General features: G+C 42.8%; 12 protein-coding genes across 23 annotated transcripts; 5 read left to right on the top strand and 7 right to left on the bottom strand.

Annotated features, from left to right (window-relative positions):
• Nucleotides 1-139: 139 nt before the first annotated feature.
• Nucleotides 140-22,195, bottom strand: LOC109868086 (coronin-1C-A). Of its 2 annotated transcripts, none has more exons than XM_020457509.2 (11): nucleotides 19,328-22,195; nucleotides 10,136-10,335; nucleotides 5,693-5,815; nucleotides 3,338-3,467; nucleotides 2,966-3,147; nucleotides 2,697-2,816; nucleotides 2,482-2,586; nucleotides 2,118-2,263; nucleotides 1,908-1,965; nucleotides 1,473-1,718; nucleotides 140-1,256 (listed from the first exon to the last, which is right to left on the bottom strand). In XM_020457509.2, exons 1-11 carry the CDS (start codon nucleotides 22,149-22,151, stop codon nucleotides 1,137-1,139), a joined length of 4,254 nt encoding a protein of 1,417 aa, XP_020313098.2. In that variant the 5' UTR covers nucleotides 22,152-22,195; the 3' UTR covers nucleotides 140-1,136. The 2 variants fall into 2 exon arrangements, with proteins under 2 accessions (XP_020313098.2, XP_020313099.1); XM_020457510.2 differs by lacking the exon at nucleotides 19,328-22,195 and adding an exon at nucleotides 17,726-17,939.
• A 6,737-nt stretch (nucleotides 22,196-28,932) lies between these two features.
• LOC109868089 (protein phosphatase Slingshot homolog 1) lies at nucleotides 28,933-55,792 on the bottom strand. 2 transcript variants are annotated; one of them, XM_020457523.2, is made up of 15 exons: nucleotides 55,231-55,792; nucleotides 53,652-53,689; nucleotides 45,574-45,674; nucleotides 44,601-44,665; nucleotides 44,387-44,508; nucleotides 44,220-44,288; nucleotides 43,576-43,641; nucleotides 42,893-43,087; nucleotides 42,612-42,705; nucleotides 42,263-42,391; nucleotides 37,819-37,865; nucleotides 37,447-37,593; nucleotides 37,006-37,206; nucleotides 34,410-35,046; nucleotides 28,933-34,152 (listed from the first exon to the last, which is right to left on the bottom strand). In XM_020457523.2, the coding sequence occupies exons 1-15, from the start codon at nucleotides 55,309-55,311 to the stop codon at nucleotides 33,046-33,048; spliced, it is 3,099 nt and encodes a 1,032-aa protein (XP_020313112.1). In that variant the 5' UTR covers nucleotides 55,312-55,792; the 3' UTR covers nucleotides 28,933-33,045. The 2 variants fall into 2 exon arrangements, with proteins under 2 accessions (XP_020313112.1, XP_020313114.1); XM_020457525.2 differs by lacking the exons at nucleotides 53,652-53,689; nucleotides 55,231-55,792 and adding an exon at nucleotides 48,241-49,309.
• Nucleotides 55,793-64,840: 9,048 nt separating this feature from the next.
• LOC109868092 (synaptic vesicle 2-related protein-like) lies at nucleotides 64,841-76,999 on the bottom strand. Of its 2 annotated transcripts, none has more exons than XM_031802347.1 (16): nucleotides 76,194-76,999; nucleotides 71,759-71,898; nucleotides 71,088-71,173; nucleotides 70,868-70,966; nucleotides 70,525-70,596; nucleotides 68,254-68,378; nucleotides 67,456-67,519; nucleotides 67,198-67,323; nucleotides 66,929-67,057; nucleotides 66,725-66,801; nucleotides 66,512-66,588; nucleotides 66,231-66,338; nucleotides 65,984-66,095; nucleotides 65,722-65,803; nucleotides 65,539-65,628; nucleotides 64,841-65,423 (listed from the first exon to the last, which is right to left on the bottom strand). In XM_031802347.1, exons 1-16 carry the CDS (start codon nucleotides 76,253-76,255, stop codon nucleotides 65,199-65,201), a joined length of 1,674 nt encoding a protein of 557 aa, XP_031658207.1. In that variant the 5' UTR covers nucleotides 76,256-76,999; the 3' UTR covers nucleotides 64,841-65,198. The 2 variants fall into 2 exon arrangements, with proteins under 2 accessions (XP_031658207.1, XP_020313116.1); XM_020457527.2 differs by having other exon boundaries at nucleotides 66,725-66,798.
• A 104-nt stretch (nucleotides 77,000-77,103) lies between these two features.
• On the bottom strand, nucleotides 77,104-85,224 carry LOC109868093 (forkhead box protein N4). Its single transcript, XM_020457529.2, has 10 exons — nucleotides 85,016-85,224; nucleotides 84,586-84,676; nucleotides 79,788-79,951; nucleotides 79,588-79,700; nucleotides 79,390-79,500; nucleotides 79,095-79,246; nucleotides 78,857-78,953; nucleotides 78,511-78,727; nucleotides 78,045-78,392; nucleotides 77,104-77,898 (listed from the first exon to the last, which is right to left on the bottom strand). The coding sequence occupies exons 2-10, from the start codon at nucleotides 84,654-84,656 to the stop codon at nucleotides 77,636-77,638; spliced, it is 1,536 nt and encodes a 511-aa protein (XP_020313118.1). The 5' UTR covers nucleotides 84,657-84,676; nucleotides 85,016-85,224; the 3' UTR covers nucleotides 77,104-77,635.
• Nucleotides 85,225-87,840: 2,616 nt separating this feature from the next.
• On the top strand, nucleotides 87,841-103,123 carry myo1hb (myosin IHb). Of its 4 annotated transcripts, none has more exons than XM_020457521.2 (32): nucleotides 87,841-87,956; nucleotides 94,402-94,563; nucleotides 94,864-94,979; nucleotides 95,111-95,309; nucleotides 95,413-95,493; nucleotides 95,593-95,781; nucleotides 96,847-96,945; nucleotides 97,073-97,186; nucleotides 97,374-97,445; nucleotides 97,560-97,679; nucleotides 97,836-97,903; nucleotides 98,029-98,134; nucleotides 98,233-98,313; nucleotides 98,437-98,528; nucleotides 98,696-98,790; nucleotides 99,018-99,064; nucleotides 99,323-99,403; nucleotides 99,530-99,635; nucleotides 99,829-99,946; nucleotides 100,100-100,213; nucleotides 100,307-100,383; nucleotides 100,542-100,610; nucleotides 100,721-100,805; nucleotides 100,918-101,080; nucleotides 101,198-101,281; nucleotides 101,400-101,493; nucleotides 101,605-101,660; nucleotides 101,747-101,882; nucleotides 102,015-102,085; nucleotides 102,228-102,325; nucleotides 102,424-102,523; nucleotides 102,641-103,123. In XM_020457521.2, exons 2-32 carry the CDS (start codon nucleotides 94,438-94,440, stop codon nucleotides 102,680-102,682), a joined length of 3,099 nt encoding a protein of 1,032 aa, XP_020313110.1. In that variant the 5' UTR covers nucleotides 87,841-87,956; nucleotides 94,402-94,437; the 3' UTR covers nucleotides 102,683-103,123. The 4 variants fall into 4 exon arrangements, with proteins under 4 accessions (XP_020313110.1, XP_020313109.1, XP_031658206.1 ...); XM_020457520.2 differs by lacking the exon at nucleotides 87,841-87,956 and adding an exon at nucleotides 93,267-93,331; XM_031802346.1 differs by lacking the exon at nucleotides 87,841-87,956 and adding an exon at nucleotides 93,394-94,201 and having other exon boundaries at nucleotides 95,593-95,772.
• LOC109868098 (BTB/POZ domain-containing adapter for CUL3-mediated RhoA degradation protein 3) lies at nucleotides 103,108-111,443 on the bottom strand. 3 transcript variants are annotated; one of them, XM_020457534.2, is made up of 7 exons: nucleotides 111,317-111,443; nucleotides 109,983-110,196; nucleotides 109,065-109,234; nucleotides 108,659-108,742; nucleotides 108,484-108,536; nucleotides 104,630-104,825; nucleotides 103,108-104,479 (listed from the first exon to the last, which is right to left on the bottom strand). In XM_020457534.2, exons 1-7 carry the CDS (start codon nucleotides 111,317-111,319, stop codon nucleotides 104,261-104,263), a joined length of 939 nt encoding a protein of 312 aa, XP_020313123.1. In that variant the 5' UTR covers nucleotides 111,320-111,443; the 3' UTR covers nucleotides 103,108-104,260. The 3 variants fall into 3 exon arrangements, with proteins under 3 accessions (XP_020313123.1, XP_020313124.1, XP_031658209.1); XM_020457535.1 differs by lacking the exon at nucleotides 111,317-111,443 and adding an exon at nucleotides 111,002-111,284 and having other exon boundaries at nucleotides 103,112-104,479; XM_031802349.1 differs by having other exon boundaries at nucleotides 103,112-104,479; nucleotides 109,983-111,326.
• A 688-nt stretch (nucleotides 111,444-112,131) lies between these two features.
• Nucleotides 112,132-145,661, bottom strand: LOC109868087 (autism susceptibility gene 2 protein homolog). Of its 3 annotated transcripts, none has more exons than XM_020457511.2 (18): nucleotides 144,489-145,661; nucleotides 127,678-127,893; nucleotides 125,812-125,904; nucleotides 125,653-125,679; nucleotides 124,906-124,935; nucleotides 123,092-123,140; nucleotides 119,115-119,451; nucleotides 118,792-119,012; nucleotides 118,429-118,658; nucleotides 116,420-116,470; nucleotides 116,081-116,185; nucleotides 115,889-115,957; nucleotides 115,718-115,792; nucleotides 115,295-115,430; nucleotides 114,843-114,914; nucleotides 114,545-114,628; nucleotides 114,202-114,433; nucleotides 112,132-114,111 (listed from the first exon to the last, which is right to left on the bottom strand). In XM_020457511.2, the coding sequence occupies exons 1-18, from the start codon at nucleotides 144,837-144,839 to the stop codon at nucleotides 113,091-113,093; spliced, it is 3,399 nt and encodes a 1,132-aa protein (XP_020313100.1). In that variant the 5' UTR covers nucleotides 144,840-145,661; the 3' UTR covers nucleotides 112,132-113,090. The 3 variants fall into 3 exon arrangements, with proteins under 3 accessions (XP_020313100.1, XP_020313101.1, XP_020313102.1); XM_020457512.2 differs by having other exon boundaries at nucleotides 115,718-115,789; nucleotides 144,489-145,653; XM_020457513.2 differs by having other exon boundaries at nucleotides 118,792-119,009; nucleotides 144,489-145,649.
• Nucleotides 145,662-155,241: 9,580 nt separating this feature from the next.
• LOC109868091 (polypeptide N-acetylgalactosaminyltransferase 9-like) lies at nucleotides 155,242-173,911 on the top strand. The gene is made up of 10 exons (XM_020457526.2): nucleotides 155,242-155,937; nucleotides 161,790-161,973; nucleotides 162,083-162,249; nucleotides 162,358-162,532; nucleotides 163,936-164,133; nucleotides 168,197-168,314; nucleotides 171,802-171,987; nucleotides 172,082-172,315; nucleotides 173,356-173,523; nucleotides 173,634-173,911. Exons 1-10 carry the CDS (start codon nucleotides 155,697-155,699, stop codon nucleotides 173,778-173,780), a joined length of 1,818 nt encoding a protein of 605 aa, XP_020313115.1. The 5' UTR covers nucleotides 155,242-155,696; the 3' UTR covers nucleotides 173,781-173,911.
• Nucleotides 173,912-189,297: 15,386 nt separating this feature from the next.
• LOC109868101 (heat shock protein beta-1) lies at nucleotides 189,298-191,071 on the top strand. The gene is made up of 3 exons (XM_020457537.2): nucleotides 189,298-190,037; nucleotides 190,208-190,271; nucleotides 190,515-191,071. Exons 1-3 carry the CDS (start codon nucleotides 189,635-189,637, stop codon nucleotides 190,672-190,674), a joined length of 627 nt encoding a protein of 208 aa, XP_020313126.1. The 5' UTR covers nucleotides 189,298-189,634; the 3' UTR covers nucleotides 190,675-191,071.
• Nucleotides 191,072-199,543: 8,472 nt separating this feature from the next.
• Nucleotides 199,544-205,585, top strand: taok3b (TAO kinase 3b). The gene is made up of 8 exons (XM_020457531.2): nucleotides 199,544-199,953; nucleotides 201,071-201,307; nucleotides 201,508-201,636; nucleotides 201,753-201,956; nucleotides 202,121-202,360; nucleotides 202,574-202,786; nucleotides 202,892-203,074; nucleotides 203,159-205,585. Exons 2-8 carry the CDS (start codon nucleotides 201,122-201,124, stop codon nucleotides 203,318-203,320), a joined length of 1,317 nt encoding a protein of 438 aa, XP_020313120.1. The 5' UTR covers nucleotides 199,544-199,953; nucleotides 201,071-201,121; the 3' UTR covers nucleotides 203,321-205,585.
• A 13,897-nt stretch (nucleotides 205,586-219,482) lies between these two features.
• Nucleotides 219,483-221,853, top strand: m17 (IL-6 subfamily cytokine M17). Its single transcript, XM_020458440.2, has 3 exons — nucleotides 219,483-219,594; nucleotides 219,993-220,141; nucleotides 220,861-221,853. The coding sequence occupies exons 1-3, from the start codon at nucleotides 219,537-219,539 to the stop codon at nucleotides 221,335-221,337; spliced, it is 684 nt and encodes a 227-aa protein (XP_020314029.1). The 5' UTR covers nucleotides 219,483-219,536; the 3' UTR covers nucleotides 221,338-221,853.
• Nucleotides 221,854-233,825: 11,972 nt separating this feature from the next.
• On the bottom strand, nucleotides 233,826-249,591 carry LOC109868579 (calcineurin B homologous protein 3-like). Of its 2 annotated transcripts, none has more exons than XM_020458235.2 (9): nucleotides 249,268-249,591; nucleotides 245,152-245,221; nucleotides 244,812-244,892; nucleotides 244,223-244,362; nucleotides 238,958-239,019; nucleotides 238,752-238,859; nucleotides 238,595-238,642; nucleotides 238,205-238,278; nucleotides 233,826-237,209 (listed from the first exon to the last, which is right to left on the bottom strand). In XM_020458235.2, exons 1-9 carry the CDS (start codon nucleotides 249,329-249,331, stop codon nucleotides 237,149-237,151), a joined length of 708 nt encoding a protein of 235 aa, XP_020313824.1. In that variant the 5' UTR covers nucleotides 249,332-249,591; the 3' UTR covers nucleotides 233,826-237,148. The 2 variants fall into 2 exon arrangements, with proteins under 2 accessions (XP_020313824.1, XP_020313823.1); XM_020458234.2 differs by having other exon boundaries at nucleotides 233,826-234,852.
• Nucleotides 249,592-288,358: the final 38,767 nt, after the last annotated feature.

The following is a 288,358-nucleotide window of genomic DNA, read 5'->3' as shown; positions in this document are numbered from 1 at the left end:
ATTAGCCTAATGGTCTCTAAAATCCCACTTGATCTGTCTTGCATCAGACTCCGCACTGCTCTGCCTGTTTCAGTGTGTGGATCATTTCATTGCAGGCCAGGAAAACATACAGAGGAGAAAGGACAGAAGGAGAAGTTAGTGCAAAGAAAGAATTTAAGGGATTTATTGTGGAGAAGACATGTGCATGAGTAAAATCTTTATTGCATGCACAGAACTATATGTCAAAGGTTTGAGTGAAACAAGTGCTGAGAGTGGTCCTTTCCAAATGCCACAACATGCACCGGAGAGGGGACCTCAGATTGACCCCTTAATACCAGCCACAGCGTGATGGAGGCACCACTACACTTACACAACATTTACACCAGCGAGAGCTGCAGTTTACCCCAATGCCTCCAGACACCGCCACAGTTCAAATCTATACCCAGAAGAGCAGAAGCTAAACGTATGATCAGAAGCACTTCCTTCACATTCAGTGATCTGATGCTTAATACAAGCAGTTGGCTTGGCAAAAAGAAAAGGAAAAAAGAAATGCAGATTTATTTTGTCTTTCTTTTGCAACAGTAAACAGCTATAGTTGGTTTGAAAATAATTATTATCTTTGACTAAATTATTCTATGATAGTATAGTCTGTAACTGGAATGCACAACAGGAGAGAAGACACAAAAACCTAAAATGTAAAAGTGGTGCATGAACCACACACACACACACCATTTCAATTTGGCAGCACAAAAATCAAGGGAATATGGCAATACTGATGGTTACATACAACTGTTGAGAGTAATGGCATTAAGTAAAAACTTCACATAAATGTTCTTGACCACAATTTAAAACAATAACAAAAAGGTAAGACTTTCCATTCAACAAAAAAATTGCAGATATTTAAATGCGTTTCATCCCCAGTAAAAAGTGGACTATGAATTGCAACAGTTTTTTCTCGAAGTTTTTTTTAGAGGAAAGTGTGAGGGTAGGCATGATGAGAAAAAAAAAAGTTCATCTTGGAATGCGTGCTTGGGATCGTCGCTGGGAAGATGCCAAGCGGAATTGATGAAGCCGAATTCTGCAATTTTGCCAGTGGCTGGCTCCCGCACACTTGATTCTCTCCCAACCAATGAATGGTCCTGAGCGGGGGTCGAGTCTTAGATGGCAACCTTGGAGATCTGGTCCTCCAGTTTGGCAATTCGGCGGTCCTGTAGGGTGACAAGGTCTCTGAGCGACTTGACTTCTCGCAGTAGCTCCTCCAGTTTCCCTTCATTTTGCTGTGATAAAGAGAAAGAACTACAAGTTAAAAAATGACAAGAGACATCGTCACAAACCATCTAATGGCTAAAATGATTTAATATCGATCTTTGAGATCCAAATCTAGTCACTGATTTATTTAGTTTACCTTAATACATCTTGACTGTTGCCAGTGTTACAGTACAGTTTTATTCACTATGTTGTTGTTGTTACGGTAACTGTCCAGTCCTACTCACTGTACAGGGATGTGGAGAGGCCTTGCTCTGGGCAGGCGAGGTGTTCTCTGCTTTCTTGGCTAGCTTGCCCTCCAGGACATTGGACTTCTTGACCACCTTGAGGTCACGGTTCTTTCCGGGGACATAGCCGTTTTTCAGGGAGATCAGGATAGGCTCACCGTTCTTCCCATCAAACCAGTCCTCTGCCTCGATGGCACAGTCTGGTCCCGCTGTGTCCGGGTAAAGGTCATCCTGGAACAGGTCCGACTATGTGTGTGTGTGGGATGGCGAGAGAGACGTAATGGTATCAGTTAGGATTGTACTCTAGTCAGTGGTGGACTGTAATCCATTCTTAATATTGCCCACATCTGAAAGACAATTGCACTCTTTTTTTATAGCATCAATATCTTTCAACTTTAAAAATAGTTAGTCAAAGAGTAAAAGGAAGAGACAAACCTTTCGGGGGACTGTCATGATGATTGGTTCACACTTTCTCTCATGTAGTTTATAAAACCTGCAAGGGAAATAGATAAAATATGATGAGGATGTACAGCTGTGGGAATCAAAGGCATTGGGACTGTTCTCTCAAATAGCGCAACAAGCCCTCCCTCTAGTGGACGAAAGGAGAAGGTCTCAAAGCCATCTTTCTAAGTGTATGGTTGTTACCTGGCAATCTCGCACTTATTGACATCCAGTCCACGTTTGGGCATGTACCCCATACCCCTCTGGGGCTCCTTGCTGGAGAAGGTGTTGAGGTAGTGCACGAACGGAGCCTCGTCTGTGATCTCAAAGTACCGGATGCTACTGTCACCCTGAACAGAGACGAGAGCTTACTGAGAAAACCCGAGCGATACTCTGCCGCTGCACTTTAACAGTGTCAGGTTCATAGAAAACGACAAATCCTCCCAGAAAGACGGACGTCACACTCATCCGCCATCCAGATGGGAAACTATTGGTGCTAATCGGGTTTGGGGGATAAGACAGGGATTTAGGAAATACATGACATCTCTAACAAGCATATCATCCTCACCTTCCCACACAGGTACACCACGTTGGTGTCTGCGTCGTAAAAAGGCAGCAACACTCCATTACTGGTGTCCAGTTCATGGACTGATATTGGTTCCTCCATGCTTTTCTGTTAACACAATAAATACATTTCATGTGCTTAGATAGATAAGTGGCTAGATAAGGATATGTGCATCTATGTGTGTGTGTGTGTGTGTCTCTGGTTGGGAGGTGACGTACAGGGTTCCAGAGGGCTAGCTGCCGCTCGCTCATGCGGCTGAAGCCGGTGGTGAAGATGTTTCCGTCAGCCAGGAAGATGGCTCTCATAGGCCGTGCTCCATCGTGGGCCTTGTCCTTCTCCTGAAAAGACACAGCACATCTGTCAGAGAGGATCGTATGTTTGAGCACCAATAACACGTCTCGGTAGGAGGGTGTGTATGTGTTTGTGAATGAGTATGAAAGAGAAGAGCGCATATCAAGCCAACCCCCAGAGTCCCCAGCCCACACACCGCCACAATCTTCTCCTTGCGGGGATCGATTACGCGGATCTTCTTGTCCTTGCAGGCGGTGCAGATGAGGGCTCCGTTGCGGCTCCAGCAGGCGCTGAAGATGACGTCAGGGTGCATGTCCTCCAGCTGGATCATGGCCTCGCCCGTACCCACATTCCAGATGATGATCAGGTTGTCACAGCCTGGAAGGACAGACACAAACAAACTACAGTTAGAATCCACATGCCTCTGTCTCAGAGCAGAGTGCAGTCCTACAGTAGATTGGAAAATATAGAAGAGGCCTTGTATTCTCAGAGCTGATGTGACAAATGTACTCCATGCCGAACATGCCACACTCCTTGTGTGAGAGCAGAGTGTCAAAGCTGTCTCTACCTGCACTCATGAGGACGTTCCGGGCCGTGGGGTGCCAGGTGACGATGCCCACCCTCTTGGAGTGTCCCTCCAACACCACCACAGGCTCAGCCAGCGGGGTGACCAGCCCATTCTCTGGGATCTGCCACACCTGAAGACACAGAGATTAAGTTAGTCATGATGCCATTAGCTTCTACTTGTCTTTAGCGATTTTCTCATTTTTAACTATGGAGACAAACAGACTAAAAGGTATACTACACAGCCAACCTGACAGGTATATAAAATCGAGGACACAGCCATGCAATCAATCTCCATAAACAAACATTGGCAGTAGAATGGCCCGTACTAAAGAGTTCAGTGACTTTCAACGTGGAATCGTCATAGGATGCCACTTTTCCAATAAAGTTAGTTCATCAAATTTCTGCCCTGGCCAACTGTACATGCTGTTATTGTGAAGTGGAAACTTATAGGAGCAACAACGGCTCAGGCGCGAAGTGGTAGGCCACACAAGCTCACAGAACGGGACCGGCGAGTGCTGTCTATCCTCAGTTGCAACACTCACTACAGAATTGCGAACTACCACTGGAAGCAACGTCAGCACAAGAACTGCTCGTCGGGAGCTTCATGAAATGGGTTTCGATGGCCGAGCAGCCACACAGAAGCCTAAGATCACCATGTCCAATGCCAAGCGTCAGCTGGAGTGATGTAAAACTCACCTCCATTGGACTCTGGAGCAGTGGAAACGCATACTCTAGAGTGATTCATCATGCTTCACCATCTGGCAGTCCGACTTGGCAGATGCCAGGAGAACGCTACCTGCCCGAATGCACTGTGCCAACTGTAAAGTTTGGTGGAGGAGGAAGAATGGCCTTGGGCTGTTTGTGGTTTGGGCTCAGCCCCTTAATTCCAGAGAAGGGAAATCTTAACTCTACAGCATACAATGACATTCGAGATGATTCTGTGCTATCAACTTTGTGGTAACAGCTTGGGGAAGGACCTTTCCTGTTTTAATGTGACAATGCCCCTGGGCACAAAGCGAGGTTCATACAGAAATGGTTTGTCGAGATCAGTGTGGATGAATTTAATTGGCCTGCACAGAGCCCTGACCTCAACCCCATCAAACACCTTTGGGATGAATTGGAACATCTCTGCGAGCCAGGCCTAATCACACAACATCAGTGCCCGACCTCACTAATGCTTTTGTGGCTGAATGGAAGCAAGTTCCTGCACATGAACTTGAACGCAGTTTGGCCATGACATAGTGATCTGTTTTTGTTACCTAATTTTTCTCCCCAATTTCGATCTTGTCTCATTGCTGCAACTCCCCAATGGGCTTGGGAGGCGAAGGTAGAGTAATGTGTCCTCCAAAACCCGCCAAACCTTAACACCCACTCGCCTAACCCGGGAAGCCAGCTGCACTAACGTGTTGGAGTAAACACCATTCACCTGACGACCGAGGTCAGCCTGCAGGTGCCCGGCCCACCACAAGGAGTCGCTAGAGCGCAATGAGCCAAGAAAAGACCCCCCCCCCCCCCCCCCTGCCCAAACCCTCCCCTAACCCAGAAGACGCTGTGCCAATTGTGAATCGCTCTACGGGACTCCCAATCACGGCCTGTTGTGATCCATCCCGGGATTGAACACGGGTCTGTAGTGACGCCTCACTGCGATACAGTGCCTCAGACCACTGCGCCACTCGGGAGGCTCCGATCAGCAATTTCTATTGGAGAATCAGTTTCTAGGCATCTTCATACACTCTGATGTGCTTGTCTAATGTTACCAGGATGTGCTAACAGTGTTTAGTCTAAAGGTGGCAGCAGAGAGCTGATGGGGACAACACACCCTTTGTTCAGAAACAAGGAAGGGAGAGGAATAAGGCCTGCGTAACACTTCATGTTTCAGAGAGCAGACCTTTCTACAATGTTCTTGTATTCCATCTTTAAGGTCTATTGTATCATATAAAATACATTCAATTCGATCAAATATTGTACGGACCGCTCAGTGGACTTATCAGTCTCTTGCTACAGGCGAGACCAAATAAGGACGCGAGACATACTGACAGGATGACCTCACCGCCCCACCATTTCCATATGGCTGGGGTTCTGATTACGCTATGACACATGCTTTGTGTATAGAGCACACCATGGAGGTTAACGTTGCAGCACAGACAGACAGGGTTATTGATCCCATATGAACCTCAGGTCTTTCGCAGAGATGTCACCGAGTTCCCTGCAAAATAATCTACAGGGGTTGACAAGCTTGACTTCACAAGATGCATACAAGGCGTCCAAGCGTGCAGTAGGTAAGACAGCATATTGAACATAGTGTCACAGCGACACCATTCGGACGATGTCAGCAGTGAAAACTAGATGTACGTACCATGACCGTGCAGTCCTCGGAGCCACTGGCGATGACATGGTCATTGTGAGGGCACCAGTCGATGTCCAGGACAGGTCCCGTATGACCACATACTGTTGGGTAGGCCTTGTCTATGCGACCCGTCTGGAGAGAGAAAGGAGGAGGTTTGGTATGATTGCTGGAAATCAGTAACAAAGGATGGGGAGAAACTGAACTGTGAGCCCCCCCCCAATCCTACTGGCAAAGACCAAGGGTTGACTTGTGAAGGAGATAGAAATACAGCGTTAGACTAAAGGACATACTACTCTCCCTGTGAGACAGACAATGTATTGTTGTTACTGTATGTCTGGCATTTCGAAACTATTACTTTCAGCACCATTCATCATCAAATCCCCAAGGCAGGATTATACGAGGTCGTTTACAAACTCTGCAGGCTAACGTTCCTAAAGAAAATACCGTTCATCCAATCAGAGGGCCTCTAGATGACATGAGCAACCTGGGGGTCAGCGTGTGACCTCTGCCATCAACTGGATCAATGAGTGATGAGGACCCACTTATTTCGCTCAGCTCCTCTGTCTTTGGGTTAATCCAGGCTGCCACAGACTCTGTGCATGACAGGACTGATGCCTCAGTGACGTCACGAAAGTGCTGTGTGAGAAACTGGTTCTCCTATTTACAACTAGCCTGGTCCCGGACTACGGCTGTTACTGACCACACTGATACAGAAATTTGTCCCCACCCCCACCAAGAGTAATCGCTATGGCAAGGTATAGGGCTAGAGAGATCTGCATTCTCGTTAATGATTCATTAAGTCTGCAGCTATGTTGATATTTTTTCAGTGTTTCTCTCAATCAGCCATTAATACTAAATAGAAATATCAGGCTCTCAAAACTCCTAATTATGAGATGCTGGAATTGGAGAAGCAATTTAATCACCGGTCTGACCCCCTGGGGCCTAACTGGCACTCCCTGTCTGCCATTACTGCTGTTGTCACGGTAACAACATGCCAGGAGGAGTGGGAACAGCAGCCAGTAAGTTCATCATACAGATCAAGGAGGGAGGGATAGTTTGGGTTTGTTGACTGAGTATCTTCACTAATTAGACTCCCCATACACAGGCCTCTCTCTCAGGGGAAATGCAGATCAGTTCCAGAACAAGACATCGGTAACAGTCACGTTTCCAATAGGGCTGGGAATGTCCAGGGACATCACGATACGATGTGTATTGCGATTCTATATGTATTTTGATTCAATACTGCAATTTTATTGCAATTTGATGCTCCAAAGATATTTCTCACCATGTGTACTGCAGAGGGACAAGAGAGCCATGAGTAAAACGAGTTTTGACCACATGGACAGAAAATTGCTGAAAACATGTTGGCTCACCACTTAAAAAGATGGATAACAAGCGAGAGAAGAAATACCAGAGTTTTGGCGCAGGAACATCCGACTAGGGCTAGCTAACGTTAGCGTTTAAAAAAAAATAGAGAATTGATACTACTGAAGCCATAGAATCAATATATTAGTCAAATAACATTGCTATACTTTACTGTATACATTTTCCCCCAATCACTGATTTCCAGTGTAGGTTGACATCTGACCATTATATAGGCTACTGCTACATGAGGGACAGACAGACGGGGAGGTAAGTGACTACAACACATATTACAGCAGATGTTTGAGAACACACTCACACTCAAAAGGGAGATGTATTTTATTTTACAAGACACAGCCAGGGAGTTACATATTCACTCAAACAATCAGCTCCGTTCTATGGATAATACAGTCCAATTGTTGTGAATAATGGTGTTTGGAGACATGCGTTGCTGAACTCGTGAATCTGACTCTAAGTCGAAAATCTGTAATCTGTCGAAAAATTGCTGAAATGCCAGAATCTCGTAGTGCCCCTTTAAGCAATGTAGCAGTTACCAGTCTCTTTAAGGGGGGGATGGACTAGAATAATTGCATCCCATCCTGTACTCTAGGGTCAGTGAGGCAAGTGTAACAAGAGGGCGTGAATGCATGTAATGCAAATGCCTTTAGAACAACCATACTGATTCAAATAGATGTGTGATTGATTGCTTGTCTATGGTGTTTGTTACTATAAGTGGCTGGCACTGTTTCCAAATGCTAACGTTTTAGCATTTGTGGCACAAATCCCATTCAAGTCATGGGACCGATATTAGCATTTTTTAGCCAATCATGTTTAATCATACGTTACACAGGCAGCTGAATTCTGATCTTTTTTTGACTAATTGGTCTTTTGATAAATCAGATCGGCTCTGAAAAAGATCTGAGGTGATCGGTCAAACGATTGGGGGAAAATATCAGAATTGGGCTGCTTGTGTATCTGTAGCACAGGTGACTTTTGTGAGCTTCACAATCAACTTGAGATACTTTCAGATTTTTTGGACATGATGCGCGAAAAAAATCCCATGACTGAAACTTAAGTCGATCTCAGATCGATTGTCTGGGGCCAAGTTAACCTCCACTTTATTGTAAGAAAGTTATTTTATTTATTTTTATTTCACCTTTATTTAACCAGGTAGGCAAGTTGAGAACAAGTTCTCATTTACAATTGCGACCTGGCCAAGATAAAGTAAAGCAGTTCAACACATACAACGACAGAGTTACACATGGAGTAAAACAAACATACAGTCAATAATACAGTATAAACAAGTCTATATACGATGTGAGCAAATGAGGTGAGATGAGGGAGGTAAAGGCAAAAAAAGGCCATGGTGGCAAAGTAAATACAATATAGCAAGTAAAACACTGGAATGGTAGATTTGCAATGGAAGAATGTGCAAAGTAGAAATAAAAATAATGGGGTGCAAAGGAGCAAAATAAATAAATGAAATACAGTAGGGAAAGAGGTAGTTGTTTGGGCTAAATTATAGGTGGGCTATGTACAGGTGCAGTAATCTGTGAGCTGCTCATTATGCTCTGTTATGACCATTATGCATTTTGGGGAAGAGGATAATTTTGTACACGTATTAAACTGGGAGTTTACCAATTCCAGTCCCCTGCTCAGGGGGTCCGGGGTGCTCCCGGGGAAAATGTTTATGTAGAAGGACTGAGTTCTGGTGAAGGTCAGTTCTGGTGACTTTTTAAGAAGGACATTCTACTCCAAAATGTATGAAAATAAAATGATGCTGATCGAAAATATAATTTCCACCTCCAGAAAAGAGCCCAATAAGATGTCGGTAAAAATTGTGTATAAATTATGAAAACATATTAGACCAGATGTCACATAGAACACACAACAACAAGTCGACTAGGTAAACAATTCTACTATGATGCTGTCTGATCCAGTTTGAATAACATTACATGGCAAAAATAGAAACACTGGAAAGTGATAAAGCATAGGCTTTGAATTACTTTGCCAGCAGCTACAGTAGGCAACACAGCGCTGTTTGAGTTGTGCGCTGCGGTAGTGCGCATGTTAGACTATTTCACCCCCCCCCCCCCCCCCCCCCCAAGACGTTTTATTGCTGTCATACCCTGTCCATAGACTGTTTACACAGGGCAAGGAAACTAAATGTAATTTTGTAATTTGGGTGAACTGTCCCTTTAAACTCAAACATGTTTTCCTGAACAAATAATGCAAATTGATATTTGATTACAACATCAATATGACACTCTTCAATATAAGTGATTCTGCTTTATATATTTGAATGTAGAGTTTGCCCCTACATTTTTAACACCCATGTCCCAGAATCCTCTAGGCAACACACATTTCCATCAGCCAATCGGGAGAGAGACAGGAAATGGTCCTGTAGGCAGCCTGACATGCAAAGTGCTGGACTTCCATATATGGTCAAATCTGCTGACAGCAGCAAGCTCTTGGGTACTGAATAGAGGGAGGGGAGAGAGAGGAGTGGAGACAGACAATTGCTGTTGGCTGTTCACACAACTCCCCTATACACATGCACACACACACCGGCTCTCTTGTCACACTGATCAATCCCGGGCATAGGAAGCTTCTTTCAAATTCAATTTTCTTTCACCAAATTTAAACCACCTAGACATTTGACCTAAAATCCATTCAGCGTGTAGCACTATTGTCCAGAAGTTGTTGGTCTTCCATAGGGTCAGAAAACCTGAAAGAGGTGGGCAAGCCATTTTGCAGTAAGATACTACAGCGCACCCTCACGTTCTGTATACATTGTTGGAACAACAAAATTTGATTGGCATATACATATCCGGAATAGTAAAATATCACTGTAATCTAATTTAGTTGAAGTGATAGGAATGAGCCATTTCAAGAAAGACCTCTGCAAAGACTCTCAGTAAATCAAATCCTTAGGAAATAACAAATAATCAAAATCATACTGAAACAGAACGGAGCGACTGAATGTAACTAATACTGAGATATAGGCCAACAGTGAGAGGAAGTGTTCCAAGAGAAATGAGACAGGAGGAGCCACGATGCTGCCTGGTTGGCCGACAGTGACACACTCACCTTAAGCAGAGGGAGGACGAGGAAGGCTCCGCCCCCACTGGCCTCGATGATGATGGCGACAAATTTGGGGTTGACGGCACAGAAGGAGCTGTCCCATGTGACCCGGGAGACGCGGATGTCGTCATAGCACTGGTCGTTCTTCACTGCCTGGCCAAAGACATGACGGAACTTACTCGCTCGCACCACTCGCCTGAACATATCTGTCATCAGGAGAGAGAGAGAGATATGTCAGACAGATGCTAGAACGGGGTTACTAATCTCTTATGGACAGACGTACGTTACATAAATGGTATCATAGCGCCTGTGGGATGCGATGATGAACAATGAACTTTGTTCCGGATGGGAAATTTGGCCCATAGACATGACTGAAATTTGGCTTCTGTTTAGGGGGGGGGGGGGGGGTGGAGACTTTGCCAGTCTTGTTAGTATCTTTCCACAAATCTCCCCCAGAACTTAATCGAGATACTTTTGTATATATATAGTGAATGTGGACACCCCTCCAATTAGTGAATTCAGCTATTTCAGCCATACCCGTTGCTGACAGGTGTATAAAATCTCCATAGACAAACATTGGCAGTAGAATGGCCTTACTAAAGAGCTCAGTGACTTTCAACGTGGCACCGTCATAGGATGCCACCTTTCCAACAAGTCAGTTTGTCAAATATCTGCCCTGCTAAAGCTGAAAGTGCGGTTATTGTGAAGTGGAAACGTCTAGAAGCAACAACAGCTCAGCCGCGAAGTGGTAGGCCACACAAGCTCACAGAAAAGGACCACCGAGTGCTGAAGCACATAGCAAGTAAAAAATAACATGTTCTCGGTGGCAACACTCCGAATTCCAAACGGTCTCTGGAAGCAACGTTGGCACATTAACCGTTTGTCGGGAGCTTCATGAAATGGGGTTCCATGTACGAGCAGCCGCACACAAGCCGCACGTAATGCCAAGCATTGGCTGGAGTGGTGTAAAGCTCGCTGCCTTTGGGACTCTGGAGCAGTGGAAACGCGTTCTCTGGAGTGACGAATCACGCTTCACCATCTGGCAGTCCGATGAACGAATCGGAGTTTGGCGGATGCCAGGAGAACGCTACCTTTCCGAATACATAGTGCCAACTGTAAAGTTTGGTGAAGGAGGAATAATGGGCTGGGGCTGTTGTTCATGGTTCAGCCTACTGTCGGCCCCTTAGTTCCAGTGAAGGGAAATCTTAACACTACAAGATAAAATGACATTCTAGATGATTTGTTTCCAACTTTGTGGCAACAGTTTGGGGCAGCAAAGGGGGGACCAACTCCATATTAATGGCCATGATTTTGGAATGAGATGTTTGACAAACAGGTATCCACATGCTTTTGGTCATGTAGTGTATATACAAATATAAAACTTCACATTCTCTTTAGACACACTCTACACTGAAAACAAATATTGGTGTGGTCACTGCCCAAACTAAGGCTCAGTTGATGTGAAGCCACTCCAGGACATGGTCATTGACTCGGACATAAAGTTAGCGTTATCCCCATCTCTGCCTCAAATGGAAGAACACAGCTTATCTAAACTGGATCAAGCCTAAATGGCAGAGCTGGCTCCCAGTCAGAATAGAGGCAGACTTTTAGATGTCTACTTTTCTGTGCATGAGGTGACGGCTGAGTTTGTGTGTATGAACTATGAACCTAGAAAGCATTAGCCTAATATGCATTTTGAGAAAACTTTGCATCTCATCCACCGCCCTTCTTATTAGCCTACTTAGGCAGCCTTTATTCACATTGCCCAATGTTCACTTTGGCAAGCTCATGTTGGTGTAAGCTGGCCACAAACAAAGTCCCACGAGAGCTCTGTCTAGCTAGCGTATAGCTCTGTTTCCATAACAACAATGATAGATTCCCATCACGCCTCACAGGGAGCAGGCTCCCATCAGAAGAGCTGACTGACCCTGCTGCAGGAAGAGCTTAATCAATTACGGGTTAGCATCAAAGGTTTCCTTGTGTCTCCCATAGCCACCAACAGAATGCGGTGCATAGCCACAGTACAGTACTGTGAAATCAGCCAGGGCTGAGCCAGGACAGGCAGTAATAGAACTGATGCTTATGGGCTATGTTCCACTCAGGGCCTTTAGCTCAGACTCCCTGAGACCTTTCACGTCATCAAGTATCACAAGCAGAGTGCACCAAAACGTTGTACTTGACACCCCCTTGACCTGGTGGATAATCTTGAGGAGATACTGTGTGCAGTTGGCATTCTTGCCAACATGCCACCTAGGCCGAAACTCACTATTGCTGGCAATTGGCATTCAATGAATTTTCATCCTCCCACCATCCTTCATATGGGATGTTGTTTTTTGATGACTGATGGTTTCCTGCTTAGTTTCCTTCACAGGAAGTGGATGCAGAAGTTGTATCTTTCCTTTAGCCCATATAGTGGTCACAATGTGCATGGTAGACAGTGATAATAGACCAGGCTATAAGAATAGGCATGCCAGTCAGTCATTCTATGTACTTGCACTAGTAACTCATGGTCTGCTACCTTCAGCATCTATTCAGAATGTTCACTGATGACCTCGCAATCTCGCAAGGACTGCCAGAATGTAGTAAATAGCCTATCATTTGACCTGACATAAGCACTGGACAATCTCATAGATTGTTGTTAGGAGCTCTGAGCTCCGTATTTTGAATGGTAGGACAGACAGAAACAGTCCTGATCTTAATAACACAGAAGTCGTCCCTGTGGTGAAAGAGACAGATGAAAGTCAGTAAACTACATGCTGAGGGAAGAGATGGCCTTTCAGTCAAGGTCATTTTCATTATACAAAGAGCTGGTACATGTGTCGCTGGGCCGTCCGCTCTCTCACACACGTGTGAATGACAGCTAGAGCTACGGCGTTTACATTCTTCTTCTGACTGAGATCAACCAAGCCTGTCTCAGGTCAATGGGTTTGCATCTTTTTGATGAAATGGGGCCAGTGACAGAAACATCTGCATCTACAGTGGGCTCCAAAATTACTGGCAATGCACAAACAATGCTTAAACAAATAAACAATATAATTAGAGATATACTCAAAATACCAACATGTGAGAAATACTGTACTTTATTAATGTTTCAATGGAACCAACCAAAATAATTTATTGATTTAATTTAAAAAATCAATGCCCTCCAAATCAAGGTTTCACAATTAATGGCACCCTTAAAGATTTTTGTAAATAACATTACCAAAATGAAACCACAAATTAAATTCCACTTATTTAAGTGTATCTAAGTCTTAAGGAACTATACTGAGCCATTACATCACTTACTGTTTCACTAGGGTATAAAAAGGAGGTAACACACATGCAATATCCCTTTGTCATCCAACACCATGAAGAAAACAAAAGAACTAGCAGTTCAAAAAGAGACAAATGGTCATAGACCTTCATAAATCTGGTAATGGCTACAAGAGGATCCACAAACGATTGAATATACCACTGAGCACTGTCAGGGCAATTATTAGAAAACTCAGAAGATATGGAACAGTTGAAAACCTCACGGATAGAGGACGCAAATACATTTTGCCTCCCAGGATAGGGAGGAGGATAGTGAGAGAAACAACAAAATCCCCAAGAATCACTGTGAAAGAATTGCAGGCCTTGGTGCCGTCTTGGGGTCACCAGGTTTCAAAAAGTACCATCAGACACCACCTCACAGGCTCTTTGGAAGGGTTGCCAGAAGAAAGACACTTCTGACCCCAAGACACAGACGCAACCGCTTGGAGCTTGCCAAACGTCATTTAAATTATGACTGGAAGAAGGTGCTCTGGTCAGATGAGACCAAAACTGAACGTTTTGGTCATATACAGCGTCGGCATGTTTGGCGTTGAAACAGAGATGCATACAAGGAGAGGCACCTCATACCCACAGTGAAATATGGAGGGGGAGGGGGGGGGGTCAGTGATGTTTTGGGGCTGTTTTAATTCCAGAGGCACTGGTTAAGACTGATGGCATAATGAAATCCACCAAGTATCAGGCAATTTTGGCTGACAATCTGGTCGTCTCTGCCAGAAGGCTGGGACTTGGCCGTAGGTGGACTTTCCAACAAAACAATGACCTGGAACATACCTCAAGATCCACACAGAAATGGTTCTGTGACAACAAAATCAAAGTTCTGCCATGACCATCTCAGTCGCCGGACCTCAATCCAATCGAAAACCTGTGGGCTGAGTGGAAGAGGGCAGTTGATAAGTGCAAACCCAAGAATGTGAAGGATCTTGAAAGGATCTGCATAGAGGAATGGTCCAAAATCCCTCCAAATATGTTCCTTAACCTTGTCAAACATTACAGGAAAAGACTCCATGCTGTTATCCTTGCCAGAGGTGGTTGCACTAAGTACTAAATGAGGAGTGACAATAATTATGAAACCTTGATTTTGGTTACATTTATTTTGTATTAAATAATTGAATGATTTTGGTTGGTTCCATTGAAACATTAATAAAGTACAGTATTTCTCACATATTGGTATTTTGAGTTTCTCTCTATAATTATATTGTTTATATTTTTTTTAAGTATTGATTGTGCATTGCCAGTAGAGGTCGACCGATTAAATCGGAGGTTTTCACAACAATCGGAAATCGGTATTTTTGGGACCCGATTTTTATTTTTTTACACCTTTATTTAATCTTTATTTAACTAGGAAAGTCAGTTAAGAACACATTCTTATTTTCAATGACAGCCTAGGAACAGTGGGTTAACTGCCTTGTTCAGGGGCAGAACGACAAATTTGCACCTTGTCAGCTCGGGGGATCCAATCTTGCAACCTTAACTAGTCCAACACAATAACGACCTGCCTCTCTCTCGTTGCACTCCACAAGGAGGCTGCCTGTTACGCGAATGCAGTAAGCCAAGGTAAGTTACTAGCTAGAATTAAACTTATCTTATAAAAAACAATCACTAGTTAACTACACATGGTTGATGATATTACTAGAAATTATCTAGCGTGTCCTGCGTTGCATATAATCTGACTGAGCATACAAGTATCTGACTGAGCGGTGGTAGGCAGAAGCAGGCGCGTAAACATTAATTCAAACAGCACTTTCATGTGTTTTGCCAGCAGCTCTTCGTGGTGCGTCAAGCATTGCACTGTTTATGACTTCAAGCCTATCAACTCCCGAGATGAGGCTCGTGTAACCGAAGTGAAATGGCTAGCTAGTTAGCGCGCGCTAATTGTCGTTGTGTTGCTGGTTCGAGCCCAGGGAGGAGCGAGGAGAGGGACGGAAGCTATACTGTTACACTGGCAATACTAAAGTGCCTATAAGAACATCCAATAGTCAAAGGTTAATGAAATACAAATGGTATAGAGGGAAATAGTCCTATAATAACTACAACCTAAAACTTCTTACCTGGGAATATTGAAGACTTATGTTAAAAGGAACCACCAGCTTTCATGTTCTCATGTTCTGAGCAAGGAACTGAAACATTAGCTTTCTTACATGGCACATATTTTACATGGAACATATTGCACTTTTACTTTCTTCTCCAACACTTTGTTTTTGCATTATTTAAACCAAATTGAACATGTTTCATTATTTACTTGAGGCTAAATTGATTTTATTGATGTATTATATTAAGTTAAAATAAGTGTTCATTCAGTATTGTTGTAATTGTCATTATTACAAATAAATAAATACAAATCGGCACATTAATCGGTATCGGCTTTTATGGTCCTCCAATAATCGGAATCGGCGTTGAAAAATCATAAATCGGTCGACCTCTAGTCAGGGGTGCCAGTAATTTTGGAGCCCACTGTATAGCAACACTATATTTCCTATAAATCATATTAGCCTACACATAGGCTATCCTTAATTTGTCCTGAATGGACTCTCCTAATCACACATCGATCTCTTTTGAAGCGGGAACAGGCATTAGCACAGCAAGGCCATCTCTCCTGGGTCAAATACTCTCCTGGGTCGAAGCCTTGGGTACAGGACATACGCTATATGACCACAGCCTGCATCACTACAACTGTACGATGCAGCCAGAGAAGGACATGCAGGGTTTGACAAACAGAACATTTCGTTCCATTACTAGTTTCAGCCCTAATGATTCATTCTGGAAAGGCTCTCCTCTCACACACATGATCCATTCAACAAGATGTGCTCCATGCCTCGCATGCCTAATTTCTCTCAACACAATGACCTACTTTACAGAGAGCAGCATGGCACAAAAAGGACTGAGTCTGGGATAGCACCACTCCAACTTAAAGATCATACCCATATGAACCTTTGGTCTACGTCCTTTTTTTACTGAGTGTACGGCATCTTTCACTGTAGTTCAATTAGAGATATGGAATCACCCAGTCTTCTTCTTACAGAGTTAGTTGCAGCTGTAACTGGAATGGAAGGGTCATACATAAATCCTTACTATACACAACATACAGCATTGACAGTTATGTCAGCAACTTTTAGACTCATACATACTCTGCTGCTAAACAGAAGTCAATCATATATATCGGTCCTGTGTGGCTCAGTTGGTAGAGCATGGTGGCCATGGATCACCCTTACAAAAATAAAAGCACGGATGACTAAATCGCTTTGGCTAAAAGCATCTGCTACATGGCATATACTATATAATATCTTCTCACCCCTGATAGATGAATGAATGTCCAACTTCACCCATAGAAACTGATCCATCAACACGCAATAACTCTGTAGCTTAAATTCCCTGCCTTCTCAGGAAATAACTACTCCACTAGAGCAAGCAAAAGTGACATGACCAATAATGCAAACCATTTGCTATTGTAGGTGCTAGGTATTGTGAGGTCGACTTCAGGACACATTATAACGAAAATATTTCATTCGTGTTCAAAATGATTAAAATGTTGGTCAGACTAAGGTATGCCATATGCTTATTTTCTGGTTAAGAACAGTTGAGGTGCAGTAGACAGACTGATAACTATAGTCTTGGATTGAAATGTGACAACTCCACCAGTGGCATCTATAAAACGTTTATGGCCTAGCTAGCTATTAGACTGGGCATCGTTGATGCCTATCATTGGACACATCATTGTCTGCCAGAGTATGTAGCTAGGCAGCTAAGTAATGTAGCTAGCTATTAGCTAGATGGCTGGGTCCTGTAGGCTGCCGTCATCTCCATGCATGTCTCTGATTAATACAGGTTATTGATGATTGTTCAGAGTAGACATGTAAGTACAGTGTATTAATAAACCAACACATTTGATCATAGTCATTATATAGCAGGCTACTCTTCATTCTATAATCTTAAGGTGGACAATAGCCATACATTGTGTGGCAGGCAAAAATGCTAGCTACTTCCTTATGTGCAATTCATTAGCAATAATTTCCAAAGGCAGCTCCCCACCCGGGAGGACAAATTTGTGGTTAATAATGACTTGCTACAGCGGTGTCTAGTAAATGAATGACAAAGATGTTTAGGAATTTACTTGAAGATGCTACCGTCTAGAATTTGGAGCATAGACCACCGTCAGTGAGCTATTATGACGCAAGTGCAGATTTTATTCATGGCTCTGGCTGTTCCCATTCAAAACGGTGCACAGCCGGGTAGGCTAGCTAGCAGCAAGATGTTTACTGCAAATACAGGACAGTCCATTTTCCTTACCTCCTAAATCTATGCGAAATTTTCCGTGAACACGAGGTAATCAATCTGAAAACATGAATATGGTAGTTTAGCCCTCGTCCGTTAAGATTTTTCCCTTGTTACACTCGTTCAGCCGTTCGAGTATTCTTTCCCTCCAGACTGCAATTCCATGAACCGGAAGCAACGCCCTGTTTCATCCCCGCCTCTTCCATATGAGGCATTATAGGAATCCCATATCGGAGAGATATCAATTGTCTCATTTATATGATAAAGATACTCTTTTAATAAAAACATATTTTTTTCTCCACTGAAAATTATTAATGGGTCTATGAAAGCATCACCAACACTGTTACAAGTAGGCCTATAATAAAAAGACAACAAGGCCTAGATCATGGTCGTTTTGGAGGAACAATGCCAATGGTCTCAGAAATGATTGAGTATTTGCTGTAGACAACCTGTACATGCAACCAGCATGAAATGTCACACACTCAGCCTAATTAACTTTTTAATTGACACGCCCATGCAACTGCATAGCCCTGCTAGATTGGACATAGCCTACAGTTAAACTTCAAGGCACAGTCAAAACCAACAGCAAAAGAATGTGTACAATAATGTGCCAACACTCAGCTTTCTTATGTTTAGTGCGCCTGCAGGTGGTGATTCTGAGAACTGCAGGGCAGGCAGTTCCAAATGTCTCCATTCATGCTATCCTGCTTACCACATCTCTCAGATGTTTGCTCCAAGTCAACCTGTACCTTATTTATTTTAATTGTAAGAGTCAGCTACTTATTAGGCACTATTGCCAACCCTCAAACATGTGGTTCTATGTACAGTGTGGCTGAACCAAACGGCATGACTAACACATTCTAACAGTACATAGTTTCAATGGGCTAGTGTGTGTCACTGACTCAAAGGCAGACTGCAATCTGGCAAAGATGGCTTCTTTACAACTCAGGTTCCTCATGTGTGTGTGTGGCTGTGTGTGTGTGGGTGAGAGAGAGAGAGAGACACACCAACTAGAGTGAGCGAGCAAGAGGGAGGGAGGGAGAGAGAGTACATCACTGGGGCTGAACTCCCTGCCATCCAGGACTTCCATACCAGGACGTGTCAGAGGAAGGCCCTAAAAATTGTCAAAGACTCCAGTCATCCAAGTCATAGAAGCAGTACCGATGCATCAAGTCTGGAACCAACAGGACGGTGAACAGCTTTAACCCCCAAGCATTAAATAGTTAACCAATAGCTATAGCATTGACCCTTTTGACTCATCACATACACTAACACTGCTACTACTGTTTATCTATCCTGTGTCCTAGTCACTTTATCCCTACCTACTGTGTACGCACATATTGAATCTACCTCGATTACCTCGTACCCCTGCACATCGACTCGGTACTGGTACCCCGTGCATATAGCCAAGTTATCGTTGCTCATTGTGCATTTATTCCTTGTGTTATTATTTTTCTATTTATTCAATTTTTTTCTCTCTGCATTTCTGGGAAGGGCCCGCAATTAAGAATTTCACTGTTGGCCTATACTTGTTGTTTACAAAGCATGTTACAAATGACATTTGATATGAGGGAGACATATAGACAGAGAGAACATTGATCCAAAGCACCTTCTTACCTTTTTTGAGTTCAGGCTCTGGTGGTTTTTCAGCAGGCTTCTTAGTGACATCAAAGGCCTTCTTCATCTGTGATACTTTCAGGCTCTGGCCCTGGCCCACAGCCCCGGCAATGGACATGCCCATGAGTGGTTTTGCCCGGTCTGCATGTCTGATCATGGACTTGGCTGCAAGGGGTTTTTCCCAGTCTGCATGCCTGATTCTCTGGTGCATCCGGTTAGTCTCCTTTATGAGCTCAGCCACAGGCCTGTATGTCTCAGTTTCATGCTCAGACACAGTATCACGATAACGCTGCTCAACAAGACCACTATGGATATCTATACGGTCACTGTGGTCAAAGTTCTTCCAACGGACATCTGTGCTGACAGTGTCAGCAGGGGGTTCAGGGTCATCATCATCATCACATTTCATTCTCTTACACAAGGCCTGCTCTAGTTCTCGTATCTCCTCGTCATCTGAAGGACAAGTTATGTCTTCTGAGATTGCAACCGTTTCTAATAGAACAAATGGCTTTTGGGGCTTTTTTGGTACAGGAGGCGGTGGACCTTTGAATTTAGCCTGCTTTTCCAAAAAAGGTTGTCCATCCAACATGTAAAGTTGTTTTGGTTCTTCCTCTTCTGCAGCACGTTTGACCATTTGTGCCCAAGCATCAAAATCTATGATATTTCTATACTTTTCCTCTCTAGTTGGTGTCCTTTGTCGTTGTGAAAAATCAAAATTATCTGGCGTGTACATGTTGGATGGTACAGTATAAGCAGCACCTGTGTTGTCCCATAACACACACATGTCCTGAGGAGCTGTGGCACAAGCATTTTCTTTGTTGACTTGATGTGAATGTCTCCTCCTCTTCTTCTTCTTCTTCTCCTCCTCCTTGTGGTAATCATCATCACATATCTTCTGCTCATCCAAGCAGCAGGTTTTTGCAGCTGGAATCTTAATGAAGGGATTTTGGGGCTTTTTTGGGACAGGTGGAGGAGGCCCCTTTGGTTTAAGCCTCTCCCCTGCAAAATAAGGATCTATAGAGGCACCTGAGGTCGCTTTGTCCTCTGTCTGGGTGAAATCCATACTGTTGTTTTGTTGTGTTGGCAATGTGCTCTCCATTTCCCTCTCAGGCAGAATGTGAATGATGGGTGGTGGGGTGATGACAGCAATGTAACAGACAGGCTGGCTCTCCATCTGCATGCTAACAACCTGCCTCTGCCCATCACTGTCCTCTAAAGTTGGCACAGACAGAGGAGGTAAGGGAATCACATTGCATTGTTCTAATGAGCATGAGGACGAGGCAGTTATGAGTTGTGGCATCTTGGGGACAGAGCAGGAGAGGACATTAACTTTGACCTGTTTTTTAGACATAGAGGCAGCTGATAGGGTGTTTGTTCCTCTACCAGTCATTAAATTAACAGTCTCATCAGAAAGGGATGTTTTGGCATTCTCAGTAACACTCAGAATCTGAATTGGTGAGGGAGATATGACTGCATTCTGAAGTACTGGCTCTTTCTCTACCTTCACAGAAGAACAACTACCAGCAAGTTCTTCCTTAGCATCATGTAAAACAGCCTGAGTCTTACTCTGAGACTGTTCAGCAGCTAAATGTTCATATTTGGTGATGGAGATGCATGTATCCGTGGATGGGGATACTTCTTTTGCTTTTCCAGTAGAAGTTTCAATTTGCTGTTGTAAGGAGACATTACCACAATGGCTCTCTAGATTATCAAACTGTTGAATGGATTTCCCACTTTTGTCTGTACCTTTGGCCTTAGCCCTTGGTGGAGGCTGAGGAGGATTTGGTGTGTCAAGATGTCTTGGGACACATGCGGAAGATGCCCTGAGTACTTCAGGTTCGCACCGATTTGACTCACAAGCCTCAATCCTGTGGTCTGTCACACAGTCTCTCTTTACCTCCCTCCTCTTCATGTCTTTCCCCTGTGGATGCTCATCTGTGGCTGTGTCCTTCCTCTCTTTTTCAGTTTGTGAACTACTCTTAACAGGATCTGTCGTCTCCGAGCGTTTGTCCGGCTTCGTTTTGGTGTTGAGCGTGGTTAATGCTTCTGTTTTCTCCTCAGGTTCTTCCTCTATATTCCAAAGGACCAAATCCTCATGAGTGCAGTCTTTTTCTTCAGGGGATTTATTATATATATAATTTGGCTTGGAATTGGCATGGGTTGATTCAATACTCAAGAGAGCTGGTTTCTTGCCTTGAATGCCCGTTTTGAGCTCACAAGTCGCAGTCTTTCCCGCCTCATTCTCTGTCATAGCTTTGACAGCTTCAGTTCGTTCAGCCTTCTTCGGGCGACACATGATGCCTGCAGGTTCAGCCAAATGTGGATCCGCTCTTTCTGAACATTCTGTGTGTGAACATCGGGTATGTGCATTGCAACCACTGCTAGCATTACTGGAGAGAACAAAATAAGTGTTTACAGTGCTGCTCGTAACCTCATCCCGTGTTACTTGTTGCAAACTCTGTGTTTTGCTTGTTTCATCACCCAAAGATGAGGCTTTTTGTGAGGTCTTCTTACTGGATTCCTGGTGTTTTTTTCCTGAAGACCTCTGAAGTCTGTCCTCACTGAGCCTCTGATCATCCACAGCAGAAGAAACGTTCCTCTTTGGATCAGTAGGCGACGTTGTAGGGTCTTTAGGTTTATCCACAACAGCGGCAGAAGTCGTATCCTCCTTCACTATTCTATTTACAGAGAGTGGCTTCTCTTTGTCCCTGATTTTAGAGATCGCGCTCCTCACATCAGACGATAACCACGATTCATCCTTCTCCAGAAGTACAAAGTCCTCCTCGGTAGCCTCTGAGATCACCAAGTCCTCTGTGTTAGACATATCTGTCGTATCCTCTGTATCTGTGTCGCAGTGCCAACCGCCAGCCAGGGATTTACTCCTCACTTGTCCTTCCATTGTATTTACCCTTTTCTTACTACCCACAGCTTTATTCTGTGATTTGGGCTCTGAGTGCTGTGTGCTCCTCTCAGAGTTCAGGACACTTTCTGGCTTCTCTATATCATATGTGACAGCCCTGCCTTCTCTGTCCCCTCCCTCGTTCCCTCCCCCTGCGGTCAAGGGGCTCTGTTCCTCACCTAGAGAGGTGCTCATTGGCCCCTCACTGAGGTTGTCTGTCAAGGCCGGGGTGGCAGTGAGCTCATCACCTCCCTGCTCACTGGCCAGGCGGCTGCTGACACTCAGTCCCTCTGTTTTCCCATAGCTCCCAGTCCCACCGCTACTGCTACCACTGCCCTGTTCACCGGGCTCCGACTGCTGTCCTCCATTGGAGGCATTTGTTGAAACTCCCTCCTTTTCCGACACTTTGTTCAGCTTCTGACCCATTGGTTGTTGTAGTTGTTGTTTTCTCTCTAAAAGGAAGAGAGAGATACATGTCAAGACACAGCAGTGGTCAAGGAATTACTCAGTGTACAGTAGCATTCTGCTTGCCCATCTCTTAATTTGACATAAGGCCTAGGGCCAAGCCTCTCGCTCTCTTACTATATCACCCCCGACCTTTCTAGATTTCTATATATAGAATAGGAAAAATAAATAAATAAATATATATTACTCTCTCTTTCCCTCTGAAATCCCACCACTCTCTCCAGTGGACTCACTCTCTCCTCATTCTGTCCTGCTGGAATGTTGTGGCGCTATAATTAAAGTGGCTCTCACTGCCGCCAGTGAGTCACAGGGCCAAAAGGGAAACAGGACAACTGGGATAATAGAATCAGTCAGCAGCCAGGTGCCAAGGTCAAAGACTGAGGGCTGTTTGGAACGTGAACCGAACAAAACCAATGTCCATTTCCCATTGAAAATAAATCTATTAAGCATGTTGACATATATCTACAGTAAGAGCATGATCTAAGCACACTCTTAGAATAGTACAGGAAGGCACACGACAGAATTAAACCAATCCGATCATGTCCCATCAGTAGCATCATGCATGTTTCCACTGGCACTTTGAAGTCAACCCAGGTTGGGCTGGCCTTGGTGGGCTAGCTCAAATTGCGTTTCCACTGCCTCCAGAAATGTGAAATGTCATATTGCTAGGTAGCCAATATGTGACTGCAGCTGGCTTCGCTAATGTTGCTAGCTAACAAGATGAATAATTTAATTCACCCTCACCATGCTGTAACTAACGTTAGCCCATACTGCTGCCAGTGTCAACCAGGCTGAGCCGTGTAGCTAGCTTTCAATACGACCTGGCCAGCTAAAATTCCTGCTAGCTCACGTTAACTAGCTAGCTTGTTTCAACTCTGATTTGCTTGCTAACATTAGGTAGCTAACATTCAAGGGCTGACTGTTCTCATAAAAGTTTGTGTAGTGCAAAAATGAATGACGGATCCAGCGATGGCGGTAATTTGTGTCATGTCTGACTACTACAGTACTGCTTATTCGTGTGCTAGGTAACAGCGACAAGCCCAGACAAGCTAGCTAAACGTTGTATCAGCATCCAGCAGGGATCAGATTGGTGGTTGCATAGTAACGGCGTCACCAGCTCGAACTCTAATTGTGAAACTGGGCTGCGCTGGCCCGGGATTCCCTCGAGCCAGGTGGAATTTGAGAATTACATTCGAGCCAACTCGAATTTGTCCCTAATTTTAAGTGCCATTGGAAACAGGGATTTATAGCTCAGCAACAACAGAGTGCTCTCCTGTGTCCTCCTTCAAACCCATTAATTGTTTATGATTGTTATGACAACGAGGACCATGGAAAGATCGGCTGGAATAACATAAAAGTCACAAGGGCTTTGACTTTTGAACTGGGTTGTCTGTCTGGGAACTGGTCAGGACAGTTTTACGACTGACGTAATGGACGGCCGAGGGGAGATTATTCAAGAGGAACAAAACTCAACAGGCTTAAAATAGCATGATGTTTCTTAGTAGTTCTAGGTTGCAAACAAATATACAAAGTATTAGGACCTCAACTGACCATCACACCAAGGTCAGTTTATTATCTGAAGTAAAAACTTAATTTACATTGCCAAAACCTTCTGAAATGCACATAGTGAGCGTTTACGTCCAATGGGCCTGTCTGTGTCATCACAGTAACTAGCGCTATGACACAGAAATGTGATACCATGTCCTTAACAGCACATGCCTTCAGAAAATATTCACACCCCTTGACTTTTTCCACATTTTATTGTGTTACAGCCTGCATTTAAAATGGATTTAATTGAGTTCTGTCACTGGCCTACACACACAATACACCAGAATGTGAAAGTGGAATTATGTTTGTAGAATTATTACTTATTTTTTAAATGAAAAGCTGAAATCTCGAGTCAATAAGTATTCAATCCGTTTGTTATGGCAAGCCTAAATAAGTTCAGGAGTAAAAATTTGCTTAACAACTCACATAAGATGCATGGACAATAATAGTGTTTAACATGACTATCTCATCGCTGTACCCAACACATACTCGGTCTTTAATCTGCAAGGTCCCTCAGTCGAGCAGTACATTTCAAACACAGATTCAACCACAAAGACCAGGGAGGTTTTCCAATGAAGGGCACATATTGGTAGATGTTTTTAAAAAATAAAATTTTTTAAGCAGACATGGAATATTCCTTTGAGCATGGCCAACCTATTCGTTACACTTTGGATTGTGTATCAATACTCCCAGTCACTACAAAGATACACACGTCCTTTCTATCTCAGTTGCTGGAGTGGAAGGAAACTGCTCAGGGATTTCACCAAGACACCAATGGTGACTTTAAAACAGTTACAGAATTGAATGGCTGTGATAGAAAACTGAGGATGGATCAACAACATTGTAGTTACTCCACAATACTAATCTAATTGACAGAGTGAAAAGAAGACTGTGCAGAATAACAATATTCCAAAGCATCCATCCTGTTTGCAACAAGGCACTTAAGTAAGCAACACATTTGGCAAAGTCATTTACTTTTTATCCTGAATACAAAGTGTTATGTTTGGGACAAATCCATACAACACATTACTGAGTACCACTCTCCATATTTTAAAACATAGTGGTGGGTACATCTTGTTATGCATATAATTGTAATTGTTAAGGACTGGGGAGTTTTTCAGGATAAAAAAAGAAACAGAATGGAGCTAAGCACAGACAAAATCCCAAACACTGGGAGATGGATTCATCTTTCAGCAGGACAAAAACCTAAAACAAGGCCAAATCTACATTGGAGTTGCTTACCAAGAAGACAGTGAATGTTCCTGTGGCCAAGTTACAGTTTTGACTTAAAACTGTTTGAAAATCTATGGCAATACCTAAAAATGGTTGTCTAGCAATAATCAACAACCAATTTGACAGAGCTTGAAGACTTCTGAAAATAATAATGGGCAACTGCTGTACAATCCAGGTGTGGAAAGCTCTTAGAGACTTACCAATAAAGACTCACAGCTGCCAAAGGTGATTCTAACGTGTATTAACTCAAGGTGTTGAATAGTTAATGGTATTTTGTATTTTTCATGATTTTGTTTTACAAATGTTAGAATTTGTCTTCCACTTTGACAGAGTATTGTGTCTATTGTTGAAAAAAAAGACAAATAAATCCATTTTAATTAAACGTTGTAAGACAACAAAATGTTAAGTAAAAGGGGTGTGAATACTTCCTGAAGACACTGTACACATGTTCAATGTTCATAGGGTGTTGATTTAGTAGACTACAAAATGGAGTGACTAAACATATATCCTATGGATGAAAACCAAATGAAGACATCCTGTAGCCTTTAATTTCATGTCCATGTTCCAGTATCTGTTTGATTCCGCAGGGTGACGTGATTGAGGACAAACAGGTGACAACCTCTTGACCCTGCATCACTAATCCTGCCCGCTGCCTGTCTAGCTATTTCAGGCTTAAGTGGTGCTGAGAGCCACTCACCGATTTTTTTAGGCTTATCCATGTAGGCCTAGAGAACGCCCTTGTCCAGGGCTACTCGTATATGAAACATTTTTAGTAAGCTCCCCAGACAATTATACTGCATTAAACCCAGACCCGCAGTGATCAATGTTTTAATAAACATTTCTTGGTTTTTTAAAACTTTAAATTCTGACAGGTCAATACAGTAGGGAAGAGTGTGTAAGCAGAGCCACCCTTGTTTATAGGAAACCATACACAAAATTCATAATTTGACCAAATTTTTAGGAAGAGGTCATCATTTCATGGAGTCTGAAGGAAGAAACCACATGGAAAAAGTGGTAAGCAAGTCAGGTCCAAAAAATAGATTCACCAAAAGTCAAATTAATTTGTGTTAAGAGTTTTCATGATGCTTGTATCTAAGCCAAAGTAGATCATTTTAAGATCGTTCTAGACATCAGTTGGAGTCTCCATAAGCGTCAATATGAGGTCCTAAACCTAGCATTAAAGTGCATCCTTGTAGCTGTGTGGGCTAATATAGTAAAAATGTTTGCCTTGGGGTAAGCCAATGACCATGGGGTAAGTTGAGCCAATGGTTGATCCAATGTCAAGTTGAGCAAATGGAAGTGTTTCCTTCCCAGGTGTAATGCAAGGCATCACTGGGATATGAGGTAACAACAGGGCCTGGCCTATGTTAAAAGTGTTAAAAAAGTACAAAGTGTTTGTTAGGTGTTAAGCCTGTGTTAGAAAAAATATGAAAATACAAAAAGTGATTGTGTTGGGGTAAATAAAGATACGTTTTTTTTAAAAGGTAGTGGTAATATTTAATTCAGTACAGACATTTGTAGGAGACCTAACTAAACCCTGTCCCGTGATTCAACTTACCCAATAAGTAAGTTGTGGGATAAGTTGTCCCAAGAGACTACTTTTTTTTGAACAAGCTCCATTTTCAAAACTGTAATGTTGACATGAATTCTGACTATTTCCCAAAAAAATTCTCAACTTATTCCACACAGCCTTAATTTTGTGGCTCAGTTGTTGAATTGAATAAGAGATATAAAACAGGTCTGACGACTTTGTAACCGTAACCTGACGAGAAATGAGTCATGATCATATACACATATCACATACACTTAAGAGTGGTCCAATTCATTTATTCTATTCTCACAATGTTGTTATGTTGTAGCAACAAAATAAAAATCACAGTGGTATGCTCATCTCAGAGTTCCTTCCGTCTTGTATCGCAGGGGTTATTTTGAGATGGATGTGTACAGAGTCTTATAAAATGGCAGCAGCTGGCAGCTGTGGGAGGCATCTGTGACAACGACCTCACCCAAATATCCCCTCCCTCCCGCTCTTTCCATTTCTCTCCTATCATGCGAGGACACTGAGCATCAACGAGAGACATGTGACTCAGATTGAACAAACTCTTAGCAACTCCCGAAAGTCCCAACATAGGCTGTTTTGAAACAAAAAGGTGAAAGTAGTGCAACATAGGACACACATTTAAACAACTAATAGGAGAGTCAAATAGGTAACAGCTATGCAGAGCCTAGTGTGACAATAAGCCTGCTATGTAATTATTCGGTAGGCCAGAAACGGATAACTACACAAATACCTCTGCTTACTTTTTTGGCCAACTTCAGAACAGCCTATTGAGAGGTGCAAACATGGAGTTGGCTCTGAATCATCATGGCCATGGATGGAGTGGGATGGTTGAGTGTCGATTCCTTTACCCGGGAGTTATATCATGACATAAACAACTGAGGCACATGCACCATGTTGACTGACACGTGAATGCAAAAATATGTCACTCAGAATAACATCAAATAATATGCTGCTCTAGTTGATTCCCCAGAGAATTAGGACTATAACATTGCTCTAACCCACACGTCAACAAATATAACTCAATCGGAATTGATGTAACCTATCCATAAAGTCTGCATCTCTGTCATCATGGTAAGAGCATTTTCTTAATGTCATCTGAGGCTAGAGATTCAGAATGGAGGTAGGGAGGCACTCACCCCAGTCCGAGTTGTGGAATCCGCAGGCCGGCCTGCCTGTCTGTCTAGCCTGTTTCCCCGAAGGACTATAAAGTCGTCTTGTTGGAGGTACTCCTTCTTCCACTGTCAGTCTCCTTTGCTTCCTTGCACATCCCTGTCCATCCCGTGATGTCAGAATGACTTAATTTGACTAACTCAATAAGAATTCTCTGCCTTGTGGATTTAACCAAGCCCATGCAAAAGCTCTAACGCAAACAGATACTGCTGTTCACAAGAGACAAAAAACCTCCTTGCACATCCCTGCAAAACAAAAGCAGATCTCAATAACATCCCTTTTATTTGACGCACCGCAGTAGACCATCAGTCCTTTCTTCTAGTTAATATAAAGCTGAAATTCTGCAAGGTCTATAAGGGGTCAACACTTATCAGTCATTATATGGGTACCATAACATTAAGATTCCAGTGAACCATATTTAAAACAATAAATAAATGTCTCGCATTTGAGAAAACGTTTGCTTCACGCAGTGTGGAGGAGGAAACGGAGGGAACATGGAACTTCAAGCTGGCTGCTTAATATAGCCTATTAGAGTTGCTTTTCTTCAAGGCATAATTTTGTTTGATGCAGGAAAGTCAGATTAAAGTGAGCCTTGGCATTTGTTTTCTTATGTGGTGTCATTCAGAAAAGATTGGGAACCAACGGTCTATGTGCATGTAGTTGCAATGCAAGTGTCAGAAGAGGGACTGTCTCCTCCCCATTAAGTATGATCCACTGTAGGCCAGCAGATAGGTTATGCAGAGGAAATGGTTTATTTCCATGATTCACATCCACTGGACATCCTTTTAACAAAATGTAAAATAAATGGTTTAAAAAAGTGCATTACACATTAACATAGTGCAAACAATAAGTTACAGTTTAAAATGTAAAAAAAGAAAATATATAACAAAAACAATCAATGTAAAAATTTTTTACTCTCAATATGATGATGTATGTTTTATGAGTTTTCATTCATTTATGCCTTATATGCAAAAACATATCTAACACTTGTTTATGGTAAGGAATGAATATCAGGGAAAGATGGCAACTTGTACTCTTGACATGAACATCTTGACATATAAGTTCCCCCTCTTCCTATGTCTCAGGGTCTCTATACCCAGCTTTCTGTCTCACACTCTCAAAGCAATTGACCAGTTTAAGGATTGTCAAGTAAGGGCAGGTGAACCCTAAGATGCCTGGGAATGTATGTAGAAAACTTTGTTCTGTGCCCATTTGCACAAATAAACCCCTCAGACTTTGGTCTCAATAATAGAAAACTAAATAATAGCAATTGATGAGCCTGTCAAGCAAATACACGTGTACAGAGCTTGTGTGCTCCGTGTGTATCAACATGTAGCTTTCGAGGGGCATCGGGATCATTCTTTTTTGGGGGGGCAGAGGGCAAGTGGCATTTCCATGGATACACTCATTCACAATGACTCTGCAAAGCCTGTGACGAGGTTAGGACAGACAGAGCTAAGGCCAGGGTTAAGGCACTTAAGTAGAAATAGATTTCTTTTTAAATTAAAAAAACAGTGCAGTAGCTTTAAGCATAGCATCAGTTGTGATGGACTAGTTCAAGACACTTCTTTTGACTGCACTTAAATCCTCCGTCATATGGCCTACTGTTCACTGCTATGAGCATGACGTAACACTGGGCACCACTGGCCAACCAAACAGATCCTACAATAATGTCATCACCACACCAGTGTCGTGAAATAAATATTTGAACCGTCGGGATCTAATTCCACTCTTTATAATATTATAGGGTATTCTGTAACCCTTTTAATAACCTGCTATGTCAGAAGTTACATCATGATTATAACAGCTACATTAAGGCATTATAACAGTGGGTTGGAATAAAGCGTAAACCCAAATGATATATGGTGACCTCAAGTGCTAGACATCGGATTGGCTGAACTATATTTAAAAAAAATTTAAGTAAAAAAAAAAGGGACAGGGGGCAGTTTTGTAGACAAATCTCAATTTAAAACGCTACTACTTCCTATTCCATTCTAATGACTGTATTTCCTGTGAGGCAACCTCTTTAAAATTGAATACCTACCAGTGAACACAGGCAAATTCACCCAGTTGTCTTAAGTGCAGTAACCTTAAGTGCAAACACCAAAGTGTTCACTGACCACAGAACCCAACCCATTAATGTGGCTTGTACCCAAATTAAATGCAAATTTGCTTTGACCAGTACCTCTGAGTTACAAACACTGACAATAGTTGCTGATATAAAAAAATGCAGAGCCACTCATATGATTAAAGGGATAGCTCACCCAAATTACACATTGCTTTCCTTACCCTGTAAGCAGTCTATGCACAAGGTATGACAGCAATCCATTCTTTGGTTTAGTTACTCTGGCACCGTTTCTACATGCTAACATCTTAGCATTTGTGGCACAAATCCCATTCAAGTCACGGGACCGATATTAGACTTTTCCGCGTATCATGTCCAAATTATCCAAAATTGATTGAGAAACTCAGTCACTTATAGATGTTTTAAACACGATGTGCAAGAAAATCGAATAAAAATGAGGTCCATGACTTGGAAACAGTGCTAGGGAAACTACACCATAGCATGGATTCCTGTCATACCCTGTAAGCAGTCTATAGACAAAGTAAAGAAAACCATGTGTAATTGTGTAATTTGGGTGAACGAGTGATTTTCATTTTTCTTTGTTCAGTTATCACAAATCAAAAGCAATCTTGTCTACATATAGTATAGGCCATTGCGTCAGTGGCAATGACATATGTACAGCTCAATTGAAAAAAAGTCAATTGATCCCCCTACTTTAAAAGAGCAACAGATGTTTTGCACTCATACACAGACAGCTTTCCCATCGTCACATAGCACTCCTGTCACAACCATGGTAATAAACTCCTGATGTATGCATGCGCCTGCACACACACACACACTGCCACCATCACACATATTATCCTTGCACACTCAACATGCCAAATGCATTAGTTTATAAACAGCCAAACAACTTTCAAAAGCATAATAACCTTTGGGGCAGAGTAAGTTTAGGCTGGCCACAAAGAAGTCAACTACCTGCATATTATGCGCCAGTTTATCAAATTAGAACCTGTACTAAATAAATACTCAAACTGATAAATATAGGGGTTAAGTTAAGGGAACATTGGTCAAACAGCATGCGGGATGGCAGAGCCTCCAGTCAGACTTGGCCTGTCATACTGTGCTGCTGCTCTACACACAGCTTCGGAAGTTTCTCATGTCTGCTGTAAATAAAAAATAAAAAAATTGTAGTAGCTAGCTACTGATATTCTACAGACTGCAACAGAAAGCAGCACTGTAAACCCTTTCTGAGAAACTATGACGGTAGATAATCGTCTGTTCCTTCCAATGCCTCAACTTGTTTTTTTTGTCCCAACTTCCTTGTTTGGCTGTTAGTGTTGCCATGCGAAAGGCTGAGAAAAGCTGCTTCTTTCCCAAACAGATCCAGCTAAAGCCCATTACGCTGTGCTGCTAACATCACAGACACATTTGGAACTCCCAGGTCTGTGAAAGCAAAAAACAAGCTGTTCAAACAAAATGTGACTTATACAGTAGTTCTGCTTCAATGTATGGCAACGATTCCATTTTTTTTTTGTTACAGTACAAATAAAGGGAGTCCAATGTTGCTCTGGCACAATGACAGTTGAATAAAGCCGGTTTCACAAAGCTCCCACACCTACTGTGCAATACCACAAATGTGTGTCAATAAGGGAGGAGAATAAATAGAAGAAGAATGCAGTCAGAAAAAAACTTGAACCTAATGTATTTGATTGCCTTTTGAGAGTGATGCAGAGATGATGGAAGAAAGATATGGTGTCAGACACAGTATGTCGGACTACAGCTGGTCTGGAGAAGAGGGGACAGAGCACTAATCAGTGGTAAAGTGGAGTAGTAATACAGCATTGTGAAATCCAATCCCAAAACAATTTGAACTCTTTCAGTTGCCCACAAATCCTCTCAAACCATACAAGGATGATGATGAGTTCTCAATCAGATCATTGAACTACTGTGCCTATTGCCTTTGCACAGCAGTGGTGAAATGCCAGCTGTGGCGAAAACTAAACAAATCCAACGTTTATATTCTCCCTCTAAACTGCTTCAAAGAAACAAACGAATCCAGGAGAGAATGGAAACCGGGACATAGTCAATATTACTTCTCTTTCTGCGTTTCTTCCCATCATCCATAGCATTGCTCAAGAAGAGGCTGTAGCCGTGACGACGAGGACACGTTGTGTAACACTGTACGGCCATGAATAGCATATTGACCACTTTTCAAGACATTATTTCATGAAGTACCTCAAATGGAGGAGGGCTGGCTGAGCCAGTCATTGAGAAGAGAGGCAAGTCAACAAAGACAGTCATGGACTAAAATATTCTTGAGATGCTTGTGTTCCGACTGAGGTACACTGCTTCACTTGAAGAGGCAGGAAGATGCTCATATGATGAAGTCGTTATTCGGTGACACAAAAACGCAAGAGGAAAATACAGTAAGTGAGGATTCAATATTCAACCGTCAGTCTGTTCAGGGGCACATGAGGAGATGTTGAACGAATCGAAGCAGAGGCTCAGTTGCACACATTCATTGAGCTCCATTGAGAGTACCTTCTAAAACAGTATCTCTTATTTGGATTGATAAACAGACAGTACATGTATGTATAATAGGAATTGTGTTGTTATTTTTCTTTCTTCCAGCCAACATGCTGTTATTATGTCTCGAGAGACAGAGGAATCTCCAGGCATGTCTCCAGGACACCTGTAGCAAACTTCATCCTCCTTCAAACCTGCTTCCTAAGTTCTGACTGCGGAACCTGTCTGGAGGAGACACACTGGAAACACAGTCAGCTCCTGGGGGTGCATGGGGGCTCAGAGGGTTCCTCTCCCCCTGGTGTGGAGGGGCAGGCTGGTGGCTCGGTGGAGAACAGCTGGGCCTGATCGTCAGCTAGGTGTGAGAGGTCCTCGGTGGAGAAGGTGAGGCCTCCCAGCTTGGCCAGGGAGCTAGAGCGTTTGAGCAGGGAGGGGAAGGTCAGGCCGGCCAGCCTCATGCGGGTTTCTATCTCCTGGGTGCGCTGCCGGACCAGGCCTTGGTGTCCCCCGCGGTTGCTGTGGAGGCTGTCGCTGCTGGAGCTCCGGGTGAGGGTGGAGCCGTGGGGGGAGGACACGGGGGTCCAGGTCTGGGCGGAACCCTGGGGGTACGACACCGGGGTGGTGTTCATCTGGGGGTCTGCGGCTGTGACCATGCAGCTGGTAGATGGAATGGGGGTTTCAGAATGCATCCCTACATCCCCCTCCATTTCCTCCACCGCCAAGTGCAGGTCCATCTGCTCAGCAAGCCCAGCCCCTGAGAGTAGACCCTCCATGGCCAGGCCTGAAAGCCTTTCCAGCTGTTCTGCCCTCTGCCTCACCAGCCCCATCCCCAGCTCAGGCCCCGTCCTCTGTAGCTCCACTCCACCACCAGGAGGCTGCAACTCCACCCCTCCACTAGGAGACTGACCTGCTGGCCTCTCCCCATCCAGGCTGAGCTTCATAAACGTGAGCTCCGTGATGGCTCCGGTCCCAACCTCCCTGCCTGGCCTTGGCTCCTGTTCTTCCTCCTCCTCATCCTCCTGCAGCTCATCCATGTCCTCCGTCTCCAAGGAGCAGTGTCGGTCTCGGGGCAGCTCCTCGCAGCTCATGGGCGACACCAGCCGCTGGCGGTAGGCCTCCAGGCGGGCAATGGTGGCAGGTAGGGTGCAGGGGGAGTGGGGGGCAGGGGTGTTGGTGAAGTGAGTGCCAGGGGGGTCTATGGAGATGGTGGGGACCACTCCGCAGTGACGTGTGGGGTTAAGGCGGTGGGTGCGGCTTCCTGCTGGGCGCTCACAGCGCCACCCTGGTGGCAGACGCAGGCAGTCTTTACACGACTGGTAGGAGGGCTTGACTTTGTAAGGGTTTCCTGTGCTAGCACTGTCCTAAACAGAAGAAAGAGAGAGAGGGAGGGAATGCATGGTCAGACAGAGGTCTCGAAGCTAATAAAACACCCGATATTATAACACCTATAAGATGCTGGTCCCTGAAATGAATGGGATCGAATAAATTTGGCATTACAATTACCCTCATGTAAGCTTAATATTTTAACCTTAACCCCAAACAAGTTCAAGTCAAAATTAACCCAACTTTTACACCCCCATTTGTATAGATACAGGTAGCTATTGACTGCCCCACTCACGTCGAAGGTAGCGGGGCAGCTGCGCTTGGCAGCCAGGCGGTTACTGTTGTTGGCGTTCTCGTTGTTAAAGCGGTTCATGTTGACCTGCTCCTTCCTCTCTTCGTCCTCTCTCGCTCCCTCTCCTCCTGCAGCAGTCCATGCCAGGGCGGCCATCTCTGCCTCCTCCTTCTGCGCCTCCTCCTCGTCCTCCTCCTCCACCGTGCTGAACTCCAGCCTCAGCCTCATGTCCTCCAGGGGCTCCAGGCGGCCCCCACAGGTCTGGGCGGCGGTGCCTTCCCCGGGCAGAGCCAGCTGGGCCATGGGGAAGCCCTCGTCCTCCAGAAGGGCGTCCCTCTCCACATCCTCGATCTCAATAAACACCCTCTCCATGCCCAGCAGGGGAGGACCACGCACTGGGGTGGAGGGCTCGCTGTCTAGGGCCGTGTCCGACAGCCGTCTGAAGTAGTAATTGTAGTTGAGGGGGTCCAAGGGCTCCACCTCCAGGCCCAAGCCCCGGCAGGGGGAGGCTCCGCAGCCCTCCCTCCCCCAGGCCTCACCCTCCACGGGCGTCTCCTCTCCACCACAGCACTGGCCAGACGCCTCATCTGGGATGTCCTCCCCTCCCTCGGGCCTCCACAGCTTGTTGTGGCGCTGCTTACTGGGGGACAGGGGGGGGCGGGGGGGGGGGGGGGGGGGGGTTAGAGTGACCATGTGTACAGAGCACATGTATTGTATACAGACAGACATCATAGACATAATGAGATGCTTAGCCACTAATAAACTTTGTGGCCATTATCTGCAGTCTCTCTACCAAGCTAATAATACACAAATAACCTTACAGATTGCTTAACTTAGCTGACCCCGTCTAAACAGCTACGGTGGTAATTTAACAGTCACATTTGATCTGATCTCAATGCAGCGCCACAACAATGTTTAGATATCTTGAAATTGAAATACGGAAATATCTCATTTACACAAGTATTCACACCCCTGAGTCAATACATGTTAGCGTCACCTTTGGCAGCAATTACAGCTGTCTTTCTGGGTAAGTCTCGAAGAGCTTTGCACACCTGGATTGTACAATATTTGCACATTATTTTTTTTGAAATCATTCAAGCTCTGTCAATATGGTTGTCATCGCTAGACAGCCATTTTCAAATCTTGCCATAGATTTACAAGCCGATTTAAGTCAAAATTGTAACTCCGCCACTCAGGAACATTCAATGTAGCCTTGGTAAGCAACTCCAGCGTACATTTGGCCTTGTGTTTTAGGTTATTCTCCTACTGAAAGGTGAATACAATAACATGATGCAGCCACCATTATGATTGAAAATATGGAGAGTGGTACTCAGTAATGTGTTGTATTGGATTTACCCCAAACATAACACTTTGTATTCAAGACAAAAAGTTAGTTGCAGTATTACTTTAGTGCCTTGTTGCAAACCGGATGGATTCTACACAGGCTTCCTTCATTTAACTCTGTCATTTAGGTTAGTATTGTGGAGTAACTGCAATGTTGTGGATCCATCCTCAATTTTCTCCCATCACAGCCATTAAACCATGTAACGGTTTTAATGTCAACATCGGCCTCGTGATGAAATCCCGGAGTGGTTTCCTTCCTATCCGGCAACTTAGTTAGGAAGGATGCCTGTATCTTTGTAGTGACTTGGTGTATTGATACACCATGCAAAGTGTAACTAATAACTGCACCATGCTCAAAGGGATATTCAATGTCTGCTTTTTTATACCCATCTACCAATAGGTGCCCTTCTTTGCGAGGCATTGGAAAACTTTGCTGGTCTTTGTGGTTGAATCTGCGCTTGAAATTCACCGCTCGACTGACGGACCGGACCGTACAGATAATTGTATTTGTGGTGTACAGAGATGAGGTAGTCATTCAAATAATCACGTTTAACACTTATTGCACAGAGTCCATGCAACTTATTATGTGACTTGTTAAGCACGCAATCTCAATTAAATACATTTTAATTTCAGCCTGTAACACAACAAAATGTGGGAAAACTCAAGGGGTACTTTCTGAAGGCACTGTATACCTGAACAGACCTACATACCGTAAAACTGAAATTAAAACGCTGAGTCGCAAATAGCCGTCTGTCCCTTTTAATAGCCGGGCCTCTGCACACATTTCAGCAAATAAACGGCTATTTCAAATAAACGCTGGGTCTTAGTGAATTGTTTACTAGTGAACTTCCGTACCGTAAAGATTGCGCGAAACACGATAAAGGAGACCAACATCATTGCCATGGATGAGACGGCAGTGTGATTTGACATGGTCGGCTCAACGAGTGAGAATGGTGCTAAAGTACGAAATTGGGTTGATGACACGCAGCCTAGTCTTCGCAAGTCTGATCTGCGATGGATCTGTTATTATAAGGTTTATACTGGTCATATTTTGTCACAAACAAATGTGGTAGTCTTTTCAACATTTTATTGAGCAAAAGCTGTGTGCATTAAGGAAATACACGCCTGGCTCAAATAGAAGCCTGTCTCTAATAAGCGCCGGTTGTGTGTGATTGAAGCAAATTAACACCTGGGCTATTAATTTAACTTTTACAGTATACCTGTATAGTGCCCCAGTCTACCCTGACTGACTCACCTAGCGTCCAGGATGCCCTCGTACTCGGCCAGCTGCCTCATGAAACCAGCGTTGGGCCGAGCGATGCTCCTCTTCTGCTTCACAAAGTTGTAGGCCTTCTCCAGAGTCCAGCCATACTCCTTCATGGCATACGCTATGACCGTGGAGGCTGACCGGCTCACACCCATCTTACAGTGGACTAGACACTTAGACTGGTTCTTCCTGTGGGGAAATAATGTGTTTTACATTAAAACCCTGCTCATTTAGAAGATGTCTTATCCATAGTTACTAGGCTGTCCACATAGCTTATAGAATAACTTCGGCCAAGACAGAGGCACTAGCCACTATTTAGTAGACTACATTTCCTTTATTGAGGTTATGTGTTGAATACTTCACATGCTCCCATACATGTTAGCCGTTCAAGGAGTAGGGTTCAGTTTGTTTTGAGAAGTAGGCACTCACTTGGCTCGGACAATGAAGTTGTAGGTCTCGTTCCAGTGGGCCAGCAGGTCTGTAGCCTCCTCGTCGTACACCCGGATGTTGTGGTAGGTGAACATGCCCGGGAAGAAGTTGTCTATCTCCCTGGTCACGTTGAGGATGTGGCCCACACTGCATCAAGAAGAAAAAAACTTTAGTTCAGTGGTGCTAGCGATGTTCTAACAACAGACCTTTTTGTATTGGTAGGTCTTTTGAAGGAGAGATTCAACAATGACCTGACAGACATGTATTGTCCTTGAGAATACAGAATAATACAACGCTATGTTTGTGAGCCAGGGCTGGTGGTTAGGGAGCAGTTCTAGACATAGCTTTAGTGTTTGTGAGACGCCCACTCACCCACAGTCCCGTAGTTCCTCTAGATTGGAGGCATTCCACTCAGAGCCCTAGAGAAGAAACAAACAAAGGAATGCACATCAAGACAACTTAGTCAGGTTACAGGGGTGAAATGAACTGTAACTACACCAGGGTTACAGTGAGAGGTGTGGCAGGAGTTCAGATGTTAGCGAGGAGAACGGTAGTTACATTTGAGTCATTTAGCAAAGTCATCCAGAGTGACTTACAGGAGCAATTAGGGTTTAGTACCTTGCTCAACGGTACATAAGCAGATTTTTCACAGTCTGCTCGGGATTCGAACCAGCGACCTTTCGGTTACTGGCCCAACGCTTTTTACCGCTAGGCTACCTGCTGCCCTAAGGGCCTCTCTTTTGTACCTACATGTACAGATACACCATTCGATACGAGAGTAGATCTGTTTAAATTATTTCGCAGGATTAAACTTAAGCATGTGTTTTCGCAAAGCACTGTTTCGGGCCTAGAAACACATCAAAGAACTGGTACCCATTTTAAGCCCAATAGCCAATTCTGTCCTATGGTTAACAACTCCTCGATTAATACCCATTGTTGGTTAGTCGAACAAGAAGTGATGTCAGTATATAGGAGACAAACAAACCACATTCAGAAGAATCTCACTAGAACAGAAGAACAGGCACTTAATTAATGAAAGATTCCTCTTTGGTTATTAAACCTGCGGATAAGGGGGGTGCTGTGGTTGTTTTAGACTATGAAAAATATAAAGAAAAAAATTCAGAGACAACTGAGCAATGAACGTTTCTATAGAAAACTGAGTGTTGATCCCACACAGGTGTTCCAAAGGGATATATGCTCTAATCTGGAGCCCTATTAAACCACCTCATCTCAAAACCGGAATATCTTTGCTGCAAATGTGCCATATGTCCATGCTTGTACATTTTACCGAAATTACACAAACCTAAAATACAACAAGGCAATTATCCAGGCAGACCAGTGGTTGCAGGAATAGGCTCAATGCTAGAGCTGTTGTCGAACTTTGTAGACATTTTTATTCAAACTGATGTGCAAGCATTGCCATTATATGGAAAAGATGTCGAGAGTCTATATACCAGCATTCCCCATGTGGGGTGGCGGGCAGCCCTAGCTCACTATTTGGGAGACAGAGATACTCTCGAATATCCACAAACTAAATGTATTTTTTAGAACTGGCTGAATATATGTTTTGACGTATAACTATTTCAGGTTTGATGGTGAATACTACCTCCAAACGAATGGAACATCGATGGGCTCCACATTCACTCCGAGCTCTGCTAACCTCTATGTGGGTCTTCTTGAAGAATGTTTTGTTAATAATGAAAATGAAAATCCTTTTTTGAATAATGTCTTGAAGTGGTATCGATATATTGACAACATTTTTTGCATATGGGAAGGAACGAAGAAAAGAGCCGGCAGATTTTAATGGCACTCCTCAATGACATTGACCCCAATCTCAAATTCACTATTGAATATGACACTCGGCGTGTTCATTACCTCGATATGTGGATTGAGAAATCAAATGAAACCCTGTTTACTACTCTGTATAGAAAAGAAACAGACAGAAATACTCTTATTACAGGGGGACAGGTTCCATCCTGAGCCGTTAAAAAGAGGACTTCCAAGAAGCCAGTTGTTCAGACTGCGTCGTATATGCCACTCCACAGAGGATTATCTAGAAAAAGCAGCAGAGATGCGCATGAGGTTTCTAAGAAGAGGCTATTCCCCACAATGTGTGGATGAAGCCAGTCATTTGGCATTGGGAAAAACACGAGATGAACTGCGACAAAAAAAGACCTGCTAAAGCTAAAGAACTCTCTGTAATGTTCACAACCACATATACTTTGAACTCGCGAAAAAAGTGGGAGATGCGGTCAAGAAACACTGGCATATTTTAATCATCGGACCCAGCTTTGCCGGCTGAATTTTAAAATATCCACCACTTATTGTCTATAGGTGAGGTCGCAATTTACACACGATAAATTGGTTCATGCCAACTGTCAGCCACAAAAGAAAAATCAGCCAGGCTCTTTTACGCCCTCGACCAAATGGTAGCTATAAATGCAGAGGATGCGCACAGTGCAACAATAATGATGAAGTGTGAATATTTCTGCCACCCAAACACAGGAAAACGGTTTAAAATAAATGACATTATTACATGTTCCACCACCCATGTTATTTACATTTTAAATGTCCATGTGGGCTGTGGTATGTAGGTAAAACCTCTTGTTCTCTCAAACAGAGAATCACTGAACATAAAAGTTTGATCAGGAGAAAGGACAGGAATTGTCCAGTCAGTCACAGTACATTTTAATGACCTAAAGCATGACATTTCTACCTTTAGATTTTGTGGCAAAGAGAAAGTTAAGATATCAGACAGGGGAGGGGATATTAATAATACTCTGAGTAAAAGAGAATGTTAAAGGACTTAATCATGAAATGCCTATGAATGTTATGTTGTGAATTTGAACATGAACTATGCCCCTATTTAAGATTACTCTGATGTTTTTCGTACAATGTACCCAATGATTAATTAAAACTTGCTCGGTAGGTCTATGTCCTCATTGTGGTTTTACAGACGTGTTTAATATGTCTTATTTACACACTCTATTTGAATATTTATGAAATGTACACTGCTCAAAAAAATAAAGGGAACACTTAAACAACACAATGTAACTCCAAGTCAATCACACTTCTGTGAAATCAAACTGTCCACTTAGGAAGCAACACTGATTGACAATAAATGTCACATGCTGTTGTGCAAATGGAATAGACAACAGGTGGAAATTATAGGCAATTAGCAAGACACCCCCAATAAAGGAGTGGTTCTGCAGGTGGTGACCACAGACCACTTCTCAGTTCCTATGCTTCCTGGCTGATGTTTTGGTCACTTTTGAATGCTGGCGGTGCTTTCACTCTAGTGGTAGCATGAGACGGAGTCTACAACCCACACAAGTGGCTCAGGTAGTGCAGCTCATCAATGCGAGCTGTGGCAAGAAGGTTTGCGGTGTCTGTCAGCGTAGTGTCCAGAGCATGGAGGCGCTACCAGGAGACATGCCAGTACATCAGGAGATGTGGAGGAGGCCATAGGAGGGCAACAACCCAGCAGCAGGACCGCTACCTCCGCCTTTATGCAAGGAGGAGCAGGAGGAGCACTGCCAGAGCCCTGCAAAATGACCTCCAGCAGGCCACAAATGTGCATGTGTCTGCTCAAACGGTCAGAAACAGACTCCATGGGGGTGGTATGAAGGCCCAACGTCCACAGGTGGGGGTTGTGCTTACAGCCCAACACCGTGCAGGACGTTTTGCATTTGCCAGAGAACACCAAGATTGGCAAATTTGCCACTGGCGCTCTGTGCTCTTCACAGATGAAAGCAGGTTCACACTGAGCACATGTGACAGACGTGACAGAGTCTGGAGACGCCGTGGAGAACGTTCTGCTGCCTCCAGCATGACCGGTTTGGCGGTGGGTCAGTCAAGGTGTGGTGTGGCATTTCTTTGGGGGGCCGCACAGCCCTCCATGTGCTCGCCAGAGGTAGCCTGACTGCCATTAGGTACCGAGATGAGATCCTCAGACCCCTTGTGAGACCATATGCTGGTGCGGTTGGCCCTGGGTTCCTCCTAATGCAAGACAATGCTAGACCCCATGTGGCTGGAGTGTGTCAGCAGTTCCTGCAAGAGGAAGGCATTGATGCTATGGACTGGCCCGCCCGTTACCCAGACCTGAATCCCATTGAGCACATCTGGGACATCATGTCTCGCTCCATCCACCAACGCCACGTTGCACCACAGACTGTCCAGGAGTTGCCGGATGCTTTAGTCCAGGTCTGGGAGGAGATCCCTCAGGAGACCATCCGCCACCTCATCAGGAGCATGCCCAGGCGTTGTAGGGAGGTCATACAGGCACGTGGAGGCCACACACACTACTGAGCCTCATTTTGACTTGTTTTAAGGACATTACATCAAAGTTGGATCAGCCTGTAGTGTGGTTTTCCACTTTAATTTTGAGTGTGACTCCAAATCCAGATCTCCATGGGTTGATACATTTGATTTCCATTGATCATTGTGTGATTTTGTTGTCAGCACATTCAACTATGTAAAGAAAAAAATATTTAATAAGAATATTTCATTCATTCAGATCTAGGATGTGTTATTTTAGTGTTCCCTTTATTTTTTTGAGCAGTGTATATTGTTATATTTGGTAGCACTTATTTGTTTTTTCCTTCGCCTCCAACCCCTTTCGATGCGTGGAACGGATGTGGGTGTGGCTAGGTCTACATAAGGGTGGTAATTAATTTTTTGAAACCCTCAAATGCTCTGACGAAGGCCGTGAGGCCGATAAGTAAGCTTATTAAAGATCAGTGATACTATCAAGAGCCGTGTGCGGTTTCCTTCATGGATACAAAGAGACCATTAGGATGTCAAGAAAGGTTCTTACCAAGTAGAGGTGGTCGAAGATGAGTGTGGCTTTGTCCATCTGACCCAGGATCAGCAGCATCTCGTTGTCGATGAACTCTTTGTACTCCTTCAGGTTACAGCTCATATGCTGCTCCAGCTCCACACGGATCTGGTGGGGACGTATCAGGTATTAGGTTGCACCATGGTACTGAAGTTGGGAGGAACTATGTACAAAAAGTGCTATAATTTCTTAACGGTTCACCCGACATGGATGAAAATACCCTCAAATGAAAGATGACAGTCTGCACTTTAACCTCAGTCATTGTATCATTTCAGAGCCAAAACAACAACATGTGTCACCGCCCCAATATGTTTGGGGCTCACAATACCTCCTTGGAAGTGACATTCTCCAGGTCACGGAACATCATGATGGTGCGTAGTTTGGCTTTGATTGCACACTCGGTTCTCTCGCTCTCCGTTGGCCTGTTCAACATGCGTCAATACATTAAGACAATTATGAATGTAACCAGCACATTTCATTTCAACAGAAAAGGCCCGGTTAACACCATAATGGACATACAGTACCTTCTGAGATTGGTAATGAACTGGAAATGAATCACACTAAAGTCAACTGAAGTGAACTTTGCCAATCGGATGAGCGAGGTCTTACCGGTCGACGAACATGGCAGGTGAGTCGGGCCGCGTGGTCTCCAGGTCGGTCATAGCGTTCCACTCGTTGATGCAGCTCTGCTCGGAGGTGATACAGCTCTCATAGAAGCCCATCCAGGTGAGGGCCATGCCCCCGGGGAAGTAGTTGTACCTGCGAGACACCTCGCATGCCTTATGGAGGATCTGCAGGGCAGACCTGAAGACACGCCGGTAGAAGAAGCTCTCAGTCATAATACAGGCTCACAACAGCAACTGGTCAGTAGCTATTCCACTGATCTAATGACATGGAGAGTCAGTCTTTGGATCATTGATTTTTAATGACGGCAGGAAATTCAGAGCACATTATTAAGGCGGCTTGTCAGATCCAGAGCAAAATATGAATCTGTTAAGAATGAAAGCAAATTGTAACGTCTATTTACCAGTAGATGGTGCATGGACACAATCAGCGTTTTTTTCCCCAGCATCACAGTGTTACCAGCCTGAATAATTCCACTAGTAGTTTATGATTTTTATTCCATTGATTGTTGATATTAAGATGAAACCAACACCACAAGCCCAAGGTGGTAAAGTACAGTACTGTCCACAGACAGTCACTATGGTTTCAGGGAATATAAGGTCACCAGACAATGATATTCTGAAGTACCCAAACACAGTAGAAATTAAAAACACAAAACAGACACTTACCACATGGCCTGCACAGAAACAGGCTTGAAGACATGCGATCGTCCTCCTGTGTTCACACTAAATCCTCTGAGGAGAGAGAAGATGGGAGGATGAAGGATTAGGTTGGGTTCATGGACAGAGAGAGGGAGATAGAGAGAGTGGTTTGAAAACACAAACAGGGGCTGAGCTATAGTGGCTCGGGGTGCTATTCAGGAAATAAACCAATGGAACATTCCTCCAGCATAGAGAGAGGGATGACTTTAACAGCTCAGCAAGAGCTCATCTGCCACATGGAGGGATGAAAACGGCTGTAGATCACTGTACTGCCCACTGGAGGGCAAAGTAACTCATTCTGCGTCCCTTACAGGGCTGAGCCGTTTGAACGGGCTTAACGAGCAGAGATACTTCATGGTTGACTGTGTGCATCCAGCTTGGTTGTCTGTGGTATGTACTGCGTGTGACACATACCGTACCTTTGTGGAAAGTTCCATGTGGGGGGGGGGGGGGGGGGGGCAACTCTACTGACAGCCACGTTATAGAGGAAAAATGTCCTTTCTATGCCTGTGATGTGGTTGCCCCACCTAGATATCTGAAGATGTAAGTCTCTCTGGATAAGAGCGGCTGCTAAATGACTAAAATGTCAAATGTAGAAGAGCAGCACTTACCCATCTCCATCCAAATGGATCTTCGTATCGCTCCAGAGCGGTAGCACCATCCCGATAGAGCAGCTTTTACTGGGAAAAATACAACAGAATCAACCATTTCTCTAAGACAACAACAAACCACATTGTAGTCTATCACTGCTGGCTGAGGAGGAAAGACAGGTGGGTACCTGTCCTTATCGGTGAAGTCCATCCCTAGCAGGATATTCTCCTCGGTGTCCTGGCGACCACTGGTGTAGACCACAACCATGTACCGCACGCGGTCAGACCAACCGCTCTCTAACCGTACAGCCTGGGTTACAGCAGGAGGAATAGGTTGCACTGTGTAGCATCTGTGCGTCAATCAATATGGGTGGTAAGTACATTTGTTAGGATTTGACTCACCAGTTTAATGCGGTCCTCAGAGCGGAGGGTGTTAATCATGACCTGCAGGTGTTGCGGTAAGTCACCTAGGAGAGAAGAGAACCACATACCATCATCCAACTGCTTCAGGTGGTGTGTCCCGATCAATCAAACCGATCTACCCATCAGCCATATCTTGTAGAACTATTTCCAGCTCAGCTATCCAGGCTCCTATTTAGATGCCCTCCTGCAGGTTGATCCAATTCCAACCACAGCAACACACGTCTGTACAGAAGTTACACACGGCAGAGCAAAGCCTGAACATCTCATGACGGGACATGAAAATAATTGGGAACGGTGTACCAGAACATCTAATCTCAAGTACAACCCTTGGCTAAACTGATACAAACATGCAGGAACAGTCAGTCATATGTGTAAACACACAGACAAACCCAAGGTTTATCAGAGCTAAGCATGGACTTGAACGCCTGATGATGTAATCAAGGAATCTGGAATGCTCCTCACATTGATCTTGTGTTTAACCTGCGTGTCATAGGGGAGGAGAGGGGAGGGGTGTGTTTGGACTCCAAAATGAAGGGCTAGCACTCCCCAATCGAACAAATGTCAACAACAACCCTGCTATGAGACATGCTGTATCAGGCACACATATGCCTACGGGTGCATACACACCACCGAGGTAACATCAGCTGCACTGCGGGTTGGTTAGTCCAGCTTGGTGAGTTTATGTAACATCTTGATGGGAAAATCAAACAAGCAGGATCTAGAAAACCAGATCTACAAAGCCCCTTTACTGCTAAAAGCAATACCTGCCTTGAGGGCACTCAATCAAAGGCCAGGTAATCATTCAGTGAACATGGGTCAAACACAGGCTCAACCACAAAAGCCAACTCAACCTCAGCAAATATGACCTTTCTTTGCATGGAGCTTTAGCAGTGGCATTGTCACGGTTCACTGAACAACAGACTCAGTGTGTGTCAAGAGTGTTTGTAGTTACCTGCGAGTTTGTGGTGTGTGGGTGTCTTGGGTCCCTGTGCATTGGTGCCCTGCTGCAGGAAAAGGGCAGCTCCTTTGACCATGAAGAAGCTCTCGCTGAGGCTGTAACACAGACAGGCAGACAGGGTTTACAGACGTCTCAGACTGCATCAGTATCTAGTGGTTTTATGATGTAACACAGAGAATGGGGAAGCATTCATTTGAGAAGTGAAAGAAAGAGCACATACTGTACTGTAAGTAGGCAACAGATCATCAGAAAACCTAAATAGAGTGTTGGGCAAATCATTATACTGCTCGAACAGCTTAAGCAGTGTCTGGAACACTATACTTCTACGGCGCTCTACTCAGAGGACATTAGAAACATTCACTCCATTCTACACCTTTTCGTTCTCCCTTCCCCGTTTTGTTGTGCTCGTAGGTCTACAGATTAACAGAATGTCTGTTGTCGCAAAACTAATCAGCCATAGCCTTACTTTACTTCCCATGTCTGTGACAGACACCAGTGAGTTCACTTCAGTGAAGTAAAACAGCCATAGAAAGTTATGTGGAAGCTCTACTGTAGAATATCATAAGGTTGATGTGGTTCAATTAACTGTCCAACCCACAGTATTCTTCTCACTTATCAATAAGTGAGACTGTTTTTCTCTAGAGCCAGGAATGGAGACAATGACCTGGAAATGTCGAAATGTACCGAGGGCAGAATCAGGGAGCAGAGCTACAGTGAGAGAAAGAGATAGGGTGGGATGGCTGTTAATTGCTTTTCAAAGGTTCAGTGACCAGCAGAAAAGGACATTCCGTGCTCATCAGTAAGTGAATGTCAGCAGACTTTAGAGACCTTTACTTGATGAAATATTCCCCTCAGATGATGAACTGCCAGAACGTGATTAGGTCCCCTGACCTTTCGGGGAGGGGGGCGGGGGAGATAATTGTGCCCACCACTGTAATATGTCCCCTATCTGGCCAGCACCATCCCTCCCTTGTCTGGCCAGCACCATCCCTCCCTTGTCTGGCCAGCACCATCCCCCCCTTGTCTGGCCAGCACCATCCCCCCCTTGTCTGGCCAGCACCCCCCCCCCCCCCTTGTCTGGCCAGCACCATCCCCCCCTTGTCTGGCCAGCACCATCCCCCCCTTGTCTGGCCAGCACCATCCCCCCCTTGTCTGGCCAGCACCATCCCCCCCTTGTCTGGCCAGCACCATCCCCCCCTTGTCTGGCCAGCACCATCCCCCCTTGTTTAGCCAGCACCATCCCTCCCTTTTCTGGCCAGCACCATCCCCCCTTGTCTGGCCAGCACCATCCCCCCCTTGTCTGGACAGCACCATCCCCCCCTTGTCTGGACAGCACCATCCCCCCTTGTCTGGCCAGCACCCCCCCCCCCCTTGTTTAGCCAGCACCATCCCTCCCTTGTCTGGCCAGCACCATCCCCCCTTGTCTGGACAGCACCATCCCCCCTTGTCTGGACAGCACCCCCCCCCCCCCTTGTTTAGCCAGCACCATCCCTCCCTTGTCTGGCCAGCACCATCCCCCCTTGTCTGGCCAGCACCATCCCTCCCCCTTGTCTGGCCAGCACCATCCCTCCCCCTTGTCTGGCCAGCACCATCCCTCCCCCTTGTCTGGCCAGCACCATCCCTCCCCCTTGTCTGGCCAGCACCATCCCTCCCCCTTGTCTGGCCAGCACCATCCCTCCCCCTTGTCTGGCCAGCACCATCCCTCCCCCTTGTCTGGCCAGCACCATCCCTCCCCCTTGTCTGGCCAGCACCATCCCTCCCCCTTGTCTGGCCAGCACCATCCCTCCCCCTTGTCTGGCCAGCACCATCCCTCCCTTGTCTGGCCAGCACCATCCCTCCCTTGTCTGGCCAGCACCATCCCTCCCTTGTCTGGCCAGCACCATCCCTCCCTTGTCTGGCCAGCACCATCCCTCCCTTGTCTGGCCAGCACCATCCCTCCCTTGTCTGGCCAGCACCATCCCTCCCTTGTCTGGCCAGCACCATCCCTCCCTTGTCTGGCCAGCACCATCCCTCCCTTGTCTGGCCAGGGATGGGCTCTCCTGACTGCCCTGTGCTGGAGGCACTGACCACCCTCGGATAAAAGCTAGGTTTTCCTTGGACTCCACAATGTCCAGGAGAAACAGAGCTAAGTGTTCACTGGCCATAACATTGACCAAAAGGAACAGAGCTGGGCTTTGTTAACAGGCAGGCTGCCCTCTCGCTCTGCCACCACACAAAGACCGGTATGACAGAGTGGGTCCGTCACAAGAGCTTTTGTTTCTGTTCAGCTGTTACGTCGTATTGTTTCTTTTCAGAATGTCCTGAAAAGACGATGACGATGAGGGTGGCCTCGGTCAAGAGGTCAGAGAGTGGGGTACGATAAGAAATCAGTTGGGTACATAATATGTAGCTCATCTTTCAAAATGTCCAAAGTACTCTAAATCGGGATGTACTGCATCAATAATCACAATCCAGAAACAAGAGTGACAGATGGATGTATAGACCTAACGGTATAGACCTTTTTACCAATGACTAATAAACAGAAAATGCAGGTCACACAATACATGCACTTCCAAGTTACTACCATTCAAACCATCTTTGCTACCACTTATCAAGGTAATAATGCCAGTGACAGAAACACTTAGGATTGCCTCTCCTGGAGTGAGTGTGCTGAAGACTTACATTCGGTAGATCTCGCTCTGAGTCCGGACTGCGTTCTCCACAAAGTGAGGCAGCATGGTGAGCATGGCTTCCTGCGAGGGCTCCACCACAAGATGCATCCTGATGCTGGTTACTGGATCTCTCCCTCAGTAGCTCTCTGGTCTACTGGCTTCCTCACAAATCATAGCTTCATAGCATTCACAACCATTTTATGCCTCAAAAACTACATTTGGCTTCTGAAGCACAATAGCCAAGATTGCCTTGGGTTTCTTTTTTTTTCTCATGTAAAAAGGCCTAGATTGGGTTGAACTAGTCTGATCATGTATCCTGTCTTGGTCTGGTGTGTGTCTCTCCCTCCTGTCCGTCTGAGTTGTGAGGATTAGTCTTCAGACTTCTGCTGTGTCTGCTCAGCTCTGCTGCTTATCTCTTCCTCACAGCGCGCGCTTGAGCAATCAGCACTCCCTCCGCAACACTCCTCCACAAAAGCTCTATTCAAGCATATTTCGCGTTGGCTGGGTTGGGTGGCAGGGAATCTAGCTCGGCTCAGCTTCAGTCTACAAAGCACGCGTCTGTAGAGTGGAGGCTGTTTGACATGAAGGATCCCTGATGAGACACTGAGCCAAAGGAAACATACTACTCATTGAGTGACATATTCAACTTTGTATGAACCACAACTCGTTCACAGAACACATCCAAGTCCATAATATTCCAGACATAGAGGTTGAAGCAATTTAAGAAAGCTACTAGTTAGACAACACACATACCAAGGAGATCTCCCCTTTCTAAGTCCCTGCATGTAACACACACACACACACACACACACACACACACACACACACACACACACACACACACGAGGTGAGCACTCTCCTTGGCTGTTGCATAACTCTGTCTGGTACTTGGGGTTTCTGGCTGAGGCAAGCAGGGTGCTGTGAGAACCAAGGGCTGCTGGAGGGTTGAATGTGGATCAGGTTTCTGCCTGTGATACAGTATGGCCTTCAGAGGGGGCAGGTTGAAGTTTATTGTCACGAGTATTGTTTCGGAGGCAGAACTGAGCCATTTCCATTAGATATGCCAGCTGCAAAGTCAAAATGGCTATATTGTAAAAATTCTTTATAACAAAAATGTGCTTTTTGGTATTCATTTAAGGTTAGACATTAGGGATAGCAATGTGTTTAAGGTTAGGTTTAAAGTCAGATGTATGACTGTGGCTGTGCTAGCTAGTGACAACTGTAGAGCTGCCTAAAGAACAAGATTCATGATTAAAAACGCTAACCTGCTCAGAGAGGCAGACTCACTGACATCACTGGGTCCACAGGACTGAGAGAGGATGAGATGAGCAGGTCTAACGTGGATTAGGCTGGGCCGCTTCCAAAACAGACTTTTCAATAATCAATGGTGTGACTATTCCGCCCTACAGTGTGTATCTGGGTTGGTGACTCTTTATCATTATCAACACAAAAGTCTTTGTTTCAGCCCAGGGGTCCAAACTTTTTGGGGCCGGGGACTCTTTTTGTAATAGCAAATTCATCATGGATCCCCTCATAATAAGAACACAACTTGAGTTCGATAAAAGGTTTTACTAGGACTTCAGCAGTGAATGACCGGACTAACCAAGTCTCGGGCTCTGGGAAGGAACATTTTAAAGGCCTGCCTCTTGGCACCGGAGAGAAAATGTTGCCGTTTTCAAACAAATGCCCTGCAATTCTACACGTCATCATGGGGCAGAGATTTTTAGTTGTTTCAGCTTTAAAGCTGATATCCTGCAATCCTACACCTTCTAAAAACATATTCCAGACCCTTTGAACAAAATTGGTTTAAACTGTTAGTAATATTTAAAAAAAATATATATATAAATTATTCTTTTTGATCTGGCCGCAGATCCCCTGCAGCACCTGGTTTAGCCTTTTAACTCAAAAATAACATGTAATGATGCTGGATTCAAAACCCCTCATATCAATCATTTGGTTTAGTTTCTGTGTGTTTAAAAAAATACTTCTCTCATCCTCCAAGCTTCTTCTGCAAAGAGAGCAGCTCTGCAGAAAAGATTTTACATCATCAAAATGTCTCTCCATCCCACCTTTCAAACATTCCTCTATCTGCCTGGTGCCACCAAGAATGTAGTCTACCTTGTCAATGTTAGAATCTCAACACACCCTGTATGTATCATGTCTACCAGATGAGGGAATATGTTGTGTAAGGCTGAAATCTCCCTTGCCCAGCCAGGTTGGACTAGAGAACAGAGTGTGCAGCCAACACTGGGCCTACTACAATGGCCAAATAGGTCTTATCACCTCTCTTACCAAGAAACTCTGACAGTCTAATCTAGAACAAAACAAGACCCTTACATCACATCCTGCTGTAGCCGAGCAGAGGATTCCATCTGTGCTACTCACCCCCAGCTCTGAAATACAGCTGGATAGTGTTTCTGGTTTGATGGAATGTATGATAGCGGTTGATGGGAATGTTAACTCTGGGTTGAACCATTAACACTGTTACAGTGGATACAACTAGGCCTACATGTAGGTGTAGAAGGGTCCTCTGATAGGGACATTTAATGTACTACTGTAATGGGCTGCAATGGTGTGTGATGTTCCATCCCTTTTGCAAGCGATCATGGTGTGGGTCAACTGATTGGATGGTAATTATACTAAACTCAGCAAAAAAAGAAACGTCCTCTCACTGTCAACTGCGTCAGCAAACTTAACATTTGTAAATATTTGTATGAACATAACAAGATTCAACAACTGAGACATAAACTGAACAAGTTCCACAGACATGTGATTAACAGAAATGGAATAATGTGTCCCTGAACAAGGGGGGGGGGGGTAAAAATCAAAAGTAACAGTCAGTATCTGGTGTGGCCACCAGCTGCATTAAGTACTGAAGTGCATCTTCTCTTCATGGACTACACCAGATGTGCCAGTTCTTGCTATGAGATGTAACCCCACTCATCCATCAAGGCACCAACAAGTTCCCGGACACGTCTGGGGGGAATGGCCCTATCCCTCACCCTCCAATCCAACAGGTGGGATTGAGATCCGGGCTCTTCGCTGGCCATGGCAGAACACTGACATTCCTGTCTTGCAGGATATCACACACAGAACGAGCAGTATGGCTGGTGGCATTGTCATGCTGGAGGGTCATGTCAGGATGAGCCTGCAGGAAGGGTACCACACTAGGGAGGAGGATGTCTTCCTTGTAACGCACAGTGTTGAAATTGCCTGCAATAACAACAAGCTCAGTCCGATGATGCTGTGACACACCATCCCAGACCATAACGGACCCTCCACCTCCAAATCGAACAGGCCTCAGTGTAACGCTCATTCCTTAGACGATAAACGCGAATCCGACCATCACCCCTGGTGAAACAAAACCGCGACTCGTAAGTGAAGAGCACTTTTTGCCAGTCCTGTCTGGTACAGCGACGGTGGGTTTGTGCTCATAGGCGACGTTGTTGCCGGAGATGTCTGGTGAGGACCTTCCTTACAACAGGCCTACAAGCTCTCAGTCCAGCCTCTTTCAGCCTATTGCGGACAGTCTGAGCACTGATGGAGGCATTGTGTGTTCCTGGTGTAACTCGGGCAGTTGTTGTTGTCATCCTGTACCTGTCCCGCAGGTGTGATGTTCAGATGTATCAATCCTGTGCAGGTGTTGTTACACGTGGGCTGCCACTGCAGGGACGATCAGCTGTCCATCCTGTCTCCCTGTAGCGCTGTCTTAGGCATCTCACAGTACGGGCATTGCAATTAATTGCCCTGGCCACATCTGCAGTCCTCATGCCTCCTTGCAGCATGCCTAAGGCACATTCACGCAATTGAGCAGGGACCCTGGGCATCTTTCTTTTGGTGTTTTTCAGAGTCAGTAGAAAGACCTCTTTAGTGTTTTCATAACTGTGACCTTAATTGCCTACCGTCTGTAAGCTGTTAGTGTCTTAACGACCGTTCCACAGGTGCATTTTCATTAATTGTTTATAGTTCATTGAACAAGCATGGAAAACAGTGTTTAAACTCTTTACAATTAACATCTGCGAAGTTATTTGGATTTTTACAAATTATCTTTGCAAGACAGGGACCTGAAAATGGGACGTTTCTTTATTTGCCGAGTTTGTTTTTTTAATGGATATACCATTAACGCAAGAACAATAAATTCTTCATCCAGACCAACATAGACCTACAATATGTGTAATTCAGCACCAACGTCCATGTTATTTCACCAGGACATTTCTGTGTGCCTCCTGCTGTAACCTAACCCTGGAATTCCCACTGACACCAGGACCAGGGTCAGGGGTCAATGTCCATAGGCTTTGGGAAACATACTCACCGATCTCCTGGCCAATGTATACCACCCCTCCCACTACTGGAGCACAACACATCCTTCCAATGCATCCTTAACCTCTCTTGGGTAGGGGGCAGTGTTTTCACGTCCGGATGAAAATCGTGCCCAAAGTAAACTGCCTGTTACTCAGGCCCAGTAGCAAGGATATGCATATAATTGGTAGATTTGGATAGAAAACACTCTCAAGTTTCTAAAACTGATATGGCAGGCAAAACCCCGAGGACAAACCATCCCAAAAAAAGACAAATTCAGCCTACCACCGTTTTCAATGGCTGTCACTTTTATTATAGGGCTAAATCCTCCAAGATTGCAGTTCCTAGGGTTTCCACTAGATGTCAACAGTCTTTAGAAAGAGTTTCATGCTGTTTTTTGGAAAAATTAGCTAGAAATTGTAGTTTTTCTAAGTGGCACCCATTTTGGCTGTAGTGTTTCCAAGTGTGTGGAAGAGAGCGCGTTCTTTGGTATTTTTCTCCGGTAAAGACAATAATGATTCTCCATCTTAAATGTTATCGTTTATTTATGTATTAGAGTACCTAAGGTTTGATTAGAAATGTTTGACTTGTTTGGAAACGTTTATTAGTAATGTTTGGGATTCATTTTGATGGCGGGAAACTGGGTGGATTATTGACTGAAGCGTGCCAGCTAAACTGAGTTTTTAATGGATATAAAGAAGGACATTATCGAACAAAAGGACCATTTGTGATGTAACTGGAACCGTTTGGAGTGCCAACAGAAGAAGATCAAAGGTAAGGCATTTATTATATCGCTGTTTCTGACTTTCGTGGTGCACCTGCCTGGTTGAAATATGTTTTTCATGCTTTTGTATGCGGGGCGCTGTCCTCAGATAATCGCATGGTGTGCTTTCGCCATAAAGCCTTTTTGAAATCTGACACAGCGGCTGGATTAACAAGAAGTGAAGATTTATTTTTATGTGTTACACTTGTGATTTTATGAAAGTTAAATATTTATAATTCTGTAGTTTGAATTTTACGCTCTGCAATTCACCAGATGCTGGCCAGGTGGGACGCTACCGTCCCACCTGGTTAATGTCTGTGCATGCACAGCTTCTCAGGGAAATATGGGGGGGGGCTTACCTCTGATTTGCTCTCCGGTCATCATCACTCCCAAAATCCTGCAGGACAAATACAAAGAGAAATTTTACATATAGTGTAGGCCCACTAGAAACACGAACCAGTAACCCTTCCATCATGGCTGTGCAGACAGTACAGCAGCATGAATTGCGCAACAGCAGCACATGACCATATTATGACCTGCTATGTCCTATGCTCCCTTCATTGACCTTGCTATAATAGCTCATCACAATGTCACAGTACAATGTCTCAGAGGATTCCCATCGACTGGTGGGGACAGCAAAGAGAATCCTTCCCTTTAAAGATTTGGGTATATAGGCCAACAGCTAGAGCAATGCTGTAACTCCTGAAGACAGAGGGCAGAGTAATTGTGGTTGCTTGTTGCATTAAGTAAGGTCTGTGCATAAAACTCTCTCTGTGTTCCATGAAAGGTTAGAGGTTATGGTGCCCAAAAGAGCACTGACATAGGCCTAAACTCTGTGCTTGACCCGTGGTGATGTCGAAGAGGTTACCTAATCCAACAGCTCAAACTAATCCAATCACTTGTAGCAACATACTCTAGATACTTTCAGGTATACAAGAGAGGAATACACAGGATTATACTGTAGGTCACCAACTCAGTATGAAATCCTTTCTGCAGCAGTATCTTTAATGATGTAATTAGTATGACATCATTTCTGCAGCAGTACGCCATGTGTGTGTTTGTGTGCGCAATTGACTGCCACGATGGGAATTCAAGTCATAATGGGTTCATTGGCCTTTGAAAGTTATGGTCTAAAAAAAAAAGCATCATATGCTTTATTAGGGAGATCAGAAGCAGGAGAGATGTACTACAGTGTATGTTTTAACTGAACTTAGGTTTTAAAACGTTCAATACACTCGCATTGAATACAGTGTATCAGCGCTCTCTACTGGCCGTACCAGGTCACTATCTATGATCTCATATGTTTTGAAATATTAGCTCACACCTGCCACCGTAGTATTTTGACAGTGAGTTGAACCATTAAAACGAGCGGGTACCAACCGCAGCATCCCTGACTCACTAGTGATGTAACCGTGCATATTAATAGGCAAGTAGCTAGCTGTACTATTCTGATCAATCTCACTCTATTCCATATGCCAGCCAAAGCAAATTAATTTAAACAAATTACTTACAAAATGTGCAAAAGCCTGAGTTAATATTTTAATTAAAGTACCTACTGTATAAACGCATATTTGTCTTTAAACCACACAAGCTGAAGGCAGAAATAAAATGTTGCCACACGCAATGAATGCATTGTTCTGGTAACTAATCCCCAGCTCAGATTTTGTTTACAAGCTAACGTCGTGGGGCTGGACTAGTTAACCATTCTAAACGCCATGGATTCCAGGAAGTCAACTATTAAACAATGTCCATACAAAACTGTTTTGCCGTGTTAAATAAAACGTCACAACATTTCTAAAATTCTATTGACAGCTGAAAGCGTTCTCTGCTATGCTGGGCCTAGTGGGTGAGGGACGTGGGTATCGGGCGCATCCCCGGCGTTTCCTCCACGGCGCTGCCTATAGCGAACAGCCCCCGCGCTAGACAGTTTCCACTTACCTCCCCCGCGTTGGTGGTTGCGGTACTGGCGGTGGATGCCGCGCTGGGGGTGGGAGAGCGCTGCAGGGTTACCAGGGCCATGGTGGGCTGCTGTTACGGAGGAGGGGAGTCCTTTGAATGGGAGAAAGAAAGGCGCGTTGCTCTGGGACAAGATGCGCCGAAATTGTCCCTGTCCAGCACAGGAGAAAAAGCTCAGGATCGCATTAATTTTTTTTTGCCTCTGATTTCACCATGATACACCCATCACCGGCTTCCGCCTCGCTCATCCTCCACAGTTCGCTTTAGAATAGTCATCTGTAAATAGTTGTAAAGGCAAGTATAACATTTCGTCCATCTGAGTTATATGCCATTTTATCACGCAGACAAACAAAACATCGTAGATTGCATGAGGAGCAGAAATGACATGCGCTTCTGTTTTACTGCCGGATACTAGGATTGGCCGAACCAATTTGCGTGCGCGCTGTCATTGGGCAAATGTCGTCAAGGTGATTCTGGACAGACTATATTTTTGAGACTATAGACCACAGACTATTCTCTGCGGAGTCCCCAACAGGCGGATGTTCCGGTGTTGTGCCGAAAAGCTCCCCCCTGCCAGAATTCTCCCCCCCCTTCGCGTGAATGCGCACGCACTCAATTCTACATTGCTGCGATTTGCTTGAACGCGCACGCACTCAATTCTCCATTGCTGCGACTTGCTTGAAAATTGAGATTTCTGATCATGTTAGGCTGAGTTTCATTTCATTTTTTTATATCGGTTTGATCGCGGTGAGGCACTAACGATTTCGGCAAGGCTATTTTCTTGCTTGCCGAAATTCTCCCCCCCTTCTATCTTGGGACTGCAAGGCCTGGCAGACTTCTGAATAATTTTATGTAGCTCATGTTGACCATTACTGTGTTCCACAGAAAGTATTTGACTCCAGCCACAAAATTAAGGAAATCAGAAGGGGGGGGGGGGGGGGGGGGCATTTCAGCAAGGCTGAAAGCAACATTTGAGTGTATTAGAGTGTAAAGAAACATACACATTTCTTTTAGAAACATCTTGTAATGTTTAAGAAAATAAAAATAATATTTGTGTATTATCACACAATAACACAAAAATATCACGGAAGGTTAAGTTTGTTAACAAACATTAAATAGTAAATACAAATTTAAATCTTTGCATAATAAGATGTAAAATGACAAATCAAATATAAAAGACAATAAATAACAAACAACTTGGAAAGCAGACAGCTAACCCACTGTTCCTAGGCTTGTCATTGAAAATAAGAATTTGTTCTTAACTGACTTGCCTAGTTAAAGCAGATAATACTACCTCTAGAAATATTACTGATTCTAAAAATTTGTATTTGTAAAAATGTGCCTTTAGAAGTGAACAAGCAATTACCAAGATAGTGTCGTCCTCATTATTGTCCACCTCCCCACAGAAGTGGCACAGTTAGCTCAGGTCAGGTATCAAAACATACTGTCATCTAGTCTATACATCTTTACATGTACAGTCATGGCCAAACGTTTTGAGAATGACACAAATATACATTTGAATTGTGCATTACTTGTACTTACTTTCAAGGCAAAGACCCCACAAGAAGTAACATCTTGTTGGCATGGGTGAGGAAGGGTACCACACGCCCATCTGGAGATATTACACCCCTTCTCTCTCAGGAATGATCTGAACATATATGTTAATAAAAGTACAGCATTTTGAAACACTTTATTAATTACAATATATAGATTAATAACAGTATAGCATTTCAAATACTTTATTGATTTCATTGTAAAAAAAATATTAAAAGCCGTTTTAAATGGATCATCCTGATGAGATTACACACATACATTTGTTTATTTCAGTAGCTGCTGCTGGTGTGGTGGCTGTGGAGGCTGCACCTGCTGGTGTGGTGGAGGTGGAGGCTGCACCTGCTTGTGTGGTGGAGGTGGAGTCCGCTGGTGTGGTGGCTGTGGAGGCTGCACCTGCTGGTGTGGTGGCTGTGGAGGCTGCACCTGCTGGTGTGGAGGCTGCACCTGCTGGTGTGGTGGCTGTGGAGGCTGCACCTGCTGGTGTGGTGGCTTTGGAGGCTGCACCTGCTGGTGTGGTGGAGGTGGAGGCTGCACCTGCTGGTGTGGTGGCTGTGGAGGCTGCACCTGCTGGTGTGGAGGCTGTGGAGGCTGCACCTGCTGGTGTGGAGGCTGTGGAGGCTGCACCTGCTGGTGTGGTGGAGGTGGAGGCTGCACCTGCTGGTGTGGTGGCTGTGGAGGCTGCACCTGCTGGTGTGGTGGCTGTGGAGGCTGCTGATTTTATTTTATGAGGGATCCGACGAGTCTCCTCTATATGAGGCTTCATGTGATTCACGCTTATTTTAGGGAAGATAACCCCCTTGTCATCTTCCAAGTCCGTGCTTTTCTCTGCAAGACCTCGAATCGTATATGGCCGAGATAGTTAGCAGATGTTAATGCGAGTGTAGCGAAATGCTTGTGTGTCACGATTTACTAGGAGTGGTGGGTGGAATCAGGCGCAGAGAGCAGGGTTCAGTAGATTGTCAATTTATTCTCCAGCGAACAAAAACGGTCACGCCAACACACAAGGCGCATACAATAGACCAGCCCAAACACAGGACCAAACTAGTCCAGAGAATAACCACACGAAAACCACCATACAACAGAGTAACAAAAACAATCCCGCACAAAACAAGGGCGGGACAAACTACTATATATAAGGACACTAATTAAACTAAAATACACACAGGTGAAACTAATAAGACAAAACCAACAGACAAATGAAAAAGGGATCGGTAGTGGCTAGTAGGACGGTGACGACGACCGCCGAGCACCACCCGAACAGGCAGGGGAGCCAACTTCGGCGGAAGTCGTGACATTGTGCTACTAGTTCCGACAATGCAGTAATAACCAACGAGTAATCTAACCTAACAATTCCACAACTACTACCTCATACACACAAGTGTAAAGGGATACAGAATATGTACATAAAGATATATGAATGAGTGATGGTACAGAACGGCATAGGCAAGATGCAGTAGATGGTATAGAGTACAGTATATACATATGAGATGAGTAATGTAGGGTATATAAACATAAAGTGGCATAGTTTAAAGTGGCTAGTGATACATGTATTACATAACGATGGCAAGATGCAGTAGATGATATAGAGTACAGTATATACACATATATATGAGATGAGTAATGTAGGGTATGTAAACATTATATTAAGTGGCATTGTTTAAAGTGGCTAGTGATACATGTTTTACATGAATTTCCATGAATTTCCATTATTAAAGTGGCTGGAGTTGAGTCAGTATGTTGGCAGCAGCCACTCAATGTTAGTGGTGGTTGTTTAACAGTCTGATGTCCTTGAGATATAAGCTGTTTTTCAGTCTCTCTGTCCCAGCTTTGATGCACCTGTACTGACCTCGCCTTCTGGATGATAGCGGGGTGAACAGGCAGTGGCTCGGGTGGTTGTTGTCCTTGATGATCTTTATGGCCTTCCTGTGACATCGGGTGGTGTAGGTGTCCTGAAGGGCAGGTAGTTTTCCTCCAGCGATGCGTTGTGCAGACCTCACTACCCTCTGGAGTGCCTTACAGTTGTGGGCGGAGCAGTTGATGTACCAGGCAGTGATACAGCCCGACAGGATGCTCTCGATTGTGCATCTGTAGAAGTTTGTGAGTGCTTTTGGTGACAAGCTGAATTTCTTCAGCCTCCTGAGGTTGAAGAGGCGCTGCTGCGCCTTCTTCACAACGCTGTCTGTGTGGGTGGACCAATTCAGTTTGTTCCTGATGTGTACGCCGAGGAACTTGAAACTTACTACAGTCGATGTGGATAGGCGGGTGTTCCCTCTGCTGTTTCCTGAAGTCCACAATCATCTCCTTTGTTTTGTTGACGTTGAGTATGAGGTTATTTTCCAGACACCACACTCCGAGGACCCTCACCTCCTCCCTGTAGGCCGTCTCGTTTGTTGTTGGTAATCAAGCCTACCACTGTAGTGTCGTCCGCAAACTTGATGATTGAGTTGGAGGCGTGCATGGCCAAGCAGTCGTGGGTGAACAGGGAGTACAGGAGAGGGCTCAGAACGCACCCTTGTGGGGCCCCAGTGTTGAGGATCAGCGGGGTGGAGATGTTGTTAACTACCCTCACCACCTGGGGGCGGCCCGTCAGGAAGTCCAGTACCCAGTTGCACAGGTCGGGGTCGAGACCCAGGGTCTCGAGCTTGATGACGAGTTTGGAGGGTACTATGGTGTTAAATGCTGAGCTGTAGTCGATGAACAGCATTCTCACATAGATATTCCTCTTGTCCAGATGGGTTAGGGCAGTGTGCAGTGTGGTTGCGATTGCGTCGTCTGTGGACCTATTGGGGCGGTAAGCAAATTGAAGTGGGTCTAGGGTGTCAGGTAGGGTGGAGGTGATATGGTCCTTGACTAGTCTCTCAAAGCACTTCATGATGTCGGAAGTGAGTGCTACGGGGCGGTAGTTGTTTAGCTCAGTTACCTTAGCTTTCTTGGGAACAGGAACAATGGTGGCCCTCTTGAAGCATGTTGGAATAGCAGACTGGGATAAGGATTGATTGAATATGTCCATAAACACACCAATCAGCTGGTCTGCACATGCTCTGAGGACACGGCTGGGGATGCCGTCTGGGCCCTCAGCCTTGTGAGGGTTAACACGTTTAAATGTTTTACTCATGTCTAAATGTTTTACTCATGTCGGCTGCAGTGAAGGAGAGCCCGCAGGTTTTGGTAGCGGCCGTGTCAGTGGCACTGTATTGTCCTCAAAGCGTGCAAAAAAGGTATTTAGTCTGTCTGGGAGCAAGACATCCTGGTCCACGACGGGGCTGGTTTTCTTTTTGTAATCCGTGATTGACTGTAGACCCTGCCACATACCTCTTGTGTCTGAGCCGTTGAATTGCGACTCTACTTTGTCTCTATACTGACACTTAGCTTGTTTGATTGCCTTGCGGAGAGAATAGCTACACTGTTTGTATTCGGTCATGTTTCCGGTCACCTTTCCCTGGTTAAAAGCAGTGGTTCACGCTTTCAGTTTCGCGCGAATGCTGCCATCAATGCACGGTTTCTGGTTTGGGAATGTTTTAATCGTTGCTGTGGGTATAATATCTCCGATGCACTTTCTAATGAACTCGCTCACCGAATCAACGTATTAGTCAATGTTGTTGTTGGACGCAATGCGGAACATATCCCAATCCACGTGATCAAAGCGTAGTTTGCCCCTTTCCTCTGCACTCAACTTTCTTTCTTGCCCAGAGTACACATTTTAGATGTATTATTGTTATTATTATTTTATTATTACTACTGTACCTACATTCTTAAAAACTAAGACAGAAAAGTGTAAAAAGAAAAATATGCAGGACAAGCCATGAGAGGAAAAAGCACGATGGGATGGGGGATTGAGGGATGGGTAGAGAGAACAGTAGAGGGCTTTGAAAACTATTATTACTGCAACACATTACCAAGTTCCAAACTGCCTCTGGAAGACACTCTAGCACAATAACTGTTCCCTCGAGAGCTTCATGAAATGGGTTTCCATGGCTTAGCAGCCGCACACAAGTCTAAGATCAACATGCGCAATGCCAAGCATCGGCTGGAGTGTCAAGCGTCTGCCGCCATTGGACTCTGGAGCAGTGGAAAAGCATTCTCTGAGTGATGAATCACGCTTCACCATCTGCCAGTCCGACGGATGAATCTGGGTTTGGCGGATGCCAGGAAAACGCTACCTACCCCAATGCAGAGTGCCAACTGTAAAGTTTGATGGAGGAGGAATAATGTTTTTCATGGTTTCCTGTTAGGCCCCTTAGATACAGTGAAGGGAAATCTTAACACTACAGCATACAATGACATTCTAGACGATTATTTTCCTCCAACTTTGTGACAACAGTTTGGGGAAGGCCCTTTCCTGTTTCAGCATGACAATGCCCCCATGCACTAAGCGAGGTCCATACAGAAATGGTTTGTCGAGATCGGTGTGGAAGAACTTGACTGGCCTGCACAGAGCCCTGACCTCAACCCCATCAAACACTTTTAGGATGATTTGGAACGCCGTCTGCGAGCCAGGCCTAATCGCCCAACATCAGTGCCCAACCTCACTAATGCTCGTGGCTGAATGGAAGCAAGTCCCCGCAGCAATGTTCCATCTAGTGGAACATCTAGTGGAAAGCTTTCCCAGAAGAGTGGAGGCTGTTATAGGAGCAAAGGGGGGGACCAACTCCATATTAATGCCCATGATTTTGGAATGAGATGTTCGACGAGCAGGTGACCACATACGTTTGATCATGTAGTGTAGCTACCAGCTACCAGTGGTGTACAGTAAAGTATAAATACCTTAAAGTACTACTTAAGTAGTTTTTTTTATGTGTACTTTAATTTATTATTTATATTTTTGACTACTTTTACTTTTCTACATTCCTAAAGAAAATAATGTACCTTTTACTCCATACATTTTCCCTGACACCCAAAAGTACTCGTTACATTTTGAATGATTAGCAGGACAGGAAAACGGTGTGAACATCCCTGGTCCTCCCTACTGCCTCTTATCTGGCGTGCTCACGGACACACATGCTTAGTTTGTAAATTATGTCAAAGTGCTGGAGTGTGCCACTGGCTATCTGTAAATCTGGTTTGCTTAATATAAGGAATTTGAAATTATTTATACTTTTACTTGTGATACTTAAGTATATTTTAGCAATTACATTTACTTTTGATACTTAAGTATTTTAAAAACCAAATACTATGACTTTTACTCAAGTTGTATTTTACTGGGTGACTTTCACTTTTACTTGAGTCATCTATTAAGGTATTTCCATATTAAGGTCAAGTATGACCATTTTGCACTTTTTCACCACTGACAGCTACTGTAACTATTTAGCTTCTTGTACCCGTTGTCGGCGCTTGTTGACCCGCAGTGTTGTGCCAGTCCCGCTTGATCTGGTGCGATTCAGAATGGCCATCGACGATCTGTTTGCATCGCCAGACTCAACCCATTGTCCCGTTGTTGGCTTTCCATAAAGGGTTCATCAGGCCCACTCAGGGTCGATCCCCTATCACACAGATGGCTAAGGGGGCTGCTGTATGCGTTTCCACCAATTCCCTTTCCCCCTCAGGTAGGGAGGACGATCAGTCTCGAGAGCGCATCTTTTCTACTTGTTGCTCCACTTTGGCCACAGCAACCATGGGAACTCCCTCTCCGGGCAGACCGCCTTTCACAAGCGAAAGACAAGCTTTGGCTCCCCAAACCCAGCATACTGAAGTTGTTGGTGTGGTCCCTGAACATGACCTCCTTGTAGCTGCAGTGTTGTCCCTCTTGGTAATTGATCAAATTCAGGCAACCAGGGAATCCTCTATCTGAACCCTGTATTAAGTGGAATGTCCTCAGGAAAAGGTGTCGACCATGCAGAATTGCCTTTTCCTCTCCAATTTCTGTCATTTTGACTTTCCTCCAGGAGCTTCTGGCTGCAGGGAAGTCCCCATCTAAACGTCCCCTTTTCAGGACCCTGTCTTTCAAAGATAATTTGTAAAACTCCAAATAACTTCACAGATCTACATTGTAAAGGGTTTAAACACTGTTTCCCAATCTTGTTCAATGAACCATAAACAATTCATGAACATGCACCTGTGGAACGGTCGTTAAGATACTAACAGCTTACTAACAGGTAGGCAATTAAGGTCACAGTTATGAAAACTTAGGACACTAAAGAGGTCTTTCTACTGACTCTGAAAAATACCAAAATCTCATCTGCGTGAACGTGCCTTAGGCATGCTGCAAGGAGGCATGAGGACTGCAGATGTGACCAGGGCAATAAATTGCAATGTCTCACAGTACGTGAGATGCCTAAGGCAGAGCTACAGGGAGACAGGATGGACAGCTGGGTCCGTCATGGTCTGGGGCAGTGTGTCACAGCATCATCGGACTGAGCTTGTTGTCATTGCAGGCAATTTCAAAGCTGTGCATTACAGGCAAGACATCCTCCTTCCTCATGTAGTACCCTTCCTGCAGGCTCATCCTGACATGACCCTTCAGCATGACAATGCCACCAGCCATACTGCTCGTTCTGTGTGTGACTTCCTGCAAGACAGGAATGTCAGTGTTCTGCCATGGCCAGCGAAGAGCCCGGATCTCAATCCCATTGAGCATGTCTGGGACCTGTTGGATCGGAGGGTGAGGGCTAGGGCCATTCCCCCCAGAATACTGACTGTTACTTTTGATTTTGACTCCTCCTTTGTTCAGGGACACATTATTCAATTTCTGTTAGTCACATGTCTGTGGAACTTGTTCAGTTTATGTCTCAGTTGTTGAGTCTTATGTTCATACAAATATTTACACATGTTAAGTTTGCAAACAATAAACAAAGTCGACAGTGAGAGGACATTTCTTTTTTTGCTGAGTTTACATTGAAAGGGTATAGGGCAGCCACCTCTATAGCTCATAACCAGGGACACACCCTTTAGTTTCGAAATTCATGAAAGTTGCCCGCAGGCTACGGCCATCCAAGGCCCCTTCAGTACCCTCATTGGAATTAGATTGTTGTCCTACGATCACTTATAAGTCCACCATTTGAGCCCCTGTCTTCACTTGAGCTATGTGAGCTCTCTGTCAGACTGCTTTTTATTGACTATTGTTTCAGCCAAGAGTGTTGGAGAATTGCATGCTTTTTCTACCTATCCTTCATACCTCACTTTAGCAGAAGATGGATCTAAGGCAGTGCTTTGGTCAAATCCAGCATTCTTACATAAAGTGCTTTCATCGTCACATGCTAACCAGACCTTAACAACGCGAAACTCCATCTTAACTCCTCTTCCACATTTACTTTCCTCAAGACCAGTATGTAAGTGTAACGGATGTGAAACGCTAGCTTAGTTAGCGGTGGTGCACGCTAAATAGTGTTTCAATCGGTGACGTCACTTGCTCTGAGACCTTGAAGTAGTAGTTCCCCTTGCTCTGCAAGGGCCGCGGCTTTTGCGGAGCGATGGGTAACGATGCTTCGTGGGTGACTGTTGTTGATGTGTGCAGAGGGTCCCTGGTTCGCGCCCGGGTATGGGCGAGGGGACGGTCTAAAGTTATACTGTTACATAAGGGACCTAGTTTCAGGCATTTCTTTTACGCCTGCTACGTGAGGTAACTACAGACTATCGTACTCCCCACCCAGAAACAAAATGCTATTTATCATGAAATGTCTTGATGTGAATATTTGCAAATGTATTTCTTTTTTGTATTTGACCCCCCCTGTTCGATCTTGTCTCATTGCTGAAACTCCCCAACTAGCTCGGGAGAGACGAAGATCGAGTCATGCATCCTCCGAAATATAACCCGCCTAACTGCGCTCTTTAACACCCGCAAGCCGCATCAATGTGTCAGAGGAAACGCCGTTCAGCTGGTGATCGGAGTCAGTTTGCAGGCACCCGGCCCGCCACAAGCAGTCGCAAAGAGTGCGATGAGCCAGGTAAAGCCCCAACGGCCAAACCCGGGTCTGTAGTAACTCCTCTAGCACTGCGATGTAGTGCCTTATACCCATACGCCACTCGGGAGGTTTCCATATTTGCACATTTTAAGTGGGAAATTCAAGCATGGAACAATAGTACACACATTTCAGAACACATGCACAGATATGCACCCATGTATTGCAATAATGAATATGAACACTCTTAAATTATCAAAATAGTTATAGCAAAATTCATAGAAAAATGATCTGAGCCTCTCAGGCTACACAATATCTATAAATACTCAGTCATCAAAGTCCCGTTAAAAATGCTGGTGTGCAAACTGAAGTGGAGTCTTGCTAATGTGCTGTAACTTGAGTTCTCTCCCCATCCAATAAGGTCTGCGTGGGGTTCCAGCTTGTAAACTGTCCCATCTTTAATATCCTTTTGTGTGGTATCCGTGAGAAATAACTTGATAAGACTAAAGTGGGAATAAGTGCCCTTTATTTCTCTCAACGGCTTACTCCCTATTGTCCTCATCAGCTGTTATAGGATGATCCATAGCTGGTGTGCGTTGGTGAAGCCTCAGAGCCATTTGACATCTGGCCTGTTTTCATCTCCTCCTGACCGGCTGTGATTCGACTAGACTCCTGCAGGCCCAGGCCTGTGGTCTCAATGGGCAACAGCATGGACGCTCCTGTGGCCAGCAGGCAAAAGATGCAGTACACAGACAGTGTGAGGTACACAGACTTCTTGAGCAGCACCTGTATGGGCCAAAATAGCTGGAGGTTAGCAGTGCTGGGGAGCCAGAGGGCTGGGAGTCCTCTGAGGGGGCAGGGTGTCTTCGATTCGAATGAAGTAAAACAAGGTCATGATTACCTGTGACACAAAGGGAGTTAGAAGGGCACCCACCCTGGCCATCCCACTGCAGGTCCCAATGCCCAGAGCTCTGGTGGCTGTGGGATATACCTACAGAAAAAATAATTTATACAAAAAGTCCACAACAGCAGAAGCTGTGGTTTTGGATGTCAAGTACCTACTGATGGAGAAAAAAATGCTTACCTCAGGCGTGTAGACATAAGCAACTTGGAACCCCCCAGTGATGAATGCTCTGGCGATGAAGATGAAGACTGTCAGAGCTACCCTGTAGACCAAGTGTATGAGACATCAGCAGAGCATGAACACACACAGCTGTCACCCCCACACAGCGTTAAGAGAATGGGTGAAGCCAAATCAGTGACTAACTGGGCCAGTTCAGATTGAAGGCCCTTGATTACCAAGGTTCGCCAATCTTGGACCTGGTCAAGGTGAAGACTGCACTTACCTTCCAACACAAGCGTTCAGGGGCAGAATGCACACAGAGAACATCAGAAAACACATTGCCATGCTTTTCTTCCTGCCAATCCGATCGATCAAAAACAATGTCACAAAAAGACCTGCAGAGACAGGAGAAAAAAGAAATGGACATACAGAATGTCCCACTCAGCACATCAACAAAACACAAGATTCAGTTCCGTTAAATTACTGCTGAACAGTATTTATGGTATATAAATGCCTTAAATATCATTCACCTGGAAATTCAGCTAAGGTGGTCCAGAGTAGGTCTTTGTAGTCATCTAACGTCAAGTATTTGCATTCCAGGTTGCACTTTGGCTCAGTCTTTGCACCTTGGGTGATGACTGGAGGTACATATTTTTTAAGTCAAAGGTTCTAAAAGAGCAACTAGAAGGGCAGGCTTGCAGGACTGTTTACCATGTTTGATCGTTAGGACGGTGCAGGAGTTTCTCCTTAAGACTACCAAAAAGGGAAGTTTCGACCTTTCAGAGTAACATGCAGACCAGCTGTCACTCACCACCACATGCATCTCCTGCCTGGAATAGCTCAGTGGTCAGGAGGACCAGGCCATAGTAGGAGAAGGCATTGGCAAACCTGAGACAGAAACCATACAAACACAGATCACACAAAGGGCCCAACTCTGAGTTTCTGAGGTTCTATGAACTGGGAGTACGGGGTGCACTGGTTGAGCTAATGAGATGCCTGTATAATGAGAGCAAAATCGACCTACCATATAAACCACAGGAGAAGGGTGGTTCTGCGATATTGAGGAGTTAAGAGGTCTCGGATCCTACCACGCTCCTCCTGCTTTACAAATATATAAAAAGCACACCCGGGCGATTGTCGTGAATACACAAAAAGTTGTCAGCTAAGATGGTCTCAGATAAACATATACCACATGAATGCACACACCACACCAATTATACGGTTTCACCTGTTTATTGGCAATAAGCTTCCCAAGAGGCATGGTCTTCCCATTGTCAGCAGCGATGAGTCTTAACGTTTTCATAGCATTTTCCCTGTTTCCCGAAAGCACATCAAAGCGGGGACTCTCTGGCAGCCACTGTATCAGACGCAGACACGTGCATATGACACACTTCATCCACTACCTATGTGTTCAGTATCAACCACCTTTGTGCTGCATGTCAACCATTGTCTCAGAACCATAGGTACTGCAGGGCTCAGTTCAGTCGTAATACTTACAAAACAGAAGATAACAAAGACCACCAGGGGTGCAGTAGACAGGCCAAGCAGCCACCGCCAGCCCATGGTAGGCATGATCCAGATGGCCAGGAGGACCTCAAACACAGCGCCTAGGGCCCAGAATATCTGATGGCCGCCAAGACAAGAGGATTAAGCACTGTAGGATGGAACGCCTCTCCAGAAATGCTTTATTTTCTTATGAGATAAAAACTAATGCAATAGAACAAATATGATTAAAGACCAGTGGACAGAAAGTACCTGAATCAGCATAATGCAGGTGGCCCTTGACTTCCTTGGGAGGAACTCGGAGTACAACGTCACCCTGAAAGAAGATGTCCATTAATGAATCTAAAAATGACTTTTCTACCTGATGCAGAGCACAACTATGGGGAATTCAAATAAGCACGGCACACAACATTAACTTCTACAGGTAATAGGGTAGCCCGGTATTGGTCAGAAAATTAAACCGTTACCTTGGCTATAAAATAGAAGGTTCCACAGCATCAGTTACATTCAGTACAAAATAAACTACTAACAGTCAGCATTTTATTAACAAAAGGCAATATTTTCTGGTCCTGAATCATTGAGTCTGGAACCAGTTCTATCAATCAGACTCAGGGCTAAAAATACATTTGTTTTGTTCCTGGTTGGAGCGTTATTGTTGCTCTGCCATCTTCACAGGTCTAACTGTCCCAAGAGAGAATGTCAGTGTGCTACAATAACAGCGTTCTGTTAATTCATCCTGATCAGCTCCACTGCAGATAAACCACATTTAGGAAAGGTTCAACTCGGATTGAGAGACTAACGCAGTCATTTCAAAGACATCAGTCATTTCAACAGTACTTTACAGTGCATCTCCATGATACTGTTAAAGTGGCATTTAGGGTGAATTTATGATGATCGTCTTTCATGTACGACTGTTATCATCTTGGAAATCTGGACAGTGACATTGTTGTACAACAAAGTCTGATGTGTTCTATTCCACTGTATTGCAACAGAGTGCGGCACTGAGGAAGCCAGGTGTGCTGTATGTGCCTTATGGAGTACATCACTTACGACTGTGGGGCTCCTCCAATGCCAAAGCCCACCAGGCCGCGCAGCACCATGACCCAGCCATACGCCGGGGAAAAGGCACTGAGGAAGCCGTAGTATAGGACCCACATCATGCACATCGTCAGGCCCTGTTCACCACACAAATACACAGTGTACAAGACATTAGGAACACCTTCCTAATAATGACATTTTGTCCTCAGAACAGCCTCAATTCCTAGGGGCATGGACTCTACAAGGTGTCGAAAGCATTCCACAGGGATGCTTGCTCATGTTGACTCCAATGCTTCCCACAGTTGTGTCAAGTTGGCTGGATGTCCTTTGGGTGGTGGACCATTCTTGATACCCATGGAAAACTGTTGAGCGTGAAAAACCCAGCAGTGTTGCAGTCCTTGACCCAAACTTGTGCGCCAGGCACCTACTACCATACCCTGTTCAAATGCACTTCAAATCTTTTGTCTTGCCCATTCACCCTCTGAATGGCACACCTATGCAATTCATATTGTAAACTCTCCTTCCAGACCCATATCAAACATCTCCAATCCAAAGTTAAATCTAGAATTGGCTTCCTATTTCGCAACAAAGCATCCTTCACTCATGCTGCCAAACATACCCTTGTAAAACTGACCATCCTACCAATCCTCGACTTTGGCGATGTCATTTACAAAATAGCCTCCAATACCCTACTCAACAAATTGGATGCAGTCTATCACAGTGCAATCCGTTTTATCACCAAAGCCCCATATACTACCCACCATTGCGACCTGTACGCTCTCGTTGGCTGGCCCTCGCTTCATACTCGTCGCCAAACCCACTGGCTCCATGTCATCTACAAGACCCTGCTAGGTAAAGTCCCCCCTTATCTCAGCTCGCTGGTCACCATAGCATCTCCCACCTGTAGCACACGCTCCAGCAGGTATATCTCTCTAGTCACCCCCAAAACCAATTCTTTCTTTGGCCGCCTCTCCTTCCAGTTCTCTGCTGCCAATGACTGGAACGAACTACAAAAATCTCTGAAACTGGAAACACTTATCTCCCTCACTAGCTTTAAGCACCAACTGTCAGAGCAGCTCACAGATTACTGCACCTGTACATAGCCCACCTATAATTTAGCCCAAACAACTACCTCTTTCCCAACTGTATTTAATTTTAATTTATTTATTTATTTTGCTCCTTTGCACCCCATTATTTTTTTTATTTCTACTTTGCACATTCTTCCATTGCAAAACTACCATTCCAGTATTTTACTTGCTATATTGTATTTACTTTGCCATCTTGGCCTTTTTTGCCTTTACCTCCCTTCTCACCTCATTTGCTCACATTGTATATAGACTTGTTTATACTGCATTATTGACTGTATGTTTGTTTTTACTCCATGTGTAACTCTGTGTCGTTTTATCTGTCGAACTGCTTTGCTTTATCTTGGCCAGGTCGCAATTGTAAATGAGAACTTGTTCTCAACTTGCCTACCTGGTTAAATAAAGGTAAAAAAAAAAAAAAAAAAAAAAAAAATATATATATATCTTCTTCTTCTTCTGAGTTTAATGGCAGTTGGCATCCAATACGTTGCATTACTGCCCCCAACTGAACCATAAAAATAAATCCATTATACTTCGTAATACAAAATAAAATAACATCTTTCAAACTAACCCTACACTCACAAGCCATGTCTCAATTGTTTCAAGACTTAAAAATCCTTATTTAACCTGACTCCTCCCTTCCATCTATACTTACAGTCCGCCATTAAACTCTGAAGAAGAAGATATGAATTGCATCGGTGTGCCATTCAGAGGGTGATTGGACAAGACAAAAGATTTGAAGTGCATTTGAACAGGGTATGGTAGTAGGTGCCTGGTGCACCAGTTTGGGTCAAGGACTGTAACACTGCTGGGTTTTTCACACTCAACAAGGGCAGCAGGTAGCCTAGTGGTTAGAGTGTTGGACTAGTAACTGAAAGGTTGCAAGATCGAATCCCCGAGATGACAAGGTAAAAATCTGTTGTTCTGCCCCTGAACAAGGCAGTTAACCCACTGTTCCTAGGCCGTCATTGAAAATACGAATTTGTTCTTAACTGACTTGCCTAGTTAAATAAAGATAAAATTGAAGTGTATTTAACAGGTGGGATCATAGCTTTCACCTGGTCAGTCTATGTCATGGAAAGAGCAGGTGTTCCTAATGTTTTATACACTCAGTGTATTTCACCATCAACATGACCAAATCCTAGCCGTAAGATCTCAACCTTGTATACATGTTAAACAATTGCAGACTGAAACTTACTACTTTTCTGCCGTACTTGTCAGATATATTTCCCCATAGAGTCGAGCTGAACATCATCCCAATGAACACCACCTGAGAGAGAAGAAGTGACCTGATGACATCACTGGAACATTGACACCCAATGAATGATGATTACTACAAATACTATCCTATTAAAATGTTGGCTGTATGCCTTCACAGCATTTCCTCTCTAGCTGGTGGCTACCCTCACAAGCCTATATGATTAGGTCTAATGTGATGATGACGACATGGCGTAATCAAACCAATGCGATAAAGCTTATGAGAGAATAACCCCAGTCTCGATGCCTGAGAGATAATGTTTTGGTGACAGAATGAGACTGACCGATGTTAGCATAGCCACCTTCCAGCTGGGCAGCATCCACTCACAGTGCAACTGAGGGGATATGACGCTCAGGATCATCATCTCCATGGCGTCCGCCATCTACAGTAAACACAACATGAGGGTCAGTGAGAGCAGCTCATGATTAGAAGGGGTTGTTGTTCCACAAATTAAAAAGATTTAAGGTCATGTCGGTCATTTGGAATCAATCCCACTCTCTCACCCATGACAGTCCAGTAAGGATAGAAAGCTTCCACTGAAACTTTCCAAAGCCAATGGCCTCCACTGCATCCTCCACTGTAAAGGTATCTGACAGGGCAGAGAGAAAGATGTGGTCAAGTTATAATAAAATCCCAAAACAACATATTACATGTTCTATCGTTCACAAACTTTCCCATACATGCTGCTTTTTCTACATCAGACCAGGAATGACTTCCTTAATATTATGAACCATGATCAGAAATGGTTACTAAATCAATGTAACAATTGAACAAGCGCTAACATGATATTAGGTGCTGAATGATTGATGTCAGAAGAGTATTCTAGTTGAGAGAGATTGATTGGTTGTTTAACTGGCATAGACGTTTGTGTACAATTAGTGTTAATTGGATGAAAAGTTGGGTAACATTCAAGATAACAATGCCACATGTTTAAAAAAAATGTATAGGTGTTCTCGTATCAATAAGTAATGGTAAACTGAGAAATAGTGTTGATGAATTGAGTGGACAGTGGTTTAGTCAAGCTCAAACTTTGGGAGACTTTTTATGGTTCAGTATTTAGTTTGAATAGCATATTTTCATAAATCCATGGGTTCAAGAGCATCGGGTAATTCTAAACGACGAATGAGCAGCAAATAGATGTGGACGAAACAAAATATAAATCAGTAAGTGAAACCTTCAGTGGGGTCCTGTCCTGTCCTGCGCTCCCCGAGGTCCACAGTCTGCATCCCCGTGGTGTACACCTCATAGTCTCCACACTGCTCCTCCTCATCGTGACGCAGACTGTCTCCCGCTGTGCCTCGAAACGTCACCACACTGAAACCAAACCAAATCTTAAACAATACAGAGAAAGCAATAGATCTAGAGAATGACAACATCCTGATGTGACTTCCTGAATGCCATTGGTTTATTTCATACTGAATCTACTGTATTGTCCGTGATGACTATTCAATAGGCTACTCAAACTACTGCAAATTGAGAAAAGATGTGACTAAACTGAATAAAAAGAAGACGAAACACTACTATGAAACAAATAAAGACTGAAAATAAAAAGATTTGGTGCACCTTAAATGAAATGTTGGGCAAAAAGGTCAACTCAGCTCCATCATTCATTGAATTAGATGGCTCATTCATCACAGAACCCACTGATATTGGCAAATTCTTTGATGATTCTTTTCATTGGCAAGATAAGCAAACTTAGGCATGACATGTCAGCAACACACCCTGACACTACACATCCAAGTATATCTGATCAAATTACGAAAGACAAGCATTGTAATTTTGAATTCTGTAAAGTGAGTGTGGAAGAAGTGACAAGCCACCGGGGTCTGACAACTTTGATAGAAAATTACTGAGGATAATAGCGGACGACATTGCCACATCTTCAATCTAAGCCTTCTAGAACGTTTGTGCCCTCAGGCCTGAGGGAAGCAAAAGTAATTACGCTACACAAGAATAGTAAATCCAACTTTACTGGCTCAAACAGCCGATCAATCAGCCTGTTACCAACCCTTAGTAAACTTTTGGAAATAATTGTGTTTGACCAGATACAATGCCATTTTACTGTAAACAAATTGACAACATACTCTCAGCATGCTTATAGGGAAGGACATTCAACAAGCACGGCACTTACACAAATTACCAGTGGTGGAAAAAGTACCCAATCTTCATACTTGAGTAAAAGTGAAAGTCACCCAGTAAAATACTACTTGAGTAAAAGTCTAAAAGTATTGGGTTTTAAATGTACTTAAGTATCACAGTAAAAGTATAAATTATTTGTCATATGTCTTACCAGACAACATGATTTTCTTGTTTTTTAAATTTACGGATAGCCAGGGGCACAGCTCAACACACAGACATCATTTACAAACGAAGCATTTGTGTTGAGTGAGTCCACCAGATGTTCTCTTGATAAGTGTGTGAATTAGACAATTTTCCTGTCCTGCTAAGCATTCAAAATGCAACGAGTGCTTTGGGTGTCATCGAAAATGTAAAGATTACATTATTTTCTTTATGAATGTAGTGGAGTAAAAGTAAAAGTTGTCAAAAATATAAATAGTAAAGTAAAGTAGAGATACCCCCAAAAACGACTTAAAAGTACTCAAAAGTATTTTTTACTTAAGTACTTTACACCACTGTAAATGACTGGTCATTGGTTGAGAGAAATTGATGATAAAAAGATTGTGGGAGCGGTTTTGTTAGACTTTAGTGCAGCTTTTGACATTATTGATCATAGTCTGCTGCTGGAAAAACGTATGTGTTATGGCTTTACACCCCTGCTATAACAGAACACAGAGGGTGTTCTTTAATGGAAGCCTCTCCAACATAATCCAGGTAGAACTAGGAATTCCCCAGGGCAGCTGTCTAGGCTCATTACTTTTTTCAATCTTTACTAATGACATGCCACTGGCTTTGAGTAAAGCCCGTGTCTATGTATGCGAATGACTCAACACTAAACACGTCAGCTACGACAGAGAGTCTAATCACTGCAAGACTTAACAAAGAGCTCCAGTTAGTTTCAGAATGGGTGGCAAGGAATAAGTTAGTCCTACATATTTCAAAAACTATGATTTGGGACAAATCATTCACTATACCCTAAACCTCAACTAAATCTTGTAATAAATAATTTGGAAATTGAGCAAGCTGAGGTTACTAAACTGCTTGGACTAACTCTGGATTGTAAAACTGTCATGGTCAAAACATATTGATACAACAGTAGCTAAGATGGGGAGAAGTATGTCCATAATAAAGCGCTGCTCTGCCTTTTTAACAACACTATCAACAGGACAGATCCTACAGGTTCTAGTTTGTTCAAACCAGTCGTGTGGTCAGGTACCACAGAGGGACCTCTGAAAATTACAATTGGTTCAGAACAGGGCAGCACGGCTGGCACTTAAATGTACATGGAGAGCTAACATTAATAATATGCATGTAATTCTCTCATGGCTCAAAGTGGAGGAGAGATTGACTTCATCACTACTTGTTTTTGTAAGAAGTGTTGACATGCTGAATGCACCGAGGTGTCTGTTTAAACTACTAGCACACAGCTCAGACACCCATGCATACCCCACAAGACATGACACCAGAGGTCTCTTCGCAATCCCCAAGTCAAGAACAGACTATGGGAAGCGCACAGTACTACGTAAAACCATGGCTACATGGAACTCTATTCCACATCAGGTAACTGCAGTAGAATCAGAAGCAGCCAATGGGGATCCTTAATAAATACAAATATAAATGACAGCAACTGGAATCAATGTACTGATAACATGGCAAGCCCAGAGTACCTGGGTCATTCCAGCAATTGGGTGCCTTTTGAGTAGTGTAACTTGGTTAAAAAAAACTATTTGATTTCACCTCATTTTAACATTCTGTCATAAAGAGCACATGTTCAACTAAATGGAAAAACATGTTTTCCCATCTCAAGAGGTAAGTGCCTATTAAGTGCCAAATAAAGTAACAGGGTTGACTGTAACAGGTTGAATATTTCATCAGACAACAGCCATAAATCCCCATGTGACGAGACGTTTATTGTGTGCAACACGGAAGCGCAATTGAAAGTAAGTAAAAAAAAAAGAATCCTACATTTCTAGCCTATCTATGGGTAACACGGTTGACATGTTATCTCCGACCCACTCACTTTTCCACCACAAAATATCAGAACATGGCCAAAAACAGTAGAACCAGCTCACCTGTCAAATGTATCCTTGTTTTTAATATATATTTTTAAAGGACTAGTTTCACCATATTAAAACAAGAGTTCAAGTAACAGGGTTGACCTTACAATGTGGGACAGATGTACATGAATCACTAATGAATCATACTTTTTTAGAAATTACTTTGTCAAACCAACTTAATAAATAGGGCTTTACAATAGTGGTGAAAACTTGGGAGACATTTCGGGTTTAAAGTGGGTTAAATCTTAATGCAGAATTTGGTGACGTTAGCTGCCACGCCTTGATCTGCTTCACCTGTACTTGTCCTTGTCTCCACCCCTCTCCAGGTGTCACACACCTTCACCACTTTTCCCATGGTATTTATACCTTTGTTTTCTGTCTGTCTGTGACAGTTTGTATTGTTTGTTCAAGCCTACCAGTGCTTTGTGTCTCAGCGCCTGCTTTTTCCCAGTCTCGCTTTTCTCACCCTCCTGGTTTTGACCCCCGCCTGTCCTGACTCCAAATACAGATATACATCTGTTGGTTACAGATACCTTTTTAACAAATGGGCCTCACAGTGGGCCCTCAGGAACTCGTCGCAGTATGTTTGTGCATTCCAATTGCCAATCGATAAAATGCAATTGTGTTTGTTGTCCATAATTTATGCCTGTCCACACCATAACCCCACTGCCACCATTGGGCACGCTGTTCACAATGTTGACATCAGCAAACCACTTGCCCACACAACGCCATACACATGGTCTGCGGTTGTGAGGCCGGTTGGACATACTGCCAAATTCTCTAAAACGACATTGGTAAATTAAAATTAAAAGAAATTAAAATTAAATGAAATTAACAATTCTCTGGCAACAGCTCTGGTGGACATTCCTGCAGTCAGCATGCCAATTGCACGCTCCCTCAAAACTTGAGACACCTGTGGCATTGTGATGTGACAAAATTGCACATTTTAGTGGCCTTTTTTGTGCCCAGCACAAGGTGCACCTTTGTAATGATCATGCTCTTTAATACGCTTCTTGATATGGCTTTCAGGTGGATAGATTATCTTGGCAAATTATAAATACTCACTGACAGGGATGGAAACAAATTTGTGCACAACATTAAGCCTTTTGTTGATATGGAACATTTCTGGGATCTTTTATTTCAGCTCATGAAACATGGGACCAGCACTTTACATGTTGCGTTTACGTTTTTGTCCAGTGTATAACAGGATTTTAAAATTCAATATTGGTGCACAATTTCTACTTACAATATAACAGGGCACTCATTTCCTGGAACGACCCAGCTATGCAAAGTATCCAGTTTTCTTCCCCCTATGATTCCCTACAGGTATTATCTAACGGAACACTAGGTCAGTCACCTTGCACTTCAACTTATCGTTAAGTGTGATTCCATCAATATAAAACTCCAGTAAGCTAGAATAGATATTTACTGTACCTGATTTCAGGATCCCTCCATTGCTGGTAACTTATGTTGGATGTTTCCCCCCAGTTGCTCATGTCGATAAGGCTGAAGGACAGGGACTGAGACCACCTGGTTTCAGGTGTTGTCGAGTTGGTTAAACCTGCTGGGGCATCTTCTATCTCAAATTACAGTCAGTCATCCAATAGGAATTAAACCCTCAGGGAAGGGAGAGGGAGGAGTTAAATCTACTGTAAACAACCTTTTGGGAAAGGAAGGAAGAAGAATGTAATTGACAATGAACTTTAAACCATTGGCCTCATACTGCCTAATTGTACCATTGTCACTACTATGTATTACGTATACATAAGGGTTATACAACCACTTTTACAAATGGTACTTGGGATATATACAGTATGGATATGAAAATAACCACTTTGTCGCAATACTCTAGACTGACAGTAGACGGTGCTCTTGCATCACACTAGTGCCTACCAAAGTGCACGATTGACATTCAAGTGAACCAGCTGAAAAACCTTAAGGTCAAAGGTCAATTAGGGGGCGCTTATATTTGTCCAGTTTCACACAACTGTGTAACCTGTACAAGTGTGAGGCGCGATTTTTTTTGTGTGTGCATATCCCACTTTCCCCGAGACACCATCGGAGTGGGGTCACGGCCATCAGAGGGGTATAGCGGTCTGTCAGATTCATCTCAAGATTGACGTCTTTAGTAACAATAGCAAATGGCATCGGTAAATATTTACGGTTAGACAAATCCATAGTAGGCACAGGAGTCTATTGTCAGGTTAAAGCCGGTGAATATGCTAAGGCTTTAATACCGTTACATTTAACAATCTTTAGTTAAATGTTTTTAGTATTTCTGAAATAACATGTAAAAGTCCTCTATATTACAATATAAAAATAATTGTAAGGCATGGCATCAAGAGTCATTTGGAGCATTTACTCAGAGCATAGTAAATAAATACAAATGAACCAAAATAAATACACAGAAAATGCAGAGATAATGCCTACCTAGTAGTACTACAGTACTACAACATAACCCTATCAAGCTACAGTACCACAGTGTAATTGCGTAAAATAAAAAGTATTGTTTGCACAAGCTAGTAAATCAGTAAGACATTTCCTCCATAAGGAATAGCCTAGATAACAGATTAGTTTCCCCGACAACGTCTACATATCTTCACAGAAACAAACATTGACTCCGGCTCTTGTAGAAATAAAGTGGCATTGCATTTTACCGCCGAAGATCCACACACACAAAAACACTTCATCCTCATCACTCCAAAAAGCTGACAGACGCAATCAAACATGCCCATGCTTGTTGATTTTGGCTGCTTCTTACGCGCTCTGGTGTTTAAACAGGAATCAGGAAACGAAAACACAAAAAAAAAACTGACATCCTGTCAGGTGCAGAAAAGTTCAGGATTCTCATACAGTTGGTGCAGGGACTTTCAGATTCAACAGTAATGATCTTCCCATAGTCTGTCCTGGTGTATTTCAGTGTTTAATACACTGTTTATCAGTGCTTCACAGTCAAAGTCAGAGCTGGGTGATGGCCTGGCCCCTGGCCTCTGTGGTTGTGATGTACTGGGAGGGGACACCTCTCGGTCCACCAGGGGCTGTCCAGTGCTGGGGCCAGTCAGCTCACAGTCAGAGTGGTTAAAGGTACCCAGAGACTCCAGGCTGAAGCCCTCCTCCCTCATCTCCTCCCATAGGCTCCCTGAAAGACAGAAACAAACACATTATCACCAGTCTTCACCATTACTGTCTGTTTTAAACTATCTGTTTTGATAAACGTGATCAACAAATATGGCATTTTGATTTTAAACATACGGTAAGATCCCTCCTATCCTCATCAGAACCCACCGGCAAACTCCATGACACTGGAGTCCAGAGCGTCCACCTCGGCTGTGACGTCTGGGTGGAGGCTGTACAAGCTGTGGCTAAAGGGGTGTCTGTAGGGCTGCTGCTGGGGGAAGGGGCTGTGGGAGTAGTCTGGGACAGCATGGAGGGGAGGGGTCCGGGCGTGTACAGGGGAGCTGGGTTCTCCTAGGAGGGTGTGATTCTGGGCCTGGAGGTGGAAGGGGAGGGAGGACTGCAGATGTCCAGACAGCGGGGGACCACAGGGCATGGACAGGACACATGTCTTCCTGGGATCACAGGCCTTTCTCCGGCAGCCGTCCGGTCGGTCTGTGATCAGCCTATCCAGCTCATCTGAGAGCCAATACAAGAGCATTAGCTATAAACACTCATCAAGCAATATTATATCATGAATCAGAATGTTGCAATTATTGTCATGTTTCCACTCCCATCATCCCCTGCCAGGTCACACCTGGGTTGGCCATGCTGTGGCGGATGGCAGTCAGGTCCTTGCGTTTCCACTTCTGCATCTCCTCCTCCATCTTGTTGATCTTGGCTGGGTTGAGGGCCCACAGACAGCCCTTACGAGAGGTAGAGGAGGAGCCTCCCTGCTTGTTCTCCTCCTTCTCAAAGCACTTGTTCAGAGACAGATTGTGTCTCACCGAGTTCTTCCAGCCATCAGGCGCCGTCTGTAGGGTGGAGAACCATACATCAGTAAGACACATTATACTGATCATATACAATGTTGCTGATGTTCCCAAACTTCCACGAGCCCTGACAATCTCAGGTGTGTAAAGCAGTATCTCCCCGCTCCTCACCTTGAAGTAAGGGAAGTGCTCCTTCATGAAGCCGTAGATCTCACTGACAGGAAGGCTGCCTGTCCGGCTGTTCTTCAAGGCCATAGCAATCAGGCAGCTGGCAAAAAACGTCAAATATCATGCATTTTCGCTCGCTTCCAATTGTTCTGACCAGTAGTCTGCTTTACACACTGTGTTAAAACTGCACCGATTAAATGTCAATGGAAAAAGGATGGGTCAGTGTGTTAGTGTATCCTACCTGTAGGAGTAGATAGGTTTAGGGAAGGCCTTGGGTTGTTGTAGCAGATCCTGGTTGCTGTGGGGGTTGGTGATGCTCGTGACTGCTGCTTGCTGATCATACAGGTTCTGGTTATGGTAGGAGGTGCTGTTGTACAGGCTGCTGGGGGAATGCTGGGAAAAAGCAAAACAAGAGACCTATTAGGCTGTCTTTGAATCAATTACAAGTGCTAGAAATCCTCTGCATCTCTCTGACATACAGTCTTATGTTCATAAGAGTTCAGAAACACTTCTGAAACAGTCAGTGGATGTGTTACCTGTTGCACAGCCTGAGCTGGGCTGTAGGCCTGCTGGGGGGAGTGGAAGTAGTGGGCTGGAGAGGACTGGTATTCTGAGGCAGGCACAGCACTTCCTGGCAATCCTGCCATCTGAAAGACAAAGACACACAGTGGGAGGGGAAGAACAGTGTTGATTTAAAAAATAACTACAATAATAAGACCCCAAGAAATACTTACATTTCCATTTTGATTGTTGAGGTAGTTCATTCCAATATAAGTGTTTAGCATATTGCTATGTGGAGGGGCCATGGTATTATGTCCTAGTGCTGAACTCATGTTGCTTTGCTGGTCTGAAAAAAAAGAATTTGTTTCAGGCCAGGTGTGTATACGTGTTTTTTGGCTTGTGTGTGTGTGTGTGTGTCTGTATTGTATCTCACCTGTGTGTAGTTCCAGTATGCTGCTCTGGGGTCCTGCGTTGTTGAATGCCAGTCTGCCTGTGGCCATCTGCTGCAGCCTGGGTACATCCACGGTGGTTAGCCAGGACAGAGACTGCAGGTCCCCCAGCTCCTCACTCTGTTGGGGCGGCTCAGTGGTCAGTAGCCTGACAGACACACACAATGAGCTGGTTACATCTACTGTAAGGGAGCTACGGGATAAACATATTCCTTATAATGTATATTGCCACTGCCCTCAGCTTATCGAGACAAGAGGTCACCGAAACTTTTACTAACGTGCTATTCTTCTTTTTTTCCCGCTTGTATTGAGTTGAAATGTAAAATAAACTGAACAAAACTATAAACGAAACATGCAATAATTTAAAAGATTTGACCGAGTTACAGTTAATTTAAGGGAATCAGTCATTTAAAATAAATAAATTAGGCCCTAATCTATTGATTTCACATGACTGGGAATACAGATATGGATCTGTTGGTCACAGATACATTAAAAACAAAGTAGGGGCGTGGATCAGAAAACCAGTCAGTATCTGCTGTGGCCACCATTTGCCTCATGCAGCGGGACACATCTCCTTCACATAGAGTTGATCAGGCTGTTGACTGTGTCCTTTGGAATGTTGTCCCACTCCTCTTCAATGGCTGTGCAAAGTTGCTGGACATTGGCGGGAACTGGACACGCTGTCGTACACGTTGATCCAGAGCATCCCAAACATGCTCAATGGGTGACATGCCTGGTGAGTATGCAGGCCATTGAAGAACTGGGACATTTTTCAAGCATATGAGGTGATGGCGGCGGATGAATGGCACGACAATGGGCCTGCATATGGCACGACAACGGTATATGTCTTCATTATGCCTGCCCATAAAGTAACCCCACCGCCATCATGGGGCACTCTGTTCTAGAGGTCGACCGATTAATCGGAAAGGCCGATTAATTAGGGCCGATTTCAAGTTTTCATAACAATCGGAAATCTGTATTTTTGGACACCGATTTGGCCAATTTTTTGCTATTTATTGTTTTGTTACACCTTTATTTAACCTTTATTTAACTAGGCAAGTCGGTAAAGAACGCATTCTTATTTTCAATGACGGCCTAGGAACGGTGGGTTAACTGCCTTGTTCAGGGGCAAAACGACAGATTTTTACCTTGTCAGCCCAGGGATTCAATCTTGTAACCAGTTAACTAGTCCAACGCTCTAACCACCTGCCTCTCATTGCACTCCACGCGGAGCCTGCCTGTTACGCAAATGCAGTAAGCCAAGGTAAGTTGCTAGCTAACATTAAACTTATGAAAAACAATCAATCAATCATAATCACTAGTTAACTACACATGGTTGATGATATTACTAGTTTATCTAGCGTGTCCTGTGTTGCATATAATCGATGCGGTGCGTATCGTTGCTCCAATGTGTACCTAACCATAAACATCAATGCCTTTCTTAAAATCAATACACAGAAGTATATATTTTTAAACCTGCATATTTAGCTAAAATAAATCCAGGTTAGCATGCAATATTAACCAGGTGAAATTGTGTCACTTCTCTTGCGTTCATTGCACACAGAGTCAGTGTATATGCAACAGTTTGGGCCGCCTAATTTGCCAGAATTTTACGTAATTATGACATAACATTGAAGGTTGTGCAATGTAACAGCAATATGGATGCCACCCGTTAGATAAAATACGGAATGGTTCCGTATTTCACTGAAAGAATAAATGTCTTGTTTTCGAGATGATAGTTTCCGGATCCAACCATATTAATGACCTAAGGCTCGTATTTCTGTGTGTTATCATGTTATAACTAAGTCTATGATTTGATAGAGCAGTCTGACTGAGCGATGGTAGGCACCAGCAGGCTCGTAAGCATTCATTCAAACAGCACTTTTGTGCGTTTGACAGCAGCTGTTTATGACTTCAAGCCTATCAACTCCTGAGATTAGGCTGGTGTAACCGATGTGAAATGGCTAACTAGTTAGCGGGGTGCGCGCTAATAGCATTTCAAACGTCACTCGCTCTGAGACTTGGAGTGGTTGTTCCCCTTGCTCTGCATGGGTAACGCTGCCTCGAGCCCAGGTAGGAGCGAGGAAAGGGATGGAAGCTATCCTGTTACACTGGCAATACTAAAGTGCCTATAAGAACATCCAATAGTCAAAGGTTAATGAAATACAAATGGTATAGAGAGAAATAGTCCTATAATTCCTATAATAACTACAACCTAAAACTTCTTACCTGGGAATATTGAAGACTCATGTTCAAAGGAACCACCAGCTTTCATATGTTCTCATGTTCTGAGCAAGGAACTTAAACGTTAGCTTTCTTACATGGCACATATTGCACTTTTACTTTCTTCTCCAACACTTTGTTTTTGCATTATTTAAACCAAATGGAACATGTTTCATTATTTATTTGAGGCTAAATCGATTTTTATTGATGTATTATAATAAGTTAAAATAAGTGTACATTCAGTATTGTTGTAATTGTCATTATTACAAATAAATAGGAAAAAAATCGGCCAATTAATCGGTATCGACTTTTTTGGCCCTCCAATAATCGGTATTGGCGTTGAAAAATCATAATCGGTCGACCTCTACTCTGTTCACAACGTTGACACCAGTAAACCGCTCACCCAAACAATGCAATACACGTGGTCTGCGGTTGTGAGGCTGGCTGGACGTACTGCCAAATTCTCTAAAATGACGTAGGCAAATTATTGTAGAGAAATGAACATTCAATTCTCTGGGAACAGCTCTGGTGGGCATTCCTGCAGTCAGCATGCCAATTGCATGCTTCTTAAAAAGTTGAGACATCTGTGTCATATGACAAAACTGCACATTTTAGACTGGCCTTTTATTGCCCACAGCAAAAGGTGCACCTGTGTAATGATCATCAGCTTCTTTACATGCCACATCTGTCAGGTGGATGGATTATCTTGGCAAAGGAGAAATGCTCACTAACAGGAATAAGCTTTTTGTGCATATGGAACATTTCCGGGATATTTTATTTCACCTTATGAAACATGGGACCAACACTTCACATGTTGCGTTTATATTTTTGTTCAGAATAATTTGTGTAAACTAATTTGCATAAAGGACATTTTCTTTATTTTAATGAGCATGTTACTTTCCATTTCCAGACACTGAAAAACAAGGTGATGTAACATCTGATGACCACTGATCCTAGTTCTCCATTGGCTGAATCACAATACACAGGGGCACACCCACGGTATTGAAAATGTGGAGTAGGGTCGGGTACACTGTGTGCACATGGTCTGCAACAGTTGGTCTGGCCATTGAATAATGATTAGTTATTGTGTCCCAAACGACAGTCCCCAGCCTCTATTGTTTCCAGAGGGCTGTTCCCGGATTGTCCCAACCCACTCTACCCCCATGATGACCAAAGCCTGCATTCATCTGGTTGAGTGACAGCTAATTGACAAGCGAGTTAAATGAGAGCCATCTGCCTCTCTGTCACCACCAGACCCTCTGCACTACAACCAACCACTCTCTAGTGAAGGGGACTCCCTGAGGGGAGCAATAGCCTGGAAGGCAGGCTTAATGCTGTTGACTCTTCTAAACAGACATTACAATAACATGCATGTTGAATACAAAATGACATCAATCTGGCTTTACAGCTCCACCCACACACTGCTATCAGTAGGTAAACGTATTTTTAGTCACATGATAAAAACAACGTGTTGCTTGGAGACTCTGTGTGGGCCGTTTCATACCAACAAGCCAAAAAGGGAATGGTTAATAACTATAAGTAATATAATGTGAAAACCCTGTCTACAAACTGGCCATTGAAGTTTGATTGTGGTTAATTTGACAGTCAGGGGTTTGGTCAATGTGTTGAATTAACTCCATTGAAAGTAGGCTAATTATAAAAGAGCTGATCTGGGTTTCAATCAATGGGCCATAGGCTATGAGTTAAGAAACTAGGTAATAAGCATAAGAAATTAGACTACAGTGAGAACATTACAATAAAGTCACATTAATGTGGGAACAGAATATCCAGCATGATAAAAGTGACTGGAGTTCATTCGATGACAATTTGACTGCAAACAATCTCCAAACTTGATTGCTTGAAAAGTCACTAAACATAAAATCAGAAAAAACACCAACCTTTTTGAGGGAAACATCCATGTAACTGTGCCACAAATAATACCACTCATTTTAGCTTAGCACAAAATAATGATTCCTTCTGAGGTTAAACTCCCTTCACTCAACAACAATGTCGCTAGGGGAACTCCAAACAAACACAATGTGAAGGCTAGAGACAAGCAGGTCCAGTGCACTGAACAATAACCTAGTTGAAGTGAGCTCTGATTGACAAGGAAAAAGGGCTGTACTGAACTTGTATAAAGGGGTGTTCGATGTGTCCACCCCTTTCGATTACCAGTACAAATTAGAAAGGCAGTGAAGCAAGTCCCCCCCAGGGGTAACTACAAGCAGTGTCCCCTTGTTTTCTATTTTTGAGGCCAGCCCTTCAAAGTTCCCACAACCAGACACCCAGGGATATATCTCCCGCTCTCCTCCATTGCCTCAAACAGCAGGACTGAAAACAGAGCTGATGTATTCATTGTAATGTTTTTTTGTGTGCATATTGTCACACACACGGGGGTGTGAGAGAGAGAGATAGATAGAGAGAGAGAGGGGGGGGGGGGGGGGGGGGGCTCTTAGCAAACCATAACGTTAACATGAACCATCAGGTTTGCCTCCAAGCTTTTCAGAGTTAGCTAGTTCAGACAAGTGACAGCCTGATGATGTGATTAGCTGTCTGTACCTGAAATCATGTGATGAGGTGTGATGATTAACGTTAACGTTACTCCCAGAATTTCTGAGAATCGCTGTCATTCTGGGGGTGGTATCATCTCCTGAAAGATAAATAGCCACCGTTACTGTAGCTAGCTAACGTTAGTTCAAAGATGTGCATTGTTCTATTTGTGGTTAGTTGATAAACATGTCATACTTACAGCTAGCTAGCTAACCAGAGACACAGCTAGCTTTACATTTAGCTATCCCGCATAGTTACCTGACCCATACCCGACTGTCTAGTTAGTTCGATAAGTTAACGTTGCAAGCTAGCTCCCAACGCCACAACAACACTAGTGTGGGACATGTAGTTAACGTTACGTCACTGCTAGCTAGATATCAGAGATAGCTAGCTGCGTTACATGAAATGCAAACAATTGTGTAAACAACACCTTGCTAACCTGTTTCTGAACGAATCCAAAGGTGTTCTTTTCAACTTTTAAGTTTGAGTCCATTCATTCACCTTTCAAACTGTTTTTAAAACTCCCTATTCTGTCACCGACTGTCCTGTGTCGACTCCTCTCTGTCGAGGAGCTGTTCATCAGCACCACTGGTCTGGTTCGAATTCCGACCCCGCTCGCTTGCCCGCGCCGTTTGGGCTGCGGCGGGGGGAGGTGGTCGATTATGCGCGGAGAGGAGGGGCAGTAGCGTCTGTTTTCAGGCTCAATAACAGCATTGGAATAAACACCAGTGAAAGCAGCAAACAACATTGACAGGTTGGGATGATGCTATTTGGGAGGGAATTCAAAAGTGTGCAAATATTGATATTGCTTGTATAAAACATGGTTAGCGTATATGTTGCTCAAATAGGACTAATGACCCTGCTAAACAATGACTTGGGTAGCCTAGGGCTAGGCCAACCTCCCAAATTAATGTATAATTTTTGAATAGTTTTTAGCTGTCCCAATGGAGTGCGCAAATTTATCGTCCTAGTTGCTCTTGAAATGTATTTCCCCGCAATCATCAGAACTGTTGCACATAGCCTCGTTCCCAGAATGTAATAATCCGAACGCACTCTGCCTATAGAGTTGGAAGGTATGGTATGTTATCAGCAGCAAGCAGGAAATGATTACTATATATTGCTTGGATCGTAATCAGTATGTTGTAGGCTATACTAGTTTATATCTAGCTGACTAAACTTAACGCCGTGGTGAAGGACGTTGAAGGAGTTGAGTTCATGTTAAACAGTCGGGAAATGAGAGGGCAATGTTATGCTTCCCGCAAATCTGTCACAATCCAACACATCATTTAGTACTGAGCCGCAAGAAACAGAGAAAGTGGGACAAACATCTCTACTTAGTTGTTTCTTAAATAATCATTCTGGATAGCAATGTCGATCAATGACTCATTTATGGTTAGGTAAATCATGTATGATTGTTCTCATTTTCATTCAAACATCATTTTAAATATATATTTGTAGATGACATAAGAGCCACTAGAATACATACTATGAGTCTCTCTGACACATGAAGGTTAAGCAGGAAAGCCATCATAGTATGGTATGTCCCTCTTACTGCAGCACAGGCTGGTGTTGACAACAGCAGTAAGATGCACTGAAAGGACAATAGTTTCATCCCAACAGGCCCGATACTGTAGATTCACCATGGCAGTGATGAGTGGTTTGTAATTAGTTAGAATTGTTGCGTTGAGTTTAGTCAGCTAGTTGCTATCAAGAGTTCCAGACAGAAAAGTGTTGACATTACAGTGATCTGTGCCATTTTACGACACAGAGTATGATTCTCTGTATATTGCAATAATATTTTCTCACATTGGTCTCTGTTGAACTGAACAGGGAATGAGGCCAACCTAAAAAAAACAGAAGAAGGAAATTAGGACACCATGACAGCAAGTTTGCAGGGGCTGTTGCATTATGGGTTGTCCATAAATCCAGGTGCTATAGATCATGTTTATAGAGCTGCTCTTACCCTTGTATCAATGTCCCACTTCTCAGCAAGCATTCCTCAACACACAGATGAGCTGGGTTCCTCCTTCTCTGTCCTATCCAGATCAGATTCAGCGTCTATTGACCTGGACTGGACTTGTCAGAACGGCCCGACCAGAAGAATCCTCCTTTTTATGCACATTACACCATGTACATGTTCTCAAAGGTAAGATTTTTGTCATTTGATTGGTCATTAGATTTTCAGTAGAGCATCCTAAACTATTTTTCCATATCTACAACAATAACCTCCACTATCTGTACATTTAAGTGTTACCAGCTCTATCAGCATTATCATATTGTAGCTCAGTCAAATATCTGTTAACCTAAGGGATTGCGTTTTAGAATACTTTTATTTTATTGCTATCGCATGCATTTGGTCATGGTGTCCTAGCAGAACGTCTCTCGCTCAAAGAACATGGCAGAGATACAGAAGGCTACTACAGCAACCTGGCTAGTGTTGACCTTCAGTGTCGAGCTCCGTCCTCAGTTATCTATTTGCTCCTATAAATAAAGCATTAATTGAATGTTGAGTTGTGTAAGACAAATTGAGCCTGTGAGTATTTATTTGTCTATCCTGTGATGCCCTCTGGAGGCAGAGTTGTGCTGTAATTGGTCAGATTGTTTACCCATGATGTTCTGAGAGGTTAAGGGGTCACTGTTTTCCCACAGGCACATGTTACCTAATAGGCTGGTCTAGCTGGTTTTGTGTGTTTGTATTGTTTGGAGAAAGTTGGTGGTTAAGTGCCTTGCTCAAGGGAACAATGCCATACAGCCCTGGTAATTAAACTGGCAACCCTTTGGTTATAGGCCAGCTTCTCTAACCTTGAGACTACTGCCACCACTATTGATGGTGTTAAGGTAGAACAGTGAAATTGCTGTGTATGGGATCGGATATCCCATTTCATTGAAAGATAGAATGAGAGTAAGGTCAGAGAGGTTGGATGAGGATGATGACCTTACCGCATGACTGGAGTGGACTCTGATGACTAAGGGATACCTCTTGTTCCTCGCATTACAGAGACATAAAGTGTCAAGGGGAAGAGAAAAGGAGTGTTTATGTGTGAGAGAGGGGCACGGGGGCTGATGTGTGGGTTTAAAAATCGTAGTCCTCAAACTCAGCATGAAATCTGTAATGGGAAAATCAACCCGCTGACTCAGGTGTATAATTGGATTTTACAGGGACTCGTGCTAATTCAGAGAGCTGTGGGTAGGTAGCACAAAGCTTGCTTGGGCTAGACAAGCCATACCGCAGGCTAAAGGGGCAGGATGTGTGGTGATAGGACATGTGGTGTGATTGTAAGTATATGGGTGGGTGTGTTTGGTAGGGGGCTGCAACAAAGAGAAAATAAACTGTTCAGTAGTCTCTGGGAATGTAAGCGTCTGTAACGTTGACTGGAAAGGTAATAATCCCTTCTGTTCTGATTTGTAGCAGTGATTGCTTTTAAAAAGCTATGTGGCTTTAAAATATAACTTCTTTGCTGTGAATGTCTCCTCTCTGTTTAATCAGTGTGGCTGTAATGCAAGATGCCTTCGTTAGTGTTTACAGGATGCTCGACTTTAAATTTTAAACAGTTGGAATGAGAGGGCAATGTTACGCTTCCTACAAATCTGTCACAATCCAACACATCACTTAGTACTGAGCCAATAGAGAAGGTGGGACATACATCTCTACTTTGTTTTTTCTTAAATAATCATTCTGGATAGCAATGTCGATCAATGACTAATTTATGGTTAGGTAAATCATGTATGATTGTTCTCATTTTCATTCAAACATAATTTTAAATATATATATTTAGATGACATAAGAGCCACTAGAATACATAATATGAGTCTCTCTGACACATGAAGGTTAAGCAGGAAAGCCATCATAGTATGTATGTCCCTCTTACTGCAGCACAGGCTGGTGTTGACAACAGCAGTAAGATGCACTGAAAGGACAATAGTCTCATCCCAACAGGCCCGATACTGTTGCTTCACCATGGCAGTGATGAGTGGTTTGTAATTAGTCAGAATTGTATCTGCCTAATCAAAGATCAGTAACACAATACCTGTGCTGTAATTTTGTGCGAGGAGGAGGATGAGGAGCTTGAAGCAGATAGTTTCCGCATCATTGTGTTACACATGCACACACACACACACACACACACACACACACTGGGTCTTTGGACACTCAGGTGAAGTGCTGAATGAGACCTCCCTAGGCTTAATGAATGATTAACTATCTTAGAGCTCTCAGAGCCAACGAGATCATTATGGACCGGACAGGAATGACGCTTTAGCAGAAAGTACTAGTCCACACAGAGGCACTCCCAACTGAACCCCTCCCTTGGTCTCCAGAACCTGGCCAGTTCTGTCAGAGGGACAGTGGAAAGCGGAGGTAGAGCAGTGTGACGGTGAAGTGATACGGTCAAAGGGACATACCTGCATCTGAGTCGTCAGAGGCTAAAAGTGACTCTAGAATGTTAGTGCTTCTCGGTTGCTAGCCCCAGGACGAGAGTCCACCTCTACTGCGTACTTGATTTGGACTCTATCTGATCCATTACAAGACCGATTCAACCATGACTCACATGGCTTTGGAGATGAGTGAGGTAATACTGCGGTGTGTTTTTCTTTGTGTGTCTGTGGAGCCCTGGTTCTAAATTGCGTCCTTTGTCCTGATCTTGTTCACATTCTGATTGTGCCCACATTTGTTTGGCAGGTGTAGACAATCTAAAGACACATTGTGATCAGATCATCCTGCCCACCTCCAGAGGTAGTCAGACACACATTGTGTCTGGGTATCTTATAAGTGTAGACAGATCTGGACAGAGAAACCATTTAAATCATAATTTTCCCACCTTCGAAAATCATTGACAATAAATAAAAAAGTATTATTTTGAAAGAATAGCTGTGAAATAATTTGCATAAAGGAAAGGGACCAGGAATTCTGGTATCAATGCAAACATACTGCAGACACATTTCTGGAAATGTGGCACAGTCGGAATGTAGACAAGATCAGGAAAAAGGACCCATGTTAGCACAAGGTATAAACGAGGCTTTTGTTTATCCTCTGTTTAGAACAACATATTGATAAGGTCTTATATACAAAATAGATTTTCCCCCAATGCTATGAAGACCACCACCTAAAGCTTCTACCTTTGCCAGACTTTGAAATAAATATATAATAGCAATACATATACAGTATTCATATTGTTTTATCCAATATCTATAATTGAAGCTATATAAAGGCAGCATTGTATGAAGAGATACAGAACCGTGACACTCGGGTTTCTCTAGACACCTGGAGCCCCCTAAACGTGTGTTTGTTTCCCTGAGTGATGTGATGTGTGGTGTCAGTCAGTGGCCCACGCACGAGCAGTGCTATCTGTTTCAGGAGCCTAACGGCCACTTTGTGACAGAGTAACAGGATCCTGTGCCATAGTGGAGAGCCTGGGACAATGGGCCGGCCTCTCGGGTGATGGCCGCTGGGTCAGATAGGCTTTCCTGTTCCGTTTTAGCCTGCCATCAAATTTAGGTATCTTGTTGCTCATTTTCCACTTTTGCAAGTGTCATCCTTTTCTCTCCACATCCTTTTCCATTCTTTGTGTGTGTTATCACCTGTTTCAGTCTCCTTTCTACTCCCATCAACCTCTCCTATAAAAAGAGTCCTATGTACCATTACCACGAGATGCCACTGTTTCCTAGATTACAGTAGAACTGTGTTGTGCAAGTGTATCTATCTGTGTGTGTGTGTGTGTGTGTATTCTTATGTATGAATTTACATGGATTGTGTCCTTGGGCCATGCTGGTTGGCCATCTCATGACGACCTGGTGTTATCTTCTCATCTGCCGAGTGTTCTCCGTTTTTCAGCTCAGATTCCCCCAGAATGGCTGTAATCTCTGCCTTGCTCTCTGAGACGTACCACCGGCCTGCCCAGCCTGATGCCAACAGAGCATCAACAATGGGCAGAGTGCCAGAATCAGGCCTGGCATGCAACCTGACCACTCTGAGCCATTGTCTCTGTTCAGTATTTTAGGCCTGGTACAGGGTGGTCAGGTGTAGCAGGCAATGTGCAACCTTGATGTCACATTGGAAGGAACCTTGGCATTAGAGGAAATAATACGAAATAGTGAATTTAATGCTTATAATTTGATGTTTTTTCCGTTGTCAGTGATTTAGAGTGTGTCAAACACAAATGCCTAGAGAAACTCTTTCTCGCTCACGCACAGAATGGAATGTCAAGACATTTTCCCTTTCAGTGTGGATAAGAAGGCTCCAGTTCCCATGTTGGTGCTAAGAAGGGGAGAAAGGAAGGGTTGATCCTCATCGCCCCCTTCTGTATTGTCAGATTGATTCTGACATCTCAAATAGGGCGCCTTCAATGATATTGTTCACTTGTCTCATTGGTTTAACTTGATGATGGGCTGGGAGGAGATTGGTGGGAGGGATGGTGGAGTGGAAGAGAGTGCAAAATAAAGAGTGTGTTGGAGGTGGGAGAAATCAAGCCCCCACCCTGTCCACATCCATTACCCAGTTATCCTCTTTCCTTGAGGATCGGAATAACAATTCAATAGTAATGAAATCAGACTTAAAATGAGTTGCCATGTTTTTTTCCCCCTCATGATAACTATAGGTGTCATAGTCCAACACAAGTCTGAGACCTTACTTCTCCTTAAAGTCTGTTCCTTGTCTTATGAAGGACTTGTTTTTGGGGTTCACAGATTAGACAAATACACCTCCCACCCACATCCCCTGTTGCTCTCTCTATTGCTCCATCGTTGCCCCCAGCATTGCCCCCCTTGCATTAAATAGGCCAAATCCCTTTTGTGTTTTGACTGCCGAGTGTGAAATTGACTATGACGTTGAATGTGTTCTAATGAATAATTACTGAGTAGATATACTGGCTGAATGTGTGTAATGGATTGTAGACTGCTCTTTAAAACATTTTCCACCAACTTTTTATTCACACGACCAAAAATGCTTTTCACATGCAAGAGAGAGGAGGGGCATTGGGTGATAATTTTCTACAAATTATTATCTTTTTACGGATGTTTTCTCAACTTCACAGAAAATTGAAAAAGCCTTTTTTTTTGCAGTTCAGGGAAAAAGTACTATAGGTTTTCGGTGTTGCAGGGCTGGCAACCATGTAAGCTGTGGCCTGTTGCTGTGCCGGGATACTCTGCCGGGTTGCTCTGCCAGGCTTGGGACAGGGTGGGAGAATGGGGGTTGGAAGAGGAGGGTGTTTTTTTTATCAGAGGAGTGGATTGAAGATGTTTTTAGCACTCCTGTGCCTAGTTTTAGGCAGCTTTAGCGATATCCCACTGGGCATAAACTCGTTGAATCAACGTTGTTTCCACGTCATTTCAACTAAAGAAATCAATGTGATGATGTTGAATAAATGTGGAAAACTGACTGGATTTTCAAAAAGTAATCAGTGTAAAAGGGAATTTCGTCTTTTCTTCACCCACCTTTTAACCTAAATCCAATGGCATGGTGACATTTTTGGTTGATTTCACGTTGAATTCACGTTCGTTGTTGTCAACCAAATGTAAATCAAAACTAGATGGTGGGATATGTCTTCAGGTAGCATGGTGTGGGCCTGGGTGTGAGCCTCTGGATCTCAAATGAACTTTTTAACTCATGTCCGGACATTTACCAAAACGGCTCCTAGTAAACGATTCACTGTAGCTCACTGAAGCTTAGAAGATAGGCATGAAGTACAGTCACCTCCGAAATGATTGGCACTCTAGATAAAGATGAGCAAAAAAAACTGCATAAAGGAAATCATACAAATACTGAGCTATGTTGTATGCTAAAAAAAGAAGAAAATTATACTATTTTATACTAATACAATTGCTCAAAGAGATTGTGTTTAACTAGTAATATTTGTTTCTCTCAAAAAGATAGGGGTCAGAATGATTGGCACCCGTGTTTTCAATACTGCTGCACCTTCCCCTTGTGAGGATAACGGCACTGAGCCTTTTTCTCAAATATTTTATGAGATTGGAGGAGGGATCTTAGACCATTCCTTCATATCAGATCCTTGATATCCTTCGTCTGTGCTTATGGATTGCCCTTTTCAATTCACACCAAAGGTTTTCAATGGGGTTCCATTCCGTAGACTGAGAAGGTCTTCCCTAGGGAAATGGTATCAGGAAACCACAATGAAAACAATTAAAAAAGTGATGAATCACCTTATGTGTTGGTGCCCTTGGCCCATCTTCCACCTTGTAACTGGGATTGGTAGTGTTGCTTTCCTGTAAGACGGGCTGAAAATAGCCCTGTTTCCCCTATAAATAAGAGTCCGGGGGGAGATTGCTATCCAGTGCTTTGCTGAGCAGGACAAGGGGGTCATTTGGTGGAAAGGGATTTGGAGAGAGAGAGTAGCTTTAGAACAGTTCAGTCATCACTGTACATATAGCTGTCTTTCCCACCTTTATGTCATACATAAGTAAGCTAACAGTTTTATTCAAGACTTAGTATGTAATAAAGGTATACATGTGACTCCACACACACACACACACACACACACACACACACACACACACACACACACACACACACACACACACACACACACACACACACACACACACACACACACACTATCACTTCTGCTTCCTTTCTCGCTCACTTTTAGCCATTATTGATGGCTTCCTATTGGTGGAAATGGAGGGGGCAATATGTCAATGTTTCCTGCCATACTGTTCTTTCCCTAAATAAACCCAGATGTTCAGTATAAAAAGGGATTGAAGCTCACAGCAGTCTGATACAGAAGACTTTCTTTCACTCAAGGTAGGGACTTACTTTGAAAATCTTGGTAAAGAAAAATATATATTAAGCTACATTTTGTGTATGGCAGTTGAGTTGTACATGAGTTGTACATTTTAAAATTGCCGTCACCATGAGGGTGGATTGTTGCGGGTATCAATTACGACACCATGGGACCAGGTTAACTTGGCACTGTTTGTATGCCAAACCGGTGGAGCGTTGAAATATTCTGGACAGTACTTTCATAGCACTGTAATTAAGGAGCACAGATCTGACTGATAATGTTACCTGATGCATATTGCGGCCCTAGAGCTCATTTGTTTGGGACACAAAACTTCAGCAACAATTGCATTCCATGCCGGTAAACCTTTGCCTTCTGTTTAGTATGTACATTATGGAAGCACAATAGCATTGTACATGACACACTCATGTTCTAAGCTGTCAAAGGGATAGCATTATTTTGCATTTCTAGGAGTTGATTACAGTGCAACATCTTTGGAGTTGGTATGTGTGTTTTGACCCTGCTGTTGGGGTAAATTACAGGGCGGAGTCTGCCCTATAGTTGTGTGGAGAGGGGGACGTGTGTATCCTCTTAAACAGTAACAAGAGACTGATTGCTCCTTGAGGAACATGGAAGTAGATTAGATAGGGATCCCTAAACTGACCTGCTATCTGTGCTGAGAGGATGTGGTCAAGGCCACCACACACTGAGTGGAAGTGGATGGAGGGCCAGAGATGAGGACAGATTGACAGTAAAATAACTGGTGTAGGGCGAGATTGTCTGTGTGTGACAGTGAGCACCGCATGGCACGGCGTCATACCTGACGGATGCAGATAACTACAAGGAAAACAGGACACAGTGGAACAGGACGCATGAAAACCCTTAAACATGTGGTGTGTATCTGAAAATAATACAGCCGATATGTTATTTTGTAAGATGTGGAACATCTCAACTGGTTTGTCGTAAATAAACGTTTACGGCTGTCATGTCTTGATGAGATTTGTGACAGTGTTGTTGGGTTGTGCTTCCGGGGCATTTGCACAGCTATAAGATATCAATGTAACCATCCTGGACCCTTTCTCTGATTGGTCAGAGCCTGGAGGAGCGCTGTAACCGGATCCTCCGGGACATGGAGGGCTCCCTTACGGCCCGGGATCGGGTGGGCATCCAGGATTTCGTTTTGCTGGACGCCTACACAAGTGAGAGTGCCGTCCTGGACAACTTGAGGAAACGCTTCAACGAGAACCTCATTTACGTGAGTCTATCACCTACACAGTCCAGAGGTATCACATAGCCTTCCTTTCAGCCAGAAAGCCACCCTACCTCAAGATGCCAGGGAGAACACAGTGTTCCTCCTCTAATTAAACTGGCCCTTTGCTCTGCTGAAACACGCAGCTACCGTGCTGTAACTACAGCCACAGGGTGAGCTACCTTACTTTCTGTAAGGTCAGGTCTGATAATTACTCATACTGTGGATAACAAGCACAGCACATTCTCGTTGCAACCATGCAGTGAGGCATCCATCTCTCTTTCAATTCTAATACATTTCCCACAGACCTACATTGGTACGCTCTTAGTGTCAGTGAACCCCTACAAAGAGCTGGGAATCTACACCAAGAAGCAGATGGATATTTACATGGGCGTCAACTTCTTTGAGCTTCCACCCCACATGTAAGTTGCATTTGTGTACGTGTGTTACTGTGTGCCTGTATGTGTGAACCACACGATATGAAATAGAGTGCTGCCCATCTATATCCATCAGCAGTATTACTGAACCTCTACTTCATTGCCCTCCCTTTCAGCTACGCCCTGGCAGACAATGTCTACCGCACCATGTTAACAGAGACCAACAACCACTTCATCTTGATCTCAGGGGAGAGTGGAGCAGGAAAGACGGAGGCCTCCAAGAAGATCCTGCAGTTCTACGCTGTGAGCTGCCCCAGTACCAAACTGCTGGACAACGTCCGAGACCGACTGCTGCTGTCCAACCCTGTGCTCGAGGTGAATACCACAGTGAAGCAAATATGACACGAGAAATTAACATTGTTTGCATACTGTCATTTACAAATACAATGACTGATAATACAGTCTATACCTCTCTAAGGCTTTCGGAAATGCCAAAACCCTGAAGAATGACAACTCAAGCCGCTTTGGGAAGTACATGGATATTCAGTTTGATCACATGGTAAGAGTCAAGACGTTGAGCACAGCATTCCCATATTAAAACATCAGAGGAACATCAAACATCAGCACGTCAATCACTGTTATATCTTTAATAATCTAGGGGGGAGCTGTTGGTGGCCACATCCTCAGTTATCTACTGGAGAAGTCCCGGGTGGTGCATCAGAACCATGGAGAGAGAAGCTTCCACATCTTCTACCAGCTAGTGGAGGGAGGAGAGGAGGACCTGCTACGCTGGCTGGGTCTGGAGAGGAACTGTCAGCGCTACAGTTACCTGGTACAGGTGGGAGAGGTAACCTATCAACACTACAGTTACCTGGTACAGGTAGGAGAGGTAACCTATCAACACTACAGTTACCTGGTACAGGTGGGAGAGGTAACCTATCAACACTACAGTTACCTGGTACAGGTAGGAGAGGTAACCTATCAACACTACAGTTACCTGGTACAGGTGGGAGAGGTAACCTATCAACACTACAGTTACCTGGTACAGGTAGGAGAGGTAACCTATCAACACTACAGTTACCTGGTACAGGTGGGAGAGGTAACCTATCAACACTACAGTTACCTGGTACAGGTGGGAGAGGTAACCTATCAACACTACAGTTACCTGGTACAGGTAGGAGAGGTAACCTATCAACACTACAGTTACCTGGTACAGGTGGGAGAGGTAACCTATCAACACTACAGTTACCTGGTACAGGTGGGAGAGGTAACCTATCAACACTACAGTTACCTGGTACAGGTAGGAGAGGTAACCTATCAACACTACAGTTACCTGGTACAGGGGGGAGAGGTAACCTATCAACACTACAGTTACCTGGTACAGGTGGGAGAGGTAACCTATCAACACTACAGTTACCTGGTACAGGGGGGAGAGGTAACCTATATCAACACTACAGTTACCTGGTACAGGTGGGAGAGGTAACCTATCAACACTACAGTTACCTGGTACAGGTGGGAGAGGTAACCTATCAACACTACAGTTACCTGGTACAGGTAGGAGAGGTAACCTATCAACACTACAGTTACCTGGTACAGGTGGGAGAGGTAACCTATCAACACTACAGTTACCTGGTACAGGTGGGAGAGGTAACCTATCAACACTACAGTTACCTGGTACAGGTAGGAGAGGTAACCTATCAACACTACAGTTACCTGGTACAGGTGGGAGAGGTAACCTATCAACACTACAGTTACCTGGTACAGGTAGGAGAGGTAACCTATCAACACTACAGTTACCTGGTACAGGTGGGAGAGGTAACCTATCAACACTACAGGTATTAAAGAGACAAAGAATCAGTGATTCCATGGAGTGGTCTATCATCATCTGGATATTATCTCCTGTCTTACCCAGGGGGAATGTGCCAAAGTCAGCTCAGTCAACGACAAGAGTGACTGGAAAACGGTACGGAAAGCCCTCAGTGTCATAGAGTTCAGTGAGAGCAATATAGAGGTGAGTCCTAATCTCTCTACACTACCAAAACACTACCATCAGATACTGAAAGGTGAACAGAACATATCATTTGTCATAAAAAAAACATATCACTTATGACCAGCGTCTTCTCTTGCCCATGATGTAGAGCCTGTTTGCAATCATTGCTAGCGTACTTCACCTGGGAAATGTTACGTTTGTGGCTGACTCACAGGGATACGCAACTCTCAACAACAGTCCGGAGATACATTGGCTGTCCAAGGTGAGACACCTCTGACGGCAAACTACAAACTAATGGACAGTCACTCTATTTAGCAGTACTCATACCACAGAAAACTAACGAAGTACTCTCCCTTTTCAGACATTATGGCAACTTTTCAGATGAATTTAAATCCCTTTTCAATTAGAGTATTTGGGGATGTGTGATTGGTTGTTTCTCTGCTGTGTAGTTGCTGGGCATTCCTGCACAGGTGATACAGGTGGGTTTGACACACAGGAAGATTGAGGCCCGATCAGAAGAGGTGAGGAGGATGCTACTGTTTTGGACTCATTCATAGAACTTCATGCCATCAGAGTAAATGTGCAACCTGTCTCTTGAAAATCAATCTCTGTGGTCTGTCTGTTGTGCTGGTCAGGTGCTCAGTCCCTTCACCGTTGACCAGGCAGTATATGCCAAGGACGCTCTAGCCAAAGCCATCTATGGCCGAACCTTCACCTGGCTGGTCAACGAGCTCAATGAGTCTTTAGCAAACAAGGTGAGTGACCTTTTTCAGTGGTCCACCAATAAGAGTGATGTCGTCCCAGTCCAAAACAACATCTAACCAATCATGACACGGCTAACAAGTATAGGATATACAGTAAGTAGTAAGACAGTAATATAGGAGGCTGACTGGTATTGTGCATCCATGTAGGATTCCTCCAGGAAGACCGTAATTGGTCTGCTTGACATCTATGGGTTTGAGGTCTTCAGTGTGAACAGGTGAGGGAAGACACAGTCTGTCAGCACCTGTTGTATTCGGCACATGTGACAAAAGCCATTTGACCCGATAGTGAATTTTAGAGTGTGAAAGGATGAGCCTAATGACTTGTCTCTATATGTTTAAGCTTTGAGCAGTTCTGCATCAACTACTGTAATGAGAAACTGCAGCAGCTCTTTATCCAGCTGACCCTGAAGTCAGAGCAGGAGGAGTACGAGATGGAGGGGATTGAAGTAAACACTCCTCCTCTACTCAAATCTATGTTTGGACTTAGCTACAAAACTGATGTAATGGGCTACACAGCTTCATGTTTTGTATTGTTGTTTTTCAGTGGGAGTCAGTGCCATACTTCAACAACAAGATCATCTGTGACCTGGTGGAGGAGAAATTCAAAGGCATCATTTCAGTGCTAGTATGTAGATACTGTAGACTTGACTGGCTGACTGACAGACTCGCAGTCAGACTGAAATGTCGTCAGACAGACACGATAGCTTTGGATTGGTTTTGTGCTCATGTTCTGTCTCCTTTCCACTAGGACGAGGAGTGTCTACGTCCGGGAGAGGCCACAGACATGACCTTCCTGGAGAAGCTGGAGGAGAAGATGGGAGGTCACGCCCATTTCATCACGTGAGTGAGGCAGCGTTGGGATACTGCAGCACAGTAATACATTTCTAACAAGAACTATTAGATCAAGCTGAGCTCCCCCAACTGACAGCTGAGGATGGAGGGGTCACGGTCTGCCTCTGTAACACCTGACTAGAACATCCTCTTCTCTCTCTGTCCACATCCTGCAGACACAAGCTGGCTGACCAGAAGACCCGGAAGACTCTGGAACGAGGAGACTTCCGCCTCTTACACTACGCAGGGGAAGTCACATACAGTGTGGTCGGTGAGAGATGAGTTCCACAACGTAATATACCCAAGCACTCTGCCCACTGTTTCTGTACACCGCTCTCCATATTTGTCTCTCTAATGTGTCTCTTTGATATGGTTTCAGTAAGCCGAATATGCCCCAAGAGTCGCCCCCCAGTTCTCCTCACTTTCTGTCTCACTGACAGAAAGTGTTACCAGTCTTTATCTGTTATTTACTCTCAACTATACCTTTCTGTTTTCCAGGATTCCTGGACAAAAATAATGATCTCCTGTACAGGAACATTAAAGAGGTAAGTGTGCCCAGGGCTCTCGCTGGCACTGTTGTGGTCCGGAATTTACATCCTGCCAAGTGCTGTATTATTCATTGTTAAGCACACCTGTGAATTATAGAGGAGATGATTGTTAAGCATTGCTTTGGGATAGACTGACAGGACTGTTAAGAGGGAGAACTGTGGGAGTGTTTGTTTGACTGCCTCTTGGTTTTGAAAAGAAGACGGTTCTTTATCTTTCATCCTGAGAGATTTAACGGAGAGATTTTCCACCTTCAGGTTATGCGCCAGTCTAAGAATGCCATTGTTAAACACTGCTTTCCCAGCACTGAGCCGGACAGCAAGAAGAGACCTGAAACAGTAAAGAGACGTTCTGTTGACACATGATCCACCAAAGTGAATTAGAAACATACCCATCCTTTACTGTTGTGTGTATGGTGTTCTGACCTTGCCTTAAGCTTGCATGTTAATCCCCTGTCTTCTCAGGTGGCCACTCAGTTTAAGAGCAGTCTGGTAGGCCTGACTGAGGTCCTCATGTCTAAAGAGCCCTGGTACGTCCGCTGTATGAAGCCTAATGAAGGCAAGCAGCCAGGTGAGGCCTCATCTATAAACCTATCTATGGTAGTCTATTTGACTAAGCACCACACCTGTATACTCAGTATAGCCATTACGCCAAAAGGAACCTTCCCTAATGGACTTGACCTATGCATGCCCTACAAAGTATTACTTGGCGCATTCATTCACAGTGCATGACCTGATGCCTGTAGCCTTGTGACCTCGCGCAGGGCTCTTTGACGATGTGTTGGTGAGACACCAGGTGAAGTACCTGGGGCTGATGGAGCACCTGAGGGTCAGACGGGCCGGCTTCGCTTACCGCCGGAGATATGAGATCTTCCTGCAGAGGTAAATACAACCTGCACTTCAAAGTTCTGTAGATAGTGTGCAATTGCTCTGTCCAGCACACCCTGCTCTGATACATGGCTGCCTTACAGTATGTAGATCGGATGCTCTCTAAACAATATATTTAACACGGGTGTTTCCTGTTGTCCCTGTCAGGTACAAGCCCCTGTGTCCAGACACCTGGCCTAACTGGAAAGGTACAGCCGCAGAGGGGGTGGAGTGCCTGGTCAAGCACCTGGGCTACAAGCCTGATGAGTACAAGATGGGAAGGTGAGGTGCTCTCCAGGATTATACATTTGGGTTCACCTGGCGACACACAGTCTGGCTGTTTTTCACTGGCTTGTCTTTCATGATACAAAAAAGGACCAAGATCTTCATCCGCCATCCCAGGACTCTGTTTGCCACCGAAGACGCCTTTGAGGTCTGCAAGCATGAGCTGGGTGGGTCCTGGCTCTAGCTTAAGTCTTTCAAACAACGGATCACAGACCACTACAAAAATTCAGGAATTGGATTGTTATATGGTGTTGGGATTATTTCAAAGAAAATGAACCTATTTGCCTATGAAGTTAGGTTCTACGTGTGTCTCTTCATGTTACAGCTACAAGGATCCAAGCAAAGTACAAAGGCTACAGAGTGAAGGGAGACTACATGAGACAGAGACAAGCAGGTAACTGCTGAACGAGACACAACAGGCCTCTACTTTTGACTTCCTTGGAACTAGTATAACAAATATGACGTATAAACCGATAAGTCTTTCAGCTTGTGTTGTCTTGTTAGCTACAAAGATCGAGACATGCTGGAGAGGCATGAAGGCCAGGAGAGAGAGGGAAAAGAGAGCCTGGGCTGTTAAGGTCATTAAGAGGTAAGAGACAAACATCTGAAGGTATCTCCAAAGACAAAGGTCCAACATCTACCACGCACAATGAAACGACATAACGCTCACCAATCAAATCTCTTGTACTTATATTTTGTAGGTTCATCAAGGGCTTCATGACTAGAAATCAGCCAGCCTGTGTTGACAACACAGAGTACCTGGCATTTGTCAGGCAAAACTACCTCACACGGCTCAAGGAGAATCTACCCAAAACAGTTGTGGACAAGAACACCTGGCTAACCCCACCTCCCATTATGCAGGAGGTGAGTCGCAGTAGGGAATTTACTTTACTTGAATACTTGCGCTAACCTCGTTCTGCACGCCTGTGCGTCATGGTATGGAGTATGCTGTACACTTATTACATACATTTGTACTTGTAGGCCTCACAGATGTTGAGGAAACTTTACACCCGGCACATGGTACGGAGGTATGTACAAGGAATCATGACAGAGCGGAAAGCACAGGTAGGCCTACCCTACAAGCCAGGGTGCTTTAATGCATATTTGTACTGCATTTGACTATAGGGATAGCCTCACTGATCACTTAATATATCTCTACTGTGTTTGGTTACCCCATGTACAGTTGCAACTCAAAGGATTGACCAGTTCCATATTCAAAGGAACAAAAGAGAACTACCCTCACAGTGTGGGAATACCATTCGTGGACACCAGGATAAGTAAGGCATAGGCCTTGTGCTGTTGAATTATGTGCCCCATTGTGCACCTCTTACAAAGCAACAATGAAAATGATTTATGTCATTTGACCAGTTGCATTATTATCTGGTCAGGTGAGGAAGACATCCACATTAAAGTCTACCAGATGATTAGGCAAGAACGCATCAAGGTAAACACACGGAGCGAAATAAGCTATGTCAGAGTTCAAATCAACTTTAATGTTCAAATGAAAGTAAGCCCCATACATTCCCACAGTACAGTGTTCCTGTGGTGAAGTACGACAGGAATGGCTTCAGGCCACGTTTCAGACAGCTGATCTACACTGGAAGTGCAGCCTACCTGGTGGAGGAGGCCAAGATCAAACAGCGGGTGGAGTTCAACAACCTCAAAGGTTAGCACCACTGAGTGGAATATGTGTGTGCAAGTGTCAAGTTTTTTCTCTCTCAATGGAATAGTCCGCGGGTGTATACTGTGTTAATTCAACCACTGTTCTAAAGTATCCGGGTGGTGTGTGTTCTTCCAGGTGTGTCAGTCAGCACCCTGAGTGACAACTTCCTGATCCTCCATGTCCAATGTGAGGATATCAAGCAAAAGGTTGGCTGCCCAAAAGTATTTTCATTGATGTGCACAAATGTATTTTTTAAACGTTTTATTATGCTTTGCACCAGTTATTTTCTGAATGGTATATAGAACTATAAAATGTGCATTTCCATTGTTGCATTTTCTATTTGCTCAGGGGGACCTGGTGCTGCAGTGTGACTACCTGTTTGAGGCCTTGACTAAGTTGTGTCTGGTGGCCAACAAGCACAATTTTATCAAAGTAGTCCAGGGCAGGTAAGACCTGTGTTCAACTTGTAACTTGTCTTAAAAAAAACAACTGTCACCAAAAGTATTAATGTAATGTTATATATTATGTCTGTGCTCATTTGCAGTGTAAAGTTTGACATCCAGCCTGGCAGAGAGGGGTTTGTTGACTTCAAGAGTGGCCAGGAGACCATGATTTACAGAGCAAAGAATGGCCATCTGATGGTGGTGAGTATGAAACTAAAGACTGTGTGGCCATTCAATTCTCAAAATGAACAAATACATTTTCTAAACTATTATTAAACAGTAGGCTAGGACATAAACACTTCTCTTATATTTACCCAGGAATCAACTCGAACAAAGTCCCGGGCAATGATACAAAATTGAACTGGATCCAATAATCAGATTCTACAAGGTTTTAGGCATCTTGGAACTTAAATCATGAATGAGAACCTGCATCCTGTCAATAAGGGTTGGACATAATGAAATGAATCGAAATCTCAACAAACGGTTCGTACTGTGGAGGAAACTCCAAAGGAATGACTACTGATGCTCTACTCTGATGAAAACTTCACCGGTTATTAAGCTATACATCACATGCATGGGCTCAGTTGTGACTTATCAAGCAAAGCGGTCATTATAATAGGGCTCATTTGTAAAATATGGTTTTGCTTTAGGTATATTTTCCCTAGATGTCCCATTTTATAGCGATATAAGCAACATGGTTAAATCATTCAAACATTGTGATTTTGAAGCCATACTTTTTATACTTTCTCACAAAGATGCTGTACCATATTTACATTAAAACCAACTAAGTATTCATAAACATCTTTATTGTAAGAAAAGTGTTAAATACAGTGCAAAAGACACTTGTACATGTGAAATGATCGCAAAGAATGTCACAATTTTACGCAATGTCTGGAGTTGCTTTGTCTCTTCAGCTGTGATCCATCTTCCAAACAAGTTTAGTCTTGTAACCACATCACCTGCCAATCATTTTTGTAACAGGCAGCAATGACATCCATTTTATCACACAGAAGAAAACCAGATTTCATACATGATGTCAAAAGATCATTAATCCTTGACAACGGAAGAAACGGTGGCTTTATTCATACCACTTACAATTAAGAGGTGGGTTGTAAAACTTATCGCTTCAGGGTTAAGTTCCCGTAGGCAAACATCTAGGATCAGCTTCCCCTCCAAAAATCCTTAATCATTAGTGGGGGAACTACAAAACTGACCGAAGATCACCATCTAGAGGTAACGTTATCCTAATATATCACACCTTTCAGTGTTTTTGTACACAACACCCTCTGCTGGACGAAATGAGTACATACAGAAAATAGAAGCACCCAATTTCTAAACACAAGATAAAATGCTGTTATACAGTTTACATATCACTTATTCAAACTAATGAATATGTATTTTTTATTTATTTATCTAAAACTGCTGTGGTAGGAAAATGTATTGTTCCACATTGTACATAATGTATAGAATCCTTTAAATGCAATTGACCTGAACTAGCTATACTGTGACACATACCTGAACTTCAAAGCAATGTTGTAGTGACGTGATAAAGTAAATCATGATAAAGATTGTAAGCAGCACGTACACCCACAGACTTAAGGCACAATCTCTCTACTGGGCACAAGTAATATGTCTACATACAAAGACAAAACATATGGAAATAAAGGCGGTAAAATACATTCTGACCACTAAAAAAAAGATGACGGTTAAAAAAATACTGATATGGCCATTTGAGACAGAACATTAAAATCATGTTGTACTTATAAATGATATCAGACAAGCAACACTTCATTAGTGGCTGTGGTGCAGAAGCACAGAAGTTGCTTGTGGTCAAGGATGTGAGATTACCTGTGGGTATACCGGTAGTGTGATCTCAGTGATGGGTAATGGTCACTGGTGAGGTCTGCGGATCCTGATAATGCTGGTTGGCTGGTATAGTTACTGGTGGTGGTGGGTGCGGTCATCGGGACGTTTGATGTGGATGCGGCGCACCCTCTCGATGCGTTCCCGTTCCTCGTCCTCGTCCAGATGATGGGATCGGCCTGCAGCGCCTCCTGTAGCCTCCAGTAGAGCGTTGTCTGGACCACGCCCATCCTGAGACTCATAAAGCAGGATGTTAAGGGTCTCCTCATAGATACGAGCCTCTGGGAACTCCACCTGAGGAAAGAGAATACTGCTACTTAGACCACTGCCCCTAGGTACAAAGACAAGACTACTCACTGACAACCAGGCTAGTCTATGATTTGGTCAAAGCAAGAAACATTCATATCTTCCTTTTCTGTGGTCGTGCTGTGGGAAACTGCATACCTTGGTTTGTTTCTTCTCTGTGGCGTAGACTATGGAGGTGCAGCACACCTCAGCGATCTTACGGCCCTGCCCATAGAACGACCAGCAGCAGATCTCATCCCCGATCACGTCCTTGATGAAGAGCACACGGCCGTTGAACCGCAGAGAGAGCTTGTCAAACAGCTCAATGTTCTTCAGCATGTTGTCATCGGAGTTGCTGTGAAAAGGCACCAGATGTTAATGTCTAGTTGTCAATCTGTTCAAATCGCCATACACATGTACATCAGTCTACCCATGATTAGGGCTGTTACGGTGACAGTATTACCGCCACACCGAAGGTCACGAGTCACGAAGGCAGTCAAATTCCACGTGACCATTTAGTCACGGTAATTAGGCTTCTCCAAGCTCTGATGCTGCTGATGGTCATTAGTAGCCTACCAAACTTGATAACTGCCTGGTACTCAGCACTCTATTGTCCCCCTAATCACTCTGACATCAATACAAATGTAATGGAGAATCTAATCAAACACTTTATGAGAGCCCATGAGCTCATGTTGCGCAACATTTCTATATGCAATTGCGCGAGAAAACAGAGTGATGCCCTCTACTACAAAGAGGAGGATCAGCTTTCTATTGGCTCAGCCTACTATATTTATTAGTCAACTTTACTAATATTAAGCACATTGCTTATATTTACAACAGCCTACCTGGCTGGCATGAAAATAAACCAGTTTCAATTCAGGTGCATGATAATGGTCCATTCTAAATCAAAACAAATTTCACACATATATTATTTAGTATATGTAAAGACAAGATTAAATCAAGAATAGTCTGATAGGTGACAATATTAGCCTTTTACTTGTGAATGATGCCCAGCATAAGAAACAATGCCTTTTTTTGTGCAACGTTTTAGAATCATAGTCGCACACCTCATGTAGCCTAGCCCATAGACCTACATGTTTTTTGCAAATGTAACATTTGCACTTATAGCCTACTACCATGTGCGCATTGATGCACTTACAATGTGAAGAAATAGCCTAATAGTTTATCAACATTTTAAGCTAAACGCTCTGATCTGTTGCGTCAGCCATATTGCATAAAATGTTTTTTTGATGATAGTGGTTGTATTACTTTGAGATCTATCGCATCTCACAACTGTCCCAGACTATGTTTGAAATACTTATTTCTCACACAGAATAGAACTAGTTGATCTTTGTACTATGGGTGACAGTAGATTGACATAGGCTAGTGCTTTTGCTGTTTGTTAGGCCAACTCATCTTGTTGGCTGAGGAAAAGTAAATATGGACAGTTCTTCAATATGCACCTCAGAATTGGATAAGGACGTGAGCAGTTGCATCCCCGATATGTCTGTCTTCACTTGTAGCCTGTGAGAAAGACCTGATCATGTGATGGAGCGCGCAGCACTCTGGTAGTGTTTTGCTAGCACAGACTGGAATCTGTTCCGGGATTCCTCCGATGGCATTGAGGAGCACACCACATCAGTCATTGGCTTCATCAATAAGTGCATCGATGACGTCGTCCCACAGTGACTGTACATACATACCCCAACCAGAAGCCATGATTTACAGGCAACATCCGCATAGAGCTAAAGGCTAGAGCTGCCGCTTTCTAGAAGCAGGACTCTAACCCGGAAGCTCATAAGAAATCCTGCTATGCCCTCCAACGAACCATCAAACAGGCAAAGCGTCAATACAGGACTAAGATAGAATCGTACTACACCGGCTCTGACGCTCGTCGGATGTGGCAGGGTTTGCAAACCATTACAGACTACAAAGGGAAGCACAGCCAAGAGCTGCCAAGTGACACGAGCCTACCAGACGAGCTAAACTACTTCTATGCTCGCTTCGAGGCAAATGGCACTGAAACATGCATGAGAGCACCAGCTGTTCCGGAAGACTGTACGATCACGCTCTCCTCTGCCAATGTGAGTAAAACCTTTAAAACAGGTCAACATTCACAAGGCCGCAGGGCCAGACGGAGTTTCAGGACGTGTACTCCGAGCATGCACTGACAAACTGGCAAGTGTATTCACTGACATTTTCAACTTCTCCCTGTCCAAGTCTGTAATACCAACATAGTGCCTGTGCCCAAGAACACTAAGGTAACCTGCCTAAATGACTACCGTCCCGCAGCACTCAAATCTGTAGCCATGAAGCGCTTTGAAAGAATGGTCATGGTTCACATTAACACCATTATCCCAGAAACCCTAGACTGACTCCAATTTGCATACCACCCCAACAGATCATGAAATCTCTATTGCACTTCACACTGCCCTTTCCCACCTGGACAAAAGGAACACCTACGTGAGAATGCTATTCATAGACTAAAGCTCTGCCTTCAACACCATAGTGCCCTCAAAGCTCATCAGTAAGCTAAGGACCCTGGGAGTAAACACCACCCTCTGCAACTGGATCCTGGACTTCCTGACAGGCTGCCCCCAGGTGGTAAGGGTAGGTAACAACACATCCGTCACGCTGATCCTCAACACAGGGGCCCCTCAGGGGTGCGTACTCAGTCCCCTCCTGTACTCCCTGTTCACTCATGACTGCACAGCTAGGCACGACACCAACACCATCGTTAAGTTTGCCGATGACACAACAGTGGTAGGCCTGATCAACAACAACAGCGAGACAGCCTGTAGGGAGGAGGTCAGAGACCTGACCGTGTGGTGATGATTGTGGACTACAGGAAAAAGATAAATAAAAGTAAAAAGTAATTAAAGAGCAGCAGTAAAATAACAATAGCGAGATTATATACCGGGGGTACTGGTACAGAGTCAATGTGATGCACTGGTTAGTTGAGGTAATATGTACATGTGGGTAGAGTTATTAAAGTGACTGTGCATAGATAATAACAACAGAGAGTAGCAGCGGTGTAAAGGGTGGGGGTGGGGGGTTAAGGAAATGCAAATAGTCTGGGTAGCCATTTGACACACTGCCTGGTATAGAGGTCCTGGATGGCAGGGAGCTTGGATCCAGTGATGTACTGGGCCATTCGCACTACCCTCTGTAGTGCCTTGTGGTCGGAGGCAGAGCAGTTGCCATACCAGGCAGTGATGCAACTAGTCAGGATGCTCTCGATAGTGCAGCTGTAGAACCTTTTGAGGGTCTGAGGACCCATGCCAAATCTTTTCAGTCTCCTGAGGGGGAATAGGTTTTGTCGTGCCCTCTTCAGGACTGTCTTGGTGTGCTTGGACCATGTTAGTTTGTTGGTGATGTGGACACCAAGGAACTTGAAGCTCTCAACCTACTCCACTGCACCCCCGTCGATGAGAATAGGGACATGCTCGGTCCTCCTTGTTTGTTTGTAGGTGACCAAATACTTATTTTCCACCATAATATGCAAATAAATTCATTAAAAATCCTACAATGTGATTTTCTGGATTTTTCTTTCTCATTTTGTCTGTCATAGTTGAAGTGTACCTATGATGAAAATTACAGGCCTCTCATATTTTTAAGTGGGAGAACTTGCACAATTGTGGCTGACTAAATACTTTTTTGCCCCACTGTATCATGCTTCTTAGACCTGTCTAAAATAAATAATGGATTTATTGTGAAGGTGTAGGCTATATTACATGGATTTACTAGACTTTTTAAAATGTAGAGGTTCCAAAGGTCTGCACCAGTGCCTTCTAGGCTATGTGTGGGAGCCAGGAGATGCTAAATGTGTTTCTGTTAATCAACGGTCAATTACAGCGAGACCGGCAGTTATTTGCTTGACAATCACTGGCTGACGAAATTTTGTGACCGCCACAGCCTTATCCATGATACAATCCACTTCACACGTACATGTAAGAAATACAGTATAAGCTCATTAAGTATTTTACCACAATCATATGTAATGTTTAGCCTACCTGGTGTAAGAGTACTTGTTGTTGCTCCTGTTGTATAACAGCTTGACTGTGGGCTGTAATCCAAAATTAAAAGGAACATAGGTAGTCAGTGTTGAGAAAAAAATTGAATAGAATACAACTCCATGCTGTCTGTCTAATCATACATGTCAATTGTGATTTTTAAAATATTTTTTACCTTGGAGGTAGAGATGAGTCTCTGTTCTTCCTTTGAGGATGTGACCAAAGGCACTTTACAGAAGGGCTCATACATATCTTTGTTCTGAAAGCATGGAGGAAACAGGACCCAAATAATTCAATGGGGACGGTGGCTACACCAGCATGCAGAGAAAGAGAGATACCAAGATAGAGATTGATTACAGGTAAGTGTTTACAGTATGTGAATTACGGTAGTACACAATACACTGGAGACTGGTGGGAGGAGCTATAGGACAGGCTCATTGTAATGGATGGAATTGAATAAATGGAATGGAGTCAAACAAGCGGTTTCCATTTGTTTGATGCCGTCCATTTATTCCATTCCAGCCATTACAATGAGCCTGTCCTCCTATAGCTCTTCCCACCAACCTCCACTGATACAATACCTCCAAGGCAGCGTGGCACTCGTCAGCTAGCCCCTGCACCAGGTAGTACTTGGCCTCTGCCAGGAGCTCTTCGACCTCTCTCCGGATCTCAGGCAGAGGTACAGCACCATCACGCAGGTAGTTCAGAATGGTCCCAAAGTGCTTCCCACACCTGTCAATAAGGATCCAGCCTGCAGGAGGACAGGACTCATTACATTGAGAAGTGGCAGAGACAACATAGTGGAGATAGTTGACTGTGTGTGTGTGTGTATCTTCATTTAGAGCCATATCAGATGGAAGGCATGCAAAGGGAGCTAGCCTGTAAAATAGAATCATATACTATGCAGCATCAAGGAGCATGGACTTTGCAGGACTCAAGACTTTGCAGTGGACATAAGGTTTGGGAAACCCTGGCTGCAGTCAACCCATGTCATCACCAATGCCTTCTTCACAGATAGAACAAGGAACTGTTTAAATCTGAAGCATCCAGTTGGAATTTCCACTACCCATCAAATATGGCAAGGAGGAAGCCCAGTGGCTAGCAGTGGGAGAGTATGGAGCGAGATGGAACTGGGCCAACATTCTGCTTATTTTCTCATCTAAAAAAAGCCTGATCTCAATACAGTTTTCAGTTCTCAAAACTAGAATCTGTTACAAACAGAGTGCACTTAGTGTTTTAGGAGTGACCCTTTGCCAAATCTTACATTTTCAAATTCAAGTTGTTTACAAGAAGTGCAAGGACAAATTTCATTACTGCACATGCGCACTTTAGAGAAGGTGTTCCCTAATGGAAATATGCAAATACATGCTAGAATGTGACACTATGATCTCACGCTTGGCTGTGCCCACCTCCTTGCTTGTTTTGCCCATTATGCTGAATTTGCTCCCATTGAAAAGGACACAGATAAACTATCTTGGTTTAGTTATAAATATCTTTGCCTTCACTGTCTGTGAGGACCTCCATCCTGCCACTGAACATGGCCTTGAGCATGGTGTCCTGCTTGGTAAGGGTCTGCATGGTGGTGTAGTAGAGCACCCCGCCCACATTCAGCTTCACATACTTCGAGCTGGGGCAGGAGCCCTTGAAGGAGGTGGTACGGGTTGTAGCCGCTGGCAACGCCGAGCTCACCGCACTTATTCCTGACATCTCTTCCTGTGGGTCCAAACAGTCCATATGGAAGTCGTGACAATGCAATGGTGTTCACAGCTGATATTAATCAGGCACCCCAAATAAATAGCATAATAACTATCGAGCAAGTTTGTTGTTTATATCATTGTTTATAACTAGCAGAAAAGCACATAGAACAGAACCTGTTCTTAAACTATGCTAAATAGCTCGCTATACTGGGTTCTCAGAATGGGGCCAATGTGACAAGTCTGTACTAGCTAACGTTAGTCATCAACATTTAATTAGCTAGCTAATCACAGGAAGCAATAGGTATAGTAGCTAGCTAAGGGACTTAACTCCAGGCTCAACATAGACTCAGTGTACAAAACATTAGGAGAACCTTCCTAATATTGAGTCGCACCCCCTTTTGCCCTCAGAACAGCCTCAATTCTTCGGGGGCATAGACTCCGCAAGGTGTCGAATTGTTCCACAAGGATGAATGATAGTGTAGAATTTTAGCAACCAGGAAATGACAGATTTCCACTAGACAACACCGCCACAAAGTCAGAAAAGCTTTCCTATTCTGACATCAGATGCCGCTACGTCGGGAAAAACCAATATTCGAATATCACAGTAGCTAGTATACCACAACTTTGGTAATACTGTGAAACACTATCATTCCACTATTAGTGCCAGATATATTGTGGACATTTTCTGAAACAATGCAAAAAAATCGTATGCGTAACGCTACCACCTTAAAATATGTCGATCCTGCAATTAAATCATTTCTTAGCTATAATAATGGTAACCTTCTAGCTGTAGTAGCTACTTAATAGCAATTTAACGTTACCGTAGTTATGGAACTTTCTAACTCTGATCTGGCTAGCTAACGGTAATGCTACTGTAGCCACAAACGCTAACATGCTAAAGAACCTCAGCTACCGTTAGCAAAGCCATTGTTTAAGCGAGATACTAGCGAGCTAGCTACGTCGTTATTGTGGCACTATAAGAACCAGAGTTACAGGTTGGCATGCATTCCGCTAGCTGGCATCCTGTCGATATAACGTTACATATCTAGTAGTATGTGTACTATAACATTAGCTACATTGTCGACTGGATTAGTTCCTAGCTAGATAACATATATATATATATTTATTTATTTTACCATAGAATCCTTGTTCAGTCAGCCTTGAAGAACAAAGTTAGCACCAACATAGAGAATGATAGAGGCCTCTAGTGGCCAAAAGGTTGATTAAGCATGGCCAGCTTCGACCATTTGGTGGACTTCAACTTAATTGGCTGATCTCTCCTGGTGACCCTGTTAGAGTCATTTCCAATCGGGTCATCAGGAGAGATCAGCCAATCGTGAAGAAGAACATGGTCTACTTCAAAATGGAGATAGCTCAATGGCGCTGCCCATGCTGTCACAGACGTGGAAATGGCACGTCTGTGAGTCCTCTATCTATGTCTATGGCACCAAACCACAAACTAGATTTTGTTATGCACAAAGACTTCCGGTTTAGCAGATGACGTCCATGGAAAAGAATGAGGTAAACGCTACCTCAGTGGGCACAAGTCGCATACACATAGCACATGCTATGATAAATTATGCTATTAAAACCTATAACAATTATGATAGATTAAAATGACATAATTCATTATAGATTGAATCAGCATTCCTTCATTTGAGCAGGAATGCTCTTGAGCTGGAATGCTCTTTTTTAATTTCTAAAATAAAACATGAAAGTGGATGTGATTGAAGATTATTCTAAATTCGGGACTCGGTGCCATTATTACTCGTGCCACACTGATGGTCCGAGAGGAATTATTTTATTTATTTTTAAATCCAAGAGGGTGAATACTTATTTGTAGGCTAATAATTTCTGCTTTATTGAGGAACATTTGACTTACCCTAACCCGTTTTACTTAGATTTGATTTGAAAATGTAAAATACATAAACATGTTACATCCGGCAACATATACTTTCAATTACTATTTATTACTTTTAAACACAACTAGATTAGTTGAAAAGCACACTGTAAGGCTTGGAGCAAATGAGCCCCAAAATATCCACAACACAAAAATAAACATGAACATGCTGCTGTCTTTTCCTCAGACAATGGAATTTGATAAATATTACTCTCCTCTTTGGTGCACCGGTTGTATGTGCTTGTCTGATACAACATGAGGATTTCATAAAAGGTAGCTTTATGGTCATGTAGGCTATTTGTTTACTGAAAACTACACAAATCTGGTGACCTTCGACACTTGATAATCTAAAAGGAATTAAATCAAATCCGTGTTTAGACTCAGCATTTAGTTGAACTATTGAACCCTGTGCCATCAATTCCAAGTGGACAGCATTCTGCATTTTGTACCAAGTCTGCCACAAGAGGGAGCACTGCTGATGCAAGTGAAAATAAGAATGAATTATCAAGTAATTACGTTTTTTGTTTAAATAGACATTCTTTATAGAAACAAATGACAGGTTATGTGAATATTTACAGAAGGTAAAAGTCGATAACATTTTCAGGTAGGAAACATGGTTACATCTAAGACAAACTATCAAAAGGAGAACATCTATTTTCTGTTTTACCTGTTGATAAATGTGTAATAAAGAACAATGTAATGCATTACACAACATAAAAAATATACAAATTCATAAAATCTACGTCTGTACACGGAAATCTTACAAACATGAAAAAACATCATATATTACTATCAAATAACATTATCCAACATCAGTTATTCAACTTATTCAACAGTTTCTATGCAGACTCACTACTTAAACTTCTGATTTATTAACAAATAATCTACAATACACAATTTTGACTTAGAGCTTTTTCATTTTAAAAAGCGAGACATTTCATCAAGTTGAGTGTGTAATGTGTATTTAAAAGGATCACAGTCTTGTCGCTTTTTTCTAAGAGACTTCCATGCTACTGTGCCTCCACCTCTACCTCTTTGGCTTTGCAGGATGGGGTGGGGTCCCCAGAGGGTGGGGCACTAGTGGGCGTGGTCTTTCGAGGAGTGGCAGGTCTGCCAGGGGTTGTGGTGGTGGGCACCAGAGGGGGTGGGGCACTAAGAGTGACAGTCTGTGGAGTCCTGTTCAGATGGCCACTGTGTGGAGCTGAGGGGCTGAGCCTAGGGTACATCACCCCACCCAGAGAGGACACAAAGGTGGGTGTGTGGGCTAGGTGGCCCTCCATGGGAGAGCCCTGGAGCTGGTGCAGCCTTGCCCTCTCCTCTGCCTGCCGGTGCCTGTCCTGTAAGTACTGCTGTGGGTGGGGGTGTTGCTCCCGCTGTCTGTGGCCTCTCTCAGGGTCATAGGTCAAATGTACCTGCTGGCTCTGCAGGTACAGCCCTCTGTAGGGGTCTCGAAGTGGGTCCCAGTGGCCTGAAAGGTGAGGGGACACATGGTGGTTTCGACCTGCGGCTAGTGTACTGACCCCCATGAAGGGCTGGATACGGGCTCGCTCCATTGCACTGAGGCTACTCACTGGGTGCACGGGGCTCATGGAGAGGGGTAGAGAGTGAGGTAGATGACTGCTCTGAAGCATGCCTGCGGTGGGGAAGTGGTTGTGCCTTGAGGGGTATGGAGCCTGAGAGTGGCCTGGTGGGAGTAAGAGAGTACACTCCGGTGGCCCAGCCATAACCTCTGGCTCATCTCTGCGCTCCTGCTTTATCTTTAAAGGTCCCTTCAGAGTTTGTGTGTTCTCGTTGGATTGGTGGTTCTTCACTGTGGTGTATGGGGTTGAAGATCCTCTATCCTGCACCTCCAGCGCTGGAGAAGAGCTCTGCTTCACCTGGACTCTCCCAAGAGAGCTGCCCTCCCTCTCAGCCTGGGGTCCCTGATCTGGGCTGCTCCTCTTCCTCCCTGGGCTGCTGCTGCCAATCAGGTTACTAATCTGAAAGCCTGAGGATGTGTGGGTGGACTGATGGCTTTTTTCCAGAGTATTCCTATAGAGAGGACAGAATATTATTATATCACAACTTTTGAAGGCCTTTATGGATAGGAAATGCCATTTCCACAGTAAGGCTGTCACTGACCCATCTCTCTCTGACTCCTCCTTGGTAGCAGAGTGATCCCTTTTCTTAGCTTCCCTTTCCCTCTCGCTGCTATGGACCGTGGGCTTGCGGTCCACATCAGCAGGCCTGGACAGTGCTGGAGGTGTGGGGAAGGAGGGGGGCGTTCGGTGCAGGCGGTTACAGGCTTCCTGAGGGGGGCTGACAAAACCTGACAACCCATGGCTCTGCCTTCCACCAAACAGGCTGCCTGGGCCTGAGAGAGGAAGGGTTGATGTATTTTCAATCAAATCAATCAATTTACTAATTTAGTTAAAACAGTAGGTTGTCTTTGGTTGAGGACAATTATTTGAGAGCGAAAACTTACCAATAGAAGAGGCACCCAGTCCGCCAAATGCATTAGTTGCCAGTTGTCCAAGGTTTCCATAGTGACTGGCTCGTCCAAATGGATCTGAGGAACATCACAAGAATGGCACCTCTTAATGTCTATTCTAAAACTGGTTGTTTGGATCCTGGATGCTGATGCTATCACGTCGGGCCGAACAATGCCGTTTACCTGTGACTGTATTCATAATACAGCACTGCCTCTTGTGCCTTATTACTTAATTGTTTGGGACTTTAAACATCATTATTTAGACGTTGCACCAGCAGCCTATGGCACTTACCAGTGAGGTGGCTAGCAGGTAAATAGTGGACGTGATGAGTGGCGGCGCTGAATGGTGATGCAGACAAATGACCTGTAGGGGGTGAAGGTACAGTAGTGAGTGAATCAACCACACTGACGAAGGCTGTTGCCAAAACGTGTCTTTTTGTTGACCTCTGCTGCTGCTAAAATACAGTAAAACTGCAAAAAAAAATCCTTCTTTTCACTATGCATTTTTTTACTCAGCACCGAAGACTTTCTGTTAGTCTATAGACTTGAGTTGCACGGCAATTTATTTTTCTACGAATCAACCACACTCACATTGACATAAAGGGATATAAAGTAAACATGTCATCTCTACAGTAAGCAACCAACACAGTTGCTCCCAAGGCCGTACAAAATCATCATAACTGCACGTAGATCCTCATTTAACACCCACAATAATGAATATGAAAATGGAATGGGCTGGCTAACCTGAGGAGGACAGGAGAGGTCGGGCCAGGTCATGGCCATAGGACAGTCCAGGAGGAAGACCCGGAGCAGCTGGCCGACTAAACAGGTCCAGCTTCACCCCGCTCATATTCAGCTTATGTGGATCAAAGCGCATGTGCTGTTAAAGATAGACAGATAAAATGGGGAGGAGAGAGTTTGACAGAGGAGGTGAGAGAGAGAAGATTAAAAGCTCAATAGAGATTGAGAGGTGAGTTGCTGAGACCGAGGAGGATACAGAAAGCGTAACTTCACTGATTATTGTAAGTTACAATTTCACGGCAAGGTCTCCACTTGTTGCATCCGGTGCATGTCACAAATAAAGTTTGATCTGATTTGGATATGATTTGTACCGCTATTTGAAACTTTCGCTCCATTGAGTGAAATAAAGGAACACATCTTAAGTACCTTCATCCTCTGCTGGTGGTGTTGAATCTGCCAGGCGATCTGGACATGCATTGCACACCATTTGCCAGCCTTCTGCTAGAATAAATAGAAGGAAAATAATTTGATTAGTCTTAAACCTGAGGGCTAGAATTCTGTCAACAAGCTTACATAAGGCTGGCGAATGGCATATACCCGTAGGCCCTTTGGTAGGAGATTGTGAGGAACTTCTCCTGGCCGTGTCGCCACATCCATAGGATTAGACTAGGGAGAGATGGGAAGTCACGTGTTTAGACTGAGAACAGCATGTGTATGTGGGGGGGGGGTTAACACTGGGTAATGAAAGAGAGACAGACAGACTGAGGGAGTCAGTGATGTGTTATGGACCTTGGGCTGGAAGGCTCCTTGCAGAGAGCTGAAGGGCCCTGGGGGTCCTGAGTGGGGGTGCAGGGCTGGCATGCCAGGCATCGCTGGGGGGTAGGGGGGGAAGAACTGGGCAAGACCACACATAGGTTAAGGTAAGAATAAATGAAGTATGACTTTAGGGTAAACAAAATAACTTTGTACGCTCAGAGAAGATCTGTGACTGTACTGCTGAGGTAGTATGGAGTAAATCATCAAATAACTGAGAATCATTGAGAATCATATTATTTAAAAAATTATTCATTTGAAAAGTAATCCAAAGGAACATATCCCCATCTTTCTGAAAGCAGTACTTTCACTTACATTTTTATGTCTTATGTAGGGGTTTTCCAGTTTAGCTGGGTACTTTTCCAACTGAAAGACAAAAAAAATTGTAAGTAACATTAACAATATTAGACAAAGAAGAAACATCAATGTAAAGACGCTACAAATGATTGTTTTTGAGCATTTTTTCATCTTCAAGTCCTGATCTAGTGCTGACATCTACGCAGCTAAACCAGCTCATTGACTGGTTAACAGATGCATGTACACACTTCGGATGGCTATGTTCAGAGTTTCCATATCTCGGCTGCTTAAACCCAACTGAAGCCCTGCCAATGCTGGCAAAAGCGTCCATGAGCAATTACCCGCGATCAAAAGCACTCTAATGACCTCATTCCTTCTGCTGCGGCACAGTCATTTATCCTGACAGCAGGGCTTTGAGTGTGTCAAAACAGCCATGAGATCCATTTCCACTGGCTTTACTGAGCTGTCAGTGGAACAGCCAGCCATTTCAGGGCTCGTTCATTTTTTTTCCAGTATGGTGAAATATTTCAAAATGTTCCCTGGTGGGTGGAAAAAAGTTTTAAACGGCTGAAAGCTAAAATGTGTCTCTCAGGGACTGTATCTGATATTTCTGTTATGTTGAGATACTGTAATAAAGAGTTTGATATTTGAGATGTGAAACTAACACAAGGTTTTCCCCAGAGTCAAGGAGGCGGCTGCTGAGCCTGAGGCTACACTATTAAGGAGATTGAGTTCAGAAAACAGCAAAAACAAAGCACAGCGTTATCTCTCTCTCGTTTCTGGGTGACCTAAAATGTTCCTCACAATGAATGTGGGTTTTGATAACATTAAAGAGTAAAACTGTTGGTGAAAACCATACCAGATGTTTTAGGCTTAGTTATAGTGAAACACGTCAATTCTGGTCTTCATTTTGACAGTTCGTTGCAGTAAATCTAGCTATTTTTTTCCGCTAGAGGTTCAACTCCACCATTCAAACGGTGATGTAGAAGCACCTCGAGAAGGTTCCTCTACGTCATCTCAAGGGAGGGGTTCGGTATGAAATACACTCCCTTCTAGATGTGCTGGGTGGTACCACCTCAAGGTTTACTGGAAAAGCAAGATGCTCCCTACTGACGTTATACAAAATTCAAAAGGCAGTAAGGCACTTTTCCGCATATGACCAAATTCAAAGTTTTGTGCTTCACAGTTCCATTCCTCCTTTTAAGAAGGAAAATAACACAAGTAGGCTATGAGGATTATATGTTTATATTCGTAGCTACACCCATCATAACAAGAAATAGATGACAATGGTGGTCATGTCAACTCGTTGTGTTTTTCACCAGCTGCTATGGATGATTGGTGGCGCAGTCCACTAAGACAGTAGACTCAATTACTGCGATTTCTTATCCCACATGAATCAAATCTTTTATTTACTATTTTCATCCCGTGCCCACACACTTCTAATTCCGAAAAGTGAATGAATACCTGTGAGAGGGGTCCCCCTGGTAGTAGTTGTAGGTTTTTATACAGTACCCAAGACCAATCTGAGTTCATTTGACCATTGGAAAAAGAGCTACTGCGTAAACACTGCAATGCAGGTTGGATTGAATTGAGCACCTAATCTTCAATTTCAAGGTGATGATTGCACTATTCTTCCCAACAGAATAACGCAACTTTTTTTTTTTGCGCCCCATGGGGGATTAGAATTTACACGGAAAGTGGCAATAGATGTCAGGAACTTGGCGCCTTACCACTGTGAGCCAACTGTCCAGAGTCGTATTTGCTCATGATGCACATCATTTTATTATCAGAGCGTGCCAGGCGGACTTCTGGTAAGTATGCATTAGTGAAAAAGTGTTGAGATCAGGTACAACTATGTTCACCCACCCCCAAAATGAATAATTATGAGCAATTCCCCCCACCCACAACTTCTCACCTGAATGCATCTTTTTTTATTTGAAGGGTTTGGGCAAAAGCTGAAATTGGGGTTGAGAGTTACCCTTTAAACTCACATGAAGCCGTTTGTGGTGGCCATGTACTGGACTTACATTTAGGTCAGCTGTGCGACCCATATTTGGGGTTGTAGAGAGGATGCCTGGTGGAGGAGGCAAACCATTGGGGTAGGATAAGAAGGTGAGTTGGTGCTGGTGTTGATGTTGGTGCTGGTGTGTGTGCTGGTGGAACTCTGTCCTCAGCAGAGGTGGCCCCGAGCCAGTCCCTCTCTCTGCAGTCTGCGCCAGGAAACGGTTGTTCAGTTCTTGGCGAAGCAGGTCGTGCTCTGTTGTGGGTGAGAGGTTAAAGGTCATACTCTATGACAAAAACAGCTCTTTCTCACCCACAACCCGTATCCCCAGCAACACCTGTTGTACACTAAACACCAATCTATCTCCTTTACTGTTCAAGCCTCTTACCTGAGTAGCCTGCTTCAGTGGAGTGTCCTACGATGCCATTGGTTGGTAATCCCAGAGGGCTTGTGAACATGGCCGGGCGGCGATGCCCGTGAACTGGCAGGAAGAAGTGGGGTGCGGGCAACTCCGAGACGGACAGGGGGAGGACCGGCAAGGGAGAAGAATGGCGCCCGAGGTGGGGGGATGGCGGGAGGGTTCGCTTGCGGGATCTCTCTATGCTGCTGCTGTAGGGAGGAGAAAGGCAAGGTTGTAAATAAATATCACCTCATCTAGGATATCAGTATTATGAAATGGTTTGAACAAGTACAGTCAATGCCATGTCCTACCTGTTGTGGAGACCAATGTACAGGGGATGACCCTGGTGATGTGACAATGGTTCTCTCTTGACCTGGGATAGGCCTGACCCTGGCAGAGTTGGGGTGGTCGTGTTGCGAGGGGACGTCCTCTCCTTCTTCACACACACAGCAGGAAGTGGGCTGGTGGTACGGGTGCTGGTGAGAGGGGCTGCAGGGGCAGGGCTGCCAGCAGGCTGAGAGCCAGGGGCGGGACTGGCAGCAGGCAGATCGAGGGGTGTGTCGCTGCTCTGCTCCTGGCTGCGTTGTAGACCTGACACTGTGGCAGAGCTGCACACCTTCGTCTCGTCCCTCTCATCAACGCCTATGTCTATGAGCAACCAGAGAACCTTTGTTACCCACCACAGTTTGACAGAGCTGACGGAATCATTTAAAGCTGCAATATGTAACTTTTTGGGGCGAAACGACCAAATTCACATAGAAATGTTGTTATAGATCTGTCATTCTCATTGAAAGAAAGTCTATGTGCGCTATTTCTATGCTTCCGGTTCTTAAGTTTCATTTTTTGTGTCTTTTACATTCGGTTTTGTACTCTGGTAGTAGTTTTTTCTTCTTCAAACAGCTGAAAATACAATATTTTTGGTTATATACTTGCTTGTTCGTTTTGTCACATAAACTGAAATTAGGCAAACTATAAAAATGTTAGAAACCAGGAAATGGCAGACTGATTTCTGCATAGTGCATCTTTAATATTCTTTCCCACATCAGCCACACCTGTTGCTTAAATAGCCAAATCCAAAGCCGTCATTGGACTCTGGAGCAGTGGAAACGTGTTCTCAGGAGTGATGAATCACGCTTCACCATCTGGCAGTCCGACGGACTAATCTGGGTTTGGCAGATGCCAGGAGAACGCTACCTGCCCCAATGCATAGTGCCAACTGTAAAGTTTGGTGGAGGTGGAATAATGATCTGGGGCTGTAGATAGAGACACTACACTATTTACCTAGAGAGTTTTCATCTGTATTTTTCATAGCTGTCTACATACCACCACAGACCGACGCTGGCACTAATAACACACTCAATGAGCTGTATAAGCAAACATGAAAACGCTCATCCAGCAAAAATTCAAGCAGGAAGCCCCAGTGACTCGGTCAATATAAAAGTGGTCAGATGTAGCAGATGCTAAGCTACAGGACTGTTTTGCTAGCACAGACTGTAATATGTTCCGGGATTCTTCCGATGGCATTGAGGAGTACACCACATCAGTCACTGGCTTCATCAATAAGGCCATCATTAAGTTTGCCGATGACACAACAGTGGTAGGCCTGATCACTGACAACGACGACATAGCCTATAGGGAGGAGGTCAGTGACCTGGCCATGTGGTGCCACGACAATGTGATCAAGACAAAGGAGATAATTGTGGACTACAGGAAAAGGATGACAGAGCATGCCCCCATTCTCATCGACGAGCTGCAGTGGAGCAGGTTGAGAGCGTCAAGTTCCTTGATGTCCACATTACCAACAAACTAACATGGTCCAAGCACACCAAGACAGTCGTGAAGAGAGCACGACAAAACCTATTCCCCCTCAGGAGACTGAAAAGATTTGGCATGGGTCCTCAGAAGGTTCAACATCCGGGTTGCATCCCTGCCTGGTATGGCAACTGCTCGGACTTCGACCGCAGGGCACTACAGATGGTAGTGCGTACGGCCCAGTACATCACTGGGGCCAAGCTTCCTGCCATCTAGGACCTCTATTACCAGGCGGTGTCAGAAGAAGGCCCTAAAAATTGTCAAAGACTCCAGCCACCCTAGTCATAGACTGTTCTCTCTGTTACCGCATGGCAAGTGGTACAGGAGCGCCAAGTCTAGGTCCAAGAGGCTTCTAAACAGCTTCTACCCCAAAGCCATAAGACTCCTGAACTACCCAGACTATTTGCATTGCCTGCCCCCCACTTTTACACTGCTGCTACTCTGTTATTATCTATGCATAGTCACCTTAATAACTCTACCTACATGTACATATTACCTTAATTACATCGACTAACCAGTGCCCCCGCACATTGACTCTGTACTGGTACTGCATTGTTGGTTAGGGCTTGTAAGTAAGCATTTCACTCTAAGGTCTACACCTGTTGCATGTGACAAATAACATTAGATTTTTCATGGTTTGGGCTAAATCCCTTAGTTCCAGTGATGGGAAATATTAACGCTACAGCATACAAAGGCATTCTAGACGATTCTGTGCTTCCAACTTTGTGGCAACAGTTTGGGGAAGGCCCTTTCCTGTTTCAGCATGACAATACCCCCGACCTCACTAATTCTCTTGTGGCTGAATGGAGGCAAGTCCCTGCAGCAATGTTCCAACATCTAGTGAAACGCCTTCCCAGAAGTGTGGAGGCTGTTATAGTTGCAAAGAGGGAACCAACTCCATAATGCCCATGATTTTGGAATGAGATGTTCGATGAGCAGGTGTCCACATACTTTTGGTCATGTAGTGTATGTGTTCATGCTTAGCTAAAACAACCTTCATTCATTGTGGTGAATAGCTCCTAATCTCTGTTGTCTGGTGATAAAAGCCTTAGTCCTGTGGCCTCCATGACTGAATACTAGGCCTACATCTAGAAACAGCAATGAGGCTACTAACGAGCAGCTTCATAACAGCCATTGGGTTCATGTCTTGGGCAAATGAGCATGTTCATATTACAAAGTCCTCACAATTTGTTAGTTGCACCATTATATTTTCCATTCACAGCCAGCCAGACAGTGTAATGATCATTAAATAATTCAACAAAGCCTATTTTCCCAGCACCAAACAACACTTGTCTCTACTCCCTGCAGTCTTTGAGCTCTGACAAAAACGAAGGGCCCTGGGGAGAGACTAGTGGTGTGTTTAGCATTCTTTGTAATCATAACATTCAATAGGCTGAAGTCCAGACGGCTCATTGGAAGACTCAATGAGAGACCTCCAAAGCTAACAACAAATGCCCTCTCCAAAGCCCACCACAAGCAGCTTGGAGGTAGGGAGAGTTAAATAGAGACCTTCTAATCGCTTTCACAAGGCATATTAAACCCCTGGGCTCAGCTCTAAAAGGTTCTCACCGCCAGCCAGCCAGTGGGATTAGAGCATGCTTTATGATGCCTGGCCCTGGATGCGAGGCTCCGCTTGGCTCTTTCAGGCCAAATGAGGCGAAATGTGACCACGTTAGTTCTAATGAGCTTTGAGTTTGAGAAATCGTGGGTTGTGAAAAGAACACAATCAATCAAGCTGCCCATATAAGGCAACAACAACTCAGTCGGGTAAAGAATACTGAATGGGAAAAATACCATTCAGTGACGTTGCTTTGAGAGGCATTCTCTTGGATGAAAATTGCACTTAATTGAATTTAAGCTATAGTTAGATCGCAATATGGAATTGCTAAGAGATGCTAAGGATGATAATAGGGAATATTGCAGTAGATTACAAACTTGCTTGAGCCAGTAGTCTCATTGAGAATGACGTGTGACTCCAAACATCACTTCTTCCTAGCCCCAATGAAGCAGCTAAGCCACTGAAAGTGGAGGTTCAATCCAATTCATAGCTAAAAGATTGTGTAGAAGGCATTTATCAACTATTTCACGCAACTCAACACATTCAAATGCACACACATCTCTGTCAAAACACTTGTGCCATTATTCTGTTTTACTTAAACATAAATCATCCCTCTAGCTCAGAGACTTTCCACAGGGTAGAGTGACATTCAGTGTCAAACCACATTGTGCAATTAAGAGTGTGTGGGTATCCTTAAACTACAATGGCCACAACACCTTGACAACAATCAGGTAATTCTTGATAATTGTGTGGTTTGAATAAGGGGTGTTGCCCTTATTCAAGTGAACAGAAATGGAATGTCAGAAAAAGCATATAAGAGCATGTCACTGAGACAAATATATCTATTCTGTTTAGCAACAGCTAAGCAAGGACAGAGAAGTCAAGTGTAAAGAAAATTGAGAGTGAAAATATTCTTACCATTAGTTGTCCTTAGTGTGAAGAGCTTTTCAGACTCAACCCCTGAAACCTGAGTAAAGATGAGAAAATAAAAAGGTTAGGATTTTGAGTCTGGTGCTGGAACTGTCGCCAAAAGTGACTGCTTTTCCATGGTAATCTTTAACAGCACTCGATCAACAGGACCATCCGGTATGCTGGCTGTTGCTCCACTCCCAGACTCGACGTCAGCGCCACACTCAGGGGGGTGTGTTCAAGTTCCCAATGAATGTATGGTCCCGTGGGGCTCAGTTGGTACAGCATGGCACTTGCAACGCCCGATTTGTGGATTCTACTCCCATGGGGGACCAGAGTGAAAAAGTATCCACTCACTAGCACTGTAAATTGCTCTGGAAGAGAGCGTTTGCTAAATGACTCAAATGGAAATGTAAAAGGAATGAAAATGAGATCAGAGGAACAAAAGGTGAGACATAACTCACTAACCTTGTCCAATGACATGAGAGGGAACGTTTTCTAAATGAAACTGAATGAGTTTCAATCGAAACCATTCTAACTTCATGTAGTATGTGACAGCTCAATGAATGCATCTTTTTTGACAGCATAATAAAAAGCATCACAACATAGATTACACATTAAGAGGCAATTAATGTAATCAGTCATTTCTTTCATGTAAGAGCATTACGTAAATGCCCATGACATTTACCTTGTGAAAAACAAATTAGAAAGTGGATGACACAAATTAACTTAGTAGCTAAGTATCTTATTCTAATCCATAAATTACATTTAAAACAGTATGTTTCTAATTACATTGCTGAATATTGGCCAGATTGTCATACCAGGCAGCAGTCCACACACACACACACACACGCGCGCACACACAGCCTAAAACACTCAACCATTTGCACTTAAATAAGCTATGTAGTGATATTATATTTGATGTGCTCCTGTGTATTCCTCATCTTTAAGCATTCTGTCCTTTGTAAAGTGTCAATCATACAGATGCTGGGAAAGCGCATGGTTATACACTAATGACATCAAAAAGACATCAAACTGACCAGATTCAATTGCTAAATCAAATTGTTGAACTCAGCGGAAATTCAGCTGTGGTAAACTATCATGAGGTTCCTTTCGTGTTGCAAATGTAAGTACCTTATTTCCAGATATTCCTGGAATCCATCAGTTGATTAACAACCTTGCAAAATGCTACATTACCGTAATCTGGTTCATATGACCTCTGTCATGAGTTTAATTTCAGTTTTGGAGCCTCCATATTTAATAGGAGGTTGCTGACAAAAATAAATAGATCATATAGAGGAAATAACAGAGACTTGTTATGGTAATCAGAAAGTCCTTACTTTCGTAAGTAGCCCTAATGATATTCACAGTGTAATCAGGTTAGCTTCAGCGCATTCCTTAGATCAAAATTCAATAATGCAATCAAAGAGAGCTGGCATTATTAACATGTAGACATGTTAAATGAGTATAATGTCCGTAAGGCACACAGACTGAACCTCACACTCACAAACCAGTACCAAAACACAAGTTAGAGTTTGTGGCCATTTACCCTCCTTGACGTGAACTAAAAAATAGTCTGCTCAGGATGTAGGAGGACCACCACTGAGACCAAAGACACCCCACACACTGTTTACGCTGCCCTGACCTATTAAATAAAAAGGTCCGGCAAAAAACCTGACCCCATCACAACCCTGTCTGCCATTTGGAGGAACCCTCTACAATACAGCCTGGCCAGCTGACAGCCCCGATGGGAATACACCAATACATAACATGTAGAGGACTGATAAGTTAATAGTTCTGAGAAGTGGGAATGTTTATCTGACCTTGTCATCGATGTCACTCTCACTGTCACACTGCGGGAGAAAGGATGCGAAGCGCTGCATTAATTCACGAGAACAGCTTCATCCATCACCAACACTCAAACTGAAACTCTAGAAATGTAACTGTAAATAATGCATATAAAAAACCCATGGAGATCCATTGAGAAACGTATTATTGTTAGATTAGTAAGAAATGTGTTTATGCCTAGAAGTAAGAGTCTGTTTACATATCAAGTCAGAGAGAGAGAGAGAGAGAGAGTGCGAGAGAATGAAACCGAGCGGGAGAAAGGGGACATTATTATGCATTAGGTCTGTTACCTCGTTCCAAGTCATCGACGTGTGTTTAACTGCTGTGTGTACTGAACAGTTTGCTCGAAAGGAATCATCATGCCAGGCGACGGAGCAACACAGTTGTGAGCTACTACATATCAGCCGGTCAATTTCTACTGAAACCACTGATAAATCATGTGTCAGTCCCTCCCTCAAGTCCTGCTCACTGTCAAAGTGTCACTCAGATATACAAATCACTAATCCGTGTTGACATGACACCTGTTTAGCTACGTTACTAAATATCAGCCTGTTAGCTTCTGAGGACATTTTGTTCCAGCTTCTGAGGACATTTTTGTTACGGACTGTTCTTCTCAGTATGCATGAGCTAATCACTGACCCAGTTTTGTCCTCATACTTTGAGCAGTACCATAGGTAACATAGGCGACATTCATTCTGTCAGAAAGGATTGAAGTCACTCACCGAATAGCCCCGACCAGAGAATGAACTCTGTGGAAAGAAATTATAATGTTCATGAGCAAGGGCTTATAACAGATTCTGATAAATGCCTTTTGTAATCAGTCAATAGGTTGTTGTTGGCACACAAAAAAAATCCCTTTATCCAGACAATACTGTTCATACCCCACTGTGGTGTTCTTTAGAGTTGCTTCTCTGAGGTGTGCCCTGCGTTCTGGTGACCTCAGCTCCGCTTTGCCTTCCCAGAAGCCGCTTCACCTGAAGGACAGGACACACCCAGAGGACAGATCAATCACACACTCAAAGGCTTCCAATGTAACTAATTATCACCATGTCTTTGAGTCCAGGGTTATCTACATAACATTGAGTTGGTAGACAGTGAATTTACCAGCCCATAGCCCCCCTGCCCAGATGAGAATCTGGCCCACCAGAGGGCACTGGTGTATTACAGGAATGAGTGATTACACATCAGTGAGGACATCCATTTCAATGACACAGTTAACCCGATTTAAAATAAGCAGAGTTCATGTCCAGACTCATTCACTGACCGTGATGGGCAATTAGTCCTGGCTCTGGCTCAACTCTGAGCCAGAGCTGGCTTTTCTTTAAAGGCAAGATGAATGCAGTGCATGCATAAATGGGCACACACACATACCAACATTGGGTTGGAATGGAGACCTTGAATGATCCATGCAGCATAATGCAGATTTTATACAGATATTGATTCAGGAGATCACAAGTTGTTTCAGGACAAAACAGAGAAATCATATTGACTGAAAACTCAGCATGTGGTGATTCAACAGGAACAGTACAATAATGTGGTGTTGATCTGGGGTTTCATGGTTTAAAGCTACCGTTCCATAATGTTCAGCCCATGCTGCAGTGTTCATTTGGCTGCTACACTTCACTGCTTTGACAGGCAGGCCCAGAACACTGTATGTCTATTTCTGTGTGTGAGCGTGAGTAGGTGTGTGTGTTCGTGTAAAAATTATTTACTTAAATAGTATAGGTGGGATTTAACAGTGGCAGTGAACATGTCATCCAGCCATCTTCCAGCTAGTCTTATGACTTGATTTGACACAGTGAACGTCCTGTGTCAATGCGCTTTAGCAAAGTACATGTTATCTGAGAAAGGATGTTATCTGAGGTCCTTCTACTTCCTACAGCACTCCGGATGTTGCTTCAGTGACACAATTAAACTGCTTGATTGATCAAGTGCGAGTAGGTGTCATCCATTTCGTAGAGTAGATCCCATTTACCTACAGTGTGCTAAGATAAACAGTAAATTCAAGGAACAAAATACACAGAAAGAAACCTGATAATAGCTCTGTCCTGTTTTGCATAGGAGGCTACCACCCAACATACTGTTTTGCATACTGTTCAGAACAAGAGAGATCCACAAGGGGTAATCTAGGCGATACCTTAAAACAAGTAGTATCTGGTCGACACATACAGATTAGGGTGCGGGAATTGGCTAGGTCAGGGACTGATATGGAAGTGGGCATAAGTTTGTGAGTGCCTGGTGTGCTCTCTGCTACAAACACAGACACATCCTGCGCTGAGGAGGAAGCTCTTCACAAAGCACCTTATCTCGTCTCTTTATTGGCCCTTGTTTCCTGTGTGGCACTCTCCTAACTTCCTGCAAAGCAGACACGCTTGTGTGAAGCAATTACTAGATCAGGATGGGAAGATTCGGAAATGAACCTGATAACACAGTTCATTGACTGGCTGGTGCTGACAATTAACACCTCACGATGGAGCCATTATTTTTTACAGGACAAAAGCCGTATCACCATTAGAGAAAGAAAACTGTGGGATTTAAAGTGGATGGCTTGAAAACAGCTAAGGAAGAACTCCAGATAAACATATAGCTGCTTAGCTAGGTAAACAACCAAAAACGAAAACAAACTGTACGATCTCTTTTACCTCACTGGGCAAAATGCCCACACACATTACGAGGTAGACAGGTTTTAGTTTGTAGGAGAGCATAGTCATTCAAATAGAAGGAAGGTTAATTGATCCATAGACTACCTGCTTGGTCTTCTTTGATCTGTTTTTCACCTTCCCTTGCTCCTTCTCTCCATCCTGCTCATGATCAAAGTCAGCTCGATTGTCAGTGAATCCATTCACAGGAATCACATCCCCCTCAGCAGTCTGTTCAGTCTTCCGTTTCTTCAGCACCTGGCTCTCCCACTTCTCCTTGCCCCCCTGCGACCTCAGGCTCTTTGTGCTCTTCCTCAGAGCCACCTACGAAAGAGCAAACACAAAAGAGGCTTAATATGTACAGCACAGGAGAGCCACCTCAGTATGAATGATGATAATGCTTACACTGAGTCAATATGACAAGGCGGCAAGGAAATCCTTCCAAAACCTCTAGTACATAAATAAAAACCCATCATAAAGAAATAGGGAATTGAAGAAGAGCCAAAGCTCATGATGCTTCTGGGCATGGTTGTGTATTGAGGTCATATCCTATGAGGCAGGCCTGTGAGACTAGAATATTGGCGGCCAGCTGCTACCCATTGTCAGGCTGTGGCGTTTGGCAGTCTGAGCTAAATGCGCCTGGACTAACCATGCCAGTGGCCTGTGAGTGGGTTGTCAGTGGTGTTGATATACATACTACCAAGCACAGTGGAGCAATGGACATGAACAAGAATCAGTTACAGGTAATCTAAAACACAGAAGTCTGTGAGAACTTGGAAAGGAGCAATTTAATACATGCTCCCTCCCCCGATGGCTTTTGGGGGTATTGTTCAATGCAAGCACAACTAATCTCACTTAGCCAACGAGTGTGAACTGTGAGCATTCCCAGCTCAGCGTCCCCCCCTGCCTACAGCTTCAGCTATCCACGAAAACAAGTGACCTAATGGCACAAGTGTAATCTCCAGAACCATTGCCATAGTGATATTAATATTCATGGCACTGCTAAAAGACTAGCGGCGTGTGGTAAATGATGTGTCACTGTGTTTCTCCACCTCCCTGGACAGTTACCAAGCATGTCTGATAAAAACAATCACTGAGCTTGGCTCTGAATAGCATCAGGCGCACACAGCTGTGGAGACGCAGGGGGGAGTAACTAAACTAAACCCCAAAAAACAAACAAGGGCTGAGTGAGAGAGAGTGGGTGAAAATAACCTTGGGTAGTAGATCCGTTTTGCCAGCTACACTGAATACAATAGGGTGAAACCAGCTAAATCCAGGTTAGGGTTTGCAGTGAGAATGGCTTTGAAAATGAACATTGGCCCTAAATCCCAGGTAAAGCCCAGCGGCTTACAAAGGATTCAGTGGATGGGCTCTCATCAAGTTCCACTGTCACATTCGTACCTCTATCCAGTCACTCTCACCACCCATGGAGCCAAAAGTGAATGGCAGTAACATGCATGTTCTAACACGGTCTCTCCTCGGTGGACAGAAGACATGGACATCAAGCTATTAACAGCTCATGTGCCACAGCTTCTGCAATCAGACCTCACATATCTGCTCTCACCAGGTAGCTGAACATAACCTGGCCTGCAAATGTTCCACAAAGGACATGGGATACAAGAGGCCAGGGAAACAAGGTGGCTTGTTACAGTAGGCTGTTCAAATCCAATTTGCATCCAATGGCACAGGAAGCGGTGCTTCAGCCTCCATTAACTGCTCTGTAAATCATTAACTCTATTGATGTGACATAGATTTCAAAGACGCAACGCAAGCAGGGGTACAACAGAGAGTCGGTCGGTTAATTGTATAAAGCTAATAGCATCCGCTAACATGCCTTTTTATCAGAGTAATAGATGGCTAATTTCAGAGAGCTATTTTCCCATGACAAGATATCGTACAAGACAGTGGCGCACAGTTCCTTCTAGAGATCCAGAGAGATCTGTTACAGTGAAATATATGCCTACAGTTGTGCCTTCCTATGTTCATTGATTCAAGCACTGCACTGTAGGAGAGAAGACCCAGCAGATCTTGATGTACCTGGGCATTAGATTCATGATGGATTCCTAAACTGTGTGTAAAGCTACAGGTCTACAGATGATTTGTCTTTATCCTCCTGACCACGACAGAGATAATACTGGCAACAGCCTGTCCATAGGTCAAGCACTCCATTTATCCATACATCCCCAGCTAGACCTCTTTCTGTCATTAGGAACTGTTAGATCACATGGAACTATAGGCCAACATCTTCTGGTACAAGGTTCACTTTAAATGCCCCTGACTTTTACAGATGCCATCTGTAGAGTGGCCAGTGGTGGAAAAAGTACCCAATTGTCATTATTGAATAAAAGTAAAGATACCTTAATAGAAAATGACTTGAGTAAAAAGTTGCCCAGTAAATTCCTACTTTATAAGTATTTTATAAGTATTTGGTTTTAAATACACTTAAATGTATAAATCTTTTCAAATTCCTTATATAAAGCAAACAAGATGGAACCATTTTCTTGTTTTTTAAATGTATGGATAGCCAGGGCCATGAGCTAACGCTCAGACATCATTTACTAATGAAGCATGTGTTTCATGAGTTCACCAGGTCAGAGGCAGTAGGGATGACCAGGGATGTTCTCTTGATAAGTGTGTGAATTAGACAATGTCCTGTCCTGCTAAGCTTTCAAAATGTAACGAGTACTTTTGGGTGTCAGGGAAAATGTATGGAGTCAAAAGTACATTATTTTCTTTAGGAATGTAGTGATGAAGTAAAAGTAAAAGTAGTCAAAAAAATTAATAGTAAAGTACAGATACCCCAAAAAACAACTTAAGTAGTACTTAAACGTATTTTTACTTAAGTACTTTACACCACTGAGAGTGGCTATAGATATACTAGGTTCATAATCACTTTATTTGAATGCTGAAATGGAGTTGTGTGTCAGTTCCAACAGTACTTGTGACACATAATTAAGTGGTAATTAGACACTTAACATGCTGACCAGACATGTTGATTTTGTCCACCCACACCAGACGCGATCAGGACACACAGGCTGAAATATCAAAACCAACTCTGAACCAACTATTTTAATTTGGGGACAGGTCAAAAACCATTGAACATTTATGGCAATTTAGCTAGCTAGCTTGCTGTTGCTAGCTCATTTGTCCTGGGAAATAAACATTGGGTTGTTATTTTATCTGAAATGCACAAGGTCCTCTACTCCGACAATTAATCCACAGATAAATGGGTAAACAGAGTTCATTTCTCGTAAACTCTCCTCCTTCAGGCTTCTTCTTCTTCTTTGGACTTTATATGCCAGTTGGCAACCAACTTTAAGGTGCATTACCACCACCAACTGGACTGGAGCGTGGACCTCAGGTCATCTTTCAATCACCCATGTGGGTATTTGCTCCTAAAAACCAACGAGGAGATGGGAGAGAGTCACACTTGACACACTGCAAGAGACTTGCAGTGTGTCAAGCATCACAAATAGAACCAAGTTCTATTTTAACGCCTGCCAACGCAGATGCTCGTTTACTCACAAGATTTAATAACATGCATGTGTAAATTTATTTTGCAACGCGAGCTGTGTGGTCAGCATAACACTCTCTATTTCCCATGACACGTCCAGCAGCCTGAGGTCACGGGTCCTGCCACTGAATTACTGGACCTGCACCGACTGGGCAATCAGTCGAGCAATTTATGCACCAGTAATGGACTGAAGACGAGTCATAAATATTCTGACACTGCCATGGCTTTGCCTTACAAGTCTAAATGTGTAGGCTACTTTGTCACATAACTGTCAAACATATTTAAAGGAGGTAATGGTGGCCAAAAAAGAAACCTTTTTTATTTATCCGTTATTTTACCAGGTAAGTTGACTGAGAACACGTTCTCATTTGCAGCAACGACCTGGGGAATAGTTACAGGGGAGAGGAGGGGCTTGAATGAGCCAATTGTAAACTGAGGATTATTAGGTGACCGTGATAGTTTGAGGGCCAGATTGGGAATTTAGCCAGGACACGGGGGTTAACAGCCATACTCTTACGATAAGTGCCATGGGATCTTTAATGACCTCAGAGAGTCAGGACAACCGTTTAACGTCCCATCCAAAAGACAGCACCCTACACAGGGCAGTGTCCACAATCACTGCCCTTGGGAATTGGGATATTCTTTTAGACCAGAGGAAAGAGTGCCTCCTACTGGCCATCCAACACCACTTCCAGCAGAATCTGGTCTCCCATCGAGGAACTGACCAGGACCAACCCTGCTTAGCTTCAGAAGCAAGCCAGCAGTGGTATGCAGGGTGGTATGCTGCTATTGCTGAAATTGCAATAGAACATAATGTCACTTTCTTGTGTTGTTGTAACTTTAATGTGTTACAGAGTTAATGTTTAAGTTCATTCATTGAGGATTATCTAAAGATATTTCTTTACAGTTATTTACATATGTAATGTAAGTTCCAGAATGTAATGTAAGTTTTTGACTGCAAGTTCCAGAATGCCTTGCGACAGGAATGAGAGAGATAACGCGCCAGTTATGTGCAGGTGCAAGGTGATTAAGTGATTAAGCTGACTTTCCGATAGCATCTTACCTGCATTGCTCTGTAGTATCTAAAGTTGTTAAATGTAACGTGAACAAGTATTATTACTAAAAGAAGCTTTCATATCAAACCCGACGTCCCGATTACTTTGAAGTTAGTTCATCTAAAATTTGGTGCCGAAACCCGGGACATGAGCTGCGACGAAGAAGTGGCTGAAATGGCTGAGGAGGAACGTCGGCATGAAGCAGAAAGAATGAGACGAAAGCGGGGTACCATTCGAGGCACAACAACACGGATTTTGAATCAGATTGACGTGGAAATATCCCAGTCAAATCCGGATACCAATCACTTGAGTACATTGTTCGAAATGTTATCAACTAAGGAGGACAGTTTGTTTGAACTCGATCGTGGAATTGAACAGTTAACGCCATTGGACGGATTGGAGGCAGAGATTGCATGCACGGATGATTATAAAGAGCGCATTATCATGCTGAAGAGTTGTGCACAAAGAGTGATAAAGAAGAAACAGGACGTCAATCCACTACCAGCACGGGTGAGTGATGCTAACTCAAACAGATCACAGAGACAATCAGTAAGGCTACCAAAGTTGATTATTGAGAAATTCTATGGAGATGTCAGTATGTGGCAGGAGTTTTGGAGCCAGTATGAGACTGCTATTCACAACAATGATTCACTGTGTAATAAAGATAAGTTTACCTATCTGAATACATATCTCACTGGACCAGCTGCAAAGGCAGTAGCAGGACTGATTGTTAACAGACAGTAACTATGATAATGCAATCGCTCTACTCAAGAGCAGATTTGGAAGGAAAGATCTTGTGATTAGTGCTCATATGTCAAAGCTGCTGAATCTCACACCTGTGAAGAAATCCTCTGATCTAAATGCATTGAGGCAGCTATATGATGAATGTGAAATTCAGATTAGGAGCCTGGAATCACTGGGTGTAGTGTCAGAAACCTATGGAAGCCTACTATGCCCCATCTTACTGCAGATGATTCCAGAGGACATAGCTCTTGACTATAGTCGTCAGAGGGGAGTAGATGATGAATGGAAAGTGTCTGAGATTATCAGTTTCCTACAGAAAGAGGTTCAGAACAGGGAGAGAGCGCTACAAATGACAAGATCATACAACCAACAGAAAGAGAGCAAACCAAGAAGTCATGCTTCTCCAATGAAATGAAAACAAAAAGACCCAACATGCCCTCTGCTGCAGCACTGCATACAGCCAGCCAGAAGGAACAACAAACGTGTCTATTCTGTGACAGTGCAGACCACAAATCAGAAAACTGCACTGACTACAATATTGCTACACGCAAAGAGAAACTAAAGAACATGGGAAGATGCTTTGTATGTTTAGGACAGAGACACATCGCAAAATTCTGTAAGGTCAAAGATGTGTCATGTGCAACATGTGGTAGCAGACATCACATTGCTGTGTGTACCAGTAAGAGGAGTGAGGTGCTACCCCCTACTGTTTCTGTAGATGCTGTTGTTTCCTCAGTTATTCCCCATTCAGTGAGGATGAAACCAGATGGACAGAACACTGTGTTGCTACAAATGGCAAAGGCATGGGTAGAAGGCCCATCGGGCAGGAAGATGGCTCGTTGCTTACTAGATGGAGGCAGTCAGGGAAGCTTCATACATGAAAACCTTGTGAAGGGCTTGAAGCTACCAGGAATCAGACAAGAGGCACTCACTCTTCACACGTTTGGCTCCTCTGCCCCAGCAACATCCCAACGCAACTGTGAAAGTCATCTTGGAGAATGTCTGGGACAAACAGCAGAGAATAGAGATAGAGGCAATTGAAACCCCACAAGTGTGCACAGCTGTGATGAAGGTTCCTGGTGAACGGATTCAGTATGAGCTCAGTAAAAGGGGACTGCAGCTCGCAGACTTTCCAGGAGATGACATGTTCCAGGAAATGTGGGAGAGGGGACTCAGCTGGGACGAAGAATTACCACCTGATCTGACACGAGAATGGCAACAGTGGTGTTCAGAACTACCCCAGTTACACCAGCTCACCATACCAAGGTGGTACAGAACAGACATGCGGCCACAGAATAACCACACCCTGAAACTACACGTGTTCTGTGATGCAAGTGAAAGGGCTTACAGTGCAGTAGCTTACTTGCAAGGTGAGTCACAAGGCAGGGAAACAACAAGTCTAGTCACATCTAAGTCCAGGGTAGCCCCACTTAAGAAAATGACGCTGCCACGCCTGGAGCTCATGGGAGCTGTGATTGGAGCGAGACTAGCAAACAACTTGATGACCACACTGAAAATGGTAGAAAAACAGATGTGGACAGACTCGATGATCGTGCTGCATTGGATTTGCAGCTCAGCTCAGAAATGGAAACAGTTTGTTACGAACAGAGTGACGGAGATCCAGTCCTTGACCAATCCAGAGTCATGGTCACATATTGAAGGGAAAACTAATCCAGCTGACCTCCCTACAAGAGGACAAACTGTTCGAAACTTGACACAGAGCGAGCTATGGTGGAATGGACCCAGAATTCTGACATCACCCAATCAGTCCAAAGAGACTGATGATAACAAGGTTCCGGAAGAGGTGAATATAGAACTCAAGTCCATTTGCCAGGTTACTGTACAACTCGCAGCAAACAGCACAGACAGCACTGAACCTGTGTTGGAGCTTGAAAGGTACAGCAAACTGAAAAGAGTGTTCAGAGTCACCGCCTGGATGAAGAGATTCATAGCCAATGCTCGTACAACCATAAAGATGCAAGGTGAACTGACTGCTGACGAACTGTTCGATGCAGAAAAGTACTGGATTAAGGTAACACAACAACAGAGTTTTGGACAGGAGATCAAACTACTGACGGCAGGAAAAAGCCAAAACAATGACTGTATAATCAGAGAACTGAAACCTTTCCTGGACGAACACGAACTACTCAGTGTAGGAGGAAGACTGCAACAGTCCAACTTCACATTCAGAGAGCAGCACCCATGGGTTCTGCCCAATAAGTCCAGATACTCAGAAATGCTGATACAGTACCACCATGAGAAGGTGATGCATTCTGGAGCAAGAGACACTCTAGTACAAATCAGAGAGCGATACTGGATCTTGAGTGCTAGGCAGCTAGTCAAGAGCACATTGGCAAGATGTATAGTGTGCAAGAGATTCAAGGCAAGGGCTGGACAGCAGGTCACTGTGCCTTTACCAAAAGACAGAATAACTGAATCCCCACCATTCGAAGTCACAGGCGTGGATTTTGCAGGACCGCTCTATGTGAAAGAAAATGGTTCTGTGAAGAAGTCATACATTGCACTGTTCACTTGTGCTGTAACCAGAGCAGTGCATTTGGAACTGGTCTCAGATCAGAACAGAGACATTCCTGTTAGCTCTAAAAAGATGCATCTCAAGGAGAGGATTATGCAAGGTAATCTACTCAGACAATGCAAAAACGTTCAAGAGAGCTGCTCAGGACTTGAAAGAGCTGTGGAAGGCAATCGAAGAGCCCCAACTCTTGGCGATCTTCTCAGAAAGGGGCATCACCTGGAGGTTCATCGCAGAGCGAGCAGCCTGGTGGGGCAGATTCTGGGAAAGACTCGTCAGGTCAGTAAAAACATGCCTGCGAAAGGTTCTTGGGAGAGCTTCACTTAATTTTGAAGAGATGTGCACAGTCCTGACCGAGGTTGAAGCTATCCTAAATTCTAGGCCTCTGACCTTCGTGCACAATGAGGTGGATGAACCACAACCACAGACCCCAGCACACTTCCTGGTGGGTAAAAGGCTAACCTCTTTGCCTCCAAAGCCATTTCCAGCTGACACTCAGCACCCAACGTTAAACAAGCGGGAAATGACACGCAGATGGAAGTATAGGCAGAGACTGACCAGTTTCTGGAACAGTTGGCGAAGAGACTACTTGCTGGATCTAAAGTCAGCACACCGCTGTGACACACCACAGCCCACCCCACTGAAAGTGGGTGACGTTGTACTCATTGGAGAAGATAACACACCCAGACAAATTGGAAACGATGAAAGGTTGAGGAACTGTTTCCAGGCCGAGATGGCCTAGTTAGATCATGTTCAGTTCGTACTGCTTCAGGAACTTTGTTGAGGAGACCTATTCAGTTGATATACTGCCTAGTTGTTCATCGGGGGGGGGGGGGGGGGGGGGATGTTGTAACTTTAATGTGTTACAGAGTTAATGTTTAAGTTCATTCATTGAGGATTATCTTAAGATATTTCTTTACAGTTATTTACATATGTAATTGTATTGGTTTGTATTGAATTACGCTTTTTGACTGCAAGTTCCAGAATGCCTTGCGACAGGAATGAGAGAGATAACGCGCCAGTTATGTGCAGGTGCAAGGTGATTAAGCTGACTTTCCGATAGAATCTTACCTGCATTGCTCTGTATTATCTAAAGTTGTTAAATGTAATGTGAACAAGTATTATTACTAAAAGAAGCTCTCATATCAAACCCGACGTCCCGAGTGATTACTTTGAAGTTAGTTCATCTAAAATGTGTCAAAACCTACAGTAATGCTAAACATGAGGGCGGAAAATGGAGCCAGTTTATTATCACCTAGATCCATATGCAACCACGACTGTATATTCTGTCCATATATCACAGAATATAGACTATCTACAGTCCCTGTTGTCTTCATTCTTAGAGGTTACATGCCTATTGTATTCAGTGTAGCTGGAAATCTACCCCAGATGATTTTCACCCACTCTCTCTCATTCAGCCCTTGTTTGGTCTTTGGGTTGGAGTAGTTTCTCTCCCTCTGCCTCTCAACAGATGTGTGTGCCTGATGCTATTCAGAGCCAAGCTAGCAGTGATTGTTTTGATCAGAAGTGCTTGGTAACAGTCCAGGAAGGTGGAGAAACCCGAGTGGCTCAGTGGTCTAAGGCACTGCATATCAGTGCTAGAGGCGTCACTGCAGACCCTGGTTTGATTTCAGGCTGTACCACAACCGGCCGTGATTGGAGTCCCATAGGGCAGCACACAATTGGCCCAGTGTCGTTAGGGTTTGGCCGGGGTAGGCCGTCATTGTAAATAAGAATTTGTTCTTAACTGACTTGCCTAGTTAAATAAAGGTTAAATAAAATACATTTTTTATCATAACTGTGTAAAACAATGAGTGATTGTTTCTTCTGCCCAGTACAGATCCGATCAAGGACATTCCGTGCTTTTATAGACAGATCTTGTCATGCATAAGAGCGATGTCAGTATCATTCAGAATCCTGTCTGACTTACTGTTCATCGACTCAATACATTATCTGCACTGTCAGCTCAGGTGAATCAGATAAAATACAGACACTGACAAGTGATCCTAATCAGAACTTTGAACCGCTGACAAAAGCATACAGACAACAAACATGATCACTCCTCAAGACCCACATTACTACACTCACTCTTTTTACAGCGAGATTATTTAGAGGAATTTATCTCAAATTATAAACTGGATGGTTCGAGCCCTGAATGCTGATTGGCTGACAGCCGTGGAATATCAGACCATATACCACAGGTATGACAAAACATTTCTTTTTACTGCTCTAATTACGTTGGTAACCAGTTTATAATAGCAATAAGGCACCATTGGGGTTTTGTGGTATATGACCAATATACCAGGGCTAAGGGCTGTATCGAGGCACTCCGCGTTGCGTCGTTCATAAGAACAGCGCTTAGCCGTGGTATACTGACCATTTACCACACCCCCTCTGGCCTTATTGCTTAAGTAGTGATCACAAGTTACTGTGTAAGAGGTTAGATCATGACCCCACAATATACACTGAGTGTGCAAAACACACATGACATACAATTGAAGTCAGAAGTTTACATACACCTTAGCCAAATACATTTAACTTCTCTAGGGTAGGGGGCAGCATTTGGAATTTTGGATGAAGAGCATGCCCAAATTAAACTGCCTTATACTCCGGCCCGGAAGATAGGATATGCATATAATTGGTAGATTTGGTTAGAAAACACACTAAAGTATCCCAAACTGATAAAATAATGTCTGTGAGTATAACATAACTGATTTGTCAGGTGAAAACCTGAGAAATATCCATCCAGGAAGTAGGATGTTTTTGTTGTAGTTTTCTATTCAATGCCATTACAGTATCCATTGACTTAGGACTTAAATTGCAGTTCCTATGCCTTCCACTAGATGTCAAAGGTCTTTAGAAATGGTTTCAGGCTTGTATTCTGAAAAATGAGGGAGTAAGAGCAGTCTGAATGAGTGGACCCTGCCGTGTCACAGAGCTTTTTCATGCGTGTGACCAAGAGAGTGCCTTTCTTGTTTACCTTTTATATTGACAACGTTATTGTCCGGTTGAAATATTATCGATTATTTAGGCTAAAAACAACATGAGGATTGAATATAAACATCGTTTGACATGTTTCTATGAACTTTATGGATACAATTTAGATTTTTTTGTCTGCCTGTTGTGACTGCGTTTGAGCCTGTGGATTACTGAAGAAAACGCGCGAACAAAACAGAGGTTTTCAGATATAAAGAGAGTCTTTATTGAACAAAAGGAACATTTATTGAATAAATGAATGTCTTCTGAGTGCAAACATATGAAGATCATCAAAAGGTAAGTGATTAATTTTATCTCTATTTCTGACTTGTGTAACTCTTCTACTTGGCTGATTACTCTTTGTAATGATTTGTCTGCTGGGCTATGTTCTCAAATAATTGTAAGGTATGCTTTCGCAGTAAAATATTTGTTAAATCTGACACCGTGGTTGGATTCACAAGAAGTTAATCTTTAAACCTATGTAAAATAGTTGTATATTTTCTGACATTTTATAAAGAGTATTTCTGTATTTGATTTTGGCGCTCTGCAATCTCACTGGGTGTTGGCCAGCGTACCACATACCCTAGAGAGGTTAAACTCAGTTTTTCACAATTCCTGACATTTACTCTGAGTAAAAATTCCCTGTCTTAAGTCAGTTAGATCACCACTTTATTTTAAGAATGTGAAATCTCAGAATAATAGTTGAGAGAATGATTTATTTCAGCATTTATTTATTTCATCACATTCCTCAGAAGTTTACATACACACCAATTAGTATTTGGTAGCATTGCTTTTAAATTGTTTAACTTGGGTCAAATGTTTCATGTAGCCTTCCACAAGCTTCCCTCAATAAGTTGGGCGAATTTTGGCTCATTCCTCCTGACGGAGCTGGTGTAACAGAGTCAGGTTTGTAGGCCTCCTTGCTTGCACACACTTTTTCAGCTCTGCCCACAAATCTTCTATAGGATTGAGTTCAGGGCTTTGTGATGGCTACTCCAATACCTTGACTTTGTTGTCCTTAAGCCATTTTGCCACAACTTTGGAAGTATGCTTGGGATCATTGTCCATTTGGAAAACCCATTTGAGACCAAGCTTTAACTTCCTGACTGATGTCTTGAAATGTTACTTCAATATATCCACGTAATTTTCCTCCCTCAAGTGCACCAGTCCATCCTGCAACAAAGCACCCACACAACATGATGCTGCCACTCCCATGCCCTCACGGTTGGCAAGGTATTCTTCGGCTCGCAAGCATCCCCCTTTATCCTCCAAACATAACAATGGTCATTATGGCCAAACAGTTCTATTTTTGTTTCATCAGACCAGAGGACATTTCTCCAAAAAGTACAATCTTTGTCCCCATGTGCAGTTGCAAAATGTAGTCTGGCTTTTTTATGGCAATTTTGAGTAGTGGCTTCTTCCTTGCTGAGACACCTTTCCGAATAGGTCGATATACGACTCGTTTTACTGTGGATATAGATACTTTTGTACCTGTTCCCCCATTGCATCTTCACAAGGTCCTTTGCTGTTGTTCTGGGATTGATTTGCACTTTTCGCACCAAAGTACGTTCATCTCTAGGAGACAGAACACATCTCCTTCCTGAGCGGTATGACGGCTGCGTGTTCCCATGGTGTTTATACTTGTGTACTATTGTTTGTACAGATGAACGTGGTACCTTCAGGCGTTTGGAAATTGATTGCTCCCAAGGATGAACCAGACTTGTGGAGGTCTACAATTTTATTTCTGAGGTCTTGGCTAATTTCTTTTGATATTCCCATGATGTCAAGCAAAGAGGCACTGAGTTTGAAGGTAGGCCTTGAAATACATCCACATGTACACCTCCAATTGACTCAAATGATGTCAATTAGCCTATCAGGTTCTGAAGCCATGCCATCATTTTCTGGAATTTTCCAAGCTGTTTAAAGGCCCAGTCAACTTAGTGTATGTAAACTTCTGACCCACTGGAATTGTGATACAGTGAATTATAAGTGAAATTATAAGTGAATCTGTCTGTAAACAATTGTTGGAAAAATCACTTGTGTCATGCACAAAGTAGATGTGCTAGCCGACTTGCCAAAACTATAGTTTGTTAACAAGAAATTTGTGGAGTGGTTGAAAAACGAGTTTTAATTACTCCAACCTAAGTGTATGTAAACTTCCGACTTCAACTGTAGACTGACCAGGTGAATCCAGATGAAAGATATGATCCCTTATTGATGTCATTTGTTAAATCCACTTCAATCAGTGTAGATGAAGGGAAGGTGACAGGTTAAAGAAGGAAGCCTTGAGATAATTGAGACATGGAATGTGTATATGTGCCATTCAGACGGTGAATGGGCAAGACAAAAGATTTCAGTGCCTTGAACGGGGTATGGTAGTAGGTGCCAGGCGCACAAGTTTGTTTCATGAACTGTTTTTCATGCTCAACATTTTCCCTTGTGTATCAAGAATGGTCCACCACCCAAAGGACATCCAGCCAACTTGACACAACTGTGGGAAGTATTGGAGTCAACATGGGCCAGCATTCCTGTGGAGCGCTTTCAACACCTTGTCGAGTCCATGCCCTGACAAATTGAGGCTGTTCCGAGGGCAAAAATAGGAGGGGGGGGGGGGGGTGCAACTCAATATTAGGAAGGTATTCTTAATGTTTTGTACACTCAGTGTATGTTGAGGCAATACAGACATAGGCTAGAGTAAAACATGACTGTGCTCTCCTTGACGGCTGTTTATTATGGCTTGATGAATGCCTCCCCTCTTCTGCCAGGTACTGAGACAATTAGATGACACCATCAGTACCTAACGAGGACTTTTCCTCAGGGAACCTATTCACAGTGACATTGTAGTGGAACCCTGACCTAACTGAAAACCCAACACAGGCAGACCATTAATGAGAGCGAGAGAGCGAGTTTTAAACAAGAGAGTGGTTGCACTGCGCCCTGGAACTCTAAATTTGGAACTGTACCATATTCGACAGATAGCCCTACTTATCAGGGCTAAATAGTACCTATCCGCTAAATGGGGCCAACAGTCATTATTAAGCCAGTGGATTGAGGTCATGCAGTAGCAGCACATTCTACATATTAATTTTCTAAATAAAACTCGCTGTCTCTCTCTGTCTGTCAGTCTGTCACTGCAACAGACAGACATAATGGTGTTCCGTGTCAGTTCCAGGCCGTTCAGGACGACTGATGGTTTATTTACAGCATGAGCCGACAAGCAGCAGAACAAAGGATAGGAAATCACAGAGGGGGTTTATGGCAGGGAGAGTCAGCCTGTTTCCTGTCTCACAGCCTGGCTGGGCAGTGGGCCCAGGGAGAGATGGACACACACACACACACACTTTTACAACTGCTGCCTACGGCCCTGCAAGTTGTCCATTATGTGGAACTGCGACGAATAAGGGTAAAACATGAAACGTTCAGCATTATTTGGCTGAGTGAAGTCATTGTGCTTCCACAATGCTGAAGAGAGGGGAATGTAATCCTTGGACATGACAGTCTAGCTGGAGACTAAGGGGGATGGCAAGGGCAGATAACATAAAGGAGGGTAAATCAATGAGTGCCTGAGGGAGTAACACACTAACCTGGTTGTGGGACTACATTCAGTCAAACTGAACAGGCCACAGAGAGGTATTTTCAGTGTTCCTAGAACTAGAAGATTTGATTCTACTGAAAAAAGGGGCTGAAAGCAAAAGCACGGCTTTCCTGTCAGCACACCGTATTATCAGCTGTCAGTGAACACTGTTGCATACACAGACAAGTGACACCTGCTTGTTTAAAAACCCTTGCAGGTCCCCTGAAAGCCAAGCACTTCCTCAATCTTGTCCACACAAGGAGTTTGTAAAGAGCGTCATCCGAACAGGCAGACAAACACCACAAAGAGACAAGGAGCTGTGGAGCAGCAGCCTTTCCCCCTCTTGACTGCCTGGAGAGCTCTCAGCTGGACAGATGGGCCAGAGGTCCGGAGGGCTGGTGCACGTTAACTAGGCAGCAGGGCCTAATAAAGAACCTCTAGAAAGATTTACCAATCAATAGCTGGAATAATTCAATGATATGCTTCTTGATCAAATAAGACCACTGTACCCACTACCTGTACAAGTTCCACCACAGAAATGATCTTGAATATAGCAACACAAAAATAAACCGAGAGCAGCCTATTAAATTAACATTTAGCTTTTGACACACTGGTAGTGTTTATCAAACAGTTACTTACATGGCATCACCTCTGGGGTGTACAGTACACACCTGACCGAGAGGACTGACTCAGAGAATACATCAAACATATCAATTTATTTCTGCAAATAGCGTGTTGAAATGTCTGCTTGGGGGCCCTACTGCAGTAGGATATTAAACACTTGTAACAGTCTGACAGCTCGCTTTACAAATGACTAATCCTAGATTTAGTATTTATGAAATTCTATCTGGTGAAATCCTAGGAGCTCAGTCATCATAAAAGAGGGAGAGCAGGGAGAGATTCTCCCTGCTGCCAGAGCAGAGCTAGAGAAGAGAACAGGCCGTATGACAGAGAATGGTTTTGCCGTTTAAAGGGTCGGGCTGCTGCAGGCGTCACCCAAACATCCACATCTAGACTAGTGCCAAAGCCAGACTAGCTGGTTACAGAGCTAATGAAACTAACCCTGTGTAAACAAACATACAGTGGGCCAGAACATCCCAGAGTCACGCCCTGGGGAGTTACACCGTCTAGGTTACAGCACTCACTACAACAATCATTACACAACTACACAGGCCTCGTATTAGAATCCAGGCCAGGGTCATTTTGAGCTGGAGCCTTCATCAGTCTACAGTCATCCTCGTCCGGGACATAGTGGAAATCATGTTGACAATATGCAACAGCTGTATGCAGCAGCTGTTTCTACAGTGATTCGTGTACAGTTAGTGCGTAGTCATCTAGCAAAGCAATTTCATGAGATACACCTCTGAGAAGCAAAGGTTTGACAGGAATAGAGAAGGACCGTCATTATCGATGACCGAAGATCTGTCTTGTTTTTCACCCCTGACATTTGGTATAACAATACGTTTCTCTTCCTAGACAGAGAATGAATCAGAATGATGATGAGTATTCTGTCAGGGCCATATGCACCAATCACTGAGTAGGCTCTGGCTTTTTTCTGCCAGGTTGTCTTTCACACAGTGTCACTTAGATACCATTTATCAAGTGTACTGTTAGTCACCATCTGGCGGGAAGCATTAAGAGAAAATGTCCTCTTCAAGCATTTCAGGCACATAGAAGTCTCCAATGCCTTTATTATTGTCTATGTTGTATCTCTTTTGACACATGTCCCTGTGGTGACCTTGCGGGTTAAGAGCGTTGGGTCAGTAACCCGAAAGGTTGCTGGTTTGAATCCCCGAGCCGGCAAGGTGGAAAAATCACATACACTAATACTCCAGCTGATGATCCCTGCACCTGGAAGAATTTAAGCGCAAGAGAGGAGCTTTCTATAACATGGTTCAAGCCTAGGCCTACAGTTTACAACTTTTGATTTTCCATTTCTGGACCATCAGCAAATCAGAACATATTCAAAATGTGTGACATCTACCAGTTCTCTCTGCCAAATCCCAGGAATTATCATGACATTGACCAAACCAGCCAGTGTGCAATAGTGCATCAATAATAATCTGTATTCCAGAAACACATATTCTGGAATGGAAGTAAGTCTGATCTATAGAAACATATGGACTGAGTGACACCTCAAAGCATCATAATGGTTGTTGTTGGGATAAATCAATAGTAACCTAACAGCATATGTTCAGCCATCAGCCTCTTGGCATATTGACCCTGCAAACCAACCAGTGTGTGTTTACAGCAATATCCTGGGTCCTGAAAACCTTGTCACACGGCAGGTACAGTGTAATTACAGTGTAGATAACCATTTTATGTAACACTGTATAGGCTGTTATATAACTTCAACAATAAATGTGCAAATTCACAAGAGAGAACTGCGTCAACTGCACATGACCCTGTCAGAGATCTTGAGCGATGTGGGCCACGCAGGAAGATGTAATCGACTTATGTGTATCATGTCTAAACATACAACCGTCTGTCAAAAACAACAACAACATAGGCCAACGTTCTTACCTCTAAAGATTCCAGACTGAGAAAGCTGGCTATGGCAAATCCATCAATAATGTCCTCCTCCTGTGACACTGACCCTCGTCTCTTTTTCCGAGAGGGACGCGGGGGCCGGACATAATGCAAGTTGGTAATTTTTCCATAATTACACAGGGCCTTATTCCTGACCGGGCTTTGCCCTAGGTCGGAGCCAGATGATGGACTCTGGTTTTGGTCATTCCTGTCAATCGCATCCCTTCTTCGCACGCGGTCTCGTTGAGATCTTGACCTCCGGCGGCGCTTTATTTTCCCGTCCATTTTAGAACTCAGAGTCGAAGCGATCGCCACACGACAGAGCGCAATTCGTTCTTTGTCCATGTGAAGTAGAAGTGTGCAGAACAGCACTTGCTTTGTTTTACAAATTAAAAAAACAATCTGAGAGAATCCTTGATCCAACAATAACAGACAAGAACATTTTCGAAGGTTAGTTTCGACTTGAATGCGAACCGTGGCTGCCTTTCTAGTTGGACCACCACAACATCAGATTGTTACTTTGTTGCGCCTAGAGAGTGGGAGAACTCTAAATTGTAACTCTTACAATAATATTAACTTGCTTTGCAACTTTTTTTTGTTGCTTGCAATTGTTGTGTGGCTGCGACAGAGCGAGCTGTCAGACGAGGCTACAACGCTGTATCATGTCGGACTGTTCTTCTTCCATCACCGCACGGCCAAATCTATAGTCATGAACGATTGTGCTTGGCTAGAGGGAACCCGTTTATTTAAGTAAAATAGCCTAAACAACACTTCACTTTGATGGTGTTTGGCCGATTGATTGATTGTTACTCTGGCCTTAGATATGCAAAAGAGAGACACATGAATAATCCACTCAACTCAACATATTCCGTGATTTGTAAAATCATCCATTCTCAGGCTATTTGTTCAAAGCTTGTCAATCTTCACGACAAAGTAAGCAAACCCCAGCCAGAAAACGATTTGCCTTTCCTGAGTCGGTATTGTTTCTAAATAAATCCAGCCTCGAATTCTTCTTTCCTTGGTTGATATGGTTGGTTCGAATGGCAGGTTGATCTTGAGTAAAACGTTGGGTAAATTGTGTAAAAAAAAAAAAAAACACGTTAGATTTAAAGCCCACTTCCCCACTTCGCCCTACATTGCATTTTCGGTTGTACAGTAAATCCCAGTACCGCGAACAACTGACGTATTTCCGCCACTTCTGCACGGAAGTGCCTGAAATGATCAGCGATTTAACGCTGAGGGGAGGAGGTGAAAGATGTACGCTTTAATGACCCTATGTACTGCTTGAAAGGGTTGGTTTTAGTTCTGTTCTTTATACTGCATTATTATAGGTTTGAAGTTTATTACAACACTGAGTAGCCTAGGCTGAGAATAGGCAGATCTTATTGACCCTTTAACCAAAAAAAAATCAAAAAAAGTTAGTGATGGTGAAATAAAGGGTTTTGAGGCAATGTGATTCATTTATTTCACCATTAGTCATGAATAAATTACAAGCAAAACAGTTTTTCTACATGGATTCTCTCTTTTGCATAATAACCTATTACTAATGGGAAAATGTTGCCTAAAGATGTGTTACACTAAGGCAGTTGTTAAATTAATCGGAGTGGCCACAGATCCGACTTTTCCGGACCCTTCTTCCCAACATTCTCTGCTCTACTTGTTCGGCTGCTCAGAGAACAGGCTACTCTGGCAAATGGCTGTCATTATATGGTTAGATCAAAGCCGAGTCAACGTCTGCAAGATCACATAATGAAAGTATTCTAAATAACAGAACGGAATAAAATAGCATAGTATGTTACGTTACTGTAATACAAAAAACACCACATCATTTCTTACGAGATTTTAGGATGATATGACCATTCGCACAATCTTTCTCTCTTATGTGGCCAAAACTTAACAGTGCGTGGCACAAGGCAAAATATGTGCTTTGATTGAAACAAAACACAGGTACACTACCGCTCAACAGTTTGGGACCACTTAGAAATGCCCTTGTTTTTGAAAGAAAAGCTCATTTTTGTCCATTAAAAACTGGCAGTGATAAATGTGAAGGGAGGCCACAGAAGTGTACATAATGCAGATCATAATGTGATCTTGCAGACATTGATTCAGCTTTGATCTAACTTTATTAAACTAGCAGCATTCGCCAGTGTAGGCCTGTCGTGTTCTCTGTGCAGCCGAATGAGCAGAGCAAAGACTGTGCTTAAAGTAGGGAATCAGGCACATGCACAGTAGCTTTGGGACCTTTGGCTGCCGGGAAGGAGGATCCGGTGCCGCCTAGGCCAGAAAATTATTCAAAAGTTGTAGGTCTAATCCTGATGCACAGGCATGCTCGGCATCGGCATTCCTGTGCCGAGAAAACAAATAAACATCCATAGCTGTAGGACCTACATTGATTCACGTTAGTGCTCAAAGTGTCCTGCTACAATTGCCTCAGGAACAGGACATAGTAGAAAAGCTTCCTTAATGCACAGGTTGCCATTACCAGTAACATCCAGCCTTTATTGAGCCTGCCCATGATTTGAGTCTCTCCCAGAGGAACCTTAGCAGAATGTTAAAATATGCATGAAGCATGAAGATGCTCATATCATCCTTTCTGTTGTCCTCTGGGTTTCTGAACAAAGTTGATCTGATAACGGCTTTATCGCTGCAGTTCTACATTTTGCTCTATTATCATTTAACAGTCTCCAAACTCTGTTGATTTTAAACTTCTTTGATTTACAATCCTTGCATAGTGAGAGCTGTGCTGCAGTAGTTACCACATTCCCCATGTGCCTCAGGTCTCTAGAGGTGCACTGACAGACTGTGGGTTTACCCTAATTAAGTGCTCCATTTAGAAAGGTCCTGTAGGTTGAATTTGTACAGAATTGCTCCACTAGGCTGCTGGGGACCATTTACAAATGGGACATGTATGCTCTGAAACATTCAATACTCATTCATGTTCATTTGCTTCATTGTGCTCCCACTTCTCTCCTATTACATTGGATCAAATGGTGATGCTTGCTGGCAGACCAAATATTCATCTTGACTTAAAGTAAGGTTATGACTGTGTCTTCTATTCTTGTTGCCATTCCCAGATGCCAAAGCATTCAGATGAACCTTTGTTATGAGTGCAAGGGTTTACTTTGTAATTCAATCTGACTGATGAGTTGCAGTGAAATGATATGAAACACAGAACAGAGGAGGGACAGAACTGAAGGCATATTTTGTGAGAAACAGGAACATATGTCGTACTTATCACAGTTTTGGAATAGGTGGCTTGTAATAAACTAGTCCTGAACATATCTAAAAGTTAAAGCATTACATGTGGTACTAATCATTCCCTAAGTTCTGGACCTCAGCTAAATCTGGTAATGAATGATGTGCCTGTTGAGCAAGTTGAGGATACTAAACTGGCTGGTGTCACCTTAGACTCTAAATTATCATGGTGAAGGCATATTGATTAGATTATTGTAAAGATGAGCAGAGGTCTGTCTGTGCTAAAGAGATGCTCAGCATTTTTAACACCACAGTCCCTTCAATTGAAGTGATGGGAAACAAACAAAAGTGGCCACATCTCCCCCAAAACGGATACAAAATTAAATCACTGATAATTATAAGAGAGCAGGAGAACTTATAAATTGGTTCCAATAATAATAATACATTTTCAAGCACCAAATCGAGGAAATGTCTGATCTTCAAGGTAGGCATATTCCAGTACTTGCATTTCTGAGCTCCAAATTCAAGTTTAAGTAGGCTACTTCAAGTCCCTTATATATATTTTTAATTGCAGGTGTAACTGTCACATCTGCTCCTGCAACGCCCTCTACTGCTCATCCTGTGTCTCCTTGACCTGCCGCCACTCCCCCAGTACTCTCTCCCTCTCTGTGTGTGGGCGTGATTGTGTGGGCGGAGACAGGTGTGCTGGAGTCAGAGCAGATCCCCACCAGCTGCAACATGTTGCATAATCAAGACCTCTACAAATACTCAGCCCTGCCACTTCCACACTCCCAGATTGTAATCTCTGCTCTGTCAGTCTACGTTTCTAGCCGTTTGTTACTATTCAGATCCTGTTGTCACTGTTTTCCTTGCATGACGCCGTTTTCCTCTCGGCTACAGTTCTGCCCACTCTGACTCTGGTCCCTGTCTCTTGTCCCACGTATCGTATTCCTGGTACTCTGTCCTGGATTCCCCACTCTACTACTCCCTTGGATTCCCCCCTGGACCTGCTTACCCCCTCTTGCTCCGCACCTGATTTCCAGCAATCCGCCCGAGCTTCCCCTGACCTGCACTCCATCTCTCCCCTGTGTTTTAATAAAAATACCTTGGTTATTTCATCACAGTCTCCTCGTCTGAGTCTGCTCTTGGGTTCCACTCTGCGTAACAGTAACATGGAGGGGAAATATATATTTGTCATGTTATTTCATTACCTGATCATATTGTGAATAAGCCCACTAGGTTATGTAATTTGTTGTCATTATATCCAGAATAATTCATAGGAATAACGTTGGATGTTGCACAATAGTCTAATCCTAACAGTTGAGCACAGTAGACTCGGTATCCAATACGAGGCACAAAAACATGAAAAAAGGAACTTATTAACTTGATGCTTTGGCTGTTAAATCTAAGGAGACCTGCTGTAAATCAAGCAGACAACAACAGATGATCAATATTATATCCACCATGGATCCAGTCACAGCTGTCTTCACCGGCGTAAGGAATGAGACACCAAAATATTGTGGACATTCTTCTTGAACACCTTTTTTCCAGCACTTGGGCTGTTGTTGCATGGCATGCTCTATCGCCACAGTTGTTGTAACGATCGTTGTTGGAAGGATGGTTGGACCAAGATGCAGCGTGGGGTAGGTTAATCATTTTTATTGATGATAACCGGCACAAAACAAGAAAGAGTAACAAACGAAACGTCCAGCTTTGTAGGGATAAAAAGAGAATAAAAGGCTCTAAGGTCAGGGCGTGACAGTTGTTCGTAACTTGACCGTCATTTGGAAAATCCCTTCCTGGATCAGATGAAAATATCAAGGTGTAACTAATCAGCTGGACACCAAATGTGCATCCAACAAGTATTATGCATAATTTTTGAAAAAACACGTTAATGTCAGTATCGATTTAGGTTTTCAGTATCAAGGTAAGGTGACTCTTTCGGTTAGAAGCATTACATTTTACATTTACATAATTTGGGATTTGTATGCCCATGAAATGTGCTTTCACCCCGTGACAGAAGAAGACACAAAATGTTACATAAATACACTGCATTTTTGAGATCTCTAAACCAAAAACTATCCGACAGCTAGATCCAGGATTCTTACAGGGTTCAAGTTCAATGTCTAATTTAACTGATTAATGCTTAATATACAGTGGGGCAGAAAAGTATTTAGTCAGCCACAAATTGTGCAAGTTCTCCCACTTAAAAAGATGAGAGAGGCCTGTAATTTACATCATAGGTACACTTCAACTATGACAGACAAAATGAGAAGAAAAAAACTCCAGAAAATCACATTGTAGGATTTTTAATGAATTGATTTGCAAATGATGGTGGAAAATAAGTATTTGTTCAATAACAAAAGTTTCTCAATACTTTGTTATATACCCTTTGTTGGCAATGACAGGTCAAACATTTTCTGTAGGTCTTCACAAGGTTTTCACACACTGTTGCTGATATTTTGGCCCCTTCCTCCATACAGATCTCCTCTAGAGCAGTGATGTTTTGGGGCTGTTGCTGGGCAACACGGACTTTCAACTCCCTCCAAAGATTTTCTATGGGGGTGAGATCTGGAGACTGGCTAGGCCACTCCAGGACCTTGAAATGCTTCTTACGAAGCCACTCCTTCGTTGCCAGGGCGGTGTGTTTGGGATCATTGTCATGCTGAAAGACCCAGCCACGTTTCATCTTCAATGCCCTTGCTGATGGTAGGCTTTGTTACTTTGGTCCCAGCTCTTTGCAGGCCATTCACTAGGTCCCCCCGTGTGGTTCTGGGATTTTTGCTCACCGTTCTTGTGATCATTTTGACCCCACGGGGTGAGATCTTGCGTGGAGTCCCAGATCGAGGGAGATTATCAGTGGTCTTGTATGTCTTCCATTTCCTAATAATTGCTCCCACAGTGGATTTCTTCAAACCAAGCTGCTTACCTATTGCAGATTCAGTCTTCCCAGCCTGGTGCAGGTCTACAATTTTGTTTTTGGTGTCCTTTGACAGTTCTTTGGTCTTGGCCATAGTGGAGTTTGGAGTGTGACTGTTTGAGGTTGTGGACAGGTGTCTTTTATACTGATAACAAGTTCAAACAGGTGCCATTAATACAGGTAACGAGTGGATGAAAGAGGAGCCTCTTAAAGAAGTTACAGGTCTGTGAGAGCCAGAAATCTTGCTTGTTTGTAGGTGACCAAATACTTATTTTCCACCATAATTTGTATGTAAATTCATTTTCTAATTTTGTCTATCATAGTTGAAGTCTACCTATGATGAAAATTACAGGCCTCTCTCATCTTTTTAAGTGGGAGAACTTGCACAATTGGTGGCTGACTAAATACTTTTTTACCCCACTGTATATAATGACAACTTACACTGCCATAAATGCAAGGACAGAAAAGTAAGGTTCTATGCCACACTTTTTTGGACAAATCCTTCAAGACAACCACCACGATAAAGGGTTAAACATAGGTTTAAATCAACTCGTGACTTTTATTGAATTATAGCTATGACCCCCCCCCCCCCCCCCCCCCTTTTATCTTAATGTAATGACATGAAAGAAAATTGCAGATCGTTATCAACGACATCAACAGCTGTAACAAGTTGTCCAGTGTAGGAAATCCTCACTGAAACCCCCATTTTTAACTGTCAGTAATGTGGGTAACTGTCAGTCATGTTGGTTACTCAGTCGTGGGTAACTGTCAGTAATGTGGGTAACTGTCAGTCATGTGGGTAACTGTCAGTCATGTCGGTTACTCAGTCGTGGGTAACTGTCAGTAATGTGGGTAACTGTCAGTAATGTGGGTAACTGTCAGTCATGTCGGTTACTCAGTCGTGGGTAACTGTCAGTCATGTGTTCTATTGTTCTTATTTTAAATGTGTTGTTTAGTCCTTGAGCACTTCTAGTGTATTGATGTTCTTTTGTATTATGTCATGTTTCATGTTTTGTGTGGACCCCAGGAAGAGTAGCTGCTGCTTCAGCAACAGCTAATGGGGATCTGAATAAAATATCAAAAAATACTAAATATACACTGTTATTTCAGTCACGCACAGATCTGAGAGATCACAGGGCAAATTTGCAAGACTAATCAGTATTGTGTAATGCAATTGTTCAATGTTATTCAATACTAGATAGGCCCAGGCAGTCACCATAGCAATTTAATTTTGTGTTACACTGCCCTCTGCTGGTGTAATGCCTGGCACTTTGAAAACCCCTTGAGAAATCAGAAACATGCCTGTCAGTAGAGGGCAGCACAGGTCTATTCAAGCACAGAGAATGATAGAGGCCTCTAGTTGACAAAATGCTATTTTAGCATGGGCAACGCCATTGAGGGCCTCCACCATGCTTCCCCCATTTTAAAGTAGTCAAAGTTGTCAACTGGGTGGGTATTCCTATAGGTTGTAGCCTCAATGGCTCTACCCATGCTGTCACATATCCTATAATGGCACACATATAAAGATGAGTCCTCTATCTATCTCTAGGATCCCAGGTCACTCACTGTGCTGTTGGATCCAGTTCTCCAACATTTACATTGTACCTTCTACTATGGGATGCATGGTTTATCCACAGCTTCCACATTCACCTGTAAAAAAAAATCTCTGTGTGGACATTGCACATCATCTAACAGAAATACCTAACAGAAACATTCTCAGTAAAATAATTTTGTCATCTTTAGCTAATGATGATATTGAATCTTTTCAATGTCATAGTATGGTAGACATAATAGCTAAGCAAACTTACAATACAAAATTACTAAACTCTGATCAAGGACAAACAAGATAGAACTGCAGCTTGTCTGTGTCTCGCATAGAATTAGAAATTAGAACAGTAATTTAGTAGGATCTCTATGGTGTCTTGTCTCTCCCCTCCATCTCAGATTTCAAAGAAACAAATGCCATTGAAACATGTTAGGTAGACTACATATTGCAATGAGGCAAGAATCTTTATTATTGTTATTCTCACCATCTTTCTTCTGCTTGTGATGTGCTGTATAATCCGTTTACTGAAGCAGTGACCACAGGCGCTCATGAAGTTGTGAGGTTAATCTGGCTAAGAGAGGGTGTCTGACACCGAGGCAGCCCCAGGTTCTCAGTTGGATGAGATGGCTTTAGACAGTTGCTAATACAGACGCAGGATTGCCTGGGAAATGTGTTTGGATTGATTCACTGGGTAGGCCAATTAGATAGAGCGAGAGAGAGAATCAGGCAGTCATCCCCAGTGCCACCACTGCTGTATCTTTTTAAGCAATATATTCTGGGTGTTGTGGATTTTTAATGGGGTTATTCTTCAGCAATGATGTGTAGTGTTGGTTCACAGAATAGCTACTAGATGGAAGGGCTGGGCTATTGCTCTCGAATGGTTTAAGGTAGAAATGGAAAACCAACTTTAAAATGTGCAGACAGGCTGGCTTTTGCTAGTGTCAAATATATCTTAACAAACACTTTATGTGGCTAAAGGTCAGTGGGTTTTTCAATCAATAACAAGTTTAATGGAAGATTAGTAGCCTTCGCCAAGGGTACTCCAAATGGCAGGAAAACAATCTGTTGGGGCTTCTTGTGGTTAATTTGCAGTCTACAGATCATTTATAATTATGGCTGAATCTAGTTGATGATCCCTGATTTGACCTATTGTCCTGTGTCCTTTAACGCATGATCAAGTAAGACAACATGATCAGTTGGCATTTCTGTTCTGTGCAGACAGTTTCATTCCTGTCACTTTGCTGAAAAGAAATACTGTTTTCGTCACAAATCAACTTTTGTTAGAAACATTAACCTGCCCTCAGCACTTTTTACCCAGAATATAAAACATTTTACGAAGTCAGGTTTATGCTGATGGATGTAAAGCTGTACATTAATATTCTCTATGGATGATTTGGTTTGTCTGCATAAATCAATTTCACCAAGCAAATAACAGTTTTGCTCATGTTGTTAGATGCAAATAAGGGATTTGGCAGATCCACATATCAGATTGAAAAGATTAAATTAATGTGCTCAGACCATGACAGTTCATGGATCACTTTGACCAAGTAAATAGAAGTGTTGCAAGTATTGGGCCCTGGAAAACATGCATGTCTTCATTCTTGATTTTCTTTTGCAGCTTCTTCTTCTTCAATGCATAATTGCTGTCCCCAGTCCACCTGGCCATGCTGCTGCTCCAGTTTCAACTTCCACCTGACTGTGCTGCTGCTCCACTTTCAACTGTTCTGCCTTATTATTATTCGACCATGCTGGTCATTTATGAACATTTGAACATCTTGGCCATGTTCTGTTATAATCTCCACCCGGCACAGCCAGAAGAGGACTGGCCACCCCACATAGCCTGGTTCCTCTCTAGGTTTCTTCCTAGGTATTGGCCTTTTCTAGGGAGTTTTTCCTAGCCACCGTGCTTCTACACCTGCATTGCTTGCTGTTTGGGGTTTTAGGCTGGGTTTCTGTACAGCACTTTGAGATATCAGCTGATGTACGAAGGGCTATATAAATAAATTTGATTTGATTTGATTTAATGCTACTGTAGCATTATTTAACAGCTGGCTTCAGTCCTTTATTACTGCAATATACTTTAGGTCTTGATGATATGTATTTTATTATTCAAGGAATTATGCAATTGTACACATCATGTGATAATGATTATGTGTGGGTGGGGATATTTATTCTCTCTCCATAGGTGTTTATTATCATTGGATGTTCTGGGACAAACTTTATTTATTCTATATGATTTGAGGCCCCAACAAACCCTCCCACCTGGTCTAGACTGTTGACCGTTGCCCCGAGGAACAGTTTGGGCCTCCGGGGTGGATTGTGTAATTATAGCAACGCACATTTAGCACCCACCTGCTTTATGTGGGGTGCCCTGGGAAATAACTGTACAGCGAAAAAACACATCAGCAAAACTCCACAGAATGACATTGTGTACCTTCCTGGCATTATTCATGGTGTTTCCTAGAAAGCACACCAAACATCCTTGACTGACCTTGGTGGCTTAGTTTCTTGATGATGGAAGTAGGCCAAGTCATGTTACCTTGCTTAATCAATAAGGGAAATAGGTTTAGATCACAAGGGTTCACAATAGATGACATTTAAATACAATTGGAATTTTTTATAAAGTCAGAGCTGCTGAAAGTATTTGGTGACAAATTGCACCAGATTATTATTATTATGTTTTACCTCAACTGGTTAAAACTATTAAACCAATTGTTACCTCAACTGATTAAAACGATTAAAACAACTATTGATCAGCTTTCAACACTGACTGTAACAGGGCTCTCCATGAGAGAGAGAGAGGGATATTCTCATTCGTATTTTTGAAACTACATTGTTGGTTAGGGGCTTGTAAGTAAGCATTTCACGCTAAAGTCTACCTACAACTGTTGTATTCGGCGCATGTGACTAATACAATTTGATTTGAGAGAGAGACCAGTAACAGGAATGCTTTTATCTCTCTGTACAGACGCAGAGAGCATCCGCGCGATATCGGACATACCTTGGCCCTTTTATCTATAGCTTCTAAACAGTCTTCATCAAGCGACCATGAGAAACTGCGAGTAAGGATTACATTCATGTCTCATCAGTAACTCCTTGGTATTTTTTAAATCGTCAAGAAGGGTGACTGAGTGAAACCAGAAGGGATAATACCTACTCTCGCTTCTTTTGTCATCAATTTTAGCCTACTACTGACAAGTGGAAAACAAGCCCACGTTCGCTCAATTGAGGGAGAGATTCTGTCGTTCTAACGATGTGGCAGTTGGTTGGGGGTGTAAGTGTAAGCAGTTGGTTGGAGGGGGGGACCACTTTGGAGATGATAACCTGTGCAATGGAATGGCAATGAGATTCAATTTGGGTTGATTATATACAGTCTTCTTGCCTACTATAATCTATGCGGCGAAGCTGGTGCTGATGACAGGACTGAGGTGGCTATGATGACGATGCGTGCCTTATACACATAAACAAAGATCGGTCACCAAACTTGGATTGGGCATGTTTTTCTATCACGGGTAGGTGTTGTCGGTTTCCCTTCGGTTTCATGGCTGGCGCACGGCAGATAAAAACTTTGTTGACTTTAAACATCTGCATGTTTGTGGGTATTATACTGTTCTCGGTTTACTGCAGAATTCAGGATCGCTCAGAGGAACTCCTGAAGAACGGCAGGACCACTATGCAAAGATCTAACCGCAGAAATGGGAAAGTTAATAACTTTGTGGAGAAGCAAGCTATTCTTCAGAGGCTTGAGCATCTTGAGGACATGGTCTACCATCAATTGAACGGTAAATGATTGATCCATGTGATCATGAACACCAAGTCAGCTTGGTGCAACTTTATTTCACTCCACATCAGTGCTTTATGAATTACTTTTATAGTAAATCATGCATTTTACAGTGTTTCTTTGATTTGCCACATCTCAGCTGTTGTACAACCCATGGGTATTGTCATTCTCTTAAATCGAATAACCGATCAACCTGGCCCACATCCACCTCATCCATTATAGATCCACTCCTAGCATCGCTTTCAGCCTAAATGTCTAATCTGCTTTTACATAATTCTAAAATAACCCAGACAAAGGGCTCTGTTTTTCTCCAAAAGAACAGCATTATAAAAGTCTAATTCAGGGTTCCCCAACTGGCGGCCCTCAGGCCGAACTTGGCCCTTGGGTGATTTTATTTGTCAAATTTTTTATTGTTTGACATAAACGACTGTAAAAACACCAGCAAATCAGCTCCAAGTGATTTTCATTTTGGAAATATGTTCCCAAGTATTCCCACTAGGGTTGCACATTTTGGGGAATATTCAGAGGTGGAAACTTTCCGTGGGATTTAACGGGAATATATGGGAATTAACGGGAATATATGGGAATTAACGGAAATATATGCAAATTAATACCATTTAACAGTAGATGTTTTTTTGCATTGGATAAATTGACCATATCATATGGAGACAGAAACATAAACCCTTTGCCTTATCATAAGTAGTTAAAATAATTTAATCCTTCCAATAGAAATTTTTAAAAACAATTTAGTTATGAATTGAACTTTAATTAAATAAGTTGACTTCACATGGGATGATTTCACTGAACAACAAAAGAAAGGGAATATTGAATGATCCCCAATGATCCATCACATCTCCCAAAAACGTTTTTAACATGCATCTGTAAAATGATAGTCTAGAAACGAAAGCTTTGGATGTCTTCCTCTGAGGCCTCAATATCTTCTTCCTGGACCTTCTCAATGTCCACCTCTTGAACATCCGACTCCAAGGCCTCATCTTCACTGTCACTTTCCAACCTGGTTGAGGATGGCTCGTTGTCAGGCTCAAAAAGCCTCAAATTTGGCCAGATGGCCACCAATCTTTCCACCCTTGTATTGGTCAGCCTGTTGTGTGCTTTGGTGTGTGTGTTCCCAAACAAGGACCAGTTGCACTCTGAGACGGCTGATGTTGGTGGGATTTGGAGGATGATGGAGGCAACAGGGGAAACAGCCTTAGGTCCACAAAGTCCCTTCCACCAGGTGGCTGATGAGATATGTTGGCACGACTGCTATATTGCATCTCCATCACAAAGCCCTTGCTTGGAAGTGTACTTCGCCAGTCTGCCAAGAACCGTGGCCTCATCCAGGCCAAGGTTTCGAGACACGGATGTGATGACACCATAGGCCTTGTTGATCTCTACACCAGACAGGATGCTCTTGCCAGCATACTTGGGATCCAACATGTACGCTGCAGTGTCTATGGGCTTCAGGCAGAAGACTTCACGCTTTTTGATGTACTTCAGAACTGCAGTTTCTCTGCTTGGAGAAACCGTGATGTGGGCAGGGCAGTACAGATTTCTTCTCTTACATCTGCAAACAGAGTCTGAACATCAGACAGGATGGCATTGTCTCCCTCAATCCGTGCAATGGCTACTACTATAGGTTTCAGGAGTTTCAGGCTGCTTACCACTCTCTCCCAAAATACATCATCCAGGAGGATCCTCTTGATGGGGCTGTCCATATCAGCAGACTGTGATATGGCCATTTTTTGGAGAGACTCCTTCACCTCCAGGAGACTGTCAAACATGATGACAACACCACCCGAGACTCGTGTTGCTGGGCAGCTTCACTGTGGTGCTCTTATTCTTCTCACTTTGCTTGGTGAGGTAGATTGCTGCTATAACTTGATGACCCTTCACATACCTAATCATTTCCTTGGCTCTCTTGTAGAATGTATCCATTGTTTTCAGTGCCATTATGTCCTTGAGGAGCAGATTCAATGCATGAGCAGCCCAGCCAATGGGTGTGATGTGAGGGTAGGACTCCTCCACTTTAGACCAAGCAGCCTTCATGTTCGCAGCATTGTCTGTCACCAGTGCAAATACCTTCTGTGGTCCAAGGTCATTGATGACTGCCTTCAGCTCATCTGCAATGTAGAGACCGATGTGTCTGTTGTCCCTTGTGTCTGTTGTAGAATACTGGTTGAGGGTTGGAGATGATGTAGTTAATTATTCCTTGCCCACAAACATTTGACCACCCATCAGAGATGATTGCAATACAGTCTGCTTTCTCTATGATTTACTTGGCCTTCACTTGAACTCTGTTGCACTCTGCATCCAGCAAATGAGTAGATAAAGCATGTCTGGTTGGAGGGGTGTGTGCTGGGGGAAGAACAGTCAGAAATCTCTTCCAATACACAAAAGCACACACAATTGCCTGTGAGCATCAGAGGTGAACCAGTTGCATACACAGCTCGAGCAAGACATTCATCAGCATTTCTGTCTATGTTACTCCATTGAGTCAAAAACCTTCTGATTCCAGGAGGACTATGAGCTATTTCTATCGATAAGGTGTTTGATTCATAATTTTCACCTCAAATAGAAGTAGCGGGACTTTTGGCAGAGATTGCTTGTTGTGAGCACTGAAGGAACTTTATGCACTTGGCCAGATCATTCTGTATCTTTGTTGCATTCTTCACATATGATCTGGCACAGTATTTGCAAATGTACAGAGCTTTTCCTTCTACATTAGCTGCAGTGAAATGTCTACATCAGAAAAAGATGAGTAAAAAAAATCCAAGTACAATTCCATGTACAGATAAAATAAGAGTTAAGCAGTTAGATTAAACAACTCATTTGTAAGATAAATGTTTTAAAATGAAACATGTATGGAAACAGGGTGATTTAACACAGTTAGCAGGCTCAGTTAGCAGGCCCAGTTAGCAGGCTCAGTTAGCAGGGCCAGTTAGCAGGTTCAGTTAGCAGGCTCAAGCAAGCTAAAACACACATGGTAGCAAAACCTAATTAGTAGAAATTGTTAACAAGTTAGAAATAATTTAAAAACACACTTTGCTGTAGGCTACTATTTTACTAGTTAACAAAAAAATCATGTATGTCATATCAAATATATTCACCCCACCCAGTATTGTAATCAAAACTTACCAGAAAGCATGTAGTCCTTGGCTCAGACAGTGTAGTAGTGTGGGATCAATAACATCTCATTAGTGTGCAAGATCTTGAGAATCAGCTGTACATGTGACGGAAGTATGTACTGTGCATGCAGAGGGTCGCTATTCAATTGAGTTGGGGATAGTTTTACCAAAATATGCCACAAGACCTAGAATTGCCTTATGTGTATTCCACAAAAAGGTTCACTGTTATATGCTAACTTTTTTTGATGAATTTAAGCAAAATTCCCGGGCTTAACTTCCCTTGGAAAATGTCCAGGAAAATGATGGAAATTTACCGTAACGTTTCCGACCCATTGCAACCCTAATTCCCACACATAATACAGAGAGAGATATGTGATCGTAAGCAAGGTCTGAAATGATTCTGTTTTAGTCAAGTATGACATCTGTTTGGGCTTCTTGCGGTCAATGTGCAGTCTATAAATGATTTGTAATTATTTTCTGGCCCGACGTTTGTTTGTTACTAGATCAAATAAAATAAAATATTATTTGTCACATGATTCGAATACAACATGTGTAGTTGACCTTACGGTGAAAGACTTATTTGCCAGCCCTTAACCAACAATGCAAATTTGCTAAATAAACTAAAGGATAAAATAGTAACACAATAAAATAACAATAATGGGGCTATATACAACGGGTACCGGTACCAAGTCAATGTGCAGGGGTATGGGTTAGTCAAAGTAATTTAGGTAATATGTGCATGTAGGTAGGGATAAAGTGATAATGAATAGATAATAAACAGAGAATAGCAGCAGAGTATGTGAAGAGTGTGAAGGAATGTGAACGTATGTGTGTGTGTGACATCAATACGCATGTGTGTGTGTGTGTTTTGTGCGCTGGAGTGTCAGTGTAGTATTTGTGAGTGTGTGCATAGAGCCAGTGCAAGGGAGTCAGTGCAGAAAAAAAGACAAATAAAATAAGGGGGTCAATTCAAATAGTCAGGTTAGTCATTTGATTAACTGTTCAGCAGTCTCATGACTTGGGGGTTAAAGCTGTTAAAGTGTAGTATTTGTGAGTGTGTGCATAGAGCCAGTGCAAGGGAGTCAGTGCAGAAAAAAAGACAAATAAAATAAGGGGGTCAATTCAAATAGTCAGGTTAGTCATTTGATTAACTGTTCATCAGTCTCATGGCTTGGGGGTTAAAGCTGTTAAGGAGCCTTTGGTCCCAGACTTGGCGGTTCCGTACCGCTTGCCTTGCGGTACCAGAGAGAACAGTCTATGACTTGGGTGGCTGGAGTCTTTGAACATTTTTAAGGCCTCCCTCTGACACCGCCTTGTTGTCCCGGCTCCACACTGCCAGGCCTCTGACCTCCTCCCTATACGCTGTCTCATCGTTGTCGGCGATCAGGCCTACCACCGTCGTGTCATTGGCACACATCATGATGGTGTTGGAGTCGTGTGTGGCCACACTGTCATGGGTGAACAGGGAGTACAGGAGGGGACTAAGCATGCACCCCTGAAGGGCCCCAATGTTGAGGGTCAGCGTGGTGGATATGTTGTTGCCTACCCTCATCACCTGGGGGCAGCCCATCAGGAAGTCCAGGATCTAGTTGCAGATGGAGGTGTTCAGTCCCAGGGTCCTTAGCTTAGTGATGAGCTTGGAGGGCACTATGGTGTCGAACGCTAAGCTGTAGTCAATGAACATCATTCTCACGTAGAGGTGACCAACACTCTTACTGGAGAGACACTAATAAGGTGTTGAATCAGATTTGTTTTAGAGGACTGTCTGGAACAAAATCCTGCACATCCAGTAGCTCTCCATGAGAAGGGTTAAAGAGAAGGGTCCATGGCCCATCTTTTTAGCACCTAAAATAGTTAACAACATTCTCTTTTTGAGGAGCTTAATTGGACTCCACCACAAAGCAGTTTAGGAGGATGGATGCTGTCAGCCTTAATTGATGGGTCTCAACCTTGCTGCAAACAAGTGTAGAGGACAAACTAGTTATCCTGAAATATCACCTCCTTTTTTTTGCTGCACAAAACAAGTAGTCCCAAGAAGAAATCTCTATACCCCATGATCCTGAGGTTATATATCAGGAGGTCAGTGATATAATAAAAGCCAGTTGGGGGCATTTCTGCAGCAGGTTTGACGGTTATATCACATTTACTAATTCCTCTTCCTTATCCAATGTGGTGTTGTCTGATGCATTTGCTTTATAAAATCCCCCCCCCCCCCCATTCCCAATGTTTGGACTATGACACTCATAATTCAGTGTTTAAATGCATAATCAGTTCAGAAGTTGGATTAGCAAGATGCCAGGTCCTGCTGTAATACTGACAGTATAAGACATTCTTCTCACATTACAAGTCAATCATCCTGTCCCCCTGTCTATTACTTCCCACCAGTAAAGTCTAGGTGAATAATAATAGCCTTTAGTTTCCTTTATCCCTGGCTCTCCTGTCTGTCAGTCAGACTGAGAGTTTATTAAGATGACCTATTATAACTTCACAGACAAGGTGCTGCAGACGGTAGACGTGTCAATTATTTATCTTGTCTAAACTTCAATTGCCAACTCTCTAATGAATCTAGATGGTCACTTTTGTTTACGTTCTCGAGGGAAAAGAGACAGCTCAAATGACTGACACATTGAGATGAAAAGTGTAACAGCTTGCTTGCTTTTGTGATCCAGAGGCACCTCAGACAGTTTGCAAAATGAGTCTGACATTTTCCTCTGACTTTCCACAGGTCTGGGAAAGACGGTTGGGGTACTGGAGGGACGAGTGGGACAGGGGCAGGCCAGGACCCCTGCAACTCTGAGAAACCCTGTCCGCGACCCAGATGGGGGAAAGTACGAAGAGTACGGCTACAACGCACAGCTGAGCAATCAAATCCCACTGGATAGATCCATTCCTGACTACAGGCCGAAAAAGTAGGTCCTAAACCCTGCCCTCACAGCTTGAAAACCAGAAGGTAACATAATAAAGCATTATGAGTTTAGGGTACTGATGTGACAGCTTCTCACTAAGTTGTGTTGACAGGTGCAAGCTGATGACTTACCCAGATGACCTCCCTCAGATGACGGTGGTGTTCATCTTTGTAAACGAGGCTTTGTCAGTGATCCTACGGTCAGTCCACAGCCTGGTCAATCACACACCTGCACACATCCTCAAGGAGATCATCCTGGTGGATGACAACAGTGACAGTGGTAAGACAAGGGCTTTTACAGTGTGTGTGTGTGTGTGAGAGAGAGAGAGACTTGAAATGATGGTTTTCTAGTTTGAGCTCCAACACTTGATTATTCTTGTTGTTGTAGTGGAGCTAAAGCTGAATCTGGATCAGTATGTGAATAAGCAGTACCCAGGCCTAGTGAAGATGGTGAGAAATAGCAGACGGGAGGGACTTATACGGGCCAGAATCCTTGGCTGGAAAGCTGCCACTGCACCAGTTGTTGGCTTCTTTGACGCACATGTTGAGTTCAACACAGCATGGTGAGGAACAGCTTCTTATTTCCCCTCAGATTGACACTTGAAAAGGACTTTAAAATAGTCTCATGCATTATCATCAATCAGATGCAGATTCCTCCCAACACTGAGGTGCCATTTGTCATCCAATATCTAGCTATATACTGTACTATTTTAAACCTGGAATGCATTACACCGAGATCTGCTGACAGTGTTTGTGCATCTGACAAGAAGAGCATTTTTATTTGCAAATCAGAGGTATTCCTTTCTCTCAGTAATGGAAAGACAAGGAGGTACCGTAGTCACCACAATCCATCTTCATCACACCACTTTAAGAGGAATTCATTCAGGCAAGGTGACACTCTCTCAGAAGTGAACCCTATTTGTTCTAAAAATGATATTGCAGCGGTGAAAGGTCGACTCCTTAACTGCACTCATATTGCAAAAGCTATATCCACAATGGAAATGATATCTGATTGCATCAGTCAAGTTTTACACGGAAAAACTATTGAACACACCACACAGCCCATGGGTCGTTCCATGTCATTTCAGTAAGCCATGACACCCACCATCTGAAATGGTTTCTGTAGTTAGAAACAGATAAGATTAGCATTCCTGCAACATTCTTTTGTTGAAATATAATCTGATCTCTGAGAAATTAAGCTAATTGATTGCACACAAATTGTCCATTTTAATTTATAGGATTCATATAATATTAACTAAGTATAGTACTTAACATCCAATTTGGTCCAAACCTTTTTCAAACAATGAGTAAGACATGAAGAATCCAAAGACATGAACAAAAGCCCCCTGCACACCCCCCATGCCAATCCCAATCCAAAAACAAGTATAAAATGGACAATTTGGATGCAATCAATTAGCTTAATTTCTCAGAGATCAAATTATATTTCAACAAAATAATGCTCCAGAAATGCTAATCTTTCTAAAAACAGAAACAATATCAGAGCATTTTGAGACGGTGGGTCTCGAAATCCTCTTTCTTGTGCTTTTTGAGGTGGAACGACCCACATGTGAGGCCATCAGTGTTTCACTACAGTTGTAACACATAGAACTGCTAGCTACAGTACATAAATTACTATTTATTTGGTTTTGTTCTCTGGAACGGATGTGAAATGGAAAATAAGCTGTCAAGTGTAAGGGAAGATGAGAACTGTACAGTACCTTCCTCTGCTAGCAGTGAGGATTCAGGATGTTTTGATGAAGATGCTTAAACGCTTGAACAGACTGTGGTGGCCCCATTTTCCCCCTGGGAACAGATGAGATGACAGAAACATGATTTACTGTCATGCTTTTCCTATCATGCCAGCATGAACAGCATGAAGTTACCAGTAAACATCTCAAGCACCTTTAGAATATTTATAGAGATCAAATAAACGCACTAAAATGCGTTTCCCTTCCTCTTTTGACAGGGCAGAGCCAATCCTAACCAGAATCAGGGAGGATCGAACACGTATTATTCTACCGTCGATCGACAACATCAAGTACAACACGTTTGAGGTGCAGCGGTATGACAACGCAGCCCATGGCTACAACTGGGGCCTTTGGTGTATGTACATCACCCCCCCCCAGGCCTGGCAGGACAGAGGAGATGAGACGGCCCCCATCAGGTATGGGAAAAGTACAGTATGTTTCTAGGACATTATTGGGGCAGTTGTCTGATGCAATATTCTGCAATACATTGCCTATCGATAATCTACACCGCTTCTATTCACATTTTCTTGCATTACAAAATTGGATTGAAATAGATTTAATTGTAATTTTTGTCATTGATCGACAAAATATTCCATAATGTCAAAGTGAAAAGAAAATTCTACACATTCTTTGAAATTAATACAAATTAAATAAGTATTCGCCCCCCCCCCCTTTTTTTAGGCAAGCCTAAATGAATTCAGAAGTAAAATGTGGCTCAACAAATCACATAATAAGTTATATGGACTCACTCTGTGTGAAATAATAGGGGCTGATGTGATTTTTGAATGTCTACCCCTTCCTCTGTCCCCCATACATCAACAACTGTAAGGTCCGTCCCTCAGTCAAGTATTGAATTTCAAGCACAGATTCAACTACAAAGACCAACAAGCTTTTCGAAAGCTACATAAAGAAGGGCAATGATTAGTCGATGGGTAACAATAACAAATCAGACACTGAATATCTATTTAAGCATGGCCAAGTTAATAATTATGCTCTGGATGATGTATTAAAGCACCCAGACACAAAGATGTAGTCATCCTTCTGAATTGAGCTCTATCACAGGAAGGTATACTTAGGGATTAAGGCTGGGAATAGCCAGGGACCTCACAATAATACTACGAAACTTATGTGCTGATATGATGTGTTGAGATTCTCACGGTTCTATATGTATTGCGATTTCATACTGTGATTTTATTGTGATTCGATGTTTCAAACATACTGCCATATGCCTGGTGTAAAGGTATAGCACAAGAGCCATGAGAAAATGACTGAAATAAAAGTGCTGAAAACAAATTGGCTCCCCATTTAAAAAGAAGATGATCAAGCTATGAAGGACAAATACTGGAGTTTTGGTGCAGGTACAGCCAACTAGCGCAAAATTATATTGCGATATTGTCAAAATTATATGATATGATATACAATGTCGGCTGGAGTGGTGTAAAGCTCGCCGCCATTGTACTAGTTCCAAGATGGCGTAGCAGTCGGACGTGTGTTTTGTCTTGTCCCGTGTAAATATCGTTTTATATATCGTTTATATTCGTATACATTTTAATCTCACTTTCCATCTACGGACTGAATATACTCTCCTGCAACCCGCCTCACCCAGTGTGGTACGGATTTGCTATTTTTATACTTTAGAAGCGGAACCCCCATCAGAAGCTAGCCAGCTAACTAGCTAGTAGTCAGTTAGCCACTGCTAGCGTTCTTCACCGTTAACTCAGACACCAGCCAGCCTCAGCTCGGTCAATACCTGCCAGTCTGCACAGTGCGATATCAACCCAGAGCATATTGGACTGCTTTTTCTCTACCAGGATTCCTACCGCAAGCTCTGAACCTTTACACCAGATCATCACAGCTAGCTAGCTTCAATCCGAGTGGCTACCCCTGGCAAACATCTCTGTCCTGAAGCAAGCACCAGTTAGCCTTGAGCTAGGCCCATTACGCGGCTTGCCGAAGAGGTCCACCAGCTAATTCTTGGGCTACAAGACCTCTTTTGCCAATTGGACTGGACCCTTTACTGCCGACACAGAGCCCCGCCAATCCATCATGACTGGTCTGCTGACGTAATAGTCCGAGGTGGTTTCAACAGGCCCTTCCGTTCCGACATCGCCAAAGGCCCATCTGCTAGCCCCGGCCCGCTACCTGTCTGAATCGCAGTGTCTCCAGCTCGCCTAGCATAGTAGCGACCACTGAATCGGCTCCCTGATTCACCTAATGTTACTCATTGGACGGTATGATCAGTTGGCTACACATGCCTCTCCCTAATGTCAATATGCCTTTGTCTATTGCTGTTTTGATTAGTGATTATCGTCTTATTTCACTGTAGAGCCCCCAGCCCTGCCCAATATGCCTTAGATAGCCCTTTTTTCCCACCCCTCACACATGCGGTGACCTCACCTGGCTTAACTGGTGCCTCTAGGGACAAAACCTCTCTCATCATCCCTCAATGCCTAGGTTTACCTCCACTGTACTCACATCCTACCATACCCTTGTCTGTACATTATGCCTTGAATCTATTCTTCCACACCCAGAAATATGCTCCTTTCTGAACGCACTAGACGACAAGTTCTTATAGCCTTTAGCCGTACCCTTATCCTACTCCTCCTCTGTTCCTTTGGCGATGTAGAGGTTAACCCAGGCCATGCAGCCCCCAGCACCACTCCTATTCCCCGGGCCCTCTCATTTGTTGACTTATGTAACCGTAAAAGCCTTGGTTTAATGCATGTTAACATCAGAAGCCTCCTAACTAAGTTTGTTTTATTCACTGCTTTAGCACACTCCGCCAACCCTGATGTCCTAGCCATGTCTGAATCCTGGCTTAGGAAGGCCACCAAAACTCCTGAAATTTCAATCCCCAACTACAACATCCGATCACTCTACCTGTACACAGCCAATCTGTAAATAGCACACCCAACTACCTCATCCCCATATTGTTATTTATCTTCTTGTTCTTTTGCACCCCTGTATCTCTACTTGCACATCATCATCTGCACATCTATCACTACAGTGTTAATGCTAAATTGTAATTATTTTATTAAATATTATATATTTTATTTATTGCCTTACCTCCCTAATCTTCTACATTTGCACACACTGTACATAGATTTTTCTATTGTGTTATTGACTGTACGTTTGTTTATGTGTACCTCTGTGTTGTTTTTGGATGGCAGGCAGCTTAGCCCCAGTGATGCACTGGGCCGTACGCACTACCTTCTGCAGTGCCTTGCGTTCAGAGACCGAGCAATTGCTGTACCAGGCAGTGATGCAACCATGCTCTCGATGTTGCAGCTGTAGAACCTTTTGAGGATCTCAGGACCCATGCCAAATCTTTTTAGTTTCCTGTGGGGGAATAGGCTTGGTCGTGCCCTCTTCACGACTCTCTTGGTGTGTTTGGACCATTCTAGTTTGTTGTTGATGTGGACACCAAGGAACTTGAAGCTCAAGTCAACCAGCATGATTTTTCCCGTACTCCTTTGGCTATTCTCTTTTTGATAGTCTGCCCGGGTTTTGAGCCCTGCCTGTCTCTGGACTACTTTCCTGCCTGCCTGATCATCCTGCCTGCCCTGACCTTGACTCTGCCTTCCATTTGGTACCTTTTGGACTCTGAACTGGTTTTGACCCTTTTGCCTGTCCACGACCATTCTCTTGACTTAACCTATTGGATTAATAAATACTGTAAGACTCCAACCATCTGGCTCCTGTGTCTGCATCTGGGTCTCGCCTTGTGTCATGATAGTTTCAGCATTACAATGCCCCGTGCACAAAATTAGGTCCATACAGAACTGGTTTGTCGAGATCGGTGTGGAATAACTTGACTGGCCTGCACAGAGCCCTGACCTCAACCCTATCAACCTCCTTTGGGATGAATTGGAACGCCACCTAAGAGCCAGGCCTAATCACCCAACATCAGTGACTGACCCCAATAAGGCTTTTGTGGCTGAATGGAACCAAATGAATGGAACCAAATCTCTGCAGCAATGTTCCAACATCTAGTGGAAATCCTTCCCAGAAGAGTGGTGGCTGTTATAGCAGCAAAGGAGGGATTTTAGAAAGAGATGTTCGACGAGCAGGTGTCGACATACCACTTGGTCAGACACAATCCAGGTGTGCAAAGCCCTTATGAGACTTACCCAAGAAGACTCAGCTGTAATCACTACCAAAGGTGTTTCCAACATGTTAGTGTTTTATATAATAGTGTATATTAGTGTTTTATTTTTCATTACTCAAAAAAAAAAATGAATTTATCTTCAACTTTGACATTAGAGTATTTTGTGTTGATCATTGACAAAGAAATTACAATGAAATCCATTTGAATCCCACTTTGCAACAGAATAAACAGTGAAGAAATCCATGGGTGTGTAGGCTTTCTATAAACAGAAAACGTGGGCTTGAAAAACATGTTCTTAAAATATACAAGATGTTCCAACTCGCTTCTACAGGGTAGGCCGCTAGGCCTTAATCTGTTCTTTCTCCGTTCAGAACCCCTGCCATGATTGGCTGCTCCTTTGTGGTGAACAGAGAATACTTTGAAGAGATTGGCCTTCTAGACCCAGGCATGGAGGTGTATGGAGGAGAGAACATTGAATTGGGCATGAGGGTAAGTTTCTAAGTGGTACATGCTTAAACTAAGAACTAATCAATACAGTATGTTCTGTGGTCCATTATGTGTTAGCCATTACAATGTGTGTAACGGTCGTCGGTGCATGAAGGATCGGACCAAAGCGCAGCGTGGTAAGTGTTCATGATTTTTATTAACACTGAACAAAGTGAGAAAGGAAACCGAAACAGTCCTGTCAGGTGCAGAACACTAAACAGAAAACAACTACCCACAAAACACAGGTGGGAAAATGCTACCTAAGTATGGTTCCCAATCAGAGACAACGATAGACAGCTGTCCCTTATTGAGAACCGTACCTGGCCAAAACAAAGAAATACCAAAACATAGAAAAATGAACATAGAATGCCCACCCAAATCACACCCTGACCAAACAAAAATAGAGATATAAAAAGCTCTCTAAGGTCAGGGCGTGACAATGTGATTATAAAGCAAAGAAATCATTATGTTATTGTGACTGGAGAGTTCAAGTGTTTGTGTGCTGTAAGAGATGCATGAAGTTCAATTAAGCTCTGTCACAGTAAAAAGGATGTGGGTGGGATTTAATATGAATGTAAAGGCAGGAAATTGTTCTATATATTTTGGCCCTGATCCAAATAGATTTCAATATCTTTTAAAAAGGGATAGGCTGCCATTATCTGAAGTATGATTCAAAACAAGTTTAGTTTTACGTTTTAAGTCTCGTGCACAAGTACAGTGAAATGCCTTTCTTGCCAGCTCTAAACCCAACAATTCAGTAATCTATATCAATGTAGTACTAAACATAACAAAAGGCAGAACAAAAACACACAAGTAATACAAATAAGAAATAAGAAGAACACAACAAAGTAAGCACACTATATACAGGGTCAGTTTTACTATCAAACAGAATGGAATATTCAATCCGATCATTTAACTTAGGTCCTAAAAAAATGTGTGACTTGGCATCAATGGCATGTTATTAAAACTTATGGGTCTGTTCTGACTAAATTCTCTCCCTGCATGTTTTGTTTGGCTCTGCTGAGATCATTAAGGAATCATTAGGCTCTAAGCATACAGGGAGACCAGTTTGCATGAATATGGATGGAAGTTATCCTGCACCACACCACCTGGTATACTGCTGAATAACAAACCCATGCCTTTATAGTGCACCAAAAAATTGTAAGTTATTTCCCAAAAGCCTGGAGCCATTTGAATTCCCTTTCTTTCTAATACTATAACTGAGATACAGTGGGGCAAAAAAAGAAGAAGTATTTAGTCAGCCACCAATTGTGCAAGTTCTCCCACTTAAAAATATGAGAGAGGCCTGTAATTTTCATCATAGGTACACTTCAACTATGACAGACAAAATGAGAAAAAAATCCCGAAAATCACATAGTAGGATTTTTTTATGAATTTATTTGCAAATTATGGTGGAAAATAAGTATTTGGTCACCTACAAACAAGCAAGATTTCTGACTCTCACAGACCTGTAACTTCTTCTTTAAGAGGCTCCTCTGTCCTCCACTCGTTACCTGTATTAATGGCGCCTGTTTGAACTTGTTATCAGTATAAAAGACACCTGTCCACAACCTCAAACAGTCACACTCCATACTCCACTATGGCCAAGACCAAAGAGTGGTCAAAGGACACCAGAAACAAAATTGTAGACCTGCACCAGGCTGGGAAGACTGAATCTGCAATAGGTAAGCAGCTTGGTTTGGAGAAATCAACTGTGGGAGCAATTATTAGGAAATGGAAGACATATAAGACCACTGATAATCTCCCTCGATCTGGGGCTCCACGCAAGATCTCACCCCGTGGGGTCAAAATGATTACAAGAACGGTGAGCAAAAATCCCAGAGAAGCTGGGACCAAAGTAACAAAGCCTACCATCAGTAACACACTACGCCGCCAGGGACTCAAATCCTGCAGTGCCAGAAATTTCCCCCTGTTTAAGCCAGTACATGTCCAGGCCTGTCTGAAGTTTGCTAGAGAGCATTTGGATGATCCAGAAGAAGATTGGGAGAATGTCATATGGTCAGATGAAACCAAAATATAACTTTTTGGTAAAAACTCAACTTGTCGTGTTTGGAGGACAAAGAATGCTGAGTTGCATCCAAAGAACACCATACCTACTGTGAAGCATGGGGGTGGAAACATCATGCTTTGGGGCTGTTTTTCTGCAAAGGGACCAGGATGACTGATCCGTGTGAAGGAAAGAATGAATGGGGCCATGTATCGTGAGATTTTGAGTGAAAACCTCCTTCCATCAGCAAGGGCATTGAAGATGAAACGTGGCTGGGTCTTTCAGCCAATCACACCGCCCGGGCAACAAAGGAGTGGCTTCGTAAGAAGCATTTCAAGGTCCTGGAGTGGTCTAGCCAGTCTCCAGATCTCAACCCCATAGAAAATCTTTGGAGGGAGTTGACAGTCCATGTTGCCCAGCAACAGCCCCAAAACATCACTGCTCTAGAGGAGATCTGCATGGAGGAATGGGCCAAAATACCAGCAACAGTGTGTGAAAACCTTACAGAAAACGTTTGACCTCTGTCATTCCCAACAAAGGGTATATAACAAAGTATTGAGAAACTTTTGTTATTCACCAAATACTTCTTTTCCACCATAATTTTCAAATAAATTCATAAAAAATCCTACAATGTGATTTTCTGGATTTTTTTTCTTGTTTTGTCTGTCATAGTTGAAGTTTACCTATGATGAAAATTACAGGCCTCTCTCATCTTTTTAAGTGGGAGAACTTGCACAATTGGTGGCTGACTAAATACTTTTTTTGCCCCACTGTAGTTGACTGTAAAAAAGTCTGTAGTGACGTTGGTGCGGAAGTTGTGTCCCAGTGTGAGAACTGAATGTGTTCCAGAACTCTGCAGTCACCTACTAGCGTCCCACTGACACAGACTTATTTCACACTTCCGACATGATCGTTATGACGTGAGCAGCAGTGTGCAGGAAGCGACAGGGGACAGCAGGACAGAGACGGAAGGGGGGAGAGAGAGAGACAGGGGTGGGGACAGGAAGAGAAGAAGAGGCCAGGTTTGCACCTATTACGCTGAGAGGGGAATAAAGTACAAAACATTTGGTCCAGGTAATGGAGACAGTGGGAAAGGGAGACAGCACAACAACAGAAACCCAATGAGACAGCTGATTGTATCAAAAGAGATCTAAGCCAAATTATATTTTTGTTAACGCTACCACACCTCTCTGTGCTGTGCTCAATGCACGGGAGTATGAAGAGGTACTCAAAAAATAATAATCTGGCAACACCACCAGTACAGTATAATCATACACACAATGAAGTGGCCCTTTGCCTGAAAAATGTCCTAGTAACTGGGCAATTGCAAGGTGTTAACAGCTTTCCATATGCCTGTGGGCAATTGCCTCGGTGGCACCTCTCTCAACAAGATTTCTTTTTAGAGTACAATGTTACTATTACTATTGTGGTCAGGCTTCTTTCTGTCTTTCTCTTTCTTGAACTGTCTATGCTATGTCTCAGGTATGGCAGTGCGGGGGGAGTATGGAGGTGTTACCGTGTGCTCGGGTGGCACACATTGAACGCACCAAGAAACCCTACAACGACGACATTGATTACTATGCAAAGCGCAATGCCTTGAGGGCAGCCGAGGTGTGGATGGATGACTACAAATCGCACGTCTACATGGCCTGGAATATCCCCATCAACGTGAGTCTAGTGTAGTTCCCCAATATTCTACAGCTCAATTGCGTGTTAACTGGTCATTGATTTTGGTGCTGTGAATTGTTTTCTAACTCAACAGAACCCCGGAGTTGATTTTGGAGATGTTTCTGAGAGAATCGCCTTGAGGAAGAAATTGCAATGTCATAGTTTCCAGTGGTATTTGCAGAATGTGTATCCAGAGATGCGAGTGTACAATGACACCATCACCTATGGTGAGGTGCGAAACAGCAAGGCCAGTGGCTATTGCTTAGACCAAGGACCTAATGAGGACAACAGCGCGACTCTCTACCCGTGTCATGGCATGACATCACAGGTCAGGAAAAGTTCTTAAAACCTTATATGCTTGATTGCATAGAAATGTAATCCTCTTACACAAGCTCTTATGTTAGTTCAGGAAAACATGTATAACTATCCCATACACTCTGGCCCCTGCAGACGTCCACAATATATTATGCATCCCCACCCATTTGCGTTGAAGCCCTTCCATTGTTCATCTTTACAGTAGTTGTTTGTGCTTTCATTTAGCTTGCTTTAGCATGGTAATTCAGTGAATTCCAAATGAATTGGCTTGGCACAGGGCAATTTGACAAGGTTACTTCTACTCAGAACGGTGCAGCAGCACCTGTGATGGGCTCCAACATCCTCTCTGAGTGTTGTTCACCGGGAATAATTCAACCCTGGATTTTGTAATCGTCTGTGCCCTTACTTGTGACATTCACAGGTTTGAAGCTGCGTTTGGCGTGTGAAATGGAATAGAGATCAAGCTCACAATGTCAAATGACAATGAACTCTTCAGATAGGATCACTGGGTCTCATTTATAACAACATGTACTCACCTAAGGGATCTGTATGGTCCATTACGCTCATAAATAATTTGGCTTTCATCAGCATGGAACATACATAAATGCACGTATCCCTGTGGTATCTATCAAGTCTACATTGTCATTAGTATTTCAGTCAATTACACAGCAAATGTTTGTTTGACATCTCAGCAGTAACTAAGGACAGGCCTTGCATTGGATTTGATTGATCTTTCGTTTCAAGATGGCCTTTCCACTGGGTAGTTGTGGTTCAGCTGTTGAAAGAGCAGGCACTGGTTTGACAGCTCTTGTTCAGCTCAAGAGGCACTATGACCTTTTGTACTCAAGGTATCAAGAAAGATCTTTCTCATGAGACAGCTCAAGGATTACACAATAACATGTACCATTCCTATGTGTACAGATGTATTCAACACGTTTTGTATTGTCCAACGACTACTGTATGTAGGTGTCTGTAAAGATAGTATTTGTGTATAACCGTTCATATATTTTTTCAGAAGTTGACGTTTACTTGGCATTGACATGTTTTTTTTAGCTGGCCCGTTACACCTCAGAAGGGCTTTTGCAGCTTGGTCCTCTGGGTTCCACTACGTTCTTGCCCAACACCAAGTGTCTGGTGGACGAGGGACGAGGGAGGACGCCAAGTCTCAAAAAATTTGATGGAGCGTCACACTCATCACAAAGGCTTTGGGACTTCAGTCAGGTAAAACTTCAAAATGTCATGACTTGAGGGGGAAAAAGGACTCCTGCCAAACCTGTATTGCTTTTTAATACTGCAATTATAACCACAGATTGTTCCTCTTCCATCTGTAGAACGGCCCAATAATCAGCAGAGACACTGGTCGTTGTTTGGAGGTGGAGATGTCTAGAGAGGCCAGCTTCGGCCTACGGCTGGTGGTCCAGAGGTGCTCTGGTCAGAGGTGGACTATCAGGAACTGGATCAAATCACCACGACACTGAGGGCACAATATACAGGCCAGCTGATGTCTACAAAAAAGACATGGGACTCTTACCTTGTAGCACTTGGACTATCCTCTTTACAAATATTGTGTTCCTTTGGATTGAGGCTATAGACTCCATTGTCTGCTCCTGGAAAGGTCAAGGGATTTCAAAGCATCTCAACACCAACCATCCACAACTCAAGCATCTTAACAACAAGTCATCACAAAGTATGGAGGATACATATCCCTACGAAGAACCAGAGGATGTACCATACAGAGGTTGTCTATGACAATGATAGTTGCAGTCTGCGATACTTAAGGAGGTAATACAAGCGAATTGGCACATGTTGACGAACCAGTTCATTTTGAGTGTGTTTTGTTTCTGATTTCAGATTTCACGCCATAATCCCTGAACACAATTATGTTCCTTCAATCATATGTCTGTCATCTGGAGGGCTACATTATCTCACATTCATGGACAATAGAGGAAAAAGTGAAAAACACAAATTGTACACAACAACTTGAATCAAATGATAATATGACATTAAACATTATGACATATGTGTTCCTTCTTGACAAGTGATTTTGTATGAGAGCGGAATTTTTTTACTATTCTTAATCATGAAAAGCATTGTTTTCTCACCTCTACAGCTGGTTCCACATACATTTATGCAAAGGGCTGACCTTGAGTATCCAGGCTCTCTAATTATATGTAAGTGTTTCACTCAGACAACATGTGAACTGTAATCTCTGTGATCAAGCACAGGGGAGGCATCCAGGTAGCCATTTGATTAGCTGTTCAACAGTCTTATGGCTTGGGGGTAGAAGCTGTTAATAAGCCTTTTGGACCTAGACTTGGCCCTCTGGTACCGCTTGCTGTGGGGTAGCAGAGAGAACAGTCTGTGACTAGGGTGCCTGGAGTCTTTGGCAATTTTTAAGGCCTTCCTCTGACACTGCCTGGTACAGAGGTCCTGGATGGCAGGAAGCTTGACCCCAGTGATGTACTACCCTCTGTAGCACCTTGCAATCGGAGGCCAAGCTGTTGCCATACCAGGCGGGGATGGAACCTGTCAGGATGCTCTCGATGGTGCAACTGTATAACTTTTTGAGGATCTGAGGACCCATGCCAAAACTGTTCAGTCTCCTGAGGGGGAATAGGCATTGTTGTGCCCTCATGACGACTGTCCTGGTGTGTTTGGACCATGATAGTTTGTTGGTGATGTGGACACAAAGGAACTTGAAGCCCTCAACTTGCTCCACTACAGCCCCATCGATTAGAATGAGGGTGTTTTCAGCCCTCCATTTCCTGTAGTCCACGATCATCTCCTTTGTCTTGATCACGTTGAGGGAGAGCTTGTTGGCCTTGCACCACACTGCCAGGTCTCTGACCTCCTCCCTATAGACTGTCTCATTGTTGTCGGTGATCAGGCCTACCACCGTTGTGTCGTCTGCGAACTTAATGATGGTGTTGGAGTCGTGCTTGGCCACACAGTCATGGGTGAACACGGAGTACAGGAGAGGACTAAGCACGCACCCTTGAGGGTTGAGGATCAGTGTTGAGGATCAGGGTGACAGATTAGACTATGGTGGTCTGCTTGAAACATGTATGTATTGCAGACTCGGCCAGGGACAGGTTGAAAATGTAATTGAAGAAACCTGCCAGTTTGTCTGTGAATGTTGACCTGTTTAAATGTCTTACTCACATCGGCTAAGGCGAGCGTGATCACACAGTCATCCGGAACAGCTGGTGCTCTCATGCATGCTTCAGTGTTGCTTGCGTCCCGGTTAGAGTCCTGCTCATTGAAAGCAGCGCGGATGCGGATGTAATCCATGGCTTCTGGTTGGAGTATGTGAGTATGGTCACTGTGGGGATAACGTCATCGATGCACTTATTGATGAAGCCGTGGACGGATATGGTATACTCCTCAATGCCATCGGATGAGTCCCGGAACATATTCCAGTCTGTGCTAGCAAAACAGTCCTGTAGCTTAGCATCTGCGTCATCTGACCACTTCCGTATTGAGCGAGTCCCTGGTACTTCCTGCTTTAGTTTTTGCTTGTAAGCAGGAATCAGGGGGATAGAATTATCGTCAGATTTACCAAATGGAGGGCGAAATAGAGCTTTTCACGCGTCTCTGTGTGTGGAGTAAAGGTGGCCTCGAGGTTTTTTTGGCTCTTGTTGCACATGTAAAATGCTGGTAGAAATGAGTTAAAACGGATTTAAGTTTCCCTGCATTAAATAAAGTCCTCGGCCACTAGGAGCGCCGACTACGGATGAGCATTTTATTGTTTGCTTATAGTTTTATACAGCTCATTGAGTATGGTCTTAGTGCCAGCATCGGTTTTTGGTGGTAAATAGACAGCTACAAAAAAAAATAAAGATAAACTCTCTCGGTAAATAGTGTGGTCTACAGTTTATCATGAGATACTCCACCTCAGGAGAGCATAACCTTGAGACTTAATTTTGATTTTGCGCACCAGCTGTTATTGACAAATAGACACAGACCGCCACCCCTTGTCTTGTCGGAGGCTGCTGTTCTGTCTTGCCGATGCACGGAAAAACCAGCCAACTGTATATTATCCATGTCGTCGGTCAGCCACAACTCGGTGAAACATAAGATATTACAGTTTTTAATGTCCCTTTGGAAGGATAGTCTTGAACGGAGCTCATCCAGTTTATTCTCCAATGATTGCACATTGGCCAATAGGACGGATGGTAGAGGTGGGTTACTCGCCTACGAATTCTAACAAGGCACCTGCGTCTCCTGTATCGGTACCTCCCTGTGTAGAACATAGTTATGACAAGTTTTTGCTGTTTGGTATCCACTACCATTGCAATATTTGAGATACTGAAATAGAGCATGTGCAACCTGTTCAAAACAATTTAAATTCAAGGTCAAGACAAGTAGAGCGAAGATGATATGTTGATGAAAAATGCATGAGTATCATGAGATGCAGAGGGTGATAGCTGTGCTTGTTTTAATCTTGCGTAGAGACTACCTCAGACTGAATCGCTTGTTCCCTCATCATGCTACACCAGAAGATACGGGCCTAACTCCACTTCCCCTCTGTAATAAAATAGTAGGTTTGGCTCAGGGGGAGAGAGGATAAGTAGGTGGCAGAATGCAGAAGGGACCTCAATATCCCTTCCAGGAGGAGACCGCTGGAATATAAAATGTCTAATTAAATTTGTGGTTGATATCTTTACACTATGATGAAAGCCAGCACAGTTCCCTGCTAGGCTTTAAATGTGACAATACCTGTTATTAAAGCTTTGCTGCTGTGACAAGTTTTTCCCAGAAACGATATATTTCATTCAGAAACATAATGTATGAATATTGATATGTTCATAGTCAAGTTGTAGACCCATGCATATAATATGTGTATTAAAAGCTTTGGAAAAAGAATTCCATTTCTTATGGTGCCCATCATAAATGCCAGATATGATTTGAAGTTGAAATAATTCTAGATCTCCAAAGTCTACAAGAGATAAATGTTATCTGAAATGTTAAAAGTGATAAATGATACAAGTGGTTTGGTTGGAGTAGTTGGAGATAACCCTGGGAAAGTTCTTCACCTCTGAGGTAAGTCCCACACTGATCAGAGTTATTGATGTCCAAACCCTGGAATCATTCTCCATGGGACATAGCTTGGGTGAAACAGCTAGGAGGCTGGAGAAGGCTAATCAGAGCCCAGCAGACAGTGTTACAGTACTCAGAGTACTGTGACACACTTCCACTTGGCTACAGCCTGCCAGCACATCCCAAAAAAACTCCAGCCATCTGAGCCCAATCTGCCTGTGTGTGTGTGTGTGAGAGAGAATTAGCATCTCCATAAATGACTGCTGATACCGTTTTAATAATTTCATAATTTGAAAAACAATTACATACAGTATGTTTCTGTGACAGTGTATGAATTTACTGGAAATCTAATACAACAGCATATCTATACTGAACAAAAATATAAACGCAACATGCAACAATTTCATTGATTTTACTGAGTTACAGTTCATATGATGAAATTAGTCAATTGAAATGAATTAATTTGGCCATAATTTATTGATTTCACACGACTGGGAATACAGATCTGTTGGTCACAGATACCTTAAAGACAATGGGCCTCACAAAGAGCCTCAGGATCCTGTTACGGTAATTTTGTGCATTAAAATTGCCATTGATAAAACGAAATTGCGTTCGCTGTCCTTAACTTATGCCTGCCCATGCCATAGCCCCATCACCACCATGGGGCACTCTGTTCACAACGTTGACATCAGCAAACCTCTCGCCCACATGACGCCATATACGTGGTCTGCGGTTGTGAGGCCGGTTGGATGTACAAATTCTCTAAAACAACATTGGAGGCGGCTTATGGTAGATAAATTAACATTAAATTATCTGGCAACAGCTCTGGTGGACATTCCTGCAGTCAACATGCCAATTGCATGTTGTGTGACAAAACTGGCCTTTTATTGCCCCCCAGCACAAGGTGCACCTGTGTAAGGATCATGCTGTTTAATCAGCTTCTTGATATGCCACACGTGATGGATTATCTTGGCAAAGGAGAAATGCTGACAAACAGGGATGTAAACAAATTTGTGCTCAAAATTTGAGAGAATAATCTTTTCGTGCTTATGGAACATTTCTGGGATCTTTTATTTCAGCTCATGAAACATAAGACCAACACTTTACATGTTGAGTTTATATTTTTGTTCAGTGTAAATCAAGAGTGCAACAAAACTCACAAAGCACAAGAGTATTGTTTTTGTCAAAAGATCTTTGGTAGAAATGCTCGTTGCCAAAAAATTGCATTTCCCATCCTCCAAGATTGATGCTTGTTTGTTCTCTATCGGATGAAAAAAGCAATCAACAATGCAGGGAATAAATCAAAATAAGTGTCTCCTTGAAAATAATCCCATTAAGTACAGTATTTCTATTTGTATTTATTATGGATCCCCATTAGCTATTGCCAAAACAGCAGCTACTCTTCCTGGGATCCAGCAAAATTAAGGCAGTTATACAATTTTAAAAACATTACAAATCATTCACAACAGATTCCACAGCATATTAAGTGTGTGCCCTCAGGCCCCTATTCTACAACCACATAATATCTACTACCACATATCTGAAGGCTGAAGAATGTACCTTACCTAAAACATCAATGCCTCTTTATCAAACTGTAAATGCTTTGAAATTATGTCTCACAATAATACAGCTGTCATGCTCAGCTCTTTTGATGTTTGGTTTGTTCCTTTTTTCTTTGTAGTGTCTGATAATTATATTGGTTGAAGGTATGAGCAGAGGGAGGGAGCGACCATCAAAGCACTCATCCATCCATTTCAGTTGAATATGGCACACCTTCCCTGAGATACAATGCAATTCCTGTTTCATGTGTACCTCACCCATAATCAATAAAACACGGGCAGTGTCAAAGGATTTTACATTTACATCAATGCAAATGCAATTACGTTGTTGAGTAGGATGCCACAGTATGTGCAACTACCAGAGGGTGAAAGTTTAGTACCCTATATGCGGAGATATCGGCTTTAATATCATCCTCTTGCAGGAAAGCTGACTCTAGTAACATAACACAGCAAATAACATTGTAAATAGAACACTTTTTACATGTACAATGCCTCTAGTATAGAAATGCTGAAGGCTAAGGAGGGTGTCCCTCCCAGGTCTTTCAGAGAGAATGCCATGCCATCCTTAGAGATTCATGTGAGCTGTAGAGCTACCAAAAACAACACATGCATTTTAGTAATTTAGCAGACGCTATTATCCAGAGCGACTGACAGTAGTGAGTTCATCTTAAGATACCCAGGTGAGACAACACATATCTCATAGTAAGTACATTTTTCCTCAAAGCAGCTATCAGCAAAGTCAGTGCTAGTGGGAAAAAGTCAAGTGCGAGTGATAGTTCACGAAAGGCAAAGGTGGGATTATTTAAGATACTCTTTGAAGAGGTAGGGTTTCAGAAGTTTTCGGAAGATGGGCAGAGACCCTGCTGTCCTAACATCAGGGGAATGCTCGTTCCACAGTTTAGGGTGGTAGAACAGAGAAGAGATTTGACTGAGCTGAGCGGGAGCTGACCCACCATAGAGGTGGGAGGGCCAAGCGACCAGAGGTGGGTTGGGGTGTAGGATTTAAGCCTGAAGGTCGGGACGGGCAGTTCCCCTTGCTGCTTCATAGGCAAGCACCAGGGTGTTGAAGTGGATGCTTTGAAGCCAGGAAGGCAGTGGAGTGTGCGGTGACATAGGAGAACTTGGGAAGGTTGAACACTAAGCGGGTTGCAGCGTTCTGGATAAGATTTTTTTTTACATTTATTGTTTCGCTCCACAGCCAACAGAGAGTTGCAGTAGTCCAGACAGGAGATGACAACTACTGCCTAAACCTGTCATGTGGTCGTCTTACTTTGTTACCTTAAGATGAATGCACAAACTCAGTTGCTCTGGATAAAAGCATCTGCTAAATTACTAAAATGTAAAAATGCATCCCCATTCTCCAGAGCAGTGAGCTGTACATTACACTTCATGGCTACTACAGTATGTGTGATTCAACATGGCATTTATCAGCCTCCAGCCAGTCACCCAGTAGCATCACAGCTCCTGCATGAGTCAACAGAAGACAGCCAGCCATTTACTGGGCTGGATTGATGTTAGGATAGCATCATACCATCCCTCTTGAATCAACAGATATATGGGTTTACACACTAGGCTGGAGCTATGTCACACATTACCCTGATGAAGTGATGCTCCCATCTTTATGATGGAATGATGCTCCCATCTTTATGATGGTGTGTGTTACCTGTTCAATTTCTGAAACGTTTCAGCACATCATATGCTCGAGAGAAAATCTTCTATTTCGCCCTGTTAGTGAGTACCTACATCTTTGGTAAATCACAGTATTATGGTTCGGGCTGTTCATCAAATTGAATGGCCTCTGCTCTATATTACTGCTGGAGGCTATGAAGAGTGTGGACTCATTTGAATGACAAGCTTGTCAGAACAGCTTGCACTTGGTGAATGTGCTTATTCCATTACAATATCAAAATAATGTTTATTTCCACATGATCAGTATTAATGAGATTTCCTTGCTGAAGGCAACAGTTCCCCTTGAATAGATGGAATTCATAATCTGAAGGATGGGCTGTCACTGTTAGTGTCACTGCAATATTGCCATGTTTCTACGAATGTGGAGGTATCTGATAATAAAGTCTGTGGGAAAAAATGGAATGTAGCGGATTTGATTCAATGATCTTTCTGTATTTCCTTAGATAAGATATTGAATAAATGACATATTCACATGCAAATCTTGTCTAAATCGTCAAAACCTGATTGAATATATCATCATATTTTCAGCTACATTTGGAAAGCTCACAATGACTCAATGTGATTTGCCAGTGTGGTGTAACTGCATCTTATTTCATTTGTATAAAGTGAGCAGAGCAGTTTGGCATAAGTGTTTTGTACTCTGAATCCCTCTTTACTAGAGCAGTGGAGGGTCGTACTTACGGAGTTGGCTGTAGTGCATCTTCAGCCATGCCTCTTTCATCATTGTGTCTTAATTCAGAGTCAGGTTTTTGAGTCTGAGAACAATACTTCGCACCAGGTCTGTCTCAAGGGGGCTCTCTGCCTCCGGAGGTTACCAAGGCAACTAACTGACTCCCAGTTGGCATTGTTATGATCAGAATGGATATTGTACATAAATCTAGGGGCTGAGAGACAAAATGTAACTGGATTCAGGAAGGTGGGCAATTGATGCTAGTTCCTACTTAGTAGGGCTGTTTGAATTTTTGTTTTAAACAATAAACGGGTGTGTTATCTGTAGGCCTAAATATGAATACAAATATTTCGTTATGAGCCTAGTTTAGCCAAGGAGAAAGCACTGCGCCATATAAGGAGGAAGACAGGATCCTTTCTGGTTTGCCACGATTGGCTGAGATAATGAAGGGCCTGGCTGTGCCAAGAGATGAGTCCTGATTGGTCAGTCATGTCACAGGCTTCTGTCTATAACAGAATGAGGCCTTCCCTGGTCAGAATAGATCATCTTTGCAAACTCATATTTTTTTTAAAGATACAGCTATGGACTAGAGGTCTTCTCGGGTCCCAGAAATGAGACCCGAACCGAACTGTACCTGCGAAATGCACAACTGACCCGACCTGGTCATTTTTTAAAACAATACCTGACCCAAATTGGATCCTAGGTGGACCAGATCTACCCGGAACATGTCCAAAATGAGAGAGACCCGGATCCAAGTTGGGTCGTGTCTGTATTGGACCCAAATGGATCCGCAACATTTTAAATGCAGCTTCATTGCCGCGCAAGCCAGAAATATGTAGTCTGGCCGTGAAGTTTCATGAGCGCATTTTCTGTTGTATCTAAAATAATGGATTTGTGGTCTATATATGTATTTATATAATGGCATCCCTATAGTTTGATGGTGCATATTATGAGGCTTTCCTTATTTATATAATGGCATCCCTATAGTTTGATGGTGCATATTATGAGGCTTTCCTTATTTATATAATGGCATCCCTATAGTTTGATGGTGCATATTATGAGGCTTTCCTTATTTATATAATGGCATCCCTATAGTTTGATGGTGCATATTATGAGGCTTTCCTTATTTATATAATGGCATCCCTATAGTTTGATGGTGCATATTATGAGGCTTTCCTTATTTATATAATGGCATCCCTATAGTTTGATGGTGCATATTATGAGGCTTTCCTTATTTATATAATGGCATCCCTATAGTTTGATGGTGCATATTATGAGGCTTTCCTTATTTATATAATGGCATCCCTATAGTTTGATGGTGCATATTATGAGGCTTTCCTTATTTCTGTTTACAAAATATTTGAGTTGGAGGATTTGTTTTATGTGAGGCATGATCGCGTCTCAGACAGACCACTGCATAATTCAATTTTGTGTGTAACCTACACTCTAAAAAGAAAAGGTTCCTGGAGTATCCTTTAGGGGTTGTTCAAATTGAAATTGTGGGGGAACCCCTATAAGTTCTTCGAAGAACCCTTTAAAATGGTTCTTAAAATAACCCCTTTTAATGCATCCTCAAAGAACCTTTTGAAGAACCTTTTGGGGTACGTTTTTGAACTACCCCTCATGTCCTACCATTATTATTATTATGAATAATAATAGGCATAACAGTAACACAATATTTTAGTTCTCAGTGCTTATCATGATTTTAGTGTCAAAGCAGAAAAGAAAAATCCAAATATGATGTCAACTCAAAACAGAGACCCAAGTATAATGGGTTGTGTTGATGTTAATGTTGATGTTCTCCGTATCCATAGCTAGAATGATTTTGCAGTGCATGGTGATCTAACAGGTTTCCTGTTATATTCATCAGAGCTGTAGGGAGGGTGAAATCTGTGAATCCCAAAAATAGTAATTAAACAAATGCAAACGACAGAATTCATACCTTGGTATTTGAGGTGAATGTGAATGAAAAAAACTGTTTTGATAATGGTTTTCATACACATACCTTGTCCATAATGTAGAGGCCTATGGGATATTCAATGAAGAGGTAAGAGAGGAGGATGGTAAATGTGATCTGTATAACATACCAATACCAATTGACATACCTTTGTATGCCTCCTCGTCTGTATACCTGCAGACACAGACACAAAAGTGAGTAGTTCAGTCATCTGCACCCAATACAGCTAGCCTTCAACATCTTCTTATAGCCTATATATTCTTACCTCTTTGTTGATTGATATCCATTGAATTGTGTCCATTTTAGAAAGATTTGTACTCATATGAAAAAATTATATCAATTCGATCATAACAAGGGACAAACCTTACCTTAAATTAAGGAGATCTTTACATTTGTCTGTTAAGTGCCTGCACCTGCTGCCCTTTCAAATTGAAATATTTCAGTTGGGCAGTTATGTTCCTGCAAGAACCCCCACCAACTAAGGAGGTTCCTTGATGAACCCCACCTTCTATGGGGTTCTTTGAAGATCCTTTTGGGGGACATTTTTAGTGCCATGAACCCTAAGGTTCTTCAAAGAACCCCATAGAAAGTGGGGTTCATCGAGGAACCTCCTTAGTTGGTGGGGGTTCTTGCAGGAACATAACTGCCCAACTGAAATATTTCAATTTGAAAGGGCAGCAGGTGCAGGCACTTAACAGACAAATGTAAAGATCTCCTTAATTTAAGGTAAGGTTTGTCCCTTGTTATGATCGAATTGATATTATTTTTTCATATGAGTACAAATCTTTCTAAAATGGACACAATTCAATGGATGTCAATGGCACATATTCATGGCACTAAAAATGGCCCCCAAAAGGATCTTCCAAGAACCCCAGAGGAGGTGGGGTTTATTGAGGAACCTTCAATCACAAAGGAGACAGATGGCTTAACAGCACAGCAGTTAGGAATCAACCATATAGGGATTTAAAATGAGAATATTTGAAAAACGTGAGTTACATTTTACAGGTTGTAGCACAGGCCAACAGAATAATGTATTATATTCTCACTGTTGTGTGTAGTTAATGCATCACACACGGCTCGTAATGTAATGATATTCTTTATCAGCTCACTCACAGTTCAGGGTGTTGATGAAGGGTCTAATGTTTTGTGAGGTATTTCATATGTATGGCAGTTAGAGCCATCTGCAGGCAAAGCTTTCACACTACAGTCTTATTCCTCAATGGTAAAAATAGGGTCCAAATAAATAAACAGGCACTGATGAGTGAATTAGTCAGCAGAGGACAAGCTTAAAAGAAATGTGTTAACGCAATGACCTTTGCTACCATTACTTAACAGAGATGCCTGTAATGTTAGTGAACGAAAGGTTATGGGACATTGGACTGTTGAGCACAAAAAAATGATTTGATGAAGCATTACATTTGCCCTTATATTTATAGTACCTGTCAAAAGTGAGGACACATCTACTCATTTCAGGGTTTTTCTTTATATTTTACAATTTTCTACATTGTAGAATAATAGTGAAGACATCAAAACTATGAAGTAACACATATGTAACCATGTAGTAACCAAAAAAGTGTTAAACAAATCAAAATATATTTTATATTTGAGATTCTTCAAAGTAGCCACCCTTTACCTTGATGACAGCTTTGTACACTCTTGGCATTCTCTCAACCAGTTTCACCTGGAATGCTTTTCCAACAGTCTTGAAGGAGTTCCCACATATGCTGAGCACTTGTTGGCTGCTTTTCCTTAAATGCTGTGGTAGCCATGCTGGTTAAGTGTGCTTTGAATTCAAAATAAATCACAGACAGTGTCACCAGCAAAGTACCCCCACACCATCACAACTCCTCCTCCATGCTTCATGGTGGGAACCACACATGCGGAGATCATCCATTCAACTACTCTGCGTCTCATAAAGACACGGCAGTTGATCTAAAAATCTCAAATTTGGACTCATCAGACCAAAGGACAGATTTCCACCAGTCTCATGTTCCACCGGTCTCATGAAATATTGCTCATATTTCTTTGCCCAAGCAAGTCTCTTCTTCTTATTGGTGTCCTATAGTAGTGGTTTCTTTGAAGCAATTCGACCATGAAGTCTCCTCTGAACAGTTGTGATGTTGAGATGTGGCTGTTACTTGAACTCTGTGAAGCATTTGGGTTGCGATTTCTGAGGCTGGTAACTCTAATGAACTTATCCTCTGCAGCAGAGGTACCTGGGTCTTCCTTTCCTGTGGTGATTCATTATAACAGTTGATGGTTGTTGCGACTGCACTTGAAGAAACTTTCAAAGTTCTTGAAATGCTCTGTATTGACTGACCTTCATCTCTTAAAGTAATGATGGACTGTTGTTTCTCTTTGCTTATTTGAGCTATTCTTGCCATAATATGGCTTGGTCTTTTACCAAATAGGGCTATCTTCTGTATACCCTACCTTGTCACAACACAACTCATTGGCTCAAACGCATTAAGAAGGAAAGAAATTCCACAAATTAACTTTTAACAAGGCACACCTGTTAATTGAAATGCATTCCAGGTGACTACCTCATGAATCTGGTTGAGAGAATGCCAAGAGTGTGCAAAGCTGTCATCATAAAAAATATATTTTGATTTGTTTAACTCTTTTTTTGGTAACTACATGATTCCATATGTGTTATTTCGTAGTTTTGATGTCTTCAATATTATTCTACAATGTAGAAAATAGTACACATTTAAAAAAATCATGGAATGAGTAGGTGTGTCCAAACTTTTGACTGGTACTGTATATACAGAGTATACACCGCTCTTTTCATGACATAGACTTTACAGGTGAATTCAGGTGAAAGCTATGATCCCTTATTGTTAAATCCACTTTCATCAGTGTAGATGAAGGAGAGGAGACAGGTTAAAGAAGGATATTTAAGCCTTGAGACAGACAGTTGTTACTGCAAAATGAACTCAGTAATGCTGAGGATTGATATCATGGGCATATTGCCAGTGGGGTCACTTCAACTTTATCCTGCTTATGTTTGAAATTAGTTGCTTTACTATGTACTGGCTGTCCTGTCTTCTCTTGATTTTCCCAAATCTTTAAAATGCGTTACTACACCACGGTTTCATCCCACTGGGCACAGACATCAATTCAACGATTCAGCCAGTGTGTGCCAAATGGGTCCATTAATCAAAAAGGGAAGGATTTCAAAGCATTCACAACTCCCTTGAACAAAAGGATTTATCTTTCCCTCTTAAACCACACTGACGTTACAGTACATGCTCTTTGTTTTTCAGATAATCTCATGGAAATTGTAATGTGTTCAGTTATTGGAGCAATATTATTAAACTTAATGATAGTAACACTCAGTCAACAGCAGGAAAAAGGAAAGGTACGGTAAAGTGATCTTCATGCAGTTCCTTTTCCTTTTCACACTGCCTCTGGAAAATACACATTTTATACTACAGTTGAAGTCGGTAGTATACATACACTTAGGTTGGAGTCATTAAAACTCGTTTTTCAACCACTCTACAAATTACTTGTTAACAAACTATAGTTTTGGCAAGTCGGTTAGGACATCTACTTGGTGCATGACACAAGTGATTTTTCAAACAATTGTTTACAGACAGATTATTTCATTTATAATTCACTGTCTCACAATTCCAGTGGGTCAGAAGTTTACATGCACTAAGTTGACTGTGCCTTTAATCAGCTTGGAAAATTCCACAAAATGTCATCATAGCTTTAGAAGATTCTGATAGGCTAATTGACATAATTTGAGTCAATTGGAGGTGTACCTGTGGATGTACAGTGGGGCAAAAAAGTATTTAGTCAGCCACCAATTGTGCAAGTTCTCCCACTTAAAAAGATGAGAGAGGCCTGTAATTTTCATCATAGGTACACTTCAACTATGACGGACGAAATTAGAAAAAAAATCCAGAAAATCACATTGTAGGATTTTTAATGAATTTATTTGCAAATTATGGTGGACAATAAGTATCATCATGCGGCTCTCTTTCCAGCCTTCACCTAGTGCAACTGACAACAAAAATATATTTATTGACGTCTTCACTATCTGGGTTGGGAGCGGTGGTGGGGGCACGCCCGTGGGAGTGTGTCTCCGGGGGAAGAGCCGAGGGGCCTCTTGAGAGACCAGTGCGATCAATGTTGACGTATGAGATGAATATGTGTGGATGTCTTTGTATTTGACCACACATACATCATTTATTTGTGTTTCATTTATTGTATTTCCTATTATTTCGTTTTTGAAAACCAATGTACAATCAATGTCCAAATACTCATACCTGCATTCTAAATAGTAGGCATTTTAGGTTTGCGAAAATAGAACGTTATACAGTATGTGAATTTCGAAAATCATGTATGCTTTAAATGCCAGGACGTCATACTAATTTCGCCTTTTCATTTAGTAGAATTTACTGCACACTTTTGAAGAATTCCAGGCTCACGTGTTTTTCACAACCGCTGACAATGAACGAATTGCGGGAATCAATACAATTGCGCATTAGATGATTAATTTTTAGGATGGGTGAGTCTAGTATGTTGATCTGTTGCTTACTGCATTCGTTTTTACGGAACAGTACATTCAAAATAGCATGTAGTAAGATTAGTACACTGTATGTAGTTTTAGTAAGTAGTAGGCAAAACAGATTTTGGACAGGACCAACGTGTGTATAGCGTATTGCAGTTTGAAAGCACCTTTATTTGAGAATTTATGTCACACCACCACCCCCTCTCATCCCCCACCTGTAGAATACAATTGTTGTTATGTTGTATTACTAATATCTGAAAGACAATGCACAAATATATAAACACTACGAAACTGCAGCAACAAAACAATTCTCCAACAGTGTCACGACTTCTACCGAAGTCGGTTCCTCTCCTCGTTCGGGTGGTGTTCGGCGGTCGACGTCAACTGTCTTCTAGCCATCGCCGATCCATTTTTCATGTTCCATTTGTCTCGTCTTGTTTTCACACTCACCTGGTTTCAATTCCATAATTACATGTTGTATATTTTCCCTCTGTTTCCCCCCATGTCCTTGTCAGGAAATGTTTATTGTAAGTACTCGTGCTATGTGTTACTGGTGCACTACGGGTTTTGTACCCCATGTGTTTGTTGTTTTATATGCCGTTAGTTTTATATATTAAACTGCTCCAGCTATTCACCAAGTTCTGCTCTCCTGTGTTTGACTTCCCTGCCACCAGTTACGCACCCCTTACAAACAGGAACTGGCCCAGTTGTTGCAATAGAGGGTACACCAATTCTAGTTTCCATCCTTGCCTGATAGACATATTGTGGCCTTGAAAACTTGGTTTGTGGACTCTAAAGCTAACCAAGGAGAGTTATCAATTATGTATGGGAGAGAGAGAGAGAACACTAAGTGGGACTTCACCCCAGGGAGTTGTTGAATGGAGAGAGCCTGAGTTGTTGACATTATGTAGATAATCCCTTTCATGACCCTCCTAAAACACACTGGCGCAGGCTTATTAGGTCCATTCCCCTCTGACAGTGAGTGAGGGGACAGAGAGTCGCACCCAGGGGTAAAGCAGGGCAAACCAGAGGAAAGGCCTACAGGCTCTTCATATCAAAATTCCTCACTACCTCTCTATTGCGTCAGTCTTTCCATTACAACTCCATCGCTCCCCTCAGATGCAGGAGCAACAGTGTCAACATGTAAGTGAATGTTACATGCCCATAGATGTAGAAGTTGAAGTCACTGCAAAATAACCGATTAGGTGTCAGTAAACCATGGCTCCGACAGTGGGTTAACCAGAGAAGTCATGTTTAGGAGTTTGGGGCTGGAACTAACAGTTTCCCCCTCGTTCCTACAGTAGCTGCCGAGTTGCTTAGCAGCTTCTGCGCTGAATGGACATGCTGTCCCTGTACATAGCTAAACGGTGTGATTACTATGGAGAAGACAAAGAGCACCAGTATGTGACAAGACTGCAGAGGCCAAGTGCTGAAGAAACCCCATCGTTGCTGCACCCTGAGTCATCCACCAACTACTTGCCATTTACGCCTTGGAGCTATAAATACACATACTTAAGATTTATTCTCTCCAGGTCCCAGGGCAACAGAGGAGCAACACCACTGCCCCAACCATGCCAATCAACTCATTGTCATGCCATGGATAAGACTTACTCTTTGATACGTTCTAGAATGGATCAACTGGGTATATAAAGGGTGTGAGTGATGCGCCACAGCTGAACAAAGTCTGATTGTCCAGGGCAGTCCTTCCCACTATGAGCCAGCCTTCCTGAACTGTTTGGGGGAAAATATTGCTGCCCTTTTGTGTGTTGAGTAAGTCATTAAACCTAACTTAGTCATTGCAATTAGTCAAAGATTAAATTACATTAGCTAGCCAGGGGAAAACCAAGAGAGGAAACAGTTTGTTCCTCCTAGTACCACTCTCAGGCCATTCCGAAGTCATGGCTGACCACAACAAGGTATTACCGCGTCCTCTTTTCCGCCGAGATGTAAACTGGGATCCTTTCCGTGAGTGGACACAGCCTAGCCGCATGATCATGGAGCAGGACTTTGGCCTCCCTCCTTTCCTGGATCCAGGCGATGTGAGCTGGATAGACTGGGCTAGGAGGAGACTGGCATCATCCTCCTGGCCAGGGTACACACGCCATCCCCTCTTCACCCCCAGCACTGCTCCCCCTGCTGCAGTGGCACCCCAGACCGCAGCCAGACTTCAGAGACAACTGTCTGGAGGAGTGTCAGAGATCAGAACAGGACAGGACAGCTGGAGGATCACACTGGATGTCAATCACTTTTCACCAGAGGAGATATCAATCAAAACCAAGGGGGGCTTCCTGGAGATTACAGGTACTAACATTATTTCTCTGATCTGAAAAACCAGAATATGGTGGCAGTTTGAATATTAATTGTTACTAAAAAATGTTGGACAATTAACGGATGAAAATTGTTATAGAGGTCTCACGTCCACGAGCTCCTTATTCAATTACTTCAATTATTGTCTCAACTTATATTTTAAGGTCAACACGAAGAAAGGGAGGACGAGCATGGATCAGTCTCAAGGTGCTTTACAAGAAAATACAAGTAAGTTCTAATAGAAAATAAAGTCCCTCACAATGCTGTGACAAAGACATACCGGTAATGAAAGTAAGAATTCAAAAGAATTGAACGTCTTTGCTGTTGATTGCTATAGGAAGGCATTCTAAATGGTTTCCCTTGGTTTAATTACATTTGTAAAAACAGATGACAAGCAGTCTATTGAATCACAGTAAACAAGTCCTTGCCTGTCTGTGTTGTAAGCGGATTGTTGTTGTGGGTTTGTTGAAGGCTGCCCCCTGGTGTGGACTTGCAGCACGTCAGCTCATCTCTGTCTGGTGAAGGGATTCTCTTGGTAGAAGCACCCCTCCCAGGCTTAACCACCACCATCCTCCCCAGTGACATGGTCATCCCCATTCAGATCAAGCACGAGTGTGAGGGGAAAGAGTGAATCCAGTGATCCATTACAACTAGATGTAAAGCTTGGGGTAGAGCTTTAAAGCTGATGTCGGCGTTGACAACTTTTGACAACATTCTTTTGAATTAAGCCTTGGTCATTTATGATGACAAAACATAGTGGCTTCTATTGCTATTGAAATACCATCACTTTATTTACTCTCACTCGAACTACACGTGTGGTATGTTTCTCTATGTATTATGTTAAATCATTTCCCGCAAAGACTAGCAAAACCAAGATAAAGTGAAAAATCAAGACTGTTGAAATGTACTTTCTCATTTGTCAAATGATAGATCATCTGGGAGTCAACATGACCATGCTTAATAAAGCTGTTCTTAATAAAGATGTTCATAACTGTTAATAAAACTGTTTTGCAAGGCATACATTTCAACGTGATCTATTTCTATGAATTGAATCTCCTTTGAATCAAAGCAATAAACAATCCATGGCAAAATGACACATATTGAGGAGGGCTGGGGGCCTCTTATGTATGCGGTGTCTGTCTTTGTACTAGAACTGCTGCCTGTGTACACACATTACTTACTCTAAATTAGACCTGGAAGTAGTAGAACGTTTTAAATGAGTCCAAACCAAAATAACTACTGTGTAAATACAGTATAAAGTGAAGTCATTTCCATTTTAGTTATTTATCAGACACTTATCAGACACTTATCCAGAGTAACTTACTGTTATAACTTACTGTTATTGCATTCACTAACTGAATGCACTAGGTACAACAACCACATAAGTCAAAGTAAGCAAACTTCCTCAATAAAGCAGACAAGTGTTAGTGCAAGAAAGGTAAGTACAACGCTAGGGTGTGGGTTCTCCCCCCCATTCTCTTCTCTCATTTCCCTCAAACTCTTGCCTACTAGACTCAAATTGACACTAAAGGACTTGGCAAATGATCCTGATGGTGGCACTGTTGCCCTGCATTTGCCTTAAGCCTTGAAGTTTGACAGGTTTATGGTAAGAACCCTGTTTAAATACATTAGAGATATACTTGATGTGTGCTCCAAAATCTTATATTCATTGGTGTGGGCGTGTTGACCCATGTCAGAGGCTATGACGTCCAGTCGTCCACGAACAGGAGTTGAAACCCTCTCAGTTGGTACACTGTGACAAATCACGTACAAAGCATTTGGTCAGTAGAGACAGTGAGCAACATCGATGGATACCTCCAGCCTGAAAACATCTAATGGTACTGTAAAACCTCCGATTTCGGCTGAGGCCGTGAAGTGTGTTGATTTATTTTTTTCTGTTGAATTAATATATTAATGTTAAAGACAATGCAAGTAATCTACTCTCAGAATTTTGACATGACAGTTTTACAGTGGTCTGCAAACCAAAATATGTAAATGTAATCTGTCCTGTACTTGTACTAGGTGCCACAACCTGTCATTGGCCTGTCAGGTAATGTTCTGTTGTCTGATATCACTGCAATTCAGAAGAACCTGAAGTGCAGATGAATGGTTTTAGTACTTACACTGAGGGAATGTGACGACTTCACCCAAAGCAAGGTGACACAGACTTTTTCTGCCTTTTGATGTCAGTTATCATAGACACTGGCCCACTGTTAAGTCACATGTTAATTGTGGTTCTATACATTAGGCCTAATGTAAATGTGACGATTTACCTCAGGTACTGGAAGAAAGAAAATGATGTATGGCTACAAGACTTGTGTCCAGAAGAGCAGAAGAGGAGTGGGGCTTGACCCAGACAATCCTATGGTTGTATCAAAGGAAACTCTTCATAGTGCCTTCTGCTCCATAGGTGTTCTGCTACTGATAGAATGTGCAGTGAAATCAACAAATAGGGATTAACACCCATAAACCACTGGAAGCACCAGGAGTACAGTCTGTGTCAGCTGAATATCATGTTTGCATTAGTTATCCTTTCCAAATATGACTGACTATTTCTGTCAGTGTAAGAACCCATAAGACCTTTGGAACATTGCCACGGTGTGGCCGTTTCTCTCTCAGGCTGATACAGAGAGACTCATCCATGCTTTTATTACAAGCAAGCTTGACTACTGTAAGGCTCTCCTGTCTGTTCTACCTAAGAAAGCCATTGGTCAACTGCAAAACATACAGAATAGTGCAGCACGGGTACTGACCAAGACCAGACGGAGAGCACACATTACACCAGTTTTAAGATCTCTGCCTGTGAGTTTTAGAATTCATTTTCAGATGATTCTATTGGTTGTAAATCAATCCATGATTGTGCACCCCAATAGATGCCAGACATGCGTTTAAAGTTATGTGCCCAGTAGGTCCCTCAGGTATTCTGGCACTGGTCTTTAACTATCCCAAAGCAAAACTGTTGACATTTTTAAAAGAGATCTTAAAACACACCTTTTTAGCTTGCTTTTCCTTAGGGTGCTTTTTAGTCGTTCAGTTTCTTATTGTTATTCTTTTGTTTTTTTTAATCCTCTTATGTTTGTTGTGTAGTAAATATTTCAGTTTTTATTTTCATTGTTTTTATTATTTTGTTGCTATGAATTACATTGTGTTCCTGTGTGAAATGTGCTGTATAAATAAAGCTTGATTTGATATTAACTTGCATTAGGCCTATATTATGAATGAAAAATAAATATGTACATTCTCTCTGCTCGACAAGACTAGGCATACTACATTTGTTATTAACATATGTATGCAAGCACATGTTTTATTAACGAAAAAAACATATCCTTTTGGACATGTTCGGAAGCTGATTTTCCAGGTGATTTCCCCAGTGTCAAGTTACTGTAAGTAGAAAAATGCAGGCCTCTTTTGATGGACTAAAGCCAGGGTAACCCAACTTTCAATTACTTTACTTACTGTGATCCCAGTCAATAAAACGAATATCAAATGTTTAAATGTCCATGCATCCTTTTGGAGTTGTGGTGTGAGAGATGTTTTAAGTGGGGCTGATGGTGTTGACATTTGGTGCGGCACTACTGGTAGTAGGAGTAAATATCAGAGGCATGGGTTGCCTTGTGTTACCCGCTCTAAATTCTAACCCTCATGTCTCACAGATATATAACTGATCCCTTGCAGTAGAAATGTGAAGATCTTATCAGTTATAGAACTAAATAAGCTAGTCATTTACCCCACCCGTCATACTTTTCTATCCATAGTATGTGACAAAAAGTGGTGGCATGATATTCAAATGGGAAAGGCCAAATATGGTTGACAGTGAGGCATGCTTTCCTCAATTGAATGGATACATCTGTACGAGCCACAATCTGTAAGATTTCCAGTCACTCCTTGATTTTTTAAACATGACTTATGTAATGCCACAAGGCTTGATATACAGTATCATGTGTGTATAAGTGATTTAAATTAGATGGGCCTTGACCTATTTTCCTGGTCTGGGAGTTATAGTGTTCCTTGGTTTGGGATTTGAAATGAGAGAAGCTTGCTGATTACTGTTTAATGAGAAGTTATACAATTTAAATACCCAGGCCAGTGTTCCTGACAGGGATTTTCATCATGGACAATGAGGGCTGCCAAAAACAAAGGACTAATGTGGCAGATGAGTGATATTGGTTATATAATAAGGATAAAGCTCAGCAAGTAAGGAAGGGTTGACAACTAAATTAACAGCACACTTTGACCAGGCAGAATAAACTGTTGTTTTTCTTACGGAATTAGTTCTAGTTAAATTGACAATATTATAGGTTACAACTACTACAACCATTAGAACTACTACAACCATTCATTATTTAGTAAAGTTATATTTGAAAGGCATTTATATCTTATTATATGGCTTTTTTTAAGGCAAAGAACACGGCAACAGAGATCCAACATTGTCACCTGCAAATACAGGCTGGTCTCATACACTAGATGTAACATAGTAAACATATGGTTACATGAGACAGATGGTTACCTTAGGCAAAAACTGAAGTAGGGTGGTTGGTCACGGTGGATGAGCGTAGTGAACGTTTAGCAACCCAAAGATTTCAACTACTTCGTACTTTTGATCTACTTTGCAACTACTTAGCATGTTAGCTAACCCTTCTCCTAACCCTAACCTTAACCCTTTTAGCTAACCCTTCCCTTAACCCTAACTCTTTTAGCTAAACATTCCCCTAACCTTAACCATTTAACCTAACTCATAAACATAACCCTAACCTTAACAAAAGGGCTTCTCAACAGTTTTTACCCCCAAGTCATAAAACTCCTGAACAGGTAATCAAATGACTATTTGCATTGTGTGCCTCCCCCAAACCCTCTTTTTACACTGCTGCTACTCTCTGTTTATCATATATTTATAGTCAATTTAACTATACATTCATGTACATTCTACCTCAATTGGGCCGACCAACCAGTGCTCCAGCACATTGGCTGACCGGGCAATCTGCATTGTGTCCCGCCACCTGCCACCCACCACCCGCCAACCCCTCTTTTAAGTTACTACTACTCTCTGTTCATCATATGTGCATAGTAATTTCAACCATATCTACATGTACATACTACCTCAATCAGCCTGACTAACCGGTGTCAGTATGTAGCCTCGCTACTTTTAAAGCCTCGCTACTGTATATAGCCTTTCTGTTTGCTGTAGTTTTATTTCTTTACTTACCTATTGTTAACCTAACACATTTTTTTGCACTATTGGTTAGAGCCTGTAAGTAAGCATTGCACTGTAAGGTCTACACCTGTTTTATTCTGCGCATGTGACAAATAAACTTTGATTTGATTTGATTTGAGTCTATAATTTTATGTTGATAGCTGTATGATTAGACTAAAGTATGCACTGATGCTAATACACACTTATGCTAGTTACAATTATTTTAAATGTCTCAGGTCTAATCTATTTCCAAATTAAATAAGAAATAGTAAACACAAATAAAAATTACTAATATTTCACTCTAAAACAGCAACACTCGAAAACAGCATCAATTCTCTCAGCCTCATGGCAAAAGGTGTAAAATAGCATGAGATTAGCGAAACAAATGCACCCCAAATGAAGAGAATTGGTGATGTGGATGCATTCATAAATTGAGAGTTATTACAAATGCATGTTAGGTGGGCCAATCATATAAAAAAATGAAGAAGTTATGCTTCTAGTATCAGTATTGTCAGGGTCGGATTAATGCAGGGGCTTACCGGGGCTGAAGGCCCTGGGGCCAGGCCCGTGGGGGGCCCAAGAGGCAGCAAAAAAACTAAGTAAAACAAATATACAGTATATACAGTTGGAAGTCAAAAGTTTACATACACCTTATCCAAATACATTTAACTCAGTTCTCCACAATTCCTGACATTTAATCCTAGTAAAAATTCCCTGTCTTAGGTCAGTTAGGATCACCACTTTATTTTAAGAATTTGAAATGTCAGGATAATAGTAGAGAAAATGATTTATTTCAGCTTTTATTTCTTTCATCACATTCCCAGTAGGTCAGAAGTTTACATACACTCAATTAGTATTTGGTAGCATTGCCTTTACATTGTTTAACTTGGGTCCAACGTTTCGGGTAGCCTTCCACAAGCTTCCCACAATAAGTTGGGTGAATTTTGGCCGATTCCTCCTGACATAGCTGGTGTAACTGAGTCAGGTTTGTAGACCTCCTTGCTCACACACGCCTTTTCAGTTCTGACCACAAATCTTCTATAGGATTGAGGTCAGGGCTTTTTGATGGCCACTCCAATACTTTGACTTTGTTGTCCTTAAAGCTATTTTGCCACAACTTTGAAAGTATCGTTGGGATCATTGTCCATTTGGAAGACCCATTTGCTACCAAGCTTTAACTTCCTGACTGATGTCTTGAGATGTTGCTTCAATATATCCACATACTTTTCCATCTTCATGATGCCATCTACTTTGTGAAATGCACCAGTCCCTCCTGCAGGTAAGCACCCACACAACATGATGCTGCCAACCTCGTGCTTCACGGTTGGGTTGGTGTTCTTCGGCTTGCAAGCATCCCTCTTTTTCCTCCAAACATAACGATGGTCATTATGGCCAAAAAGTTATATTTGTGTTTCATCAGACCATTGGACATTTCTCCAAAAAGTACAATCTTTGTCCCCATGTGCAGTTGCAAACCGCAGTCTGGCTTTTTTATGGAGGTTTTGGAGCAGTGGCTTCGTCCTTGCTGAGCGGCCTTTTAGGTTATGTCGATATAGGACTCGTTTTACTATGGATATAGATAATTTTGTACCTGTTTCCTCCAGCATCTTCAGAAGGTTATTTGCTGTTGTTCTGGGATTGATTTGCACTTTTCACACCAAAGTAAGTTTATCTCTAGGAGACAGAACGCGTCTCCTTCCTGAGCGGTATGATGACTGCGTGGTCCCATGGTGTTTATACTTGCGTACTATTGTTTGTACAGATGAACATGGTACCTTCAAGCATTTGGAAATTGCTCCGATGGATGAATCAGACTTGTGGAGGTCTACAATTTTCTTCTGAGTTCTTGGCTGATTTATTTTGATTTCCCCATGATGTCAAGCAAAGAGTCACAGAGTTTGAAGGTAGGCCTTGAAATACATCCACAGGTACACCTCCAATTGACTCAAATTATGTCAATTAGCCTATCAGAAGCTTCATTTTCTGGAATTTTCCAAGCTGTTTAAAGGCACAGTCAACTTAGTGTATGTAAACTTCTGACCCACTGGAATTCTGATGCAGTGAATTATAAGTGAAATAGTCTGTCTGTAAACAATTGTTGGAAGAATGACTTGTGTCATGCATAAAGTAGATGTCCTAAACTATAGTTTGTAGACTTGCCCAAACTATAGTTTGTTAACAATACATTTGTGGAGTGGTTGAAAAACAAGTTTTAATGACTCCAACCTAAGTGTATGTAAACTTCCGACTTCATCTGTATGAGGAAATATATACAGTGTATATTATATATGTCACACCCTGATCTGTTTCACCTGTCTTTGTGCTTGCCTCCACCTCCCTCCAGGTGTCAACAATCTTCCCCATTATCCCCAGTGCATTTTTACCTGTGTTCTCTGTTTGTCTGTTACCAGTTCGTTTTGTTTTTGAGAAACCTACCATAGACACATCCTATGTGTTTTAATCAAATAAACTATATGCACTGAGCTTGTCTGATGCTTTAAGCCTACTGTTTGATTAAATAATTAAGACACACAAATGACTAGAGGGAGTTCGACTTGCTGAAAAAATTGACAGCGAGTGACGGTGTGACTAGCACCTCTCTTTGCTGCAGCGACCACCACAGAACATCAACAGTATTTAATTAAAGCCATTTATGACTGAAAAGTTCTGTTACCAAAATCCCTGATTTGTTTAGGAAAAACATTCCCAATTCCCTCAACCCTTGCTCTCTTTAGGTGAAACATGTATGCATCACATGCACGTGACCAATAGGGTCTGACCTATAGCCTATCATTATCACATTTTTTGACTAAGCTTGCTCAACCTATTCATGCAAATGTTATATACAGAATGTTTCACAATATTAAAGTATTGGACTCTGTTAAACATATAGGTCATAGAAAGTAATACCAGCAGTGTGGCAGCTTCTTCAGAGGTGGTTGAATAAGCTCAAGCCTGATGTCAGGTAACAAGTTATTGGCATGGAAGAGGAAAGGACTGACTTAAAGAAGATCTAAAGATCTGGTAAGGGAACACAAACATGAACATGACAGTAAAAATAAATAGTGTTTGAGGTAAGGATGACATTTTACATTTCAATCATTTAGCAGACGCTCTTTTCCAGAGTGACTTACATTTAACTAGTGCATTCACCTTAAGATAGCTAGGTGACCACATACTGTTCTCCTTGCAGTTCCTATCATGGGCTTTTTCAGGAGCATACCTTATTCTGACATAGTAATAGGTTACCCATTTAGATAGAGAATTAGAGGACTGTTTGCTTGGTTCTTAGCTCTACTGCAGTTGGCTGAGGATGTTGACTTGAAATGTATTCTCTTTGATCAGTGCAATGATTGTGGGTCACTGAAACCCCCTAGAAACTGTTATCCTACACTTTTGACCCATCCAGTGGTTTGTTGAGACAAGCGTTGTTACTTGGGGCCTTTACATGCTCCCGGTAGTAATTTAATTGGCCATTTATAGGACGAACTGAGTCAGTGAGAAACACAATATGAAATTGCAGTATGTAGAGTAATTGGTAACACTGTATAATCGTTTAATGAATAAGCATTCATACATATTATACATGTTTATATATTGTGTATCTAAAATGTCATTATTTGTAAACATGCATAATAATTTAGAAACATTATAAGAATCCCAATTCATAAGCAATTATGGCACATAATGGTAATAATTTATAAAACATGTATAAGCTTATTCATGAAAATTATAGTAAAGGGTAATCAAGTAATCTTTACAGTAGTTTACCTATTAGCCAGTCTTCTGAACTAGTATTCATTTTGAATCGTTTTTACAATACTACTATTCTATGACTCTTTTATAATGACCTTGTTGTTTATTCAGACATTTTTACAAATCTGTATCTAGAATCAACAAGATTTGAGCAAATTGATTCATTTAAGGAGGCCACACCAGATAATGAATGTAATGTTCAGGATTGGTATCATTGTATAGCATCCATCCAGTATTTGAAACGTTGTAATGTGTGAGAGATTAATGGAAGACACCAGAAACAATTAATTGGAATATACACAAATTATCTAGCTGATTAGTATTGTCATAGGAGAACAATGCCTTGGATGGATCAGTGTTTGATTTGCATATTTTCGTAATGTCCTCGTGGGAATACAGGAAAATGAACACTGCTCCTAATCATTTTATTTTATTTGGAGGTAGGAGAGAAGGAGTGCAACCATCTATCTTTGACATTTTACTCCTCTTCTTCTTGTCTTGATTGTCTGTGATAGGCATGGCATAATTCACCCTTCCCACCGGATCCATTTGGTTCCTCCTCCTCAGGAAGTGGAGACGCCAGAGACAAGGACTGCCTTCAGCTGCTGCCTTTCTGACGTTGCCTGCAATCGCTCTGCGATGCCCTGTTCATTTCTAGCGAGGAGCTGCAGGCAGTAGCGAGAGACCACGCAGGGGAAGGATGCATTTAAAGCAGGATGTGTGCTGGATGCTGGGAGACACGGCAGCGATAGCAGCAGCAGCAGCGAGCACGGAGGGCCTGGGAAGCGCCCACCCCCTCTCTCTCCTCCTTTTCCTCCCCCCCTGCAGGACCATGCTTGCGTGAGGGATGAGGCTGTGCACAGGGACGCCAGGCCAGAGCTGCGGCCTACTTCTTCTCACAAGAGCCGGGCTCTCGACTGCAAGATCTGTGAACGCTTTGCCACCATCAAATCAGCATCTTTGGTAGGCAGGCTCCCTCTCCCGCTGGGAGGGTCTCTCTCTCCATCCTCTCAGCAGCACATCTGTAGCCATGGCAACCGGATCCCGTTAATAAGTGTCGTTTTTTTCCATCCTCAGGTTCCCCCCTCTGCTTTCATGTGTGTGTAATTTTTTGGATTGATATCAAATCTCTTTCTATATCTGTTTATCGTGATGTGTTTTTGGTTATTGATTTACAAGCTATGTGTGGACGTACCTTTAGCATTTTCATCCCAGAATAGTAGGCCTGCAAAACAGGCTCATACCTATTGAGCCCTCCATTTGTGGCTACATACACTATGGACGTGACAGATGTATTAGCATGAAGAACACCACATTGACATTCAAGACACCATTCTTATGTTCATGTATGTAGCTCTTATAATTGATGATGCATGTGCTATGCTACTAGCATGACATCTGAGCTGAGCAGCCATGATCATTTAGTGAAGAGGAGCAGTGTGCATTATTTCCTGCCCTGGCTAATACTATCCACAGATACTGTACCTAATAATCCTCAAGAATGTACACCAATTAACAACTGCGCGTGTTTGTGTGTGTGTGTATGTGTGCATGTTTGTATGTGTGAAAGTTATGAAAGAATTTGTGACAGGTGGCCATAGAGGCCATCTTTAGTTATAATTGATTGGACTTTACACATTGGACTAAAAGGCTAATGAGAATATATTTAGTAAATTCTGGAATGAATTTACTGTAGTTATACTACATCAAGGGTGATATTCAGAGACAGTGATCTAGAGTACGCGCAACTACGTAGAACCAAATGAATACTGCAGTTACCCTTAGGTGTACAGTATATAGTCTTTGTGAGGTCTCTCTTCTCTATTTCACTGAAGTTATTCTTGCAAAGATAATAAAATATGTCAAGTTATGTGTCAGATTCACGAAGGATATTGTTCTACTGTATTTTACAGTCTATTACTCAGTGAGACTAGGGTACTCGTGTTTCACCCTTTGTAAGTCCATATCTAACGATATAGTTCAGTACATTTGAATTGTACAGTAGGTATCTCAGGCCCTCTTGCTTTTCACACCTGACTGTTCTCTCTGTGCCCTCTGACCCCCTGAACCCTGTGTCCAGGTCACCAGGTAGATCCAGGAGCATGAGCAGGACTCTGAGCTGCGGGAGCAGATGTCTGGGTATAAGCGCATGCGGCGGCAGCACCAGAAGCAGCTGATCGCCCTGGAGAACAGGCTGAAGGCGGAGATGGACGAGCATAGGCTCCGGTTGCAGAAGGAAGTAGAGACCCACGCCAACAACACTTACATTGAACTGGAGAGACTGGCTAAACGGCACACCGTTCACACAGACAAAGAGGTGAATAATGTTGTTGCATGGTAGGACAGTAGGTCTTGGTTGCTGTGAATGAAAATGTAAACTGAAGATGTTCCAGCCCCTTGATTAGATTGCATCCGTAGCATTTTGTCCTTTCAGTATAATGTAAGACTTTTAAAAAGCACATCGAAGGGAGGAAATCAACAAAATAAATCTTGGACATTTCGAATGTTCCCGTACAGATAAAAGCAGCTACAGCAGAGGAGAAGAGGATCCAGCAACAGATCATTGCCCAGCAAAAGAAGGAGCTGACCACCTTCGTAGACAACCAGAAAAAAGAGTACAGGCTCTGTAAAGACAAGATCAAAGAGGTAAATGCATAAATCATTTAAAAAAAAATCCCCTTGGTCTGTGATAACACTGTTTGATTTTTCCATGGATTCCATGCAATACCCATTACGCCCTGGTTCTTATCTGGATGTTGCAGGAGATGAATGAGGAGCCCAGTACGCCCAAGGAGGAGAAGCAGGAGCGTCTTTCCAGGCACAAGGAGACAGTGCAGCGCTCACAGGCTGAGGATGAGGCCCACCTTCTGGACCAGCAGAGGCTGGTCTATGACAGGAGCTGCCGTGCTCTGAAACGCAGGACACTGGTCAAGAGGCACGAGTTCGAACAGGAGCAAATGAGAGAGGTACAGTTCCTCTCTGATATTTAGCTTGCCAATGATGCTGATAGAATTGCCTCTAGAATTGTCAACCCAACCTCTTTTGTTAAATGGCCTAATTTGCATTGTAGAAATCTGAAGTACTGTATATTCAAAATGAAATGAGAGATGAGGAATATGTCCCACCCCAGGAGCTGAATAAGAAGAAGACCCAGAAGGAGATGGAGCATGCCCTGATGATCCGACAGGACGAGTCCACTCAGGAGCTGGAGCGCAGGCAGCTGCAGACACTGCAGAGGCTCCGTGTTGAGCTGATCTTCCTGCAGCACCAGACCGAGTTGGAGAACCAGGAGGAGTACAACGGCCGGCGGCAGAGAGAGCTGCACAGGAAGCACGCCCTGGAGCAGCGGCAGCAGCCCCGGAACCTCAAGGTGCATAGAATCTATACTACAGCTGTTGCACTGTACATTTGGTTTAGTAAGAGCCAATGATAAATCATTGTGTGTCTGCACATCAAGGCAAAGACCCTTGAATTAAAGTCGCACCCCTGATCAGACTGAAGCTCAGCCGGTAGTAATAACCGGCAAAATGGATTGTTTCTTACTGTATGTTTCTTACGATTGTTTCTTTCTTTCTATTTGGAGATGTTGGAGATGCAGATCAAGAAACAGTTCCAGGACACGTGTAAGGTGCAGAATAAGCAGTACAAAGCCCTGAGGAACCATCAACTTGAGGTCTCTCCTAAGAGCGAGCACAAGGCCATCCTAAAGTCACTGAAGGAGGAGCAGACACACAAGCTCGCTGTGCTGGCCGAGCAGTACGAGCAGAGCATCAACGAGATGATGGCCTCACAAGCGGTAAGGGCACTACTCACCCTTAACCTCCAAACAGGCACACAATGCTTACTGCTACATGTCTTTTTTAACCCTCTCTCTCTTTCGCTTGTCTCTGTGGTCCCCCAGATGCGTCTGGAGGAGGAGCAGGAAAGGGAGTGCCAGGCGTTGAAGCAGCAGCTGCAGCAGGAGATGGAGCTCCTGGATGCCTACCAGAGCAAGACCAAGGCCCAGACAGAAGCCCAACACGAGAGGGAGCTGCAGATGCTGGAGCAAAAGGTCTCCTTACGCAGGGCCCACCTGGAACAGAAGGTATGTTTTGGTTATGTGGTAACACAGTCTCACCTCTTTAAACTGACCACGTCCCTTATTTGATTATCACTATTGTGGTTTCAGATTGAAGAGGAGCTGGCCTCACTTCAGAAGGAACGCACTGAAAGGATCAAGCAGCTTTTTGAACGGCAGGAGAGGGAGATGGACGCTTTCGATGCAGAGAGCGCTAGGCTGGGGTTTGGGAGCTTAGGATCGCTGGACTTCCCCAAGGAGGACGACAGATGAAAATGGATGTGGTTGTGGAGGACTAGACTCTTTCCTTCTGGTGTATGGTGTAGGCATGTGCCTGCATTCTCACGGTCAACTTCACCATGGCCATCTCTACAGTGATAACACTGGATAACCCTCTTTCTCTCTTCCTCTCTAGAGTCTTTTAGATACCACATCACAGCATAGAGCGGTCATTTGCTATGGGAACTACTTTTGTTAAACTTTGGAAAAAGGGGAAAATTAAACAAGATGAATTCACAACACAAGTTCAACCAAGTGTGTGTAACTCAAAAGTCTTGCGTTGGAGATTACAAGAATAGAACAAAAAAAAGAACGGACTCTTTCCTCCATGCCATCATCCTCCTTTTGGTATGAATTCAGGAAATTCAGGAAATTTTAGTAAAAATTAGCACTTTGATATGTTTAGGTATTAACCCATCATGTTCATATGATGCTTAATGCGTATGTCACATGGAGGGGCATTGCGATTGTGGAATGTGAGCTGCGGACTACACCGTGGTGTTTAGCTGCTTCTTCTTTCTTTTTTTCTCACAGAATGTGAATAATACTGTATGTGAATACTGTATGTGAATACTGTATGTGAATACTGTATGCTAAAAGAAGGTATTGGGACAGTGTCAGATCTTATATGTAAAACAGTTTTAAAGAGAGATTTGACTTCATTCCATATTGTGCTAAAGCATATGGTCCTTCACTTTTTAAACAACTCCGGTACTTTATTTTTTGTTGTTCAGTATTTAGGATTTATTGGCAACAGTTTGATCAAGCTGTGTATTTTATCAGAATGATTCAACTCCGTCAAACTGGTTATTATTGCATGCACTTTAAAGACACATTCAGGTTGTGAAGTGATGCATGACTCTGTCCAGAGATTTTAGCCGTTTGTAAATAAAAGTGGTCATTGCATTTTTTTTGTTTTAATCCCTATTGACAAGCGCCATATTTGATATGAAAATGTCACAAATGCCTTTATTTAAGTTGTGCCTATGAAGCGGTTTTGATTTGTCGTTGTTGTTCTTTCATGTTTGTTTAGCACGGTCAATACCATTGATTGTTCCATCCAAATTTGGGAATCATTTAATGTTCACCAATCAAAGGTCTTGTCAAGGACAATGGTGAGAATTGTGCTGTATAACTTTTGCTATAAATATTTGTATTTGAGGACATAAATAGGAGATACAGAAGCATTGGTCGATTACTAATGACGGAACTTCACATTATACTTAGAAATATGCATTTTTTTTCCCTTGGTAATGCGGTAGGTCAAACATACTGAAAACTCCAATCACTGAAGACTTTTATCAGATTGTATAAAAAAACACAGTTAAATGGTATCACAGAATTACTGTAAATGCATCGATTAAAAAAAAGAAGCTGTCTGGTAATAGTTAACCAGGCGGGTGGTTGCTTTGTTCTGGGTTGCATTCAAGTCGTAGCTGTTTAGTAACCAGATGTACAATGTTTTGCAATGTTCATTGTTGTTATTGCACATACGTTTGCAAAATGTGTCCATTACAAGTGACTGGGAAGGAAATTGTTTGGTGCTTGATTTCTAATATCACCATCAGCCTTTGACACAGACAGAATACCGGATTGAATGCCTGTCTATGGATGTTACAACTATTTCAACATGTCCAGGTTTAACAGTTTTGAAAGATTGTTTTAAGTTGAGATCTTTAATGCAACACTGATATTTTGACAGTTGCCTCCAAACCCACTCCCTAGTCCTGTTCCTCACACATTGATATAATTTAAGTGATGGAAATCACGCCCTTCCTAGTTGGTGGGCTGGGCAAGTGAGATTAAGAATGTTAAAATATCTGACACATAGATGCAACAAAACTATGAACTTCAAAATACATTAATAAACAACTAATACTGTCAATGTAATGGCATTATTGATACCTCCAGACTCATGACTTGTGGCATGACTTCAAGTGCCAAAGTTATACAGTAGGCTTCAGATTGGGAATTATTACGGTGTAAATGACTCCATGGAATGGGGCATATTTTGAGGTTGGAAGGTTTTGGAGAATGTACGTTTTCTTGACAAATGGTGTAGATCCATATGCTATTTTCTTTGGGTTGGTTTAACTTGAGACTGGTTCAAACCTGTTATGAACCAAACTTGTTTATGTGGACTTATGTTATCAAGAAAGGGGACTTCCCTAAACTAAGCCACACAGCGTTTCCTGTGTGGTACAGAGATGAAATAAAAGAGATTCTCTTGAAACAAGAGGTCTGCATCAACATCCTGCATCCAATGTCAGTGCTCCCATGAATGAATGTGCAATTATTTTCTTATTTCCTGTATTATTACCGTACATGCCTTACGTAAAGTATACACCCTGACAATTATGTAAGAAATACACAAATAGTTACAGCATATTAGATTCACTAGAAGTGACAGTCCATATTCCCCACAGTGCTGTGTGTGTGAACCGGTGGTGAGGGAAGTTACCCCTGCAGTGCTTCCTGTTTACTCAATGCCCTGTGGTCTACCATCTTACAATGCAGACTGTGTATCTGTTTGATCTGGCTGTTGGGTAAGGACATTCTCATATGGTAGAGGGGTTGTGGCAAGAGTGGTCTACCCTCACCTGAGTTGTGCTGACAGGGATGTGGTCGAGTGAGTTCCCCCTGACATGAAACACTTCTGAGTTGAAAGGAGGAAATGTGGGTCATAATCATGTAAAGTGAAATGAGTGTACTCTTTATATATACGTGCATGTATTATCACAGAGCACAATGACTAGACAGGAACCTAACCAGGATTCATGTTATTCATATTGAGTAAAGCAATGATGTGTAGGTGATTATGACACCTACAGGGAGGTCAAGGGAGTAAGTCCACACATCAAAGTCCGAGACAAGCAGAAATGTACCAACATACATAATCATACATCACGTCTTAGGTTGGCAAAATATTTCTTTAAAAAATAACTTTTTTCAGTATTGGCTGTTCCGGACGACTGTGTGATCTCACTCTACGTAGGTGATGTAAGACCTTAAAACCGGTTAACATCAGTGGAGGCTGGTGAGGGGAGAACGGCTCATAATAATGGCTGGAACGGCGCAATTGGAATGGCATCAAACACCAGGAAACCATGTGTTTGATGTATTTGATAACATTCCACTGATTCCGCTCCAGTAATTACCACGAGCCCGTTCTCCACAATTAAGGTGGCACCAACCTCATGTGGTTAACATTCACAAGGCCACAGTGCCAGACAGATTACCAGGACACGTACTCAGAGAATGCTCTAACCAGCTGGCAAGTGTCTTGACTGAAATGTTTAACCTCTCCCTGACCCAGTCTGTAATACCTACATGTTTCAAGCAGACCACCATAGTCCCTGTACCGAAGAATGCCAAGGTAACCTGTCTAAATGATTATCGCCCCGTAGCAGTGAAATGTTTTGAGAGGCTCATCATGGCTCATCATGGCTCATCATGGCTCACATCAACACCATTATCCCAGACATTCTGGACCCACTCCAATTCTCATACCGCCAAAGTTTCCTAAAAAAAAATTCTGCGATGTGAAAAGTCTGTTCAACTTCCAGCTTGCGTTTACTGTGAACACTGAGGCTGTACCCGCTTGACGTTACAGTTTCAGACAGTGGTCAAGTAGGCTACTGTGGCTATTTGATCATAATTTAGGCCTACCAAAGTGGCCAAACATCAAAAACAATGGGGAAAATGCATCCCATAACACTTTAACATGGAAATAGCTGTTTTATCATTCAGCCAGTAGCAGCCAATGTGTGGTGTTCAATGTTGGCCTACATTCCATGAGACTTTTGAAAAAAACATGCAGGGCTTGACATTAACCACATGTCCTTCAGACAAGGAGGTGACTGAAAAATGTTTTTGTGTTGTTTGATGTAAGAAACCACTTCACAAAATAAAATGCATTATTATACCCATACCATTATTACAGAGAATTAAACAAATTATGCTACCCTCCGCCGATTGTCAATTTAGCTTATTCAAACCTGTCTCAAAATACAACACTGCCTCTTTAAGACAGAAAAGCTCTTGCTGTCATGCCCTGACCTTAGAGATCCTTTTTATGTCTCTATTTTGGTTTGGTCAGGGCGTGAGTTGGGGTGGGTATTCTATGTTCTATGTTGTGTAGTTCTATGTTTTGGCCGGGTAGGGTTCTCAATCAGGGACAGCTGTCTATCGTTGTCTCTGATTGAGAACTATACTTAGGCTGCCCTTTCTCCCACCTGTGTGGGAAGTTGACTTTGTTTAGGGCACATAGCCTTTAGCTTCACAGTTTGTAGTGTTTATTGTTTTGCTCGGCGTCATCTTAAATAAAGAATAAGTATACGCTCACCAAGCCGCACCTTGGTCCTCCTCCTTCAACAGCCGTGACAGAACTTCCCACCAACAACGGACCAAGCAGCGTGGTAAGAAGGAGCAGCGTGTCCAGGATTCATGGACTTGGGAGGAGATCCTGGACGGTAAGGGACCCTGGAGGCAGGCTGGGGAGTATCGCCGTCCATGGGAGGAACTGGAGGCAGCAAGAGCAGAGCGGCAGCGCTACGAAGGGACTCGGCTAGCAAGGAAGCTCAAGAGGCAGCTCCCCCCCCAGATGCGGGTGCCTGCGCCCCGCATCTGCAGGGCGAAAATAACCATCCAGCCAGGACGGGTTGTGCAGGCTCTATGCTCAAGACCTCCAGTGCGCCTCCACGGCCCAGTGTATCCTGTGCATGTCTCCCCAGCCTGGTGAGCACTGTGGCAGCTCAACGTACCAGACTGCCCATATGTCTCCTTCCTCCAGTGATGATCCATGGCAAGAAGCCTCCAGTGATGATCCATGGCACAAAGCCTCCAGTGGTGATCCATGGCACGAAGCCTCCAGCGCCGGTCCCCAGCCTGGAGCCTCCAGAAACGTCCTTCAGCCCGGAGCCTCCAGAGACATCCTTCAGCCTGGAGCCTCCAGAGACATCCTTCAGCCTGGAGCCTTCAGAGATGTCCTTCAGCCCGGAGCATCCAGAGACGTCCTTCAGCCCGGAGCCTTCAGAGATGGTCTCCAGTCTGGAGCCTCCAGAGACGTCCTTCAGTCCGGAGCCTCCAGAAACGTCCTTCAGTCCGGAGCCTCCAGAGACGTCCTTCAGTCCGGAGCCTCCAGAGACGGTCTACAGTCCGGAGACTCCAGAGACGTCCTTCAGTCCGGAGCCTCCAGAGACGTCCTTCAGTCCGGAGCCTCCAGAGACGGTCCCCAGTCCGGGGCCCGCTACGAGGGTCCCCAGTCCGTACTGCCCAGTACATCACTGGGACTGAGCTCTCTGCCATCCAGGACCTCTATACCAGGCGGTGTCAGAGGCAGGCCCTAAAAATTGTCAAAGACTCCAGCCACCCAAGTATTTGATTGTTCTCTCTGCTAACAAGTGGCACCGACGTCTGGCACCAGCAGGACTCTGAACAGCTTCTACCCCCAAGCGATAAGACTGCTAAATAGTTAACCAAATAGCTCCATGGACTATCTGCAATGACCCTTTTTGCACTAACTCTTTTTGACTCCATGCACACACACTGGACTCTACCCACACACTCACACATACTTACCCTGACACTCCAACACACACACACTTACACACTCATCACATACGCTGCTGCTACTGTTTATCTATCCTTTTGCCTAGTCACTTTATCTCTACCTACTGTATATGTACAGTTGAAGTCGGAAGTTTACATACACGTAGGTTGGAGTCATTAAAACTTGTTTTTCAACCACTCCACAAATTTCTTGCTAACAGACTATATTTTTGGCAAGTCAGTTAGGACATCTACTTTGTATATGACACAAGTGATTTTTCCAACAATTGTTAACAGACAGATTATTTCACTTCTAATTCATTGTATCACAATTCCAGTGGATCAGACGTTTACATATTCTAAGTTGACTGTGCCTTTAAACAGCTTGGGAAATTCCAGAAAATTATGTCATGGCTTTAGAAGCTTCTGATAGGCTAATTGATATAATTTGAGTCAATTGTGTACCTGTGGATGTATGTCAAGGCCTACCTTCAAACTCAATGCCTCTTTGCTTGACATCATGGGAAAATCTAAAGAAATCAGCCAAGAGCTCAGAAAAAATTGTAGACCTCCACAAGTCTGGTTCATCCTTGGGAGCAATTTCCAAATGCCTGAAGGTACCACGTTCATTTGTACAAACAATAGTACGCAAGTATAAACACCATGGCACCACGCAGCTGTCATACCGATCAGGAAGGAGACAAGTTCTTTCTCCTAGAGATGAACGTACCTTGGTGCGAAAAGTGCAAATCAATCACAGAACAACAGCAAAGGACCTTATGAAGATGCTGGAGGAAACAGGTACAAAAGTACCTATATCCACAGTAAAACTAGTCCTATATCGACATAACCTGAAAGGCCGCACAGCAAGGAAGAAGCCACTGCCTCATAACCGCCATAAAAAAAGCCAGACTAGAGTTTGCGACTGCACATGGGGACAAAGATCGACCTCGCAAATTCCAAAGCTGTGGCAAAACGGCTTAAGGACAACAAAGTCAAGGTATTGGAGTGGGCATCACAAAGCCCTGGCCTCAATTCCAAAGAAAATTTGTAGGCCGAACTGAAAAGGCGTGTGCGAGCAAGGTGGCTTACAAACCTGACTCAGTTACACCAGCTGTCAGGAGGAATGGGCCAAAATTTACCCAACTTATTGTGCGAAGCTTGTGGAAGGCTACCCGAAACGTTTGAGCCAAGTCAAACAGTTTAAAGGCAATGCTACCAAATACTAAGTGAGTGTATGTAAACTTCTGACCCACTGGGAATGTGATGAAAGAAATAAAAGCTGAAATAAATCATTCTCTCTACTATTATTCTGACATTTCACGTTCTTAAAATAAAGTGGTGATCCTAACTGAGCTGAAACAGGGAATTTTTTACTAGGATTAAAAAAACGGAGAAAACTGAAAACTGAGTTTACATTTATTTGGCTTAGGTGTATGTAAACTTCTGACTTCAACTGTACATATCTACCTCAATTACCTTGTATACCTGCACATAGACTCGGTACTGGTACCCTGTGTATATAGCCAAGTTATCGTTACTCATTGAGTATTTATTCCTTGTGTTATTTTTCTATTAATTTCTCTTTTTACTGTTTTTACTATTTTTATAGTATTTCATTTTATTCTGCATTGTTGGGAATGGCCCGTAAGTAAGTATTTTACTTTTAGTCTATACTTGTTGTTTACGAAGCATGTGACAAATACCATTTGATTTGGCTCAACCTTGGTAATTAATTTCACACATGTCATCACTGATCATTCATCATTGTTTTGGTCATGGTTGGTTCAATCAAAAATGGAGTAGCCGGTTTATTAGTTATAAACATCATAGTTGGACCGTCATCATATGCTAAAAGTGGGCTTCTCTGAAACACAGATGTACCAAACAGGAGTTTCCTGAGAAAAATCAACTTTTGTGGGTTTCAAGAGCTTTGAGGTGTGTCTTGGTTTGGTGTTGGGACAAGAGAGACACTACAGGGTGTGGTGCGGTTGTTTCCTGGCCCACTTTGGTGACTCTCACCCTTTCTTTACACTGTCTTTTACACACTGGGGAAAGTCTCCTCTTCAGAAACTCTCATCCTGTGCGTTCCTGTGAGCCCACATGCAAGGGTTTCTCATGAACCTGAAAATGGGTACAGGGTCTTATTAACTGACATACGCTGGGAGTTCACTCTGTTTCGTTTCCTCTATGTACAAGAACACAGTATTTTCTTTACTGAACAAACTATAAAAACAACAAAGTGTTTCATGGGCTGAAATAAAAGATCCCAGAAATGTTCCATACTTTTTGTGCCCAAATGTTTATATTCATGGAAGTGAGCTTTTCTCCTTTGCCAAGATAATCCATCCAACTGACAGGTGTTGTAATGGTCTTCTGGGGAAAGAGAGGCGGACCAAAATGCAGCATGGTTAGTTGTGTATCTTTAATAAAGATGAAAGTACAACAATCTACAAAACAAGATACGTGAAAAAAACAAAACAGTCCTATCTGGTGCCACAAACACAGGAACAATCACCCACAAAACCCAACACAAAACAGGCTACCTAAATATGGTTCCCAATCAGAGACAATGACTAACACCTGCCTCTGATTGAGAACCATATCAGGGCAAACATAGAAATAGACAAACCAGACACACAACATGGAATGCCCACCCAGCTCACGCCCTGACCAACACTAAAACAAGGAAAACACACACGAACGATGGTCAGAACGTGACAGTACACCCCCCCCCAAGGTGCGGACTCCGAACGCACAACCTAAACCTATAGGGGAGGGTCTGGGTGGGCATCTGTCCGCGGTGGCGGCTCTGGCGCTGGACGTGGGCCCCACTCCATAATTGTCTTAGTCCACCTCCTTAGCATCCCTTGAGTGGCGACCCTCGCCGCTAACCTTGGCCTAGGAACCCTAACAACGGGCCCCACTGGACTGAGGGGCAGCTCGGGACTGAGGGGCAGCTCGGGACTGAGGGGAAGCTCGGGACTGAGGGGAAGCTCGGGCAGGTTGATGAATCTAGCAGATCCTGGCTGGCTGGCGGTTCCGGCAGATCCTGGCTGACTGGCGGTTCCGGCAGATCCTGGCTGACTGGCGGCTCTGGCAGATCCTGGCTGAATGGCGGGTCCTGGCTGAATGGCAGTTCTGGCGGATCCTGGCTGACTGGCGGATCCTGGCAGACTGGCGGATCCTGGCAGACTGGCGGATCCTGGCTGACAGCTCTGGCAGATCCTGGCTGACTGGCAGTTCTGGAAGATCCTGGCTGACTGCCAGTTCTGGCAGATCCTGGCTGACTGGCTGTTCTGGCTGACTGGCAGTTCTGGCAGATCCTGGCTGACTGGCGGATCCTGTCTGAATGGCGGATCTAACTGATCCTGGCAGACTGGCGGCTCAGGCGGATCCTGGCTGACTGGCGGCACTGGCGGTTCCTGGCGGCACTGGCGGCTCCTGGCTGACTGGTGGCACTGGCGGCTCCTGGCTGACTGGCGGCTCCTGGCTGACTGGCGGCTCCTTGCAGACTGGCGGCACTGGTGGCGCTGGGCAGACTGGCGGCGCTGGCGGCACTGGGCAGACTGGCGGCGCTGGGCAGACGGGTAGCTCAGGCGGCGCTGGGCAGACGGGTAGCTCAGGCGGCGCTGGGCAGACGGGTAGCTCAGGCGGCGCTGGGCAGACGGGTAGCTCAGGCGGCGCTGGGCAGACGGGTAGCTCAGGCGGCGCTGGAGAGGAAGGCTCTGGCAGTGCTGGAGAGGAAGGCTCTGGCAGTGCTGGACTGAGGAGCTCTGGCGCCTCTGGAATGAGGGGCTCTGGCGCCTCTGGACTGAGGGGCTCTGGCGCCTCTGGACTGAGGGGCGGGAGCTCTGGCAGCGCCGGACAGGCGGGAGACTCTGGCAGCGCCGGACAAAGAAGCTCTGGCGCCTCTGGACTGAGGGGCGGGAGCTCTGGCAGCGCCGGACAGGCGGGAGACTCCGGCTGCACCGCAGAGGAGGAAGGCTCTGGCAGCGCTGGACTGAGGGGCTCTGGCGCCTCTGGACTGAGGGGCTCTGGCGCCTCTGGACTGAGGGGCTCTGGCGCCTCTGGACTGAGGGGCGGGAGCTCTGGCAGCGCCGGACAGGCGGGAGACTCTGGCAGCGCCGGACAAAGAAGCTCTGGCGCCTCTGGACTGAGGGGCGCAAACTCTGGTAGCACCGGACAGGCGGGAGCACCTTTGTTGATGGGACGGAGTGACAGCCTGGTGCGGGGTGCCGGCACTGGTGGTACCGGGCTGGGGACACACGCCTCAGGGCGAATGCCTTGCATACTACGCCAAATCAACTGCTCTCGCTCTTCACACTCCCCCAATTCTATTAACACCTCCTCGAGTGTCTACTCATCTCCCATCCGTTCACTCTCCTCCATTCTGTCCAATAACTCATCGACCCTCTCAGACTCAGCCCTCAGCTTCGCCGATAGCTCCGATAACATCCATGGCTCCTTACAGTAAACAGGGGGAGTTGGCTCAGGTCTGGCTCCTGACTCTGCCACACTCTCCCTGTGCCCCCCCAAGACATTTTTGGGGGTGCCTCTCGGGCTTCCAGCTGCTCTGCCGTGCTAGCTCCTCATAATGCCGCTTCTCTGCTTTCGCTGCCTCCAGCTCGGCTTTGGGGCGGCAATATTCCCCTGGCTCTGCCCAGGGTCCTTTCCCGTCAAGGATCTCCTCCCAAGTCCATTTCTCCAAATAGTGCAGCCTCTCCCACTGCTGCTGCTGCCTCTGCTTCTCCTGCTGCTGCTCCTGCTGCACCTGTCGCTTCTCCTGCTGCTGCTGTTGCTGCTGCCTCTGTTTACCACGCCGCTTGGTCCTTGGTTGGTGAGTGATTCTGTAATGGTTTTCTTCTGGGGAAAGAGAGGCGGACCAAAATGCAGCGTGGTTAGTTTTGTGTATCTTTAATAAAGATGAAAGTACAACAATCTACAAAACAAGAAACGTGAAAAAAACGAAACAGTCCTATCTGGTGCCACAAACACAAAGACAGGAACAATCACCCACAAAACCCAACACAAAACAGGCTACCTAAATATGGTTCCCAATCAGAGACAATGACTAACACCTGCCTCTGATTGAGAACCATATCAGGGCAAACATAGAAATAGACAAACCAGACACACAACATGGAATGCCCACCCAGCTCACGCCCTGACCAACACTAAAACAAGGAAAACACACACGAACGATGGTCAGAACGTGACAGTACCCCCCCCCCCCAAGGTGCGGACTCCGAACGCACAACCTAAACCTATAGGGGAGGGTCTGGGTGGGCATCTGTCCGCGGTGGCGGCTCTGGCGCTGGACGTGGGCCCCACTCCATAATTGTCTTAGTCCACCTCCTTAGCATCCCTTGAGTGGCGACCCTCGCCGCTAACCTTGGCCTAGGAACCCTAACAACGGGCCCCACTGGACTGAGGGGCAGCTCGGGACTGAGGGGCAGCTCGGGACTGAGGGGAAGCTCGGGACTGAGGGGAAGCTCGGGCAGGTTGATGAATCTAGCAGATCCTGGCTGGCTGGCGGTTCCGGCAGATCCTGGCTGACTGGCGGTTCCGGCAGATCCTGGCTGACTGGCGGTTCCGGCAGATCCTGGCTGACTGGCGGCTCTGGCAGATCCTGGCTGAATGGCGGGTCCTGGCTGAATGGCAGTTCTGGCGGATCCTGGCTGACTGGCGGATCCTGGCAGACTGGCGGATCCTGGCAGACTGGCGGATCCTGGCTGACAGCTCTGGCAGATCCTGGCTGACTGGCAGTTCTGGAAGATCTTGGCTGACTGCCAGTTCTGGCAGATCCTGGCTGACTGGCTGTTCTGGCTGACTGGCAGTTCTGGCAGATCCTGGCTGACTGGCGGATCCTGGCTGAATGGCGGATCTAACTGATCCTGGCAGACTGGCGGCTCAGGCGGATCCTGGCTGACTGGCGGCACTGGCGGTTCCTGGCGGCACTGGCGGCTCCTGGCTGACTGGTGGCACTGGCGGCTCCTGGCTGACTGGCGGCTCCTGGCTGACTGGCGGCTCCTTGCAGACTGGCGGCGCTGGCGGCACTGGGCAGACTGGCGGCGCTGGGCAGACGGGTAGCTCAGGCGGCGCTGGGCAGACGGGTAGCTCAGGCGGCGCTGGGCAGACGGGTAGCTCAGGCGGCGCTGGGCAGACGGGTAGCTCAGGCGGCGCTGGGCAGACGGGTAGCTCAGGCGGCGCTGGAGAGGAAGGCTCTGGCAGCGCTGGAGAGGAAGGCTCTGGCAGTGCTGGACTGAGGAGCTCTGGCGCCTCTGGAATGAGGGGCTCTGGCGCCTCTGGACTGAGGGGCTCTGGCGCCTCTGGACTGAGGGGCTCTGGCGCCTCTGGACTGAGGGGCGGGAGCTCTGGCAGCGCCGGACAGGCGGGAGACTCTGGCAGCGCCGGACAAAGAAGCTCTGGCGCCTCTGGACTGAGGGGCGGGAGCTCTGGCAGCGCCGGACAGGCGGGAGACTCCGGCTGCACCGCAGAGGAGGAAGGCTCTGGCAGCGCTGGACTGAGGGGCTCTGGCGCCTCTGGACTGAGGGGCTCTGGCGCCTCTGGACTGAGGGGCTCTGGCGCCTCTGGACTGAGGGGCTCTGGCGCCTCTGGACTGAGGGGCGGGAGCTCTGGCAGCGCCGGACAGGCGGGAGACTCTGGCAGCGCCGGACAAAGAAGCTCTGGCGCCTCTGGACTGAGGGGCGCAAACTCTGGTAGCGCCGGACAGGCGGGAGCACCTTTGTTGATGGGACGGGGTGCCGGCACTGGTGGTACCGGGCTGGGGACACACGCCTCAGGGCGAATGCCTTGCATACTACGCCAAATCAACTGCTCTCGCTCTTCACACTCCCCCAATTCTATTAACACCTCCTCGAGTGTCTACTCATCTCCCATCCGTTCACTCTCCTCCATTCTGTCCAATAACTCATCGACCCTCTCAGACTCAGCCCTCAGCTTCGCCGATAGCTCCGATAACATCCATGGCTCCTTACAGTAAACAGGGGGAGTTGGCTCAGGTCTGGCTCCTGACTCTGCCACACTCTCCCTGTGCCCCCCCAAGACATTTTTGGGGGTGCCTCTCGGGCTTCCAGCTGCTCTGCCGTGCTAGCTCCTCATAATGCCGCTTCTCTGCTTTCGCTGCCTCCAGCTCGGCTTTGGGGCGGCAATATTCCCCTGGCTCTGCCCAGGGTCCTTTCCCGTCAAGGATCTCCTCCCAAGTCCATTTCTCCAAATAGTGCAGCCTCTCCCACTGCTGCTGCTGCCTCTGCTTCTCCTGCTGCTGCTCCTGCTGCACCTGTCGCTTCTCCTGCTGCTGCTGTTGCTGCTGCCTCTGTTTACCACGCCGCTTGGTCCTTGGTTGGTGAGTGATTCTGTAATGGTTTTCTTCTGGGGAAAGAGAGGCGGACCAAAATGCAGCGTGGTTAGTTTTGTGTATCTTTAATAAAGATGAAAGTACAACAATCTACAAAACAAGAAACTTGAAAAAACCGAAACAGTCCTATCTGGTGCCACAAACACAAAGACAGGAACAATCACCCACAAAACCCAACACAAAACAGGCTACCTAAATATGGTTCCCAATCAGAGACAATGACTAACACCTGCCTCTGATTGAGAACCATATCAGGGCAAACATAGAAATAGACAAACCAGACACACAACATGGAATGCCCACCCAAGGAAAACACACACGAACGATGGTCAGAACGTGACAGGTGTAGTATATAAAGAAGCTGATTAAACAGCATGATCATTAAACAGGTGCACCTTGTGCTGGGGACAATAAAAGGCCACTCTAAAATGTGCAGTTTTGTCACACAATACAATGCCACAGATGTGTCAAGTTTTGAGAAAGCATGTAATTGGCATGCTGACTGCAGGAATGTCCACCAGAGTTTTTGCCAGAGAATTTAATGTTAATTTCTCGACCATAAGCCACCTCCAACGTTGTTACAACCGGCTTCATCCTTTGCGGGATCGTCTGAGACCAGCCACCCGGACAGATGATGAAACAGGAGTATTTCTGTATGTGATAAAGCACTTTTGTGGGGAAAAACGTAATCTGATTGGCTGGGCCTGGCTCCCCAGTAGTTGGGCTCAGTCATGTGAAATCCATAGATTAGGGCCTAATGAATTTATTTCAATTGACTGATTTCCTTATATAAACTATAACTCAGTGAACTCATTGGTATTATTGCATGTTGCGTTTATATTGTTGTTCAGTATATATTCCATGCAACTACTATGTGTAACTGTGGGTTGCTCATCTTTTCCGGTCGCTGCAGCTAGCGACTGGAACGAGCTGCAACAAACACTCAAACTGGAAAGTTTTATCTCAATCTCTTCATTCAAAGACTCAATCATGAACACTCTTACTGACAGTTGTGGCTGCTTCGCGTGATGTGTTGTTGCCTCCACCTTCTTGCCCTTTGTGCTGTTGTCTGTGTCCAACAATGTTGTGCTGCTGCCATGTTGTGATGCTACCATGTTGTTATGCTACCATGTTGTTGTCATGTTGTGTTGCTACCATCCTGTGTTGTCATGTGTTGCTGCCATGCTATGTTGTTGTCTTAGGTCTCTCTTTATACAGTGTTGTGTTGTCTCTCTTGTCGTGATGTGTGTTTTGTCCTATATTTTTAATCCCAGCCCCCATCCCCGCAGGAGGCCTTTGGCCTTCTGTTAGGCCGTCATTGTAAATAAGAATTTGTTCTTAACTGACTTGCCTAGTTAAATAAAGGTTAAATAATATAAAAAACTAAATTGATGTTGTTCTCTAAAGCGCATAAAAATTACTTTGGACATTGGATGGTTTGGACACTAATCGTGTCCCTGCTTACAAATATCTGGGCATCTGGATCGATGAAAACGATCTTTTAAAAAACATATTGATAAGTTAGTAAACAAGCTGGGAATATAAATGGCCTTCTTCTATAGAAATAGGTCCTGCCTCTCGCTAAATGGTAGAAAGCAGATTATTCAGTTGACGTTCCTATCAGTGCTAGACTATGGCGAAATCATCTATACGAACACAGCTCCCACCCCATTAAAGCCGGTAGATGCAGTTTATCACAGCACACTGCACTTTATTACGGGCGACAATTTTAGTACTCACCACTGCATTCTCTACCAGAAAGTTGGTTGGCCCTCTTTGATGTCAACTAGGTTGATACATTGCTGTTTTCATGTATAAAGCTCTTTTACAAAAAGTCCTACTGTATCTAACATCATTACTAAACTTTAGACATTTGAGTCACCACCCCAGGTCTCACGGATGGCTAACTCTGGACATTCCTTTGGTCTCTACTGAGTTAGGTAAATCAGCTTTTCGTTTTCCTACACCTTATTTGTGGAACAATCTTCAAAATGTTGTTAAATTTGATGTTCTTTGGTGCCAATAAGGCAATTCAGAAAGCTCATTGAGGACCTTATTACTGATGAATGTGTTTTCATTACCGTTTTTTTCTTTCTGCTTGCATTCTATATTTTGATGTCTCTATTTGATGTAATTCAGGGCTAATCTGTAAAAGAGACCTTGGACTGTCACGTTCTGACCTTAGTTCTTTTGTTATGTCTTTGTTTTTGTATGGTCAGGGCGTGAGTTGTGTGGGTTGTCTATGTTCCTTTTTCTATGTTGTGTTTTTGTGTTTGGCCTGGTATGGTTCTCAATCAGAGGCAGGTGTCGTTAGTTGTCTCTGATTGAGAATCATACTTAGGTAGCCTTTTCCCACCTGTGTGGTGTGGGTGATATATTTTCTGTTCAGTGTTTTTTCAGCACCATTCAGGACTGTTCGTTTGTCGTTTTATTGTTTTATTGTTTCAGTGTTCAATTACTTTATTAAAGAATATGGACACTTACCACGCTGCGCATTGGTCCTCCTCTTCTTCCACCTACGACGAACGTTACATGGTCTCAGTAAAATAAAGGTTAAATAAACAATTTATAAAAACCATAAGGAATTTAAAACGACATCATATGATACCCAAACTGAACAGATTGCAACACTGCATTAACTTCTTTTAAAACTTCACAACCACTTACTCTAGGAGGCGACAGCACTACTACAATGAATTGTGTCAGAGTGGGTTGACCTCTTGTGACTGGTATAAAACAAATGACCTCACATATGCATAGGATATTATATGAATTTGTTAGCACAGCTTTTACAGTACCCTACCTCAACTCAAAGATTGTAATCCGTTGACAGTGATACTGTTTGTAAATGTATGGCAGTTAACCCACTGTTCATAGGCCGTCATTGAAAATAAGGATTTGTTCTTAACTGACCTGCCTAGTTTTAAAAAAAAAGGTAAAAAAATAAATAAATTATAATAAAATCCAAATATACAAATGAATATACCTGCAATGCTGTAATATATACTGTAGATACATCTGGTATCTGTGAACCCTGTGGGAGTGAGCTCAGACTATAGACAAGGGTGAACATACACACACATTTAGATTTGGTTAATAAAAAAAGCAATTCAGGTCTGAAAAACAAATCTGGGAAATGCAGTTGCTTCACAAAGAAAGAGCTGAGCACGTCATTTCCTCCAATGACAAATGCGTGGTTTCAGTCTTTTAAAACGTTTTTCAGGGGAGTGATCATGACTAGTCTGTGTCTAACACTTGGCCTGTGTGATTGTATGGGAAATGAGTGGTCATGTAAAGAATATGTGTCCTCAGCTGACCATATCACAAGCAGCAAGAAGTAAGTAAAATTACATTATAAAACCATTATTGCTATATTTCATATACAGTGAATAACTATTTATTCAACCATGTGGATACTGTACTGTACTTGCTGAAATGTCACATGTATTTATGGAACATCAATGTGCCGACATTAAATGAACGATGATGTGCAAATGTTGAATAATGAATTTTTTTGTGTGTGTATGAATGATTGTACTCATATGCGTAGGTACAAACTAAGTATGTGTCGTCTCAACTTTTATTGTGTCCTTTACTCATTATATAGACATTTTAAATACTGTAACTGTTACCAATACATTTCATACTTCTATTTTAGATTGTCATGCAACTATGCTAAAGTCTGTGATATAGGTGTTAGTGTGGTGATTTTAATTGTCTCACCTTGCTCCTCAGCATTGCTCTCTCTGTTACTGGTTGCTGCCATTGATTCAGTGAGTGCTGGAGTAGTATGTAGGAAGCAACCGTGTGGGAGTTCCCTACAAAGAAGTTTGAAGCTAACCAAACTCATACACAAGGAATCTGTGGACCTCTTAAAAACATACGTAAGTCAAGGCATAATATTTGTCTAGTATTTTAACTGGGTAGTTTGAGACTTGAATGCTGATTGGCTGACAGCCGTGGTATATCAGACTGTATACCACGGAAATGACAAAACATGTCTTTTTACTGTTCTAATTACGTTGGTAACCAGTTTGAATGCTGATTGGCTGATTGGCTTAATTATAGCCTCGGGTGACATGTACAGTTGAAGTCGGAAGTTTACATACACTTAGGTTGGAGTTATTAAAACTCATTTTTCAACCACTCCACAAATTTCTTGTTAACAAACTATAGTTTTGGCAAGTCGTTTGGGACATCTACTTTGTGCAAGACACAAGTGTATGTAAACTTCTAACCCACTGGGAATGTGATGAAAGAAATAAAAGCTGATATAAATCATTCTCTCTGCTATCATTCTGACATTCTGACACATTCTTAAAATAAAGTGGTGATCCTAACTGACCTAAGACAGGGAATTTTTACTTGGATCAAATGTCAGGAATTGTGAAAAACTGAGTTTGAATGTATTTGGCTAAGGTGTATGTAAACTTCCGACTTCAACTGTATATTATGGAATCATGCACAGTCTAATGGGAAATGTAAAACTACTTTTAAGCTATTTTATGGCCAAATCATAATGGATTATAGGCTACCTGTTGGAGTTTGTAAAAGGGCTTCCAAGAACTTCCAGTAATTTGATGTTTTTTTCATTGATCTCCAGAAGCTCAGTCAAGGAGACATGTCAGAGCTGTTCTGCCAGATGTCAATCAACAACGTTCCTGACCCAAACATCTCTGGCCTTGACCCCTCAGAGCGGATGTTGAGCATCTACTCCCACTGTAAGGCTTTCCTACCACACCTGAAGAGGGTCACTGAGCAACAGACAGACTTACAGCCACCATCCAGCTCACTGCTGAGCAAACTCTCTACTGCCCATAACCGCACCAATGGTCTGGCCAACCAAATAAACTGCATTTACCAAACCCTCTTTCCAAACCTGCCCATCCCACCTGAACCTGTAGACGGACCGACTTCAGTGCCCCCCTCCCAGAACGTGTTCCAGCAGAAGGTCTATGGCTGTGTGGTTCTTAAGAGATTCAAGGAGTTCCTGTCACGGGTCACACGTGAACTAAGGACCCTAAAGAGCCAAGTGTGCACTAGGAGGACACCATTTGCAGACACAAATGCACTGTTCTGAGGCTGACCTTCTATTTATTTTATTTATTATTTATTGTACACTTGAAGGTATGGAGGCTTATTGCTGCCACTGAAAGAAAAAATGGCCGGCCAATATTTTTCAGCGGCAGCAATAATCCCCTGCGCATAATCCCCTGCGCATTTGAACGTCGTCGTTTGTCTAAAGTTGGTTGAGATGTTAACCAATGAGATTTCAATCTTCATTCTTCCACTCAAAAAAGACAGCCAGAATTCTGTTGTATTCCCAATGTGTTATCGATATGCTTTCCACCATCTAAAAGCGCAACCAAATTCCATTGAAAAACAATGTCAGATTATAATTTTTTTGTCATGTAAATGTATTATCGCTGCACTTTCAACCATTATATAGCACAACAAAGTTCAAATGGGAATAAAATGTCAGATATTTTGTATTCATGCAACAACTTAATGTGTTATCACTGTGCTTCATCTAATAGCGCAACCAACTGAAGTGTTTTGCAGCTGAGATTACATTAAAAGTACATAGTGCAAGCAATCAATGCTGTTCGAGATTTTGTGCAGATTCAAATAGCAATTGTGAAGATCTCCATTGACCTGGGGACCTTTGCATACTATCTTGAACATGAATGCTTTCGATGATTATAGAAGACATTTATGGTTACAGTAACCTCAATGTGGCAGTGGATGTGTTGCTCATTTTAAGTTTGTATAAATACTTTTACATTCATTTGTAAGACAGCCTTAAATTCGGGCTTTAAACTGTATTGCCAGTTGTAACCAAATATCAACATTTGAAGGAAATGTATCTTCTGCTTCGATAGTTCCACCTGTTCCACTGACTTATTCTAGCTTTAATTCCAGTTTGTGTACAAATTCATAATTTATACACTACCTGTCAAAAGTTTAGAACACCTATTCATTCAAGGGTTTGTATGTATTTTTTAAAACTATTTTCTACATTGTAGAATAATAGTGAAGACATCAAAACTATGAAATAACACACAGAATCATGTAGTAACCAAATAAGTGTTAAATACATCAAAATACATTTTATATTTGAGATTTTTCAAATAGCCACCCTTCGCATTGATGACAGCTTTGCATACTCTTGGCATTCTCAAAACCAGCTTCATGAGGTAGTCACCTGGAATGCATTTCAATTAACAGATGTGCCTTGTTAAAAGTTAATTTGTGGAATTTCTTTCCTTCTTAATGCGTTTGAGCCAATTAGTTGTGTTGTGACAATGTAGGGTGGTATACAGAAGATAGCCCTATTTGGTAAAAGACCAAGTCAATATGATGGAAAGAACAGCTCAAATATGCAAAGAGAAACGACAGTCCATCATTACTTTAAGACATGAAGGTCAGTCAATCTGGCAAATTTCAAGTGCAGTCGCAAAAACCATCAAGCTCAGTGACGAAACTGGCTCTCATGAGGACCGCCACAAGAATAAAAGACCAAGAGTTACCTCTGCTGCAGAGGATACGTTCATTAGAGTTACCAGCCTCAGAAATTGCAGCCCAAATGAATGCTTCATAGAGTTCAAGTAACAGACACATCTTAACATCAACTGTTCAGAGGAGATTATGTGAATCAGGCCTTCATTGTCGAATTGCTGCAAAGAAACCACTAGTAAAGGACACCGATAATAAGAAGAGACTTGCTTGGGCCAAGAAACACCAGCAAAAGACATTAGACCGGTGGAAATTTGTCCTTTGGTCTGGAGTCCAAATTGGAGATTTTTGTTTCCAATCGCCATGTCTTGTGAGATGCAGTGTGGGTGAAAGGATGATCTCCACATGTGTATTTCTCACCGTAAAGCATAGAGGAGGTGTTATGGTGTGGGGGTGCTTTGCTGGTGACACTGTCTGTGATTTATTTAGAATTCAAGGCACACATAACCAGCATGGCTATCACAGAATTCTGCAGCGATACGCCATCCCATCTGGTTTGGGCTTGGTGGGACCATCATTTGTTTTTCAACAGGACAATAATCCAACACACCCCCAGGCTGTGTAAGGGCTATTTTACCAAGAAGGAGTGTGACGGAGTGCTGCATCAGATGACCTGGCCTCCACAATCCCCTGACCTCAACCAAATTGATATGGTTTGGGATGAGTCAGACCACAGAAAAGCAGCAAGCACGTGCTCAGCATATGTGGGAAGTCCTTCCAGACTGTTGGAAAATAATTCCAGGTAAAGCTGGTTGAGATAATCCCAAGAGTGTGCCAAGCTGTCATCAAGGCAAAGGGTGGCTATTTGAAGAATCTCAAATATAAAATATATTTTGATTTGTTTAACACTTTTTTGGTTACAACATGATTCCATGTGTTATTTCATAGTTTTGATGTCTTCACTATTATTCTACATGTAGAAAATAGTACAAAAATTAATAAATACCCTTGAATGAGTAGGTGTTCTAAAACTTTTGACCGGTAGTGTACAGTGGGGAGAACAAGTATTTGATACACTGCCGATTTTGCAGGTTTTCCTACTTGCAAAGCATGTAGAGGTCTGTAATTTTTATCATAGGTACACATCAACTGTGAGAGGCGGAATCACAGTTGTATGAAAAAAAAAATCACATTGTATGATTGTATGATTTTTAAATAATTAATTTGCATTTTATTGCATTACATAAGTATTTGATACATTAGAAAAGCAGAACTTAATATTTGGTACAGAAACCTTTGTTTGCAATTACAGAGATCATACGTTTCCTGTAGTTCTTGACCAGGTTTGCACACACTGCAGCAGGGATTTTGGCCCACTCCTCCATACAGACCTTCTCCAGATCCTTCATGTTTCGGGGCTGTCGCTGGGCAATACAGACTTTCAGCTCCCTCCAAAGATGTTTTATTGGGTTCAGGTCTGGAGACTGGCTAGGCCACTCCAAGACTTTGAGATGCTTCTTACGGTTGGCCAAGATCTCGCGATACATGGCCCCATCCATCCTCCCCTCAATACGGTGCAGTCATCCTGTCCCCTTTGCAGAAAAGCATCCCCAAAGAATGATGTTTCCACCTCCATGCTTCACGGTTGAGATAGTGTTCTTGGGGTTGTACTCATCCTTCTTCTTCCTCCAAACACGGCGAGTGGAGTTTAGACCAAAAAGCTCTATTTTTGTCTCATCAGACCACATGACCTTCTCCCATTCCTCCTCTGGATCATCCAGATGGTCATTGACAAACTTCAGATGGGCCTGGACATGCGCTGGCTTGAGCAGGGGGACCTTGCGTGCGCTGCAGGATTTTAATCCATGACGGGTAGTGTGCTACTAATGGTTTTCTTTGAGACTGTGGTCCCAGGTCTCTTCAAATCAAATCAAATTTTATTTGTCACATACACATGGTTAGCAGATGTTAATGCGAGTGTAGCGAAATGCTTGTGCTTCTAGTTCCGACAATGCAGTAATAACGAACAAGTAATCTAACTAACAATTCCAAAAACTACTGTCTTATACACAGTGTAAGGGGAAAAAGAATATGTACATAAGGATATATGAATGAGTGATGGTACAGAGCAGCATAGGCAAGATACAGTAGATGATATCGAGTACAGTATATACATATGAGATGAGTATGTAAACCAAGTGGCATAGTTAAAGTGGCTAGTGATACATGTATTACATAAGGATGCAGTCGATGATATAGAGTACAGTATCTACGTATGCATATGAGATGAATAATGTAGGGTAAGTAACATTATATAAGGTAGCATTGTTTAAAGTGGCTAGTGATATATTTACATCAATTCCCATTATTAAAGTGGCTGGAGTAGAGTCAGTGTCATTGACAGTGTGTTGGCAGTAGCCACTCAATGTTAGTGGTGGCTGTTTAACAGTCTGATGGCCTTGAGATAGAAGCTGTTTTTCAGTCTCTCGGTCCCAGCTTTGATGCACCTGTACTGACCTCGCCTTCTGGATGACAGTGGGGTGAACAGGCAGTGGCTCGGGTGGTTGATGTCCTTGATGATCTTTATGGCCTTCCTGTAGCATCGGGTGGTGTAGGTGTCCTGGAGGGCAGGTAGTTTGCTTCAGGTCATTGACCAGGTCCTGCCATGTAGTTCTGGGCTGATCCCTCACCTTTCTCATTATCATTGATGCCCCACGAGGTGAGATCTTGCATGGAGCCCCAGACCGAGGGTGATTGACCGTCATCTTGAACTTCTTCCATTTTCTAATAATTGCGCCAACAGTTCTTGTCTTCTCACAAAGCTGCTTGCCTATTGTCCTGTAGCCCATCTCAGCCTTGTGCAGGTCTACAATTTTATCCCTGATGTCCTTACACAGCTCTCTGGTCTTGGCCATTGTGGAGAGGTTGGAGTCTGTTTGATTCAGTGTGTGGACAGGTGTCTGTTATACAGTTAACAAGTTCAAACAGGTGCAGTTAATACAGGTAATGAGTGGAGAACAGGAAGGTCTGTGAGAGCCAGAATTCTTACTGGTTGGTAGGTGATCAAATACTTATGTAATAGAATAAAATGCAAATTAATTACTTAAAAATCATATAATGTGATTTTCTGGATTTTTGTTTTAGATTCCGTCTCTCACAGTTGAAGTGTACCTATGATAAAAATGACAGACCTCTACATGCTTTGTAAGTAGGAAAACCTGAAAAATCGGCAGTGTATCAAATACTTCTTCTCCCCACTGTATGTTGGATTCACATCTCCATTTTAACCAAAAATCGAAGTTAAAGAATAGGACTAAATAACATCAAACTACACAGATGGAGCTATCCAAGCAGAAGATACATCTCCTTAAAATGTTGATATTTTGTGGCACTGACAGCTAAACATAATTCAATATCCAGTTTGTTTACAAATTAATAAATTATATGTTCGATTCACGTCTCCATCGCAACCAAAAATCTAAGTTCAAGAATATAATTAAATCAAATCAAACTTCAAATGCATTTTAAATCAAGTTTGACCTGATTAAGTCCTATTCTTTAACTTAGATTTTTGGTTGAGCTGGAGACGTGAATCCAACATATGAATGATTGACTTTAAGATTACATTTTAAATCTGCCAAAGCTTGAAACCCTAGGTGTATATCTATTGTCTATTTTTAGCTGAACCCTGGGTTGAATTTAAGCAATAACTGTTGAAGACTTCGCACATGTTACACTGAGTGTACAAAACATTAAGAACACTTTCTAGTCGCCGGGACATGGACTCTACAACGTTCTTAATGTTTTGCAAATAGTGTCATTAGTGATATACACTAAATGTTTAAAAAAAACATTAGGAACACCACATGACCAGGTGAACACCACATGACCAGGTGAACCCAGATTAAAGCTATGATCTCCTCTTGATGTCACTTGTTAAATCCACTTCAATCAGTGGATTGAAGGGGGGAGGGGAGGAGACAGGTTAATGAATGATTTTTAAGCCTTGAGACAATTGAGGCATGGATTGTGTATATATACCATTCAGAGGGGGAATGGGCAAGACAAAAGATTGAAGTGTCTTTGAACGGAGTATGGTAGTAGGTGCCAGGCTGGAGTGTGTCAAGAACTGCAGCGCTGCTGGGGTTTTCATGCTCAACAGTTTCCCGTGTGTATCAAGAATGGTCTACCACCCAAATGACATCCAGCCAACTTGACACAACTGTGGGAAGCATTGGAGTCAACATGGGTCAGCATCCCTGTGGAGCGCTTTCGACACCGTGTGGAGTCCATGCCCTGACAAATTGAGCCTGTTCTGAGGGCAAAATGAGGTGAAACTCAATATTACGAAGGTGTTCCTAATATTTCGTACACTCAGTGTATAACAAAGTACGGTTACATTTCATTTTCTCTGTTAAACCTACCCTTTGGAATGACTTCAAGCAACAGTGAATCTATTGAGTTGTTAAGAGATCTCTTAATAATTATTCTCACAATAGCACATTGGTAATAGTCAGTGACAAATATCAAAGCTAAGCAGGGACAGCCTAAGTTAAAATCGTGGAAGAGAGACCAGATTGATAGCTGTAGATAAATCAACTACTATGTGCTGCCCAGATGTATTATTTCATTCTGATAGTGGATATAACGTTGAAGATCTGACTTTGTTTCAAAGGTATAAATTCAACATATTTTATACAAGGTTGCCTATGCTGAAAATTGGTTACCTAATGACATAATCCTGTGGTTGAAATTTCACCCTCAAAACAACAGTTTATGTTGATTTTTTTTCCCAAATGTAATGTATTTTCCATGTAGATCCCACGTCACCATACGTTGACAAATTAAGTTGGACAAAGTTGATCCAACCAGTTTGTGCCAAGTAGGAAACTTCCATTGGGAGTATAATTAATGTACGCAGTTACAGTGGGGCAAAAAAGTATTTAGTCAGCCACCAATTGTGCAAGTTCTCCCACTTAAAAAGATGAGAGAGGCCTGTCATTTTCATCATAGGTACACTTCAATTATGACAGACAAATGAGGGGAAAAAATCCAGAAAACCACATTGTAGGATTTTTAATGAATTGATTTGCAAATTATGGTGGAAAACAAGTATTTGGTCACCTACAAACAAGCAAGATTTCTGGCTCTCACAGACCTGTAACTTCTTATTTTCTCCTCTGTCCTCCTCTACCTGTATTAATGGCACCTGTTTGAACTTGTTATCAGTATAAAAGACATCTGTCCACAACCTCAAACAGTCACACTCCAAACTCCACTATGGCCAAGACCAAAGAGCTGTCAAAGGACACCAGAAACAAAATTGTAGACCTGCACCAGGCTGGGAAGACTGAACCTGCAATAGGTAAGCAGCTTGGTTTGAAGAAATCCACTGTGGGAGCAATTATTAGGAAATGGAAGACATACAAGACCACTGATAATCTCCCTCGATCTGGGACTCCACGCAAGATCTTACCCTGTGGGGTCAAAATGATCACAAGAACGGTGAGCAAAAATCCCAGAACCACACGGGGGGACCTAGTGAATGACCTGCAGAGAGCTGGGAGCAAAGTAACAAAGCCTACCATCAGTAACACACTACGCCGCCAGGGACTCAAATCCTGCAGTGCCAGACGTGTCCCCCTGCTTAAGCCAGTACATGTCCAGGCCCATCTGAAGTTTGCTAGAGAGCATTTGGATGATCCAGAAGAAGATTGGGAGAATGTCATATGGTCAGATGAAACCAAAATATAACTTTTTGGTAAAAACTCAACTCGTTGTGTTTGGAGGACAAAGAATGCTGAGTTGCATCCAAAGAACACCATACCTACTGTGAAGCATGGGGGTGGAAACATCATCCTTTGGGTCTGTTTTTCTGCAAAGGGACCAGGACGACTGATCCGTGTAAAGGAAAGAAAGAATGGGGCCATGTATTGTGAGATTTTGAGTGAAACCCTTCCATCAGCAAGGGCATTGAAGATGAAACGTGGCTGGGACTTTCAGCATGACAATGATCCCAAACACACCGCCCGGGCAACGAAGGAGTGGCTTCGTAAGAAGCATTTCAAGGTCCTGGAGTGGTCTAGCCAGTCTCCAGATCTCAACCCCATAGAAAATCTTTGGAGGGAGTTGAAAGTCTGTGTTGCCCAGCAACAGCCCCAAAACATCACTGCTCTAGAGGAGATCTGCATGGAGGAATGGGCCAAAATACCAGCAACAGTGTGTGAAAACCTTGTGAAGACTTACAGAAAACGTTTGACCTCTGTCATTGCCAACAAAGGGTATATAACAAAGTATTGAGATAAACTTTTGTTATTGACCAAATACGTATTTTCCACCATAATTTGCAAATAAATTCATGAAAAATCCTACAATGTGATTTTCTGGATTTTTTTTCTTCTCATTTTGTCTGTCATAGTTGAAGTGTACCTATGATGAAAATGACAGGCCTCTCTCTCATCTTTTTAAGTGGGAGAACTTGCACAATTGGTGGCTGACTAAATACTTTTTTGCCCCACTGTATATTATGTTCGTGTGGAGAATGTATTAACTCGTGTTAATATTGCCCTGCAGTATTTTTGTACAATAGGGTCAAAAATACTGTGAGATTTTAAAATGAATTTCTTTTGATAAAATCTGAGTCACTTTTATAGTTTTGTAAGCTAATTTCACATAATGCTTTTCACAGGATGTGCTCAAGTAAAGTCTATGATGTTAACCTTACACTGCAAAAATTCAACCCAGTGGTCCAAACATGAGAGATTATTCTAAACCAGGAAGCAATTGAGACACTGAGTCTGTGATCTCATCTCACAATGACGCATGTCTTGAAGACAGCACAGCATCTGATTGGAAAGATTTTGTGAAACTGGCGGGCTTCTGTCTGGCCAGTCACAAGGTGTGGGTGTGTATGGGTCAGATTATCTGTGTGTTCTGGGGTGATGTGTTCATATAGATGTAATGATAATCTGCATTACACCATATGAGGGAGATCTGTACTGGCGCGCAATATAAGAGTTCCATGATTATTCAAACATTCGACTAATTATCAATGGACTGTCAGTTTACATGATCAGGTGCCAATTACAACCAAAGTATGTTGTGTGAGTGTTACTTGGGTGGATAACGGTTGTTAAGTAAACGTGTTGCCAGTTGACATGAATGAATGAATGAATGAATGAATGAATGTAACAGTTTGGTAACAGTGAGCATCTGTCGAAAACAATCCAAATAAGCAGTACAGACAAATACCATCAGAAATATTCTAGGCTTTCCTTAGATCACGAGCTCATGCAAAACTGGAAGTTGAGGAGGGATACACTCTAGGTCATGAATCAAGTTCCCTGTTTTAACCCAGATCTTTATTTAAAGAGACAAGTGGGTAAGTCTGGGCAACATCTGAAATCCTAAAACATAATTGGAATAAAAGGTCATTAACATAGATTCCCTTTGGGATTGAAACAGACTTGATAATCATCCTTTTTAGGTGAACCTAAGCTTTCTATTTATCATGTTATCGTTTATATCCAAGACGAGGTGAAAGGTCATATATATATACAGGGAAAATGGGAGGATGATGAAAGTTGCTACAGTTAGCTAAAAGTCAGTCAGCTCACAAAGAACAGACAGAGAAAAACTCCCTTCAGATAAATTTGGCAAATTTTATGGGAGAACCAGGAAGTCTGCAGGAGTATTCCCCTTTGGGAGTTGTTTATGTAAATGTAATGTACTGTGCTGAAAACTACAAATAAAAGCAAATTACAGTCAACTATGGTAAATCATTGTTCATTTACAAGAATGCACGCACAATACAATTAGGTCAGTATGTTCAAGTTTCAACTTTAATTGTCCCAAAGGGAAATTGGTTTTGCAGCAAAGGAGAATTAAAAAGAACATTGAACAAACAGTATCAAATCCACATGGATTACAATGACACACAGTTCTAGTGAATACAACGGTCTAGCTGGTCCATCAATACTAATAGCCATCAATACTAATATATACAGTAGGCCTACTAGTGACCGACATTATCAGAAGCACAAAAGTACAGTGAGCCAAAGTTGTCTAATAAGTAAAGTGTTCTATATTCCCTATATTAGGTCATCTTGTCAACAACATATCATCAATGTGCTGACAAAACCCCAAAAACAACGGCAACATCACCTTCATCATCATCAACAACATTTCACCATCATCATCCTCAAAATCACCCCTAGCCTACCTCATTATCTTCCCTATATTCATAAGGGAAATGGCTATTGTGGTGACAAGTGTGCTTGTACCTATTAGTATTAACAGTGGGGAATATACACCGGGAGGCAGAGGGTAGGACCTGGAACTCAAGGTGTAGGGATGGGCACAGTCAGACAGGATGGATTCTGCCTTCATCACCACTTATCTGTTCTCTTGTACAGGTCAAACAGACTACTCTGCTGGACTTCCCTGCCCACTTTCACTATTTTAGCTATCATTGTGCCAAGATACTTATAGTTGTCTACACTGTCCTGTCCTTTGATGATAATATTCTGAAGGTAGGGGGACTTCCGTGTCAGTTCTCGTACTGGCTACGACAACCATCAGTGTACAGGGTATAGAGGAGTGATGAGAAGACAGATCCCTGGGGTGAGCCTGTTGATGATGACAGCTCCCCTGACAGGCATCCATTCACCCTCACGCTCTGGGTTCTGCTGGTTAGAAAGTTGAGGTCCAACCCACTACATGAGAGTCTACACCAAAAGCATTAGTGAGTTGGTTCACAAACAGATGGGGTTGAATGGTGTTAAAAGCAGATGAGGAATCAACAAATAAAAACCTTCCATTTGTTTTTTCTACCCTAGATGTTTGCACGGAAGGTCAGTTAGGGTGACAGTAGCATCCTGTACACCCCACTTAGCCTTATATGCAAACTGAAACAGATCAAGAAGGTGCTGTGTCTTGTCCAGAAGTGCTTTCTTAATCAGTTTCTCAAAGGACGTAATGACCAAGGAAGTCAAGGTGACTGGTCTGTAGTCGTTAAAAACCTTTGGGTGGTTGTTCTTGGCGACTGGTATCACAGTAGACTGTTTCCATAGATTTGGCACCCTCTGCTGGCTGAGCGACTTAAAGACATAATTAAAGATAGGGCCTAGTTTCTCTGCACAGGAGGTGAGCAAGCGGCTGCCTATATTGTCTGGTCCTGGGTAAAACTCCGGTGCCAGTTGATTGTCAGAATTAAAGCCATCTAGTGACACCTTTAAAAAAAAAATATTATCCCCACAATAGTTTTCATACCATCCCAGGCAGAGACTAAATTGTTACCAAGTTCTCTTTCAATTGTTTCCTTGTACACATACCTCTTTAGCTCTCCTGAAGGTTTCCATTTTAACATTTATCTTACTGTTTAACAGCACCCTGAGAGACTTTCTAATCCAGGGCTTAATATTGGGGTACGTAAACCTTCACAACATTATCTGGGATGACTACATCTTCACAATATGAAACCCAGGAGCTAACAGCATCAGTGAGATCGTCAATATCAGCACGACTCTTTAAGCATGTCCCAGTCTGTACACTCATTCAATACACCCCTGAAGGGTCAGGGAGGAATCTCAGTCCAGTTCTTAATCCGCTATGTAAGCACTTTACCCCTCCACAGGGCTGTGCGATACACCGGGATAAGGGCCATGCAGTTGTTGTCAGCTGTGGCCATTTCGGGGGTAGGGGGGATTTATACGCTCCCTTAAAAGAACCGTAACATAAGACCAGGATGTTGTTATTTCTGATGGGCATGTGACGTACTGATGAAATTTACCCAAAGTTTTTTTCTTAATACGGTGGTTAAAGTCCCTAAGGATGATGTTCGGGTCATCTGGAAATTTAGTTTGTAATTTCTGCGTCGCCTGGAGTATTAACTATGCGGCATTACTCTCATTTGCCTTTGGGTGAATGCAAACCACGGTGAGGAATATTTAAGGAAATTCCTGGGGCAGATGGTGGGGGCGCAAACACACGTATAGCAGTTCAACATCCTTCGTGCATAGTTTTTCCCTAAACAGTAGGCTACAGTTTTGTACCAGCGCTCATTCACATAAAGACACTCCACCACCCAGTGTCTTACCGGTAACCTCGGTAACCTCGGGCCTCTCGGGCCAAGCGTATAGGTGCCCCAAACCAGTCAATCACCAACTCACAGTCCAAGTCCATATTCTTAAACCATGTCTCTGTAAGAGACAGAATACAGGCATTTCTAAATTCATGTTGGAAACGAACATCGGCTTGCAGTTTATCAGTTTTGCGAAGAGACTGGGCATGTTCTAGAATGATAGAAGGCAGGAGAATGCGTGACAGATTGGCGCTTTGCCCTTTCCCGGACTCCTCTCTTCCCCTGCTTTCTCATGTTGCGGTGTAGCCCGCCAGCAGCCTGCTGGTAGAATCCCATTGACCATTATTATAATCAAATGCATCAAGGTTTGGGTAGATTAGATCCAAGGGAGGATTGGCATTCTGGGGATTATTCCACTGGAGAAGAACACTTCCTGCTGTACTGGATCCATTGATTAAGAATGGGGAAGTTCTTACAAAATTTGTGCCAGGTGAAACACCGTCCACTATAAAAACAATGCTGCTAACGCCATGTTCCCGAAAGGAAATAGAGGAAGAGTTCAACACTGCTCTTTCTACTTCATTGATCTACTAGGTCATTGTATTCAGTGATTTAAAACAGATGATCTAAAACTGGGCAAATACAAAATAACAAACACAGACAGAGAAACACTTTTCGGCTGGTCGCTGCAAAAGCATGATGACCATGAGAGTACAATCTGAGTGGAATGGAAACTAGTTTAGATGGGCAGTGAGGTCTGTGGTGTGTTTGTCATGTTTGGCTAAGGTAAGGGTGACCACCCTCACCACAGCATAAACACTATGACTGAGGGAGTAAGGATTTAACTGATGTCTGGGAAAAACCGTATATGAGGTATGTGGAAGTTGACGGTTTTTGAGAAGGTTAATTACATGAATGCACTTTGATGTTGATTAAACTCAAAGCAAATTCAAGTTTCATTCTTGATCTCTCTCCAAGGCTGTAGGAGAGCTGCAATTCCTACATCATCATTCAAATTAATACAAAAATCATACACATGTTCTATTTGAATGTTATCCCAATAAAAAGAGAAGGTCACATCATTTACATTATTCCTCGCTACAATAACATCCCAAAAAAGGAATGAAAATATTTTATTTTACAGTACAAACATACAGTATATGGATGTATGTATATTCAAATACAAAGACAGCTAACATGCGTAGCTAACATTCATATATGGGGGATAACATTGTTCCCACATTTTTCCCATTTCTAACAGTCAACAAATGCTTGTCTGCAAAAGTTTCATTCTTTGTAAAAGTCGGATGCACATTTGACTTGAAAGAACAATCTTCAATATCAGGAGGGTGTTGCCATAGCTCAAGTACATTTGCAGTATGCTATACTGTATACCAGTATGCTAGGCTGGTCAGTCAAACATCACAACGGCAATAAGTACTTTGTTTCTATTGGTCAGTAACTTGTTAATGCACATGGAAATCTAACCTTTGATTCCAAATTGATGGCAGTGGCAGCACAACTATTTTGGTGTGCATGCATGATGGTATAGACAGAAGACGCATGCTCTTGGTTTTTCCTTATGCAAATTTTTTTTGCTCATTCCACACAGTGCCATAGATACAGTATAATAGGAGATGAATTGCATGCATTTTAATCATAGCGCTGCATGATTGGCTATTGCTTTATTTGCGATATTATTACTGGTTTATTGCTTTGCTATTGAATTGATTATTGATTGATAACATTTAGTGCATTGTTTATATTCTTGCATAAAAAGGTATGTTGTGACAGATACAGGTTGTCATTAAAACTGCATTCTAAATTCATAACATACCAACTGTTAATCTGTGTATATTTGCATAGTTACTCATTCATATTTTCAATGCAGTCCATTTGTAAAAACATAACAGTGTCAGAAGCTACTAGACAGTAGAAGCTTAAATCCTCCCCCGATCAAAAGCTCATAACAACCCAAAACCAAACCATAAACAGCTTTCTAATAGTTTGTCAGTGTACTTAGTCAGTGACGTGCAGTCAGGGTAGGCCCTGTTGACCCTGTGATAATGTAATAAAAAAAGCTGTTATGAAAAGCCAAATCCAAAAAACAAATTGTATAAAACATTTTCATTATTTTTTTTGTTCATGTTTTTTCCTCAGTGAATCTGGTGTTTTTTATGCAAAACCTCAGGAAAGTCGCTAGGATATTCATGCATTCCTTTCCAGCCATTGACACTGCGGCCGTTCCTGACTCCAGTCACTGTTAATAGACAGGGTCAGCTTAGGCATCGCTGCTTTGCCAAGCTTGAAGTATTGTGTTGTATTGAGCCGATTTCATGTTTTACGCATGCATATTGCCTAAACATGTTGTGTGGGTATTGCCTGGGGTAAACTGTGCATTTGGACATGTCTACATAATTTGACGCTCGCACCGCTTGAACTGAACAAAGCTAGCTAACTAGCAAAAATAACCTGACAAATTGACACTATACTGCACCTCAAACAATTTTCCGAGTTTAAATAATGGAACGCACTGTTTAGAGGGTTCAAAGAGTGGAATGTCAACTAAAATTAAAGTTAAGACCATTAGGAGGCAGCATACAGGATCTCTACAAGACGTGGCATGACAGGTGTCATGTGTCAGGCAAGCGAAAAGTGAGTACTGGGCTGTACCAATTAGGACGTTTTACCCCGACTTTTAGACATCTTGGACATTTGCTTTAGCTTTGTGGACGTAATGGGAATTACTTTTTGAGTCAATGTGAAAATGGAACCAAAGGAGGCCTTGAAGATGTGTATCCCACACGACCGTTTGAATGCATTTTTCAGTAATTTCGATTGTTGATATGAACATTTTGTTAGAACCTTATTTATTATATACATGTGTGTGTAATAATATTTCACATGGAAATATTATTATGTGTGTGTGTGTGTTTGTGCGAGAAGCACATTGGAAGAATTGTAAATCCATTTCACGTTCGGGTGGCGCTCGGCGGTCGTCGTCGCCGGCCTACTAGCTGCCACTGATTCTTTCCTCCCCCTCCTTATGTGTTTATTGAGTACACCTGTTTTGTGTTGGGTATAATTAGGGAGGCTTTATTAGTCAGCCGGCCCGCCTGGTTGTTTGTGCGGGATTAATTATTGTGACCTTCTGTTTGGTAGTAGAGGAACGTGTTTGTTCCTGGTCGTGTATTTTTGGTTGTGAGCACACTGTGTTGTGTTTTGGTGCATTAAAGAGCACAGCATCGCACTCTCTGTTTCCTGCGTCTGTCTCCACACCCACGACACCCGGAGCGTTACACCATTGTGAAAGGCGATGGAGTTAGTGTTGCAAATTAATCGGATGAAATGTGTCCATATATTGGTCTTTTAGTGCCACCTACCAGTTGTAACTGTGGATGCTAGATTGGTCTATTGCTGAGTTGAGCAGTGCATCATCTTGTCAGATGATATGAAATATGTCGCAATCGTATCTTGGCTGCATAGGTATTTACATTTGTGACTGGTTTCAGTTAACTAGGCGTATGTTGTGTGTCACTACTTCACAGGAGTGGCATTTGAATGTATACATTTTTTAAATCAAAATGTGTTTTTGGCCAGAAATGCCTTCTGGGACATGTGAACTTTCATGTGCCTTAATAACTTGTATGCAATCTGTAAATACAAAATACAATTGTTAAATTACGAGCTTAGTTGGTTTAGCCACGGAAAAAGACAGGAACCTTCCCGCTAGCCAGGATTGGCTGAGATAATGGATGGACTGGACATGCCGAGAGATGAGTTCAGATTGTTCTGCCATGTAGCGCGCTTCTGTCTATAACATAAGCTGCTCAGTATGTGTAGGTAATCCTTTCTAGCGCAGCTTTTTTTAAAGATATCACAAAGAACTACAAAAGTGTTGCTAATGTGCTTCACTTTCTGGAGCACTACGTTTTAAAATAAATAAAAAATAAAATAATTGCTAGTTATAGCCTAATGTTAGCGAGATAGCTAATATTGAACCTAGTTGGCTAGTTTTTTAGCTACCAGCAGATTCATGCAGGGTAGTAACGTTATGAGTTGGGATTATGGTTTCTTGTTAAACTAGTTAGCTACATGTCTGTCTAAACAAAAAACTTCACTATGCAAGTAATCATTTCACTGTACCGTTTACACCTTCTGTATCCTGTGCATGTGACAAGTAAACTTTGATTTTATTTGATAAAGTGTGCGTTTACAAGAGACGGTAAGGTGAAGAACAAAATGACCTGCACCAAAGTCAAATTAGGATATAACATTAGGCCAATGAGACAGTGTTCAAGTTCTAAAATTCTCCAGTAGAATGCCCTGCTTTTATTTTGTCACACTCACAACCTTAAGCTATTTTCTGCTCACCATTAACTTGTAAATAATGATCTTGTTGTGAGTTTATTTTCCTGTAATAAAGAATATAAATTAGTTAAAGTAAAGACATTGTCAGCAATATGATATGGTCATTATTTGAACTGGCTAGCCAGCTAACTCAACGTTAGATAGCTGGCTAACAAGCAAGAATCGAACCACAACATTGTTTAGAAAGTTGCTTTTAGTTGTCTGGTTTGCTAGATTGACACATACTAAATACATGTTTAAACGGATGGATTTATTGGTGTTAAAATACACCAGTTATGCTATTTTGGACCACCAGGCTGCTGATGTCATGCAGCCTGTCAGTTTTGTCCTTATACTTTTTCATAACGACAAGCTTGTTGTGGGACAACAATAGAATGCCCATGATGTCACTGCGACAACTGTCTACAGGCATGACGCTAGACGTAGTGTAAACCAGCCTTAAGTCTTGAAAGCTTTGGTTGTTTAGTACACTACTGTACTCACTCTGCTTAGCACATGGCCTCACATGTGAATCCTTAAAGAGATTGGTGGGGCTAAGGCTTAAGAGGGTGTGAACGATTCTGAATTGGTGTAGACAAAGATGAGCTCTCCAGTAAGTGTACCAAAACATTCAAGGGACACTTTCTCAAAAGTGGGGTTATAAGTTTATCAACTTTCTAAGCAGAATTACTTTCCCATTGTTCCTCAACTGTAGTGTATGATATACCATTTTCTAGATCTCTGAGTCTCTACTTTTATCCAATGTAAAAAACACAATTTAAAATGTTGATTACATAAGACCGAATCGAGCTGGTTGGTCATATTTTGGTGAACATTGTTGTCAATTTTGGTTAATAGCCTGTGTCACTCTGGTTGTTGGAGCTATCTGTTGTATGGTGAACTTGGGCTTCATGAAGGTTTATTTGTGAGTAAACAGCCAGTGCTTACCCAGACACCAACCGCACGTTACTGCTTAAAGTGTGCCCTAACTGGCCACTAAATAAAAACCATAAAAGAGTGCTGGTGCTGCATAGTAATAAAAAAGGTGGAAGATCCTCACTTGCACAGGTTCGTCGTGTCCATATTCAAAAAGCGAATGTTCATTCTTGTCTCGATCTCAATATCTTTCAGTATCTGAAAATAAATAGTTTTACTACCAGTATATTACATAGTTACTAAACTCTGATGATGCCTTCAACTATGTGTACTCTAATAACAAGACAACAATTGTGCTGCTATTGGCAAACAGCAGAGGGATGGGGCTGGCGAAATGTAACCACTTTAAAATTCTAAGACAGAGCAATGGATGCAAGGACAGACCATCCATCATATCAAAATGATAGTTTTAACCATATTTTGAAGCTATACAGTGTTCGTTTGCAAAACCATTGAAAAAGAAAAGTTAAAGCCATGACTTATTTTAGACACAAAATCATGTTGTATTACAAACCTTTAGGAAATGTTCAAAAGTGATCCCCTCATAAAACTCATCTGGTTCCTGAGAATGAAGAATGAGATTAATTGAATATAATAATAAAAAAAACTAATAATAGGTTCCAGGTCTAACACTCAGAGTGAGGAATATAATGTTTATAAAGCAGCCGTACCATGTGACCCATGGAGATACTGGCTACCTCCAGCATGGCAGCGTCTGCTATGCCTTTAGCCGTTTCCTTCCCCAGGGCTCCACTCCGAGACAGCAGCTCCTCCACTACCTACAGTACATACAGGGGCAAGGCAGTCATGGTTACAACAGTGATAGGCAGATAGTGTATTTAGTGTACTTGAAAGATAGGCCTAGGCAGTGGCTTACATGTCGGTACTCCTCCAGAGTGATTGTTCCATCATTGTCTGTGTCGTGCATGTTAAACAGGACTGGGGGAATAAAATAAGAAAGTGTTAAACTCTTTTCTGTTGGTGTGTCTTTACAAATATTTCCTTAACAAAGGTCTGCAAGTGTCACGAGGCATCGCTGTAATGCATTTGCTGAGTAATGCTGTATATTATGGGATATACAGTATTTGTTATTGTTTGTTGATTTTTCTTTTGCAGAAGCAGCAGCTACTCTCCCTGAGATCCACAGAAAAACACAAAACATGACAAGTAACAAAACACTGATACACTGTGTGGAGGAAAAATGTATAGCCTGGAGGGACAGCCTTGAATTGTACATCTTGTCTCATACAATCATTGGTTCCTGTAGGTGCTGGGTAGAGATATGAGGGGGAGACTGTCATGACCCCCCCCCCCCCCAGCCCTTTTGGAAGAATGCACAGAATATGTTCTATAAGTTAAGATATGAGACGGTGCCAGACACACGCAGGAACCAACCCTATGTACCATGTCTATGTAGCTTGTCTGTGTAAGCAGTATATAAGAGAAGTAACGGGACTGCCCCGGTAAAGCAAATAGTGATTCATTTCAAATTCACTTTGAGTGTCCCTGTGTTGAATTTAGATGACAATTTGATCAGTGATTCCACCTGTGGAGCATCCCAGTGAAGGTCTGCAAGGGAGACAGTGAGAAAGCGTAAGTGAATTTCCCATCTGACCAAAGACAACGTGGACCCTCCAAGACCAGACTTTTACTGAGAGCTGCCCGGAAGAAGATACCTGATCTGTGAACCTCTGAGGAACATGTCATCTGAATTTTAGTTAGTCAACTTAAATTAATTTGTATAATTAAAAGTAAAAATAAAATAAAATGGTACCACTAGTCTTGAGGCTAGAACTAGTCTTAAGAGAAGACTAGAGTGAGGGCAAGTAACGGTACCATGATAAAGCCCCGCTGACAGCAGTCTGTAGGCATTTATAAGAGAAGTGTCTACATGGTCTGCAGCCACTACTAATAGCACAAGGTGTTATTGAGCATGAGGTGTAATTTGTTTATGTATAGGAAGTAGCGGCAAGAAAAATGTTGAAGATACATATGGTGCATAGGAAGTAACGACGAGAATCATTCAAGATGCAAATGAAGTAATAAGGGAGATTACCGAGTTTTAGTACCGAATATTGAGCTGATAAGCCAGCACCAAAGTTTGAATGTCCTAGCAGATTTGTTAAACAACAGGTTTCATATTTTGACTAGTTGATGTTACAGGGACAGTGAGTACAGGACATATGTCAATGCAACAGGTCAAAATGATAAGACTACAAAAAAGGGGCTTTTGGATTATTTACTTTAGAAGGTGTCTATTCAGCTTAACAGGACACTGTATCATCTGATGTGTCTGAAGTATAATTCTGTACACACATGGTTTTATCAAGACTTCCTGCCCAAGATGCAGTAAACTTTATTAAGACTAAGAATTTTTAGGACAGATTCAAATGTAGCACAGTGAAAACTAAGTAAATGTTTATTTTCTTTCTTCCAGGACTGATGGAATGTGCACTAACAAGTTTTTACATGTTTACCAATGATTCTGTATCTCTCCCCTTGAAAGGCTTCCTGAGGCAGGTGCCTTAGGAGAGCTGTTATTGAGACTGTGTACTATACAATATAAAAGGTACCCAGATCTGGTTGTTAAGGGAACTCCCAAATTAAGTAAGGCCTGGACATTTTGTTTGTTTTTACCCTACATTTGACCACACACCAGCATCCACACACAGCCCACCTGTTATGAATATTTGTTAGTGGTGTTAACACTGTGTTTGATTTATTGTGTGGGGTCTTTATATTTAGGTTTTAGCTGGTTTTTAATTGGTTAGAAAGGATGCACCTTAACTTCTTTGGGACTGGGGGGCAATATTGAGTAGCTTGGATAAAAAGGTGCCCAGAGTAAACTGCCTGCTACTCAGAGATTACAGTCACCTAGGTATTTGCAGTTGTCCACATATTCTAAGTCAACCGTCCAGAGTAGTGATACTAGACGGGCAGGCGGGTGCGGGCAGCAATCGGTTGAAGAGCATGCATTTAGTTTTACTAGCATTTCAAAGCAGTTGGAGGCCACGGAAGGAGCGTTGTATGGCATTGAAGCTTGTTCGAAGGACTGTTAACAAAGTGTCCAAAGAAGGGCCAGATGTATACAGAATTGTGTCGTCTGCGTTGAGGTGGATCAGAGAATCACCAGCAGCAAGAGCGACATCATTGATATATACAGAGAAAAGAGTCGGCCCAAGAATTGAACACTGTGGCACCCCCATTGAGACTGCCTGAGGTCTGAACAACAGGCCCTCCGATTTGACACACTGAACTCTATATCTGAGAAGTAGTTGGTGAACCAGGTGAGGCAGTCATTAGAGAAACCAAGGCTATTGAGTCTGCCGAAAATTATGTGGTGATTGACAGAGTCAAAAGCCTTGGCCAGGTCGATGAAGACTGCTGCACAGTACTGTCTTTTATCGATGGTGGTTATGATATCGTTTAGGACCCTGAGCGTGGCTGAGGTGCACCCATGACCAGCTCGGAAACCAGATTGCATAGTGGAGAAGGTACGGTGGGATTCGAAACGGTTGGTGATCTGTTTGTTCACTTGGCTTTTATAAAGATTTGAGAAAGGCAGGGCAGCATGGACATAGGTCTATTACAATTTGGGTCTAGAGTGTCTCCCCCTTTGAAGAGGGGGATGACCGCGTCATCTTTCCAATCTTTGGGGATCTCAGACGATATGAAAGAGAGGTTGAACAGGCTAGTAATAGGGGTTGCAACAATTCTGGCGGATCATTTTAGAAAGAGAGGGTCCAGATTGTCTAGCCCAGCTGATTTGTAGGGATCCAGATTTTGCAGCTCTTTCAGAACATCAGCTGTCTGAATTTGGGTGAAGGAGAAGCGGGGGGCGTTTGACAGTGATGAGGGGTGGTTGTTTGATCGTAGAACCATTACGGACGCAGGCAATGAGGCAGTGGTTTCTGAGAGCCTGGTTGAAGACAGCAGAGGTGTATTTAGAGGGCAAGTTGGTCAGGATGATATCTAAGAGGGTGCCTATGGTTACGGATTTAGGGTTGTACCTGGTAGGTTCCTTGATAATTTGTGTGAGAATGAGGGCATCTAGCTTAGATTGTAGGACGGCCAGGGTGTTAAGCATATCCCAGTTTAGGTCACCTAACAGTACGAACTCTGAAGATAGATGGGGGGCAATCAATTCACCTATGGTGTCAAGGGCTCAGCTGGGGGCTGAGTCTATAACAAGCAGCAACGGTGAGAGACTTGTTTCTAGAAAGGTGGATTTTTAAAAGTAGAAGCTCTCATTTGTTGGGGCACAGACCTGGATAGTATGACCGAACTCTGCAGGCTATCTCTGCAGTAAAGTACAACTCCTCCCCATTTGGCAGTTCTATCTTGAAGGAAAATGTTGTAGTTGGGGATGGAAACCTTTATTGGTGGAGTGTGCTAAAGCAGTGAATAAAATAAACTTAGGGAGGAGGCTTCTAATGTTAACATGCATGAAACCAACGCTTTTACAGTTACAGAGGTCAACAAATGAGAGTGCCTGGGGAATGGGAGTGGTGCTGGGGGCTGCAGGGCCTGGGTTAACCTCTACATCACCAGAGGAACAGGATAGGATAAGGGTACAGCTAAAGGCTATAAGAACTGGTCGTCTAGTGCGTTCGGAACAGAGAGTAAAAGGAGCAGATTTCTGGGTGTGGAAGAATAGATTCAAGGCATAATGTACAGACAAGGGTATGGTAGGATGTGAGTACAGTGGAGGTAAACCTAGGCATTGAGTGACGATGAGAGAGGTTTTGTCTCTAGAGGCATCAGTTAAGCCAAGTGACGTCACCGCATGTGTGGGGGGTGGAACAAAAGGGCTATCCAAGGCATATTTGGCAGAGCTGGGGGCTCTACAGTGAAATAAGACAATAATCACTAACCAAAACAGCAATAGACAAGGCATACTGACATTAGGGAGAGGCATGTGTAGCCAAGTGATCATAGGGTCCAATGAGTAGCAATAGGTGAGTCAGGGAGCCGTTTAGTAGTCGCTATTATGCTAGGCGAGCTGGAGACACAGCGATTCAGACAGCTAGCGGGCTGGAGACATCGTAATAGAAGAGCCTGTTGAAACCATCTCGGACGATTACGTCGGCAGAGGCTCTTGACTATCTTTTGGCAGGTCAAGGGGGGACTCGTCCAATCATTTGCGATGAATGCTGTACTTTTGTCCCAGATCACTCTTCTAATATGACTGACCTCGCCGAATACATTGCCACGGCTAAGAAAAATTCCCCACAACCAGAATGGTAGCTTGCAACTTAGTTGGAATCCCTGTTCGGAAGTTGAGGATCCCAAATTGCAAAAAAGTTAGCATAATTGTGTTATTAACATGGTGTGTATGTATGTGTATTTTTGATAAATTCACTCCTGTTAATAAAAATATAACCTTTATTATGATGATAGTGTGACCATACTAATTAGATTGCATAACCCAGAATGAAGGGTTTGAAAGTGTCTCTCATTACATGTTTAACAATTATTATCATAGAAGTGATAAAAGTAGGGAATGTGGAAGAAAAATGTATAGACTGGGGGGACAGCCTTGAATTGTACATCTTGTCTCACTCAATCATTGGTTCCTATAGGTGCTGGGTAGAGATAAGAGGGGGAGACAGTCATGACCCCCTCCTCAGACCTTTTGGCAGAACGCCCAGCTCGCTGACAATAAAGAGTGATTCATTTAATATTGACTTTGAGTGTCCCTGTGTTGAATTTCCACGACAACTAATAGACAAGGAGAGTCACACAAATGTAAAATACAACGCTATACAAACAATACAACAACAAAATGACACCAACAATACAACTATAAAATAATGTGCGCGTTCGAGTGTATCTGTGTGTGTGTATGCCCTCACAGTCCCTATTGTTCCATGAGAAGTTGCTGAATCCATTTGGTAAAGGTCAGAAAATTGACTGATTATTGTGCCCATTATTGATTCGTCACAGTGTGAGCCATAGTACACCTCAAATGTGCACAGTATCTTGTACAACCAATGATTTCAATGTCATTGTAGTAAGTACACACGCTAACAATAATGTTGGGTATCCATTTCAATGTAGTGTAACATTTTCCAATGATACTGAACTGCAATACATCTATCTTAACACCACCATACAGTAACATTTTAATGATGGCACTCACAGCGGAGTTTTTCCCTCCTGATAATCTCTCTCTGTTCCTCTGTCATGTCCAGTGCTGGAGGTCTGAAGTGGGACATGACCACCAGGAACTCCTCAAAGCTGATCTCCTGGACAGTCCCCTCACCATTCTGATGGAAGTTTCTATAGAGGCATACGAGCAAGGAACATAAATATCTTCATTGTGTAAACATATATTTTCTGTAATGCTCATTAGAAAGTAACCATGTGTCATTCTAGAAACAACACACAGGCACTACGTCCTAGGCACTTCACATACATGTGAATGAAATGGATACCGCATACAATATGGTAATAGCTCCAACTTGCATGTTGATATCTTAGGTTGTTTGACTGCCATATAGATAATTTATATTCAATCCTTTCCGATCTACACAAATGCTAGTGGGTAGGGGTAGCTAGGGGTTGTTTATGGACCAGGCTCACATTTGACTAATCCTGTGAGGAACCACCAAACTTACTGTATAATGAAAATCGTACTATGTAGGTTAAAGCTGGGGGCATATTGAGAGCAGTTAACCTTAAGTCTTGTTCTTGATGAGGTACTTAACATAAACATGATAAACACCCACCTTTTGTCAAAGAAGGCCTCTATAATTTGGGTTCGGATCGGGTTGCATGACAGGTCTGGAATTGTGTTGAGGTCATCTCGTCTACAAGTGAAAAGACAAGAAGATAATTAGGTTTGCAGCAGGAAGCGGGTCAATTATAACACCTACTAAACAAAAGGCAAAACAAAACCTGTTAGGCTGGTTTATGCTAAAGAGATGGGAAGAACCACTTAATCAGAAATGCATTATGCCAGGATTACACCCATGTGTGTCTAAAAACCCAAAAGTAACAACAGCACAAGTTAAAAAATAACGTGTGTTAGGATGTGTATGAATGCCAAAAATGATTAGAGAGTCCTACCTCAGCGTGTCTTCATTGTGGCTCAACTGCTTGAATCTTTTATGCAGGATTCCAATCTGCTCGAAGGAAACTGAGGAACAAAAAAGGGACTGTCGTGAGTCCAAGACAGAGAGGTACATCCTGCCAACCTACCACAGCAGGTTAGAGGCCTAGATGGATGGAGCGGAAATGATGTGCATCTTCAAGAGGCATCTCCAATTAGCAAAATGCCAGGCAGCACATCAGTTACCACTGAATGGGCAGGAAACCATGACAAACTGCACAGTAATGCTGTTAATGGAACACAATTGTTTTATAATCGTTGCAAATACAATTTATGTTTGTGTCCTGTTCTGATCTCTAATGTATCATTCAGGCTGCCTGATTTGACATCCTCAGGCCTAACACATTATACACAGGGTGTAAGCAGAGTGCAGTGCTGAATGTCTATTCAGCATCTATTTTCAGTTGATGCCATCCTTCCTCATGTGAAAAGTGTATATTCAGATGTAAAAACTATTTCACTTTGCATTCTCACATTGTCATTGTAACGATCGTCGTTGGAATGAGACCAAAGCGCTGTGTGGAAATTGTTCATATTTAATGTTCACACAAAAAACACTCAGATAAAATGACAAAACGGAGAAAACGAAAGCGCACAGGGAAAGGTTGTTTTCTGTCAGGGAAAACAACCTAAACGGGAAACAATCACCCACAAAACACAGGTGGGAAAAGGCTACCTAAGTATGATTCTCAATCAGAGACAACGAGCGACACCTGCCTCGGATTGAGAACCATACCAGGCCAAACACATAAACACAACATGGAAAAAAGAACAGACTACCCACCCCAACTCACACCCTGACCCAACTAAAACAAAGACATAACAAAGGAACTAAGGTCAGAACGTGACAGTCATTGTCTATGTGAGTGCATAGAGTATAGAGAAATACATTGTTTTTAAATGTGTATTTCTAATGTAACTTAAATAAACTATATATTACATGTAGTCTGAGAGAAAAAAACCCTGTTCTGGCTGAACAGTAGGGATGAGCTCAAAGTATTTAAATGAATTCAAACAAGGACTGATGTCTAACAATCGCCACAATATTTGAATTGAGAGCGAGTGAGTGTTTATGAGTGAGCGAGTGATTGAGACAAAGTGAGTGAGTGAGTGTTTTTCAGTGAATACAAACAATACATTCCTCAGGTTATTGTATGGGCAAACTAGTATGAGCTAATATTGGATTACCAGTGGTATGAGGAAACTCACTGAGGGTGGGGATTTCAGACAATGTTAGAAAAGCCTCTTTGTTCATGGCCTCATTGCTTGCAAGGTTTTTCTGAAGCTGTAAACACAATATCTAATCTATTATTCATGGTGGTTCAATCAAGCCTACACTGTAAACTAACATAAGATACCCAGAGAAAAACGTTGCTACTACACATGCAATTTGCAGTTTTAATATTTTATAGCCACTGCATGGAGATACAGTATCTGGCCTACACTAGTGTCTTTCTATCATCATGTCAGAATGGTCTAATACTATTACCAAGTTTAATTTCTTTCATCTGACTTTAGTCAGAAGGACATTCCATAGCTGCTCAAACTGTAAAGGGGTGCATAACTGGTGGCAGGGAAGTCAGACGCAGGAGAGCAGAACTAGGTAATAGCCGGAGCAGTTTAATCCAAAAACCAACAGCATAAAAATACAACAGAATATGGGTACAAAAAACCCGCCGCGCACCAGTAAACAAGTGCACAAGCACTTACAAAGAAGTGAATCGACGATGGCTAGAAGACCGGTGACGCCGACCGCCGCCCGAACAAGGAGAGGAACTGACTTTGGTGGAAGTCACAGCACAGTTTTAGAGAATTTGGCAGTACATTCAACCAGCCTCACAACCACAGATCATGTGTATCACATTGTGTGGGCAAGTGGTTTGCTGATGTCAACGTTGCGAACAGAGTGCTCCATGGTGGTGGTGGGGTTATGGTATGGGCAGGCATAAGCTATGGACAACGAACACAATTACATTTTATCGATGGGAATTGCAATGCACAGAGATACCGTGACGAGATCTTGAGGCCCATTGTCGTGCCATTCATTTGCCGCCATCACCTCATGTTTCAGCATGATAATGCACAGCCCCATGTCACAAAGATCTGTACACAATTCCTGGAAGCTGAAAATGTCCCAGTTCTTCCATGGTCTGCATACTCACCAGACATGTCACCCATTGACTCTGAATCGATGTGTACGACAGTGTATTCCAATTCCTGCCAATATCCAGGAACTTCGCACAGCCACTGAAGAGGAGTGGCACAACATTCCACAGCACAATCAACAGCCTGATCACCTCTATGCAAATTAGATGTGGTGCGCTGCATGAGGCAAATTGTGGTCACGCCAGATACTGACTGGTTGTCTAATCTACGGCCCTACCTTTTTTTAAGGTATCTGTGACCTATAGATGCATATCAGTATTCCCAGTCATGTGAAATCCATAGATTTGGGCCAAATTCATTTATTTCAATTGACTGATTTCCTCATATGTACTGTAACTCAATAAGATATTAGAAATTGTTCCATGTTGCGTTTTTAGTTTTTGTTCAGTATAGTTTATGCTGGCAAGAACAGCAGCATGGCACTAGTTAAAATAAAATTATGCTTATTTCAATGGGAGAAAAAACTTGTAGTATTTGTCACCTTGACCTGCCAATTAGCTAATGTAACAACAAGCCGATGAGAATGACCAGTGCAACGGTGTATCAAGGTACACTGGGTAACTGTATCACATGTCGCCGGCAGTAGCTAACGTGGCCAATTTGTCCATCCCACTGATTTAATTTAGAATAGGATAGCCTACACAATAAATAATTTGTAACCATCTCGATGTCACCGTGATACAGTCTAACTACAATGGGGAGAGTTTGTGCTGCAAGCCGGCACCGCAACAACACAGGGCACAGTGTTCTTCACTTCCACTTACTTGTTCAAGAACTGCTGTCCAGCAGTAGAGGGAAGTAGCTAGATAGAGTAGTCAATATAAGGCCTGGGTGACAGCTAAAGCACATTTATTGCAGTGATTTTCACTGAAAATGTACAATTAAGGCATTAACATCTACATTTTAGTTTTTAAAAAACTGAAGAATTACGGAATGATTCTGAACACTCTCCCAAGTCCCAATTATGGTAGCCAAGTTTCAAATTCTCGCTGAAGTTTCTAGCCACAAGCATAAACTACCTAGCTGGGAAGGGCCATGCTCATCTCCTGTGTGTGTGTGTGTGTGTGTGTGTGTGTGTGTGTGTGTGTGTGTGTGTGTGTGTGTGTGTGTGTGTGTGTGTGTGTGTGTGTGTGTGTGTGTGTGTGTGTGTGTGTGTGTGTGTGTGTGTGTGTGTGTGTGTGTGTGTGTGTGTGTGTGTGTGTGTTAGTGAATGGGTGAGTGAGAGAACTTTTGGGAAATGTGAAGATGAGTGAGTTTATATAGGGATAAAATAGATAACAATGGTATAAAGATAGAAACGGTACAAGGATAGTTAATAGTGATAATTCATAAAGGCCTGTGTCATGCATTTAAAATGTTAAAAGGTTTGCCATTGCATTTTATAATGTCATTTTAAAAAGGGATAATAAATAAGAATACATTGATAAATGTAGCATCTTGGTTTACTGAACAATAGTAAAAGCTATGCAAATGTAAAGAATATATTTAGTTGTGCACTTGAGAAATGCATGTAAATTGTTGATGATTTTATGCAAAATATGAATTACACTGATGTGAAGCTGAAGCAACCTCTGTGTGATTCATTTCTATATACCCCCCTTTCAGGGGTATAACAGTAGCTCTTCTCCTTGCAAGGCATTCGGGAAAACACTGTAATAGGCTACTTGTAAAGATTCTCATCCAGTAGTGCTGTCGCCTACAGCAATCTATAACTCATGCTGTTTTGCTCTGTAAATAGCCCCCAGAACACCTACCACACAAGATGACGTTGTTATGGTGATCCTGTACTGTGGGGCGTTTCATTTCACAAAAATGAAACACTTTAGCGCAGGATTACATAAACCCAGAAATATGATTATTCGCAACAATTATAATCGTATCCTACAGGAAAAAAACGTAATACTCACAACCGGTCTTTTCTGAGAGATCTCTGTATTCGGGTTCATCAGGTAACGACTGTAATGCACCCATAACTCTGTAAACGCGCCAGCCGACCAATCCAGACGCATGAAAATAACGATTGGTCTCGCTCAGGACAACGCAGGTAGGCTACTGAACTCGAAACGGTGTCAGTTCAGTGGAATAGAAATTCTTTCATTATCATATCCCCAACAACAAATCATGTTACAGGTCGATATGTACTGTAGGCTGCGCAAGGTCCTAATGTAAATGCATTTCAAGCTGCCAGCCTCTGCTGAGCGCGCACTTCCGCAACTTGGCTATCCAACGACACAACACTTTTTTCAACAGTGCATTATTTAGGTTCCTGTGATCTAGTTCTCATACTACAGTCAGCAGTGTCCTACTTAGGCTACATTGTAGTACAGTACGACATTCAATGTTTAATGCTTTATTACATGAGCTGCATTCATATCACTTTCCCTGCAGTCCTCTGTAATGTAACCCAGCCATATAAAATACCCTGCAATATTCCAGATTTTTCCAAATTTCCAAACGTTTGTTGAAATTGACCAATGTTGTGCCTCTAAAGTCTACCTTGAAGCCAAACCTTCCTAAAACAAATATATAGCAGTTCTGTTTTCTTGGGGAGAAGACTCAGAGCATTTCGTATTATTCTGTGAGTAAATCTGAGACATTACATTTAGTATGTATGATATGTTATGTTTTGTGTAGTTACATAAGGCAGATGGTTACTTAAGGCAAAAATGTAAAGTAGGGTGGTTGGTCAGGGTGGATGGGTAGGCATATAATGCGAACGTCTTAGCAACTCAAATTTTGCGAGTTCGAATCTCATCACTGACAACTTTAGCATTTTAGCTAATTAGCAACTTTTCAACTACTTACTACTATTTAGCTACTTTGCAACTACTCAGCATGTTAGCTAATCCTTCCCCTAACTCTAACCTTAACCCTTTAACCTAATTTAGGGTGACCAGACGTCCCCGTTTTTGGTGGCCTGTCCCCGGTTGGAGCTGCACTAAAAACAGACTGCAAAGTGAAATAATATTTTACGTGGCAAGAAAGACCGGACAGCAGAGTCTGTCGGTTGACGTCTCAATCGCGTTATGCTTATTTTGTCCAGCAGAGGGGGCTGCTCACTATATCATCTTCATTCACTCTTCTTCTACTAACTACTTGCTCGCGCTAGTTTTAGAGAAAACTGATGTGGAAAACTCAGCCAGAAGCTAGCAAGTGTCAAGTAAATCGACAACATCACCACAAACGTCTTTTCATTTGAGATACTAGCTAATGAGGTTATAATGTCACAATTTATTATATAGATAGATGATCTGCTTTATAAGTTTTTAAATAGGTTATGTTAGCTAGATAACTTAGCCTTGTCGACTAAGTTATCTAGTTAGGTTAGCTAGCTACTGTCATAGTAGCTCGGTTAAAAAACGTTTGTAGATTACAATTTGAATGGTTTGGCATTATAATAAGTAGTGTGAAAATATATTTTGACATTTTCATGGATAACATTAGCATAATGTTTACTGTTAGAGAGTGGAGAGGAAGGAGAGGACAAAGACTGGATAGGAAGAAGAGTGAAAGAGATAAGAGGAGGAAAGGTAAAGATATGATTACAGAGACTGACGATGTATTATTCCAACCAATGTTTTTGAGATAAAATACAAAAATGAGGCATGCAATGGGAGTCTGTTAACCAAAGTATTTTATCTAATAGTGTACTATTTATTATTAAAGATTGGAGAAGGAAAGATTAAGGGAGTAAAAAAAGTGAAGCGAGGAGAGTGTGGAAGAGTGAGGTGGAAAGGTAAAGAGAAGGAAAGGAAAAAATAGCAGGAAGAGGAGTGAAGAAAAGAGGAGAAAGATTGAAGGAGAAGAAGAAGTTAAGAGAGTAAGAAGAGTGACACAAGGAGAGTGAAGAAGAGCAGACAGAGGAGGTACAATGGCTCATTCCAAGAAACTGAAATGCCATTTTAATGACAACATGAGAAAATGTCCATTTATACGCTCAGGTCAAGACGATAGAATGGTTAACTGCACCCTTTGTAATTCCTCTTTTTCAATTGGCAGCGGGGGGAAGAACGGCAGTGGTAGAACATCAACAGACAAAAAAGCATAAAGCCTCTCTGATTGGCCGTGTTGGTATGCTCTCTGTCACCACATTCTTCAAGAAGGTAGAGCCTCTTGGGAAGCCAAGAAGAATATGATTTAGCTGTGCAGGAGGGATGTCTTTGCATACCACACTATGCAACACAATCATAGTTACAGATCTCTGGGCTGCACAGCACAACTGACACGGAAGCTTTATGAGCCGAAGTTTACATGTGCTAGGACAAAATGTGAAGCCATAGCGAGTAACGTGTTTACACCATGGCTAACTACTTTGGTAACACAGGACCTAGACCAGGTTGAATTTGTGTCCCTGTCCATTGATGCGTCCAATCATGGACATGTAAAGCTGCTGCCAATACTAGTCAGATATTGTAAGGTACAGTGCCTTGCGAAAGTATTCGGCCCCCTTGAACTTTGCGACCTTTTGCCACATTTCAGGCTTCAAACATAAAGATATAAAACTGTATTTTTTTGTGAAGAATCAACAACAAGTGGGACACAATCATGAAGTGGAACGACATTTATTGGATATTTCAAACTTTTTTAACAAATCAAAAACTGAAAAATTGGGCGTGCAAAATTATTCAGCCCCCTTACTTTCAGTGCAGCGAACTCTCCAGAAGTTCAGTGAGGATCTCTGAATGATCCAATGTTGACCTAAATGACTAATGATGATAAATACAATCCACCTGTGTGTAATCAAGTGTGCGTATAAATGCACCTGCACTGTGATAGTCTCAGAGGTCCGTTAAAAGCGCAGAGAGCATCATGAAGAACAAGGAACACACCAGGCAGGTCCGAGATACTGTTGTGAAGAAGTTTAAAGCCGGATTTGGATACAAAAAGATTTCCCAAGCTTTAAACATCCCAAGGAGCACTGTGCAAGCGATAATATTGAAATGGAAGGAGTATCAGACCACTGCAAATCTACCAAGACCTGGCCGTCCCTGTAAACTTTCAGCTCATACAAGGAGAAGACTGATCAGAGATGCAGCCAAGAGGCCCATGATCACTCTGGATGAACTGCAGAGATCTACAGCTGAGGTGGGAGACTCTGTCCATAGGACAACAATCAGTCGTATATTGCACAAATCTGGCCTTTATGGAAGAGTGGCAAGAAGAAAGCCATTTCTTAAAGATATCCATAAAAAGTGTTGTTTAAAGTTTGCCACAAGCCACCTGGGAGACACACCAAACATGTGGAAGAAGGTGCTCTGGTCAGATGAAACCAAAATGGAACTTTTTGGCAACAATGCAAAACGTTATGTTTGGCGTAAAAGCAACACAGCTCATCACCCTGAACACAGCATCCCCACTGTCAAACATGGTGGTGGCAGCATCATGGTTTGGGCCTGCTTTTCTTCAGCAGGGACAGGGAAGATGGTTAAAATTGATGGGAAGATGGATGGAGCCAAATACAGGACCATTCTGGAAGAAAACCTGATGGAGTCTGCAAAAGACCTGAGACTGGGACGGAGATTTGTCTTCCAACAAGACAATGATCCAAAACATAAAGCAAAATCTACAATGGAATGGTTCAAAAATAAACATATCCAGGTGTTAGAATGGCCAAGTCAAAGTCCAGACCTGAATCCAATCGAGAATCTGTGGAAAGAACTGAAAACTGCTGTTCACAAATGCTCTCCATCCAACCTCACTGAGCTCGAGCTGTTTTGCAAGGAGGAATGGGAAAAAATGTCAGTCTCTCGATGTGCAAAACTGATAGAGACATACCCCAAGCGACTTACAGCTGTAATCGCAGCAAAAGGTGGCGCTACAAAGTATTAACTTAAGGGGGCTGAATAATTTTGCACGCCCAATTTTTCAGTTTTTGATTTGTTAAAAAAGTTTGAAATATCCAATAAATGTCGTTCCACTTCATGATTGTGTCCCACTTGTTGTTAATTCTTCACAAAAAAATACAGTTTTACATCTTTATGTTTGAAGCCTGAAATGTGGCAAAAGGTCGCAAAGTTCAAGGGGGCCGAATACTTTCGCAAGGCACTGTATATGATGGCAACACATCTGTGGAAACAAACCTGCTTGATTTTGTTGAATTGAAAGGAGAAATAGCAGAGGAAATTGCTGCTGAGGTCCTGGTGTTCATCCAAAAATGTAACCTGGAAAACAAAGTCATGGCATTCTCTGCCGACAACACAAATACCAACTTTGGAGGACTGAATAGGCTGGGGAGGGTCAATGTCCATACCAAAGTTAAAAATGCTCTGAAGTGGGAGGTGATTAGATTAGGTTGTCCTGCCCACATCATTCATAACACGGCCAGAACAGCTTTGGATATGATTCCCCTTGATGATGAGTACCTGCTCACAAAGATATTTGGATATTTTCACCGTTGTAGAAAGACTGAAGAGCTTTTTTTAGGACACAGAAATGTTCGCTGGCTGTCCATGTTACCGGCTCTAGAAAGAGTGCTGAAAATGTATGTGCCATTGAAATCCTTTTTTCTTTCTGAAGACAAATGCCCTGTTGTCCTGCGAACAATGTTCAAAGATCCACCGACTGAATTTTGGCCTTTGTCCATGGAAACCTGACCGTATTCAGTGACACAATCAAGATGCTTGAAGGCCAGGACCGCTGTGCTGTGGAGTCAGCTGCAATTTTGAGAAACATTAAGGCAAAATTGACTGCAAGACGTGATGACAACTTCATTCCAGTTTTGGTCAGAGGACTTCTGAGAGAGCTAGAGGAAACTGGAGCAATGTCTAAAGAGAGCTTTCTCAAAACATCCCAATCAGTCTTCACTACGGCTGTGAACTACTTGCAAGCATGGGAAAAGCACACAGATAATCTAAAATATTTATATTGTCTCCTTTTTAAAAAGGCAACCTCAGCGTGAAGAGATCCAGAAGGCAGCAGGCACACTGCAGGAAAAATGCCCCAATGTGACCATCAATGAGGATACATTGTTTGACGAGGTTACTGGCCAGCAAAAGTTCCTAAAGGGAGGATTGCTTGAAGAATGGAAAACATCTGAGACATAGCTTAGTCAGAGATGGAACACGGTGGTTACCCACTTCAAAGAGAACAACATCCCACACACTAACCTGGCTAGATTAGCGTCTGTTGTCATGTGCTTACCTGGAAGTTGTACACCAGTTGAGAGAGTGTTCTCCCAAATGAATGATCTATGGACAGCAGCAAGAAATAGGTTCAATGTTCCTACCATCAAGGCCATGCTTATTGTGAATATAAACTTCAACCTCCTCTGCCAGGAGTTCATGGAGAAGCTGGCCAAAGACATAGCAATCCTGAAGAAGATACATTCTGCTGAGAAATATTCAGATTAGGTTGGTATAAGTATATTATGTAGTTACCAATCTCATTTTATTTCTTTATTTTGTTAAGTATTTCACATATACTATTGTCTGTTTTTTTTTCTTAAATTTTGCTCATGTTCTCTTCTGTTCTTATGCTACCCAGACTACCAGGACCACTGAATGGCTGTTCAGATTGGACAGTTCTGTCTTGTCTGTAATGTTTCTGTAATAAAGTTGTTTTTTCTATCACAGTGTGCCTGTTAGACTAAATACATGAAACCGGAATTGTCCCCCTTTTTTTTATTTCATAGATAATAACATTGGATATTTTAATGATATATTGACCGCCGAACTGGAAATGTCCCCGGTTTTAATTTCAGAAATCTGGTCACCTTAACCTAACTCCTAAACTTAACTGTAACCCTAGCCTAGTTAACGTTAGCGAGCTAGCTAATGTTAGCCACCTAGCTAGAATTCGACATATCGTACGATTTGCAAATTCGTAACATATTGTACATTTAGCAAATTCTTATTAAATTGCACATTTAGCAAATTCGTAACATATAGAGTACCAATCAAAAATGTGGACACACCTACTCATTCAAGGGGTTTTCTTTATTCTACTATTTTCTACATTGTAGAATAAAATTTAAGACATTAAAACAATGAAATAACACATGGAATCATGTAGTCACCAAAAAAGTTAACAAATCAAAGTAGCCACCCTTTGCCTTTATGACAGCTTTGCACAATCTCGGCATTCTCTCAACCAGTTTCACCTGGAATGATTTTCCAACAGTCTTGAAGGAGTTCCCACATATGATGAGCACTTGTTGGCTACTTATTCTTCACTCTGGTCCAACTCATCTCAAATCATCTCAATTGGGTTGAGGTCAGATGATTGTGGAGGCCAGGCCATCTGATGCAGCACTCCTTCACTCTCCTTGGTTAAATTGTCCTGTTGAAAAAGCGAAACCAGATGGGATGGCGTATCGCTGCATAATTCTGTGGTAGCCATGCTGGTTAAGTGTGCCTTGAATTCTAAATAAATCACTGACAGTGTCACCAGCAAAGCACCATCAAACCTCCTCCGTGCTTCACGCTGGGAACCACACATGCAGAGATCATCTGTTCACCTACTCAGCGTCTCGCAAAGACACGACGGTTGGAACCATAAATGCCAAATTTGGACTCAACAGACCAAAGGACAGATTTCAACCAGTCTAATTTCCATTGGCCGTGTTTCTTGGCCCAAGCAAGTCTCTTCTTATTATTTGTGTCCATTAGTAGTAGTTTAATTGCAGCAAGTCGACCATGAAGGCCTGATTGACGCAGTTCCCTTTGAACAGTTGATGTTGAGATGTGTCTGTTACTTGAACTCAGTGAAGCATTTATTTGGGCTGCAATCTAAGGTGCAGTTATTCTAATGAACGTATCCTCTGCAGCGGAAGTAACTTTGGGTCTTCCTTTCCTGTGGCGGTCCTCATGAGAGCCAGTTTCATCATAGCGCTTGATTGTTTTTGCGACTGTACTTGAAGAAACTTTAAAAGTTCTTGAAATGTTCCAGATTGACTGACCTTCATGTCTTAAAGTAATGAGGGACTGTTATTTCTCTTTGCTTATTTGAGCTGTTCTTTCCATAATATGGACTTGGCATTTTACCAAATAGGCTACAGTATCTTCTGTATACCTTGTCACAATTACAACTGATTGGCTCAAATATCATACGTAATAGGTCATGGACATCCACAAATTAATAACATAACATACTATATGACATATCTCAGATTTACATACAGAATAATACAACATGCTCTGAGACCAGGTTGAAACCAGGAAAATAGAAAGCAGAAAAAATTAAGAAACTGAAAATAGAAGAAAAAGAGGACCATGGGGGATTACAGAGGAAGTACTAATAAAGTTACAGCCTTTTTTAAATTGCCAAATAATTGCCCAAAATAACGTTGTGAGTAAAGACAACATAAGTAGGCCCCAGTTGAAGGATTGATGAGTAAAACACTTCTTCACATTGTTATCTAGACAGAGTAGGCTATTGGGGTGGTTGAGACTTGGACTGACTGATTACTTGTTACTTGACTATTTGGGGTGAAATATGCAGTAGCCATTATGGCCTATAGCCTACATAAACGAATGTTACCACTATTGAACAAAATCTGATGAGTTTTTCAGTGAAACCACAATGTTTTCTATTACTCAAGCTTCACGCCACAAAATGCACTGTCACAGTGAATGAGGGAACTGTGGTGAGCTTGACATGCTGCAGTCATCATTCACAATGCATCATCTTTGGAACAGATACAAGATGCACTTGTAGGATAGTTTATAAAATAAACTATTAACCCCCTTATAACATAATATTTTATTTTCGAAGGATTTACAATAGATGTGAAGTGTTTCACAAAATGTAATTTGTTTTTTATTCTTTAGTAGTAGGGAGAGCAAAAATATACCACACTTTTCTCTGTATTCTCTGTTTCAACATGTATTTGTTGAAGGATACCACATGGTGGCAGCAGTTATTTAACTATAGAAAGCATTTTCTGGAACCCATCTCACCAAATGACTGAAAAGTAATTACATGTACAGTAGATGGCATTGTTGGACCCTCAGCCATTTTCACAGAGGCACACTGGGTTTTGTGTATGTATTTTATGCCTTATAAAGACATTGTTTATTATACAAGAGCACTATACATACAGTATGTTGCATTATAAGCATGTTGTGGGCTATAGTTACACTGTTGTATCACGCCTCTGTTAGTGTCAAATAGAAAGCAGTGTGTGGGTTTTACATAATGGCTACTGATGCTGATGGTTTTAGTCACTGACGCATCTATGATCATTCATGGCAGTTTAAACAGACACTTTTTTCTTATGCACATTAACAAATATTAAATGAATGAGTCTAGCTGCCACTTAACTAAGGAACAGGTGCGCACTAAGTGCCATGTTGTGTCTAGCTTATTTGGCAACAGTTTGCCCACATGGAAAGGTAAGATTGTAATTCTGTATGAAGGAGATTTTGAAATCTTTTTAAAAATACATATCCATTGCTGTTGTGTGCATGTTGAATGTAGATGGGGAAATGTTGTACAGACAGCAAATAACCAATCCAAACCTGCCACAGACAGCGTGAGTGCATTGTAAATGTTGTGCTTCTGACAAGATAACTCTGCCTGCTCGCTATCTAGAATCTCATACACTTGCATTTACTTGAAATTAAAAAGGCAATCTGAAAAATCTGAAAGCTCAATAGTGGGAGCTATTACACAATGTCACGGTTCTGAGATTACAGCCTGGCTCAAGACTGCAATCCCCTCAGCCGACAGGCACCCAACACTGACACCGCCGTGGTTGCTTAATAACAGAACGTTTACAAATCCATATTTTCACCATCTCCCATCTCATTCTGAGACAGAGGCGGATGTCTTATTGCAACATGGTACATAATAATAAAATGCAGGATGACAGGATCTTTATAATAAGCTCGCTATACTTTATTAGCTAGACTCAGGCATGTTCCTGTCTCAGGCCATGAAGAACTGCAATGACCTCATGATTGGTCTTAACCAATCATAGCACAGTATGTTATGCAGGAGAATGTAAGCAATAGTAATTCAGTATGCAAGCACATATGAATTTTACAGTGGGTTACCGTTTAAATATTTAGCTCCTATGTCCGTTTGAACAGGTTCTTTATTATATTCCTCAGTAATTTATGAATGCCCCCCTGTTGGCAAATGGCTTTTTAAATTAGCCTGTACTCTGTGGAACACAGAACACATTAGAGGGGGCAGGTCAAAGAGTGGAGAGTATCACTGCATGAAAAGGCACATTTACGGGTCGAACAATCCGGTGCACTTTTCCAAAAACATGCAATTTCAGAAAATTTGTGGCAAGTGTCCAGCTGTGTACGGCATCGGAAACATGTTCCGTGTCGCTAGCGCACCACCTCGACAACATCTGGTGAAATTTCAAAATACGAAAAATGGTAATATTAAACATTCATGAAAATACAATTGTCTTACATCGTTTAAAAGCTTAACTTGTTAATCCAGCCGCTTTGTCCGATTTCAAAAAGGCTTTACGGCGAAAGCATACCATGCGATTATCTGAGAACAGCACCCCGCATACAAAAGCATTAAACATTTTCCCAACCAGCAGAGGCATCACAAAAGTCAGAAATAACGATGAAATAAATCACTTACCTTTGAAGATCTTCCTCTGTTTGCAATCCCAAGGGTTCCAGCTACATAACAAATGGTTGTTTTGTTCGATAAAGTCCTTCTTTATATCTAAAAAAAAGTCAGTTTAGTGGGCGCTCTTGATTCAGTAATCCACCTGTTCCTCTCGTTGAAAATTCATACAAAGGACTCCCAAAACTTACCAATAAACTTTGTCCAAACAAGTCAAACAATGTTTCTAATCAATCCTCAGGTACCCTAATATGTAAATAAACAATCAAATTTAAGACGGAGAATAGTGTGTTCAATACCGGAGATAAATAACGAAGTGCACTCTGTCATCCCCGCGCGCCACAAGACTAGAGTCAAAATGAGAGCCACCTAGAAAAACAACAAATTCTAGCTAATTTTTCCAAAAACAAGCCTGAAACCCTTTCTAAAGACTGCTGACATCTAGTGGAAGCCATAGGAACTGCAATCTGGGACGATTTCCTTTGATTTTCTGCCAATGGATTACAATAGAAGTGCCCATCCAAGAAGGCTCAAGGTCATTGGCCACAAATAAAATGACATCAAATCACGTTATATCTACAACAGCTTTCATTGGACTGATCATGTCAACATCATACTTTCTAAATCTTAGCTGGCAAGCTATCAGTCATCATTATGAATCAAGTCGACAATCTCCTTTTTAATCCTTGTCATATGAAGAGAAATTATAGATGAAACATATCGGTGCTCATCGGCCATTGGACAAAAACATTACACAACAAGTTGGAAATCGCAATTCAACAGTGAGTGGTCTGGAAGGCATCAGTGGCTAACCTCAATCATTGTAAAGCAATCACTAGCTTGCTATTCAGTGGAGTGGGTGTGTGGTCCCAAGTCTGGGTTTAAGGGTCTCTTTTCCAAGTTTAAAAGGATAGGCATTCAACATTGGCCAAGGTGTCAATCCAGCATGACTTCTGCTGTGCTCAAAACTACTGGAAACTCAGAACTGAGTGGGATTCTGTCGCTGTACATGCTGACCAAATAGTGACTGCATCCACTTATCCACTCTTCGTGCCCTTATGCTATAGTTTGTACATCTCAATTGTCAGTAGAAACAACATTTTTTAAGCAAGTCAGCCATATCAGCTATGTTTTTTTAAGAGGCAGTAAATGAGGTTGAATGAACTGTTACGCTGCCAGACAAGGCTCCGTTGATACCCATGTGTAACGGTAGTAAGGTTTTGGGACTGCTGTTGGGTCTCTGCTGTTGGGACAGCTTTATGTAGGCCCTAACAGTGTGTGGGCACCTTTTTTCACCGTTAAAGTGCAATTAATGTATTGTTTAGTGTTGCGTTGTGTAGTGGGTTTGCTGGCATGCATCTAAAAAAACATTTTCGATGCTAAAATCACGACTGCTCCCACATTCATTGTTTCACAACTTGTGTGAATTGTTTGCGTTTGATATTTTGTGTATTACATATATCACCAGTAGTACATTTACCGTTAATTCTTATCATTTCTAATCTACAATGTTTGTTAAATTGGTTACTGTAATTATTTGAATGCATTCAATATTATTATTCCAGTCTTTCCGTTCTCAGTGTCTGAGTGGACACATTGTTTGCAGAGTGCACAACCTATGCTACACTTGTGAGAAACACATTTTGGTTTATTTCATTCCGTTTAAAAGTTTTGTGAATTTAGTCATTTTCTTTTGTTTGGAGCGCTCCTGTCAATGTTGAGTAAGAAAGCATAGAAATAGGCCTATTGGCTACCTGGGAAATCTTTCCAGCTTTTTGACTTTTGATAACAACTCAGCGTGAAAGCGAAAAATGTCATGCTCTGATCCAGTGGAAACGTCGTAAAATAGGCCTACCTGATTACTTCTTATCAGTGCTTGACTTGGACTGAAATATGTTCCGGTACTCATTTGCGGTGCAGATACTGTTTATATTTAGGTGCAGGAGCTCCACAATACTTTTGAGCTAATATTCAGGAGCTCAAGCAGTAGAACAGGGCACAGAATTTTTTTATACAATGTTGCAAGTTCGCCAGCTCAGGGTTGGACCCAACTTAATAGTTGATACAATGTTTCAAGTTTGTTGCCGACAGGACATGTGTAGCCAATGTGATTTATAGGATGTAAAATTTTTTCAAATCAAATCAAATTGATTTATATAGCCCTTCTTAGATCAGCTGACATCTAAGTGCTGTACAGAAACACAGCCTAAAACCCCAAACAGGTGTAGAAGCACGGTGGCTAGGAAAAACTCCCTAGAAAGGCCAAAACCTAGGAAGAAACCTAGAGAGGAACCAGGCTATGAGGGGTGGCCAGTCCTCTTCTGGCTGTGCCGGGTGGAGATTATAACAGAACATGGCCAAGATGTTCAAATGTTCAAAAATGACCAGCATGGTCAATTAATAATAATCACAGTAGTTGTCGAGGGTGCAACAGGTCAGCACCTCTACCACTCCTGCTGTCTCTAGAGAGTTGAAAACAGCAGGTCTGGGACAGGTAGCACATTCGGTGAACAGGTCAGGATTCCATAGCCGCAGGCAGAACAGTTGAAACTGGAGCAGCAGCACGTCCAGGTGGACTGGGGACAGCAAGGAGTGATCATGTCAGGTAGTCCTGAGGCATTGTCCTAGGGCTCAGGTCCTCTGAGAGAGAGAAAGAAAGAAACGAGAGAATTAGAGATAGCATACTTAAATTCATACAGGACACCGGATAAGACAGGAGAAATACTCCAGATATAACAGATTGACCCTAGCCCCCCGACACATAAACTACTGCAGAATAAATACTGGAGGATGAGACAGTAGAGACACTGGCCCCATCCGATGATATCCCCTGGACAGGGCCAAAAAAGGCAGGATATAACCCCACCCACTTTGCCAAAGCACATTTTCTACCTGCAGGCTGTAATGTTTTTATTTGTTGGCTTTATGTAGGATTTTTATTTATTTATTGGCAACGGCAATAAAAGTTACTTTTAAGATTTTCATTTAGATTTTGATTAACCACATGACTGATTTTGAGATAAGAAGACATTATTATAAATTAAATGCAACTGTTTCAAGAAAATGTGTATAAATGGTAAGATAAATTGGCATTCAACATGAGAAAGGTTGCCACGGCAACTTCAGGAGAGTAATGGCAGAATCTGTGAAAGCTAGCAGGAGCTGGAGGAGAATAGTTAGGTCAGGTTAATTTTTGTTCTCATTATCTAGATCTCTGGTGCCCTCGTGAACCATTTGCCTTATTTCATCAAACCGTAAGCTTTAAGCATCAGACAAGCTCAATGCATATAGTTGATTTAATCAAAACACATAGGGTGACCCATCTCTTTAACCTCTTTTGGCTAGGGGGCAGTATTTTGACGTCTGGATGAAAAGCGTGCCCAAAGTAAACTGGCTGTTACTCGGGCCCAGAAGCTAGGATATGCATATAATTGGTAGATTTGGATAGAAAACACTCTAAAGTTTGTCTGTGAGTATAACAACTGATATGGCAGGCGAAAACCTGGACGAACCATCCAGAAAAGAAAGTTTCAGCCCACCACTGATTCCAATGGCTGTCATGTTTAATATGAAGGGAAAACCTCTCAGATTGCAGTTCCTAGGGCTTCCACTAGATGTCAACAGTCTTTAGAAAGAAGTTCAGGCTTGTTTTTGGAAAATGAGATAGAAAAACTACAAATTCTAAGTGGCTCCCATTTTGGCTGTAGTGTTTTCACGCACATACTTTGTTGTTTATCTCCGTTAAAGACAATAACGAATCTCCATCTTAAATTTGATCGTTATTTACATATTAGGGTACCTGAGGTTTGATTATAAATGTTGTTTGGAGAAGTTTATTGGTAACGTTTGGTATTCATTTTGTATGCATTTTGAAGGAGGGAGACCGGTGTATTATTGAATGAAGGGCGCCAGCTAAACTGAGTTTTTGGGGATATAAAAAAGGACTTTATCGAACAAAATGACCATTTTTGATGTAGCTGGGTCCTTTTGGAGTGCCAACTGAAGAAGATCTAACTGGCTAACGATGGCTAGCTTGCTAGCTACTTCCAGACACAAATGAGTGAACAGCTCACTCTGACCATTTTACTCACCCTAGCGGAGCTGGTTAAGCTGTTTTTATGTTATCCAGAGCATTGTGACTACAATTGTGCTACTGGCTACAAGTTACGTTTTTTTGCCAATGCTTAATAACACCGGCCATATTCAATGGGTGTTGACTGTTCATAAATTTGTCAGTTATTCTGCGCTCTGGCACACTCAGATGGGAGTGCTCTGAAATCGGTCTGGATTGCCAAAGCGAATTTACCAGCTACACATATGAACAGTTGTTGTAGTGACATCATTAACATTCTATTGAAATGGTTACTTTCATAGTGGAGTCTTTTTTGTTAAGACATGTAGCTTGCTAGCTAAACAATGAACCATAATCCCAACTCATGACGTTACTACCATGCATGAATCTGCAGGTAGCTAACCAACTAGGTTCAATGTTAGCTAGCTAACATTAGGCTGTAACGAGCAATTCAAATGGCTCTGAGATACGAATAATATTACTACACAGATCATACACGTAACGTTAGCTGGCGAGCCAGCCAGATAAGCTTAGCTAGCTAGCTAACAGTACACTTTAACTTGAAATGAAAACAACTTCCTAACAACATTAGAAACATGTAATATCTGAAAATGTAGCTAGCTAGATTATCTTAACCATATACATGGATGGACGTATCTCCATCTCTGTCACAGATGCCATGGTTGCCCTTAATTTGAAGATGTAATCGGGAGACAGGTCTTTTCTCCATCTCCGTAGCGATCATACTCTAATTCCACTGATTGCAAAACTCGGTCCTCTAGAAATTGGAGAGCAACACTTACGCAGTTCTACTATGCAATATATATTTTTTATAGCCACATTAGACAGGATTACCTACACATACTGAGCAGCTCAAATAGACAGAAGTGTGCTACATGGCAGACCAATCTGAACTCATGTCTCCAGCCCACTCATTATCACAGGCAATCATGGATAGCGGGAAGGTTGCTGTCTTTCTCTGTGGCTAAATCAATTTTCACCTAAAACTGCCTGTAGCTCAGGACCTGAAGCAAGGATATGCATATTCTTGATACCATTTGAAAGGAAAAACTTTGAAGTGTGTGTAAATTAATGTATATTTCCTTTTTGTTCTATCTTTGAAATGCAAGAGAAAGGCCATCAAATATTATTGCAGATTAGGTGCAATTTAGATTTTGGCCACTAGACGGCAGCAGTGTGTGTGAAAAGTTTCAGATTAATCCAGTGAAGCATGGCAGTACTGGACAATATTTTGTATCAAGTCTGCCCAAATGTTTCCCGAATAGGTCAATTGATAAGTACATAACTATAGAGAACATACAAAAATGATATGGTAATACAACATTTAAGTTTAAACACTCCCAAGAATCTCATACATGATGGATCATTAGCTTATACACTAACTTTCACACATCTAGATGGCCGGGGGGGGGGGGGGGGGGACAGCAGAGGTTCAAACTAGAATCCAGTTCCTACATTTGAATTTAAAAATAGATTTTATCAAACAAAACTATGCTACATTTAATCTCTGGAACCCTCAGGATGACAAATCAGAGCAAGATTACTGAATGTAAGTACGTTATTTACCTTCAGAGGTGGATGTATCAAACCAGTTGCCGTGAAGTAGGGGGCTTGATGAACCACACCGGTTTGCCGTTTTGCAGGCCATCCTCCTCATCGCTCATCAGGTCAACATTAACTCCCGTCCAAATGTCTCTCTCATCCTCTGCAAGCGCTCTCAACCGTGCCTCTAGAAGCAAAAAACGGAGAAAACAACAGAACACAGTAAACAAATGCATCAGTCTCAAGTCATGCATGTTCATTTAAAGTCTGAACTTTAAAGCCCCACCAACCCCAGATTGAGAGATAATAATGAGGAAAACCAACCTTTGACATATATCACTCTGGCCTTGATGGTAGTTCACCCAAACAACTTTTGATATCTTGTGGAACTACTGAGATTATTGGACTATTTTGAAAACAAAAGCTGAAAGGGGCTCCACACGCCTTTGGCTCTGCACTGGATGTATTACCCACAAACACCTACCAAAATGTCATTATAATCAAACAAGATATGCAAAAAGTTATGCATATGATACTGGCAGTGCACAGAGCTACAGGCATGTGGACTAGAGTAGTAAACATAATTTTTTCCAAAACTTGTACCTAGCTTATGATTACTGCTATTTTCAGTAAAACCGTCAATATAGTTTTGATACAGAGGCAATTAGTGTTCCAACAAGTACACCAATCAATGATTATTAATGGAACTACGGGGGCAATAGCAACGTCTGTTTTCATTCTTCTCTTCTAGACTCAAATATATAACTTCAAAAATGTAATAGGGCCATGTGTGCACATTCCTAAGACCAGGAGTAATAAACCTAGAGGTACACAGAAGCTACTTGCTCAGTTGGTAGAGTATGGCGCTTGCAAAACCAGGGTTTTGGGTTAGTTTCCCACGGCGGGACCAGTAAGAAATTGTACGAAAATGAATGCATTCACTACTGTAAATCGCTCTGGATAAGAGCATCTGCTAAATTAATTAAATGTAAATGTACAAAAAGGCTTACCTGCTTTTTCCTCTGGCAACACTTCTTTGCATGTTTCTCCAATATTGTGTCCCCTATGTTCTCGTGTAAGCCTGAGACATATGCCCACCTCACATATTCATAATAGCTAGCACAAGTGCAATGGGTATAAGCAAAAGGTACATTTTATGTTGTTGCTATCGAATGTAAAAAGGGCATTAAACATAACTTTGAGAGTTTCACTCTTTTTCTCATTCATAAACAGCCTTGTCTAAGTAGATGTGTATGCAGCTATCACACCCATGCATTGTGGGCAAAAACAGTACATATCATTCAATCTATTTATACAGTACTAATTGTACAAGCAAATTATATGAGTGTTGTGTATTAAATGTAATATAAAAATATGAACAGCTAGCTAGTAACAACACAAGCTAGCTAATAGGGGAAAATGTAGGCTAGCTAGCACCTGGCGCTGAGCTAGCTAACGTTTGTGTTTAGCAATTAGCATGTGACTAAGATTTTAAAAAATATGAAAAGTAAACTTTTAAAATACACAGAATTTGCATGGTTCATATGTACACATGTCATTACACTTAATTTGAGCCATTCTTTGTAAGAAATAAAACATTTAAGAACCAAAATATTATAAATATAAATACATAAATATTATAACAGAAATAAAAATCACCCGAGACGCCATCTTGGTCTCATTAACTTAACTACATACAAAGTTAGCTAGCTTAGCTAGCTCACTCGTTTTTCACTTGGTCAAAACACTTAAATTATACATCAAAATGTCCAGAATACTCATAACAGTTTGATTTTGAGAACTAAACTATGCTTATAAATGTTACAAACCTGAAAACAGGATAAATATGCAGATACCGAGTGTTGGCTTCTCTTCCAACACATGACGAAATAGGGAGTCACGCGCCTGTAGCCGTTGAACATTTCCGTGACTTGCAAAGTCTGGAAATTTTCTGAAACTTGTTAATGCATAATTGGAAATTATCCCCGAAATTCCCGCATAACGCAAGTGTTTGTGGATACGTGGGAGTTTGCAGGAATGCGTAGGAAATTTCCACATACGACCGTGCACCTCAAATTTCATAGGAATATAGCAGATCTGATTTCACCCAGAAACTCAGCTTTTCACACCATGTATGAGCTCTGAACAGATCCAACCTCGTGAAATCACGAGTTCATATTCAACTACACCACTTGTTGCTCACAGTACCTTTATAAAGCACTCCTAACAAATTCCATGCAGTAACCTATCACTCGTATGGATATACACACTAAACACACCACCTGTCCGTAAAAACAAAACAAAAACGGAAAAGTCCTCAAAAGTGTAAAACAAATGGTGAAATGGACACAATAGTGGTTATAGTCAATATCTGGTGCCTTGTATTTTAACTTCATACATATGCATGACTGGTGTAGTTCGTACCAATGAGAGACTCCATTTAAATTGGTACCTTGAAGCCCGGAGAATAGTTTGACATGGTTTAATTCTCCTCTTGCAAATGGCTTCTGACAGCTGAGGGGAGCAGAGAACATTACAAGCTGCACAGGTCAATCAATTTTGAACATGTTCATTCATTTTCTTATTTTTCGGGAAATGTCTTAGAGGTGCTGCCTATTTAATACATAGTCAATTTGGTCTGATAAATGAGTGGTTTCACATATTTGCTTTTGTGTCTGGCTCATGCACTAAATAATGTCCTATGTTTTGCTTGTGTGTATAATGAGAGAATGTGACATCATGCAAGAGAGATGGGGGGGGCAGTGTGTAACTGTTTTGCATGCACAAGGCTTTCACAGGAAAATAAGTTGACAGGGCGCCGCAGCCCTGCCTCTAGCTCTCAGACAACAGCTGCTCAGAGAGAGAGGACATCCTGGGGGTGCCGAGGAACAGAACATCTATCTCGTTATCTGTCTCTATCTCTCCCTGTCCTTTTCTGTCTCTCCCTCTCTCCTTCTCACTTCATTCCATACAGGCACAGGTGTGGTGTGAGACGCATGGAAAGTTGACCGATGGCCAGTTGTGAACGCCCAAAATGAGGCAGGTTGAGCAGATTGTTTTTTATAATTGAGGTCAAATCCTTTGTTTGTTGTTCAGAGTTGGGAAATAAATGTCTTGGAGAAATTTAATGAAGGTATAATTCTGAGGCCTGAACATTTTACAAATGGCCCGCCTAGCGAAGTAAAGGCTGCCTGTGTGAAAAGTTGTATGAGAACATTGGGATACTCTGAATGACCTAAAATGGTAAATCCCATATTAGTCTTTCACAGTCATGCCAATCCAAGCTGCACTGTCCACGTGGGCTTATGGTGGGTCTACTATAGAAAAAGAAGGATGAGGCTTTCAACTGAGTCAGAAATTCATAGGTTTCAGATTATATTCCCCCCATAAAGTGGGAAAAATCTAGGACTGTAGTGCACATGAGATGGAGTTTGCTAAACAAATGGCCACAGGATTGATACAAATAATAATTGTATCATTCTGCCAGGTAGGCAGGCATAGGCTACTATGTAGCTAGTTGACATTTAATTTAGAAGATTTTGGGAAAGCCTTTCCATCTACCAGAAGACAGTTAGGCCTATTATTAGCATCACTATATTTTTTCTGTTGCTTAATTTTTTGATACCTGGACGTTTTACTTCATATTATGAGCCATGTCTTACCTTACTTTAAAATAGCAAAGACAAAATCCAACCAGGTTATGCAGTAGTGCTGTAGTACAGTATAATTGTTGAGGGAAATCTTTTTAAAATACTTCCTCATATGTGCTCTTCTTTTGTATTGGTTTCCAAATCAACTTTCTGTCATTGTCTAGCAGCCAAAGGCATTATCGTAGTCATATAAGCAACCCGTGGTAGCTGTTCCAATTTTAGATACCCCCACCCCTCTTTCTACATTTCTAACAGATATTTCCATACCCACTCACATGTGCGGTGCACATTTTAGAACTGTTTTCCTGCTAATTGCATTTTGGAACGTTCACGGGTAGACCTTCCACCGTGTGCACATAGCTGAACTTAAAATGTGAAGAAATAATATTGTATCAACATTTTCAGCTAAACATTCTGATCTGTTCCATGAGCCTTATTAATTGATTCGGCGTATATCTCCACTACACTACTGTAATATGCATCAGTGGGGATTAGAAGTAAGTATATGCAATGCTCACTGAAAAAAAACTCTACTGTGTTGTGATATTGATAGGGGTTTTAGGCTTGCAAATGTAATACGAGGAACGCTGCAATCGCAATGTAAGCATCTCAGCTAACACAATTTATTCATCTCAGAATTTAAGCTGACTGTGTAAAGCCTATTAATATCTTAGAGATCCTGACGTGATAGAAAAATGTTGAGCTGTACTGGAACTTAAAAGTTACAAAATGACTTTCCCTCTAACCAGCCTGGGAGATCAGATTGAAAACTCATTAAAGGGTGAAGCCTGGGGTGTTAAATTACCTGATCACACTGGCATCACCTCAAAGTAGTGACCAGAGCACTGAGCCATGACTAGTAACTGAATGAGTTGGGAGTAGGGGATGGGTAACGTTACAGTTATTAATGACTTTAACCTTCCAGTCACCCTCTAGAACATGATTGGACAGTGTTTGCAATCACGGTGTCAGTGCTTACTACACAATGTGCATGACTATCAATCATCTAATGTAAGCTGGGCTCCCGAGTGTCGCAGCGGTCTAAGGCACTGCATCTCAGTGCAAGAGGCATCACTACAGTCCCTGGTTCAAATCCAGGCTCTATCACATCCGGCTGTGATTGGGACTCCCATAGGGCGATGCACAATTGGCCCAGCGTTGTCTGGGTTTGGCCGGGGTAAGCCATCATTATAAATAAGAATTTGTTCTTAACTGACTTGCCTAGTTAAATAAAGTTTAAATTTTTTAAAAATTACTCACATAGGTTGTGTCTACACTTGACACTTCAATACGAATGTTGCATTGAAAAGACATGTTTAGATGCACAAAAGTCGCTTTGTGTTCAGATCTGGCTGACCACTTCAGGAGGTGGTCAGGGATGCATTGTGTGTGGATTTCTCCTCAGTCTGGATGTTAGCAGGCTACTGAAAGCACATACAGTGGGCGACATCATCAGCACAAGTCTCCAGAAGATGTGTGTTTTGGAACCGATAGGCACCTTTTCATGATAACATTGGAGGAAATATGTCCCTAGCCTGTGAGGAACGCATTTGCTGGCCTCATAAATGCAAGCCACCTAGCTAATGTTTAGAGAAAAAAAAAAAATGTCTTTGGCTAAAGTTATGCTAACCCGTTTGTAATCCCTTTAGCATTGCTTGCTAGCTTGCTGGCTAGCTGCAGAGTTTAGCTACTGTTTGTAGAATGCATACTGGTATTTGAATATAGAGCGGTAAAAGGGAATCCGGACATACTGTTGACACGGTAGACACATTTAAACGTAGGTGTAGATGCATAACTGGTTCGGAATTCCTTTATCAGATCTCAATGAACAGAATACTTAATTGTCAAGTCTAGACATGGTCATACAGGACATTTGACAGCTCAAAAACATCTCAGAATGTGATTATCTCAATGACAACTCAAACATAATACAGATTTAACATTAATAGTACATTAATAGTACATGAATATGATTACATAGGTATAAATGAACAGTCTTCCTCAGGTTATCACTGGAATTTTTCAATGCAAATAGTTTGCCCAGTTAAACTCTATTCCTTACTAAAGAGGGAGGAAAAGAGAGTGAGGGAGAGAGGGCAAGGGAGGGTGAGATGAAAGATAGACAAATGAGAGAGAGATGGCGTAAGACAGCAGCAGACCCTCTCTGACCCTCTTCCCTGTGATTGAAATAGCAGGAAAATATCAGGTTTGACTATTCCAGGGTTTCCGGGGTGAAAGCAGTTAACTCAAGCACACACACACACGGTCTAAGGCATGGCACAATGGCATTGATCTTGTTCTACAAACTGCAGTTTTCCCCCATGGTACCCAGATGAGCTCTGCCTGACAAACTAGTGTTATCTCCATGCCAAATTAATTCACCTCGAGAACAATATCCGAGGGGGGACTGGTTGGGGGATAAACAATGATTCATTTGATTGCTTGGAAATGCATTCATAGAAGGTTCATTATATACGTAGCCTACTATTTTCATGCTGTATTAGCCATAGTGTTGTGCAATAGCGCTGAAGTACAGTATGCTTGGCTTAGTCAGTAAGCAATATAATGTATAGGAATGACCTTCACAACCTAATGTACTATATGTAGGCAGCAAGGGGTTGATTTCCCTGCTCCGTCACATCAAATAGGGAAAATGAAAATGACTCAATCCAAAGGCTGTTTGTGGTATACAGATGCATTTGCATGGTTCTACAGCTCGTTGCTCTCATTGCTCAGTGTCACAAAGGGAGAGAAAGAGATTCCATTAGGCTGTCAGCAATGGTCTCCTAACAATGGGATTAAATAGCTGCATTTTAAGAATGGCGGGTTTGTGAGAATGTCCTCAATGATGTGCAGAGGGAATCCACAGTGTGTAAAATATGACTCATGGTGGCTTGTGTACCTCTGTGTGCAGTAATGTACAGACGGATTAAACCTTCCTGGTATGTAACTGGCATATTTCATTCCATGCGTCATTGTTCATTTCCCATTTTATACAGAAAGGAATTGAATTCTTATAGGGCAAGGCAGACCTGGAGAAGCGTGATGTGGGAAAACAATTAGAAACTCATTTTTCCATTTGAGTTAGAAATATTTTGTTGCTCAGGCTAATCCAACCTGTGCAGGAAGGGATTTTCTTCCTAGAATGCTGCCAATGGAAACATGAAAGCAGTGAGAATAGCATAATTTATCTCCATAAACAGACACATTGGGGATATGTCACATTCACATATTCAGTCTGGCCATTACACTCCATCGTCTGTGTACTAAAATGTTATATTGCAGTTGCACTTGAAGTGTGGCTATTGTTGAAACTTAATAGTGGTCTTCTATGGGTGTTTTACTGTAGCATCAGCTATATTACTGACAGGACATTAGAATTAGGGAGTCTAACTCTGGGGAAGAATGGAGTTGATTCTCATCGATAGCAACTCATCTTTCACATAACAGCAAAATAAATCTGAAGAATGTTCAAGCATTAAATAAAAAGTGGGTCAAGAAGTTAGTAATCGTCATTTTCATCATTGATGCGTTGAAGCATGGTGCATTGTTGAGGAACTATTATCTATTTATCATGATGCTGGTTTTTGAAGCTCGTATCATATTTCAAGCTCCTGGAAACACTCCCAGTTAATGAAAAATACAATCATCAACTATGATTTAATCATGTCAATGTATTCAGTAACACTGATGAAATGTTTTGCACCGCTTTTGTACGGCAAGTGATGATAAATGACAGTGAAACATGCTTGAAGGGGAGGATACGATTGTTCTTTGCTAAAATAACACTGCAGCATAAGTTACTAAGGAACATATACACTCTTAACTTACGACCTTTAACCTTCTATTTCCCAGATCTTCTCCCTGTTTATTTTGTGTATCTTTCCTCTACCCTGGCCTCTCACCCTTCCTTAGATTTACACCTGCCTTCTTCCTCTAGATCTGTCACTCCTGTGATGGAGGAAAGGTACAGATGGCCGATGAACCCTGCTGGTTCCGTCTGTAGCCTTCACCTCTTCCCCTCTACAGCCCTGACTTCGAGCCTCATGGGTAGGCCACTGTCAAGCCCTTATCAAATCAAAACCGACAGAAGGCAGGTGCCCACAATATACACCACCTGTTCCTTACTCTCCCCCGACTCCATGTCTGTGCTTACCGCTGCAGACCCATTACTCAGGATTTGAAGCAGCCATTTGTAATGTCAGTAGGTGAGAGTCTGCGTCCTCTCATTTAAAATGAATCGTATCTTTAGCCTTCAAAATGATTCTTGCCACAAACGTGCCGTTTTCATATCCACCTGTTAAGTCTGTACTTTATGTCCATAATCCGCAGCACCAACAGCTGCCAATTCCCTTGGCCGCCTCCCAAAACTAGAGCAGTAGATAGCAAAACAGACTTTTGAGTATTGCAAGTGAAATATTATAACAAGGAAACTTTGTTTGTGTTTAGAAATGAAAAGTATCAATTCAAGCAAATAGGTGTAATACAACACAGATGCACTGTATACAGTATGTTTTTAATGAATGTCCATACCGTGATGCTGTTTAACAGGTGTTTTTCTCCTAAATAATCAAGTCAAGGATTTCAATAATATCATGAACTAGAAACAACGGAGTGTACGTTTAGCTCCCTATGTAGATGCCACTGACTGAATTTGGCTCAAGGACAGTTTAAATTGACTGTCAATCCTTTTATTTCAGTCATAGCGAATGCATAAGGGATGTTCACACTGCAACAATAAATACCCCATATTCACTGTTGTAGTTTATGTTTTGAATACTCACATTTGTGTATCCATGTACGATGCCTTCAGAAAGTATTCAGACCCCTTGACTTTTTCTACATTTTGTTACGTTACAGCCTTATTCTAAAATGGATTAAATGACAAAGCAAAACCAGGTTTAGACATTTTTGTATTTTAATGTATAAAAAAATAAATAAAAAATATCACATTTACATAAGTATTCAGACCCTTTACTCAGTACTTTGCTGAAGCACCTTTTGCAACAATTACAGCCTTGAGTCTTCTTGGGTATGACTGTAGAAACTTGGCACACCTGTATTTGGGGAGTTTCTCCCATTCTTTTCTGCAGATCCTCTCAAACTCAATCAGGTTGGATGGGGAGCGTTGCTGCACAGCTATTTTCAGGTCTCTCCAGAGATGTTTGATCGTGTTCAATTCCGGGCTCTGCCTGGGCCACTCAAGGATATTCAGAGACCTGTCTTGAAGCCACTCCTGCATCTTAGCTGTGTGCTTAAGGGTAGATGTCTGGTTGGAAGGTGAACCTTCGCTCCAGCCTGAGGTCCTGAGTAATCTGGAGCAGGTTTTCATGAAGAATCTCTGTACTTTTCTCCATTCATCTTTGCCTCTATCCTGACTAGTCTCCCAGTCCCTGCCACTGAAAAACATCCCCACAGCATGATGCTGCCACCCTCATGCTTCAACGTAGGGATAGTGTCAGGTTTCTTCCAGACGTGACACTTGGCCTTCAGGCCAGAGAGTTCGATCTTGGATTCATCAGACCAGAGAATCTTGTTTCTCATGGTCTGAGAGTCTTTAGGTGACTTTTGGCAAACTCCAAGCGGGCTGTCATGTGCTTTTTACTGAGGTGTGGCTTCCATCTGGCAACTATACCATAAAGGCCTAATTGGTGGAGTGCTGAGGAGATGGTTGTCCTTCTGGAAGGTTCTCTCATCTCCAAGGAGGAACTCTAGAGCTCTGTCAGAGTGACCATGGGGTTCTTGGTCACGTCCCTGACCAATGACCTTCTCACCCGATTGCTCAGTTTGGCTCGGCGGCCAGCTCTAGGAAGAGTCTTGGTGGTTCCAAACTTCTTTCATTTAAGAATTATGGAGGCCACTGTGTTCTTAGGGACATTCAATGCTGCAGAAATGTTTTGGCACCCTCCCCCAGATCTGTGCCTCCTTCAACCTCATGGCTTGGTTTTTGCTCTGACATGCACTGTCAACTAATGGACCTTATATAGACACGTGTGTGCCTTTCCAAATCATGTCCAATCAATTGAATTTACCACAGGGAGACTCCAATGACCCACAAGTGACGAAAGTTTAGACCAAGATGGACCTTTCTCCAAGGAAATGAACCAGAACTTTTATTCAGGAAATAAACAGAATGCGCCACAGCGCTGGGTAACAATATACCTAACCAAAAAAACCTAGCTCCATTTGTATCAATATATTCACCTGTATTTACCCCCCAAAATGAAATGCTACTTAGCTTCTAATGTGGCTATCATAAAGAACTACAAATGCCATGATGATCTGGACGAAACTGCCGAATCAAGGGAAAGGTAAGAATCTCTGTATTAACTATCTAATGTTAGCTAAATTTAGTCATGTTTAAATGGACAATTCTGTGAATTGACACAATACCCGTTAGCAAAGGTGTCAGCTAGAGGTGACATGCAGGAGCTTGCAGGGATTTGTAGTCTTGCATGATGTGTACTTTGATGCTAATTAACATTTTCAAATCTAAGAGTAAATAGAGACGAATATATTGATGAATGTCACCTTGTCCAAGCGAGATTTACATGGTTATCAAAACGTCACGCCAAGGTAAGCCAACACGAAACACAGCCCTTATTTGAACTGTTTCTAAAAATTCACAAATGGAAAAATTAGTGGTGGAAAAAATGATTGAAACCATTTCCCTGTTTGATCACTAGTTTTTATGGGTATTATGGCACCTCCACTGTGGGGCTCTATTGTACTGACTACTTGAAAGCAAGAGATCAAAGCAAAGAGACTGGGAATGAGTATCAAGCACTGGTATCCAGCCTCTCTCCTGAGCTGTGGGTGCAGATGCATCACACATTGTCTGCAATTATCAACAGCATGGGGGGTGCATAACCAGCATGGGGCAAGATGAAAATGTTTACCGCACATGAAACTGGCGACATTATGCCACTAAATAGCAGCACAGCAGGGATGAACATTGTCAAATATTCATGCCCTGTTCACTTGTATTATTGCCTATTGTATAATTCATTTATTATAACTGGCAGGAACATGGGTGGTAGACAGCTATGAGACATTACAATGGTGATGCACTGTTCTGAGCTGGCCCTACTGATGGATAATGAATTGATATACTCAAACTTTCACTCACAGGCATACCCACACATACACAGGCACGCACACACACACACACATTGCCTTTCAGTCAAAGAAGCACCTCTGCCTTTTGCTGACAGCAGATACAAGACTGAAAAAGTCCAATCACTTCCTTCCTGTTGAGCCAATAAGAGCTCCTGTCTGGCAGGAGAAGGTAGGAGAGGAGACTTTCAACACCTGTATACTTAGCCATAGACGTCACTGCGTTTCCATGGTATACACTCGAATCAGATGCTCACACACCATTGCCTCCTCAGCAGCCTTCCCTAGATGCACCACAAACCCCCATCTGATAGCACAGAGAGAGCTGCTTGTTGGGAAGCTGTCAGACAGTGACAGCCTGTCAACGGAAAAGAGACAACGGGACAGAGTGGGGAGAGGAATGAGGACCATTCCTTTGTGTCTGACATGGGAATGCTGTGCAGATGATACGAGTTCTCTATATACCTTCTGCTATTTGATGAGAGTTTCTGACTCATAGCCTTAGTCGAGGCATAGCTACTGTTGTTGTAGCCATGTGAATGAAACACCTAATCTCAACTCCACCAGAACCCAACTGTGCAAATTAAAGACGTGACATTTCCGGCCACATAAATAGCTTTGGGAAGGAAATATTCAGCTAAAAAGCATGTTCTCCTCAGTGCGTATTAAAGTAAGCACTGAAAATCAGTAGGGGTGACTGCAGCTGCTTCTGGTGTTATGTAATGTGCAAGTCGTGCTGCCTATTCTGATTCTGCCTCTCAGCCCTGCTGATGCAGCCAGATACTTTCCCCACACTCACAGGTGACCTGAGAGGAGATGAGTTAGGGGGCTTCCTGCTGCCCTTCCTGCAGACACCTGTAATGGAGTTTGGGGTAATTATGGAGGAGTGAAAGCCCTCTACAAAGTGTCAGGGCTCCAGCTCCGACCTGTCACCACTCCCCTGTGGTGGTGGAAAAAGTACCTTGAGAAAAAGTAAAGATATCTTAATAGAAAATGACTGAAGTAAAAGTGAAAGTCACCCAGAAAAATACTACAGGTTTTTGGTTTTAAATATACACAAGTATCAAAAGTAAATGTATTTCCTAAAATATACTTAAAAAGCTGCAACTTTTTGGTCAACCTGACCAAATTCACATATACATGTGTTTATAGATCTTTCATTCTCATTGAAAGCAAGTCTAAGAAGTGGTAGATCTGTTCTAGGTGCTCTATTTCTATACTTTCAGTTCTTAAGTTGCGTTTTTGTGTCTTACTTTTGTACACCAGCTTCAAACTGCTGAAAATACAAACAATATTTTGTATTTCACATTCGTTTAGATGGCACAATGATTCTCTACACAATGACTGCTTGTTTTGTGACAACTGAAATTAGGCAAACTATGCATATTACACCTTTAAGTATCAAAAGTAAAAGTAAAAGTATAAATCATTTCACATTATTTATATTAGACAAACCAGACCGCACAATTTAAAAACATTTTTAGGGATTTCCAGGGCCACACTCCGAAACTCAGACATAATTTACTAACCAAGCATTGTGTTTAGTGAGTCTGCCAGATCAGAGGCAGCAGGGTTGTCCAAGGATGTTCTCTTGATAAGTACTTGAATTGGACCATTCCTGTTTTGCCAAGCATTTGAAATGTAATGAGTACTTTTGGGTGTCAGGGAAAATGTATGGAGTAAAAAGTACATTATTTTCTTTAGGAATGTAGTGGCTTAAAAGTACAAGTTAGAAAAAATGAAAATGGTAAAGTACAGATACCCCCCCAAAACTACTTAGGTAAAAATACTTTAAAGTACTACTTAAGTACTTTACACCACTGAGCCCCTGCCTACACAATGTTCACCCTGCTGTATCCCAGCTCCACTCTCCCACCAGGGCAGAGCTGTAAAAAGGTAATCACTTCTCAAATGGGCTCTAAGAGTAAGCCAGCCTGAAGGGCTGCCTCGAGGAAAGAGCAAACCTTCTCACTGCAAAATCAAAGAAAGCTTAAAATAGAATGTCGCTTTTGGTATGGCTTTATAGATTGAGTCAGAGGAACGGTTCTTCATTAAATATATTACTTCCATTCATAGAAAGACTATATTTATGAGCATACATACTGTAGGTGTTGAGACACACAGAGTTAAACAGAGATACACACACAGAAATGGAGAGAAAAGTTAGTGTGAACAAAGTAGTAAACCTGGGGTTTCCAGGGAGGATTCTCTAGTAGGCTGGTCCTCTGAGACCAGACCACATTACTTATCTTTCAGCATTGGTTGTTTCAGATGCATACAGTCCACATTCAATGTTCCCAAACGGAAAAACATTCAATGAGATCCAGGGATATGGTGAAAAAAGTGTATTCTTCTTATTTCTGACAAACTTGATTCGCCAATCAACTTAACTTCTCTGGGATATGAGGGACGCCAGCGTCCCACCTGGCCAACATCCAGCGAAAATGCAGAGCGCCAAATTCAAATAAATTACTATGAATATTAAACTTTCATGAAATCACACATGCAATACACCAAATTTAAGCTACACTTGTTGTGAATCCAGCCAACGTGTCAGAGTTCAAAAAGGCTTTTACCGACGAAAGCACACCAAATGATTATGTTAGGTCAGTACCTAGTCACAGAAAAACAGCAATTTCTTCAGCCAAAGAGAGGAGTCACAAAAAGCAGAAATAGAGATAAAATGAATCATTAACCTTTGATGATCTTCATTAGATGACACTCATAGGACTTCATGTTACACAATAGATGTATGTTTTGTTCGATAAAGTTCATATTTATATCCAAAAATCTCAGTTTACATTGACGCATTACGTTTTGCCTCTGAAACATCCGATGAATTTGCAGAGCCACATCAATTTACAGAAATGTTTTATTTATTTTTTATTTTTTTTATTTCACCTTTATTTAACCAGGTAGGCTAGTTGAGAACAAGTTCTCATTTGCAACTGCGACCTGGCCAAGATAAAGCATAGCAGTGTGAGCATACAACAAAGAGTTACACATGGAGTAAACAATTAACAAGTCAATAACACAGTAGAAAACAAAGGGGGGAGTCTATATACAATGTGTGCAAAAGGCATGAGGAGGTAGGCAAATAATTACAATTTTGCAGATTAACACTGGAGTGAAGAATGATCAGATGGTCATGTACAGGTAGAGATATTGGTGTGCAAAAGAGCAGAAAAGTAAATAAATAAAAACAGTATGGGGATGAGGTAGGTGAAAAAGGGTGGGCTATTTACCAATAGACTATGTACAGCTGCAGCGATCGGTTAGCTGCTCAGATAGCTGATGTTTGAAGTTGGTGAGGGAGATAAAAGTCTCCAACTTCAGCGATTTTTGCAATTCGTTCCAGTCACAGGCAGCAGAGTACTGGAACGAAAGGCGGCCAAATGAGATGTTGGCTTTAGGGATGATCAGTGAGATACACCTGCTGGAGCGCGTGCTACGGATGGGTGTTGCCATCGTGACCAGTGAGCTGAGATAAGGCGGAGCTTTACCTAGCATGGACTTGTAGATGACCTGGAGCCAGTGGGTCTGGCGACGAATATGTAGCGAGGGCCAGCCGACTAGAGCATACAAGTCGCAGTGGTGGGTGGTATGAGGTGCTTTAGTGACAAAACGGATGGCACTGTGATAGACTGCATCCAGTTTGCTGAGTAGAGTGTTGGAAGCCATTTTGTAGATGACATCGCCGAAGTCGAGGATCGGTAGGATAGTCAGTTTTACTAGGGTAAGCTTGGCGGCGTGAGTGAAGGAGGCTTTGTTGCGGAATAGAAAGCCGACTCTTGATTTGATTTTCGATTGGAGATGTTTGATATGAGTCTGGAAGGAGAGTTTGCAGTCTAGCCAGACACCTAGGTACTTATAGACGTCCACATATTCTAGTTCGGAACCATCCAGGGTGGTGATGCTAGTCGGGCATGCGGGTGCAGGCAGCGACCGGTTGAAAAGCATGCATTTGGTTTTACTAGCGTTTAAGAGCAGTTGGAGTAGTCCAACTGCTGTTGATGAAAATACAAGTGTTATGCATGGAACTTTAGATACACTTCTCCTTAATGCAACCACTGTGTCAGATTTCAAAAAAGCATTACGGCGAAAGCACACCACGCAATAATCTGAGTACAGCGCTCAGACAACAAAACAAGCCATACACATATATGCCATGTTGTCAACAGAAGTCAGAAATAGCATTAGACATATTCACTTGCCTTTGATGATCTTCATCAGAATGCACTCACAGTAACCCCAGTTCCACAATAAACGTTTGATTTGTTCGATAAAGTCCATCGTTTGTGTCCAAATACCTCCCTTTTGTTCGAGTTTAGTACACAATCCAAACTCACGACATGCAGGCAAGTCCAGGCGAAAGTTCAGACGAAAAGTCATATTACAGTTCGTAGAAACATGTCAAACGAAGTATAGAATCAATCTTTAGGATGTTTTTATCATAAATCTTCAATAATGTTTCAACCGGAGAATTCCTATTTCATGTATATGCACACTCATACATGGAGCTATATTTTCTGTCTTTTATACCAATATGTCTAAATCGGCTCTAACAGCATCTCTCTGCTCCTCTGCTACTTTACTCTCTGTGTTAGGTCTTTATCTCCCCAAAATGCAAGTCCCTGACAGGTTACTGTCTGCAAGTCACCAAGTTCCTTGTCTCTCGCTGTGTACTGTAGACCACCTGTGAAATCCAGATTATAGTTTACTGCTCACTATGGTGCAGCAGCACCAGGTGAGAAGGAGTGTGGGAGAAAATCCCAGTGACCATTTCATGGCTCAATAAGTACATTGCTTCAACTTATACTAGTTCCAGTATACTTCTTCTACAGTAGTGGACATTTGGTTAGTAGACGGCAAGATGATTTTATGTGATGAGAGTAAAATATCACGAAATGATTACCTTTAGGTAAGAAATAAGACATTGGCTACTGCATAAGGTTTTCTCTGACAATTCACATGGGTTACTCAGGACCTGTGAGTGTTGTAGTCTGATTACATTGAAGGGGATTTTAGATAGAATTGAATGGAATTCCTCATCAGCCTCTCAGCCACATGCCGGTATATACAATCATCTGCAATTTGATAGAGTACACACATTCCATTCCTGTGGCAAACCTCTGCAGAGTGCAGACGTCCCTGTGCCTGTGCCATCCCATCTCCTTGCCAAGCTGTGCTCCCGTTGTTGTTTCTAATTACACTCTCATCTCGTTCCACTGTCATTGAATCAAATGGCAATTTCAGGTTCAGGATGTGGGCATGTGGTCTTGGTGAGATGCCTCCCTGTACCTCAATCACTCCAGACCATGAATAACAATGCTGGAGGCTGGAACCACCATCATGGCTGTCCTATTACTCGTCTTTCTCTTTCTCGATCTGTCTTTCTCTGGACCAGTTTACAAATTGTTCGATGACACCTTATTTGGATAGTCCATCTCTAGATGCCCTACAGACTATCTACCGACTTTCAGAAACATTTCAACTGACAATCTACTAACTAGCTCTAATCCTAACCTTAACCCTTATCCTAACCATTTCAACTGACAATCTACTAACTAGCTCTAATCCTAACCTTAACCCTTATCCTAACCCTAACCCTAGCCCCAACCTTAACCTTAACCTCTACACTAACCCTAACCCTTATTGGAAACCTAACCCTTGACCTATCCGTAACCTCAGTAAGCAGTTGCTTATGAACAGATAGTTTGTTGATACACTACATGACACAAGTATGTGGACACCTGCTTGTCGAACATATCATTCCAAAATCATAGGCATTAATATGGAGTTTGTCCCCCCCTTTGCTGCTATAACAGCCTCCACTCTTCTGGGGAGGCTTTCCACTAAATGTTGGAACATTGCTGCAGGGACTTGCTTCCATTCAGCCACAAGAGCATTAGTGAAGTCGGGCACTGATGTTTGGTGATTAGGACTGGCTCGCAGTCACAATTCTAATTCATCCCAAAGGTGTTTTATGGGATTGAGGTCAGGGCTATGTGCAGGCCAATCAAGTTCTTCCACACCGATCTTGAAAAATCATTTCTGTAACTACCTCGCTTTGTGCACAGGAGCATTGTCATACCTAAACAGGAAATGGCCTCCCCCAAACTGTTGCCACAAAGTTAGAATTTTCTGGAATTTCATTGTATGCTTTAGCGTTAAGATTTCCCTTCACTGGAACTAAATGGGGCTAGCCCGAACCATGAAAAACAGCCCAAGAACATTATTCCTCCTCCACCAAACTTTAAAGTTGGCACTATGTATTCGGGCAGGTAGCATTCTCCTGGCATCCGCCAAACTCAGATTCCTTCATCGTACTGCCAGATGGTGAAGCGTGATTCATTACTCCAGAGAGCGCATTTCCACTGCTCCAGAGTCCAATGGCAGCGAGCTTTACACCACTCCAGCCGATGCTTGGCATTGCACATGGTGGCCTTAGGCTTATGTGTGGATGCTTGGCCATGGAAACCCATTTTATGAAGCTCCCAACGAACAGGTGCTAACATTGCTTCCAGAGGCAGTTTGGAACTCGGTAGAGAGTGTTGCAACCGAGGACAGACAATTTTTATGTGATTCAGCACTCGGAGGTCCCGTTCGGTGAGTTTGTGAGGCCTACCATTTTGCGGCTGAGCCATTGTTGCTCCTAGATGTTTCTACTTCACAATAACAGCACTTACAGTTGACTGGGCAGCTCTAACAAGGCAGAAATTTTACAAACTGACTTATCCTACAACAGTGCCACATTGAAAGTCACTGAGCACTTCAGTAAGGCCACTCTACTGCCAATGTTTGTCTATGGAGATTGCATGGCTGTGTGCTCAATTTTATATACACATGTCAGAATCAGGTGTGGTGGAAATAGCCACATCCAATCATTTGAAGGCGTGTCCACATACTTTGGTTCTTATAGTGTAGTATGACCATCTGTAGCGCATTTAAATCCAGATTATCCAAATAAATTGGGACCAATTGTTCTTCTGCTTTCTGTTTTTTTTTCTTTCTTTCTTTGTACCAGATATGTTGCATTTAAGTCACATATACATATTTCTCAGTCATATACCCACAATGCTATTTAGCACTGTGCAGCAGAGGGATTTTCGGACTTGCAGATGTTTACATTCTCCCCATAATGCCCTTCCAATTAAGATGTGACATTGTTTAAGTCAAGGATGAAGATTTATTACTGGACAGCAGCTGCCTGAATTAGATATATGTGGGCTATTAAAATACTGCTCTGGTCTTTCCTTGGGACTGCCATATTAATCTCCTCTTTGCACATTCATCCCTCTGTGCCTGGCATCGCAAGGCTTGTTTGGCATGCGGAGGCAGATTAGTTTCTTAGAACGCCTCTCTTAAGGTAATCTCTCGTCCTCCGTCTCCCAGAGTGATACTCTGTCTCCCCAGCTGGAGCAGTGGTGCGACAGGCGGCAGTTGGGAATTCCCATCCTGCTTTACCCAGTAATTGAAATTGTTCAGGTCTAAAACAGTAACAGTAACTCAATGCTGGGGGAATTCATTGGTACAGAGGAGAGATTTTACCTGACCTACTTCTGGTATACATTCCATGGTACAGACTTATTGGAGCGTTCTGGAAGCCATTTGGAAATAAGGGAGTGGCTGATCGATTCGGTACCATGATAGTTAAGTCCCTCGAGTCCTCATTCTCCCTCGTTGGATAATGTCCAGACCTAGAGGAGTATGGTTCAGACCTAGAGGAATAATGTCCAGACCTAGAGGTGTAATGTTCAGACCTAGAGGAGTAATGTTCAGACCTAGAGGAGTAATGTCCAGACCTAGAGGAGTAATGTCCAGACCTAGAGGAGTCATGTTCAGACCTAGAGGAGTAATGTTCAGACCTAGAGGAGTCATGTTCAGACCTAGAGGAGTAATGTTCAGACCTAGAGGAGTAATGTTCAGACCTAGAGGAGTAATGTTCAGACCTAGAGGGGTAATGTTCAGACCTAGAGGAGTAATGTCCAGACCTAGAGGAGTAATGTTCAGACCTAGAGGAGTAATGTCCAGACCAGTGGAGGCTGGTGACTTAGTTGAGGAGGATGGGAGACTCACGGTATAGGTGCGGACCGCATGGAGGCGGTAATCAAAGACGCATTATTTTAACCTAAAGCATTTAATAAAGACATTTATGTTACAGTATTATGGAGAATGGGAATGAGAGGTCTACTTACAAAGTATTCACAGCAGTGATTGAATGAGGGTATGAGGCATGCGTTGAGGTGTTCAGAGAATTGATTTCAGTGCAGGACAGGCTCATCATTGATGGATGGTGTTGGAGAAGAGATCAACACTTCCACTGAGGGCAGGGCAGGACTTGTCTGGGAAGACAAAACAGTTAGACAAAAGAGCTAAAAATGAGTTAGTTCAAGCAAGGAGTAAAATCATTGACGTGTAATGTTTGTGTTTGTATAATGTCCAGACCAGACCTACACCTAGAGGAGTAGCTCAACTAAACAAAACATTTAATAATAACAGATGAATAATGCATTCGTGGAATCATTGTTTAAAGGTGAAAAAAAGGGATTTATTTCAAGAACAGTTCACAAGTGTTCAATTTGAAAGTCATCTGGCCTAGGTCTTTAAAAAATAAGACAATATTATCATCTAATTAGAGAGGAATTTTATTTGACTATTGAGGCAGGTGAAGTTTTATGAGCATGGTGTAAGATGTTGACAGAGAACAGCTTTTTTAAAAGCGATTCAGTCGTAGTTCACACACACATAGCAACGATCCTCAATTTCTCTACTCTGCCATGAGGTGATACACACATAATGTTGTTTGTTTTTGCCTTAAGTAACCACCGGTCTTATGTAACCATACCAAACATAATATATCATAGTAAATTTAGTGTCCCAGATTTACATGTACTATTTTACGTGTAGTCTATGAGATCAGACTGGAGGGGGAGACAGTCTTAAAGTGAAGTTGCCTTTTCTTCTCTGAACAATGAGCTGTCTAGCTCATTTATGTTTGAAATGCAAAGGAGGCGACTGGCCTTAGTAATTAACTTGTGGTACCTCCCTAAGCCTATATTGGCCTACTGATTTCTCCCTCCTAAGGAAAATGAGTGGAAGAACTGTAATTTGAGCTGGATTTTACTGTTGTGTTGTGCCAATAAGCTCACGCGAACACACAGAGACCTCGGCCAGGCCATATCTGCTGATAGATGCAGGGAAGCATTGAGTTGTGTAGTTTGGATATCTCTGCGCCTCGGAGCCAACTCTCTCCACTTAGGGGAAGGAAACAGAGTGGCGTGAGTGGAATATCAAGTGTCAAACTGACATACCGCCGGCACTCTCAGTGACTATCGCAACCACTCTACACTCTGCTAAATGAATCACAGACCATTCATTAGGAAACATCTTAGCAAATCAAACATCTTAACAAGTCACGTAAGGTGGAGATTTCATTAACGGGATAAGATTTACGGCTGCATTCTTTCACACTGACAATGTGAACTGGATTGACATTGACCTTGTGTTTGGCTGTTTGTTTCCACTTCATGTTTGACTGCAAAGGGCAGGTTGGAGGTTTTATGTGTGACTCTGGTGTGGCGGCTAGCTTCAATAACACGCCTCCCAACACTCTGCTCCTGTCTGACATGAGGGACAGGGCAACTTCTCTTGCCCTTTCACCATAGTGTCCAAACATCCCCACGAGACTAACCTGGTCTTGAATGTTAATGAGTTTCTATTATGTGGTATATTGAAAAATGAACATTGATGAGGATGAACTTCATGAAGCGATTATGTTCCATGAATATTAGTGTCACTCCTTATTAAATTCAACATCAAATGTCAGCATCTCATTATCGCGCTCGTCAATGACATGACACAAATAGAATACATGCATGTGTGCATACAAATTAGGAGACACATCAATTTTCAAATGGCATGGCTTTATGATGCCTGTCACGTAACCTGCTGGGAGCACAACAGGTCTGCAAAACAAAGCCACTCTTTTTATTAACACTATGTCGGATTAGGTTTACCCCATTGAGTTTGGCTTTCCAGCAGGAGGTTTTGCCCTTTCATAAACCTCTCTACAGCTAATGGAAAAGTTGGGTCAACATTAGTATTCAAAACGGGGAACTTGGTTTGATTTTCTGTTTGGCCATAACTGTCAACTATGCTACCTTCTCCCTAAAAAAAAATGTCCTGGAGTTGTAACCCATCGTTAATTAGTGTGGAGTCTGCAACTGGCACAGGCATAATGGGTCATGAAAAGCTTATTCCACTCGGTGTCAACAGGGGAGATAGACTTTGATTCAGTCCAAATCTGCATACCCAATTTACATTTCAAAAGGCACCAGCCCTTTAATTTCCATGAAATTGGGTGTGTATTAGAGAGAGAGTCGGATACATGGAACAAGAAAATAGGTCCAATATGATTTTCACTCGGGGGACATTACACATGGGAAATCATCAGAAAGATTGCTGTGGTGGATAACTTCCCTCTTAAGTAATTGTTAGCTTTCAAATCATATCCATATCCGAATAGCTTACCTGACTCATGTTATTTAAAAACGTCATATTCTAAACCCCTGTATATTTTGGTGACCCATGCATGTGATGTCTGGTGATGAGGATTTTGCAATTCTCCAATACTGTACATCCTTTCAGTGCATGTATGTGCTGGTACATTCCTCTATATTTTTGATTCGTTTTAGATAGCAAATCTATTTTCACTGCATGTTTAATGTCCCCGAAAACCACATACACTGGAATCTTACCAGCTGAACCGAATCCTTTATTGACCGTTTGTAAAGTAGTTGCAGTGTTCAGTGTCCCATGACATGGCCTCTCATCTCCATAGCCCTAGGACAGACAATGTCAAGGCCATGTCACTTCCTATTACACTCTGATGGACATCCAGGTGACATGATGTTGCAGCCTGGTCTCACAGACTAAATGTAACATAGTATATGTAAATCCAGGACACTCAAGTTAATATGATATGTTACATTTGGTATGGTAACATAAGATAGAAGTTTACTTAAGGCAAAAAACGAAAGGAGGGTGGTTGGTCGAGGTGGATGGGAAGGCGTATAACAGGAACGTCTAGCAACCCGAAGGTTGCGTGTTCGAATGTCATCACGGACAACTTTGCAACTACTTACTACTTTTATCTACTTTGCAACTACTTAGCATGTTAGCTAACCCTAACCTTAACCACAACCTTAACCCTTTTAGCTAACCCTTCACCAAAACCTAACCCTAACCTTAACCCTTTCACCTAACTCCTAACCTTAATCGCAATGAACTAAATGGAGTGTCTTGGATTTACGTACAGAACAATACAAAATGCTCTGAGACCAGGTTGGATGTAGACACTAGACACGCTTCCAGGAATACACAATGACAAGGACAGGACATGACCTAACCAACCAAATTCCCTGACCCTGAGGGAATTCAAACTTTATTCAGGGTTATGTGACTTCATGTTAATTAAATCAGACGAGGGCCGGGTTTCCCCAAAAGGCTCTTAAGGCTAAGTTAATCTGAGAACCATAGGACCTTATTGTTCTAACGATAAACTTAGCCTTAAGATGCTTTTGGGAAACTAAGTTGGTAAACATGTTCAGGGCAAAACAAACAAAATTTATAATCATCCAGTCTTCAAGCAACGAAGTTTGCACTTCAAAACAATATTCAGCAACCACGAGCTACGGAACAGAACTTCATCGACAGTGGCTTTTAAATCTGCTCTGACATTAGTGTGATCATCTGGTTAATTTCTGCTCTTGAAATCTTGACTGGCTGAGATTTGCTACAGCGGCTGCTTGGCTGCAAGAAAAGGTTTGCTCTGTGACTCCCAGCCTGACTCCCAGTCATCATTACTGAAATCAATACTTCGGGCTGGCGATGTTGCGTGCCCTTAGCTCTTCCAACTCACTGGTTTTGTCTGATGATTTAATGGCTTTGAGTAAAGCTTTGACCTTAAATTCCAACCTAAAACCATTTCACTGTTAACTTAACTTAACTTTTCTATCACTAACCTCTAGCTCTAGTACCCAACCCCTAACCCACACCCACTTTTTATGTTGCTCATTCATACACACAAAGTAAGTTAATGATACAATTCATGAAATGCAAACTTGATCGAAATATGAATATACAGTTGAAGTCGGAAGTTTACATAACAGCCAAACACATTTAAACTCAGTTTTTCACATTTACTGACATTTAATCATAGTAAAAATTCCCTGTCTATGGTCAGTTAGGATCACCACTTTATTTTAAGATTATGAAATGTCAGAATAATAGTAAAGATAATGATTTATTTTAGCTTGAATTTTTTTCATCACATTCCCAGTGGGTCAGAAGTTTACATACACCCAATTAGTATTTGGTAGCATTGCCTTTAAACTGTTTCACTTTGGTCAAACATTTCGGGTAGTCTTCCACAAGCTTCCCACAATAAGTTGGGTGAATTTTGGCCCATTCCTCCTGACAGAGCTGGTGTAACTGAGTCAGGTTTGTAAGCCTCCTTGCTCGCACACGCTTTTTCAGTTCAGCTCACAAATCTTCTATAGGATTGAGGTCAGGGCTTTGTGATGGCAACTCCAATACCTTGACTTTGTTGTCCTTAAGCCATTTTGCCACAACTTTGGAAGTATGCTTGGGGTCAATGTCCATTTGGAAGACCCATTTGCGATCAAGCTTTAATTTCCTGACTGATGTCTTGAGATGTTGCTTCAATATATCCACATAATTTCTTACCCCCTCATGATGCCATCTATTTTGTGAAGTGCACCAGTCCCTCCTGCAACAAAGCACCCCGACAACATGATGCTGCCGCCCCCGTGCTTCACTGTTGGGATGGAGTTCTTTGGCTTTGCAAGCCTCCCCCTTTTTCATCCAAACATAACGATGGTCATTATGGCCAAACAGTTCTATTTTTGTTTCATCAGACCAGAGGACATTTCCTCAAAAAGTATGATCTTTGTATGATCTTTTTTTTATGGCGGTTTTGGAGCAGTGGCTTATTCCTTGCTGAGCGGCCTTTCAGGTTATGTCGATATAGGACTCGTT

The sequence above is a fragment of the Oncorhynchus kisutch genome, linkage group LG23 (genome assembly GCF_002021735.2).
Source record: "Oncorhynchus kisutch isolate 150728-3 linkage group LG23, Okis_V2, whole genome shotgun sequence".
Taxonomy (NCBI): domain Eukaryota; kingdom Metazoa; phylum Chordata; class Actinopteri; order Salmoniformes; family Salmonidae; genus Oncorhynchus; species Oncorhynchus kisutch.
Note: the sequence above shows the minus strand (reverse complement) of the source record. Positions and strands in the feature narration are given on the sequence as shown.

Coding starts and splice junctions, on each gene's coding strand:
- LOC109868086 (XM_020457509.2), bottom strand. CDS start 22,151: ATGTCTAACACAGAGGACTTGGTGATCTCAGAGGCTACCGAGGAGGAC. Junction 5,816..10,135: donor TCGTCCTCCCTCTGCTTAAG/GTGAGTGTGTCA, acceptor TTCTCTCTCCAG/ACGGGTCGCATAGACAAGGC. Junction 1,719..1,907: donor TCATGACAGTCCCCCGAAAG/GTTTGTCTCTTC, acceptor ACACACACATAG/TCGGACCTGTTCCAGGATGA.
- LOC109868089 (XM_020457523.2), bottom strand. CDS start 55,311: ATGGCCCTGGTAACCCTGCAGCGCTCTCCCACCCCCAGCGCGGCATCC. Junction 43,642..44,219: donor ATCCATTTGGATGGAGATGG/GTAAGTGCTGCT, acceptor CTCTCTCCTCAG/AGGATTTAGTGTGAACACAG. Junction 42,706..42,892: donor CCTGCCATGTTCGTCGACCG/GTAAGACCTCGC, acceptor CATGTTGAACAG/GCCAACGGAGAGCGAGAGAA.
- LOC109868092 (XM_031802347.1), bottom strand. CDS start 76,255: ATGAGCAACTGGGGGGAAACATCCAACATAAGTTACCAGCAATGGAGG. Junction 65,804..65,983: donor CTGAACGCTTGTGTTGGAAG/GTAAGTGCAGTC, acceptor CTTGGTCTACAG/GGTAGCTCTGACAGTCTTCA. Junction 65,629..65,721: donor CTTATGTCTACACGCCTGAG/GTAAGCATTTTT, acceptor TTTTTTCTGTAG/GTATATCCCACAGCCACCAG.
- LOC109868093 (XM_020457529.2), bottom strand. CDS start 84,656: ATGACAGCGATTCTCAGAAATTCTGGGAGTAACGTTAACGTTAATCAT. Junction 78,954..79,094: donor AAACCTATCTACTCCTACAG/GTAGGATACACT, acceptor GTTTTTTGCCAG/CTGCCTGATTGCTATGGCCT. Junction 77,899..78,044: donor CAGTGTCATGGAGTTTGCCG/GTGGGTTCTGAT, acceptor TCTGTCTTTCAG/GGAGCCTATGGGAGGAGATG.
- myo1hb (XM_020457517.2), top strand. CDS start 94,136: ATGCAGATAACTACAAGGAAAACAGGACACAGTGGAACAGGACGCATG. Junction 97,904..98,028: donor GAGGTCTTCAGTGTGAACAG/GTGAGGGAAGAC, acceptor TATATGTTTAAG/CTTTGAGCAGTTCTGCATCA. Junction 102,086..102,227: donor GTGAGGATATCAAGCAAAAG/GTTGGCTGCCCA, acceptor CTATTTGCTCAG/GGGGACCTGGTGCTGCAGTG.
- LOC109868098 (XM_031802349.1), bottom strand. CDS start 110,217: ATGGACTGTTTGGACCCACAGGAAGAGATGTCAGGAATAAGTGCGGTG. Junction 109,235..109,982: donor GGTCCTCACAGACAGTGAAG/GCAAAGATATTT, acceptor GTCCTCCTGCAG/GCTGGATCCTTATTGACAGG. Junction 104,826..108,483: donor AACAAGTACTCTTACACCAG/GTAGGCTAAACA, acceptor GCCTTTTCACAG/CAACTCCGATGACAACATGC.
- LOC109868087 (XM_020457511.2), bottom strand. CDS start 144,839: ATGGACAAAGAACGAATTGCGCTCTGTCGTGTGGCGATCGCTTCGACT. Junction 118,659..118,791: donor CACTGAAGCAGGCTACTCAG/GTAAGAGGCTTG, acceptor CACCCACAACAG/AGCACGACCTGCTTCGCCAA. Junction 115,793..115,888: donor TCCTACCAAAGGGCCTACGG/GTATATGCCATT, acceptor TATTTATTCTAG/CAGAAGGCTGGCAAATGGTG.
- LOC109868091 (XM_020457526.2), top strand. CDS start 155,697: ATGGCTGGCGCACGGCAGATAAAAACTTTGTTGACTTTAAACATCTGC. Junction 161,974..162,082: donor CCTGACTACAGGCCGAAAAA/GTAGGTCCTAAA, acceptor TTGTGTTGACAG/GTGCAAGCTGATGACTTACC. Junction 168,315..171,801: donor ACATTGAATTGGGCATGAGG/GTAAGTTTCTAA, acceptor GCTATGTCTCAG/GTATGGCAGTGCGGGGGGAG.
- LOC109868101 (XM_020457537.2), top strand. CDS start 189,635: ATGGCTGACCACAACAAGGTATTACCGCGTCCTCTTTTCCGCCGAGAT. Junction 190,038..190,207: donor GGGCTTCCTGGAGATTACAG/GTACTAACATTA, acceptor TTATATTTTAAG/GTCAACACGAAGAAAGGGAG. Junction 190,272..190,514: donor TGCTTTACAAGAAAATACAA/GTAAGTTCTAAT, acceptor GGTTTGTTGAAG/GCTGCCCCCTGGTGTGGACT.
- taok3b (XM_020457531.2), top strand. CDS start 201,122: ATGTCTGGGTATAAGCGCATGCGGCGGCAGCACCAGAAGCAGCTGATC. Junction 201,637..201,752: donor GTAAAGACAAGATCAAAGAG/GTAAATGCATAA, acceptor TGGATGTTGCAG/GAGATGAATGAGGAGCCCAG. Junction 203,075..203,158: donor GGGCCCACCTGGAACAGAAG/GTATGTTTTGGT, acceptor TTGTGGTTTCAG/ATTGAAGAGGAGCTGGCCTC.
- m17 (XM_020458440.2), top strand. CDS start 219,537: ATGAGTGGTCATGTAAAGAATATGTGTCCTCAGCTGACCATATCACAA. Junction 219,595..219,992: donor CATATCACAAGCAGCAAGAA/GTAAGTAAAATT, acceptor CTTGCTCCTCAG/CATTGCTCTCTCTGTTACTG. Junction 220,142..220,860: donor TGGACCTCTTAAAAACATAC/GTAAGTCAAGGC, acceptor ATTGATCTCCAG/AAGCTCAGTCAAGGAGACAT.
- LOC109868579 (XM_020458234.2), bottom strand. CDS start 249,331: ATGGGTGCATTACAGTCGTTACCTGATGAACCCGAATACAGAGATCTC. Junction 244,893..245,151: donor CACAATGAAGACACGCTGAG/GTAGGACTCTCT, acceptor TTTCACTTGTAG/ACGAGATGACCTCAACACAA. Junction 238,643..238,751: donor GTATCTCCATGGGTCACATG/GTACGGCTGCTT, acceptor CTTCATTCTCAG/GAACCAGATGAGTTTTATGA.